The sequence below is a fragment of the Pholis gunnellus genome (genome assembly GCF_910591455.1).
Source record: "Pholis gunnellus genome assembly, chromosome: 20".
NCBI classification, from domain to species: domain Eukaryota; kingdom Metazoa; phylum Chordata; class Actinopteri; order Perciformes; family Pholidae; genus Pholis; species Pholis gunnellus.
Window position 1 is genome coordinate 16,478,299 of NC_136547.1, and position 280,201 is coordinate 16,758,499.

At 43.2% G+C, this 280,201-nt stretch overlaps 27 protein-coding genes across 40 annotated transcripts in view; 17 read left to right on the forward strand and 10 right to left on the reverse strand.

Moving 5' to 3' along the window:
• Positions 1-6,658, forward strand: part of eef1e1 (eukaryotic translation elongation factor 1 epsilon 1) — a 6,664-nt gene extending 6 nt beyond the window's left edge. Inside the window, exons 1-5 of one of the 2 annotated variants that reach the window (XM_079181001.1) lie at positions 1-99; positions 795-992; positions 3,511-3,606; positions 5,036-5,111; positions 6,009-6,658. The exon at positions 1-99 is cut by the window's left edge and continues 6 nt beyond it. In XM_079181001.1, coding sequence (XP_079037127.1) covers positions 16-99; positions 795-992; positions 3,511-3,606; positions 5,036-5,111; positions 6,009-6,334 — 780 coding nt within the window. In that variant the 5' untranslated portion in view covers positions 1-15 and the 3' untranslated portion in view covers positions 6,335-6,658. Of the gene's footprint in view, positions 100-794; positions 993-3,510; positions 3,607-5,035 lie in introns of both variants that reach the window. The other variant, XM_079181002.1, reaches the window with a different exon arrangement.
• A 16,104-nt stretch (positions 6,659-22,762) lies between these two features.
• Positions 22,763-25,963, forward strand: bloc1s5 (biogenesis of lysosomal organelles complex-1, subunit 5, muted). Its single transcript, XM_079181008.1, has 5 exons — positions 22,763-23,078; positions 23,446-23,528; positions 23,849-23,969; positions 24,723-24,781; positions 24,975-25,963. Exons 1-5 carry the CDS (start codon positions 23,060-23,062, stop codon positions 25,146-25,148), a joined length of 456 nt encoding a protein of 151 aa, XP_079037134.1. The 5' UTR covers positions 22,763-23,059; the 3' UTR covers positions 25,149-25,963.
• Positions 25,964-39,991: 14,028 nt separating this feature from the next.
• Positions 39,992-47,759, forward strand: txndc5 (thioredoxin domain containing 5). The gene is made up of 10 exons (XM_079181653.1): positions 39,992-40,205; positions 40,971-41,123; positions 41,544-41,649; positions 41,763-41,859; positions 42,668-42,783; positions 43,441-43,527; positions 43,856-44,014; positions 45,186-45,268; positions 45,401-45,530; positions 46,045-47,759. Exons 1-10 carry the CDS (start codon positions 40,021-40,023, stop codon positions 46,165-46,167), a joined length of 1,239 nt encoding a protein of 412 aa, XP_079037779.1. The 5' UTR covers positions 39,992-40,020; the 3' UTR covers positions 46,168-47,759.
• A 1,352-nt stretch (positions 47,760-49,111) lies between these two features.
• Positions 49,112-88,559, reverse strand: bmp6 (bone morphogenetic protein 6). Its single transcript, XM_079181652.1, has 7 exons — positions 87,916-88,559; positions 63,890-64,082; positions 60,799-60,947; positions 60,394-60,591; positions 51,298-51,374; positions 50,309-50,419; positions 49,112-49,315 (listed from the first exon to the last, which is right to left on the reverse strand). Exons 1-7 carry the CDS (start codon positions 88,322-88,324, stop codon positions 49,166-49,168), a joined length of 1,287 nt encoding a protein of 428 aa, XP_079037778.1. The 5' UTR covers positions 88,325-88,559; the 3' UTR covers positions 49,112-49,165.
• A 3,466-nt stretch (positions 88,560-92,025) lies between these two features.
• Positions 92,026-106,689, reverse strand: LOC306712061 (enoyl-CoA hydratase EchA19; the record flags this gene model as incomplete). Its single annotated transcript, XM_079181160.1, is given in 12 exon segments — positions 92,026-92,145; positions 92,248-92,318; positions 93,442-93,464; positions 93,466-93,540; positions 93,542-93,575; positions 101,516-101,573; positions 101,662-101,759; positions 105,287-105,323; positions 105,326-105,397; positions 105,400-105,462; positions 105,599-105,797; positions 106,676-106,689. Coding segments are annotated over 12 exon segments (864 nt in total).
• Positions 106,690-107,117: 428 nt separating this feature from the next.
• pdcd6 (programmed cell death 6) lies at positions 107,118-122,335 on the reverse strand. 2 transcript variants are annotated; one of them, XM_079181913.1, is made up of 6 exons: positions 122,149-122,335; positions 117,818-117,879; positions 109,974-110,018; positions 109,205-109,363; positions 108,642-108,751; positions 107,118-108,023 (listed from the first exon to the last, which is right to left on the reverse strand). In XM_079181913.1, the coding sequence occupies exons 1-6, from the start codon at positions 122,229-122,231 to the stop codon at positions 107,925-107,927; spliced, it is 558 nt and encodes a 185-aa protein (XP_079038039.1). In that variant the 5' UTR covers positions 122,232-122,335; the 3' UTR covers positions 107,118-107,924. The 2 variants fall into 2 exon arrangements, with proteins under 2 accessions (XP_079038039.1, XP_079038038.1); XM_079181912.1 differs by having other exon boundaries at positions 109,193-109,363.
• Positions 122,336-122,962: 627 nt separating this feature from the next.
• rec8b (REC8 meiotic recombination protein b) lies at positions 122,963-131,657 on the forward strand. 3 transcript variants are annotated; one of them, XM_079181819.1, is made up of 18 exons: positions 122,963-123,108; positions 123,226-123,294; positions 123,691-123,833; positions 124,422-124,497; positions 125,010-125,127; positions 125,751-125,826; positions 126,299-126,366; positions 127,109-127,193; positions 127,720-127,786; positions 127,924-128,086; positions 128,608-128,742; positions 129,167-129,242; positions 129,619-129,779; positions 130,084-130,123; positions 130,262-130,328; positions 130,480-130,578; positions 130,790-130,896; positions 131,221-131,657. In XM_079181819.1, the coding sequence occupies exons 1-18, from the start codon at positions 123,053-123,055 to the stop codon at positions 131,310-131,312; spliced, it is 1,698 nt and encodes a 565-aa protein (XP_079037945.1). In that variant the 5' UTR covers positions 122,963-123,052; the 3' UTR covers positions 131,313-131,657. The 3 variants fall into 3 exon arrangements, 2 of the variants coding, with proteins under 2 accessions (XP_079037945.1, XP_079037946.1); XM_079181820.1 differs by having other exon boundaries at positions 127,112-127,193; XR_013767557.1 differs by lacking the exons at positions 130,790-130,896; positions 131,221-131,657 and having other exon boundaries at positions 130,262-130,431; positions 130,480-130,563.
• A 1,753-nt stretch (positions 131,658-133,410) lies between these two features.
• On the forward strand, positions 133,411-134,932 carry LOC306712497 (uncharacterized protein). Its single transcript, XM_079181801.1, has 4 exons — positions 133,411-133,842; positions 133,933-134,032; positions 134,117-134,246; positions 134,810-134,932. Exons 1-4 carry the CDS (start codon positions 133,715-133,717, stop codon positions 134,905-134,907), a joined length of 456 nt encoding a protein of 151 aa, XP_079037927.1. The 5' UTR covers positions 133,411-133,714; the 3' UTR covers positions 134,908-134,932.
• ipo4 (importin 4) lies at positions 134,347-145,399 on the reverse strand. The gene is made up of 30 exons (XM_079181800.1): positions 145,064-145,399; positions 144,598-144,684; positions 144,378-144,457; positions 144,240-144,281; positions 143,912-144,041; positions 143,618-143,797; positions 143,411-143,476; positions 143,213-143,314; positions 142,984-143,067; positions 142,477-142,632; positions 142,286-142,339; positions 142,028-142,137; positions 141,745-141,853; positions 141,497-141,626; positions 141,122-141,235; positions 140,924-141,037; positions 140,620-140,743; positions 139,867-139,978; positions 139,613-139,743; positions 139,431-139,508; positions 139,171-139,228; positions 138,792-138,897; positions 138,292-138,485; positions 138,119-138,166; positions 137,590-137,715; positions 137,172-137,398; positions 136,934-137,066; positions 136,704-136,808; positions 136,065-136,134; positions 134,347-135,837 (listed from the first exon to the last, which is right to left on the reverse strand). Exons 1-30 carry the CDS (start codon positions 145,127-145,129, stop codon positions 135,707-135,709), a joined length of 3,267 nt encoding a protein of 1,088 aa, XP_079037926.1. The 5' UTR covers positions 145,130-145,399; the 3' UTR covers positions 134,347-135,706.
• A 3,123-nt stretch (positions 145,400-148,522) lies between these two features.
• nanog (nanog homeobox) lies at positions 148,523-150,634 on the forward strand (the record flags this gene model as incomplete). Its single annotated transcript, XM_079181161.1, has 4 exons — positions 148,523-148,934; positions 149,440-149,822; positions 149,906-150,043; positions 150,272-150,634. The coding sequence occupies 4 exons, from the start codon at positions 148,523-148,525 to the stop codon at positions 150,632-150,634; spliced, it is 1,296 nt and encodes a 431-aa protein (XP_079037287.1).
• Positions 150,635-151,291: 657 nt separating this feature from the next.
• tm9sf1 (transmembrane 9 superfamily member 1) lies at positions 151,292-158,895 on the reverse strand. 2 transcript variants are annotated; one of them, XM_079181596.1, is made up of 9 exons: positions 158,759-158,895; positions 156,870-157,081; positions 155,942-156,073; positions 155,485-155,607; positions 154,998-155,356; positions 154,201-154,355; positions 153,806-153,991; positions 152,622-152,895; positions 151,292-152,346 (listed from the first exon to the last, which is right to left on the reverse strand). In XM_079181596.1, exons 2-9 carry the CDS (start codon positions 157,074-157,076, stop codon positions 151,953-151,955), a joined length of 1,830 nt encoding a protein of 609 aa, XP_079037722.1. In that variant the 5' UTR covers positions 157,077-157,081; positions 158,759-158,895; the 3' UTR covers positions 151,292-151,952. The 2 variants fall into 2 exon arrangements, with proteins under 2 accessions (XP_079037722.1, XP_079037721.1); XM_079181595.1 differs by having other exon boundaries at positions 156,870-157,084; positions 158,759-158,894.
• A 541-nt stretch (positions 158,896-159,436) lies between these two features.
• fen1 (flap structure-specific endonuclease 1) lies at positions 159,437-163,709 on the forward strand. The gene is made up of 12 exons (XM_079181597.1): positions 159,437-159,499; positions 159,986-160,093; positions 160,495-160,597; positions 160,731-160,833; positions 161,028-161,091; positions 161,300-161,409; positions 161,805-161,941; positions 162,104-162,170; positions 162,312-162,443; positions 162,548-162,699; positions 163,106-163,220; positions 163,399-163,709. The coding sequence occupies exons 2-12, from the start codon at positions 160,012-160,014 to the stop codon at positions 163,474-163,476; spliced, it is 1,143 nt and encodes a 380-aa protein (XP_079037723.1). The 5' UTR covers positions 159,437-159,499; positions 159,986-160,011; the 3' UTR covers positions 163,477-163,709.
• A 1,567-nt stretch (positions 163,710-165,276) lies between these two features.
• On the forward strand, positions 165,277-173,530 carry LOC306712063 (vascular cell adhesion protein 1-like; the record flags this gene model as incomplete). The annotated part of the gene is made up of 12 exons (XM_079181162.1): positions 165,277-165,340; positions 165,516-165,911; positions 166,256-166,561; positions 166,675-166,935; positions 167,162-167,243; positions 168,681-168,717; positions 170,523-170,877; positions 171,299-171,604; positions 171,698-171,958; positions 172,148-172,229; positions 173,012-173,051; positions 173,285-173,530. 12 exons carry the CDS (start codon positions 165,277-165,279, stop codon positions 173,528-173,530), a joined length of 2,436 nt encoding a protein of 811 aa, XP_079037288.1.
• Positions 173,531-174,888: 1,358 nt separating this feature from the next.
• On the forward strand, positions 174,889-179,270 carry LOC306712065 (cell adhesion molecule 3-like; the record flags this gene model as incomplete). Its single annotated transcript, XM_079181165.1, has 8 exons — positions 174,889-174,964; positions 175,125-175,200; positions 175,828-175,925; positions 176,675-176,980; positions 177,074-177,334; positions 177,510-177,594; positions 178,181-178,220; positions 178,454-179,270. 8 exons carry the CDS (start codon positions 174,889-174,891, stop codon positions 178,697-178,699), a joined length of 1,188 nt encoding a protein of 395 aa, XP_079037291.1. The 3' UTR covers positions 178,700-179,270.
• A 1,472-nt stretch (positions 179,271-180,742) lies between these two features.
• Positions 180,743-186,831, forward strand: LOC306712264 (myelin-associated glycoprotein-like). Of its 2 annotated transcripts, none has more exons than XM_079181462.1 (8): positions 180,743-180,775; positions 181,863-181,938; positions 182,280-182,660; positions 183,523-183,828; positions 183,922-184,182; positions 184,752-184,833; positions 185,975-186,011; positions 186,594-186,831. In XM_079181462.1, the coding sequence occupies exons 2-8, from the start codon at positions 181,866-181,868 to the stop codon at positions 186,645-186,647; spliced, it is 1,194 nt and encodes a 397-aa protein (XP_079037588.1). In that variant the 5' UTR covers positions 180,743-180,775; positions 181,863-181,865; the 3' UTR covers positions 186,648-186,831. The 2 variants fall into 2 exon arrangements, with proteins under 2 accessions (XP_079037588.1, XP_079037587.1); XM_079181461.1 differs by lacking the exon at positions 180,743-180,775 and adding an exon at positions 181,669-181,701.
• A 639-nt stretch (positions 186,832-187,470) lies between these two features.
• Positions 187,471-192,016, forward strand: LOC306712262 (myeloid cell surface antigen CD33-like). 2 transcript variants are annotated; one of them, XM_079181459.1, is made up of 8 exons: positions 187,471-187,571; positions 188,614-188,689; positions 189,032-189,409; positions 190,188-190,493; positions 190,587-190,847; positions 190,935-191,019; positions 191,086-191,125; positions 191,224-192,016. In XM_079181459.1, the coding sequence occupies exons 2-8, from the start codon at positions 188,617-188,619 to the stop codon at positions 191,440-191,442; spliced, it is 1,362 nt and encodes a 453-aa protein (XP_079037585.1). In that variant the 5' UTR covers positions 187,471-187,571; positions 188,614-188,616; the 3' UTR covers positions 191,443-192,016. The 2 variants fall into 2 exon arrangements, with proteins under 2 accessions (XP_079037585.1, XP_079037584.1); XM_079181458.1 differs by lacking the exon at positions 187,471-187,571 and adding an exon at positions 188,410-188,453.
• Positions 192,017-193,073: 1,057 nt separating this feature from the next.
• Positions 193,074-195,489, forward strand: LOC306712067 (sialoadhesin-like; the record flags this gene model as incomplete). Its single annotated transcript, XM_079181167.1, has 5 exons — positions 193,074-193,101; positions 193,444-193,824; positions 194,562-194,867; positions 194,981-195,241; positions 195,482-195,489. 5 exons carry the CDS (start codon positions 193,074-193,076, stop codon positions 195,487-195,489), a joined length of 984 nt encoding a protein of 327 aa, XP_079037293.1.
• Positions 195,490-198,394: 2,905 nt separating this feature from the next.
• Positions 198,395-202,201, forward strand: LOC306712502 (myelin-associated glycoprotein-like). Of its 2 annotated transcripts, XR_013767556.1 has the most exons (9): positions 198,395-198,401; positions 198,563-198,638; positions 198,981-199,361; positions 200,077-200,382; positions 200,496-200,756; positions 200,846-200,930; positions 200,997-201,036; positions 201,135-201,749; positions 201,800-202,201. XR_013767556.1 is itself a non-coding variant. In XM_079181807.1 (8 exons), exons 2-8 carry the CDS (start codon positions 198,566-198,568, stop codon positions 201,345-201,347), a joined length of 1,359 nt encoding a protein of 452 aa, XP_079037933.1. In that variant the 5' UTR covers positions 198,395-198,401; positions 198,563-198,565; the 3' UTR covers positions 201,348-202,201. The 2 variants fall into 2 exon arrangements, 1 of the variants encoding a protein (XP_079037933.1); XM_079181807.1 differs by having other exon boundaries at positions 201,135-202,201.
• Positions 201,921-209,885, reverse strand: pck2 (phosphoenolpyruvate carboxykinase 2 (mitochondrial)). Its single transcript, XM_079181806.1, has 11 exons — positions 209,380-209,885; positions 206,704-206,916; positions 206,419-206,603; positions 206,073-206,143; positions 205,748-205,883; positions 205,469-205,656; positions 204,870-205,032; positions 204,547-204,762; positions 203,921-204,058; positions 203,547-203,642; positions 201,921-203,360 (listed from the first exon to the last, which is right to left on the reverse strand). The coding sequence occupies exons 1-11, from the start codon at positions 209,409-209,411 to the stop codon at positions 202,891-202,893; spliced, it is 1,908 nt and encodes a 635-aa protein (XP_079037932.1). The 5' UTR covers positions 209,412-209,885; the 3' UTR covers positions 201,921-202,890.
• Positions 209,886-213,316: 3,431 nt separating this feature from the next.
• psme1 (proteasome activator subunit 1) lies at positions 213,317-217,887 on the forward strand. Its single transcript, XM_079181014.1, has 12 exons — positions 213,317-213,408; positions 213,536-213,581; positions 213,901-213,933; positions 214,032-214,094; positions 214,245-214,346; positions 215,229-215,286; positions 215,489-215,586; positions 215,746-215,814; positions 215,901-215,968; positions 216,683-216,737; positions 216,985-217,071; positions 217,682-217,887. The coding sequence occupies exons 2-12, from the start codon at positions 213,543-213,545 to the stop codon at positions 217,760-217,762; spliced, it is 753 nt and encodes a 250-aa protein (XP_079037140.1). The 5' UTR covers positions 213,317-213,408; positions 213,536-213,542; the 3' UTR covers positions 217,763-217,887.
• A 105-nt stretch (positions 217,888-217,992) lies between these two features.
• fitm1 (fat storage inducing transmembrane protein 1) lies at positions 217,993-220,338 on the reverse strand. The gene is made up of 2 exons (XM_079181013.1): positions 219,837-220,338; positions 217,993-218,745 (listed from the first exon to the last, which is right to left on the reverse strand). Exons 1-2 carry the CDS (start codon positions 220,127-220,129, stop codon positions 218,076-218,078), a joined length of 963 nt encoding a protein of 320 aa, XP_079037139.1. The 5' UTR covers positions 220,130-220,338; the 3' UTR covers positions 217,993-218,075.
• Positions 220,339-221,255: 917 nt separating this feature from the next.
• dcaf11 (ddb1 and cul4 associated factor 11) lies at positions 221,256-230,229 on the reverse strand. 2 transcript variants are annotated; one of them, XM_079181080.1, is made up of 15 exons: positions 230,027-230,229; positions 229,421-229,670; positions 228,756-228,883; positions 227,214-227,332; positions 227,013-227,077; positions 226,806-226,906; positions 226,259-226,405; positions 225,968-226,022; positions 225,461-225,529; positions 225,301-225,358; positions 224,127-224,312; positions 223,750-223,903; positions 223,188-223,340; positions 222,976-223,082; positions 221,256-222,720 (listed from the first exon to the last, which is right to left on the reverse strand). In XM_079181080.1, exons 2-15 carry the CDS (start codon positions 229,654-229,656, stop codon positions 222,643-222,645), a joined length of 1,656 nt encoding a protein of 551 aa, XP_079037206.1. In that variant the 5' UTR covers positions 229,657-229,670; positions 230,027-230,229; the 3' UTR covers positions 221,256-222,642. The 2 variants fall into 2 exon arrangements, with proteins under 2 accessions (XP_079037206.1, XP_079037207.1); XM_079181081.1 differs by having other exon boundaries at positions 230,016-230,229.
• Positions 230,230-233,182: 2,953 nt separating this feature from the next.
• On the reverse strand, positions 233,183-235,917 carry thtpa (thiamine triphosphatase). Of its 4 annotated transcripts, none has more exons than XM_079181195.1 (4): positions 235,820-235,917; positions 234,898-234,967; positions 234,140-234,634; positions 233,183-234,013 (listed from the first exon to the last, which is right to left on the reverse strand). In XM_079181195.1, exons 2-4 carry the CDS (start codon positions 234,965-234,967, stop codon positions 233,913-233,915), a joined length of 666 nt encoding a protein of 221 aa, XP_079037321.1. In that variant the 5' UTR covers positions 235,820-235,917; the 3' UTR covers positions 233,183-233,912. The 4 variants fall into 4 exon arrangements, with proteins under 4 accessions (XP_079037321.1, XP_079037320.1, XP_079037319.1 ...); XM_079181194.1 differs by having other exon boundaries at positions 234,140-234,637; XM_079181193.1 differs by lacking the exon at positions 235,820-235,917 and adding an exon at positions 235,679-235,804.
• Positions 235,918-236,546: 629 nt separating this feature from the next.
• zfhx2 (zinc finger homeobox 2) lies at positions 236,547-248,582 on the forward strand. Its single transcript, XM_079181412.1, has 5 exons — positions 236,547-236,673; positions 238,765-238,923; positions 240,146-240,206; positions 240,460-244,649; positions 245,467-248,582. The coding sequence occupies exons 1-5, from the start codon at positions 236,668-236,670 to the stop codon at positions 245,860-245,862; spliced, it is 4,812 nt and encodes a 1,603-aa protein (XP_079037538.1). The 5' UTR covers positions 236,547-236,667; the 3' UTR covers positions 245,863-248,582.
• Positions 248,583-249,108: 526 nt separating this feature from the next.
• Positions 249,109-261,533, forward strand: pabpn1 (poly(A) binding protein, nuclear 1). 2 transcript variants are annotated; one of them, XM_079181577.1, is made up of 7 exons: positions 249,109-249,559; positions 251,882-251,990; positions 253,009-253,076; positions 253,750-253,856; positions 254,651-254,738; positions 255,447-255,634; positions 260,938-261,533. In XM_079181577.1, the coding sequence occupies exons 1-7, from the start codon at positions 249,425-249,427 to the stop codon at positions 261,131-261,133; spliced, it is 891 nt and encodes a 296-aa protein (XP_079037703.1). In that variant the 5' UTR covers positions 249,109-249,424; the 3' UTR covers positions 261,134-261,533. The 2 variants fall into 2 exon arrangements, with proteins under 2 accessions (XP_079037703.1, XP_079037704.1); XM_079181578.1 differs by having other exon boundaries at positions 259,771-260,994.
• Positions 261,534-262,123: 590 nt separating this feature from the next.
• On the reverse strand, positions 262,124-266,688 carry ngdn (neuroguidin, EIF4E binding protein; the record flags this gene model as incomplete). The annotated part of the gene is made up of 11 exons (XM_079181551.1): positions 262,124-262,295; positions 262,562-262,625; positions 264,326-264,470; positions 264,607-264,781; positions 265,038-265,149; positions 265,359-265,411; positions 265,537-265,621; positions 265,712-265,849; positions 265,971-266,042; positions 266,333-266,392; positions 266,668-266,688. 11 exons carry the CDS (start codon positions 266,686-266,688, stop codon positions 262,276-262,278), a joined length of 945 nt encoding a protein of 314 aa, XP_079037677.1. The 3' UTR covers positions 262,124-262,275.
• A 7,916-nt stretch (positions 266,689-274,604) lies between these two features.
• The window catches only part of slc22a17 (solute carrier family 22 member 17), a 13,409-nt gene continuing 7,812 nt past the window's right edge, over positions 274,605-280,201 (forward strand). Inside the window, exons 1-2 of the mRNA XM_079181042.1 lie at positions 274,605-275,052; positions 276,198-276,768. Coding sequence (XP_079037168.1) covers positions 276,292-276,768 — 477 coding nt within the window. The 5' untranslated portion in view covers positions 274,605-275,052; positions 276,198-276,291. The remainder of the gene's footprint in view (positions 275,053-276,197; positions 276,769-280,201) is intronic.

Below are 280,201 nucleotides of genomic sequence, written 5' to 3' on the forward strand. Positions count from 1 at the left end.
CCGACAGTCAGAAACATGGCTTTACGGGAGCTATCGTCGCTGGAGAAATATTTAGGATTTAAAAAGCCGAACAAATACAGTTCACAGGGGGACAAAAAGGTGACATGACCGTACTTCTTTGTGGAATCAACTGTAGGCCTTAAAACGCTGTTTAATTTCGTAGGAAGCTTGTACACTATTGTAAATAGGACACAGCAGCTAGCTAGATAATGCTAACAAGCGAGTCATGTGTGTTGACAACGCTGGCATGTTCGTGGCATATCAACCTCGTGTTATCAGTTTGTGATCGTTTTCATCGGTTAGGCTGATGCATCAAATCCAGGCAGCAACATTAGATGCCAGTTGTCTTTATTTCCACAACTCAGCAACAATGGAAATAGCCCCATGATGTGCGCATGCCCGTCAATTGAAGTAAAGTGGGACGTCATGCCTGCTATATATTCGCTTTACGGAGTAGCACTGTAAAATGAATTGAACAGTAGTGACGTATTGACGGGGAGAAAGTCAAAAAATATTTATGGGAAATGTTGCAAGCAATTCTTTTTGAATAACCCCACTGATAACTTATCTGGATGTTAACCTAAATACTCAACCTCATTTACTTAGTGTCTTTCATCAAGTGAAAAGTCAAACAGTTGTACTCATGAATAAAGATAGCAAGGGTGCATTTTTTGGGAACTGAAGAAACATGTTCTTTAAAGAGACACAGTTCTCTGATTTTGAATCAAATGAAATAGAATTCCCCTCTTCTCGCCACCATCATCCCCATCTCCCCGTCTCCCGTCTCCACGCAGGTACCCGTGCTACAGAACGTCAATGGTCCTCCGCTGGTGGGCTTGGTGACTGTCGCCTGTCACCTGGTGAGAGAGGCCAAGCGCCCGGAGCTGCTGGGAGACTGTGCAGAGAGCAGGGCTGTGGTGCAGCAGTGGCTGGAGTACAGAGTCACCAAGCTGGATGGCTGCACGAGGGAAGACGCCAAGGCCATCCTGAAGGTAGAGAAGAGGGTCTTCAAGGAACTCTTTGAAATAGAAAAAGAAAATTATTGAATTAATTCCCTTTTCCTTTGAGAGGTGCCACAGCATCCCACACATTCCCTCTCTCTCTCTCTCTCTCTCTCTCTCTCTCTCTCTCTCTCTCTCTCTCTCTCTCTCTCTCTCTCTCTCTCTCTCTCTCTCTCTCTCTCTCTCACTCTCTGTCCACCAGCTAGACCACTGTGTGTGTGTGTGTGTGTGTCTTGTTAAAGTGTAAGCGACAGGAACACAGACTGATGTATGGCCCTTCAGTGACATGGCCCCCACACACAGCAGAGAAAAAAAAGAAAAGAAAAAGCCTTAATGTGCCTGACGCCAGTCAGCGTGAAATGGATCGGCAGCCACTGGTCTGCAGGACGCTGGGCGCCTCTTGGCACTGTCATGTCAGCATGAAAGTGTGTGTTTGTTTGTGTGTGTGTTCGCACTTCTCAGCGTGACACACTGTTGTGGCATGGCTGAGGAGTCATGCTGTGCGGCAGCGTGTTATCTGGACAGGCCTCTTAAATATTTTAATGGTGCCACTTACAGAAGGAAGTCGCCCTGAGCAGCTCAGTTCTGGTGCCTGCCCGGTGGCCCCCTGTCCTAGTCATCTCCCATTAAATTATCCGGAGATAAAAAAAAAAAAACCAACAACTGTCAACTGCAAGACTTCTTAAACTTTCTCACCCCAGGATGCAAATACGAAACTCATAGTTCTTTCAAGCTGAGACGTGTTTCTGAAGCGAACGTCTTGTCACTCGCGTAATGTGATGATACACACTGAAGGCCAATTTGGCCCTGAACCCAAGGATAGCTGAATATTTGGGGAATGTCTGTCACCCCACCTTAAACCAGTTAAGCTAGTGCTGAGTGACTTCCTGCCGCCACAGGACTATGTTCATAAAACTGTGGTTTTCTGAAGCAAATGCTCTTAACATACAGACAATTACACCCGGGTCAGTTCCCCACTTATCCTGAAGTCCGTGTACTGCATTATACGCTTGATTCCTGACTTCTGACTGCTATTTGTTTTTTGCACCACTAATGTGAAAGATATAGAAAACATAATGAATTTAATTTGAGATTTCCCTCAAGCATTTAATGGTATTCAGGATTTGATTCTGAAAGTTCTGCTCTATCAACAGTCGTGTTGGGACTGTGAATTCACTGTGTGGGAAAAGCAGCAACAGTCCGGACCATCGCGACAGCAGTAGCTATAGAAAACCGCTCCCGAAAGAAATGGGCCCGAAGACATGCAAGGAATTAAATATATCTTGTGCGGTAATCTCAGCTATTTATTAGCACCATTTCCATCGAATGTAAAAAAAAAAAAAAAAAAAAAGGGAACAGCTGCGCTTCTCTGGCCTGCACATGACATACCCAAAGGGCGGAAAAAAAGCTATTCAAAAGACACGTTCTTTCAGTTTTTCATATTGTCTTTGAATTTCTCAAAGTGTTTGCCCCTAACTCTGTTGTTGTACAGTAGCACTTTGGCTAAATTCTGTCACAAACTTTGCTTTGTTTTGTCCTAATGCACTAATAGGTGTGCACAGTTTTTGGAGGGGGCAGGTAGAGAGGTATCGGGGTTCGGAGCTCCATGTGTGCTGGGTGTGTGGGGGTGTGTGTGTGTGTGTGTGTGGGGGGGGGGGGGGGGGGGGGAGCTGCCTCTCCTCTGATGCTCCACTGGGCTTCAGCTCCATGGCTGTAGGCTAAGAAAGGCAAGGATCCGATTGTGGAAGGGGAGGAAGTCTGCCGTCTTCATGCCTTGTTTGGCATCGCCCACTCTTGCCGCACAATAACTCCATTTGCCCCCAAGATGCTCCGTGTGCGTGGCGTGTTCCCTTCGCACAATGTACAAGTGCTAAAGATGGTCCCTTCCCCTGGGACCAGCACTTCCATGCACCACTTTGCACACACGCACACACACACACACACACACAGACGTCGGGACTGAGAAACACACCCAAGTTTAGGACAGCTTCATTAGATCTGCGAGCGAGAGTTGAAGTCATTTGGTAGCGAAGTAAACAAATAGCCTGTTTTGCACAGCATCTGTGCTAAGTCGCCAGTCATGGGGAGAGATGCTAAACCCCCTCAGGTTACATATTATTCTTACCCACATAGCACAGCAAGCACACACACACACACACACACACACACACACACGCAAGCAAGCAAGCTAGGACCCGGACTCGTGTACATCACGCACCCACAGATATGTAGGTTAACGAACCTGCTGTCATACATGCCCCCTTTAGATCTGTAGCATCCATCAAGTGACATTTAGTAAAGAAAGAAAGAAATTACATTAAAGTCTTATTTTACATTGCTGCACACAACTTAGCTTAGTTTTTCAGCAAAACACAAAAGAGTCAGTTCGTACAATAAATCCACAACAGTGTTTAGTGAAGTACAGAATGTATAATGTATTCATCTGTCACGTGAGGAAATACATGCCACGCTGCACAGGTTGACCTAATTTGCCTTTATTTTCTCGCAGGACCTCAACCTCTACCTGCAGGACAAGGTCTACATGGCTGGCAACCGGTTCACCTTAGCGGACACCTTCATGTTCTATGGAATCCATCCGCTCATAGTGAGTTACCTTCTATGTGTCACGCCATTCAGATTCCCTCGTGCTCATAATAACCTAATAAGCAATTAGTTAAAAGAAAAGTAGTAACTCGTTCCACTCGACGTCTATTTTTGGAGTATTCAGATGAATTAGTTGCTCATTTAAGTGCACTACTAGGACACACAAACAAAATAAAGACGGGAAACAATTGAGAAAAAACTTGGACTTTTTGGAATGGAAGTTTTCCAAAGTTGTGTGGGATTGCACATTCAGGGCTACATGTGATTGGGTTGTTGTGCCTCTGTACCATTCTTACCACCATTTACCAAGGACTCCGTCCGTCCATCCCTATCCCTCCCCATCAGCGCTCACTTCAATCAAACCACAACTTTAATAAGCAATCTGTCACAGTGCGTAGCACACAATTAGACCAGTCATATGGCCAAAGGGCGTCAAGAACAAGTTGGCAATGAACACACTGGGCTATAAACACATTCTCACTTCTCTTCAGAGAGCTAAAGCGATGTGGCACAAAGTGATGTCTTTAGCCTCAGACCAGGGACAAGTAAGTTTGTTATGCCTTCCAGGATTTGAAAGAACGCGAGTTCCGAAACGGGGAAGACGGAATGCGACGGAGGGGAGGGAGAGGATCACATGTTGAGGGATGTCAGCGGTTGTGGCGGAGATGGAAGGTTGCCCCCCCCCCCCCCCCCCTCGCCACCAGGCAGAAGAGCGTCACTTTAGTTCCCAATCAGTGTGGTTTTTAACCTCGGGGACAAGGGTCAGCTAGCCCAACCCTGAACCACAGCTCGTCCTGATGTTCAATTCATGGAGACCAACATGACACGAACGTTAAACCTGACTGACGCTAGGATGCTTTCAGACAGGAGTGTTGTCTGTGTGGCGAATGGCCACATTCCAGTTAATGAGATAATGAAAAGGCACACGTCTAATACCATTTCTTTTTTTTCAAGGACATCCTGAGTTGTTCTGTTATTAGGATTATTTTATTGTAGTTTGCCACCTGCATTGACAAATAAAAGGGAAATATGTCTGACACAAAGTTACTCAAATGAAACATTGTTAACTCGTGACCAACAGGTTATGGTTTCTGTGTGTTCATCAGTCGTGATCAGTTTGACTGGAGAAGAGTTTTTTCGTGTCAGGTTGTTTTTTTTAAATCCCTGAAGAAGTTAAAGTATCCAGGAACTACGATACAATTTCAGAACAAAATAAAAGTAATTTTGTTTAACAGCAAAATAGCATTTTCTTTATTATTCCATTAAATAAACAGAATGTCCGCTGGTCAAAATCCCATTTACTGCTTGCAACTAATGTGGCATCGCTAACTGAATAGTTCGTTGTTTAACTCCATCAAATATTAAAGCATGACGCTCCGTCTTTCAACCTGTTTCTCTATAACCGGATGAACCTCTCCTCTCTCACTCAGGTGGACTTGGCCGTCCAGGAGAAGGAGCAGTATGTGAACGTGACGCGATGGTTCGACCACATTCAGCACTACCCGGGTATCCGGCACCCCCTTCCGCCCGTAGTTGTGCTCAGGAACAAAATTTACTCCAGCAAACACCACTGAGACCTGTGTCTTAACTTTGCCTGTTTGCGATTTGGATCTTCTACAATTTGTTTAATCAGGAAAATCAGTAAAGAGCAAAAACAAAACCAGTTTTATTAGTAGGCGGTACTGAAACTCCATTAAAGGATTGCTAACAAGTTCAGTTCATGTTTTTAATATTTCACTGCCCAGTGCCATTGGCTGTTGACTTGAACTCATTCAACACTTTTCATAAGAAGTTTGGTGTCTTAACCCTTATTCAGTATCTAGGGAGCGAAAATGTCAGACAATTAATTTGCACTTTTATGCTTTTTGTTGGTAATTTTGACTTTGTCGGTGACTCGGAAGTCCATGTTTGTTTGGTTGCTTTCAAAGGGAACGCTGTACGGGTTGCAGGAAACTGCTGCGAGCCTATTTCTATTTATATGTGTTTGAATGGGGATTTATTTTGTCTGATCTAAACTATGAACATGCGATTACAAGTATTAAAGGAAGCCTTCAGAGATGTTACTTCACTGGCAGTACATTATGTCTTTTAGCGCAAGCAGCTTCCTTTAGGCCACATGAATGCATTTTCATCAACAGTTTATCCAAATACACGTGGTCGCTGGTTCACCATCATGACCCCATAATGACCACAGTCATGCTGCCATCGCTCTGCCCTTATTATCGTGGTCTCTCTCAGCTCTCATCCCTAACATGACTGTAGCGTTTTGTTTGTTTTCTTACAATTTTATGTTTTTCACATGCAACTCTCAGCCATTGGACTGGACAGTTGAGTGTGTGTGTGTGTGTGTGTGTGTGTGTGTGTGTGTGTGGTTCCTGATTGCATCCACTTCCTCACCACCAGTCGTGTGGGCAGCAGTGAGCAGTTTGAGCGTCAGCCCCAGAGTCGGAGATCAGAGTGAGGCTCCAATCAGTCCCACTACCGCCACTGTTGATGCTGCAGGCCAGAGAGAGGGCAGCGGGCTCACCAGCTGCCACACAGATCCAGCCAGCCAAGGCCAGAACCCAGCGCCCCTGGGCGACAGTCAGCCACTGTGTGTCATTTCAACCCTCGCGCTCCCACGGGGCTGCTTGAGAGAGAAGGACGAAGGGAGGCAGCGAGGGAGGGAGGGAGGGAGGCCACAGAGAGAGGGAAAAAGAGCACCCAGAGGCCGAGGGATCTTTTTGTGACATGTGAACAATGATCCGTGCCTCCGAAAGCCTTACTGCTGTTTGCTGTTAGCACCATTAACAGGCCTCGTCGTGGCTGTGGCGGCAGATCCTGTAAATTAACATTATGAAGCTAATAAGTAGACAAAGGACAGTAGGAAATTAAATCATATTTTAAAAGAAACACTTTGAGCGCAAAAACTCTAGTCTAAATCTTATAATACTGGTTTCTTTTGTGTTCGCATCAAAGTTTACTGTCTTCTCTTAACATGCTTTCAGCTACGTTTTTACTTTCCTCTAATGTCACCATGATGTTCATCCTCTGCCAATAAAATCAAAAAGATACACCGCTCGTGACCCCTGACCTCTCTGCTTATTTGTCAATGTGTATTTTTCACATTCTCAAAGAGTCTGTTGTCCGTAAACCAGCCAGAAGACAAGAGTTCGGTGCATGTGAAGATGGGAAGGATATAAACAGCTTGCAGTCATTTGAGCGAGCCTTGTGACTAGTCGGGGCCTTTTATGGTGCGGTCCTCCGTTAAAGAAGCCTTTGTCCGCTCGGTTATCTTAACATTTGGTTTTGAATGTGCAGCATCAGACGGTATTTAATGAAGCTTGGCCCACAGAAGTTGCAGCTGAACACATTGTTCTTTATTTGTACTTGTATTTATGGTGTTGCCATGGTTATAGGCCAAACAAGGTTAAAAATGACTTTATTTTTCAAGATTTATGTGACCACTGTTAATTAAGTACAACAGAAGCCCATAAAACAGATCCTTTAAATAACTTTGGAATTAATACGTTCACTCCGGCTCACAAGGGCTTTTGAATGCTGTTGAATTTGACAATATCTTTATAAAATCAGGAGTCGATCAGATTGTCCTGCCCGTTTATGCACAACCACAAGTATCCTTCAAGAGGTTTGCATATGGAGGATTAGAAAAAACGTTTGAAAAACTCAAAAGATTTAAAGTAAACTGAAAAATATGATGGCAAATGGACCGACACTCAAATAAACTGTTAAAAAGGGTCACAGCTAAACATTCCTTCCTTGAAGATCCTTTTTCTCATCAGCACCCATTGTGTTTTTAGAGGATTTCATCCCAAGATACAAAGTTGAGCCATTTGAATCGTGTGATTGAGTGTTGATGGTTTCTTTTATTGTATTCCAACAAGACATTTTTCAAAGTGCTCGAAAATAATTCCCACTATAAAATATACAGAGATGATTAGTCATTTTGAAACTCATCTCAAAATGCTAGTGTGGTACGGTCTCACGCAGTCAGGCTCCTTCCTGATCAAACCTGAGAGCAGTCAAAGCCACGCGCAGTGATGAGGCCACAGCAGGTAACCAGGACACAGGCACCAATTAGCGGCGACCTTCCCGCCAACTTCTGATGGCGAGAGGAGCAACACTCCGCAGGGGTGGCCCTAAATGTATACGTAGACCCTCCCATTTTACCAACTGTGTCCCGCCCCACAGCGGCGTACCGACCTCTGACCTCCCCCTCATCGCCTGGTGAGAGGGAGGTCAGAGGTCGGTAAAGTGTGATGATCATCGGTATCTGCTGATGACTTCATCTCTCACCGTGGAGCTGTGGCAGGGAGTGATGCTGACGCCTCACTCTCTCACACAGAGCAGATCATAGAGGTGGAAAAAGCTGCGAAATCTTCTTCAAGAATTTTACACTTTCGTAAGTCTACTAGCAAACTCATATTGCAGGTTCAACAGAACTGAAAAAGCTGACGTGTCAAGTGTTTGTACAGTTTTTATCATTGACTCCTACAATCCAGACTTTAGTAAGTCTAAGGTAAGAGGTGTCATGAAGTAGTACGTCTAACAACAATAGCATGTCACCATGCCAGAAATTTCGGGATTGCTGCTACGATCCGCTACATGCAGAACACACTGGACAACACAGCATTGATTTCGCAGCAATTCATTGCATTGTGGCATGCCTTCACATCGATACCATACAGTTTTCAGTCTTGCACACTGTGACATGAAATCAACTTAAAGATCGCTGTTATCGCACAGTGTGTGGGGATTTAAGTTCAGCCAAGGACCCTTGTTGCATGTCATCGTCACGTCACCTCCCACTGTTTTCCTTCGACTTTCAAATAAAAGCTTGAAAATGCCATAAAATAATCGTGAAAGAGCCCCCTGGTAACACTACACAATGTCAAGTGTAAATATTGTGGTGAGGTGGACTCTGAACCACTGGGATCATGCTGCTGCAGGGTTCACCTCAAGCAGGCGTCACTGTTTTCAAACAAGTCAAGCGTTCAGCTTTCACCCATGCCACCTCCTCATCGTCTCCCAACACCTTTGTCACCTTGAGTTTACCAACCGCCATTAGAAAGACAACCCCCGGTCCAACCACGCAACAACAAACAGCCGTGCGGCCGCCACCACCCTTCATTAATTCTTATTAACAACATCAGGGAGAGGGAGGCGCATTGGTCGTGACATCTGCTAGGAACAGGCCTCCTCGTCCCTCGCTGACTGATTCAGTGGAACAATCAGCGGCGCGTGGTGGTGAGGGCAGCGTTAGCGCGTCGTAAGCTCTTTTGACAGGACTTATCGGCCGCGCTTTATTGCGGCCTTACACTTTGTGACAGTTGTACCATGCGCCTATAAAGATGGCATCTGATTGTCTATTGCAATTACATGAGTGTATGAGCAATGGATGCAGCTCTGACGGACACATGGAGGGAGGGAGGGGGGGGGGGCATGTGTTTTTCTCTGCTCTTACAGTAAAGTTCCTCCTGTGGATGTGAAGGAGAGAAGTGTGTCTCTATCTCTCAGGGAGTAGGAATGTGAATGCTCACACTGCGTTCACATGTCGCGGTCACACAAAAAACATCCAAAACAATGATATTTTCTATCTCAAGGGCAGAATATCTTCCATAAGTTCTGCGTAAAAGGCAAGCTTCATAAAAATGGAGCTTATGAGCAGGTATACATGTGAGGTTTTTTTCTGATGCTATCACAGTTTAAAGTATTAAACTGAGTCTTGGATGTTATACTTCTGAAGGTGCATTAATAGAACATCTGTCATGTAAAGGGATGAAGTGACAGCCATAGTAATGCAGATATTAAAGGAGAAAATCCGTAAATGCAGTGACAAAAAGAAGTCTGCTGGGGGCGAAGAAACAGTCAAGACAATTATACAGGTTGTAAACGAAACCCCAGGTTAGCCAAACCTATTTGGAAGAGACAACAAAGGCAGAAATTATAACCTAATTTGTGTCATATGTTGTGAAGTTGTTTAACATGATGGAGGATCTGAAGCTAGCTGATGTGCGTCAAAAACGTACTTCCACGACAAATAGGAGCTACGGCGGCTACAGATACCACGTGGGGACCCCATCATGGGCTGCTTGTGTTTTCTCCAACACGAGGGTATGTAAAAAAATGTGTTATTCTCACCTTTCAGGAACACACAGCTAGCTACGATTGTATGAATCGAATATAGCAGGGAACAGTCCCATATTCTTCCCACAAAGTAATTCAAATAATGTAAACACAGTTACTGCTTAGAAAATAAAATAGAATTCTCCTTCAACTTTTTGAATGGTCCTCTCGTGGTCCTATAGATGGATGTATATGCTGATGATCCTTTCTTTCTTCACCATCTGTCGGAAAAGTACTTCATCGTTTTAACAACTGAATTGGACATCTGTGTGATCGCCTTCCTCAAAGGGTTTTACACCACTATTGTGAATCTGCAAATACCAGTTTACCATATGTATGCATTCATGCCACGAGAACGTCCTAGATTGTTTTTTATTTCCTCTATCTCTCTCTATCTCTTGCGAGACACAGCCTCACCTTGGATTGCATAAGGATCCCAGGTGTGCAGCCAGACCAGAGTTTTACGAGATGCAACTACTCAGCTCATCAATCAGAGAGATGGGTGGCTGATTCGGCACGTTGGTGCTAAAGTACATATGTGTGACCCGGGGCAAGGAGATTGCACAAGATTGCACCTTAAGTCTCTCTCTCTCTCTCTCTCTCTCTCTCTCTCTCTCGCTCTCTCTCTCTCTCTCTCTCACACACACACGGATAACTGTTGTTGAATTAGCCGCCTCAATTGCTCCTCACCCCTTCTGCTGATCTACCTCAGCTGCAGCTTCTTCGCATTTTTCTGTCTGCGTGTGTGTGTGGTCATTCATGGGGTTATGGTTTTGGCCTGGGGGTAAGAGGTGAATTGGGGGTGAAGGAGGTAAAAAGTGAGTCGACCCACTCAGCTGAATGAGATCAAAGAACGGGCCTGTAGCAGTAGTTGGAAAGTGTAAAAAATACATATATATATTCTTTCTTCTGAGACGCACAATCCTCTCAAAATGATTCCATGATACGGTACTCTTGGCCTTCAAGTGACTTCTCATTTGCCGTGCAGTCCCATCGTGTGGTCCTGTCACAATCCTCGTCCCTTTATTCAAATGTTCCACAAATTAGCCATACATTTATCCCCCCCCTCTCCTGCTCCATCCAACCCACAGGTCATGCCACTTAACTTCAGCCTGCCCCCCTGCTGTAATAGGTTCTGATAGGAAGCCTCCAGGGAAGTTGACTTCTCACTGAGAAGTGATACTAAAAGTAATTGCAGCTGAAACCCTGTGACAGGGGGGTGTACTTTGAGGGGGAAAAAAGAGAGAGTGCAGCGCAGGGAGGATGGCATTTGAAATAAGCATAGAGGATATTTGGAGGGGGGGGGGATGTAGAGGAGCTAATAGACAGACTCCTGGGTGGGCAGAGAGCAGAGAGCACTGCCCTCGGCCATTTACTGTAATTTGACCTCCATGGGAAAAAAGAACGGCAACAGCCTCCCTATTTGCATATTTCTCGAACTCATCTGCAGACGTCACCAGGACCGTCCTTTTTTATTATAACAGTTTGGTTTTAATTTGAGTTGACTAATTTATTTAAACCTGGAGTTAAATGCAGAGCACTTTCTCTTTTGTAACGCCGTCTCATTTCCCTAATGAATAAAAAACAAAAAAACAAGGGGGGCTGATGACAACGAACAAGGAGCATAAACAAGGCTTCATATCATTAACTTTGAATATGAGTTGTTAACTTAACCTGAACCTGAAACAACAGTGACATCCACGGCACCGCCAGAGTTTATGTGATAGTACGAATATGAATAATGGCTATCCAGTATAGTGCAGTCAGTGCATATGAGCTAAAGTGAGTGATGGGACAACAGTACTTTAATTGATTGATCTTGAAGGGACGTGATTAGGAAGCAGAAACACACATTTTACTCTTCTTCTTTGTGTGTGTGTGTGTGTGTGTGTGTGCGCGTGTGTGTGTGTGTGTGTGTGTGTGTGTGTGTGTTACGAGGGTGGCTTCACTGCTGACTGGTTATCTACTGGACTAAGGGCATGAAGCTACAATCTGGCAGACACAGTGGCCCACCAACACACACACACACACACACACACACACACACGAGCACACATGCCAACACGGCTCCAGACCAAGAGTCTGCTCAAATGGCTGCTTTTTTTGCTCTCCTTTTGTCTCGCACACAAAAACCGACAGCACGGGTCATTGTGACTTATAAAGTCATATATATATAAAGTATTCCTTTATGATAAATATGCAATACACAGTTTTGCATGGACATATGATCTTGTGGAATCCATTGTATTTACTAGTGAATTAAAAAACAATTTTCAAAGAATGAGAGGCGTCTTTAACCCATGTGTTGCAATAGTTGTAACTTCACACATTAGAACAATTTAGAATGACTCTTTTGCTGTTCTACAGTGATTCATCCTTGTGTTTCCTGTCCATCAAAGTTCATTTAAGTTGCATTAATAGCTGCAGCAGGTGCAGCAACACAAACCGTTGTAAATTCATTAAGTTGCTACATAATAAAATATAATTCAGTTGAAATGTATTGCATGCCATAAACCTTCAGCTTAAGGGTGGATTGAGTGTGTTGAGCATGCAGGCATGTGTGTTTTACAGTGACAGGCATGGATAAAGCAGAAGACAAACAGATCGCTGAAAGGTTAAAGACAAGCTTATTCTCCAATTCACAGTGTGCGCTGTGAAGGGGGCGCTTTTATTTCCACTGGATGTGTCCCATGAAATGAATTACAGCCTCTGTGTACAGTACAATAGCCAGTGGGCCTTGTTGTCAAAGTGAAGGGTCCAGGGGCTTTGATTCAAACCCTCAAATCCAAGTGCCAGTTGCATCTCAGAAGAAGACGAAGTCAGTGAATGGCATGGTAGTGGGACAAATACGCATTGCTGATTAAGTTCAAATGTCATAAAGATCATTTATGCCATATTGAAAGGTTAAGATCCTGCCTACAGTTAGTGACCCAGAGGGACGGTCACTGATTCGTGCACAACGTGCTTTACAAAAATGTTAATCGCATTTGATCTTGAGGGAAAACCAAGAAAAAACACCCCTTATTCCGGCTAAATTTAACAGCACATGACACACAGCTGATCACTGGCCTCTATGAAAGGAACCACAAACGAGGGTGGTGTGAAATCGACATTTGGACAGGAAATCACAAAGTCATCTCTGTACCTCCTGATCCTCTAATGTTGTGCTGCTGTGGTTTAGACACACAAACACACACAGACACACACACTGTTTTAACTATCAATTCATCTCAAAGAGGCCTCAGCCTTTCACTGACTCTGACCCATCCAAAACCACCAGTCTTTGAAGTGAAATCCGGAAGATACAAACACACGGTCTCACACTCACACACACACACACACACACACACACACACACACACACACACACTGCCTGCCTCCGGGGTGAAGGTGGGAGGCTGAGCCGGCAAAGAAAGATGCTGTTGAGGATGCCGGCCGCTGATAGAGTGATGATAGGATGTACAATGGACTCCAGTGTGTGGCATTTAGCTTCAGGATCGGCTTCACACAAATGCATACATGTTTGTAAAACATGCACACATACAATATGTAGATTATTTTTTTTACTTTCTCACAGATATATATTTATATATATATACATGTATGTCCACAAACACTCAGGTCATGCCCAGAGGGAGGGAAACTTTGCCTTCTTTACGGCGTTGGTGGACTCCCCTTGTGACTTTCACAGCTGTCATGCTCCTCTTTACAGCCTTCATTTATCTGTTAACCTCAGGGACAGGAGCATGTGACGATGCCTCACACACACACACACACACACACACACACACACACACACACACACACACACACACACACACACACAGACACGAACACACACATAGTTAATTTACATAGATACAAGCAAAAAGTTAAGACACTCGCTAAGTGCTGACATGGTGTTAATGTGGTGTGTTATTAGTCCTAATGTCATTTCACACTGTTCTGCCATTGCAATGCTGATGATATGGTCATCAAGTACCTTCTTGTGTGTTGGGGCTAATTATATCAGGGTGTATTTCAATATTGTTGCTGTGAAAGAAATAGGTCTATTTTGAAAAGAAAATTGGATTAAAAATGGGTTTATTTGCATGATTATGGTCGGAAACTTTTTCCACTCTCAATGATCTGTCTGTAAAATGTCAATAACGCAAATTAGATCCTTTCTGACGCAGTTAATCTGAACAGAATCAATGATGTGTGGCTGAAAAGGTTTTAGTCACTGTAAATAAAGGCAATGCATTCATTGGGGGAAAGGATTTTATCAAATGAAATCATCCTTGCACGCTTTCAAAATAAGTACAGTCTTCGTTATGACACAAAAATAAGATAGAGTCAGTTTATTCACAAGGGTTTGATTTAAGAAAATAAAAAACAAATCCCTCTACAGCTAATGTGACACAGCAGTCTTCAATGCTTCATTGGTGAGTGTGACACAACAGCATGACCAAAATGAAAATGTCCCCTCTCTCTACAGCAGCTCAATAGTACTGTTGAGTAGATGATATGACTTTTTATCTCCGTAGCCAGGAGTGGTATGCACCCCGCCAGTTGGCTTTTGTGCTTTTTATAGGTGACACAGTGTGATAGACCCTGCCCTCAAACCCTCCATTACAATCATATGGGTCTCCTCTCAACTGTGTTCCTATGGGGCACCGTCACTGCCAAGACTGGCTGAAGTTTAGTCAAAGACATTAAGAGAGCTCCTCCAGGGACAAACATCAGCAGAGAGGAGAGGAGAGGAGAGGAGAGGAGAGGAGAGGAGAGGAGAGTGACGATGGCGATGCAAAAGTGCCCTATAGCTGCAATCCATAACTTTCGGCACGTTCAAAGATGAAAGCGTCTGATGTGGCTTTTGTGAAGATGGTTCAACATGTCGTTGTTAGTATGCAATGGAAAATAACACAACCGGAGATAATGAATGCAGATATTTCTATTTCAGCTAAGCTAAGCTAACTTATTCATTCAACCCATACCGTACGCTGACATCTGTGTGTCAATGTGTCCTGTGGCATTCCTGCATTGATGGGAAGAGACGGGCAATATGTGTCTTTCTTTTTAATTGAGTCTGTTCATCGGCTACTTCTAGCCTTATTTGAGTGTCATCATCTGGTTTAGTGTTTTATTGGTTGTCTGCTTCTGTTTTGTTTTGTGTGCAACTTTTTACGCTGCCGTCAAGACCAGGTCGCCCTTGCAAAACAGGTTTCCAACCTCAATGGAACTTCAGGTTAAATGAAAAAAAAAGATCTCTCAGTTTCCAGAGTTCCAGACTCTTCTTTGATCTTTCGGAGAGAAATGTTGGGGATACCAGGTTAGAAATATCATCGTTGTGGTTGAGATAATTCAGTCTGGACCAAAGTGGTGGACAGACCAACTAACATTGTTGTCCCTAAGGCTGCTGGCATGGCTAAACGTATTGACTCAAGGTCAACTTACTTGCTTTTTCCGGGACTTCCAACTGCATCTCATAGTCTTCATCAGTGGATGGAGTTTACACTGTTGTCACAGAGATTATCTGTCATATCATATCATCGTCAACCTGAGGGTCGGGACCATAATTTGATGATTTCAGGGGGGTCGGCAGATGGAAAAAAATAAAAGGTTTTTAGACTGGGCAATGGTTTTTCCACCTCATGCTCACTTTAATATTTGCTCTGTGATATTTTACATTTCCAAGCTGTATAAGTAACAAGTAACGTCCAGTAAAAGAACTCCACTTCAACTCTACTCAAGTGAACAGAAAAAGACAAATTGAGGAACAAGAATGTCACTTTTCAAGCCTGAAGAAGCTCTGCGAGTAAGAACAATCACACACCCACACTCATACAAACATAGAAGAGTGACAGTATCTCCCTCAAGGAAGAGTGCTGCCATCTCTCGCCGTGGTGGTCATCAGCGCTAAACTCCTGTCAGGTTCCATCTTACACCCTAACGCACACACCTACACACACACACACACACACACACTGGTCTGTCTCAGACCAGGACAGGCTCTCCAAAGGGGTCAACATGTTGTCACACACACCAGGGAGCAGTGTTGTTGTTGGCTGTCCGTACCTCACTATTGTCCATGTCACCTCACACACAGAAGACCTGCTGTGGCTATTAGCGTGCCAGCACGGCAGGGACACTTTGGGCCCAGAAGGACATCGCCTCGGCTAAAACTTGGCAGCCATCTTTAATTTATTTATAAGCCGGTCCTTCTCCTGCTTAGTTTGCAGGCAGTGCATAAAAAAAGAGTCAGGGACAAAAGAGAACAAAACTCTTTTTTGTACCAATACATGTTTGAGCTCGGTACTGCACAGGCCTGCAGTGCATGCTTACATAATGAAGTACAATGAAAATCATAATAGGCATGTTGGAGCATTCTTTGTAAAGCTTTACTTTCTTTATTAGGTCAGTCATTTTTTAATAATCTTCAAGGAACTTTCCTGGAAAGAACTATTTCATTTGTTATTAATTATAGCAAATTTATATACAACTCAGTTTGTTAGACAAATCATTGTCCATTGGCATATTCAGGTTTAATTAGATTAGGTTACTACATTTGTAATGCACTTTGAGTATCGTACCAATTTTGTAATGAAAGAAAAGTTAAACGTTAGCCCCTCTCCTCACGCCATTCATCTCTGCACGATCCCTTACCGTCATCTTTTCATTAAAGTACATTAAACCGTAGTGATGAGGTGACCAACAGCTCTTACTTAAAGAAAAGTTGTAGTTTTTTAAGTCTTTTATTCATTTACATATTTTGTGTATCTTAAGTTAATTTAGTGTGTGATGACTCCTATCATGTTGCTGCACTACTCAGAAACTAAATGAACTATGTTGTCAGTTTTTTCACAGCAAATACGTGATCTCATTTTGACAAGATTGAGAACTTATACCTCAGGGCTTTCAATCACGCACGTTCAACAGTTGTTTCAAATCTCACTTTTCAGGCAGGCCCTCCTTGATCATTTCCTGTGATGTAAATGTTCGCTGTGGAAACATTTAATGTTTTGTTTAACGTCATTTCTGATCATGTGCCTGACATTCACAGCTGTCTCACAACTGGGACAAGAAGAGGTAAAAAAACCTCTTGGTGGAAATGCCTTTCCACTCAAACGTGGTACATCTCTCCCAGGTGACTGCTTTGCACTGGCAGTAATTGAAAACTTGCCCCTGGCACTGTGTGTGTGTGTGTGTGTGCCTGTGTGTGTGTGTGTGCGTGTGTGTGCGTGTGTGTGTGTGTGTGTGTGTGCAAATGAGCATGTGGGGTGCACATACGTATGTGAATGCAAGTCATGAGGCATGTGTGCATGCAGTAACTGCTTTTTTTCCCTGTGTCTGAGCATGTGCATTTGCTAGTATCAGCATGTATGTGTGCGCATGTGTGTTTCCGTTGTTGTGTGTGTGTGTGTGTGTGTGCGTGTATGTATGTATACATGTGTCCTGTGTGCGTCTTCATCACTAAGCCGACAGGTTCACACTGATAAGTCCACCTTTCCTGATTCGTGTTGTTAGGAGTTTTCCCAACAGGAGTATGAATTAATAACATTTCTTAACACTGCCCTCCCCCCCCTCTCTTTTTGCTCTTCCACAACGAGGGGGCCAAATCTCTTCAGCATTTCCAGCCCTGTGAGCTAATTTGACAGCTCACGGGGGTGACGCTGATTCCACTTCGCAGAGACAGGTACCCTAGGGCTAGCCAGCTGGATCGCAGCGGATGCTTACAGATTTGGCTTTAGCTTCATGCTGGGTGTCATCTGTCTCTTTGGTCTGGCGCGGGATAATTTTTGTGTATGTGCGCATGTGTGTGTGTGCGTGTGTGCGTATGTGTGTGTGTGTCCGCCCTGACATCATGTGCCTGAGCAGTTTGTGCCTGGCAGGCCTTGTCTGTCCAGGTTGGCCATCAAACACAGCCAGCATGGCCCTAATCTGACGAGGCACTGCTCCAAACATGCCACAGCAGCCCGAGAAGTGTGTGTGTGTGTGTGTGTGTGTGTGTGTGTGTGTGTGTGTGTGTGTGTGTGTGTGTGCGTGTGTGTGTGTGTGTGTGTATGTGTGACCCCAGGGCAGACCCCCTTTTTTTCCTACTCCTTGCCTTCCTCCTCTGCTCTGTCCCACGTCGAACATCACCGAACACACACATAAACTGAGGAAAAACTTCAAAAACCATCAAGTTGAGCTCAGTCGACGCTTACCCTCCACCTCGCAGTCTCAACTCCTCTGTGCTCAAGTTGCACTGTGTGTGCATATATATGTGTGTGTGTGTGTGTGTGTGTTATTAAAGTGAATATGTCTGGGTTTGAAATGCTACGGCCAGGAGAAGCAATTTCTTTTCACCACAAACGGAGAGATATCCTCGTCCAGCGCTCCCTCCACCTCACATCTGTCACTTTGATTGCGGGCACTTTGCGGGACGCTCTGCCTCAACAGGTTTGCAGCCTCCCCCAGCCTGTTGCCCTCAGTCGACTTCGACGCTGCCTCTCGGAGAAAGAGGCGATCCCTCCCCATGTTCGGACGGGAGAGGACAGGGGGACAGACCCCCATGGGAGAAATGACAGTGCGGTTCCCATTAATCTCCGGGACGAGCCCCGAAATGGCGGCAGGGGCCCGCCGCATACACTAATCGTAGCCGACACACCGGTCTCCCCCTGCACACACACTTCCAGTCCTCCCTCAGTGCCGATCTCAAGCTCCGAGGAAAAGGGGCAGTCATCGCAAGATGAGCCTGACAAGGTTTCGTCCGTTTTTTTGCTGTGAAAGAGAAATATCTTCCCTTCCCTGAAAAGCGCAGGATGATGAGTACATATGTTGATTTTCAGGCTGTGAGCCATGTTCCGCCACTGTGTCTTCCCATCAGGCCTTGGGACAGAGTGACAGCAGGATAGTGTCACGCTACACAGTGACTTGTAAAGTGCCACTGCATAAAGGCCTTCAGTGTGTTTACTTGGGTCTCTACCTTCCCGCCGCACTCCATTCTTCATGTGTTTACTGACTATCTTTTTTTCTGTTTCCTGCATTCACCCCCTCCACCTCTTTTCCACGGTGGACAGCTCAGAAGTATATCGCCTCCAGCGGGTGGAGGGACAAGAACGTGGTGGCGCCAGGGACAAACAACCTGCTTGCAGCCCAGGGACTGGGAGACAGAGAGACGGTAAATTAAATAAGAAACTGGATATGGACAGAGAGCAGGGCAGAAGCGGGTAGGTGGGTTGCAGGGCAGCAGGTCCTCTCATACCACACCTCCACCCCCCCCCCCCACCCCCCATCTTCCCTTAGGCCCACAGGCCTTGGCATCCAGTGAGTAACACCCCCTCCTTCCCTTCCCTTTCCCCCTTTCCCATCACCACCCCCCACCTGTTCGGAGCCACAGTGCAGTGAGTGGCGTTCAGCGTGTTGTGAACACAAAGCAGCGGCCCCGCGGCCCTCCGCCTGGACCTCGGTGTCAAGACCCAGCCGAGCTGAGAGAGAGAGAGAGAGAGAGAGAGAGAGAGAGAGAGAGAGAGAGAGAGAGAGAGAGAGAGAGAGAGAGGGAGAGAGAGAGAATGGAGGGCAGCAAAATGCAGAATAATTATACCCAGTGGGTAATGTGAGCACCGTCGTTACAGGGGCGGTGTGGTCGGGCCGGGGAGGAGAGAGACACGGAGGCAAGAGCGTCACCGGGGCGAGCTCGCAGGGCCAGTGGGCATGTTTGGTAAACCACAATCACAGACCTCCCACTGCACGGCTGGAGCACCGTATGTGGAAGTGCTGCAGGAGATCATCTGGATACAGGCTAGCATGTACGCACGGGGGGCACGGGGTGGGGGGGGACACTGCTGCTTTGGTCCTTCATACTGTGTGCAGATCTAATGTTTAAGTGTAATAAAAATATGAGGGAGAAATAGTGTATCTTGTATGATAAGGAAAAAGATGCATTTTGTGTAGTAGCGGGTATTGTGTATATACTGAGGTACACAACCCACAGTCAAAATCCTCAGTGGGTTAGCTTCAGTACTAGCCTGCAGCTGCAGTCTTGGGTTTCAAGCTGATGGATAATTCAAAGAGACTCTGTAATAGGAAATGATTGATAACAATTACATATATGTATGTAATTGTTATCAATTTGTGATTCATTTAGCTTCATTCATAATTTTCCAACCAAACGAACAAAATGTAATTTGCAGAGCTTCAAAAGAGTCTGAACTTAATAAAAGCATTTATATGATTACATTTTTAAAATACATGATAATATATTAAGTTGAGCATTTACACAGAAATAGGATCATGTAAACATGATCAGTCTATAATAAGGTAATGAACTATTGTTACTGAATTGCAATTACCTGAACCGAATTCAATAGAATTATCATGAAAGGCTTTTAAGTCTGAACAGAATATAATTGATCTTATCTCATCTGATGTAGACAGCTCAAATTAAAGTATGGCCTATATTTACCACACATACGTTTCAATTCTGTTTTATAACTTTGAAAATTGTCTTTCCTTTTTAGTGACAATTTTGGAGAGTGTCCCAGAAAGGCTTTGTGCTCTGCGCAGGGGTGTCAAGTAAAAAAGTAGAATTCAGTTAATAGACCAGTGGGACACGAATGCAGAGAGATACATGATCTGCCTTCATGCAACAAGCTCTCGCATGCAAACTGCAGCCGAGCATCAGAACGCTAGCAGATAATGATGCAGGAGGACAGATATTTCCTCGTTATGTTGATGTCGGCTTTGCCCTCCAAATTCTATAATGTTGTGGAAATCTCAACTTTGGATAAGTTTCAGAGTAGTGGATGTTTAAACTTCTTTTCTCCCTCATCAAAGTAGGACAAGAAATGTAAAATGTATTATTTCCAGCATCAAGTTAAGTGTGCAACATCTAATTTAAAGTGCATTTACATTTTCTATTTTTCAAAATAATACATATGATAGATTATTTAAGTTCTGAATAATATATTATAATAATAATAATAATAATTACTATTATTATTATTATTATTATTCAGTCAAGAAACTAGAGTTATTGTCTTTTACATAATATTGTTATTTGTAAATGTCGAAAGTTTTAGTTTTTTCTTTTACTGATCTACACAATATATATACTATATAATATATAGTATTTATCTCTTTACTATCTTTTCTTTTATTAGTTATTGATGTAAACCACAAATTGGAGTTCTATGTTACTCTTCTTTTCTTTTACAATCTAAATATGGTAATGAATGCTGCATTTAACTCGCCTCTCTACCATTCTCAGGGTTGATCTAAATGTTTTTAATTTCACCCTGCAGATTCATGAATAAACAAAACACTGGGATGCACGATCCTGTCACGGAGTTGTTTGCTGGATCTGACACGTTCTGTAGTCAGAGATCCTCTCGTGCTTCTTCAGACTAACATGAGGCTGCAGTGATGGGCTTGTTTTTATCCCTCGGCTGTTGATCAATCATTTAATCTTCTTAATAGGCCCAAATCAAAACTAATGGTGCATGTAATAAGTGTTTAACTAAACAATGTGGACAGTGGGGGACTTAAGTGGTGCCTTAATGATTTTCTCTTAACTGAGCATGACAGTCCTAATGAATTTAGGGCTCGCAAACAAACTTTTGACAACTAATATGCAACGTTTGCCCCAAACAATGCCTCTTCTCACTCTCACTGAATATCTGCATGTGCTTTGCTCTTGCCACAAGTGCTGTTCTTTATTAATGCATTTATGCCAATATATTTGCATTTCATGAAGTGTAATAAAAGCCTTTGCTAATCCAACATAATTCAGTAGCAGAGGTGTAACCAGCCCTGGATTTTCAAAACTCATGTGAGACATTTGGTGCCATCTTGTGGTGACTCTGGTGTTTTCAAAGAAACATAATATAAATGTTATTGTATCTAATATCTATAGCTAATTACAATATAGAGACATCTTGATAAATGCAAATGTTGTATACCTAATCTACTAAATATGAATGTCAGTAGAAAGGGAACTTAGCCTTGTCAATACTCATACAGAGATTGTAATGTGTCTATTTAGAGGTAAGCCATTTGTCTTGGTATATTTATCACCTGTAGTATCATATTTAATAATTACTGTAAAATTATTAAATTATAATCGTATTTCTACTAAGGTACCCTTTATTTGGGGTTTATTTGGGAGTCTAATAATCATGAATTTATGCTTTATATATGAGTTACAAGAAATGAATAACCCCACTTTGTGTTCACCAGGTTGTGAAAAAGGCCCTTTGGTTGTTGTTTGGTAATGATTCAGTTATAAGTGTAGGAATTTAATTAATATATATATACGTGTGGGTTTCACACCTTCTAATAAACCATCAAGTGTAGCGCTATAATATACCAGCTACAGGGATTTTTCACAACCTGGCAACCTCGAAGATATTCTTATTAAGGACTATAATTCACAAAGCATGAGTAAATGAGTTGTCAACCATGATTAGACCATTAGTTGTCATGTATTTATTTATAATAAAGTTGTACTATGATTTAAACTAAGCAATTGGGGAAAGAGTGCACACAGAATTTGTTTTTAAGTCACAAAGTCAGGATAAAATGTAGGGTCTATATTTTAAAACATATCATTTATATATATATATATATATATATATATATATATATATATATATATATATATATATATATATATATATATATATATATAGTATGATTGCACTGTTGGATGTATTCTGAATGAACAAGTAACGTGTGGAAGTGAGTTAAAAAGTAGGTTCTGATGTCGCTTTCTTCCACCATAGAGCAAGACTGACATCTGCTGTCCTCACGCAAAACCTCACACGTGCGCACACACACACACAAGCTTTTGCAGACTTCTAAAACTTCCAGAGTAAAAAGCACGTCGCTGTAGTTTACCTCGAGACTACAGAAGACATAATTTTAAGTGTACTGATAAAAAAAAAGAAAGTAATAAAATTAACCCGACAGGCCGTCTATCCTCTCTCTTATTAAGGCGGATGTGACACCCCTCTCCCAGCCACTTGGTTCAGCCCACAGCCTCGTACCCGGAAGTAGTAGTAAATATTTACTTTGCAATCAGCTGACTTCCATCCATATGACTGCAATTAGCAAAAGACCACTGCAGTTTCTTAGCATATTGTTGCTAGTATGTATTACTATATAATTAAAATATAGGCTACGTTAATGACGGGTGGTTTAGGTCAGCTAAATACCTCTTTCGCTTTCACAATTAACGTCCAGTTAGCTTAGCATTTGGGACACTCAGGCCTAGCAAGTGAATAGCAGTTAGTAGCTGGTTGAGCTAGCTGCTCCAGACAACACTTTGATTTAACTACTACAACAACGTGTCAGCACAATTGGTCAGAATGGACAAGATTGCTAAAGGTGAGTGAAATCCACAGCAGAAAAAGTATTCTCATTGTGGGCATGTTAGCGTGTTTGGCTCCACTGTTTACCTTTAATGCTCTGATCTCAGATGGCTACATATGAGGCTATTCAAGTGCAGTGTGAAAGACATTAGGATTTGTTAGCTTTTATACACCTGTAAAGAGTGAATGAGATGCAGAACTTGGTTTGCATTATATTAATAATAAGATAATACCTTTTTATAGCGTGCATGCATCAGCACAACATTATTAAGGTGTGCTCATAGTATGATACTTGCTTTTCATAATAATGTTGTAGAATGATGTATCCTGTGTGTCCTTTGTGTTTAAGCTGAATGTAATGCTTGTTGTGTTTGGTGCTGCAGATGTTGGGGATATCCAGTCGCGACTGTTAGACCACAGACCAATCATCAATGCAGAGGTCCGCTACTTTGTGAGAGAGTTTGAGGTACCTGTTATGAGCATGACAGATGTGTCTTAGGCTACATTAGATAAACCCTAACCCATCCTGTTTTAACAATGTACCCCAATAAATGTACTGCACATTTCAATACAGAGTATTTATTTTCACTACCATCAATTTCATGACGAACCAAATTTTGTGAGAGAATCTGTCCAATGTTTGACATCTCTGCTGCTCCATGGAGTGATCAATATACTTTAAATATACCGTGTTTTCTCAATATGGTGTGAGCCAGTGCTAGATGTTTTCAGTCTTCTGTGTGCTATGCCTGTGACAACACTGAGCTTTCCTCTGCTGCTGTTCAGGAGAAACGTGGACACAGGGAGAGCAGACTGCTGGAGAACCTCAATAAGATTGTCCCGGAAACAAACGAGCAAATGCTGCCGACAGATTTCGTGGGCATGCTGTCTGATGTTGTCAGACGTTGTAAGTCTCCTCTCTCAGATTCACACTTTATAGAAGTTACACACTTTGTAAATTGTGGTTAGATTGTGTCATTTTATGTTTGACCTGACATCTAATCAGACACTATGTATTGTTGCCATTTCTACATTAGAATAGTGATATTACTTCAATTAAGTGAACTTTCTTATGCTTTAAGAAAGGTAAAACATATAAAGTTGTGTGTTGTTCTTCCTAATGTTTAATGATATATTTGTTCACTCTACTTAAAGCAAACAGTGGCCACTGAGTCACTTATAATCATATTATAATAACAGTAATTATAATGCATTATAAATATATTATAATGTATTGCAACTATGAGAATTATAATACATTATGATCCCTGCAACAAAAAGGTCAGTGAGTGACCAGCAGTTATGGAGGATCATGATACTTGAGCTTATAATCACTAGAAAATACTTTATGATGTGTTGTGATTATTATTGTTATAAAGCATCATGGCTATTTATGAGTGCTTATTACTATAATTACACACTACTGTAAGCACATACAAAGACGTATTCAACCACAATATGAAAAACTTTAATTTAAAGACATTCAACAACACAGTGTTTCATGTAATTGTGCTATATTCTGAATTCCTATGGTGGTACGATGACACAAGAAACCTACTTTGACAAACAATGTCAATCTTAAAAGATTATTATATCAATGTTGTGTTAGAGTAAATGTTCATTATGAATATTAAGAATATCTTTTGCTTCTCTCCCACAGTGGAGGCTGCTAAGCACATGGCAGAGAGAGTCCAGCAGAGGGAGCTAGAGGCACAGCAGGTAAAGATAACTCCAAGCAAAGGACTTAAAGCACAGGTGGACACATTATCATAGTACTGTGCATTTACACTGCCTTATATTATCAGCATCTTCAGTGCGGTGTGTGAATGCAAGAGGGTGTGACAGCTGAAGTCGTACAAGAGGGGAAACTTGAGACAAACCTCATCATTCTCATCTTCTTGTGTCCGTCCAGAGCGCCCAGCTGCAGGGGAACATGGAGCGTTTGAAAGATGAGTGGGCAGAGTTTCTGAAGGAGCAGCAGAGATTAAAGGAGGAGGTGGACGAGGAGCACGCCAAGGCTGTAGGACAACTCAGCACCCAGTACAGCGCAAAGAAGAAGGACTTGACCAAGTTTTCACCCCTCTAATCAGTTCGCGCTGGTGTGAGTGAACAAACCGCTCTTACTCCACGCGTGTGTTCGCCGTGGACACGGACGTCTGTTCTGCACTTCATCGTTGGCGTAAGATGTAGAGGTTTTTGCACAAGACTCAACCTTTTCCAAAATCGTAAATATTAAAGTGTGATTAACAACGTGGAATTTCACAGGCCATCAAGCGTACACGTTTCTGTCTTTAGCTCATGGAATTTTCACGGTAACCTAGAAAGGCCTGGAATATGTCCTTTTTTAAAAAATAAGCAATCGTTTGATTGTTCCTTGGCCGTGAAGTTTTCAACATTTCAAGATTTTAATGGATGCCTGCCCGAAGGGTGCTGATGATAAATTTGCGTCGGCCTCAAGTTGAAAGCAACCTGGCGTTTGGCACCATGGCGAGATATTTCGAAGCACTGGAAGCCAGATCGTTAAATGTTAGAAAAGCCCTTCTGAGCAGGTGTGTTTAAAGCACAAGTCAAGTGTTGTAGAAACGAGCTCAAACAAAACAGTCATCCCTCACCAGCTCCCCCGTGTTTGGAACATTTGACCTCTGAAATTAACTTCAAGTAAACCAACTGTCTATGAAGTAACTTTCATTATAGAAAGGCCTTTGCTGAAACCAACAATGATTGATCTGCAGCAGCTGTTTTGTTGTTTGCTTTGCCACCTCAAATCTGATTTGAGTAAGTCACAAATCCAATATTTATATTCCGTTTAAACAGAAAAATAAAAAACATAAATCAGATTTTAGACTTTCTGGTTTACATTTTTTTTTTTTTGTGGTCATGTTTATGTAAAGAAAAAAGATTAATAAACACAATCAAGGTGTTAATTTACTTTTTGCTTCTCCGTTTATCATATTAATTGCACACAGAGGCATATGCTACAGTGGAAATGCTTACCTTCTAAGTATTTATCAGTTATAAAGCATATAATATAGTTGTTACATGAAATCGTATGGGTCTGGTGGCGGAGACCCTCTGAGGTTGATGAGGTCGCTGCACTTTTAATGAAGTGTTTTGTTTTGGCTCCAGACAATAGTGGATTCTTAAACAGGTTAATGGCTGGGCGGGCACACTGGACACATTCCTGGCATGGCTGAGAACAGACTTCATCTCAAACAACGTAATAGAGCAAATATTTTCCATCCCCCCCTCTCACAACCACACACTCCTCTAAACTGACACCTCAGCTGTCGACTGTCTCATCTGAAGAAGCAGGTTTGGACTTCGCCTCGCCCATCAGCAAGTAAAACAGTCTCTATAAGGAAAATAAGAAGAAAACAAAACAAGCCAGCAGATACTGTGTGGCAACACAGCTGAAGCCAACTCGGTTCTGTATCCCCTTTCACAGAAGCTGCAGCTTTTTTCCATTTGGCTAGCAATGACCTGCCCCCGTCCGGCTCTCATGCAAAACCCTGCTCTGCCTGTGTCTGCGTCTCTACATGTGTGTGAGTCGGTGATGGCTGGCGTCAGAGATCAGAGAGGGCACGGATGTGTGCCAGCAGATGTGTGTGTGTGTGTGTGTGTGTGTGCGTGCGTGCCTTTCCTCCGCCTCGGAGACTGCAGCTGTCCAAGTCGGAGACGGGCCATCATCGGCTAACGAGGAGCGACAATACGGAAACGTGGCCCACCCGCGCCAGCAAGGCACCTTTTCATCTGCCCCTGTTTGCTTTTTTGGTTTGGTTGGAAAGAAGGAAAACAGTCCGAGTACATGAAAGGTCACCATTAAAGTCATATGAGTGTTAGCTATTCATGGGTGGAGTCAGAAGCTTAAAGTGAGTCCTTGTTGGCTCTGATAAGTGCAGGATTGATATCTTCTAGAATGAGTTTTGATATTGCTGTGTAAAGCCAGATTTAGGATTTAAGTCCAGACAACACATAAAAGTGGTACTTCCAGGAATCAAACATGGACACAAGTTTCGTCATTTCTCTGTTCAGGTCAGAGTAACCTTCCACCATCTCCAATTGCTCTACTAGACCACTGCGTTCAATAATAACATGCGCTTTGCCAAACCAAATTGACATTAAACAATCTGGGATTTAGATCATCTGTTTGTGGCCGAGGGATTGCAACAACAACAGGTTTCGACATTCATAGGAATTTGGGTTCTAAGTTGAAGTGCAGACTGAAAAGTATGTAAAGCCAGAAATCTCTGCGCCTGGTAAAGTATTTGTTGAGCGACTGGTACTGATCAACAACAACAATCGGTGCCCTGTTTAGTGGCGTAGAACAGGAAATGTTACACTCTGTCTTAGACTTTTATAGAGAATCTGGTCCATCTTGATAGATATCCGTCAAACACTGAGAGGAAACTGTCCGGCGTCCCGTGTACTCAGGCTGCTGACACAGAACCTTTGCCTCTACCCCGACCCGTAAGACGACTCCGCGTGCAGAAAAGAGTTGGGCACTGGCTGAAAATCTCCTCTTATCATCCTCCTCAGCCGGCCGCCTCAAGTCTCTGGACCTTAGCTGCTGTGTTTTTTTTGTCTCCAGTGTCCATCAGAGAGCAGTGTGCTCTTCCTGTTTTGAAGCGGGAGCAGTGCTCTCGGGCCACTGAGCTAGCCGTTCCCTGTGCCAACACAAATGGTAAAGGAAGCAGCAGCACCCAGCTGGAGCTCCAGTGGGCAACACACAGGAGATAAGGGGTCGTGTTAGTTGATGCAATCTGATGCCCTGTCTGACGAAGAGCTTTCCACATCCACTGGAAAGGATGGAATGTGTGACTGGGGATGAACTGCGCAGGTTACGTTTGATGAAGACGTTTGCTGAAAAACAGGATCTGGTTTTAGTCGTTCAATGCTGGATTGAGAGCCGACAGAGAACGGTTGAAGCTGAGCTCGCATGACAGTTTCAGTTTGATCGACCCACAACGCTACTCAGCACATTCTTAAGGCCTCCCAACATCTGCTTGTAAGAGTGACCAAATCTCAAGATGTCAATGAAACTATATTTGACACTAATCGCATGCATATGAACTATGTAAGGTGTGCTTTCCTTAGCTCTCAGCAACCCACCCAAGAAAGCCCTCAAATGAGGATATATTATTATTATTATGTGCCGATTCGGCTTAGGAACACTTTACCACGAACTTTGGCCTCCAGATTTAACGTGTTGAAACCTCAGCTTTCTGACAGGAAATACTGGATATTGTATAACTTCATAAACATTCAGGTAATTATCATTGCAGGATGCCGTACTGTGTTCATGATCTCAGCTGTCTGGATATGAACCCAATTCCATCCATGGTTCTTTCCCGTGAGCTTAGTGAGTGCTAGAGGGATCAAACACAGTGTTTGAGCACACTTGTGTTGGCTTGATGTTTGAATGTCTATTCCCTCTCCTTTAGTGCTGTACTGTTTGAAAATTAATCAAATAGCAGCGGAGGTTGAATTTCCTTGAAAAAAAAAACAAATAAAATACACACAACCTCGGAGGACCGCTACAGTTTCTTCAAAGCTGACAGCAAATTGGCCTTACTAAACATTTTCTTTTTGTTTCGGGATCACCTTTCGTTTCAGTCGACTGATGAGAAAAAGCAGTTTTTTTTGTGTGTGTTGGAACAACAGAAAGCGAGGAAGGTATTCGTTCACCCCCGCCTTCCTCACAGCTTATGAGAATTTCTCTGCCTCTGCGTGCTCCCTCTTTTTCTTTTGTGCTACATGATGGGCCCCTGTTACTCAATTACTAAGGGGTCCAAAATGAAAATGCCAATGAACAAAAGCACCACGCTTCCGAGTTAATAACGCGGCATAAAACCACCCCAGGGATTCGGTGATGGGTCTTGGGGCGGATGGTTAAAGCAGGTGGCAATATGAATTCTTTGGCACTAGCAAACGTTCACCCAGTGGATTTCTAAATAAGAGTAGGAGAGCTCTCAAAGCTGCAGTAAAGCAAATTAAGAAATTGATATTTCTCTGAGGGAAAGTTGCAAGGCATGCTGGATAGTCTCAGACTCTGGCAGCTTAGGAAATGAGCACTGGGTGGCATATAAAAGCAATCACTGGAAAGAAAGGGGATGGAAATGAAATGTCCCACCTTTCACTATAAATTCCCTTATTAACGAGCACTGATATGCTCCCCGGTGAAAGCTGACACTGTAACATGTCATGTTTTTATTCTGTACAGTGAACACAGCCAGTTTATTAACCAGATTTATTGATCAGAGTATCTCTCTTTGAAAGACACACGTCTCTTTGTGCAACAAAGAGCCTAATTAGCTGAACTGAGCGTGATGTTTTTTTTTGCATCTGTTCAGTTTCATCAGACAGCCTCGCTAATGCAACAGCTCGGTGTTCCCGCCAGGTCCAAGAAACACAGGTAAGAGTCCAGCAACAACAAACACCTTCCTCGGACAATCACGGGGCAAACAATAACCAGCGAGAGGACGCGGAAAACTGCCTGTCATCGGCCAACGGCCACCAGCAGCAAAAAGGCTGTTGTCGTCTAGATTCCTGAACCGTAGAGGAATGTCTGACTTCACTGCCAGCCACATAGCTTCTCAATGGCTTTGATTTTCTCTGCTTTCTGAGGTATTTTTAAGATGTTATCTCCCTTTAACTGTTGCTGTTTCAATGGTTCTAAACCCTATAACTATTGAAACAGAATTTCATACAGTGGAGAGAAAATGTCCTATTTTTACTTAAAAAAAAAAAAAGAACGTTAACATCAACCGAAAGGTTGTAAATCCTGCAAGAATTGATTTCTGGCCACTTGTGGGCAGCAGAAACAATGTAAAGCCAACATATTATCAACTTTTTCATTTGGAGCCGTTCAGTATTAAGGTACGTTTTTATCATTTGTATTAAGCTCTGTTTTGTTCTCAACCAACTCCTGGGGGAAATGTTTGGCCAGAAAGCAAAACAATGAGCTGCAAGACACAAAAAAGCTTCGTAGTGCCGAAAGGAAACTTCAAAGACAATAATTCTTAGTGAGTTTGTCGTACAAGTAGTCATTGTAAATATACAAGCACTTCAGTCAATTGACTTGACTCTATTACTGAACTTCCTGCCAGCTCATTGCACTCTAGATCTGCATCTTCCTCTATTGAAATGTTCCTGTTATGAAATAAGGGGTATGATTTAAATCTACCGGGCATGAGAAAACCATTTGCTCTGATCAGTTATTCGTTACTCATTATCTGGGTATTGATTTATGGAGCTAAGTCATGGAAGAGAGAGGAGAAAGCAAAGCAATATAAAAGATGATTCAAGGCCATGGTGATTGAAGTAACAGAGATGCTGAACTACAGTGTATTAAATCTGATAATTAAAAATGAAATGCTTAAAAATCCCAAGTATGTTGTTCATGAGTTCAGTGTGTGTTGTTGAACAATGTTGTTCAGCCGTACCCGCAGGGCTTTTCAAAGGAATATTTTCAGTTTCTGCAACGTTAGGATGAATATAAAATAAAACTGATATAGCTGTAAAAGTGTAAAAAGTCAATAAAATCAGACCCCATTCTCAGTGAACAGGTGGTTTCCAGATTTGGAGAGGATGACACAATGTTTTACTGACGTCTTACTTATCTTTAACAGATAGATATAAATGGAAGTCAATGCCAAGAAATACTCAAATACATTTTCCAGGCAAAATGTGTGACTTTCAAGATAGTTAAGATATAATTACTCAAAAATAATTGTTAGTCATAAAACTACACAATGAAAGTGTGAATTGGCTGTAAATAACAGTGACTGTAGGACTCTCCTTTCTCCTACCTCATCATAAATGATAGGCATCTTAAACACAGGATTATCCCTGAACATTTTTCGGAGGCTAAACTAAATAATAGAAAAAGATAAGCTCCCAAAGTAGCCAACACTTCACAAAGGTAACTAAGCATAATGGTCCTTAAAAAAAAAAAAGACAGTGGAATTTCTCCCCTGTTGTTGTCAGAGCAAGGCCTTTGCTCTCACTAAATGATCTCACGATGAGATCTCCAAGGAGCATCTAATATCCTACCTCAGTCCCTAAAACCCAATAAATCAATCAGTTGTTCTTTACAAGCCCGCGTGTGTGTGTGTGTTACCCATTCAGGAAAGAGAGAATCCCCTGCTGTGGCTCGCAGCTTAAAACCATCCTGACTGACAGAACAATGAGGCAGACGGGAGACGGGGGAACAAGATGTGTTTTGCCTCTGTGTGGATGTGATTTCTGCGTCCGTGTGTGTTTGGAGCGGCCCGTGAACCCCCCCTGAATGCGAGTCAGCCTCTGATCCTGGCTTTCTCCAGGGAGGCCCTGGCTCTTGGCAGAGGAATGCATGGGAGTGGGCTCCTTCAATAATGTCAACTCTCTTTCGGGGGCCCCGGGAACGGCCCTGGGCTTCGCTTTTCATCGTTTCCCTCCCCTTGTCTCTCCGAACCCAAGTGGGCTGCTGCTTTTGCTGCTGCTGCTGCTTCGTTTCAAGCGTAATGGCTTTACCGTGAGGCTGCGGGAGAAAGACACAGAGGAAGGGAGTACTGCATACCTACTCTATGCCAATGTTAAGCACATGTCATGACATCTTGTTAGAGCTCGACATGACTTTGTCTGTCATTCAGCAGACAATGCAGAATCCCAAACAGATATGTCGAAACAGTCTGGATTTTGAACTAGCTATAAGGGAAAGTGAATAAGGTGAAGCTAAAGCCAGCAGCAGTTTAGCTGAGCTGTTAGTGAGCTTCAGAGGTGCTGGTAGTTTTTTGTTTGATGCTTAGCTTTTTCCCATTTGCCTCCCGTCTCTATGCTAAGCTAAGCTAAAGGGCTGCTGGAGTGGTATTAATCTTCTCATCTAACTCTCAGCAAGAAAGCCAATAAACACATTCCCCAAAATGTTGAAGAATTTATTTTAAAGGTGTGACTTTGCTCCGTCTCTTTTAATGACCCATTAAATGCATTCATTTAAACTTGCACCCACTGCTCTGTGGTGTGGTTATGGTCTAGCAGATGTGTGGAAGGAGTACAACTATACGCTTTTTAACAGCTACGATATGCGTAGAACAGAAAGGGAGGCGGGAGACTAACAAAAGGAGAGTATAGGAGAAAAAGACCTCTGAGGATAGAAAACCTAAAAAAGGAAAATCAAGAAAGATAAAGCAGAAGAACCCCTAAAAAAGAGAGTCAGACCAATCAAATGAAAGTAATGACAGGAGATGAGAGGGAGAAAGAGAAGAACAAAGACAAGGGAAAAAGGAAGTATAAAAGATGGGATGGGAGGGAAAGACACAGAGGAGGGAAGACTGGTCCCTGGCCTGCAGATCAAAGCAGGCGGTGAACAGCAGTTCCAGGCCGATCCTCCCAGCACCTGCTGCTGCCCTGCAGCCAAGTCAAACACTTTATTCCAGCAGACGAACTGCTTAATGGCTTCTGTGGAGGGACATTTACCGGGCCCATGACTGACTCTGCAGACGCTCAGAGGTGCAGGCTGCTCTGACACACACACACACACACACACACACACACACACAGCAACACTCAAAGGCTTCCTTAAACTCGTTCTTACTCACTGCCTACACAGGGTGACACATCCAGGAGAGCGCACACAACTTTCTGTGTGCGATCCATCCGATCATTTTATTGCACATCTGCTCAAGAGTGGAGAAATCCAGACACCTGTCAGAATCATAAACTCACTTAAAGTACCCACGGACGGATGGAGCATGCATATGTATAAGAGACATTTACAATAAATCACAAACACCTGATTCAAGCATTGTGCACGTTTCTGCCCACTCTAATGCAGCGCTGTTAAAGGTTGTGGTTGGACCTGAGTCAATACGGAGCAGAGAACAAATCATCCTTAGAAAAACAGTAAACATCTGTTTTGTGACTTGGCCACCTCTCACTGGCAATGTCAGCCTGACCTCAACGAGGCTGGGCCCCTTTTTACATTTTCCATGAGAGCAAACGGGAGTACCAGTAAGCGGGTGACAGCATCTGTAATTTCTTTTTTTTTTTCAAAAAGCAGGGGAAAATAAAAACAAACCTTGACGTAATGAGGGCAGGTACTGCGGCACCCGTAAGGTGTCTTGCATCGTTTGTCCAAAAAGAATAAAACCATGGACAGCGCGTGCGTACGTCCTTTGCTCAAGGCATTGGTTGTTGATGACGTTTACGATTCGCCCCACATGAAATACTGTCTCCTCAAACATCCCTTTAGAACCCTACTCTCCTTGTAGCTATAGTCCACATGGCCGCAACGTGATTTGTAAGTTGTGAATGACATTTGGATGCATGACATTGGATTTTATTGGACACCAACAGTATGTCATCCTCGAATGATCTTTGTTGGGAAACTCTGTTTTCTATTTCAGAGGCTGTTCCTGGCTGCACAGCGGCAACCGTGGCCCCGCTATACGTCTTGCTCAAGGACACTTTAGCGAGCAGTATGCATGCGTTCCAGTGTGTGGGCTTCAAGGGGATCTCTGTTATTATTTTTACCGCAATATTTATTTGTGTGGCATATAACGTTTAATAAGGCTAAGGGGATAGAAAACTGGATTTTAAGGAACATCTCGAACACGCTAAACATCCAACCATGCATAATTCCTTTTAACGACGGTTAGAGCTTTAAAAATATCAAAAATATGTTCAGTTCCAAAGACCCCAAATTACAACGACTCATTTAAAGTCTATTATGATATTCAGCACAGCTAAAAACGTTCCCACTGAGGCACCAATGATCATGGTGAGATAGGCTGGCCTGCAATCTGGAAACGCCAGGATGTCCATGAGTCCAGGTCTTCTTTTCTCCTCTTTTCTCCCACTCTTTGTTCTCTACCTTCTTCTCCCGCTCTCTGCCCCACCTCAACCCCCTCACAATCTGGCCCGTATATCCTGATCGCTTTACCAGCAGGAAGTGGGGCTTTTACAGTAAAGGCTCTACCAAGAAGTGAGATGCAGAGTCCAAGTCGATGTGCTGTCAGTGCTTTGCCACTTCTTTTATTTTGCAGACGCTTGTCGACATAGACAAGACTTGAAATGACAAGTGGTAGAGTGAGTCTCATGACAAGGCTGCTTACAGCTTTATGGGGAGCAGTGACAGGCACCATTAGCAGTATGTATATAGGGTCAGAAAGTCAGTGTGTTTGCATTTTCATGAGGCTCTACAGCATGCTGCAGAAACTCTGTTGGTGCGAGAGGTGAGAGGTCACCCAGGCATAAAAAAGGAGGACTTCTTCAATCAAAACTTTTTTCCTCAAAATGTCAGTTGAACTTCATTCACACTTTGCACCAATGAGACGATCAAAGTTGACCATCTAGATTCTAGAGAAAGTAAAAGTTGTAACAAGTTTTCCGTAAGTGAGCCTGCAGAGGGATCATTCTCTTCCAGAAAACCTCAATAAGGAATAAGATCTGCAGGTCAAATCTGTAATGTAAATAACTTTAAAATCAGACTGTAAACTAGCCAAGCTCTTTAAGCAGCAGCACGCAAGCTTTCTCAGTGAATGAATGAATGTGTTTTTTACAAATAGAACTATAACTTAACCATTGAACGCCAGGCCCTGTAATCCACGTAGACCTCTTGCTGCTCTTTCAGCAAAATGCCCCCCGTATGAAATGTTTGATCCTTTGCCAAAACGTACACTTTTTAAGACGTGTTGTGGCCATTTATGTCGTTGATTCAAATTCACTACGATTGAAGCCAAAGGTCATTTTTTGCAGGATCGTTTTTTTTTCCTCAAACAAGGTTTGATTTCCAGTAGCACCTGTCAATATCCAACCTGTTTACTGCAGTGGAGTTTCCAGCAGTGGGAAAGCCGCTGACCCTGCAAGCGCACAGACCGTGTGGAAAATGATGGTAATTCCAATACTGTTGATACCTCAGGAGACTTGGCACGGCTTTAGTCATCCGCCTGGATCCAGCAGAGAGCAGCAGAACATAAAAACACTTGGGATACAGCGGGGGTTGTCATGGTAATCCACAACCACCATAATAATGTCTCCTCTTCCTTCATATATCCGATTTCTCTCTCTATCCCACCCCTACTATTACTATTATTATTTAGCATTTTCTTTCTTTCTGTCTTTCACTTTCCATTTCCGTCATTCTCTTCATTTCTCTTTTTCTCCTCGCTCTCTATTAGCCGCCCGGATGAAAAGACAAGGGACTTTCCGGGTTTCTGGGATTGTTCCAATCACGTGGGAGAGCCCTTTCCTCACTGTCTTTTCCCAGCACAGGTGCCTGCTGCAGTGGCTCTCGTAAGCTGTCTGCAAATGACATTGGTTCCCCTCCGTTGGTCACATCCTGTGTCCCGGATATGATACTGCCATGAGTCTCGGTGTTCCGAATGGAAACACGTCTGGCTTTGGATTGCATGATGTCCATCTGTGGGAAGACTGCGCTGAAAGCAGCAGAAAGAGTGTCCAACAAGGTGATTCCCATGTGTTTACATGACAGAATTAGATTTGGTCAGAAATAGCCTCTGAAATGTTCCAGAAAGTCTTCTCTTTAAAGGGTTTCTCAGTGTGTTCATTGGCAGTGCCGAAAAGCAGAACTAGATACTGTTTGTGAGATTCAGTGTACAGCTGTTAAAGAGGAGGGTTTCTGCCGTTCATTGACATTTTTATGATGATTGAGTTCAAATTACTTCATGAACATTTTTTAAGTTCACCTGTGGCAGTAATGTGAGAGTGCATACAAATTCAAAGCACTAGTGCGACATTTTCGGAAATATACAAATTCATCTTGGTGCCGAGGGTCATGTTTGAAGAGCGATACCACTCTCATATCTGTGACTTAAAAACAACCACCCTCGCTCTGTTCAAGTACTTTGAATGTGCCAATCAGCACCTCTAAAGCTCTCTAATTAACATAGACAGGCGAAGAACTTAACCTTCTGGTGGACCAACATGGGGTCTTCTTTCAGACAAAAATATGGTAGTTAACAGCGAGGCACAAATCATTTTGAAATACACCATAAATTACATATCTGGCGATGTAAAATATCATTTTGCAAGTCCTCCTGAAACACCACAATCTGTTGTTTCTACACTTCTGTGTCCATAAGAATCTAGACCAGGTGTGGGCAACCTTGGTTGAAGTTTGGTAGGCCTAAAGATTATAAAGATGGCAGCTCTCATATATAATTACTAGGCCCTGATTATGGGATTTTTAAATGTCGCTATGCACCTTGCCTATATGGATGGAACACAATTTCAAATCCATTGGCGATTTAAACTTGGATGTTGTTAATTAACTTAATGTAAACCTAACCTAAACTGATGTTGATCGGGCGCACTGATTAACAAGAAACTGCCACTTCATATGAAAAAGGTAGCTGACCCCTGATATAGACAATCAAATATCCTGTAAATAACCAGCCTGCATTTGTATATCTGTATCTGTATATATGTCTATTTTGCTCTGATTGGAGCACTTTTTCATTCAGAAAAATGTACTTATACAGAGTTATGTAGTCCCAAGAGTCAGAGACACTTCATGAAAAACGTCTGAGCACCCTGCCTAGAGTCATTGCTCACTCTCTGAAGTTAGTGGCCTAGAACAATATAGCATGGACTGTTTTAACACATTCACACACACACTGCTCTTCTCTGTTATTCTCTGTTATTCTCGGTTCTCACTTTCACCCCGTTTGCCACCTGTCGACTCTTGCACTCTCAGCCACTGACTTCAGGCAATTAAGAAAATAAACAGAATGTCCAAGGGTCCCCCGGGTCCATTAATCTTTCTTTTTCCTATTACACAACGCTATAACTGGCCTGGCAACATGCCTGGTCATCAACAATGGGTAACCAGTAGACACCCACAACTATGCAGCCCCCCACTTCACCACACGAAATGTAGAATGTGTCAGCAGCAATTTGGTCATATTTACCACAGCTATATGACATGTTGAGATTAAATAGTGATGTGTGGTTATTGGCTTCCCATGGAAACAATAGAGCCCATTTGGGAGGGTTGAGCCTGTGTGTAGATGTTATTTATCATGTGCAAAAGTCTAGGAAAATAATCTCATATATCATTTTTCACCTCCAATTAACCATGAAGGCATTTGCGTTGCACAGAGTGAGCAGCGGCTGGAATGTGAGAGTGTAGCGAGCACCGTGGGTCACGAGTGGATGTCAAGGCCATTTTTTTATATAATAGCTCAAATAAACGATAGTGGGTGGGAGTTCTCGTACCGCTGACACCTTCATGTCAGCACAGTGGACTAAATCAGAGCAGGAATATGATCATAGCAGTCATAACAGTTCATACAAAAATACCTTTGATGTGAAATGGAAAGTTCAAGAACTCGGCGTGTTCTTTCACTCAGAGGCATATACGAGTGTTGAGCGTTTTCTTTCTAAAGAATCGACATTTTGCGTATCTCTTGGAAATATTTCAAGTTGATTAAATAAACAAGATAAATGTGTTAGTTAGTGTTTACCCCATCACCAGTCTTTATGCTAAGCTAAGCTAACCGGTTGTGGTATCAATATTCTCATCTAGCTCTTGGCAAGAGATGAGCAAATTTCCCAAAGTGTCAAACTATTCCTTTAACCCTTTGGCTACCAGAGAATGAGTCTTCAAGCCCACACGCATGGAAACAAATTGAGGTGTTTCTTAGGTGTACAGCTGTCATTGGGTGGCCTAAAATAATCTGTTCTGGTCCCAATGCGCAATTCATAAAGCATTAAGGTTTCTGCAGGCTTCTGGTCCTTTTGATTTATCTGTTGTTTTTTTCCTAGTTTGCTCCTGGCATGTGGGGGTCACGGCCAAAAGGTAAGACATTTTAAGTTCTCCCATGTTTGAGCTTTTACAGCCAAAGGATCGTCTCCTGTAAGCCTTAAGTTCAATGTCTCTTATATTGCTTCTCCATTGAATGTTTGTACTCTCTGTGGGCAGAATACTCTGCGTGTGTGTGTGTGTGTGTGTGTGTGTGTGTGTGTGTGTGTGTGTGTGTGTGTGTGTGTGTGTGTGTTTAACAGTGGAATTTCAATGGTTGTCAAGGGGACAGCAGGACAATGTCCTGAGACAAGTGGCCTCAAAAGTACCGAAACACTCGACACACACATAACTTCATAAACACCTCAGCCTGTACCACATATATTTCAAACTTCAGACACTGACCGTGCATGGTAGAATCATTTTCACCCACTTCTAGCGTATAAACATTCAAGAAAACCTGGTTTTATGAAAGAGACGCAATCGTCTGGAGTAGTGTCATACACCATAGTGTGCTCTGGGCGACAGCTCTGTCTGTTTCCATGCTGTAACCTCCTCCTCTCCTCATCCCACTCTTCCTGTTGTCCGGATGAAAGGAAAAAAGGGGAATGATTAAAGGGAAATACTGTACGTATGAAGGTTCTCTCCATTTGGTTTCATGAAATCACGACTGTGTTAAAAGTGAAATGGAGGACTTGCCAAAGAACTGTCAATCCGTGAAGCCAGCAGGGAACAGACACACACAGAAACATCGTTGTGGGAATAGATGCATGATTTATGTACACTGTCGCCATTACGCGAGGCTACAGCCCCCACGAGAGGCACTATTTATCCAGTGCAATAAATTGGATTAATTATATTTGTCTTAAAATGTGCTCACTCTCAAGCATCGTTTCCATCGTTGAGGAGGCAACTCTGACTCATATCTGACCATCGGTGTAGCAAACCAACAGTCCGTCTGTCATCTGAACCGGCGGGGATGTGACACCTGAGCTGTTGTGCCAATGTATTTATAGTTTAGGCAAAACGCTAAATTGTTCTCTTAATCCATTTTCATAATATTTCATCTTTTCATGGATGTTTTAATGGATTCATACCATTAGGAATTTAAAGAGTGGCCAGTTTGTTCTAGAGAGACAGCCTTAGGTGTGAAGGAAACTTAGACTGACTTGCCAAAGCGGTGCAGTCAACCAGAACTTAGTGAGCCATCAACCAATTTGGCTTTTCCTTACTGTACCAGAGGTAAACAAACTCTCAAATGTCTCCTAAATTATATCCTAAAGACATTTTTTTCACTGAGCTTCCTTGTGGGACTTATCTGGCCTTCCTTCAACATTTAAAGTGAAATGTTGTTAACTTAATATTCATCATCTTATATTTCATGCTAAACTGTTAACCAGGTGTCGACATGTCTAGAAAAGGGTACATAAGGTTACCCATAAAGGGATATGGCACATGAATCACCCAGCATTTTGAATGTAATTATATGGGGATGCTGTGTACACGCAGAAAAATGTCAAATCCTGTCAAGTCCATTTATGCATATAGCCCAAAAACACAAATTACCAATTTGCACCAAAGAGCTTTACAATCTATATATGAGACCCTTTATTGTCAAATCAATTGAATAATTATTTATGCAATAATGTAGGCTGTGTCCTTAGCAGCGGTCCAAGTTCAAATCCGACCCCTGGCCCTTTGCTGCATGTCGTCCCCTCTCTGTCCCCCTTTCCTGTCTATCTTTGGCTGTACTATAATAAAATAAAACTCAAAAAATGTCTTACAAATAAACACACACACACATAAATCTACATTATTGTTCATAGGGACCATTAAATAAATACCTTGTGACTATTTGAGTCTATCATGCAGTAATAAAAACCATGGGACAATGCACGCATGCCTACATCATTGAAGAAATAATGCAAAGCATCTTTAACAATAAAGTCGCTTGTACCAAATGGGCTTCCATACTTCCTCAAAGATCGGCATTTGTTTGAACCTGTCAGCTAACGCTTGCAAAGTACTTGCGGGCTTTCACAGATCTACACAACATCCAGTTTGCATGCCCTGCTGCCTCAACAGCAATCCCCATATGCATGTCTCCCATCCACAGTGCACATTCCTTTAAACGGAGGCTGTCAGAGGGGCGTGTACGTTGAGAGTCGGTCTTTTCACTCCAGCAGGGACACTGTGCACCCACCGAGAGAGATTCACCATGGCCTCAGCACTGAATTGCACACCCTTTATGTTGTGTTTTATTTATTTTTCGTTACTGTTTACCAGTGTGTGTTGCGACTCTGACGCAGAAGAAGATGAACATGCCAAGCACACGTACACGGTGGAGATGTTCAACGAGGCGGTGCCCACTGCACCCCACTTTGTCATGTTTTACGCTCCATGGTAAGTGAACAGTTGGCTAGTGAACAAGTTGTTTTCCATACAACGTTGAACAAATGAATTGCAGTAACCTGTACAACCTTGTTTTTTTTTACACCGCCCTTACAATGGGGAAAAAGGTTTATAGAAAGTGGGATTAGAGCTAACCGGCAAGTTAGCAAACAGGCTAGTTAGCAGGCATGCTAGTCTGCTACCTAGCCCCGTCCTCCTGGACAGCCGGTGTGTTTAGCTTAGCCGCTAACTAGCATAGCCAAACATTTGGCAAACTGCACTTTACTGCAATTGTAGCACATTTCACAAGGGCCTCTGTGCTTGCAGTGCCAGTAACGGTAGTTCACTAGCCGTTGAAATGTAGTTGCAAACTTTGAACGTGGGAACTTAAACAAGTGCACAGCGTGTGGTGCTATGCTTATTAAGTTAGTGCAGAAATAGTCGGTCACAGCTCATAGTTGTAGTTTGGGAAGCCGTGCTTACGTGGCACGCACTGATTGACTCCTGTATAACGTTACATGTCGGCGGTTCCAAAAATGTGGTCCACGGACCTTCAGAGGTCCTTGAGGGGGTCTAAGGAGTACAGAAGAAGGCCTTTCAGAATGTAATGCCTCATAAACACCCCTCTGAGCCTTCATATCATCTTCATCACCTGGCCTGTAATACATGTAATTCCACATTTCCCTTGAAAGTTCAGATAAGTTGTATGTTTGTGTAAAAGCTTTAAGAATATCTTCTGTTGTACACTGACAGTATTTGTACCACTGTTGTGTCCAGGTGCGGCCATTGCCAGAGGCTACAGCCGGCGTGGAACGAACTGGCAGACAAATACAACAACGTGGAAGAGCCTCAGGTGTATGTGGTGAAAGTAGACTGCGTCCCGGACACCAAGTTCTGCTCCAATAACCACGGGGTTAGGGGCTACCCCACGTAAGTAACCCTCACACCAATTCTTGAATCCACCAATTCAAATGAATCCCTTTGGCATGCATTAGATCAGCCCGGATTTTGCACATTTTTTACATCAACAAAAAAAGGCTTTGCATGTAGGATAAAAAAACAACAAAGTCCTATTCATCACTGATTGACAGGGTGATACGTTGTACATTGGCTTGCATTAAGTTTAATATTCTGTCAGTATCTTAATGACATCCTCGAGGACGTTGACTGAATGCTGTACCTGCAAACACAGCAGTCACTGGTTAATGATTGACAGAAGCTTTATAACCGTCATTTAACAGGTCCTAGAGCTTGTAGTAATCAGAATAGTTAGTAGTTTCACTTTCTTGTGACACTTATGAGTCTTCCTTCAATTAAAAACTCTTTTTTTTGTGTGTGTGTTACATGTAGGCTGATGTTGTTTAAGCCAGACCAGGAGGCAGTCAAGTACCAGGGGCCCCGAGATCTGAAGTCTCTGGAGACCTGGATGTTAAAGTCAATCCAGGAGGAGCCTGCAGTGAGTTGTGTTCACGGTTCTAACAGCTCAAGTTTATGAAGCAGTGACTCTTACAGCACGAGAACGGTGATCTGTAAAGATGCCTGTTGTTGTTGTTGTTGTGTGTCCTCCAGGAACCAGAGAGTGAACAGGAGCCTCCTAAAGCCCCGGAGCCCAAACAGGGCATGTATGATCTGACCGCTCTCAACTTTAAGGCCCACATAGCCAAAGGTAACGATCTAGTAGAAAATATGCAGTTCAATGCTTCATGAACGCTCTGTTGTGCCACTTAACAGAAGCAGATGAATAGTTAACTTCATCCTGTGTGTTTGTGCAGCTGCATCCTGCCTGCAACAGATAACTTGTTTCTGTTTCGGGTCAAATTTTAAATATGCTTTCCGTTTTCAACCACACTAAGTAGTGTTTCTGGATCCCTCCTTAGAGAATGGAAACACTTCATTGCCTTGATTGACATAACTGACGTTTCAACACGAGCACCTGAGTCACAATCCACAGCGTCGGTCAACTCGAGCCAACTATATAACACTTGTCTGCTGCCTTCTCACGTTTCTGGACTTTCAGACAACGAACGCTAAAATAAACAGTGCTCGCGGTAATTGTCTCGTTGAAATTGTGTATTTTAAGCTCCGCTGAGGTTGAATGTTTTGGTTTTGAAGAAAAATAAATGATTTCTTGTTTGGAGAAGGAAAAAAAAGCAGGATATGACATACGCATGTTTATAGGTCCCGCCTTCACATCTTGGCAACAGAGCTCCAATAAAGGTTGTGTAATTGGTTGCGTACAACCTCTGTATAGGAGGTGTATATTTTCATTTTCGACAGGCTGGGCTGAGTTTGTTGTGGAATCGAAAGTATGAACACTTGCTCGGCCTCACCGTTGTACATACTTCTGTCCGTGTAGAAGTTGGTACACAATGCGCCGCGTTTTACTTTCTTACTCTTTGTATTTTCTTTTTCTTGACATTTTTTGCTGGTTATCCGCAGTTTATTTTTCTAATATGGTTCTCCTCTTGCTTCAGGCGCCCATTTCGTTAAATTCTTTGCCCCGTGGTGCGGGCACTGCAAAGCTATTGCCCCGACCTGGGAGCAGCTGGCCACCACCTTTGAGCACTCTGATGATGTCAAGATAGGAAAGGTGGGTTCTTCAGATCTTTCAGTCTCACAGGTTCATGATCAAACTACTTATAAATAGTAAAACAATAAAACACAAAGTATTTGTTTTTTAAATAATGACATTTTCTTTCCGCAGAAAAAAAGTTTGCTGCATTTTTCCTAATCCTACTATATGAGCTGCCTTTGTGACACACGTTTGATAAACTGTTATTAAAGTGCTCCACTTGCTCTCGTCCTCGTTACGAGACGTTACTTCACACTACCGGTGGGGATGTAACGGGCTGTTGTCAATCTGTGATCTGTACCGATCCCCCTCGCCGTTTCGGCACGCATGTGAGCCGCAGAGTACGTTTTTAAAACACCATAGATCACTACAGCAAAGTAGAAGGATAACCTTTAGAATTTTGAATGGTTTACACTGACTTCAGAGCGGTTGAAATCATTTTTTCTTTTGTGCTGATCTTATCTGTGACTCAAATCCGTGATCCGAGTCGTTTTATGATCCGTTGCACTCTTAACTACTGGCCCGACCGAACAGGATGCTGGTCGTATGAGAAGCTGCCTGTTTGCCTACTGTGTTATCAAACACACACACCTCTTATTCAAATTTACAGGCTCAGTATTTGCACTGATGTTTCATTCTAGTGTGATAACACATGCTCATATATTTCTGACCTAGGTGGACTGTACGCAGCAGTATGAGGCGTGCTCTGAGAACGGCGTTCGTGGGTATCCCACACTGCTCTTCTTCAACAACGGACAGAAGGTACGGAATCGTTTTTTCACTGCGTCACACTTTCCTTTCCGAAGAGTCTCTGCATGCACGGCCATTCGACACGTTTTGGCCGTTGCCTGCCTGCGTCTGACCTGCTGCCACTGCGGCTGTCATGTTCTTTCTCATCGACACCTTCGAAGATTTATTGCAAAATATAACAACCTCCGTGACATTACATTATACTGGGATGATTAAACGCATAAATATTAAAAACACTGACATGTTAATCACAACAGCCATCGTATGATTACATTGGCGCGATTTGGAGATCCGGGGTATTAATTTCAGTGTGTGTGTGTGTGTGTGTGTGTTTTTGTAGACGGATCAGTACAAAGGAAAAAGAGACCTGGACTCCTTCAAAGACTTTGTGGACAACCAACTGAAGGCTGCCGTCGCTCAGGAGCCGGAACAAGAACCGAGTGAGGAACAAAAAGCAAACGAGATCCCCGCTGACGAGCCAGCCGAAGAGGAGGTAAAGGTGGGTGTGAACGACAAAAAGGACGAAATGCCGTACACAATAAATATGTGCGACAGGTGTTCATCCATTCAGAATATGGTCAAAGCATATTTTAGCAACAATTCTTCAGTTCAGCTCTAGTGTGTTGGAGTTGTTTTGCCTGGCACATGGAAGGCTTTAGACACCTGAACATACTCATAAAACGGCTCGGACACGTTGCCACGTTCTCAATGCTTGGTGTCCAACCAAGCTGCAGAAGTGTTACAGCCCGTGTATTATGATTTGGGAATATTTGGGGAATCTGCTTTGCATGAGAAGCTGTAAATGGAGAGCGATCACTTTTATGTAAAGTACAATCACAGATGTTTCATTAGGGTGGACCAAACAAATTGTGTCCATCTTTAACCTGCACGTAAGTAAAGATCTCTGAGCTGAGCTCCCACTAAGTTTATTAGTAATTAGAGTTCGGCTGATGGATGCCAGCATTTCAGATTGGGATGCTGATGACAATGACGTCATCCTTAAGAATGTACAACAACAAAAGTGAAGCAATGATGAAAGGCTGTTTTTGTAAACCTGGATGCACCTTGGACACAACATCCTAGAGCAGGATAGAGTCCTCCGTGTTCCTTTGTGCTCTGGTGCTCTGAGTGTTGTTCATGTCAAAGGTTTGTGTTTAACGCTTAACACACAATACCGTACCGTACTATGACGTACTTTACTTTTATACATTTATTGACGTACTGTTTTTACTTATTACTTTTTGTCAACATACTATACTGTGACCTTTTTAAGACTTTCGACATTAAGACTTTTTAAGATTTTTCAACATATTATACTATGACTTTTTTTTTTACATACTAAACCAAGACATCTTTCAACTTACTGTACTATGACTTACATAATATACTATAACCTTTTACGACATGCTACACTATGACTTTTTTTAACATAGTATACCGTTATTGTAGTACGACTTCTTTCAATTACTTTTTTAAAATACTTTTTCAAAACACTTTACTATGACCTTTTTCGACTTATAATTTGATTTCCATAAACATATACTATGACCACATTTTTTCAAACTTTTTTTTAATCACCATATATGTGCGTATGGGTTCTCGGTCAGGTAATCAAAGGGATCCTCCCAATCAGCACCGTTTTAATATCCGATGTTCTGTCCTCTCCACAGTCCAGTGTGTTGGACCTCACAGAGACCAACTTTGACGAGAGCGTGGCAAAGGGCTTCACCTTCATCAAATTCTACGCTCCATGGTAAGATCGTCTTTTTATTTTTCTTCCCTCTTCAGCGTCCTGTTTCAAGTAACACCATCACTTTCAAATGCCTAAATACGTGTCGTCCCTTTAAGTGATGTCACTCCTGTGTAATCCTGCTGTCGACTGTAGGTGTGGCCACTGTAAGAACCTCGCTCCGACGTGGGAGGATCTTTCCAAGAAGGAGTTTTCCGGCCTCACTGACGTCAAGATAGCCAAAGTGGACTGCACCGTTGAGCGCACACTCTGCAACAAGTACTCTGTAAGTATGTGGGCGTCATCCACAATTTATACCTCAAGACGCCATCCGAAGAGAACACGCAGCCCTTTGATCTCCTCCTCTCACATACTCTTCTGTCAGCTGTTTAATTTCCTCAAGATTAAGTGTGTTTTACAGGATGTAATAAAGTGAAGATGGTTTTATTACGGCGCCATAAAGCAACAGAACTGCCACATACTTTAATTAGATGCTACACACTATAATCTAAACGCAGATTTAACAGTCATGGGTAAATAAATGTTAGGACACACGCACTCATCAGCTTTGATCATTAAGCCAACTTATCATTGTGTACAATGCGAGTTGTACTGCTTGCAGAATTCTTGCGGCAAAGGTCAACAGTTCAGTTTTCTTTATGACGTGAGTGATTTATTGATCAGGCGCCATTTATTTTAGTTTACTGGTAAATATTTTAACACTGCATAAGAATGAAATGGTTTTGTAGGATGACAAAGCACATGGATTGAGCTGCTGCTGTTCTTCCCTCTTTATTCAGGTCCGAGGTTACCCCTCCTTGATCCTCTTCAGGGCGGGGGAGCAGGGTGACGAGCATCACGGCGGGCGGGACCTCGAGAGCCTGCACAGCTTCGTGATGAGGCAGGCAAGAGACGAGCTGTAGAGTCAAGTCGGCGCTCAACTCTCCACCACTCTGCATATCTGGCCTGTAGGACACCACTCTCTCCCCTACAGTAGCCACACCTCTCTCTCTCTCTTTCTCTCCACTCGGGAGGCAGCCAATGACGGAATGATTCAGCGGAGTGTTTGTTTGGGATGTGAATATTCGTTGCTGTTGCCCAACCTTAAATCTCCTGAAATGGAGAATACTATCCTATTGGTTGGGTCTGCAAATGAAGTAATATGTCGGACAACCACTTTGCAAGCACTGCTCAATCAATCAGAACCAGAACTCCTCGCACAGATAAAAGGTCTATCATCAAACTGGTGGCACTCAAGGAAAGGTGCGCCAGTTTCTGCCTGTTGGATAAAAAGCATTTGTTTCTGATGAACTTCTTCTGTAGCCACTTTTTTTTTTTTTTTAAATGCTACATTTTGTACACGGGATCTGTTGTTAAATCACAAGCCATTAATGTTAAGGTACCGACACTCTAAAGTTTGTAAAGTTAGTGTCACCCAAATGTAAAGTTGAGTGTACTTTCTATCCATGCCAGTGATGGCCTATCAGGAAAACGCCCTGCAGACTAGAAGAAGTTGTGATGGAGGAATTATTATCACAGGTCTGATAATGGCACATACAGTTTTTTTCTTAATGACGATTTATATCTTTTGGAAAGAACCAGATACATTAGGTAAGCTTGGTATACTGAACATCTTACCCATTTTCTGACTCCTGTGATCTCAATCAGCCGTCCCTCTCGACTCCTTCTAGCTTTCAGGGTCTCTGGCCTGGACCACTTTGCCCCATATCTCCATTAGTGACCATCTGCTGCTACTGTTTTAATTTCATCTTCAAATGTAGTACAAATGGTGTGAATGTAAGGTTTTTGTGGTATACTGCTCAGGCCATGCCCAAAGGATTTGGGAACCAGTAAGTGGAGCAGGAAAGGACAGTTGGGTCACTCGGTGTTTAGAACCTTTTGCACTTTGTCATTCACAAGTCATCGTGATCTTTTCAAGGAAGTTAGGTTTCATCAGTGCTTACTCACAACCTTACTTCCGTTTTACATGTTTGTAACGATACTTGTGAAGGACTGAAACGGAACATTGGCCACAGCTCAGGCTTCAGGTGGGCTGACTAGCATCGTATCGCCCTTCTGACCACGATTGTGCTCTAGTCTTACCTTAGTGATGGAACCAGCTGCATCTTGAGTTTAATTGGTGTTTGAAGATTCAACAGTCACAGACCTGGTTCTAAGAGCACTTTCCTGTGACTGACTTCACCCACCTGTTAGGCCATGTCAATAACACTGCTGATGCTCTTTGACCCAGGTTATGTGACAAGTGTATGCTGCATGATGCAGGGCTCCTTTTTATTGTCTAACCCAGGTACACAAACAGACACAGCAGTTTTTTTTGTAGTCGGTAAAAGTTTTTATGGATAGCACATGGTCTAAGGAACTCCAGTGACAGAAGTATTTTTTTCCTTATGAGTCATGGGTTGTGCACTACCCATGGGTTTTGTACAAAAAAAGTGAATAATGGCAAGTTGTAACATGAGATTTCATAATAAAAATTTTCAAAAATAAGTTTGTATTTTCATTTCGTCCTTGCATCTGTCTGTTAATACGGTATGTGTTTTTTTCTTTTTTAATAAAAGGTGCAATAAATAAGCTGAGAATGTACAAGTATTTACAAAAAAAACAGACTAAACATGATCACAAATGTAAACAGCAGCTTACCAGAGGTATATTTTGTAATTTATGATTGGTTAGGCACGTAAGGTATTGATTCTTGTAGGTGTTAGTTAAACTCCATGTCATTCAAAGCTCACAGTAACATATTCAATTGGAAAGACGTTGCCCCTTGACACAGATCTCAACATAATTTTACCCTCGGGGTTGAAAAAGCAAAGGGCTAATTTCAGAACGCTAGCACAGACTCAGTTCTGCCGGCTGTTTTTGACTCTACATGTTTTTCCACAATCTCTTGATGGGTTGTCAGGGGTGGAAGCGTTTGTTAACTTTGCGTGTGCAGCAACATGGAAATGGCCATTTGCGGTATGTCGGAGGGATAAGGCTGTATTCTTCGGCTCTTTGGAGAAAAACATCAGTTTAGCCACAACATGCATCATGTTTAACCATCCTGGTGAATCGCAGCTCAGCGTGAGCCCGGCAAATATTGACACGGAGGGGATATTTGGAGCAGTGCGCTTCTAAAATAGCCTGCGGTCACTTTGGTTCAGTCCATATTATATTTTAGGAGGGCAAATATGGCTTTAAGAAGAAAATACATGAGGAAAGACTCCAATGTATCATTCATTTAGTATTAGATTGTTTGAGTTAACATTTGCACTGAAAAGGAAACTGTACTTTTCCATCTCTCTCAAACCATCTATACACTGTCAATCTGACCAGGTGATGTCACCGATTATTGTTGGTTTTCAATGCTGTGATAACTCCCCACGATCATGCGCTGTAGAGAAGCCGTTCATTCGTAATTATTCAAGCCCCCTCTGAGAACTGATCCACCATGTTAATTTGCGGGAGAGGAGAAGGAAAAGAAAGCAGCACTCTGACTGGCCCCACAACAGTTCAGGTTAGCCCTCTCCCTCTCAATTAGGGAGAAGGTGCAGTAGCCTCTTAGGTATTCATACACACACTTCCATAAACACATAATATACAAACTGAAACACTCCATCTTCTCCACACTCTCACACACACTCATTCATTCAGTTGCAGACCCATGAAGTGAAAACTCCACAGCTAATAGAGAAGGTGATTGACAACTTGGTGGCTCAACACTGTAGGGTGAAGTTGCCTATAACTGAACTATCCCAAGAATATTTGAATAGAACATGTCAACGATTCCTTGCAGGCTGAGGATTTGGACAGGAAGCTGCTGTCTAGTTGAGGTCAACATCACCCGGAAGTCACTTTTGCAGTTGCAGCCCTTTGCCAACCCAACTTCTAATCCGGCATTATTAGCCGTCGATATCGGTGTCAGTGGCAGCCGCAAGCCCGTACCACCATGTTCTTGTATTTCTTCAGTATGACGTTGGAGTTGTCATCAAAGTAGAGCACTGAGATGGCGTGGAGCTTGGTGGGGGCACAGCATGGCTTTGGTACGTTCTCTGGGTTCATCAGGTGCACCTGAAAATCAAAAGAAATGCTTTAAACCTCTATAGGCGTCAATCCAAAAAAGTCAATAGTATAGTAAGTCGAAAAACTCATAAAAAAGTCAGAGTATAGTAGATCAAAAAAAGTAAACATACTAACTTTTTTCAACAATTTACACCATAACTAAAAAGAAAAAAAGTCATAATTTTTTTATATGTGGTCATATTCTAGTATGCCATAAAAAAAGCAATAGAAAATGTCAATAAAAAACAGTTTTAGAAGATGTCATAAAAAGTAATCAGTATGTCTTAAAATTAAATTATATAGTATCTCATAAGAATTGATGTCATAAAAGTCATGAAAAAAAATATAGTATGTCATAAAAAGTCAGTATAGTAAGCAATAAAATAGTAATGAGTGCCATAAAAAAAATCATATTATAGAATCTGATAACAAATGTCATTGAATAGTATGCCATAAACTAGAATTACCACCTCGCGGTTTCATGCCTGCGCCAAACAGTCAAGTTGGAATTTACATCTATGTCCGTCCAAAATGTCATGACTTAATTTGATCCTATCACACATCTGTGTAAAATTGTCTTAATTAGCATATGTATTTCTGAGTTATGGCCAAAGACGTGCTTTGTGTTGTGACAGTGACTTTGACCTTTGACCACCAAATTCTAAATAATTCGTCATTGAGTCCAGGAGGATGTTTGTGCTAAATTTGAAGAAATTCCCTCCAGGCGTTCCTGAGATATCGCCTCCACGAGAATGGACCAGACGTACGGACGTACAACCCGAAAATATAATTTATGGGACATAAAAGCACATTTTTAAAAAAGGTTTACAATACATTCCTATAAACAGAGTTGCAGACACTTTAATGCCATTTCTACTACGCTCCTAGATCCCTCAGGAACCATCATAAAAAACATGGCAGGGAGGGTTGAGTTAAACCCAAAACTCCTACACTGCTTTTAAAATACACTGAGCATGGAGCACTTCCGTGTGTAGGCCTTACCAGTGTCTGAACAATGGCGTGGTTGGTGGCGTTCATGTGGGCATTAAGGGGGAAGGAGCACTCTCCATCACAGTAGTTGGCTGCGTAGCCTTCAGGGGCAATGATCCAGTCCTTAGAGAAACACATGGCAGTAAGTTTTAAAAGCAGCACAGTCAGAGCAGATGACACTGATCAAATCAAAGTCATTAAAACATACTAATATATTAATGCCTAGTCAGAGAGGTACGTACTGAAACACTAAAAAGGTCAGGGGCGGTCAGAGGTAAACGACTCAATAAGAAACTGTTGCAAGTCGATGTCACATTCATTTTATGAAGGTCGGTAGTCCTTGACCTGTTACAGAGGCCCACCTGACTCCCGTCGGCCCGTCTTTGAGGACGTCCCTGCTCAAACACTCCGGTCTGTGGAATCGCTCACGGAAGCAATACTCTCCTCCTTCCTTTCCTTCCTTTCCTTCCTCGCTGCGTCTTACTGTTTTGCTCTGACAAATTCTCTGCATGTTTTACCTCTTTCTTACTTGTTTTTTTGTGTTTCTCTCCGGTGCAACTTCCTGTCTGTGTTAATAATCTCTCTGTATTTCTCTTCTATGTCTGTCCCCCTCATTCTGTCCAGAGTGTGTGTGTGTCCACGTGCGTGTACGTGCTCGTGTGCGCACTCGTGTGCTTGTCTGGGTGTGTGTGTGTTTGAGATAGAGACACAGAAAGTGCTGGCAGTCTCCCTCTAGATGTCAGTGCTGTGTTAACAGCTTGTTGGGAAGGATGTACACAACTCTGCCCTTCTCTTTCTTCCTCAGTCTTTCTCCTCGTAAACACACACACACACACTCACTCATATGAGACATATGAGATTTATTTTGTTAGCCTCTTGAATATATTTACATCAGTACGGTACCTTAAGCGGCATTAAGGATCACTACCACCGTACCCTGTTCATCACACGCGTGTATGCGAACTTGTTTGGATGTATTAAATAAGAAAACGTTTGGCTACCTGCCAGCCCAGCTCTCTGAAGCTGACGTAGAGCTCGTGTCTTCTGCATGCCGTCTTCTGATCGCTGCTGTTGTAATCTGCAACAGAACAAGAGAAATCATCAGGAAATCGCATCTTGCACACAAACTTCATAGTTCCCCCTCAATAAAAGAGTATAATTAGACCTGTTGTGAATTAGTAACACCTATATTATGTTGTTCATATATTTCTAGTTGCCCCAACATGGTGATGGGATGGCCACGGTAAAGCTAAAAACCCTTCCCTGGGTAAATTGTTCCCAATTAAAGCTTATGAAAGTGACTCATGACATTCAGAATCTGAGAGCAGAACGACAACACAATACGCCTCATGTAATGCACTGGGTGGAGACGCATGTGAGGGCGTAGACCACAGCGCAGGCACAAACGCTGAGCACAGCGGTCACCGAACCGTACGTGCTTCACATGCATCTGCTGTTTAATGAGTTTGAGCGCGGGCCTAATTGAATTCATCAAATGCTGCTCGGGTGCGAGCGCGAGTGGTGACACAGTGACAACCGTGTTTACAGACTCTCCTGCCCTGCAGTTTGTTCCTAATTATCTCTGTTCCATTCTGCAGCGGCGGGGCAGACGGCCACAGACCGTCCCAGGTATAAGGTTTACTTTTCACAGTCGAGGAGGTCATCGCTGGCATCGGTCGCCACGCTGAGGTCAAGACGGTGACACCGACTTTCCACTGACGTCCTCCTGCTCACACTCTCCGTCTCGCCTCATTGATTTTATTGTTGCGATTTCTTTTTTTTTTCACAAACCACCCAGAGAAAGACAATGAAAGGGGGGAAAATGGTACTGGTGAGAGTCCTGTCTGAACGCATAAGCAAACTAAGCTTGGCTTCTTGGTGGCCACACAGCGCCTTAAGCAACACTTCAGCTTTCAGCCTGCAAGTGATTTTAATTGTAGTCGGTTGTTGGTCTGCATATTCTCACATTGCAAAGTTAATTATAAAAATGTTAACCAACTGTTTTGACTGAAAACCTTCAAGTGGTTGACTATTTTAGTTGTTTTTTGGGTGTCGCTTGTCATTAGGGTTACAATACTGGTTTCCGATTCCATCTTTAGCCGAGAAGAGTTAGTGCTGAAGATATTTAGGCTACAATAACTTCACACATTGCAAGATTTTTTTTTTTTTTTTACAGCTTTGAGGTTATCTGCAACTGGCTCTCACATTCAACACTGTCATTTACTAGTTCTTCAGATTTGCTCATTGCATGGTCAGCCTGTTTGGTGGAGCCACTTATCCTGTCAAGCTATGCAAACATGGCTATTTGCTTCGCATGAGGCAAAAGAGAGGATCTGTTTGACGACAGAAATGCACATTTACAAGAAACAATTACCATATAATATATATATATACGTGTGTGTGTGTGTGTGTGTGTGTGTGTGTGTGTGTCTCAGAGAAAAAGAGAGCGAGTGAGTCAGTCTGCAGACGAGGATTTGTCACTCAGTCACAGCCACTCACCTCACCAACTCACCAACAGCAGACTTGTTTAGTCAGCTGGAGTTGGAGAAAGAGCGACACACGCACACGCACACACACACACACACACACAACACACACACACCATATATACAAACACACTTCAATTATGTCAGGGTCATTGATGTTGGGTCCTTACATCTCTACATCTATCATTCATTACCATTGGCACTTACTGAACATACACAAATACACACACACACACACGCGCGCTCACAGATGACCTGATGTTTATCTGTTTAACAGCCAAATTCACTTAGCCGCTCATTGAAGAGTTGTAATTTAAATTCGCCAGCGCTAGTTGCATTAAGATTTCATCATCAAATCAGTTTTCATTTTGAACAGACGCGCTGACCGCACTGCCCAGACTTGTGACTGTGTGTGTTTTAGCTGGACTCGTCTCAAATAAGAATAGCAGACAGACAGGGGGAGAGAGGGAGGGAGGGAGGGAGAGAGAGAGAGAGAGAGAGAGAGAGCAAGTTGGATTTGTCACTTGCATTCATCACAGCTTGAAATAAATGAGAAAGAGAAGAGAGACAGAAGAGCATGACGCAGTCTTGGGCTTCAGTTTCTACCATCTGAAGGGGAAAATGTGCAGGTGATCTAATGACAATAGTTTCTTCTTATTGCAACAGAACATGAATATGTCATCCGATTAGACGGGTTCATTCTGTAAGAGACGGGAAACGAGAGGTGACGCTGGTCATGAGGGACGGCTGCGAGGTGAGGTCAAATGGGCATCAAATACAGTCAGGTGTTTCCCCAGTTTACGGTTCCTTCCTTTCCAATAGGAAGGGCAGTTCACCGGGTGTCTGCTAATGTGGAAATACAGAGTTATATATGTGTGTGTGTGTGCGTTTGTGTGTGTGTGCGTTTGCTGTGCATTCAGGCACACATGCTTGGCTCCGGGTGTGTCCAGATGATACACATGGATACCGGGTCACGTGCACTAGTCCTGCCTCCCAGTGGACTGACTGGTCTGCCAGAGTCTTCAACAGCAGACATTCTATATGAGGACCTTCACAAATGAGGGAACAGGCTGGTTCTAGACCAGCTGCTGTAAGATTGTACAGATATTTCCTACAATTATTAGAATAAAAAAAAAAAAATACACTATGTGTTTATGTACAGGAAACACCCAAGGACAGAGGAAAAGGGACATTGGAAGAACTAATCCGATTGGCTTAGTTACTTGGCTGACCTGGTATGAACCTGAGGTGGTGTTTATAGAAAGAGGGATTGACATATTTCAGTATTATAGTAGGGAAGGGCTTTACACAGTTCACACAGTTAATGTGTAGAGATTTATGAGGCCGGTTTGGAATATGGATCACACGGGTTTTATGAACTTTGGGCTCGCTATTTCTATGCCAGTCGACATGTCGCTGTAAATACCTGTATTACACTACAATACTGTGCTTCCAAACACTGACAATGCACAGGCTCAAACTGCACACACCTTTTTAGTACACACACACACACACACACACACACACACTCACAGAGACCCCGTGCTCCTTCATCCAGGTTTACTTTATGGTGTGTGACATTGAGCTTTGGGTCAAATCACAGCCCAGATCGGAGGGTGAATGAAGCTGCCTGCACGCTAGTCTGACTTCTACACCCGTAGCCATTAATATAGTTCCTCGTGGGGTTTCTATGGTGGCAGGCAGGGTGGCAAAATCAGATTATCTCATTGGATTTCTGTCTTTAGACTCCAGTCTGCACACAGCTCCTTGCCATGAATTACATTTGAGTGCTAACACATGCACATGGTTGGATAGCTGAGATATTGATGTATTATCAGCTGATATAATTCCTGTGAGAGTTATATCATATTGAATGGAATGTGGATATCAACACATTAAAAGAATGTCTCGCTTTGCCATATGCTCTTCAGCACAAGGTATAATATTTAGCAACTTATTCCCTTATCCCCACTCTCTCTCACTCACACACACAAAACAGATTTTCCTTGCACCTTGTGGCCTTCAAAGCCATGTGCATTTACAGTCTGTGGGGCTCTTTAAGAGGAATAAAGCTGATATTTACTGTGGGCTTTCATTGAGTGTAAAGGCCCAGATTTGTGGTGCCCATAAACCACATCTCCCCTTCCTGCCTGTAAAAAGTTAATGCCACACAGCTACCGCTGAGCTCCTGCTCCCATGAGGCTTCATTCATTTATTTTTCCTTTCCTGGACAGAAGGCAGAGGTGGGAAGAAGAACGAGGACAAAAACGTACTCTACATATTACTATTACTATTACTATAATTAAAAGTCTGTGCTTACCACACTTAATTGTGTATTTGCGAGTATATCAGTAAGTTCTAGGAGGTCTGCACAAATAAAATATAGCATCATTCAGATGGTTTTATGACCCTTATTCATTAAAAGATTGACATTTTGGAAAATAAGCTTGTTCGATACCATTCTTGTGTCTTTAGGCTAGATATTTCATTCAAGAAATCAAAGAGTAAAAACCATATGTTGTGGCTTTTACGCTAAACTAACCAGCTGCTGGCTGTAGCTTCATGATTAAAGGACAGACATGAGTGGTATCAAACTTATGTAACTCTGGACAAGAAAGTGAATGAGCATATTTCCAAAAACATCAAACAATTCCTTTAAGAATCGGCAGCACATGAAGAACCAAACAGTGACTTTTAATTCCACCTGCCTCTTGCATAGCTGTCAGGATCAAATATTTGAATATCAAATGGAAGCAGGATTTCCTTTTTACTGACATGGCAATGTGCACGGAGCCAGAGGAACTGAGCTGCACTCCCATATTACAGCAGCTTACCTCAGTGTTTTACCTGGAAGTGTTTTTCTGTGAGCAGACAAGCGTCCGTTTGACCATGTGACACTAAAACTCTCCACTAAAGCCAATTCATATTGAATTCATTGAGGCGGGGCAGCGACTGCCGGTTTCCCCACCCTGTGTATTCAATAGCAGGGGAAACACTGCTCCTTACTGAGCACAAGCACTGTAGCTCTTTAACACTGAGACGTTCAATATCATGTGCTGGGCTGATATTAACCTCTCACTACACTACCTGCCATTCATTAAGGCCCCAAAACACTTTCACCAGCACCTACGTGAGGAGGAAAAAAAGCTAGAAGTTACATGACATGTTGTTCCAAAAGTACAAGAATTAAATGGTGCCAATTCAGACTTTATAGTCAGGGTGTTTGGTCTCAGAAGTATGTGCGTGTCTGTGTGTGTGTTAAAATGTCATTTCAACGCCACAATCTCGCTGTAACTCTATAGTTCGCTGCAGCAATTTCTCAAATCAAGAGTGGGAAAAGATTGCAGCTTTTACAGTATCAATTACATGAAGCCCCGCAGAGGTGGTGGTGACAGAAAACGTGGGTTGTATAGGCCCAATGTTTAAGATAGAATCTGGGTCACTAACCCAGAAGGAGGAAGGCGAGAGTCCCGACGGCCTCATTCCTTCCTGAAAGGAGAGAGGCCATGAACAGCGACATGAAAGGAGAATGTCACTGTTGTCCCTGACGTCTCTCCTCTCTTTTCCCCCCCTCCCACCAACCACTACTACTGAAGTTTATCTTTCTTCCTGTCTTTCATCACAGAGGTTATTAAACCCTGCGAGGGAGCTCCGCCATGTCTAATTACTCCAACGGTAAACAAAAGGAGGTCGGGGTGGGGAGGGAGCGAGGAGAATGAGGAGGTGGAGGGAGGAGAGGAGAGACAGATGAAAAAACACGGCTGGCGCGGCGCCGTGTTATTATAATTCCTTAAGCGATACTGTTAGCGCGGTCAGTCTTTTAGCTGTGCAGCTAATGACTGGCTAGGCCTAATTACAGGCCGCCTTTGCAGCCGGGACGTGATATTCCTTCCCCGGATGGTTGTTAACTTCCCCCACAGCCAAAGCCCAACCCGACTCCCATTACCTTCCCGGCCTTCTTCGCCCACAAAACCCCAAATTACCTTTAAAGGTGTTGTATTGTTTTTTTGGCAAGGTACACACAGCAGCATTTTCCACAGCGCACACATCAGGCACACCCAGAGGGGGCGGAAGCATCATGCTGACAGAACTATTCATACATCCAATGCATAAGTCCGAATTTAAGAGAAAATTTAAACTAAACTAAAAAGACCAATATGCTCAATAATTAAGAAAACAAGACAGTAGTCTCCCTGGTCTGCAAATTGTCTGCTTTCGTGACTGGAATGTGAAAAACAAAGATGGCTTATCACACCATTATCTCAAGACTTGATAGATTTCATTTGGCTGAATTTGTCCAAGTTTGTCATCTGGAAGACATTTAATATCACATGTCATTTTAAATCCAGCACGCTAAAAATGTGAAAATGAGGAAATAACAAGGCCTCACAGGGAGTACAGTAGGGAAAGTTTCATAGTTTTTGTTTTTATATCCTTAGCAGACTGAGAGAGGCATTTCAGTAATTTATGACAAAGCAAAGCAGCACAGCCAAATGTATAAAATGAAAATTGACAAAAAGTATGTCCCACGCTGTCAGTTGAACTTCAAATGAGGACACAATGTTACCAGACTGATACAAAAGATGCAGTAATATCCGTGCAGTGGTCAACCACACAGGTCAGGAGTGTGCAATGTGGGCAGAGGAGGGAAACTATTTTTAGAAAGCACACAGAGCAAAGTAACTCATGCGGAAAAGGCCTCTATGTGGAAGTCAGTGCACAGGAGAGCAATTAAAAACAAACACATTGCTGCCTTCCGGCCTTAGATGTCGTGTTTTTTTTAGGGGAAAAAAAAAGTATCACGGTGAATTATTGGGGGAAATACTCCTTTAAGTTGGCGCCGTGGTGGCCTGAACTGATGTACTGTAGCGCTGCGCCAAACAGAAACTGGGGGCACAACGTCCACATTTTGTTTCTCCCCATGAGCGCCGCCACAAGACGGATGCTCTCCCCATCCATCCTGTCCTCCTCCCCGTCTCTGGAGTGAGCGATGCGGTATTGAAACCATATGCCCTCCTGAATTCCTCACGGATCCTCCCATCCCGTCCAATCCCAGCAGTCCTCGGCTGGCCGCGGACACTCGGCTGTCGCGAGGGGGGCCTCCCCGCTTCCTGTGTAGGATCTAAATATTTACACTCCCCGCCGTTCCCGAGTGGCGAGGCGGAGAGGTCTTGATGTTTTGGGTTATGTAAAGTCCAATCCTCCAGGACGCCTATTTAACAGTTTGTCCTTGTTAGAGCGAAGAAAGTTTTCTGATAAAGTCTGGGTCACATAAGCAGGCTCCGGCCGACCTACTGCAACTTTGTCACAATTTGCTTATAAAAGTCAGATACGGTCTATTAGTGTTTTACTACTTCTTTAATTATGAATTGACAAACATATTCCTTTAATGAAATAGAGCAGAGAGGCCATTCGTTACAGAAAACGCTAACCCGCATTGTGAGCACATGGTGTGCCTCTTAGCCTTCTGTTTCACTAGTGCACCCCAGTATCAGTATCATCTTCAAGGCATCTGGACTTAAAGTCTTAAGACATCTCAAGCCAAAGACAACCGGGTAGGACAGAGAACACGTCTGCAAAACTGAACATGTGGTAGGCTACACTCTGACTGTCCTGTAGCATAACAAATGATGAGTCTTTGTTCTCTGTTTTGTCAGCCAAAGCTTTCATCTAATGCAATTACTGAGAAAAAGCCCTGCAGGAACTTTACTCACAACCTGTTGTGTTAACAGCAGCGCACAGTAACCTACTGAGAAAGTGAAGGAGATGCACTGGACAAACAGGACACAGAGCCAAAGAAATCTCAGCGAGGGTTTTTCAGAGTATTAATGAGAACAAACCCAACTTGTCCCACAAATACGTCTGTACGCCACACAGATGGTAGAGCCATTTCACAGGGGGAGCAAGAGAAGCAAAGCAAAGGTAAATCGCTTCCCAGGTAGCCAGCCAAGTGGGGCCCGTCTACAGCTGTGTCAGTGCACTAAAGCTGTGTTCTGGCACCAGAGAACCAAATGTGAGCCGCCTCTGGCCCAGATTTAGGCGGGTTTTTAAGGTGCAGGCTTGAGCCGTTTTGGGCTGAGAATCAGTTTGAATTAGTGGCTAATTTAGGACAAGTATACTTAGGCTGATTATCGACATGATTTATCACAAGTCGCACTGGAGACCGGCAAGCTGGTGTGCACAGCTTAGGCTACCGTTTGGTCAAGCAATTTCGGCGACCTGAAGCTCAGCAGACACACAGCCCTGTGGGATGTTTAGAGACAGCAATACTGTGTGCTTTGTAGCCTATGATACAGAATCTAACTTACATATATTTCTTTAAGTTTACCTCGGTTTTAGAGACATAAATCCATAGTAGACTATACAAATTCAGTATGTTCTGACTAAATAAAGAGATACAAGTTATATAATGCTATGATCCTTCAGACGAATTTAGCAATTTATGTCCAATGGCAATGTTCAGTGCCCATGCAGGAAGCAGCGTGCTTTAGCCGCCAGACCTTAATCACACTTTATCTGTATTTTTTTATTTTCAATCTTTCCATAATAATCTTTCCATTGTTTTAACTATACAGTAGCTGCCATGCGCAGATGTTGTAGAAAGCAAGCCTTTTAGAAAAACATTGAGCAGAGGCATAAGAAAACTTGTAATATATTAACACTTAGAAATATCACTAACACTTGGAGGTATATTATTTAGGGCTGCATACGCAGCAGAGTCAAAGCTTTGAGCCACGAAGGCTTAATATTAACACAAATTAGCCAAGGATCAGACGGCTATTAACAGCAGGCTCCCTGAGCACTCGCTTCGTGTACTGCACTATAGTCACACAATGAAGCCTCACAGGAGCAGCTTAGCCGTAAGCGCTGTAAAGTCTGGCCAGAATCACGCAGCAGGTGAAAGGTGGGCGGGATTAGGGTTTGATTTAATTTGAAAAGCTTGCAGAGTTCACAACATGAGGCTTATACCTGCTCATTACATCATACTGCTGAGTAGGAAGAGAAGCGGGGAGGACTAATGAGGAGGTTCAGAGGATGAGGTCAACTGTCGCGATGCATTCGCCGTGGATATTCATTTTTCTACTATTCAGTAGTATTTCTATTCAGTCAGTCTCAGAAATCTTCTCTTCTTGTTACTCTATACTCTCCCTCACAGCATCTATATGTATCTCATACTCCATCCAACTCTTGAGCTCAACTCTTCTGGAGAGGTGCCACAGAAACCCTGTTCGTAAATAAAACATTGTATATATAGCTCTGAAAAACACTATATTCACTGCTCACTATGCAGGTCTCAGGATACACTGCATCCATACAGAGAGACTGCAGTAAAAACAGATTTTGGACTTCATCCCTATGCTGGGACATTCATGTGATGCGGGCTGATTAGAGAGAGCTCCGGATGAAGTCAGGTCCAATTCATCAAGCGTCTCAAAGAGGAACACTTCAAACACATGCTACACATCCACGGATCTCAACAGGTTAGGCCTCAGTTACGGCTGTGGTGAGGTTGGATTGAGGTCAGCTCTGCGTCTGATTGAGTTCACGGTTGTATTGTTTGACGAGGCCAGTTTGAGGTTCAGTGTTTCATGTAGCGGACGTCAGACTGACCTGCTGGGCCTAGCCCTCTGGACCCGTCCTGTGGCTGCGTGGACCGGTTGCGGTTCTGCTGGCGACGTTTTCCGCCAGTGGAGCGGGCGGTGCGGATGTGCACTTCGTTGACTTTGAAGAACGCCACCATGAAAGGCTGCTTCTCCAGCGCACCGTCACGTCCGATGAGCCCCGCCTCCTTGGAGCTGATGCTCTGCCCTGTTTCAGAAGACGCGGCGCTTAAAAACTTCACAAGGCAAAATGTACTAAAATGATCGCGATTTACTATAAGTTGCCTAAAGACTCTGTTGTCAGTTATGCTTATTTTGTTGACCACAGAAAGTGACTAAATTTAAAGTTTCTTTTAACTATTATGTTGTGAGATTGTGTGTGACACAAAAGCGTATACACAATGAAATCTCTTACCGCTGCTGGTCTCCACGCTGACCTGCAGGCCCAGATTGTGTGCCGGGCTCATCACCCACAGGTTGCTGGTGGCAGTGATGTCAAACTCCAGCCAGCCCTCCTCAGACGCCCACAGCCTGCGAGACTCCAGCAGGAAGAGGTCTGCCTCTCTGGGAGCACATGGGAGAGGACACACACAAATAAATAGATCATAGATTATGATATAGATATGTTTGTGACGGTGTGGGTGAAGCTGATTAGCCAAGGAAACATTTTCAGTTTTGGGTGCATTTTGCAACAGCTTTCTTCTAATGAAAAAGATGATGGGAAGGAGAGAAATAAGCATTTGACTATCAAGCAGATGTAGTCAAAGCACTCTAAGTGAACTAGTGTGTCTGATTATGCAAGGTGCCCTTTAAGGGCTAGTTAGTACGCGTGTCAGCTTTTTGCCGACCAGGGTTTTAAGTTCTTTGAGGTTTTTCAGACCTGAGAGGGCAACTATCAAACTGTGCCGTAGTCATCGAAAAGGCTTACTTAAACTATGAATATTAACAACATTTTAGAATAAAAGATGGAGCCAACAAAAGATCTCCAAAAGATATAAGAAGAGTACATGAAACAAAGAGAGGGGAAAACTAATGTTGGAAAAATGACTGTAACACAACATTCAGGGTCGAATGGGCTTGACTCTAATAATTATACGCTGTATAGTTGTTGCTACATTGTATTTGTTCTTCTTCTTTAGTCAATCAATCTACAGCATAAAATACAGAGGTACGGTACAGTGCCATCATACTGTAGCTCAGACTGATCTACCTCTTTAAGAAACCAAGGGAAACACAGGAGCTGGTGGTTTGTGTCAGGGTAACAGTATCATAACAAAATGACAGAAAGATGAATCGCTGCACTTAATAGAAAAGGCTGTGATACACTGTATTGTACTCCACTGTAGGTCTGACCCTACAGTCTACCTCTCCGAGGCACAGGGAAAAAAGGAAGGCATTAAATCTTTGGTATCAGGCTACAGGTATGTTTATATAATTTACTATAATGTGTGAATGAAATCAGGCTGCAGAATGAAATAACGTGTCAAACATGGGAAGCAAAAAAAAAAAGACCCACGTAATACAACCGAGGAGGAATTAATGAAAAGAGAGCAAAGGAGTTGTAAAGAAAAGACAGAGTGTGAGTGATAAGAGGGCCTGTCCTCCCACCATCCCATTACAGTGGTAATGACACAGCGTCGGGTCTGTCGGACCGTCCTCCAGAGCCGACATCAAAGACTCACAATCATCCAGGTGTTCGGAGAATGCCCCTGCAGTCATGCATCAGAGGCCCCTCTTTATTGGTCATTAATGAGAGTGTTTCTGACAGTTTCCGTATTAGCCTATATTTCCCTCTCACACACACACTCCACCCTTTTGCTAAGTTCACGCGTTGCCAGTGTACCGATGTTTCCACCTCGCCGTCACAGCCGCCGTTTCGGCTGACGAAGGATGGCAGGGGGTCCATCAGAGAGCCGCCTGCGGGGCGAAGGCTACTGAGGGCCTTCTGTAAAACTTCTTATTGACTGACTGCTTAAATGAACTGGAATAATAAGGTGAAAGGTGATTTTTTTTTTTTTTTTTACTACAATAAATCTCCTTTATAAGTCTTGTCAGTGAATGTTGTTAAAAATGTAGCGCAAGGTGGGAGAGCGAAGCACACAGCTGGCCTGGTTACTGCATGTGCTTTCATCTTTTGAACTGCTGAAAGGGCATATTTGTAAGATTGTAAAAAGCAATATGTAATTCAGATATCTGGATGAGAAGGATGCAGAGGTGTTTAGTACAAGAAGGAGGTTTACATGCCAGTGTAGCTCAGCAGCATTTTAAGAATCAGAGTAAAGGCCATATTACGGTTAAATACTTGTAAATGGGAAACAGGAATGAAATCATCTCGTTAGATACAGTATAATAGCTAGTAAAAATGCAGCTGGATGGGTTTGGGTCAGTAAAAAAACAGCCTTTGCAGCAACCTGCCCTTTCTCAATACGATGTCAGGCTTGCCACATTTCTGGCATTGTAGTCTCTCACATTCCTTGCTTGCCGTTAGCGAAACCGCCCCAATCAAATGAAAAGTACAAAGGGTGTTGGGATAATTAAGCGCTCTATCATTACGGCTAAGACTCAAAACAGGAGTCAGGTTTTTACGGGAAGGAAGGCACGAGAAAGTTAATAGGCTCCCCACTGATTGGGCGATTACATAGGAACAGTTTTGCAAAAGGCAGAAAATGGGGAATACAACAACAACAACAGAGTCAACAGCATATAAACCACCAAACCTCAGACGTCACGCGACATTCGGCACTGAAGACGATGAAGAAAGGAATGGAAAATGAGAACAGTTGCAACTATAATGTTCTTTCGACATTACTGGTTATGTCAGTGGATGCATGTTACCTACAAAACACACAAACACATCGGGACCAAACCTTTCTCCACCTGATAGCACACCATCAGGGCTGTAATTTTCTTCAAGGTAGAAACCTGTCCTACAATAATACAGAAATTGGAGATATATGGGCCCTTTAATCTCCAAATATCTCCAAAAATAAAGGGATTTGGATTTTCAGGAATTCTCTCCTTGTTGGAGTTCTCGCTGGGCGGGCTTGATAAAACACAAATATCATTCAGAAATCTGACTGGATGTTTATCTGCCCCAGCAGATGTAATGTAAATGTTTGGCATGTATTTGCTGCGCTCATTTGGGGGACGGGGGGGATTTTGAAGCTGTGCTATTTCTGTAAGACTTGGTTTTGCTTGATTTTACAATATAAACAGGGCAAGGGGAGCCAGAGTGTGTGTAACACACGGGGAGGATGACAGAGAGAAACACACATGGAGAGGCAACTAAATCGTAGTCTTCACCTGTTTGTCTCCAGAAAAGGTCAACGGAGCATGCTTGCTATTTTCAGGACCACCCTCTTTTTCCTGACTTGTTGATTCCCAGTGCAATCACAGTGCAACCCCTCTGCAAACCTACCAGACCCTGCATATCTCACTTGCAGGGTTTTAAACCAGTTATTTTCCTGTCAAAAGCGTTTCACTATGTGTGTGTGTGTGTGTGTTACCTGTTAGGATGCTCCTTGACCACCTGGTAGACTTTGAGTAGGAAGGTGTCATTGCGGAAGGCGCGGCTCACACACTCCTTGTAGAGGCGAAACTCTGCTGCGGTGACGGCCTCGCCCTCTGGGATCTGTGAGAGGTTGAACTTAAACTCCTTGTGGTGACGCCGCTGCGGAGAGAGCTCCCTGTCGTACTCCACTGTGGGACGGAAACACACGCACACACACACACACACATAGGATTAAATCATTGTGCACAAAGAGAAAGAGACAGTAAAGATAATATAGAGAGACAAGTGGGAAAACTTTACTCTCTCTGCATGAAGTTAAATACTGGAATGCAAGTTTCCTGCTCCTGCTCTTCGGAAGAAATCATGGTTTCAATTGATGCGTCAACTATATTATTTTCCTATGGTCAGCATTGTCTTTTCTGACCTTTAATGTCCTTTCAGTGGCTTGTCTCAGGATTATCATGCATTCTCTACAAATAGGATCAAATTGCATATTTACAAACAGGGTTTCAGAGTAAATATATACAGCAGTGGGTGATAAGCAGATATCCCGCGCTGAGGTCGACCATAGAAGCCTTTAAAACGATCACATGTGATTTATACTTAAGGTCTAATAGGTTTCGTGGCTTCCAGTTTCCCTAAATAAACCCCTGTTATCATCAGTCCGAAGCAAAGGCCCATGACCACTTCTGACGGCGTGAAACGACAAAACCAACAAATGTGCTCCCCTCCTATGCTTTTAAGTGCAATATGCGCCATAATGATACTGTGCCCTCCGGGGAATTGGTTCCTGTCTCAGGCTGGAGGGTTTTCTCCCACAGCAAAGAGCCGGCAGAGTCAGTTTGTCGACGGACACAAAGAGTGAGAGGAGGGAAATGAATAAAGAGGGGCACGTCGAGTGCAATTAGAAGGTCGTGCACAGAAATACCCATGCAGACTTAAACAGTAAACGCTAAGCCTCAAATATGTGCTATATTCTGCCGAACGCACACAGAAGAACTAGCAACGTCATCGCTTGAGTACCCAAAACACACATGAACACACTCTTACTATTCTTACTCCATCACACTCTTACTGATCTAAATACTTACAACACACACACACACGCTCTCCATCATCATCATCTCCTCTCTAGTTTCCAGTCAGTGCAGCGAGGTTCAACAGGCTGCGGCTTCACCACCGCAGACTGTAAGTGCAGACTCACTAGGAGCCAGCCAGGATGTAACAGCATGCATCGGCCTCCATCAGTTTTGGGAAATACACTTATTTGCTTCTTTTTCTTTTTTTTTTTTGCCGAGAGTGAAATGAAGAGGTCGATAACACTGTCAAATATGCAAAATGTGATGCTACACACGGTTACTTTAGCTTAGCATAAATACTTTAAACAGGAGGACACGGTTAAACGTGACATAATTTAGCCTGCAAAACGTCAAGTTGCAGCACATAACAAAGCTAGCTGGTCCAGTTAGTGTAGTAGAAGCAATAGTTGGCCATATTCAAAAAGGGTTTCCTTTAAAAGTGAGAGCCAATAGGAACACGCCGTCTAACTTACTAGATGACAGCAGGCTGCTCATTAGAAACATCATGGAGTCTTCCTCCTTCCTCTATTAACACATGGCTTCAAAATAAGTGTGTGTCCAGCAGCATAAACTTAAGACTGTACATATCTGAGGTAGTCTTTATTCAAACAGATACTTCATTTTATTTCGAAGATTAATTTGGCCAATTTTATAGTCGAAAGCTTTGGTAAGAAGAATTTGGTTTTGTACCCGAGCCAGGGTTGTAAAAACCTTCTGGTGATTTTATGATGTGGGGACCCACCCTAAAACGGACCAATGACACATTTTGTTCCCCGAGTCATACCCAAAGAGAAAATTGTGTTGATGTGAGAACATTGGAACCAATCAGACTCTCCCGAAAGTGCCAGCCCCACCTTGTACCCACACCCAGGAAGGTCAAAGCTCCCCACATCCCCAGACACTTCCAAGTTACATAAATGCTAAAGTTAAGTAAGAAACTGAGCAGACAAGGCAGAGAGGGAAGGCGTGTCTTCCTAGCTTCATTGGGTTTCTGGGGAAAATCAGTGAAGTCCAATCCTGAAACATATTGCTGTGACTTGATCAAAACAAATTACAATAATTGAAGCCTCTCTGACAGTTCTGCCTCTCTCTCTCTCTCTCTACTTCAAATGCTCTCCAATGAAGCAAAAGAAAAACTCCCATAGAGAAGGAAAATGTAATTCACATCAGCGTCACTGTGACTTCTAGCAGATGTGACAGTGACCATTTCATCATCGCACTCCACAAGCTGCCCACCCACACCAACCCCACAGATACAGATGCTGCCGTAACGGTGTGTGATAACTGGTCTGGTCTTGTGTTGAACGGTAGATAGATCTGCTAAGCTTGCGTGTCTGTGTGTGGAGGCTTTAAGCGGAGGTCATGGTACTCTAAATGACTTTACAACACTCCCTTCAACAGCCCTGGGCTTAAACACCAGCAGCTTGGAATTTTATTTTCCCCGTATAAGAATCCACTGACATTTTGGCACAACAACTCTTTGATAAACTGACTGTAGGTGGTGTGAAGGTCAGGAGCAGTTTCACATGTATCAAATATTTATGACATCTGCTGCAATGCACATCTAATGTACAAAATATCAGGCGCCTGGATGTGTTGGCAATCTTAGCATCAGAAATGTATTTTATATTCGTTAAGGGGGACCTAACAAAAAGATGCTCTTGGTTGCATTATGGGAAATATAAAATGTTCTGGATCTTGACCCATAGGAGGGATTACAAGTCAGAATATCTCGGCCTCTGTTGCTTCGATTTTAGATTTTTCTTTTTTTTTATACGCCACTCACAAAGTCCTCTCACTTCATGAAAGAACAAATACTAAATAGCTTGAAAGCCCCTTTGTTTTTTGGATGTTATTCATAAATTACAGCCAGGCCATGAGTTTGTTGCCACTTATGATTACAACCAGTACGCTGACCTGAACAGGCTGCTCACGATAACTATTTGAGTCGACGTGAACACAGCTTTAGTACGCTCCGCTGACTTCTTCACATTACACGTACACAAGCTGAGTTATCCAGTACAGCCTTGGTGTTCCAGTGAAGCAGCAAGGGTGTTAACAGCCTAATGTAGTCCTAGATTCCAACTGGCAACTTCTTATAGGAGAAGGAAGTGTCATCTAGATGAGGACGAACAACCAAAACTATGCATTATGAAGACGGCAACAGTCTCACAACTCACATTATCGCACACGTTGTCGCCGCAGTCCTCTGCGAGGCTGCCTGTGAGCCTCAGAGCGATAGCGGCTAAGTAGCATTCCAGCTGCCTCTCCACCTTCTCAGCTTGAAATTCGATTGAAATCCACTGAGGTTCTGCATGTTAAATCAAAGGGAAGTGTTCACACGGCGTGTACGGGGAGCGTAACCTCTGTGCTAATCTACCATGACGTGAGCTTTGAGACAGGAACACACAGAAGGGAAAAGGGATTTCGATTTGGATGATTCAGAGAGGAATTCATTCAGAGTGATTCTAAAGATGGGGAAGGAGTGATTATAGCAGTGATTTGGTGCAAACGGTGCTCTATGGGAAGTGCAGTGTTTTTGTGTCATGTGTGTGAATACTAATCTGTAGGTCTACTGTATTTTATGGCTGTATTTTATTACCATGCTGCCATCGCTGGTCACCAGTTCATGAGAAAATGCACAAAAAAACAGAAAAATAAAGTTTATGTTTCTCTTTCATTCACACTCACTTGAACCCACACAGAGGCAGTTAAGTTAACCAGGAAATACGACAATAGCGGGACTTTCTCTGATGATTCACCTTAACACTGGTGACTTAATCTGCTAGTAGAAAGAGAAAGAGAAAGAAAAGAGAGGAGAGGAGAATAACTGATGACTGCTTGAATATTGATAAACTGTAGGTAGAGAAAGACAGAACACATGAATGATGGGAGATGGAGAAAGAGAGACTGACAGAAAATTAGTGAAAGAAAGATTTGAAATACAAGAAGAGGAATAAATGATGAGAGGGAAATGGATTAAGGATCTTTTAAGTTTTTATAATCTGAACGGAAACAGCCATACAGAAAAAAATCTAAATTTGTATATTAATAAAAAAATGTTTATGTGAATTAAAATAACACAGGAGAAGAAAAGAAGAAGTGGATCAGATGACAAGACCAGACAAGGAAAGACAGAGTCAGCTGTGCTAAAGAAGAGAAAGAAACAGAAAGGATGAAAGATTGAGGCAGTCAGTCATAGAAAGAGAGTGAGCTTTGATTCTCGTTTCCACCTGTGCAACATCTGGTGCTGCTGTCCTGTCACTGCTGCTGTAGGTACTATGACACCCCCCCCCCCCCCCCCCCCCCAACACACACACACACTGCACATACATAGGGAATCTTTTGCTATCACATATATACGCTTTGTGAATAGACTTGTAATTCAGTGGTCAATAGTTTTACATGTAGAACATTGCTAACATGTCAGTGTTTGGCAGAAAACTGTCTGAAAGTGTTTAAAAGTCACATCAGTGACCATTTTCTCATATGATGAAGGGATATATAATTAATATACTTTAAATTCTAAACAATATATAATTATACTTTAAGATTTAAATCGACAGCCTATGAATCTGTATTAGTGTCGGACCGAATACATAATTTGAAGAATTTCTTTTTTTTATTCTACAAACCAGCTTTTGAATAACTGAAGTGTTTTTTGGTGTGGCAGGTTAGGTTTTTATAAAACGAGACTCATGCCCCTTAAAGAAGCAGAGGAAGGGAAAAGGTGCTGAAAGAAAGACATGTGAGTGAAAGCTGAGCCAGAAGACTATCTGTGCAGGGAGAGAAAAATGAATCTGATAGTGATTGATAACCACAACCTCTGGAGCAATAATAAAGAAGAGCAACTGCCGGTAACATCTTCATGCACATTGAAAGTTTGTGAGGATGCAATCCCCAATTTGGTAGTTGTGATGGAAAAGTACCAGAAAAAGAAGAGAGAGCAAAGAGTGGGATGAAATCTATGAGCAGAAGAAGAAGGAAGGAAGGAAGGAAGACACATTTAAGAGATTTTCAGAGAATAAACTAGATAAGTTTAGCAGAAGAGAATAGCAGTGTTCTTTGATGAACCAGAAAAAGGCGAGACTGTGCAGTAGAGGCCCTGGGGTGGTTGAGAGGCTGACTCGTCCGTGGTCACTGGTCAGCGAGTTTGCTCACACTCCTAATGCTGTCCAGCCAATCCCTCGGAGGGACAGCTGGCGAACAGCCGCCTGCATCAAATCCCTCCTGCTTTCTCTCACTCGTCCCACAAGCTCAGAGCAAAACAACCAACAGCCATCTTCTCTCACCAAAATACTTTTTTCGCCTGTCTTCAACACTAACTCTATCAAATTAATTAAAGGGGCCATTATGGATGGTTTTCTATGTCGTCAGATATCTATCCATTTTTAAAAAAGGGAACTATTGAAAGTGTTCAGCCTCAAAGCTAGATGGGTAATATATTTTCATGTGGTGCTGAGGCAACCAGAATAGGCGTTCGACACAGGTTTGGCCCACAATCTTAAGAAGAAAAGTGCATTTTCTGAATATAATTTATCGCTAAAGATACTTTCATCGTGTTACTGTTGAAGACTTTCCCGTAGCAGCCAGTGCCGCAATGCAGATTACAGAGAACAGAGCAGCTGGGACCCAGATAATAAGAGTCTTAAGGGAGCTCTTATTAGATCCGTCAGTACGATTTTACCAGGTACCAGTTTGATGACAGACACAGAGATTTGGTTCATACTGCCAATTCAGACAGGGTCTATTGTTGCAGACATGTAAAACACATACAAATCCCTCCACCTCAGACAGCAGCATGCTGAACCAGTTCTATGGAATTTTGGGCCACAAAACATTCAAGCAAGACTATTTAACTTTGTCTGAAAAGCTGCCACTGTAGCCACGAGTGGATTTAACAGGAGTAGTGGTACATTCAATTTCCCTTAATTTCCCAAGATTCTCCTGAGTTAGTTGTTTTAAAAAGACACCAATAGTACTTAAACTGACTGAAAGCGATTGAAATGGATCTGTTATGGGGACGTAGCAGACTAATGGATTTCCACAGAAGATTTGCCAAGCACATGGCACCTAACTTTGCAGAAGTATGCATTTACCAAAATTCACTAACTCATGGAACACTGTGGATTTAAATGCGTTGCACAAGGTCAGTTTAGAGGGAATTGTTCAAGGAATTAAAAAAAGCTTCTTGCACTGTCCACCTCACAATTATCTTAGACCATATTGCCAAAAAGAGAGCGTAGATATTTGAGGATTCTGCAAAACACAGGTTTACGCTCAATGCCAACATTTCTAGAACTTTCGACAATATCTGTCAATCCCGGTTTGGTTGAGGTCAGGCAAAGAATGTGGTTATAATTAATAAAAACCTGAACGTTAATAGTTTGTGAGGAGGTGAACACACCCACCACCATAACCTCAACACCCTTATTATTCCTGAAGAATATACCGGTCATGAATATTAGCATGAAATGTAAATAATAACGTGCAATATGGACAGAATTCCCATAATGCACCACACAATCCATGGTTTACTCTGCCTCTACCTCTTAACAGCAAAGAGCGGATGTTGCCATTTACTTTGTGAGACAAGTACAGTTTGGGTATTTAAAGACGCCTCCGTGCTCTGGCTTACTGTCCTTGTAGCAATGTTTGGTTTCAAGCTTTCCACTCAGTGTCTCTTGGTAGAAATAGGATGATTGCTGTCGGAACCACTGACCTTGTTGAACTAACATGAGAACAAGAAGCCAGTGTAGCTGAGATTCCAGTACATTCTCAAAAAAACAAGCTTTGTGGAGGTTTTATGCAGAGAGCATGCCAAAACTGGATCCCAAAGACACTCGTAAAAAAATCCCTGCATTCTAATTTAATCTTTCATTTATTATTTCCTCTGACCCATAATGCATCACACTGATGGGGAGGCTATGAGAGGGAGGCAACAATTTATTATAATAAAGCAGACACTTTCACAAACTCCCTTCAATTACATTTTTGCACACCAAGAACCTGTCAACATTGTTGGAGACTTGTATAAACCAATACAAAAAAATGGTCTGGATGTGCAAGGCATGAAAATAATTCATCTGTGTTTATGCAATTACAGCCCATAACCTGTATTTCTTTTCTCAGACTTGATGGTTTCTGATGATAGGTCAGATATGTTCTGGTCTTCCATTCATCACTAATTCCTCCAAAGTCCTTAATTAGTGGTTTGGCCCGTCAGGTTGACTTTCATGGGGAACTTTTGCAGTTGATACAATAACAACTCTTCAGCGATCGCCACTATTTCATGAAGACAAATCCCATCTCATCAAGAAATCATGTGCTGTAAACACTTTCTTTTCTGTCTTTCTGAAGAGGCTCAAGCCAGATTTTATGCTTCAAACTTTTTAACTTTTGGCATCGAAGCAGCGTGGAAAGATAAAACACAGAGACAGCTGTTGAGTTTTGCAAAGCAGATGAATATTGGCAGCTTACACAACACACACACACACACACACACACCGCAGTGGTGTGAGCTGCCTGCGTTGCCACTATGCTTGTCTGACACCAGGAGCCGTTTCCGTCCTCTGCTGTGTTTTGGCTCTTTGTAGTCAGGCAGCTGGCAGGGCAGCTCCTGGGGTCGACGTACACAGACCGAGGGGCTGCGAGTCCGCGGGGAGTCGTCATTAACTTTGAGCAAGTGTGTGTGTGTGTGTGTGTGTAGTTTTGTCTTTGGAGACTCATCCTATGCTCTGATCTTCCCCCCCTGACCCACCATCAAAGCCGACACACTGAGCCCCACAGGACCAGCCAAGGGCCACTGGCAAGAGCGAGAGTTTATGTCCAATACATGTAACCACAAACACATCCCTACACATGTCATTGCAGGGCTTAGACACATGCATGCAGGGTTGTTACATGCATATGTGCAGTGACATAGAGGTACAGATGTAAATGTCAAAGCTAAGAATGAAAAGACAACACTTACATTACAGGATCACACACACATGAGAAAGAAAGCGACGGAGGGGCTTACACACACTTACACACACACACACACACACACACACACACAGACAGACAGAGCCAGCCCCGGAGGTCAGTGGTGTGAGAACTCAAGGCCAGGCAGGAGCATCGGCCCATAGCGAGGATATGAGGCAGTGAGGCCGGCCCTTTTGCAGACTGTCAAGCCCCATTAGCAAACACAGAACAGCAGCAGACAGGTTTACTCTCCTGCAGACATCAGTACAGTTAACAGTGATCACTAATTACTGTTATGTGTCCCATACAGAAGGCCAAGAAATGCGCTTAATGCTCACCAGGCTGGGCACTTGTAAGGGTGGTGCTATTTCAAGTTTAAGTAATATTTATATGGATAAATAAAAACAGCGAGACAACCCACAGCCGGTCCGTGAAAGCTTTTATGTTTACTGCTCAAATCAGCATGTCTGGGGTTTCTTTCGTGGGAAAATTCCTCTGGTGCACAGGAAGTGATGCGTTCAATGTTTCAAGCAGGTATGTTTAAATTTAAACCAAAAGAACCTGGCGTAGCACTCTGATATATATGGCTGTATATAAGAAGTGCACATAGCCACCGTGACATCACCCATTGGTTCATGGACTGCAGTTTTGAAGCCTCGAATTTTGGGCGTCGCCATCTTGGTTTCTGGCCGACGCCATCTTGGGTTTATGTAACCAGAAGTGACACGAGAGGGTGGATCCAAGTACAACCGAATGCTGAATAAGACATTTTGAGGCAACCAAACCCACTGCAATTAACTTGCATTAACTGAACTATTTTACTCATAATCTACTAAATGAACATCATGCCGTATTGAAGAAGACTTTGAAAGAAACGATTGAGACCATAAACTCATGTTTACAATGTTTACTGAGGTAATAAATCAAGTATGACATATAATGAGTCACCCCCTGATGGCTACTTAAGAATGCATACTTAAGGCACTTCCGCAACGGCTTCACTTTTCAGACCCGGAGGTTGCCGCCTGGGTAAAACATGGTCTAATACAGCACAGCCTGAGAGTTTGACACTCTAAGCTGCATTTTTCTCCTCTTTCACACAGACACATAAATGCATCAATGGCCTAGATATCCAGCCTGTTCTTCTTCCATTACCTCCCACAGGTTACACAACATAATGACCTCACTAGTCAGGCATCCCCCAAGAACAAAGGCTCCATTTCAACCATGTAATCAAATTTTTCTACCGTCGTCGTCCTCCATATAATCCTTGAAAAACCGTTTTGGGGTTTTTCTAAAGACCCATCCAAAACCATGACACAAATTGTCAGGCGTGCTATCCCAGGACACGCACAAACACAGAAACTCACACACATCCACAGAGTAACAGAATCTGATTTCTGTTCCCACCATCCCGAGCTCTATCACCACTGTGCTGCATTCCATGCAAGATGATAAAAATGAAGTCTGGACACACATCTATCTTTTGTCATTTTGAGATTTTTTTTTAGCTAGTGTGCAATGTGTGTGGGTTTGTGTGTGCCTAACCCCGAGGGTAGGCGGATAATTTGCTGTAATTGCTCCTCTGCTGGGGCTTTGCTAACAGATAGATATCCAAGGTATGGCTGCTGGACTGTGTAGTATCAGTTTTTTTCAATCGATAGACTGACAGTTGAGTGGTAGCAGTCATCAGCTCTCTGTTGAGTCTCCAGTTGGCCTCAAGGTAGCTGGATGTGTCATACCTGTGTGTCAATAGGAGATTTTATTCCTGCTCTTCAAGCGCTATTACGTAGGATTAAGATGTGGACCCACTAACTCGGCTACAGGGGGCATTTAAACAAGGGGGGTATGCGAGCGTTTGGGTTTTTCCCTTCTTGTTATGCCCCTTTTCCACTACAATAATGTACCAGACCATGAAGTAACATACGGTAATGGTAACATAAAATAAGATAAGGTTAGGTGTCGTAACGTCAGGGCAGGTAAGGTAACATCAGGTAACGCTATGTAGCGTAGCTAGGAGAATCAATGAGGCAACCACATAAAATAGTACAAGGGAAATATTACAAACAATAAATAAACTCATACAAAAATCAAGGCCCACAAAAATCACAGCAAGTAAGTCAAAAAGAAAAAAGCGACATGATAGTGATAATGATAGTGTAGTGTTTGCAAGGCCACGGTCACCTTGTATTACCGAAGCATCCTGTTGTAAAAATACAACGGTGCTAAAAGTACTTAATGCCAAAACCTCACAAATTTGTAAAAGTTCAGGTTGTGATTATTGCTTGCAAATTGCAGATACATTTGCAAGTCCTACAAGGCTCTTGCATACTAATGCTTGGGTCACATATATGGCATTTGTTTTGTGCTTCAATTAGTAAAACATGTCAAAATCTTAAATTGCCATTGCAGCTTGCAATTTGAAATTTTGGTGAGACCCAAGACATATGTGTGTGTGTGTGTGTGTATATATATATATATATATATATATATATAAAAATATATATATAAATATAAGGGAGGAGCCTTGTGAGTCCATGTTCGTATTCAACCTTTACTATTGATGACTATCATCAATCTTTATACAGCATCTGTGTCTGTCTGAAGACTTACACGTCTAAATGGCCACAGAGAAACACTGATTGACATTAATGGCCGGTTGCGATTTCCCCCAAAGCCCCAGTAAAAACAAGTGTTCGTTTCATTGGACACCATTTCGAGCCAATGAGCTGTCAACAAAAGACAGCGCAACATCTTTTTCGCATTCATAAGGAAATTCCATGAAATCAGGAAAGAAATGAGCTGAAAAACAAACAACGCCATTTCTTTTCCACTTTATGTGATGTTAATAAAAATGTAATTCTACAGTAGACCAGCTGTCACAACAGCCTCTGGTCAGACTAATGGTGGCCTATACTTCGCTTCAACTTAGATCGGCGGTCTTCACACAGAAGAGCCAGAGGACTTCTCAAATCCACAGCGGTGGAAAACAGCACGGCACAAATCCAAGTTCAGTAAAAAAGCCACAAGATGACTGTGAGAGGAGTAAATGTAATTAGTTATTTCTAGTCTTTACGATCCTTCAGCGACAGACAGAAGTAAGGATTCGCTCCCGCCATTTTGGTTTCGCAGAATGATACGTAGGTGCATTTTAAATTTGTAAACCGAATGCACTCTTCTGCCGGACTTTGATGCATGAGTCCATTTTGTTCCCGTCTCCAACATCTTGTTCTCTTTGGGGGCCGATTTGGCAGAAATATTACTGGCCGTTTCATTTAGACACACCGACAAGAAAATAAACGCAACCAAACACCGCGGTCATAAACAAAAACCAGTGACACCAAACACTGCACCGTCTAACGCATGTAATGAACAACAACAATCCCAAACCAGAATCATTAATCTCGCAATACACTGCAGACTGAAAGATAAATTGTTTGGAGTTGGTCAGATTGTCAGGATGTGATGTCCTTTGGTTGCCATGAGATACTGGGGGGAAAACATTTGGGGAGCCAGCAGAGGTCTGTCTGGGTCTCCGGTTCTCCGCTGTCAAATAGAAGTTGCTGCAAATCTATCAGCGATCTTCGAAAATAAAGCGCTCGTTGCCGTTCGCTGTGACACAAAATGAAATCTCCAAATGTAGGATAACAGGTGGACCCCATAATAGTTTTCTAAGACGCCATTAAATTCGGTATTTATTGGGGAAATCAGTGACCATGGCATACAGGGTGACTGATCGTTTGGAAAAAGAAACCTCTGATCTGGTTCCTTCTTCCTGCAATATTATCTGTCCTTGATGTTTGGCTCCATTTCCTCTGAGATTTATATGACCGATGAGGACTGCTTTCCCTCTTGGGTCCTGACCACAGACCCTCTCTGGAACGGCTCCCTCGGCTGCTTTAGAGATCGCCACCAATCAGCGCTAAGTGAGTATTACGTAAACAGCGATGTACTCCCAGAGTTTTTGAGGAGAGTCCATTTTGAGCAAAACAAAACATTTCTGCGGGTTTTAAACATGATATTTACGGCGTGTCAATACAGGGATAATGGTCGTCAAGAATCCCTTTTTTATTGGCCCGTCCGGCTGTGTGGGAAACCCTCTGAAGACTCATCACACTGGCACTCTGTGTGTGGTAGTCTTAGTAGGTATTCTGTGAAGGCTTATTTTCGGGCTGCTTTATCTGTGGTTGTTGCCTGTATATGCGTGTGTGCCTTTATTCGTCTGACGGCTCGTATTTTCGTGTCTTATTTGTCCATGTGCCTCTATCAACATGCAGCAGTGCAGGCAGTAAAGAGGCCTGCTATAGTGATCTGTGGTTAGTGTCTGCTTTTGGGCAGCAGGTGTGCGTGTGTGCACGAGTGTGTGTGTAGGTGTGTGTGCGTGTGTGTGTGTAGGTGTGTGTGTGTGTGTGTCTGAGCGGGGCCAGTCTGGTCCCAGATTTAGAGGAGGAAGCCAGTGTCAGGGCCAGGAGATGGATCTCTCCTGAGGGATCCGATAAATAAGGAAAAAATATCTTTGATAAAGGAAAACGCAGCTGTTTCCAAAGGAGAAGTCAAAAATATTGGTGGCTTTGGATTCCACAGCCACAAGGTAGAAGGCCGGCTCACTCTGTGATGCCGATGGTACTCCATCTCCCCTCCCTTTCACGATGAACATCTCCTTTTCTCTTCCTTGTCTGCCTCCCCGCACATCTCTTCTTCCCTCTCTGACGCTATATCTCCCAATCACCACCTCTCCCGTCTGCCTTTCTTTCCCCTACACGCTCTCTGTCACGAAGACAGCCGGGCCAAAGTGCGATTCCCTCTGGAAAGTCTGTGGCGACCACAACGCATTTCAGCGGCTTAAAAGGCAGAGCATATGATCCACTGATAAATCAGTCTGGGCCAGCTTCAATCTCCCCCCTGGGCTGACTTACATGTAAGACCTACTGCTTGTTTTACACACGGGCACAGCTCCAAAAACAGCGACGGTAACCAGATACCTGGATATGCAAAAAGCAGGTGGGCCTTGAGGAAAATCAGGAGGAAAATAATCAATGTTTCTAATGATACATCTGTCCAGGATGTCAACACAATATTCTTGAGATGAAAGTCTAGTGAACTTTGGTTTTCTGCATGTTATTTTAGTTTTTGGTGAAAGCCATAAATGCAAATCCAATCTATCTTTCAAAACGATGTGTTATTTCAGTATTTGTGTGTGTGTGTGTGTGGGGGGGGGGGGGGGGGGGGCACTCTCTAAATGTACTATTCAGGTGAGGTCAGTGTGTTTTTAAAGCCGATCGTAAAAACTAAATAAAGTACAGAAATAGATCGGGAAAAATGTAGCAATGGTAAAAATCCCATTCATTTAAAAGGGAAATAAGTGTCTTCATCTACTTGATTAGGTTTTTTTAATTTATATTCCTATTATATTTTGGGGTGTTATATATTTAATCCCTTTCAGGGGTTTTATTTTTTTATAATCATCTGTCAACATCCGTGTAGAACAGAGACTGACGATCATGTTCGAGGATAGTTTTGTCTGAAAACCATGATGGATGTTTAAAATGGACAGTTTGGGGAATCATTTTAGAACTTGCATTCGTTTTATCTTTAAAGGAAGTTTGGCCGATATCGGAGTTTATTTACAACTTGTTTGATCGTCTGATCGCTTGTGTCGCACCTCTTTTTAGCGACGTTACTTAATTTCAGAAATTAATTCAGGAACCACAATGTTATTATTCCAGAAATAAATGATGGCCCAAACTACTAAAATAAGACCCTACTATTAATAAACCGGCATCATCTTTGAATATGATGCTCCTGACTAGTTGAAGTACTAAATCACACACACAATGATGAGGTAGAGCACCTGGACTTTTGATACACATAAGCAGCAAAACAGCATCAGACACAAAACAACAACCCAAACAGCTCAGATCTAGATTACCACCAAAATGTGATCGCACAATTCTTAGACCAAGAGATATATCTGTCTGTCCACTACGAAGGCCTGAGATATTCTATTCTATTAAAAACAGACTATAATATAACAAGTAGAAAGGGGTAAGTTATTTAAAAAAAGAATCATTAAGTGTTCTCGATGAATGTCAGAGTTACATTCTTCTCAAAGTGTACACAATACCAGCTGGGCTTCGAAAGTAGTTCATCTCAAACAGCATATACAGTGTGTGTGTGTGTGTGTGTGTGTGTGTGAGTACTGTAGGAACAGCTCTGAACATACTGACCATAATGTACGATATAAAAAAGGCACGGACGGTGAGACGCATACAGTAGATGCACATAGACCCAAAATGTGAGCCTTCCTCTTGGAGAAGGGATTCATACTGGACTTTTTCTGTCAGATAAGGTATCCAGGAGGTGTGGAAAGTGTCCCTACAGGAGGAAGGACTGGGCACAGTTTCCCCTGCACATCCTTAGTGATAAGATCCTTTCATCCAGAAAGCCTCAACGGCACTGGGAGTGGATACATTTTTGTTGTGGGTGGCCTCACTGGGAGTCAAACCCCGAACCTCCACTGAGATACGCATAACACCATCTTTCTTCATCTTACTTCATTCTCACCTGACTCTCCTTTATCTTTACTTTCTGTGTTTGCAGCTCTCTCTCCTCCTCGTGCTTTCTTCTGTCACCCTATTTTCGTTTCTCTGCTGCACTCAATTAGAAAAGCGATTGCGATATGAGGTGATTTTAATATTACACCCTTTGTTATTCTCTGATAGACCCAGCATATACAAGTCTTGCCGCTCTTCCTCCTCTGTGCTCTTTTCCTCATCTCTCTCCTCCGCCCTGCCTGCCTGCCTCCCTCCATCCCTCCCTCCCGTCTCCGACTGTTTTCCTGTCAGTATCATGTTTGGAAAGTCAGCCTGCGGGTCAGCCTGGGGCTCGTAAATTTGTCAGCGGCAGCGCGGTTGAAAGGGAGGCTACTTGCTCGGGAGGGTCAGGAGCATCTGCGCTCACATGGGGCCTTTTTCTCGCTGTGGACCCGCGGTTGTTGTTTCAGGCACGTCCTCTACGGAGAGACGACCAGCCTGGGAACATGTGAGGGGCCGAGGGGTGCAGCTTTACTCTGTGACAACCAGTATTAGATGAAGACTTCTTGCGTAACGAGGTGGGAGTTCTCGCTGTCTAACATTCAAATACACGCCAATTATCAGCGCAGACACACACGAGTCACATGTGTCCGTATTTGCGTACTTGTTAAAACGTTGTGAGTGACTGCATTCATTCCCTGACCCTTGACCCTGACCTTTGAGGTAAACTCCACCCTAACACACTCATCACTGTCAAATGAACAGCTATTGTTGATCCACTTTAAGTTTCTGGCTCCAATGTGTTTTACGGTGGTGTATTTTTCTAATTTGTAAGAATAACGGGCCAAATGATATTTAGGTCTAGCGCAGGTGCAATAGGCTTTGATATTTGCTGACGGTTCAAATACATATATAAGAAAAAACAACACCACCACTGGACCAAAATGCAATACATCTCACATTTAACACCCCTCTTCTCCAATCCAAATTGAACACATCTGACTTATTTCAACAGGTTCACATCTGTAAAAGAAAAAGAAAAGAAAAATCACAACATAGACAAAAACAAGTTGGTGTTGAGATATTTCCATCTGGACCAAAGTGTTGGACAAACCGGGCCGACGCGCCGCTATCATGGCTTCTAAGAAAGGATTCCCATAAAATGTCTACTTGTTCCGACTATAAAATATCTTCGCAAAAGACATTTGTGTTCACATGAATGTGTGTTCGCGGCTTCCAGAACAAACACACACTAACACCCTCCTTCCTCTGTTCCGTCAAGGTCACCAAAGGCTTTAAATCACCTTTATTCTGTCCCAGAGTTTCTCACCCCTCAAGCATCCACTGGGTGTGCCTTTTTTTTTTCTTCTTTCCTTTCTTCCCTCCTTTCTCTCTCTTCCTCTACTTTTTTTTTATTTACTTGCGATAAATCCCAGCGGGCCTCCCGGTGGCTTCACAGAGGAATGTGACAGCAGGAATGTTTACCATGACATTTACGCCGTTCCTGTCGGCAGTGGTCATCTCCATTACCAGAACGAGCATCTCTCCGGCAGAGCAAACGACGGGGTCATTATGATAATGGATGGAGTTTACTGGGCGCACGAGGACGCGCCGGTCCGGAGATCAGCGGTTCACAGGTTCACAACCTTTTTTAACACCGGGATGGACGAGAAATTCCAAAGACATACCAACTAGTGTTTACTAAATAAAGAAAGAATGTCTTGTATTGTGTAACTCTGCAACGTCAAATGTTTCATCTTACAGATTTTTTGACGTCAACGAACGAGTCCTATCGTGATTTTATTGATGTAAATGCTAAATAGACACAGAATACTCCTTAACTCTTAAAATAACAAGAGAATGGAAAGATGTGTCTGTAATTAATTTAAAATGATGTAATTCAGTATTGGGGATACCCACCATGACACTTGGTACTGGATGGAAAACCAAAGTTTGTACCGTCTCCCACTCTTATCAGCATTTCCTTGAGCTGTGTTTACAGTTGCAAATGCTTCCCTCACTTATTCTAACAGGTGCTATTTCTAACTGCTGTGAAGCCGGTAAACTGTGAGCGATTATGTCGCTAATATAGTCGTTAAAAACAGAAGTTCAATGTCATGTTCAAGCAGAAGTGTGCGGCGATCCACAGCTAAATAACAGCTAATGTTGATGCAGTTTGCATCAGTTTGCATGCAGTTTGCATGTTGATGCAGTTTCCCCATCCTGTATTTTTTTCTTACAGTCACTTCAAACCTCATCACATGCACCCAAACTCAAACACGGCCAGCGGGTGTGTTTGACTTTCGACAGAATGGGTTTTGAGGCTTTGGTTACGCAGCGTTCTGGGGAAAATGCAGGAATCAAAACAAAGAGACACGTTTGTTTGCGTCTTTTGCCTCTCTTTTCCCTTCCTTGTCTCTCTCTTTCACATATACAAACTCTGTATAGACAAACACAGCCTCCCACAAGCGCACACACACACACACACACACACACACACACACACACTAATTCCAGGTTAATGATCTCCTCTGCGTGGCCTTAACTTGACAGTTAAACACAAGACAAAGGCTGACAGCTTTACGGCGCTTTTAGCAGGAAAGAGACATGCGGGAGTAAACACTCTCTCTCTCTGCCTTGTTTTAAGCACACACACTCAGAAGCACATGTACTGATACCAGCGGTTACAACGATCACTAAACATGTACGCGAGACTACAACCTTTGTTGTAGTGCTTCCTGAGCACAGTGAAAAGTCATGACTGCCCATACTGATATATGAATATTAGACGTCTTTAATATCCCACTTGTGGGGAAATTTGTCGTTGGCTTCACGGACATGCATACACTTATAAGCTGTATATAAAGGTTCAAATTAAAATACAGTTTAAAAAATAAAAAAAGTAAGACATAAGTGGGCAGAATGGTTGTGATGACAGCGCTAAAATGTAAACAATTAACACATATTTATCATAAAAACAGCAGCAGTCACTAAAATCTAATAAGATAATTTCCATTTGTTTCGTAAGATGACAGGTGATGGAATGAAAGATCTCATGAAGAAGTTTCTCATTGCTGTGGGTACCTTGTATCTAATCGTATATCATATCCTATCCTAATTTAAGTTGGTTTCGACAGCGTTTTGTATCAACGTTGCCATTTGTATTAACTTTGTGGCAGACTAAAATATTTTCAAACGGTGCCTTTTCATGCTAGAATTCTTTTTTCTTCTTCTTTTCGAGTCTGGAAAAGCCTTTAAAACTGGATTTGGACCACCAGACTCTCCAGTGAAACCAACACCGTAATCAATTTGTTTCATACTAAGCCAGTAGCGCAATAGATCATGCATCTGTTTATATGAGCTCCTGGAGAAGGCCATCATGTCAACCTGTTTCTGATCAGCCGCCTCTTGTTGCACAGAACGCGGTCAAGAGTTCTTCTGAGGTTTTACAGGCAGGGAGAAGACGGCGAGTGAAAGAGATACGTAGGGACGGACAGATGCGGGGAGAAAACAACAGATGTGTGAGAGGACGGCGAAGCTCTGCCCCGTCCTGCCTGAAGCACGGCAGAACAAACACAGCAAATTCCTCCATGCCTGCACCCAGAGGTGATAAATGGGAGCAGCGGGGCTCTAATCAGATGTTCCGCCCGGGTTATCCGCTCCGTTCGATAGATCGTTACCAGCCGCGAGTGTGCCGCACTTCACCTCCTTATCTCGTCACGCTCGTCCGTCCCGCGCCACTATCGCTCCCGACTGGAATGTCCTGATGAGGACGCGAGACAGCACACGGGAGACGAAATGAGGACACAGAGAGAACAAACAAGGCAAGAAGGTGTAATCTCTGATGCCATCTCGTCCAGTTGGAGAGTTATGGCGTGAGAGGGAGAGATATCATCGTGGGTGGGTGGGCGCGGGGGCGGAGGAGGGATGTGTGCGTAGCTGGATGTTAAGAGCAGGGTGTGTGACAGAGAGGACTTCAAGTGTAAATGGAATGCTCGCTTATAAATGGCTATCTGCTGACCTTAAGGTCAACGAAGCCTGTGTGTGTGTGTACATCTCCATCTATGCATACGGCCGCAGCAACAGGTTAGCTGCGTCAATGCCTCCACCTACCGAGGACAACACTGACAGGAGTCATGCGCATACTCAGACACACTGTGAGGACAATAGAGTTGTCCTGTAACACCTCGTCTTTTACGACTGGACTGGAAAACACATAATCGGGTTAACCAGAGACCGTTTTCCCCCACGTCGACCCTATTTCTGTCTTGAGGCGGCTGTGTGTTTTGCCAAAGAGCTTGACAACCAATACAATCCAAACATGAGGAAAAAGGAAGCACTTTAAAACACTGTAACTCAATGAGCAGAATTATTTGTATATCTTGGGCCGTTCTTGAACATCACTGCAAGTTCAGGCGAAACTTGTAGCGGCAGTGAAATATCCGATACTGTAAACAGATGAAAACAAACACGGAGGTTTGTAGTTTGTTAATGTAACTTTTCTCACCATTGCAGGAAGGTTTTCCGACTGCCAAGTTTACGTCTCAGAAAAGATCCTTTAGTCCGCTGCAGCATATCTTGAATTCCTCGCTCGACTTCTGGCTAATATTGTTTACGGTATGCTGGAAGTTGAGGTGAAGTGACGGGTGGTCCCTCTGTTCTGTTCTGGTTTCTGAGGCTTTGCAGGAAGTGTTTCGAGACGGTTTAGTGAAAATGTTCCAAAGCTCCCCTCTGCATCAAACAACTGACTCTTTGATCGAAGCCAACTAATTATTTGATCATGCTGGGGCTTTGGGACACGTTTCGCTGCAAAGGAAGTGGCTTACCTGGGCTAAGGCGCTGAGAAATGCAGCCAGGCATCATAAGACAAGGAAAACAGCCGCTTAATAAGGGCATTTCATTTCAGAATAAGCCCAGGGCTGTCTGGACCCGGCTAATCTCCCGAAAACCCGCTTCTTAAAGCTTTCTGGCTTGTTTTGCCCTTAAAGTGCGGGAGGTAGGCTAGTAGAAAGCTTGGCTGTTGACTTAGGTAAGAGGTAAAGTGACAGCTCAGCTATAGCCACGCAATGGGGGTGTGCAGAGACAGAGGGGAGAAGAAGAAGAAAAGGAGAGCAGTCATGATGACAGACGAGTGCACGAAAGCATTAAATAAATCGCATAATATTTGAGCTCCAGGAGGCCGGTATGATTTAACTCTGCTGACACGGGAACAGCCTTAAAATGGGCTGCAATAATGAATGCGTCTTGGGCAGATTGGATAGCTGTCCGATATCAAAACAGTATATAGTGTCTGTCCCCTGTGATGATAACTACAGTGACCCTGAAATTACACTGAAATTCGCCGCCAATCTCTTTGTCACATACAAAGTGTTTCTGATCCCTGATCTGTCCGACCACTGGATGATCTGTAGGGGCAAGATAAAGGCCTGCGAGGCGGTTCAGAGGAGTAAACATTGGGTCTTGCTCAAAGTCAATCCAGCCAATTTATAGTCGTTGTTAATTGTAAATATATACTGTGAAACTGCAAAGTCTTTCAGTCGGTACCAAACAGCTTCAGGTGCAGTAAAACCATCTTCTGGATTAGAGTAGCAGACCATGACTTTAGCATTTAGCCGGGGGAAAACATTTATGCGTTTATTAAAACTCATCTGGATTTGATCCAACAATAAGAGACTTGAAATGACAAGTGTCAATAGAGCCTTTGAACAGCAAACAGGAGGGCGTGGGTCAAGCTTACCTGTTAACAACGAATGGGTATTTAAAACTGTCGGAAAAGTAGAACAAGAATGACTTCAAAAAAAAAAATGAATGGAGGGCAAACACGCAACGGGAGCTTTGACTGCGCTCCGGGCCAAGCCAAGCTCGGAGAAGCCTCCGCACCTGTCTGTCTGGTTGGCACGGAGGAGCAATGGCAAGGCAAACTCATCACAGTTAAATTCAGATGACACAGGAACAACATTTGGAGTTCCTGTTCTGCAACCCGTGAAACCGAAGCCATTTCTGTGCATCCTTGACTCACCACAACCGCGAGGTAACAGCTCAACCACGAAAACTGAAACCCGATAGGAATAGCTCATTTTCCCCTGCAGGCTATTATAGCCCTCACGGTGGCTGCAGATATTTGCTCAGCAACGTGTCTCATTAATTGAGTGAGCAGTGACCTCTTGTATTTGTTTTCCACTGAGATGCTCCTTAACAATATTGGTCAGTGTCTCCCCATTCACTCCACAATATATTACCTTGTGAGGGATTTATAGAAGGTCTGTGACAAGAGACCAGCATGCGAGAAGGGTAGGTCATCCGTTTTCCACTAAAGATGTCTCAACTTGAGTTCTTCCACAAGATTAACATGAAAAAGACGCATTTGTGTACAGAATACTGCACAGACTTCTCTGGATTTCCTGCACATATACTAAATTACATGTATGTGTCTCTTTAAAGATGCTCTGTTTCCTCTTATAAATGAAATGGTGAAATGACTTCATGTTTAAATTCAGTGTGTGCCACGAGAGAGACCCCGGGCCTCGGTGTCCCGTGGAGTTTTCTTGTAAACAAACAAAGGTTGTGTTTACATTCAGAGTTAATCACCAAAATGCCCTGTGTGCATTTTCTTCTTCATAAAACATTTGCAAAGTTCATTTTCAAGTATTACTGTATCATCCTGTGTCGTTTACGTCCATGTTTATAGCTTGCCGTTTTCTTGGCTGCCTTTGCAGCAGCATTACAGCATATCCATCACCTGTAGATCAGTGGGACTGTAAGAAGCCACTGACAGGAATGTGTATTGCATATGGCACGGAGGTAAACAAAACAGGGACTCGTTGGTAGGAAAACAGCTCCATCGCGCTACTAGAGGTCTGAAACCCCACGGGGAACCTTCGACAGCGGCCGCTGCACTACCCGAGGACCCTGCCGTGCATTGGGACATGTCGGGAGCTGCAGCGCGTCACACAGCATGAGTCATTCAGCACAGAGTGTCACTTCACTGGACCTCAGTGGAAAGCAGGAACGTCCGCAAGGCAAACAGTGATGCACGTGCCTTTTTCTAGGAATGAAGATGAAAAGGGAGCTGGAAAATGTGCTTCTCGACCCACAATTTGAAGTTTTCCACCACTTGCTTCAACTCTTTTTTTTTTTTTTCTCAATGGGTCATTCTGAACAAGTGATGAAAGCTAAGGAGAATGGATGACTGAACAAGAGGTGTACATAAATCATGCAGAGGGTGGCGTGGGGGAGGCATATGGTTCACAGAGAGCACTCGAGACTGGATGTAACGCAGGGGCTCTTAAATCTATCCGAAGCCCAAGAGAATCCCCTCAGAAAATGAGCTCTCTATCTGCGCTACTGCCGCAGCTGGCTGTGAAAGACATCAGTTCACGCCGGAGCTTAAATCACTGTCAGCGTTTTATTTGCCGTGGGTCAGTTTAAAGTCTGAGATTCTCACATCTACACCCAGGGAGGATTTGCTGATGTAAGGAAGGTGACTGCAGTTTTAAATCAGATCAGCAGTGTAAACGGAGCCGCTACATTCTTCTTTGCTTTGATTTGGTTTCACAAACACAGATTACGCGGTGAAGGTGCCTCCCGGCGGATAAATCTGCTCGAGGCTCGGCCTGTTAATCCTTGCGCCACATTTTTCATCGCTCCGGACAGATTGTTTGTCTTCTTCGCATTTCTTCTTTTCATTTATCTTGATTTTAATTTGTAGTTTCACTTTGGCCACACATGACATCCAGATTTTTAGGCTGGTTTAGAAACAGGAAGGACCACCCAGGAGCGTTTCGGGCCTCTTTCTATACTACAGCTTTCTAAAATCGCTCCAATCGAGCTGGAGACACATTAAAAACTAATCGGATGGCGATGACACACGGTAGTCGTGCAAGGCCTTATTTGCAAAGCAGATGGAAAGCCTTGGCCTGTCCAACATTAATTACAATCACATTCGGGGAGGAAGCCGTCCCTCCTCCAGGGCGGTTAGGACTCTGTGTACGGCTGGAAGAGATGGCAACCTAATCCCCCGGTCACCGCAGAAATCTGAGGGAATCGTCAAAAGATGCACAGGACGTGATTAATCAAAGTCAAGAGCCAGATGTGCAACAACACAGTATAAACCCAAACTGACACAGCACAGGAACACCAGAACCACAGACACACAAACACCACGCCGCCCCACTGTCACACTCCCACACAGAAGCCAACAGAGTGGCTTCGATATTCGAGACCAAAGCGACGGCCTCCTGAATATCTGGTTTTCATCACTGCATGTTGCAACACCAATACTCAGGGGACCAATAAGTAGAGAAACTTTTTTTTTTTTTTCTAACTCCAAAACTATTTCTCTTCTTCTTCATGTGCAGTACTGAGTCCCTATTAAATGGTTTATAAAGGTGAGGTATGAAGTATTTCAAGGACTTCCTGTTTCAGTAAAACTCAGGAAAAACATGAGCAGTCATTCTTCAGCAGAGATACTTTCTCACTGCTCTCATGGCCGCATCATGACAATGCCCCCGAGTTCCCAAGAAGAATGACAATCAATCTGGATTTAAGCCTCCTTGTCCACCAGCGCCTCTGTTTATCTTCAGGCGCTTTGTTTAGAGTCTCCCAGTAAACACTGGAGCTGCTAATGGAAGGAAGGCCTTTGGGCTTTTATGTCCCAAGCTCGTTATGATTAAAGTGTCCCTCTTTATCGTCACTGGAGCTAATTAAAGACAAATCTGCTGGAGTAACACAAACAACGCAACGCGATTTACGCACAGAAACCGCAACTCGCCGCGCTGGAGGTCAACAGCGGGAATAGCCCTTTATACACAAATACCAGCGGTGATGGTTGATGACTTGCTGAGGATACAAGGTCTATTTTCCCCCGCGAAGACATAAATCATGGAGTAGATTGCGCAGCAGGACTGACCACAAAATGTCGGTCCTATAAATGAGCCGCGGAGGGCCAATCTACCCGGAGAGAGGACGTGCAACAATAAATTACCCCGAAACAATACAAATCTCATCAGTTTGCTAACCCGCAGAGGAGATGAGGGAGTGGGCTGTGTGGCCTCTGTGCGGTTCACACAACGAGCTATGGGACATTACTGAACGTGCGTTCTGGTCTGTTGTTCTATCACCCTGTGTTTAAATTAAAATGTGGGTCAACTCCAAGTGTCTTCAAAGTCCAATGTGAAAAATAAAAAATATATTATTCTAAGATGAACATGATCCATGCGTAATTTCAAAAATCATATCCCCATATATTTACAACATTTTGTCGTGTAAGTTTTTTCCTAGCGACCCTCCACTTCAACCTCACTTAAGCCAAACACCTGTTCACCCTTATTTCATTTCGCAAAATGAGATTTTCCATTTGATTTATCGTAATAATAACGTGAGAACAAAAAATAAACATCTCACAGGAGCGCAATTACGCACTCCTGTAATTCCAGCTAACTTACCTAAGTTAACGAAGCTCATCACCATATCTGCGTCGTTTAGAAAGGCAGTTTCTTGATATGTGGCAAGAGGCGGACTCTGCGTCGTCCGCATGGACTCGTACCGGTCCAGGATGCCTTCGACTTGGCTTTTCTCCTCGCTAGATATGGTGTTGTATAAGTCCAACATGAAAAGTGGAGCGGAGTTGTATTTCCCGTGTGACAGATGCGGTCTCGGTCTGTGCGGCAGCCCGAGGATGGACAGGATCTCCTTCTGCATCTCCCTCTTCTCGTGCGTCCGCAGCCGCCGGTGGATGAAACCCGGGTGCACTTCGTTGTTTCCATCCAGTGAATAATTACTCCCCGCGACCAGGAACATGCAGTAATAGGCGCTCCACCACAATCCGACCAAGGCAAGCCAGCAGCTGTTCATGGTGTTGCCCCGCTGTGCTCTCCGGAGTCCCAAGTGTGTCTGTCTTGGAGCTTTTTAAGTCAACTATCCAAATGTAAAAGAGGCGTAATGGTAACCAAACGTCGGAGCGCGCAGTTATCTGTCACAGCCGCGGATCAAAAGCCAGAAAAGACTCGCGAATCAAGCCATTTGAAATACTTCCTAAAGAGAAATGTGCAAAATAGTGTCGGTCCTGCTTTCATTTCTGATTCCCGTAGCGCGCTGTGCTGCTTCAGGGTAGAGTGCACCATGAGAAACTTTATTGTGAGCGCTCCGGTAAGTCGGTCAAAACACACCGTTTGATACGACGTTCACAAATAATAGAATAAGTCCACTGACCGAAGCCATTTTACTTAAGCGGATGTGTTTGCGCTCCCAAAAAAATAACAAAACGTTCCAACGTTGCGCACTGACAAAAGCCGCCCTTTAATAGTGGAAGTAGTCTCGGCGACGCTCACTTACTCCTATGAGCTGAGTACGAGAGTCTAACAGGAATCAGCAGGTTGCAGTCCATAATATGCGCGCGCGTGTACGTATGTGTGTGTTCCGAAACCGCCCACTCCGTGCGCACTTAGCCAGAGGTGGAGCTCTTCAATGCTACAAGGACAACTCCAACATCATATTTCCATATTGTGTTCGCTGCAGAATAACAGCCCGTCTATTCTAATTTAAAAAAAGCCAAGTTGATCTACTTTGCATTGGTATTGCTCATAATGTTCCTGTTGCGTTTTATAGTTTTCTGCAGCTGGCCTGTACAGATTATGTTCCCAAAAGGTTACACTTTTGTTTATGCTCGGGTAATTGCGCTTTCTTGCAACATTTTCCGCCTTTTGAAAAAGTCCTCACTTCAACGAAATTGTCAAATCTGCTATAATGGAGCGTGGATTGCATCTTCACACATCCAGAGTCAAGGTGTTTTCCCACCCCGCCGAAGCAAGACTAAATGTTGCCCAGTTGAGGCACGACCCCTGACGATGGAGTTGGAAACAGCAAGCAATGACGCACAGCAACCTGCAGAGGAGAAGCGACCCGATCTCCTTCAAACACTACACAAATAAACGGTCTTCGTTTTCTAATTAATCTGACATCTTAGCACTTCAAATCTAAACCAGCTGCAGGATGGAGCTGCCCCTTCAAGTCACCGCCTTTGTTGAAGGTGAACAAATTGCAACAAATATATACTGCTATACAGGTGTAAAGATATTTTAAAATTACAACACTATCTAGTGCCAGCAGAGAACAGCTGAACATGAGCCACAAATCTCTAAGTGAGACGAAAAGGAATACATTCAAATCCTTATTTCCCCTCTCTCCTTCCTCTTCCTCCCATCATTCCTTTCACCCTAACCTGTGTTATGTCTTCACGGCCCCTTCAGACTGCGATGGTCCTGGTGATAAGGTCCAAAGGTGTCCATATCTCTCGGTGTCTCTGCTACTGCTGCTGCTGCTGCCAGAGCCAGTATCTTATCTGCATGTGAAGAGTGAGAACCAGCATCAAAGCTTCACGTACCACCAACAAACACACACACACACACACACACACATTTATAGCTCTTAGACTAAATACAACAGTTCGCTCTCATGCAGCTCATAAACCAAATCTCATATTACAACTCAACATAACGTTTTTGTTTTCCCTTCAGCACAAATCCTGTCAGTAGCCCACAGAACGAAAATAATGTGCAAAGACTTGGATCCTGTTAGAGACAGCATTGTGCGTGTACCTGTGTGCGTATGTGTGTTTGTGTGTGTGTGTAAGAGATGCAACCGAGAGATCAAACTCTAAAACAACAGAACCAGGACTCTGAAGGACGGCATTTATCAGATTCTTTAGTTTTTCTTGGACTCAAAATTCTCATTTACTAAAATGAGAGCTTAGTCCTGATTTAGTGGTTGAGCTGAGTTTGAGCAAAAAAAAAAAAAAGACTTCTTTCATTGGCAATGATACAGTGAATGGTGAGTTTCATCAAGATACCTCTTGGCTCTGGCACTGAATACAGAGACGGGGAAATAGTCATTTTGCGGGTAAAACTATGAAAGGAAATAGGGGATTTTTACCACCTCATATGAGTCAGCTCACGGTGACAAACATCCATGTTTTAAACACTTGATGGGCCATTAACTTTGGGCACATTAAACAAACACAAGTCACCACAAAAGCATCCAACAGCTTCTTCTTCCTCCTCCTTGGTGCTCTCCAGTGCTAGCATAACATTCCTGTGATAAACAAGCTGCACACGTTGGGCTGAAAATGATTGAAAAAGGCGCTTAATACTTCAATATGTCCGAAACATTTTACTTGACATTAAGCAACTGTGTGCGTGCGTGTGTGTGTTTGCGTGTGTGCATCCCCGGAGGCAGAGCAGGTGATGTGTGTGTGTGTGTGTGTCTGTGTGTGTGTGTGTGTGTCGGGTGAATTGGAAGTAGAGGGAGGAGGAAACATTAAACAGAGGTTCTGTGTCCTGTCATCACACTGTCTAGACAGGACACCTCCTAGACCTAATGAGGTCTTTGTCTGCCTGTATCTATCTCTTTTACGCACATACACACACACACACACACACACACACACACACACACACAAATATCTCCATACATCTTGGTTTTTGTTCTTTTCCAGTCGTCATTTGATACAATATTATTAAAGAGCATTAAAAAAAACTTCAGGAAAGAGTTCACACAAACTCGCACACAGAGGAGAATCTTGTACTCGTGTTGTGTGCTCCAGTGCGATGCACACACGTCTGTCTGGCATGCAAAAATTAAGGGGAAGCGTGCTCCAAGACCATAGGAATGCTTACACCTGGCACAGATCTGACAAGAAGCGCTGAGTCCTCTGCAATAATTACAGCATATTGCTATGGTTACTGGGTCGCACGCACACGAACGTACGTCTCATCCCAGTAATCCCAAAGCAACAATGGCGAGCTGCTGCAGGTTTCGTGCTTTTGATGCCTTTTTAATCTTTTGTGACGGATTTGTTTTGTGTTCACAGCCTTCCTATAGTTCTGCATCGCCCAGCATAAAAGAAAGATATCTCGTGATTCTACTTGATGATTTGCTTTGAAACGAAAAATAAAAAAAGGTGCAAGACCATTTATGTATATTTATAATTAATAACAAAAATGAGTTTGGTTTAATCAGCTTGGGTTAAACCTAGTTTTGGTGAAGACTGATACGTGTGCTTTGCATCAAGAAAATGAAAGTTGACGTCTCAGTCTGCTCGATGTGGAGCTTCTATTCCCTCCCAACCATCAGGGTCCGAACTGCCCTCATTTTAAAACAGCTGTGCACATGTTGTTACGTGAAATGTGGAGCTTGGGGACAATAATTGCAAATCGTGGCTTTAAAATATTCCTTACACTAAATCTACCTTTAGTGTTTCTGGTATTTTAAATGTAATTTCTCCAAAAACTATGCTTATTGCTCACAATAGCAACTCAAAACCTAAATATTTGAACTTACAAATACAACAGGGTGAATGAAGGGAACATTCTCAATTAATTATAGTGCTGTTAGTCACTATATCTGATATTTAGGAGTGACGCTTTGGATAACAAGCTGATATGGTTGGCTAGGAAATGCTTTATCTGAAAACAAACTCGAACAGATGCATCAGATACCGTCTAAAAGCAGGAGACCTCCAACATTAAGGCATCTGGATGTTATAGATCACCTGAAATTCATAAAGCCTCTGCAAACCAAATCCTCTGAGACTGCTCCTCCTCGTCCTCCTCTTCTTGCCTGGGTGACTCTGATTCTGATTGGATGAAAGGAATTCCGTCGATCTCATCCTGCTTGCTCTAGAGACAGAAGATGACAGATCAAACCAATTCTTTAAATGTTTTTGAATGTCAGAAAGTTCACAAACTTGAGAGGGCAAATGCAAAAAGGCAAAAATGTACCTGTGTGAAGGAGGGACACTGCCGAGGGAAGGAGCTGATCTGCTCTGCTAACTGCAGGGCTGCCTGTAAAGCTGTACAGAACATTATGCGTACACATAAGAAATGCGTACAGGTTAATCTGTTAATAACCCTCTTTCTTATTACAAAAACCAAGATCGCCAGCCCTTCCCTGCTGCTTCCATGACACTCCGCTTCCTCGCCCACATGAAAGCACTTTCCATAGGACTCGTCCGGATGAGTCCTATGGAAAGAACTACGCCTCATGATGCCACACTTTGATGCCCTGTGTGTGTGTGTGTATGTGTTGGTGAGCTGCTACTTCTTCGCTCTCCTCTGATGTTAAACCCGCGCTAAGTGATCATCCCTCAGAGAGGACAATTAGGCCGAGGCTTGACTGTGGGAAGAGGAACTTCCTAAAAGAATTAAGCTAATCTTTTGCTAACGTCTAAGGAGAGAGGGGGGGGGATTCGCACATGGAAAGGCTTTTTTGGGGGATTTTTTTAGGATACGGGAGCGTTCACGCGTTAATGTTAAAACAGGAAATGCCGTATTGAAACGCATGCATAACTTTATCCTCAGACTGCTGCTTGAAGGAGAGAGGACTGCTGATGGTGAGTTGTGGCTTCAGTGCCAAATTAAGAAAACAGATTCTCTTCTGTCTGATCTTACCTACAAGACAGTTTCTTAAAAGCTGCGTTTCCTGAATGAAAATGGGTCACGGGCCTGTTTGTCGGTAGTGTCTGCATGACTGGTCTTCACGGTGAATAACGATTTCTACTACCCCCACGCAGAGGACTTCCAGCCTCCCACATATCTGGTCTTCACATCTCTACCATTTCCCATCAAATGTCCTATAATACCAACTGCAATACACTGTAAACACACCTTCAATATTAAAACTCTGGCTATATTTCACTACCACGGGACAAATCCACAAAAGCAATGGCAGTGAAGTTTTTAGACTGATGAAAATGTAATTTAAAAATGATGTAATAATCAGTACATTTAGATTAGGAAATATAAGATTAAGTACAAAAAAGCCTAAGAATCTCACCAAGCATTCAATACCAACTTTCAAAACGCAACGCGATGGACACGCTTTGGTAGGTATTCGTAATGTATTGAGGTGTGTGACACCCAGCCCTATCCATGATGCAGCACTGATTAAAACAGAATCTAACATAACTCCAACACCTTGGCCATCAGGAAGCACTCTAGGCAAAAGCATCCTGTGCTCCAATGGGTCGTCCAGTCAGAATCAGGTTGAGGGCTCCTGACTGACCAATGAGACGCGAGCCGCACTCTGCCTCCATCAATCAGGGGAACTCCTGCAAGAAGATGGGATGAGAGTTCAGTATTGATATACGTCTCTTTGGTACATGTCGTATCAGTCTGATATGTTGGCACAAAGAGACCAGTGCATTGATAGTTGTTAGTCGGTCAGTATTCGTCTTTTATCAAGAAAAAAAGGCAACTATTCTGTTGTTGGAACTTCTTGAATGGGAGCATTGACTGCATATTTCGGTTTTACAATTTTGTAAATCTGACATCTTTGGGCTTTGGACAAAACAAGCATTTAAAAAGGTGTCATCTTGGGCTCTAAGCAATTTTGAAAGACTGTTCTCTTGATTTTGCAAGCTAGAAAATGGACAGACTGATGGATAACAGCGCTATGCTGTTATCCATCAGTCTGTTACTCTCGAACATTTAGGAAATGTAAAATATTTCCAGAATGCGTGAATCAGACAAACACTTGGATTACTTAACTGTGAAAGGTGAAAGGAAACGCAGACCAGTGCACCGGTGTAATGGGTTCAGGTCTCTTAAAACTGTGTGAAAACAGCCAGAGAAACGTATAATACATAATATACTGCTGGCATTAATCTAGGTTACAGCTGTCGGGGGAGCAACATTTTGAAACAAGTTTACTCCTCGACTGTAACTCTGCTTTCTTTCTTTCTTTCAGTCAGAACGTGAAAACTCAAAGCTCCTCCTTGCTCTCAGTCTCTCTGGACACATTTACATTATTACTGGGTGTACCACAGAGAGAGAGAGAGAGAGCAAGAGAGGGATAGGAGGGAGAAACAAGAGCAGAGAGAGTACACTGCAAGGGTACAGTAAGCTTCTGGCATCTGTCCTAATTTCTAAAGAGCACCAGCTGGAAATGGCAAACTCTCTACCGTTCAGCGCTCCCCAAGTTCCACGCCACAATCCCGACTCCCTAATTCCTCCAAGTTGCTGATTCTATTTGACCGCCCCTTATTGAGAGCACATGTGTCGGACATGTTTTCATAACCCCAAATCATCATGCTATAGCTTTCAGGGGTTTTCTCCCCCCTTCTTTCATTCTGCAGGGAGTCGTGGAAATACTGTGATTCTATTGATACTATGCAAGCCACTCTCTTTCTCCGTGCCGTTCGAACGAATTAAAAGGGAATACATGGAATACCAGCGTTAATACCCATTGCGACCAATCCAAGGGCCTGGTTTGGGTTCACACAGTCAGCACGTATGGCGCTCTGACAGACAGAAGACTGTGATTAGGTGAGGAAGGGGGGGGGGGGCGTTACGCTGTCTGCAAAACACTCAATACACTCAATTTTTCATCCCCCGTTACAGGAGTGTATCCTAGTGAAACGTAAATCACAGAGTGTACGGCTGAGCACCCAGCGCCGATGAAATGCAACATAAAATGACAGCAGAGTTCCTTTCGCTGCAATTCAACTGGAAGAATAGCACAGACCCTCGCAGGGCAGGTGTGTGTCTGGGTGCGCGAGAGGTTCAAGGCCTTTTCAATATTTACTGAGGCAACATTCGGAGAGTGTTTTCAGCCGGTTTTGCTCCGTGGAGCTTTGTCTTGCACCACATGTGACTACACACACTTACACGCACAGGAGAATTCCAGTACAAGTATGTCTGTGCAACACACACACACACACACACACACTATCCTTAGTACAGTGGTTCACAACCTTTATTGTCTGATGTGCACCCACAGCCCGTCCAGATGAACTCAGCTCATTAATAAATGACTTTTAGCTATTTCAACCATTTTTGCAATTTTAACAAATTCTATTTATACCACTTATCCATGACTTTTAGATTATTCAACCATTTGTATTACTTATGTATTACTTTTACCTATTTGAACCATTTTAAAACACGCTAAATGTACCATTACTTATCGCTATCCATTGAATCATTTATTGATTATTTTAGCTTACTATTTCGACAGTACTGTCATTACCCTTAGCCATCTAGTTCATCCCATTTCCCTTACTTTTAGCCATCTAGTTCATCCATTTTTTCCATGACTATTTTAGCTAACCGTTTATCATTGCTGCAGTCGTCAGCAACAGATGGTTGATCAGCGCAGAGAGCTTCTCCATGTCGTGTCCAGCACTATCACCCTTGATTACAGCAAAAGACAGAAAGAGGAAGTGAAAATAAATGAGAAAGAGACAGGAGGCTGCCAGAGAACAGTGAGAGGAAGACAGAGCCTGCCTCTCTAAGAGGGATAGATAAAGAGCCAGGTTGACCTCCGGTCTGTCTGTCTTTGGTGCTGCTGTTGGCACCATCGCTATCAGCAACCGGAAGGATCTCCCTTCTTATCCACAGCACTCGTCTCCAGCACCTCCAGCCCTCACCCTCCTCTCCCCGTCTGATAGTCCCGTCTCTGATGTGTCCCGTTCGCAGGAATCCACACAGACCTGCGCTTTGTGCCACATGAATGGGAGCCGAGAGATTGGAAGGGACTCATTGAAGTAGTTTTAACTCAAAAGGCATGTTTGGCTTGAAAGAGCGGCGACTTCTGATCCCCTATTCCAAGTTTCACCGAGAGGAAAAACGCTTGGCAGTGATCCTGATACAAGATAATCAGTTTGCGTCCGCAGAACAAAAGCCTGGATTTGTCATTGTTGTTGTTCAGTAATGAGCTTCACATTTGGAAAGGAGCCCTCCGCCGTCTTGTTCAAAGCAGATAAGCCCAGTGTCAAGACTGTGGCTTGTTATTAACAAGGCTGAGCATGAGTCAGCAGAGCCTATTGTTTAATAACTAAATATAAGAGGGGGTTCTCTTCCTGCATCACACGGCCGTCACAGCTTATCTGACTGACCTGAAGGAGAAGGAACCTTGTATTTTATCTATTTTATATATATTTGAGTCATCACAAACGGTTTCTGTTTTTATTACATTTTTCAATAATATTTAAATATATTTTCTAAAGAGATTCTTTCGGTCACATGTAGTTATGAAACAACGCTCTTAACTACTATAACTTGTAATGAAAGGACAGTAAACTAGAAAAATGTAACAAATAAAACAACAAAAGCTGCATATCAGGCCTGATTGCATCCGTAGGCTACATATGTTGGTACTTTGATGTACTTAAGTAGATTTGTCTCAAAATTACAAGCATCATTCAACATGTAAAATCAATTCAGACAGCAGTTATTTAAGAGAGCCCCAATGGCAGCCATCATTCCCCCTGCTGAATCCCTACCAGCTTAAAGGCTGCTGGCTCTGCCGTTGACCTCTGACCTCCTCTGTGCACTTGGGAAGCCCAAACAGAAAAGTCAGATTTTTCTACACGGCGCTGGTCCTCCGATGGGAGATCACACTCCGCGGGACGTCACATCCAACATCTACAGCCATTAAAAGCCTGAGAACAGAGTGTGAAACACGACACACTGGGGTGTTCTGGGTTGCTGCTGGTGCTGCTGGTACCCTCACCACATCAAAGCGAAACCCACTACAATGGCCTCCCATGAGGGTAATGCGATTAAGTTTGATGTGGATTAACGATTTCCGGACAACTCCAGACTGAAATGGACGGAGAGAAAAGAGCAGACCTTCAATCGGAGGCTCACTTTGGATACTCGCTGGGAATGAAGGCAAAATAGCTGCACTGGGCTGGGTCACACATGACACACACAGTTAACTTGATTTCATGTGTTTAGCCCACGGAGTTAACGCCAGGGCTGTGTATTCTTCAGTTTGCAGAGCACTGTTATATGAGACCACCAAGGCTGCAAACGGGGGCCTTAAACCATGAAAACAGGACACGCGGCACCTCATAAGAAAGCAGAAAAAGCACATTAGATCCTAGCAGGAAACCCAATGAGCCACGCTGATATCTCCAACCAAATACCTCGATATCGATATTGCAACAATATTGTAGGGTTGGTGCTTTCACAACGTATTTACACAGTGAGATATTTGATAAATAATCATCAGTAATGTGGATAAAATCACTCAGTGGGTAAAGGCAAATAATACAACCGCTTAAATTGTCTGGTAAATTCAGACAATGGAATCCTTTTACTGTAATGCAGCCTTTAAAACCAGGAAAAGAAGACGCTTTTGCAATACTACGATATCCAAAATCTAAGACGATATTTAGTCTCATATCAACATACTATCGTTATGTTACCCAGCACTGGTACAATGTTTCAAATTATTCTCGACATGATACTCTTCAGATTAATACGAAGCGTTCTGCAACTGGTTCTTGGCAATCAATTTATCCACTGAAAATGTTGACCCCTGCACCCGACCGCCCTGTCCAGTCAGTCTTTATGGAAAAGCCTGCCGGTTTTTGAAGCGCGATGATGTAATCGCTGGACGATGTCACTCAGTTTCAGACTGACTGAGCGGGTGTTTGAATTGGCCGCTGGTATGTCAGCTTTGGACGGAGGTTTGACTTCCATTCAACATGTGGCTTCTTCATATTTGGCACTCTTCGTCGGTCCCTCGTCCCGATAGAGACGGGGCTTTAAACTGTGAAGACCAGAAAGGTAGGAGACACTGACGTGACTGATTGGTGTGTGTGTGTGTGTGTGAGTGAGTCTCCACTTCAAACATGGAAATCAGAGGAGTACTATAAGACGATCCTGGCCAACTTCCATGCTTGCCTGATTTAGCTTCACCATTTAAAGAAAAATCCTTGAATGAAGTATTACTGCACTATTTTAAGTTTCCTTTTCCGGTGCCAACTTCTTTTTTTTTTTGTTACTTTGTGATGTTCCTCTGGGTTAAGGAACCAAAATAACATCAGGGAATTAGGTAAGCACGGTGGTTTTTCATTCAGTTCTCTCAAAATCCAAACGAGCAGTAGACACTAATACCAGACTCCTGTGACGCAACCATCTCCTCCTTCTCATTTCCTCCTCGGCGAGGCGGAGGGGCCCCAGACAGGAAGCCGCAGGTTCAGCAGCCAATCACGTGCCAGAAAGCTGTCAGATCCTTATGGTTGCCATTGGCCCACATCAGAGCAGCGCAGCGAGCCTCTGAGGTTTTCTTTTTTTTTTCTCTTACTCCAAAGCCACCAGGGATTCCCTCCGGCTGCTGCCATCTGTGCCCAACCCCAAAACGGTTACAGAATTCAACCATTAAAAGGAAATAATCTGTAAGAAACACAGGATCTTTAAATAAACTGTGCGTCCCACAGAGCAGCGCTACTTTTGATGTAAATGGGGAGGGAAGTTCGGTTTTCAATTGTTTAATATTGGGCAAATGCACTCTTTTTCCACTGCAAAAGTCAGTTTCTTCTTCTAAACTTAAAGTCTTATGAGAAATGCAGCCCTATTAAATTGTGTTAATTTAAACTACAGGCTTGGGAAGGTGAAGATGCTTGGTTGTGCAGCATACAACTACGCAAAGTAGGGGCATAGAAATGCTAAAAAAAGAACAGCAGCCAAAGCAATAATCACTCTGCTGAATGCACATCTGACAAACCACAGTGGTTTCAACTAAACTGGGGGGAAACGACGCAAATGTGTTGACAAACAAGCCTGAAGACGTGTGGCAATCAAGAAGCAGGGAACTAATTACTGGGAGGAAATGTGCAGCTTAATGTGTGAAAACCACAGTAAAGCTCATTTCTGCCTCCCGATACATAGTTTCGAGCTGATGGGAGAGGTTTGAGTGCAGGCGTCAGATTCATTTCTCAGACGAAGAGTCTTGAATCGGTTGAAAGAAGTTTCTCAGTTTGTGTCCAGAGACGCACTGAAACTAGAAAAGGCACACTCAGTAGAGTGCAGATCTACTAAAATCAAGTGCGTCTGCAACGACCACTGCCGTGTTGTGAGATTGAATGAATACAACCCATAATTGGCTAAACCCCGCATTTTTTCCAACTATATGTGTGTAAAAGTGAGGTTGACGTGCCGTTAAAAAGGCAAAGAATAACTGCGACTCTGGCCGCAGAGAAGCGGCTGAGTGGCGGCGATGCACTCAGCTGTGTGTGTCACTGTAGCGGCCCCTAACGGCCGGAGCCTGTTCAGCGTGGGGAGTGAGGCGAGCCCATGTTAGCATAAAACAGGCAACAAGAGAAAGCGTTTTCAGAAAGTGTGAGTCACCGCCAACCACCAAAGCATGCAGCCCCATAAGTGGGCACCCAGAAATATCATTCTGTTTTGCTGCAAGTGGAATGCAAGATGAGGGTGCACACACGCACACACGGACGCCATCGCACGATTCTCCTGCCGGAGATAATTACAACCCTTGTATTATACGTCTTCTCCCGTGTCAGACTCCCCTGATCTGCACCGTTTCTGTCAGACAGCCAAGACGCCGCTTGAACTTGAACGCGTTATTAGTGGCCCGCTCGCTCACTTCTCTTGGCGAGATTTGGATTCTAACTTTTTGGTGAGGCATTCTTCAACGGATACTCTAAATATACACACAAATAAATGACAGAGCTAGAGGACATGTGCTATTGAAACACTTTGCCAAACATTGTAATAGAAGTGGTTATCGTTACTCAGTGCAGATACGATTCCAGAGTTTCAGTGCTGTTGCCAAAAGGATCATTTCTTCGATTTGTTACTTCTGCCACTAACAGCTCTTAGACTTGCCAGCAGACAGTCTGGGAGGACGGACAGTCAGACAGACAGAAAGACAAGGGCACTGCCAGGATGCTCTCCTGTAAATTACAGGCCTGAGACGATAAGCCCTGCATGTTTACACTCTAAATCTAGTACAGCCGGTAAATTATAGTACAACAGTTGTATTTTAAACCCTCTAGCAGCATGGCAAAAGCAATGACAGCTACACGAGAGATGCTGCAATGGTCCAACGCGAGACACTTTTACATAGTGAAGCACACCGCGACTTGCTGGGATCAGTATTAGTATCAGTATATTAGCTGGAAGTGTTTACAGCAGAACATCCAAAGTACTTGTTCTTTTAAAACTACAGCCGAGTCAGCGGGCAAAGCGTGCCAGTGTAAGCTGCGAGACGCCGAAAAAAGGGAAAAAAGTTGTTTATGAGGAAATTGTGTGACATAAATAATACGTAAGCCCTGTTTGGCCCCGCAGTGGAAACCTGGCAGAGGGTCGCTTCCTCTCCTACTTATCAAGACTGCCCAGCAGACTCTGGCCGCGATGCCAAAAGGTCACGGCCACCGGTGTTATCGCACTGCGACTCCGTCCTCGCGCACAAACAAGAGGAGGCTGGGGGTGATAACAAGAGGACGCAGTAGCGACGTTGAAAAATAGAAACGGCGTCGACTTCCCGGCGTTAGGGCACAAATGATGTATGCAAAGGAAAACACGAGGATACTTTCATGGACAGATATAATTAGATGAGCAAATACACAAAGAGAGGGGGGAGCAGAAAAACAGAGAATAAGGAGGACGAGAGATAGCAGAACTTAAGATTATAAGAGCAATATTAACAGTAGGAGAGAGAAAAGACAAGCAACACACTCATTGTCACTCGAATTAGAAGAACCGCAAAAAGAAGCAGTCAAAGTAGCTCGAGTAGCAGCAGCATGAACTATTGACAAGGGTAAAAGATGTACACAAAGAAGTTGTAACTCTCGTAGTTCTGCACCTCCTTCGTTACCGCCACTGAGTTGCGTTTGAGCAAGGCCCTGGACTGCTTCCTGTAGAACATATCCACTGCGCAGCACATTGTTAAGCTTCTCTATACGAACGTGTATTTTCACTAGCTTTGATCCCCCATGGTTTATCGACTAAAAATATTCTAGACGTCAAACTGTCAAACAAAAGAGCAACAAATGATCCCACGTTCTGGCTGTCGCTGAACAAATGATGCACTGTGTAGTCTGCAACGCAGCGCTATAATTTTCTGCACAGGAGGTCCACTCAATCCAGAAGACTTCACATGCAATCCAAACAGACTCTGTGGAGGCTGTAGTTTCAGTAGCTTACAGTACATCATTTATCCCATAATCCTTATTTCTTTGTCACGTGACGGCTGCGTGCAAGAAGCGACAACAATCAAATCCTCACCACTTCCTACCAAAGCCCTCGAAAATATTCACAATCACTACCAACCACGTCTCCTGGTTTTTATATTTCTGTGGAAACATGTAGTCCTCAATTAAGATCATAAGAAAATGTAGATACAAGCCTCACTAGCGAACACGCAGCCCAAACAGCGCTCGCCATCGGACCGGGACCCTTAGTGACATCTTGCTCCAATTTGAGGGAGGCCGTGTGATTGGCCGGCTCTCTCAGATCATAACCAGCGCAGAAATTCCCTCCTGGAGGAGACCACAAAATTACAAAGTATGGCAGCTGGAAAGTCGGGAGAGGAAGGGAAAATGATGAGGATGAAAAAAGTTGGAGCCGGAGTCCGAGGGCTGCAATTTGGATAGCAGCTTTGCTTTTTGGGCTCGCTGGCACACGAATGCTTCTCTTCCCTGAAGAGCCCAAATCCAATGCATAGTCGCAAATCACGCATGTGCTCACACACACACACACACACACACAATATCCTCATTAATGGAAGACTAACATACTCCAACCACAGCCCCTTCCGTTGGATTCATGCGGTAATTACAACATTACCCAAGAGGCCGACAAACACTATGTCACAGGCTCAGGCAGAGACTCATAAAATCCTCCTCTCTCTCCGTAATGTAGCAGTAATGAAAATGATTATAACAAACCAATGTGTGCCAAGCAACACCCATCAACTGGGAGCTTTGATTACAGCTGTGGGTCAACGCAGGGCAATTATAGAGAAACGGTGCGTCACGCTGTTTATGGGAGCAGCGATGTGACAGAGCTCCCTAAAGCCCTTTGTCCTTGTAGGAGAAAACAAAAAAAGAGCAGAAGCTATGAAGAGGTGGTCCGTTCGTTCACGGAGGACCTTAAAGCGTTATTTGGAACAGACAGTTATCTCAGCAATGACTGCGACACTGAGACTTGTGGGGTCATTGTGAAAAAATAACACCTTTTCTTTTAACACTGAACTGTTTTCAAAGGAACCGTGTGTTCTGTAGAAAGTACACGATCGGACCAAAAGGTATGTGGACAGTTACGTCCGCCCTCACTTCAAGCCTAACAAAACCTTTCATGTTAAAATGTGAAATAAAATCTGTCTCGTCATTAACCTGGTCAAACAAGGACATCCAGAACCACCGATGGAGAGTCACAAATAGACATCGCTTCATTTTAAGGGGACACGAGCCAAAAAACGTGAACTTTCAAACACGCGTGTGTTTAAATTTGAGGCAGGAGTGAAGACCTGTTCCTGTTCCAACATGAGGCATGTAAATATAATCAATGCAGAAAAATGTCCCCCGTGACTGCTACACTGTCATTAGACTATGATCACTCATGCATTCATGGCAGGATGATTCTGTTGTAGTTGGTTGGGGTGGAGCTCTTCAATTATCTTGTATCAGAGTGCAGATAATGATTGTTTACATCATGGATTTATTTGCCGATTGTTTTCGCCATTAAATAATTGGTTGTTTGGTTTGTAAACATTTTCATAATAGTGAGAAATACTGTCACGTGTTTATTTTGTCCAAACAGAGATACAAAATCCAAAAGTATTAGAATAATTAAAGGAAAAGCAGCAAATCCTCAAATGAAATGATTATCAAAATAGTTGTCAATTGATTTTCCATCAATCCACGAATCCTTTCAGCTGTACTTGTATCTACTGTTGGGTAGTTTAATTTATAGAAATGTTATAAGCTCTTCACACATTAAGCAAAAACTCTAATTTGCAGAGCAACTACTGACTTAAGATGTGGAATAATTATAAGGAAGTGAAAAGTACAGCATGTCCCTGTGAGATGTAGTGGAGCTTGTGCCATGAAAAGAAAAGACTCCAGTAAAGTACAGGTGTGATTTGTACTTTTACTTGAGTGAATGTACTTTGTTACATTCCACCACAGAAACCTGACCTCAACTTGGTTCAACATCTTTGTCAACAAACTGGGAACATTAACTGTTGTCTCAAAGAGATTAGAATGTATATCCCAAATCCTTTTTTTGGGGAATTTGTCATTTGACCTCTAACAAACATTTTAGCACTGTCCGGTGTGTTTTTATGGGACTAGTGAGACATCAAAACACAGACATCAAAAGTGGCTTCCGCTGAAGTGACACAGCTTGATCTAAATCCTACATGACAACAAACATCCACAGAAATCAGAATCCCAAACACATATCTCCAAATATGTGCCGGCATATTCAAAACCTAGTTCGAAAAAAAACATGTCGACACTGAAAAACGAGAGCTGAGAGAGTGATCGTGCTGAATTTGAACTAAATGGATTCCTTGTGTTTTCAGTCAAACTAGCCTCCCTGCTCGCCATCTCACAACACAGACGGGCCGCTAATCGCCGCTGAAGGTCAGTCTTCTTGTTCCAGCGGAGCGGCAGTACAGGACAACCTGCTGACAGGAATGTGTTGTGGGACGATTAAAAGCACATTACAGACATAGTGGGAATAACAGAAGCGCCACTTCTGCTGGGACGACCTACTGGGCCGCTCACTGCTAACCAACTCGAGCTAATTACTCACACACACACTCACACACACACACACACACACACTGTTTTCTGTTCACAGCTGAGACTAGTGGCCCTCTGCAGCCGCCATCTGGAGAGGCTCCAACCTCCGAAGTACCAAAACAAAGTATATGCTTGTCTCTCTTGAGGCCGCGGTGCCCTTTGTACAGCGGACAGGTTGATCCAGGTTGAAGACATTATTTCCACTGAGGGGGAAGGAGTCCATTCAGCGTGTGCGATGATTATTTTGAGAGGTATTAGGAGCCGTGGCTTGATTTCTGGCTTTTTGGGAGGCTGACACGGCGCAGGCCGCCTCACAGGTGTGCGAGTGTGGTTTTTTTTCCCTGCGTGTGCGCTGGTCAGGTCACCCCGGTGTTCCGGATAGATCGAAGGACTCCCAAGGAGCAAAAAAGGGGGCTGGAAAAAAAAAAGATGCAGAGGAAGAAGGTGGCGGAGAGACGACAGGTCGAGTATTGAGGACGGAAGGGAGGCTGGAGGGAAGAGCGGAGAAGTTTCAACGACTTTCACCTGACTTTCTATAACATCTATAGCATCGTAGCTATTCTACAGCCTGTTCTTCCTTTCTGGTTTGCGAATATTTGTATAATGTTTCCTTAAATTATTAAACCAGGAAGTCAAAAAAGTTGTAAAATAGATTCTCACATTCAAAAAGTGCCTAAAATTCTCTAACTTGCAGAGACGATGACTCAAACCAGCGGAGACTTACTGCTCCTGGCCAAGAAATTGTTCCAACATAATACCCCGTACCCCATAAAACCACAAGGTGTTTTCACACTTTGGTTTTTGTACAGATTAAACAAACAAGATGCAATAATTATTGGAGGTTGACAGGTGCCGGTAAGTGGATTTTGGTACCTTTGCACAGAGCCGGGATAGCAGTTTCCCACCATTTCCAGTTTTTGTGGTAAGCTAAGCTAACCGGCTGCTGGTGGTAGTTTCATATTCAGCATGCAGACATCGATCTTCTCGTCTATCTCTCTGCATTAATCTATTTATTTTAGGTGCACTGCTCTCAGAATTTCATGATATTCCTAATAAACTGCAAAAAATAAAATGAGGCACAGATGAAAGAGGAAACACACAACTAAGGAAAATGACTGAGGCTGAAGACGACTATTTGGCCTCTAACTAACAAAATCCCTCCGCAAGATGTAAACCAGGTTCACACTCTGTAGTACGTCAGTATATATATCTGCAAATGTTCCCCCCATCCATTCCATCTCTTACCATTGTCTCGCCTTTCCCCATGAGGAACGCCACGTTTGAGCCCGGGTCACTTGTGAAAAGGCCTCCAGCTCTCCACGCAGACGCCTCGCTGTCTCCTGGTTCGCCGCATTACGCACCTTGGGGCCCGGTTTATCGCCGCGGTAACCACGGACCCCCTGCGCTCCGTGGCCACGGTTCTGCACCGCAACTAATGACAGAGAATGATAAAGATGCAGAGACTGAAACCAATATGGACCACGACACTTAGAAAGAGGCCGACCCCGGAGACGTTAAGTTTAACCTCCACAGCGGGAGGGACGGAGATGGAATGCAAATGGTTTTACGGGGACCGACTTCACGACACAGACGGTGACAGACAAACGATGGAAAGGTCTGGGGTTGAGGTGACCGCCTTGGCTCTCACTCTGGGTGTTTATAAGAGTGTGCCAGTGGGTTGTGGCTTGAGGTTGCAGCAGGTAGTTGACCTGGCATTGTTTCGGGTAATCCCAGGGAATCCAGCTGTCAACCGCAGGCCAGAGGCAACTGCATCCAAGAGAAAACAGCACGGAAAACAAAGCCACTGGGCTCACGCAGGCTATTCTGGGGAGCAGCGACTGCTAAACAAAACCCGGTGAAGTGATGCAACGTGGGACGGGGTGGGGGGGGGAGAGAAAAAAAGCCAATTTGTCTCAAGCAGCACTTTCTACTCTGCTTCACCTCAAACAAATTATCACACAGTGCAGTGTGCGCAAGGGACCACTACCCGTGTGTGTAGTGTTGTTTTCCATTTTATTTACTCCGAGTCTGAGCAACAACACGCAGTGAGCCAGCAGCGCAACGCAGATTAATCATTATAGCATCACATTATAGCATCACATTCATGAGTTTTTCTCATTTGTATGCATTTTAAAGAATAGCTCTGAATTGATGAGTCAATTACAAATGTGTCATCAACTGTTTTGATAATTGAGTAAAGTCTTTTGTTAAGCTAAAAGGACTTTTGACTAAATGAATCAATTACAGTAATCATATCATCAAGTGGGACTGAGCCCTCATTTAAGAGTTTTAATTACACCTGTGCTTGTTCTGTTATGACCCGTCAACGTGTATGTTGTGAAAAGGGTCCATCTATCACGTGATGAATGACGCTTAACTGTGTGGAAAGTGTTTAGGTTGTGAGCGGACAGGCAAGTTAACCTCCTATATTTGTCATTATAAAACTGTGGACACTTGTGTGTTCGGTGTTGGCTCTTAATGATGACGTCTTGCTTTGAAGACCCACAATCCTCACATATATCACAGTTGAGTGTGATGTAGCAGTGATTTGTGTGTGTTCTGACATTACAGAAGCCTCTGCTGCCCCCCACAGTCATTATGAAGTTACTGCATGTTTCCACACATACCTGTTCACGTGTCCTCACCTCACGAATAACATACGGACAACAAACTCTGCTTTATCGAGTTTCTGGAATGTTTTACTGACAAGTGACTGAGCCCATAACATTGGTCAAAGTCAGATTGTTTTCGCGCCATAACGTAATTTATACACAAATTAAGTGCCAGCACATTTGACAAATTACATTAACATCACTCAAAAATAAAAAAGGAGCGTGTTCTCCTTTTTGCAGCATGCTTGCTAACTTATATGCAGGTGCAACACTTTTATACTCCCCCACAGAAACAAGAACAATGCACTCATGGTTCTGGGTCTCGTGTTGGTGCATTGCGGTGGTAGAAACTACCGGCGTCCAGCAGAGGGCGACATTGAGCCGCTCTGCAGGTCAACTGTTTCATCTGCAATGCAACGCAGCTCTACGCTCCTATAAATGATCCAAAAAAAAAAACTCCACACCCGATTTTCTTTATTTTTTTTTAATAAAAGATTTCTCTTTTGTGTTCTTTTTACACATGTTAAGGCATCATGCACAAAAAAATTAGCCACACTAAAAGGCATTATGCTTACCCTCTACCAAAAATTAAATGGTCTAACATTTGATTTTGCAGTTAAAAATAAGTTTGTACAAATATGGCATGTAAGCTGGCATGTCAGTGAATCGCAAGGCAGCACATCACCTGCCTTCACCGCTTTTGTAAACATGGCTTTGAGCAAAATAGGGCTGAGGAAAAGACGAGAGAAAGGGAAAGCATGCTTCAACGTGGGGCTAAATTTCCCTGGCAAGCATGCAATGCATCTAAAATCATATTTACAATGCATCATTTTTAGTCTCAACAGAGTTTTTCTTTTCTTTTCTTTTTTTTTTTAATTGTATCAATTAAAAGTTAAGACGTTGAAAAGTTTGTTGACAACAACAGACAGAAAGACAGACAGAAAGACAGGTTGTGTCCATGAAGTTTCCCACCCCCAGCACAGACGTAGTTCAGATTTGTCATCAGACAAAACACTACAAGATTTTTTTTTTCACAGGCAGTTGTACCTCCAGACAAATACTTTCATCTGGAGGGTATTACAACCGCAAACAACTGAAGGTTCCTTTACGTTCTCTTCTGTGTATTTTATAAATTTGTGTGAAACAGCCCAACTGGGGCTAAAAATTAGGTTTAAAACAAAAAAAAAATCTTGTAGTGTCCACCAAGGCCGACATCTGGGAGGTGCCGGTAGCTTTGGCACAGTTGTGTCCAGTTGTGCTCTTTTGTGATGATCCGTATGCGTTATACTATATTGAAGACCATGGATAGATATTGTTCATATGAAACCTGGATCCAGCCGTCCTGGTCTGTATCGTAACGCCTGAACACGTCGGTCAACCTCTGCGGAAAGAGAGTGAAAAACAGTGACTTTAACTTCTCGTTCTCATCTCAAGGTCTCATTGCTCCAACGTGGACAAACATCTATTCACACTGATACGGAGTGTGCTATTGAAACATCCTCGTTTCAACTCTTTCACTCTCGATTTTACAACACTATCATCATCACATTTCATGCATTTACTACCGCAGCTAACATTCAACAGCGAGTCACTGAAAAGCAAGTGCTTGAATTCTTTACCCGACACTTCAGAAGACGTGGGTGTATCAACACAAGGTTATTCATTTGAATATAGGTCTGAGGAAGCTGCGGTTATATTACTCTCCCGGTGTACCTGAAGAGCTGCTTCTCTATTAGTCAAAGGCTACAGCTACGCTTGGCAGCTTCTATTACAATTGTGTGAAAACCACTGAAACGGAACATACAAGCTCGAGTGGAACTTCAACGGGGGATTAATAATGTAAAAGGGAGGACCGTAATGCCTTTCTTAAAATATGCATAAATAAAACTCCCCCCTTTGAATCTTATTAATACAAGAGCAGGCTCTTTGTGATGCAAGTAGTAAACCAGAAGGACTTCCTGTGCTACTGCTTCATTTGGATCTAGTGTGAATCGGTTACCTGTAGTACAATACAGCACTGGATGAAGTCATCGAAGGCGACCTGTCCCTTCCTCTGGCGGTCGAACTTCTCTATCAGCGTGTTGTAGAACTGATCGGATAGACGGTAGCCTGCACACAGCGGCAAACAGGACGTAAACAGTGAACTGGACTTATTAGTTAGTCCCTGTAGACACACTCAGACAGCACAAACATTAATAGAAATCATGCATAATAAAACATAAACTGAACAGTTGTATTCATGTGTTAGTTACATCATGTTAGCTTCGTCTGAGAGATAAATGATTTTTGTGATTGTTTGTTTGTTTCTGCATCGTAAATGGAAAGCTGGAACCTGCGACGTAAAAAGACCCAACAAGAGATTTGCACGAGCGAAATTAGAAAACTATTCCTTTTAATAAAACGACTTCCAAAGGCATGCTGATCAATCCAAACACACACAGGCTTACTAAGAAGACAAACTCTGACCTTTTGAACCCAAGAGAAAGGACATTCCTAGAAACGGCTATGAAGCCTTCCACCATTATCACCGAATGTAATAAACAAGCATACTTTGCTGCATACCGAATCCAGTCAGAGCCAGTTTGAGCTCGTTCTTATCGATGAAGCCGGAGTTGTCCCGGTCGTAGTTCCTGAAGATGTTCTGCCAGTCCGTGACGTACTTCCACACGCCGCCGAACTCGCTGAAGTTCACCCCGCCTTTGTTCTCCCTGTCAAACATGGCTGAGGGAGGAGGAAACGAAAAAAGGTCCATAAGATTATAAACGGAGGGAGAAGACCGCTCCATCATCGATGCTACACTCCTCAACCTCATGCGGTTCAATCCAATTACCTCCCAACAAAAGGGAGCGTTAGCACAGGGTAGGCTTCTTGCTGTGGGGACGGATTTACTGAGCATGGAACAGCAGGAAGATGTGGAAGACCACAGGGGAAGATGTTCGGAACTCATTTAGTCTAAACTGGAACATATTTAGCTATACACGGTAAAATAAGTCCTCAACCACACTGCTGAGTTTAAAGTTTTTAACCTCCGCTGTATATTACAACTGCTTTAAGAGCGCAGATCAATATTTGGAGTCTGAGGCAGTCGGCTGTCGTCTTTTGAGACCCAACTCTCCCGTTTTCCTGCTGATGCTCTCCCCTCCTTCTGTTATTGATGGCTGCAGGGTTCCACCACAGCAGCAGTTACTGAAGCCAAAGCCCTCACATTGCTCACACCGTAATGCATTTATCCAGTTGTCATGAGGAAGAGGAGGCAAATAAAACCACTCAGCATAGTCTGAGGACAACAAGGGTTTGAGTAAAAGTTGGGTCAGCGTCAGCTGCTACTTACATATGACGGAGCGCACCGTCACCGGGTTGAAAGGAGTCCATGTGCCTGTGAGACAGAAGGATACCAGTTAAAAACATTCCAGCCAGAGTGAGACCAGAGTGAGTGTCTAGTGGAAGAACAACAAAACCAAAAACAGTAAAAACTTCAGTTGTTCTAGCAGTTAACGAGCCAGAAGAGAAGGTGATAAAACACCAGAGAAAGTCAGTTATGAGGGAATAAAAGCTCATATGCAGTCTCATAGTCGGCACGTTCTTTTTCTTTATGCAGATTACCATCCAATTGAAATGTGTTTATGAACTGCACAGATATAAAGTAACGAAACAGACAGAATTGTATTGATTGTATTGACAGAAAGCAGATCAGACCACAGCTGCTTTCCACGTTCTCGGTCTCCATCACAGGCAGACATGACTTTTTATTTCCCGTTGATTGGAGTAGATTACAGAAGGTAGTCTGAGGAACACCCAGTATTCCCAATCATGAGGGGAATCAGGTAGCCAGCCAAGAAGCAGACGGGTTACCGCGAGGCAAAGCATCATGGGAATAAAGCTGCTGCGGTTGCTAATATGTCATTATCTCCGAAATGAAGGACGGGTCAATCCTTTGTCTTTGTTTAGGAACAGAAATAAAGTCTTATCACAACCGTAGAAGTAAAATGCAAGTTGTTAAGTGTCTTGAAAGCAGCTGAGTTTTGTGACATGTTTTGGGCCTTTTCCCCCCTCAAACACACAAAAATGGTTATTTTTCATCTACGGGACAAACTCTTCAATCTTATGTGAGTATACCTGCCATTGATATGACCAGAAAAACACTGACTGGGCTTTAGTCCAGCAGGGTGTTTGTACTTTATATCCCTCGTCACACTCTCAACTCTCAACACGCTGAGATTTATCAGAGCATCTAAATCCTTGCTGACTCATCATCTCCCTTTATTATAGAGAGGCCCGGCAGTTTGGGACCAGAAATAAAAGAGAAGGGTGAGTGGGAGGACGCAGGGAAGAGACAACACGAGACAACAAGTTCAAAAAACACAAAAAGGAGAAGCAAACGCAATAAGAGGAGAGATAACCAGATGAGAGGAGAAGGAGCTTCTTGTTGCAGTAACCTGAACTCTGGAGCTGCTGACTCTACCCGCAGACCCTAGAGCAGCGTGAAGCCTTTTCCTCACCGTGTTGCTTCTGACTGCTTGCTTTTCTATTTCCCTCCACAGCTAATCTACGCCCGCAGTAAGTTTGCAGTGTGAGCCGTAACAGCTTTTGATACAACTTCAACCTCATTTGAATAAAAAGGTGGTAAGCTAAATGAAATATAGAAACTATAAATAGAAATAAAGCGGTCCGGATTTGACTTCCTTGCTTTGCTTTATCGATGCTGGAGGCTGTCTAGCGCTGTGGGTAGAGCTGATCTGGGACCAGGCCTGAAGCTGGGGTTTGGGCCAGAATCCATATTCTTAAAACTAGCTATTTGGAGCGCTGATCTCAAAGCACACAGACAATACAGGATCATAGGCGCGGTGATGCCAGACCAATTTGTAGCAGCGAGTCAACGTAACTGATGTGTGTATTTGCTGCAGTGCAGTCTGATGAAAACATCAAGATGATTCTTTTAATAAAAGAAAACTATTGTCTGACCAGCTGACGACAGCATTTTATGTCTATGGAATGTGTTTCACTAGCTGTGAATGCTATTTGTCCCATCTGATCACACCAGGAGGCATTAACAATCTGTTCACAGATTTCATTAACAGTGAAATCTGTAAACACAGATTCTTTTTGTTGGCATAAGCCACATGTGTATAATGCTCTCTCCACACTTCTAAATAATAATAAAAAAAGGCTCATTCTTATGTAGTTATTCAGCCAAACTACTGATGTTGCCGTAGAACTGGCAGTCAGTCGGTTCATCACTTTGACATATATTTATTATTATTTATTTCATGGATTGCCATTCAAGTTTGACTTTCGTGTTTCTCAGAGGATGAATACTGACTTCGGTGATCCTTTGATTCTTTTCTCTTGCGCCATCATGAGGTTGAGATTTTAATGTATTTTTCTAGTTTACTAAACTTTGGTTTATGAACATATGACTGAAAAATATTCTACCTGACATTCGATCGGTAATAGATCAAAAAAATATGATCAGAGAATCTCTAAAAAGCTAAATTCTGCTCATCCGATCCGTGACTCAAAAAGTCAAGAGTTTTGTGATCCGGCGCACCCCGAACACTGATGCAGACATATCTGCACTAAGCTAATATCAGCCATATATGTAGGCCGGGCTGCATTATCTGACCACGGTCAAAATGTTAAAAATGGAAAGACGGCCAGCCTATCAGACGGACAAGGACACACACACAGAGAGACGTCAGAAATCCTTCTGTAACGTCTGAATAAATGTTGCTACAGCACTAGAGCCATCAGAGAAATGACCAGAGGCCGAGAGAAGAGGAACAAGCTGTGACCTCTCCATCCATACACACACATACACACACACACTTCACACCAGTAGCGAGCTGTGAGGTCACCAATGTTTGCCAGACGGACTGCGGCTGCCCAGAGTTCGGTGGCCATATTGGTTTGAGTGCCTCTGATGGCAAACAGCGACAACGCTCCCTCTGTCCGGTCCACACACTGGGCTCTCTCACTGGCGAGCCCAACCGCCGGTGGGGAGATGGAGACAGAGAAGTGAGGAGGAGGGGAGAGAGAGAGAGAGAGGGAGGGAATATAGGAGGTGAGGCGAGAGGCAGGCTGGTGGAAAAACAGGGTGAAGCGACCGCAGCGTACACACATACGTATAACGGCCTTGCTGGAGCTCAGTGAGACACTTGTACACACACACACACACACACACACGCACACACACACTTTAACTTGTACAGAGAGCCCACATTTACAGCCATACATCTTTAAGTAGTTTCACAGGCGTGAACCAACACACACGTAAGCTAAATTCTGTTTTCCCAAGCTAACGGTTAGACTCTGAGATGTAAAAGATAATTACAGTTTACATTAAACATTTAGGCAAAATGAAAAAAAGGGGGGTCGACATCATCACATCCACCATTCTTAAAATCAGCCTAATCACCATCGCCATCTTGTATTTCTAGAGCTGAAATTCTTATTTCTAACCGTCCAAATGTTTTCTTCTTTCCTTTCATAGTGGCTATTTTAACAGAGATAAAAACAGAACAATTCAGACACCAAATTTTGGCCCCAAAACAAGAAGAATTTAATGATTCAGACTTCCATTTAGCCGATGTCCCCACAGTGTTGCATGAAAGCATGAAGGAGCATTCGAACATGTTGAGTAGTCCTCTCAGCCATCTGACTGTGGCCAATCTGATGAGGCAGGAGCGTTTATACATTAATATTAACAACCACCAGGACCGAGCCAAATCCTTGCTCACGTGTCATAACCCATTAGAAACAGTCACTAGTCAATGGGTCCGGTTGTGTGTTTTTGTGGTTTCTGCCAGACAATAGTCCTGCTGTGAGAGACACAGAGCAGCAGCGCTGCCTCAGACCGTTAGCTAAAACGTACAGGGTCTTCTACAGCTCAACACTGGCTAACAGAAATGCACGCTCGGTGCGATCATCTAACTCAACCGAAGTGAAAACGGAGTTTTAAAGGTAAGAGTTGTTGAGCGAGCTCCTGGAGTCCTGCCATTATTCAGCCTACTCTGCAATCTGCCCCGTGCTCCCTCAATCGTATCAGCAATTTTAGTGGCTATTACAGCTCCTACACACTTAAATAAATAACTGGTGGAGGAGGATAAATCTGTGTGCGCGGGGAGAGTAGTGGGGGGGGGGGGCATGACGGCAAGTCGGTATGATGTCTGCTCACCGCTGAGCGATGGGAGGCCAAAACATTCTATATTTATAGCAACCGGCACAGCACCGACACACGACACAGGCATGCGCATACACTGGAGCGGCACACAGCCAATCGGTGTCTCATCAGGGAGGATACTGTCACACCCAGGAGGGATGGAGAGGGGGAGAGAGGGGGAGGGGGGAATGGAGAGAAAGAGTAGAAAAAGTGGGACTAAGTAAAAGTAGCATGGGCGAGAGAAAAATGGGAGACGATAGAGTGAGGGAGGACTAACAGACAGAGGACACAGCAGGCAACGAGACGGTGCCATGGCCTCCTGAGGAATGTGGGAGATAAGAGAGGAGAGGAGAGGGATGCTGCATGTAGTCATGTTTTGCGCTAGCTTCTAAATGAATACAAGCAAAAGAAGAGTTTGTGACACGAGGAAAAAAAGTGACATGTTCACAGGGAGCATAGAGCCACAGTGCAGAAAGACTTGGATTGAAGGCAGAGTGCTGAAAGGTGAGATAAGAATAAGAGAGAGCGTGTGGTGCAGCAGAGGAGGGAGGAGAGGGAACAGCAGCAGCAAAGCCCCGGCCTCCTGGGCCTTGATACTCTCTGCTCCCGTAAGGGAGGGGGTCAAGACAACGCTTGGTTGATGGTGTGATGTAAATAAAAGAAGTATCTGCAGCGTCAATAGCAGACAGACAGGCAGACAGACAGGCAGGCAGAGGCACGGTTGGTGGCTTTAGCGAGCAAACTGCAGGACAGGATATAGTGCAGTGTGTGTGTGTGTGTTCAGCCTCACTGGCTCTGTGTCACATCACAGTGAGCCTAATGAACTGATGGAGACAGGACCGGCAAACCTGCTGGTCTCACACACACACACACACACACACACAGACACACACACACACACACACACACACACACAGCAAGGTGCACATATACACAACACCGAACAAACTCACACATACACGCAATAGATGCAGAGAAAATGAACAGCATACTGAAGATAAACACGCCTGTTCATGCGTTGGAGTGATTGGAGATACAGACACTCTGGTTGTACAGCTTTGTTAGAGTGAAGGTTCTTCCCACAGTAACTATGTTGGGCTGAGCACAGATACTCGCATGCCAAGATGTCATTTTGGCTTGCCCTCAAGTCACTCAAGGAAATAAGGTTACTTACCGTCAGAGATGTTTGTTCACAACAGATACAAATGAGAGGCGGCTACTGGGTTCATTAAATGCTCTGTATGTCGTTCTTTGTTCTTCTAGCGCCTAAAGAATCTGTGTACTTTGCCAACTTCCGCGTATTATGTCAGGCAACACCCACAAATGTTTCGCATTCACACGCATCGCATATTTCACGCAGTGATGAAAGAGAGTAGATATAAGACACAAGCGGGCTGAGAGAGTAGAGTTCAGTTCATTTTGATCTGATTTATTTTAGCAGAAAATAAGCTCTGTGGCAAACAAAATGTTTCGGATACTAGGAAGAAAATCTTTACAAATGATCGCCACTTTAATGGTATTAAGTGTAAATGTAATTGCCAGAAGTAAAAGGCTAACGCTAGGCTATAAATGATCTACATACGTTAAAATCACTTAAGCTAAGTTAACCACAGACCTTATTTCATGCATGCAACCAAAAACCCATCGACTTCCAGAGGAGGAAACCGGAAGTGACAACACTGATGCCAACTCATTTCTGGGTTTGAGGACTCCTTCCTGCAGCACTCTGTAGTGAACATCATTCAAAGAAATCTTGTACTTGTACTCCAGCGTGGAGTGTTTTCTGTGCTGCAGATTATCCGATGTGAGGGCCCAAGCACGGAGGATGCTGTACAGATTGTAAAGCCCTCTGAGGCAAATTTGTGATTTTGGCCTCTACAAATGAGTGGAATTGAGTTGAAATTGAAACACACACACACACACACACACAAACACACACACACACAAACACACACTAATCAGTATGCCGAGCCGGAGCCACTGCGCAGCCTGATAACAGCTTCCTTCGCTGCGGCTTCAACACTTTTTTTTTTTCCTCCTCTGAAGTGCCCAGAAAGAAAGAAAAACGACTTTCTGAGGAGAGTAATCTGTTCAAAAGTCTTTGAAAAGCCGCCTGAGCAATTCAGCCACAAACTTGTCGAGGGGACCACGTTATATTTTAATGAGAAGGCAAAAAACATCAGCCTCCGAAATACGCGTCTCATTAATCACGATGGCGTTTCAAGCCAGCAGCGAGGAAGGTCAAGAGGCGACGCTGGTGCTGGGCTGTTGGTGGGCACGAAGACGGATACTTCACCAGTGGAACACGGATTTCACTCGCCAGGGTTTGAGCGGAGAAGAGGACCTGTATCATTTATTCAACACTGCTCCCCAAACCGTCTTGGAGAATTACAAGTATCCTTGTTTACAAGGCCCCGGAGAGAAGTGAATTGCTTCCCCTCAGTCTTCAATCTTTCTACAATCTGCAGCAAACCAAACACTCCTTGTTGGAGTACAAGATGTATTTAAATGGACTGTTCACTACAGAGCGCTGCAGGAAGGAGTCCGAAAACCCAGAAATTAGTTGAGATTTTTTGGAGTTCCAGTTCCCTTGTCTCGGGGTCGACGGGTTACTGTTTAGACATAAGGTCTGTGGTTAACTTAACTTAAGAGATTTCAACGGTTTGTTATACGACGTAAAATACGGCAATACTCGAGAATTTTGAAGCTTTGCGAGTCTTAAAAAAGGCGGTTTCTAACAAGTGTCTAACTGAGACAACTGAACGCCATCACGCCGGACTCTCGTCCACCTTTAGCCGAGTAGTGGTTACGTAAAGTCATGTGACCAAAACGATCGTATCGGCTAAAATACATCAGATCAAAATGAACTGAGCGTGTGAAAGCAAAGCATTTTTGGGTGTCGCCTGATTCCATGTTCACGTACGGAAGTTGGCAAAATGCACAGATTTTTTTTAGCCGGCAAAGCTACATAACCTTGATCAAAGAACTGCAGCCAGAACATTTCTGGTAGCAGCCGCTCATTTTTATCTGTTGTAAACAAACATCTGACGGTAAGTAACCTTATTTCCTTGAGTAACTTGATGGCAAGGCAAAATGACATCTTGGCATGAGAGTGTCTGTGCTCAGCCCAACATAGTTACTGAGGGAAGAACCTTCAGTCTAACAAAGCTGTACAACCAGAGTGTCTGTATCTCCAACAGAGTAAGAAGTCGCCCATTCCAGGAGTTTGACAGAGGTTAGATTCATGCTGTTCCTTTCTTCAAACACTCTGTTTCCCTTTCAACATTTCAAGAGAGAAGGCTTTTTATGATGTGTTCATCAAACCACTGTAGAAAGTAAGCCACTTCGCTAACGTTTGAGCAATCAAGCACACCATTTTATCCGTTCCTTGTACTTTTGCCCTTTTATTTTGGTTTTGGAGAAGGACAGAATAAGCCTGCATCCATACTTACTAAATGTCGCGCATTGATCTCGTTCAATGAAACTACCTGCGTGATAACCCGAACTGCATCTCTGGCTAGAGACAAAACTCTTCCTGGTCCTTCCCTCCTCACACTTGTTGTCATGGCGGGACCCTCCAGATGTAGTCCACTGTTTGGACTGCTGTGGACTGTGACAAGTCCACAGCAACCCTTTCAACCAGGTACAGCGCTGCGTGGGCTGTCAACACTGGGACACTGGGTGTTTTCTTTGAAGCTGCAATCATAAAACTTTTCGTCTGCTTCTCTTTTGTCCCGGGACAAAAATAACACTCCTTTCATTTGTATTTCGGCTCACCTGCCATGCGGGGATCAAAATAAAATCACAATCCATTTTCTGCTTAAGCTCGGCAGTTACTCGAATCAAAGAGCGGCAGAAAGCGACGGCGTGTATAGCGAGGGGATGGGAGGGAGACGGAGGAATCAAAAAATGAGAAGACGACAAGAAGGATGAGAGATTGGAGACCGGAAATAAGAAGGTATAAGGAGAGAGAAACAAACAAGGGAGTGGCAGAACAGTCAGACACTGATACGTACCATTCGATAAGGCCTGCTGCAGCTCTGAGTCTGATATCACGCCACTCCGATCCTTGTCAACCCTGGGGGAGAAGAAAACACAGATTAGATAGCGCCTGCGTTAACCACTTCACACGCCCACCCACTCCGGCACACAATAGCAGCGGGTATGAAACGCTCGCCGGCGGAAACTTTATCCCCCTGAGCGCGTGTTAGGGTTTCAACAGTCCGCTGAGAGTGAATGGAGTTCTGTGATCGGGACACACAAGGCGGCTTGTACGCTTGTAGCTCCCCTGGGACCAGCCAGACAAGCCCCAAGTGTGTGTGTGTGTGTGTGTGTGTGTGTGTGTGTGTGTGTGTGTGTGTGTGTGTGTGTGTGGTGGGGAGGCGGGAGGGGGGTATTGATCCTGAGACAGCGAAAAGTGAAACTGAATGTTGGCAACGTTGGCGGTGTAACTTGAAGTGCTACCAGCATACAGCATCAGCTTGCAAGAATGTCACAGTGCAACATTCCTTTAAAGAAAGAAACCAAAACTAAACATTATATAAAAGAGCTTCCATGAGCCTGTGGTGGTTCCGTGGTTTAGACCGTATAACCACATATAACCAGTTTGACATAGACGTAGCGATTAATCGAATAATGAAGACAGTAATTGGCCGTTTAATCAATGACAGGGCTGCAGCTTGATATTATTTTCATTATTGATTAATCTGTCATTTTATGCTTTTGTCAAATAATTCAAATAATGAAATGTTTTCTGTCTGAACACATGAACACGCTTTCCTTTTAGAGAATATGTCACCATTTCATTATTTATGTAACTACAAAGAAACACAATAACAAATCACAGTCAAACAGTAAACAAACTAAAAATATTCCGTTTATAATTCTTTAAAACAGAGAAAACAGAACAAACGCACACTAGAGAGAGTCTAGACAAAGTTTGCCATCTGTGTCTGGTAAAATAACTTAAATGGTGAATCGATTATCACAACACTGGAATAATAATTGCAGTCCTCCTGTAGTTCTTGATGTGATGATGATTTTTCATCTTCTGTCAGTATTCTAAGGTATATCTGAAAAGAGCTGAAGAGCACACCTGGAGGTGATGGCAGTAATCAAATAGAGGACACAAGGCCACACCAGAGGTCATAGGAGGATATATAGGCCGTCACGCTATTAAGAACAAATACTGAGTGACATGTTTGTCTGTCTTGGTCCCATCTTCTCAAAGGGACCATTAAACACCTTGTATTAATAGGTTGAGGAGAAGTTAATAACCTCTATTCTGTTTGTCTTCTTTCTTTGTGGACACGTCATCATCTCTTGACCAACAAGCAGCAGCTTTAGATCAATAATAAAACTCCACACTGGTAGCTTGGCATGAGCATCCTCAGATAACGACACATTCATTCTGAACGCTGTAACGGCATCTAGTTCTCAGCAACTACATCACGACGAAGCCGTTACTTTTGTGCGTACTTTTCCTTTTGATCGTTAAACCCGTCTCCCTAAAGTTCAATCCAGCTATTGAGACACCAGCTATGAAACAGTCCGCCGAAAAGTCCTCCTCTGAGATACAGAGACATACAAAAAAAACATGAGCAGGCTGGACTGTGACACATAAGTTATAACGGGTCTCGAAATGTAGCTTAGTCACACATCCAGTGACTCAGTTGTTCTTCAGCAACCTGTTGACACGGAGCACACTCAACAAGCTGACAAAAAAAAAAGAGTGAGGGGAGGAGACAGGGGAACCCCCACCCGGTCCGGTCCCAGTGCTGACTTTGTGGGCTGGGCTTCCGCTCCCAGCTGTGACGCCTTATGTGCGGTTAAACCTCCATGTCTGCAGCCTTCGTGGCTGTCTGCACGGTGATCAGCTACAAGTGTTACATGTGCTCCTCGCTTTACCTTCCCCCCCCCCCCCCCGCATTCAAAAGAAAAACAAACATAAGGAGGCCCGACTGCTCTCCTTGGGGAACCAGCTCGCAGCACGTCTGCATAAATGAGAGCTTTGTCACAGTGAAGGTGAGGAGGGTGGTACCCAACCTTTACCAAACATGATGGATTAACTCAAAGAAGTATGTGTGTACAGAAACAGCTCTCCTCTTTTCCTTCTCACTAACTCACTCGGTCAGCCTCAGGTAAAGTTAGTTAACTCGCCAGATTTTTTACGTAGAGCGAGCTGACGAATGAAACCATCATTAAAACCGCCTCTTGGCCTGCAGCGCAGACAGTTAACCATCTGGCGTGTCCATCTTAACGCTGTCAGATACAGAGCTTGTATGTAAAACTCCAGGACGACGCGACACCAAACACCCCGGCGCGCTCACTCTGCTCACATTTTCCCATGTTTCAATGTTTCCTATTAAGCAACCGGGCTGGAAAAAGGCTTGTGGAACAAAGCTCGTCCTGCTTTCCACATAAACTATGTCATTGTGGCTCCCACAGCGGGAAGAAGAAAAAACTTCCCAAGGAAATCCTGGTGCAACGGTCAGTTTCCATTGCTACTTTTTTAAGTTTTGGGATCTATACTTTAAGTTGTGGATCAGGTCAAGGGTCCGTTTCAGTGATAAACTTCGACTTTATGTAAAAAGGGTTGTCTGTTGAATCTCACTCACTCCTGTACATTTATTCTAAAAGTGAATTTACTCCCTCTCATTTATCACCAACGAGTTTGAATGTGATTTCCCAAAAATGTTCTGCGTTATTCAATCAGAGAAACATGTTGTCGTACTGGCACAGCAACATATCTGTTGTTGATCTAAATGCAACTCAAACACTGATGTTGTGAACACTGGAAGGGCTGGGTGGCAACATGTTTGTCACACTAACGTCATTCATTATGAAAGCAGGCATTGAGCGAATGACTTCCACATGATTCACTCGGTGTCAGCCATACCTTCATCGTTCACTATGAACTAAAACCCGCTGAGAATAATTGACTCGACTCATTCTCCTGTCGTTACACATTCATGATTCGACAGGATAAAGAGAGTTGCATAGTGTGACTTAATCTGAATGAATACACAAAGATAAAACGCTACAGTGGGAACTGTGAGTCACTGATTGGTAAGTGTGTGTGTGTGTGTGTGAGACACACAGATTGAGAGGCCTACTATGCTCTATTGACTCTGATCACATGACTGAGGGGAAATCCAGCACCGCTCTACCAGATACATACCAGGAGACAGCAGATGAGGCAGCACAGTGACAGGCAGAGAGGACTGTGTGGCTTGATGAAAGTCATATTATTGTACTTGTGTGACGTAATCACGAGACAGAATGTGTACATCAAACTGATTCATAAAGAGGTTTGGCGCCCCGCACATTAATAATTCGTTAAGGGTGCTTCGAGCCATGCAATGCGTGTAGCATCTCAATGTTGTGAGAAAGCAAAGTGAGAGAAAAAAATCCTCTGCAGTATTACATAACTCTATAGCTTACTATTACCAGGAGCCATAGCATATCAAGTGTCCCCCCCCTCTCTGCCTACTACTATGACCTTCTCAGCTGCTGACACACTTTTGACTCAGGCTGTGGAGAAATTGATGACTTGTCAGTGGTTGTAAACCGCCACTGGTACTGTGACATCAGCCCAAGAACTGATTACACGGCCTATGGTTATTATGCCGGACAGAGCTTTCCAGTGCATTCATGTCAGCCTCTCATAAATAGACACACACTGCGTCATATAGCCACATCACAACTGTCAGGATTTTTGAGGAAACCCCATCTTGAGAGGATTTTTTACCGCTGACTTGGTGCAGATGTGTTGCAGACTGAAAGATTCAGTCCTGGAATATTCTCTCGTATCTCTATCTGATATACATAATACATGAGTGATCTTAAATCTCTATTTTTCTGTGGGGGGGGGGCAGAACAAAAGGCTTCAAGGACTCCTGGAGGTCCCTGGACCCCAGTTTGTAAACTCTCACTGCTGTGGGAGACAGCTCGCAGATTGAACCAGCTGATTGCCCGTGACTTCATCTGGGAACCATGTCACGCCAACAATCAGCTCCGTGACACTGACACACGAGCCGCGTGACGTGAATAGCTGTGGGATATACGTGCAGTAGTATTTCCTAGAAGCTCCGTGGCTTAACGGGTAACCTTAAACCTGACGAGGCGCACATTTAAACTGCGGAGCACTGCTTTCAGACACGAACAGTGATGAGGACGTGAGAGTAAAGACAAACGAGTTGTGAATGAAACAGTTCCGTGTCACCGCCACCCGGCCCCGCTCTCTCTTCCTGCCCCCGCGCGCTACCAACGACAGCCGCGTTCCACTGCGGAGCGGAGTGAGAGACGGGCGGACAGCAGCAACACGAGCCGCCTTCTCCCCACTCACCTCTGGAAGATATTCCACAGAAAGGTCTGGTCCTGAGCCACGTTGTTTGGCGGTGGAGCTCTGTACGGACTGTGGTACGCCATTTTAAAGGGAATGTTCTGGCAAAACAAAAAAAAAAGGACTGTGTGTTTCCTTCTGCTGTAGTTTCTTCACTAAGCAGCTTCTATCAGACTCCACCACCCCGACGTTCACGTTACCGCCTGCCTCCTCGCGCACAGAGGCGTGGCCAATCATTCACCACTACCCACAGGGAGGGTGACGTCACATTTTCCTCTCATTTATATGAGTAAAAATAGAAAGTAAGACTTTCGGCCACCAAAACAGATATTAAAATTAGAAAACTAACAACGTACTATTCCTCCAACCCCGAAAGCAAGATAAGTGCATTTTAGAATAATAAAGAAAATATATCCATACATTAATTCCCTCTCCAGAAGTTTAAAAAATCAGCACAATAACAACATTTAAAAAGTCCAAGTTGTAATCATGTGTCCCTGTGTTAACTGTTCATTTAGCTTTTGTAGCAACAAAAAAATAAAATAAAATAATTTCAGCGAGTATTTTCACATCAATCTTCATATAGTTTCAAAAAATAAATAACTAGAATAATGCTGTACTCTTATTATTCACATTTCTATCTCAAAACACCAACTTCTTAGAGAACTATTGCCGCCCAAACATCAGTTTTCTAACTTCCCTTTGTCCTTGAATGCATCACGACTGCTTACTTTCAATGCGCTGAAGCTCACGAGCTGATTGGTTGGTGAGATGCATCAAGTTTTTAGCGCTGGAAATTCGCGGTACAACTTACAAAGCTTTTAATATTTTACCATTAACTTTGTTTAATACATTCCTTAAACTTTACCTCTGTCCTCAAAGTATCTGCTTCATCTAGAAAGCTAAAATGTTTTACTACCCAACTGTCCTCCAACGCCACTCTGGATGTTTTTCTACAGTCTGGTGAGTTAAAATAAAGCTAACGTTAGCTCATTAGCTTGTAAGGGTGTCAGATAAGCCTGTCAGCAAAGGTTTCATTCTAAATATCGTTAATATCCAAATATGTGTTATGTTATTCAGGTTAGCAGCCACCAGAGGCCTCAGGGTCACGCGCAGAGAGCTTCTCAGAGTCAATGTCAACCGAACATGGTAAGAATGTGGCTAGTGTTAGCTTAGCTTAGCTTAGCTGTCTGCTTCTGTCACTAGCAAGACTGATTCATTTCATTAGTAAGAATGGTAGAACAGATAAAAGATGTTTTATTTTTGTGTGTATATTTAAGGATGTTTCCAGTAGTTTTTGTAACAATCCGCTACCAATCATGCCCACGTTATATTACTTGGTAATAGATTACTTTTAATAGTAACAGTGTGCTGGGCTCACAGGCTAGGATGCATCTTTAGCAGCTTGTTCTGAAGCAATCTGCAGACTAGTTTGGTATAAAGTTACACTCACCTGCTAGAGTTTTGAAGCTAAAAGAGAATAGTGTTATATCCTCTTTGAATTTAAATCCAGCATGACTTGTTTGAACTTGTTTATTGTTACAGCGGCGACATTTTGGACTACGTGACAGCTCAGGTTCCTGCACCGCAACCCAACCTACCAAGGCCTCGGTTCTCTCTCTACCTGTCCTCTCAGCTGCAGTACGGAGTGGTCGTAGTCTACCACAAGCAGTGTGGCTTCCTGCTCGGTAAGGGCAACACAGGAAGTGGAGCAAGCAAGCGCAGAAAACAAAATCAGTCGCAATGATCCTCCAAGCTTTACTGTAACCTTCTCTGTCAGCTGCAAAACGTAGAAATCTCCCTCTGTTTTGGTGTAAAACCCAAACAATGTCATTGTCGTACATCTGCCGATGTCTCCCAAATGTCTCCCAAATCACCTTGACAACTCTGATTTAGAAGCCAATAAAGAGCTGATGGATGCATTACAAACCGAGCACAGCTCAACAGTCTCCACTCGTCTGCTCTTAAATTACTGCCTGACTTTGAGATTGCGTCCGACAGATTCACAATCATGCTGGTGTGTCGTGGTTGATGAAAATGGTGAAATACAATGCATAATGATGAGCAGGAGGAGAAGCCGCGGCTGTTGTCTGCGGTGGCTCTGGATATAGCAACAATCTTTTATTTCTTCAATCATCAAAATAGATTAGAACCTCCCAAGAGTACAACATATGGTTATGTTGTATTTCATAAGCATGGCAGGGTGGAGATTGTCCTTCTAAGAGGTTTATATGTGTGTGTGAAAACTCAGTTTTTACCCATTTTCTGTTTTCCAGAGGAGATTCAACAGACCATTGACCGCCTGATGCGCTCTAAGAGATGCATATATATTGACATGGCTGAGTCCGACAGGTCTGCACACACACACACACACACCGTATTTGATCATGCGCTGTGGACTGTTTTGTAGCCTTGGGCGCCCTAAAGTTTTAAGCTGTTCAGAGAGTGTATGTGTTTAAGGAAGTAGAAGAGCTCAAGCGCGTCAGGTGGAATATTTATGAGGGGGATTGTTTTGGGGAATAGAGACTGTGAAAAGGAGATGGTAGTGTGTTATCGCGTGAGTGATGGACAAATTGAGCTACTTTCATGCGACCGGCTTCGTAAATGTTTAATAAGCCGTGTTATGTAACCGCGGTAATGTATGAGCTCTTTTGTTTCTGCAATAAATCTTTTCCACATTCTGCACTCTAAAAGATGCTGCGTGTTAATCTCACTCCGGTAATGTTTTATCATTTACCATTAAAATCAACAGTGCGGATAAAAGTATGCATAGTGTTGGATTAGCTACCCAGCACTGAATGTGACTGATGGATCTCGTATTCTGATTAGTAACATTCTCTCTCTCTCTCTCTCTCTCTTGACAGGCTGACCTTGGCTGTGCCTGACAGCATGACCATGATGGAGGCGGCTGAGGGAGCTCAGGACCCCTTCTTCGGCCTCATGAAATCACACCAGCTGCCCAGCCCCTATAAGATACACCAGGTACAGTAAATATACCTACACCTGTACAACATGTACTGCAGGGGCTGTGGTCTAATGTCTCTGTTTCTGTAGCGTAGCACAACAAAACCCAACAAATATCAACAACAACAACTCACCTTCAAGTCACTGATAAACCATCAACTGCTGAGTCGTCGTTTCTTGGCCTCATGTTCACACGTGTGGGTCATTCCCGTTCCAGCATAGCACATGTTCCATACGATCCACTGGTGTGGTCAGAGTAACTCCCATGTAGATGACTCTGACTCAGTCTGCGTGCCGTAAATCTGGCCGACGCGGCTGAACTTTGTCCTCCTCGTAATCGTTCCCTGTGGGAACCACCATGTGTGGGTTCAATTACAGACGGAGCAAACGTGTGGGAATATGAAAATCATTTATTGGGGTGCCGTCATGGAATTTAAAGCATCCCTAAACCTGGACTGCAAATTAGTACCTGCTGTATATTTAGAGACAGTTTTTATGTATCAGACAGGCTAAAGAAGAAAAAGAGAAAAAAAGACTTCCTCTAAATCAGTTTGGTGTACGACAGCCTTAACCTCGTGTTCACGCACAACACATTTCAGGTGTTCTGTCTCGGTCTGTCATGTTTGTGTCTACGTTTCTAGCAAAGGTCGGGGATGGAAGCGGCAGGTTCACAGCTCTCCCCGGTGCTCAGTCCTCACGGCACGCACGACAGCGACGGTGAGACTGATGATGTAACGTTTGAGAGACGGCAGCTGTGTCCCGTTTCAAGAGGCCTCACCTGAAATGGGACACAATTTACGATGATACGATGTTCACAGTGGTTTATTTTGTAGGTCTATGCACTTTAAATAAACCCACTTACATAAATACAATGAGGTTGTTCTGATTGTGACTCGTGGTGCGTTCGACATGTTTCGGGACAAGATGATCTAAAAAAATCTTCAGAGGTTTTAGAAATGGGTCAGTTCATTAGCTTAGATTCCGTAAAATGGGATTTTCTTCTAAATTTAAACTTTTGGCACAAAACATGTTGCTGCTATTTCCACTCCTGATAGGAACACTGTGAATACATGTCCTGTGATCAGCGAATGAATCTCTATTCGATCTGCACATGTTGAATTAAAGAAGGCATCGGGCCCCAGGCTCCAGATTTGGGCTTAATTAATTCCTCCCTGCTGTGCTGAACCAGGTTTCAGGTCTCCTCCAGCCGCCATCTCCCTGAAAGAGAAGGAGCAGTTCGTCATCACGGCTGCCGAGGTAAACTCTCCGGGAAACGTCCCAGCCATCATTTTCTAGCTGCGTCAGGTGTCCGGGTGAATCACTGAGCGGGGATGTGGACACCGCTCGCCTACAGCAGCTTCAGTTCAGCTCTTTGTCACAAGTCAAGCCGCTCGCTCGCTGGTCCCTCCTGTCAGCCATTGTGATGAGGAAGTAGCATTAAAGCCAGTACAGAGTCTATACGGCCCAGAACATTGTTCTTGAAATTCGACATTTTTATTTAAACGGTGCGGTGGAATGTGGACGTTAAAACTCCTGACGCCCTAACTGGCTGCCCCGAAGTCACGTCCGCGGTGCTTCAGAGGAGTCGGTGCTAAATATCGTCTTGGTCATAAAACGGCTTCACAACAGTGAGTCTGGGTCCATTGTTGCCCTCCTCATTGTGTCACTTGGGGACAGATAGCGTTGCTGCTGAAGCCTCACCAGTTGACGGGAGTTCCATTCTGGCTTGATTAGATCTGACTTAATTACATCAGCCTGCACTCACTGTTCATTAGCAGAGAGATGCGGCTCACATTTCTGTCGTTGTTGCCATCTGCCCCCTCGGGTTTACTTTTGCTTTGCATGCTAAACGTCTATCTATATATATATATATGCTTCTGTGCTCGCTGTGTTTACTGCTGTGTTTACATCACTTGTCTTAAAACATTAATCACCGTGGACACTAAACATCCAACCCCATTGCTTATATTTGTCTCTACTTCTCCTCTTCTGTCTGCAGCAGTATTTTGAGGGAGATGAGCTTCCCGAAGCCACGTCCAGAGAGATCGACTTGTTGATGGATCAAGCGGACCATTTCCGTAAAGGTGTCGTACCTCAGTGTGTGATTAGCATTGCGTGTTTTTGGGTCCGATGTCATCCTGCGGGTTTGTACTCGGTGCATCAGCCCCCTCGGTGTGTTCCTCCTCTCTCGTTACGTGTCTGCACCAGTCGACCGGGTCAAGTTCTTTTGTGCCACGGCTGTAATTGGGGGGGAAAAGCAATTGTGACTCTGTGAGAGCTTTTGCTGTCAGAAAGAAGAGGTTTATTTCCAGGAGAGGCTTTTCGATTGAGGGGGAGAATTGAGAGGGAACGTCGCTTAAGTTAGAGAAAGCCTGCCTCGCTTTGACCAAACAGCCGACTGTTCTTCTACGTCAGCGGAACGTTTGTTTACCTTCTGCATTAAAACAGCAGTGAGAGAGTTCCTGCACAATAACGTTTCATCGTGACTAAGCTTTTTACAAATGAGATCCTTTTTGGGGACTTGTGTCCACCTGATCATGTGTTTATTTGTGCTCATCTGTTGTGCCACATGGTGACACTGTGAATCATGTACGCGTGTGTGTCAAACAGAAGCGAGAGGGCAGCAAGCAGACGAGAGCACCAGGGAAGGAGAAGGAGCCCCGTCCTCTATCGACCGGTGCGTCTTCTGTCCTCGGCAGTCAGCGTGCCGTCAGTATATTTAGCTCAGAACGTGACATGAATAGAGTAAAACGTGTGTTGTACAGTAAGCGTGTGTGTGTGTGTGTGTGTGTGTGTGTGTGTCACTGTGTCCAGGCCGGGAGCAGAGTGGGACAGTGCGTGGCTGTTCGGCGAGGAGTCGGGTCACCCCGCGGAGCTTCCTCGGGCTGCTGTCGCCCTGGAGATGACCCCGCTGCAGGTGGCCATGCCGAGCCCACCCTCTGGGAAAGAGGGAGACACAGGAAGTCCCCGTGAAGAGGTGAGAGACGGGGGACGGCGGCCGTGCACTGGTAGTTGTAATCGTGCAAAAATGGAAACTGAAATCGGGGAAGATTTGCAGTTTGTGTCTTGAGTGTGAAGAAATATACTGTAATTGCTGTACTCGCACCGAGTTATTTAGAGCATAAAAGCCACCCTGTCGTTACTTTGATCTTGTCCTAAATAACAAAATCTATTAAATCCAAGTTGAGTGCCTGTCTACACCCATTATGACACTAAAAGGGAAATTCCCGGCACATTTGAATTGACCTGCTGTCATAAATTCTGACACGCGGGAAACATAGAGACGACAGTGGCGCGGCGCTCGCTGTCATCAGCTGTCAATCACATTACACAAAGTGACTCACGAGCAGCTAGTTTCGTTTAGGAAAACCAGTCACGGGGGGGAGCACACGTGTGTGTATCGACACACAGATTCATGGTTTCCAGTTTGTGTGACGGTTATAGACCCAGTGCTGTGAAACGTTAAAGCTTGTGGGGCTTTCTCACGCTTTCCTTCAGACGGCAGCTCCTCCTCTCAGGAAGCCCGGCGGAGGCCGCAGGCGTCAGCTGGTCTTCGCGGACCCTCAGGTCCAGATCCCTGAAGGAGCGATGAAGGGACAGATCAAAAACCGGCTGGCCGAGACTCTGGCACTGGTACGGAAAACACACGGAGACCAACTGATTTAAAATGCACATTCCAGTCATGTAGAGGGAAGTTTGGTGATTCTGTGCGGACTCATAAACACACGCTGACGAAGATCAAACGGTTCACTGACACCAACCGATTGAATTTCCAGTCGTTGCCGTTCTGTAATCAAAGATCTGCCTTCAAAGTGTCTGTTCACCAGGCCGGCGGTTAATTAAACTCCAGCTCTCCCGTTCTCCTCCTGCTCTCTAAGCCCGCTGGGATGGCGCTCATTGATTTTATTTTCTCCTGCCTTTCTTTCCTTCTTCCCTGTTTCTTTAATTTCCTTTGAGACACCATCTCTCTCTCTCTCTCGCTCTCTCACTGTAAAAACAAGCAGAACTCCTACTAGAGACTGTGACCTCATGCTGATGTTCTTGCTCTCCCTCTCAGTCCGAGGTGTTGCTGGACATTCCCTCCTTGACCAAGCGTGCCACTCCTGCTCAGCTGTTCGCCGCCCCCTGTGGATGTCAGTGCTAAGTGCCACACTGCCCCCTAGCTGGAGGACAAACACACACAGTTGACTGAACATTAACAATCATTGCCGAGCGTTTTCCAGTAGATCTGCAAACATCTGGGAAAAGAAGCCAATAAATAAATGTCCTAAGAAAACAAATTCCATCTTCAAGAAAGTTTAATGATGCTCAATGGTCAGTTTTTCACTTAAAATGTTCAGACGATGTGCAGTCAGAGAGAAAGCATCACGGGCCAATCTCAGAAACAGAACCGAGCTTTTTCTAGAACCCGCAGCGCAAAACTCATGAACTTTGAGCGTGATTTTCACATCAGCTGTGGTGAAGAAAATACAAAATATTGAGCATAACCTTTGACCCCCCTCTCCACAGCCCTCCTCCACACCGACCTCCAGTCCCTGTGGAAGCGGTGCGCCTCGCTCACCGCCCTGCCCGGACATGAGGAGGAAGAGGAGGAGGAGGAGGAGGAGTCGCAGCAGGACAGAGAAATACTGAGGACGGAGAGGAAGAGGAGGCAGTCGAGCGCGAGGGAGGTGGGTCTGTGGGAAGCTGCACTTTAAAAGAGGAGTGGAGGTGTTTTACGTCCTGGCACCGCGTTAGCGATCTAAAGTAAAATAGTGCCGTCTGTAGGGAGGAAACATGAATTCTCACCAAACTCCAGCGTCATGGCACGCAAAAACCTGAGAGGCTGTTTGTAAAACTGTCGGCTACGATAATAAAGGTTAGCCAGCTAGCCCGCAGTCGTAGCCTGCCAGCTGGAGTGTTCGGTTCAGTGGTGAGACAAATTAGATCATAAACCTTGTTTCTATTTCATGAAGCTTTCTCTCTCTCTCGCAGATATCCAGTGAGTCAGGACTGCAACCCGCTGAGGGCTCATGTGAGAAGTCCTCCTCTCTTCCTCGGTCACATCACATCAGTCTTTCAGGTCGCGTTCTCGCGGCGCACCACTCGCTTACAGCCGTTCACTGAGTGCTTCTTTATGTCTCCGTGTGTGTGTGTGTGTGTGTGTAAACAGCCGTGATCCTGGACATGTCCAAAGACGACAAATCCGTGAGCGACTCCATCACTCCCGTCAGCAGATGGTAAGTGTCAGATGGACGGACAGCTAGGTGGATAAAGAAAGAGATCACTGTCTCTGTGTGTGTGTGTGTGTGTGTGTGTGTGTGTGTGTGTGTGTGTGTGTGTGTGTGTGTGTGTGTGTGTGTGTGTGTGTGTGTGTGTGTGTGTGTGTAGGTCTCCACAAGAGGAGGCCCATCTGCGAATGGAGCCTATAGCAGAGGAGAATGTGGAGATGCCCGAGGCTCACACTGACGAGGACAGGGACATGCTGAGGTACTTCAGTATACACACTACACACACACCCATGTTGATCCCTATACGTTATTAGAAGACTCACCTTCATGTTTGACGTGGAAACTCTGTGCTGTAATGTGACATTGTGACTGGATTCACTCGTGCGCGAGTCCGTTTCAACCACATCTCTTACTGCTGCTGATGGGAACAAAGTAGTGGAAGCGTAATACGTAATGTGCTTGGCTTCCAGTTGGATCTCCTCCAGCCTGCAGAGGTTTGGAGCGATCACCTTTGACTCTCTGGTGCCCCTAGAGGCCGACCGCACCACTGCAGCTCACACTCTCTACAAACTGCTGGGTGAGGAAACCACAAGCTGCTGTTTTCTTGTTCCTGTTTGTCACCGATGACCTGGAACTTGATTTCACGCAGACAGCAATGGAGATTTTAGGAATAAGGCTGATATTAGTGTTGAAATAACTGAGACAAAATAAATCAATAGTAGGGACAGTTACTATATATATTTCTGCATATATAATAGCACTACAAGTAAGCCTTTAAGGCACTTTGATGCTAGCTCCAAAATATACGTTCTATTTTATATACTGAGAGTTTTGCTCTCTTATCTCAGTAACAGTCAGTGAACTTTGTGTTGGTGTTGATCTGTGACGTTTGTCTCTTCAGAGCTGCTGTCTGCTCGACAGCTGACTGTCCAACAGACTGAACCCTTCAGTGACATCACCATAAACGCTGCAGCGCTCAGGATGACCGCCTGAACACACACACACACACACACACAGTTACTCACACTAAAGTGCCATTGAGGTACAGTTAAGGTTGTTTTGTTTTTTAACTGATGAATATATTGAATGAATTTGATCTTTTATAGCTTCAACATTCAAATTGTTAAATTACTCAGAAGGGTGAAACATTGAGCTGCATTATGTTCGCAAGTGTTTTAATGATTTTTAACCATTTTAATCTGGGTATAATGTGTTTATATATGTATTTTTAAATATATATACCCAATGAGTTTATTACTGTTACATAATCTAATGTCACAAACTGTTACTGAAGTTTTTAACATCTGGGCACATGTTTTGTTATACAGTTTGTAGAGATCTGATCCTTTGTAATGATTTTAAATTAAGCTTTTTATGCAGTTTGCATGGTTTAAATTATAACTTAAACTTTTAATAAAATGTTTTTTCTCTGTAGAACAGCGTACGATTATTCTTCCACACTCAACATAATCATGCCTGATGCACTTTCTGTAGTTATTAGACTATTACTATATTATTAATAATAATATTTTCTATAACATAGTATAGAATCACTGTAGTGTAAATATATGTAACTCTACTTGAGCCCACACTGAACTTTCTCGATAAATCCCAGAATAACGACGCTGAACACGAAGCTTAAGGTTTGTGGTTCTGGACCAAAAAACTCGAAACAAGTTTATTTAAAAAATAATCAGATTTGAGTTTGCGGTGCAGAAACCACTGAAATGTAGCTGGTAAGCACATCAGCACTTCCCTGCCTCCCAACAGGACCGTATTGTGCCTCGCTGGCAGAAAACTCCCCGGTGTGACCTCACGCCTCAATAACTCCACACTATTAAAAGTGTTTGCCCGTTAAACACACTGTGGGGACCGCTGTGTGCGAGTGCACAAGAGGGTAACACCACATTCCAACGCAGCACCTCGTTGTGACTGAGCTGAGGTCAGTGCTGCAGTCACAGAGCACAAACCGTGCCTCGCATCGACGTGGTAGAATCTGTTGATGCCACTTGTGATACATTCAGGTGACGGGGGAAATGTCCTCTGCACTGCCGTGTAATGTTTTCATTAATAAAATGCATCATTTGAAACATTTAGCTCCTTTATGCGGGTACAAGAGAGAGAAAGGGTCACGGGATCATTAGCGAGGCCACAATAACGTTTGTGTTATTGTCACTGAACGTAAGGCGGGTGGTTAAAAAAAAATACCTTTGAGGAAATATAAGCTCTTATATGAAGAGATCCAACAGGTGAATATATCAGATTATCAGCAACATACACTAAACATAAGCTGGGACCACACCACTGACATATGCCTAATGACACATCCAGCAGACATGAAGCAACATCAGCATTGTAGTTCTGGTTGGAACCAGTTTAATGAGCAGAGAATCCAACGTGTGCCACCAGAACCTGACGCCCAGACGGCCGACCTCCCTTTGGCTCTATACATTCCCGAGCCGTTACATCATCTGCGTCCCTCCACAGTGCTGACGTAAGGAGGATATATTGTGTCTGCCCACGGAATGTGACACGCCGAGTCCAGAGTGCTAGTTTAGTGGGAAAAGATTACGGTTGTACAAGACAACACACACACACTCCACAGCGTCGGATCAAACATGTTTGTGTAAGTTTAGAGCAAGAACATTTTTTTGTTTTTGTTTTTTTAAGCCGAAAATGTGACTGATCTGGGCGTCGATCAGTATCTAACAGTGATCAACTGGTTGTCCACGCTGACCCCAATGTGACTTCTTGGCACATTGTTATGCGTTATGTCACCAAACGTATGCATTACATACTAATATCAATTCTAGTTCATAAAACATTCTGTTGTTTCTCCACAGACTGGAAGAGCTCCAGGCCACATAGCTCCTCTATTTACAGTCAAAACACGGCGACTTGGCCCGGGGCCGGTCGGCCTGATAATCCACAGAGACACCTGGCAGTGCAAACACCGCCGCATGTCCATCACCACCCTGACAGCCTAATAAACCTAACACCGGAGTGGCACATAACACACATTCCCACCGGCTGCTTATATCAGAGCGCAAGCCTGTGTGCATTAGACACACACTTTTCCAGAGGCGTCCATCATCGGAAGAGGCAGAGCTCTGAATCACCAGCTCCAGAGAGGAGGAGAGCGTACCGGCCAGTGCAGAGACCGACCATCAGCCACAGAGACATAAAGCGCAGACGACGGATACTTCACGTTCTTTTTTTTGTTTGAGGTTCTGATCAGAGTCAAGCTGGCAGCGGACGAGACAAAGGGCCTGTTGGAGGAGGCGGCGGGAGAGGCCAATGGGAAGCAGGCCAATGGGGAGCAGGCCAGTGAGGAGCAGGCCAACGGAGGACCGGACGACCCGGTGAGCAGGGAGTCCCCCGGGCCTCGCGGCACGATGGTGCGCGTCGAGCTGGAGTGGGACATCCCCATGTCGGTGACGCTGCCCATGCAGGTGGAGCCCGACCCGGCCCACCAACCGTTCCCCTTCCTGGACACGACGCTGGCCGACCTGGGCATCCAAGAGTGAGTCTGCTCTCAGTGTGAGGGGGGTCTCAGGAGGTCAAATTTCTTGTTTAATAACGTGTGTGTGTGTGTGTGTGTGTGTGTGTCCAGGTCAGAGGTGAAGGAGAGGGTGGTGTGGGTTGACAACAAGAAGACTCAGGTTAAGAACAGAAAAGGGAAGCTGAAGGAGAAAGAGATCACCATCCTCGAGGTGACGACCGCTTTGGTCTTCGTTTAACCCGAAGCACACAAAAGGACGATAGTGAAATAACAACCGTGTGGTTTCTTCCTGTAGGTGAGAGTGAAAGCCCAGAAGCCCGGAGACAAGCAGGTCCAGGAGGTCCTGTACAGCACCGAGGCCCACACTGACCGCTCCTTCTGTCGCACAGGAATGAACATCGTGCCCTGGAAACACAGATGCACAGGTCTGTCTGGAAGTAGTTTAAATCAATCAACTCAATGTTTAACTCCTTTTTAATGCATCTTATGTTACTGTATCTGTCAGGTCTAAGGGTTTCTGGAGTCATTCTCTTTTATCGATGTCTGTGTGAGCTCATAGTTCATCTCATAATGGAAGATCTATTTCTGTATGTGCATAAACCACGCCGCTAAAGTCACTCTGCTGTGTCACAGTGACCTCCCAGAGAACAGGTGAACTGTCAGACTGGTGTAGATCACAGCAGTGTGTCGGCACCTCAGCGACTGAAATGAGATCGTAAACATTACACCAGAGTCCAGATCACACTTCAGACCTAAACGCTGTCGGGGATTTGTGAAAAATCTGTTCGACTCGTCCCAATCAGTTCCTTTTCTCTATGTGTAATAGAATGACAACAGGCAAACTGCAGATGAAGAGATATTAACTGTATCTTCTCTGTTGTGTGTGTGTGTGGTATTTATCCCTCTCGTCATCGGCACGTACTGATATATCTGTGTGGTTTAAGTGGCACATGCATTTTAAATAAAGCCCTCTCTGTGTGTCCGTCAGGAGAGACCGGACTGACTCCGGTGCAGATGACGATGGCCTTGGACATGGAAGACAAGGAGCCTAAATTGACTGATGCGCCGGGACAACGGGAGATCTGAGCAGCAACCATCATCCAAAAAACAGAGCGCAATCTAATGTGAATCATCGAGCCAAGGCCACATTCTTTAAATCAATTTCAGATTCCAGGATGCTCGTTTGCATTTATTTAGAGAATTCAAAGCGTCGTCAGTTGCTCTTTCTGCAGTGAGGCGAGGTTGGATGGCTTGCCATTAACTGCACGGCGAAACTTGCCAGCGTTGTAACATCACGTTCAATTTTGTAGCGTTTGTAAAAACACTCGTCCAATGTGTGTGTTGTAGGGTCCTGTTGAGTGGTTCTTAACGGGGCCGACCAGATAGAGACAGACTGGTTAGTGCTGCACGCGGTCACAGGCTGAGCTGCTGCAGGCATTAACAGAGTGCATTGTGGGTAAAGTAAGTGTGGTTTTCTTTTTTGCGGCCTATTCGCTCAGTATGTCCAGTTAGTCAGGGGGGGGTTGGCCCTTAGTAAGCAGCAGATACATCTCTGAGTTAGGAGAGACCGCGTGATGATCAACAGTTTAAAGTCCTCAGACTTACACTGGGAGATTTCAACCAAAGAGCTACATTTATCAGGGGATCAATTTCATCGCTTCACACTCAAGATAGCAAAGCCAGAAGCTTGTAAACAGTAGCACTTTACAGGAGCAACAGGGACACTGAATAAAATGGTAACACAGGATGGTAAACCGTAAACGTTGAGAATAATAAGAGTTCAACATAGCAATAAATTAAAAGTGAATAGTCAGAGGCAAAACTGTCAACTAAAAATGTATTGTTTACGCTGGCTTTCACATGAGAGTGGAAGGGTGAGTGTGGGCTATGAGGCAGAGATGGCGGCACTAAGTGTGGCCTGCTGCTCTCCAGGAAGTGAGGTCACAGACGCTTGGAAGTCTGCAGAGTGGTGCTGGGCAAAGTCTTTCATCAGCACGGCCACAATGTGCTGGGTTTCTGTGGAGGACAGACAAAAGAATGAGTTTAGGGATGACAGGGAAGCATTCAAGATGGATTAATGAAAACGGCAATATTAGAAGAGAATATTTGATAAGAATACGGTGCTCAATGAGGGGGAAAGGGTATGCGTTTGTGTTTTTACACAGTTCCAGCATTCAGTTCAGTTTAAGTTGGAGCCTCTTTCAGTGCGATCTAAGAAAACCTGTTCCCAGAGAAATCTTCACCTTTATCAACATCCTTGTGGCCGAGGACATGACTGGACGCAGCAACTATGGGCTTCATCAGCTTCACCACCTGAAAGGGAAAAAGATTAAAAGAAATAAGGCAACAATGTTTAATATTAGTATACAAAACACCGTTTCCAAAGTCCAAAGTGTTTTAATCAAATGTTTGCCTGCTGTTGTCATCTTAATGTTTTAGAACTGTGTGATGTGGAGTTGAAACGTGCTGTATGCCTGTATATTGTGACGCAGTAATACTTTATAAAACATGTAACACATTATTGAAAGATTGGCCTGATTGTGGTTCATATGTTGGGGTCATTCCAAACACCTGAAAAGCTGCTCCAGCACCAATTGTGTGGATTTAACACTTTGTTTGTTTTACTAAGAAAATCTCATCATCATGACATATAAAGTTGATGCCTGGAGTTAAATCCTTGAGAGACAAATTGTAATATAAATGTACCCGTGGTGCTAATGTCACAATAAATAAGCCTGATTATCCCATTCAACAAAAAAATGGCCGATACTGTTTTCAGGGAGGCAGGAATCACATTATCTTGGACCACATATGGACACATACACATAGAGTATATCTTCCACACAGGGTGATACGTGGTGTAGATCGTGTGTGTTTAGTACCAGAGCAGGACTGTGTGTGTAGAGCATAGCCAGGCAGCTGAACACCGTCTTGTTCTCCTCCATGTCCTCTTTGAGGGGGAGACGCTCCACCAGAGCAGGCACCACCTGTTACAGAGCACACCGCGTCAGGTGGCGTTCGACTTTGTAATGAATGTAGTGTCGTCGGCAAAGGTTAGTTGTGTCGGCTAAAAACACTCTCTCGTCAGGAGGGGTTCGAGCTGTGGATGTACCTGCTCAAGAGGGACCGCCTCCACGTTGCTCATGATCATCCTGCAGAGGGCAGCGCACAGGTTGTCAATCACCCTGAGGTCAGACTCTCTGGTCAGCATACTGGAAAACACGGACAGCATCATCGGATAGTCTCTGGAACACGCTTCGCTAAGGAACAACTGCATGGGATTGTATTTCATTTTATATGCAAGTATAAACAACAACACACACACACACACGCACAGGTAAGAAGGATACGATGCACAGATTGTTCCAGTTGCCTGGGCCAGACATCCCAGTCCGAACACGCTGTTGTTGCGAACCTCAGGATCACTGTCCCTCACTCCGGCTACCAGCACGGGAAGCAGACGATTGGACAGTCTGCCTGCCACTGCTTGGCCCCCGGACACGCCCACAAGCGCCTGCAGGATTTCCCCGATCGTACCCACGGAGAAGGACCGGTCGGCCACCGTGCACGAGGATTTCTTTAGAGGGAGAAAGAAAAGTATTTAGTGTGACACATATAAACCAATATGACGATTGATTTAGAAAGGGCTAATGGCCTGGCTGTGGTCAATAAGAAGGAGCATTACAGATGTAAAGAAAATTGAGTAATACATTTGAGTAAATAAGCCTTTTGTTGAACTCCAGTACTTGTCAGTAGGTCCAAACCCACCGCTTTGCTCATGAGGAGAGGCAGCAGGTCGTTGAGGAAAGGGGCGAAGGTGTTCGCGGGCACAGAAGAGGCCACGAGGGGAATTCCTTCCCCGGCAAACTCCTGGAGCATGGCGTCATACTCCGCCTGAGCAGAAATCAACAAACGGCACACTGAGCACAGGGACAGGGACGTGGGCAGGACATGGGCTTTAGGACAGAATGGGTTAAAAGCAGTATTTGATTCAATATCCATGTATTCTATATTTATGTCTCAATACATAGAATTATTCTAATTCGAACTGTATGCAGTTTAGTGAATGTATGCATTTGTGAGGGTTTACATCTTAAAATTGATACTCTTGCATTAATAGCACTGTATTATATCAATTCCCCATCATTGGAATAAAACAATTCATATGCATCAGTATATACAAAGAATTTGGATTTACGAATATGCGCTAATGTGGCGACAGTAGGCCACTAATATGTGTAGATGGACTCTTATGTCCATGACTGTGACTTCTATTTGCAGCAAGAGGCCAGCCAACCTGTTGGTCTTCATCATCAGCTTCATCACCACCGCCCTGACAAACAGTCTGAACAGAGAGAAAACAACGATGGAGGGTTACGAGCACAACACCTCGGACATATCATGAATGTGAGATGATTTTAACCAAGTAAAGCCCTCTCCCCCTTCCTCATCAGTCTCCCCGCTTCTCACCTTTTTCTTGAGCACATCAAGGATGACGCAGCTGATCTCCTTCAGGCGCGACGGGGTTTTGAAAGCCTCCTCCTTGCAGGACTTCATGACGTTGTTCATGGTTTCCAGGATGGCCATCACAACCTGGCGCTCTTGCTCTGATCGCACTGTTTCCACAAAGCAAGGAAGCACCACATCCAGCAGCTTCAGTAGGGCTGTGGGGGGGGGGGGGGGGGGGGGGGGGGCACAAGATGTACAGGAAGAAGGAGGAATTAAGTTACAATCAGCTGAAGGCGACTGCATTGATACCTTAAAAAAAATAAGTTAGCTGGTCTCTAGCTTACTGTTTGCACTGGTGTAATATCTCAGAGTATATTGTATGCTGATGGAACTATTGTCTTTTCTCCCTTGATGTTGTTTTCGTTAATAAACCCACTGCAGCACTGATCCTTTCTGTATTTCCTGAAAACAACAGTACTAGACTAGCAGTAGCGTAGAGTTCCTGAGAAGAGAGGCTTTACCCTGGTGGTTGACCTCGGTGGGATTCTCCTTCCACACTTGATGCTGAGCTCGACAAAACTGGCCCATGGCTCCAAATGCTGCCCTGCGGACGTCCTCGTGGGGGAACTATGGACGGAAGGAGGTAATGCACACAAAATGAGAGATTTATGGGCTGAGAAGAGAGAACAAGCACCTGCCATTCAGACGTGTTGTTCAACAAGACAACGATTCCATACTAGGACCAGTGGAACCAGTCTAAAGGTGATCCTCACAGATACAATGATGTCATTATCAATCGACCTACAGACACTGACATTCATAAACGGAGACACAATGCATGCTCTGCACAAACACAGTCCACAAAGTGCCCTTCACAGCACATTAGCCAGAGGTACTTACATCTCTCATCTCGTAAACCTGCTGGAAGCTGGACTCCAGGAATGGCTGGAAGGCAGCGCTGTCGGGGGAAACAACGGCAACACAACATAAAATACACACACGTGCAATGTCTGACAACGCTAGTACAACAATGACATCTAAAATTAGATAGGAAAGGACATTTAAAACTATTCACCTACACTACCACCTAAATAACTGAATAGTCAGACTAAGAGAAATGAAAGAAGGGTCATATACATGCTAAGACTAGATTATGTTACCCGGTGCTGAAGGCAATCTCTCCCAATGCATCGCAGGCGTCCTCCTTCTCATCGATGTAGGAGTTTTCCACACTGAACCTTAAGATGGACAGACGTAATTATGAGACGAAGCGAGAGCAGTCTTTTCATCAGGTGGAGTAAATATACATGCACGTGTGTGTACATGTGTGTGACTCCCTCACCCTGCAAAATCATGGATATCTTGGTCAGGCTCGTCCTCCAGGAAATCATCCGCATCTTTTACTTCCACGTCTTCGTCGTCGTCGTCCTCATCATCCAGCAGGACGAAGGTCTTGTCCTCCTCAACGTGTGCCTGAAGAGAGGACGGAGGAGGATGAAACGCTGTATAAGTCTGTGTATATATATATATATATATATATATATATATATATATAGCAGCTTTTAGGCTTCAGAGGGTTGTTTGTGAGCGTCATACCGTGATGCCCTCGTTGGACTTGAGAGCGAGCAGCATGACTGTTGTAATGGCAGTGAGGTGAGGAGTCAGGCACTCCGGGCTGACTGTGGACACAGAAGAGTAGAGACTGTACCTGATGGTGTGGAGACACAAAGAGAGGTGACGTTAAGGTTACAGGATTCATGCACAATTATGTATTCAAGTCTGTAAAGAAGAAGACTTAAGGATTTTTATTCATTATGTTTTTTTTCTGGAGACTTCACAATTTGCAATAGGCCTCATCTATAAATTGTAACAAGAGACAATTTGATTTTATGTATGCAACATTAATCTTGGCTGAAATAACAGGGGGAGGCAAATCAAGGCAGGTAAAATATTAATATTGCCACATAATGCATCCCTCTAAGTTCCTTTACAGACACTTTAGGATCAAACAATGTTAGCAGCTGATATTCTGGGCTGTTTTGAGTCGACAGCGTATTGAATATATGAATTCAATGAGCATTTTGACTGCCATTTCCACATCATTACATATAATATTGAATAACAAACAAACAGAACGTACACTAGCCTTTCATATTACATTCAGAGTTATAAGAAGGCTCTAATTATCACTACAAGATGCAGGCTCCCTCATGTGGCTCACAGGTGTACTGCAGATATAAGTGTTAGATAAAAGACTATGGAAGCACTTTGGGAGTGACTACTTTAAACCAACAGACTGTCAGTGTGGACAGGAAAAAATAAAAATACAGTCACACAAAAGGTACATACGTGCAGCGTCTCAGGTCGGGGTCATCAATGGCGTCGGTGAGGTTGAGGCCCAGCTGAACACACTCTGCAGCGAGAGGACCGAAGACATCTTTGCCGATGGTGCGGGCGAGCACAGAGAGAGTATCTAACAGCAACAGCACACGAGGATCAACAGTCATTCATTCATGCTGTTGAGTTCTGTGCTGAGCGAGATGCACATTTTGTTGCCATAACAAAGTAAAACAAAAACTACATTATCACAAGATGTTTGCGTAACAAGATGCCACCAAATGTTTCATTTTTCAAAGCCCTGTGGTCCACCTACCCAAGGACTGAGTCTGCAGAGACCTCATTTCCTCTGTGGTGGCAGTCAGGAAGCCCTTCAGGCTTTCAATAACTGGAGGGAAGTAGGGAACCAACAGCTCCTTGGCAGCATTGGCTGAGAAGACAGTGATTCACAATGAGGCTCGGGTCACTTAGAGCCAAGCAGCAACAATCTGACGGATCTATGACGGATTCCTACCTATGGCACCTATGGCAGACATGGCCAGCTCTTTGATCTTTAGGTTTTCAGCGTTGTTAAGAGCAGACAGCATGGTGTCCATCAGGGTCGGCAGGTAGGGCTCAATATCTGCTCCTGTTGAGCCAAAAAGAGGAGATGAAGCATGAAGAAACAATGTTGGAAGACAAACGCTTTGGTTAAATCGTAATCAAGTCAAATGTATGATGGAACCTTTTTAACACCAAATCAACTGAACAACTAATATTAAACACAAGTTTGGATACTTTTATGTAGTTTATTAATTGAGTCAGGAAAGTTGATGTCTGTGGAAGTTTCATATTTCCTCTTGCTGGGGCCGTGCTGTGTCAGTCACTGCATAAACCTTTTTTAGCTCACCGAGATTCTCCATGAAGTTCTCGAGGGCATAAAAGGCCTTTGTGACATGGCCGACTTTGGCCTGGTTCAAGGACGACAGGTAGCCCAGCAGCAACGGCATCAACTCGGCACAGTACTTGCTCACATCAGGCTTGAAATACACATCAACAAAAGAAGAAAAAATAATAAATGTTGACCATAATATTACAAATTATTGTAATTCTGAAAAAGAAAGCATGTACCATTGAACAGTTGCTGTGTTTGCTCACCTGTAAATGTTCGGAGAACTGTCCCAGAGCAAAAAGACTGGCACTGCGCACCACTTGGTTACTGTCGGAGAGACACTGGCACACCGTCTGCAGCACTGACGACAGCATCCTAACACAGATACAGACAAGAGTGTGAATGTACTCAAATCTTGGGAATTGTTATTAGTCAGCCAACAGACCACCCCTAACAAAGAATATGGGTGTGCCACCATGAAAAAATACATTTATTTTAAAAGAGAAAACTAAATATGAGGGGAACTTTTCAGATGACACCTGGACGTACTTGGTGCGTATGTGGTCAGCACATCCTTCAGCTAGCACAGCCAGACACATGAGACCCCCTTTCTTCTCGTAGGGGTTCTCACTGGTGAGAGAGGCCTGGGCGAGGGGCATCTTAAACACGAGACATAATACATCGTCAACAAGCAGTAACCGGAGTCAGGTTATTTAAATGCACAATGCAGGATTAAAGATTCATCAAGAAAATTCCCCTTAACGTTACATATCTGTTATTATTTACATGGACATCCAGAGGACTCACCAGTTGTTTAAACAGGATTTCTGGGGGCATATGGAGCGCCATAGTGTCAATAATCTGGAAGGACATCAAAAAACAATTAGTCAAGATTCATCTTCCTCGCACCTCCACAGTAAATCCATTAAAGCTGTTGCCGAGTACATTTTCTTACACAACAGAAGGACACATTGCATATCAACACAACTTGTCCCAACCTGAGCAGCACAGTGTTTGGGATTGTCGTTGTCCGTGCCTTCTCCGCTGTCGTCCTCCTCGTCCTCTGGGTCGTGCTCACCAGGAGGCGGAGCTGCGTTCAGCACAGGGAAAATGGACTGCAGGATGGGGGGCAGCAGCTTCTGCTTCAGCACCGTCTACCGAGCAGTGGAAATGACGAGGATTTATTTTTACGCATTCAATGTAATGTAACTGTGCAGAACACTTGTTTCTGGTCAAGCTAGCTGACGCTGCATGTAATTAGCCAGAAACGAATAATTGTATAAAAGGTCTGCTACAACTATCTGTGCATAGAAAACTTAAAATTTCTTAACTTTCGATACAAAAAATCAAAACATGACTGACTGAGGGACATCGGTCCACTATCTCCTCTGAAGAATAATAAATCCAGAAGGATTGTGGTACACCGGGACTACAGATACTTCTTGTCCTGTTCTGGATATGACAGTTCCGGGTATTTCTGTATATTAGCTGATGGGTGACTTTACCTTGCTCTTCAGCTTGATGAGGAAGGCGATACAAGAAAGGGCTTTCACCCGCAGAGAGTCACTCAGTGTGGTGTCACTGCCCACCTGACACAAACATAGATATTGAATATATGTCATTAGAATTCTCAGCACTCAGACAACAAACACCATTTGTTAGTTCTGAAAATTAAAGGAAATTCATAACACAAGAGTAGGGAGGAAAGACAGAATTCAGACATTAGGTTCCCACCTCCAAGCAGAAGCGGACGATGTCGGCAACATGAGAGACGATGATGGACACCTCGCTCTCCATGAGCTCATTTAACACCTCCATGGCCTCGCTTGCTTGGCCCTGTGCAGACACAGACAAACCCCCATAATTAGACTTAAATACACTTAGCTGACAACAGCGATGCTTGTTAAATGTCTTCAACATATTACAACTGACCTGATCTGCCTTGATGAGGTGTCGCAGAGCCACAATCAGACTTGGGATGATAGAACGCATCTGGTTCTGTAGGGCAGCAACATGTCACTTAGTCATTAAAAAGTGTATAAATATATATATCCCCATCTGTAATGGTTTAAATTGTCCATATACCATTAGAAAATTGTTGTGCCAAATGTCAAAGTTAAAACGTTAACAATGCCTCACCATCTCTTTTGTGCCAGTGTATGCAGTTATGGCCGTGATGGTGAGGATGCAGTAGTACAAGGCCGTTGGGTTGTTGTGGTCCTGCAGCACAGTACTAAACAGCTGGAGCAGCTGGCAGTAGTGAGGCTTGAAAGGCTCAGGATTGGACTCCATCACCTTATTCAGCAGCAGGAGGCCAACCTGTTAGGAGAGAAGAACATTGATGTTCCAAGGCCGCTATTGACAAAGATCATGTAATATGATATAACCGGAGACTGAGGTATTCTAACAACTGTAAACAAACGAGTCCCGTACCTGTCTGTCATGAGGGTTGCTGCTCTTGGTGGATTCATTGAGTAGCTGCAGCAGGGCAGGCCAGCGGTCTGGTGTCTCATGTTTAACCATCACTGCGCACAGTTGGGAGAGCGAGTGCTGCACTGTGTGCCTGCAAAATACAGATAGACAGACATACGCATAGAGTTCAGGCTCATTCATACATTACATTTCACATGTGTACAGCTAACATGTGGCCAACCACACTTGACGTAACATTGTATGTGTGTCATGTGTCATTTACAAGACATGAAATGTCAGTCATTTAAGACACAGCGTGTTATTATTGTATTAACTGATTACTGCTTACTCTGTTTCCTGCATGAAGACCTGCAACACCACGGCCTTTAGGCTGCATGAATGAAGGCAAACATCACAATTACAACTTCATTTCCACTATAACAGTTAGGATAGTGTAAAAGGTTTTAATGAAAAGAAATGAGCAAACCTCTCTCTATCATCAGGGCTGATCTTCTTCCAGTGTTTCTTCACTCTCAACCTCAGCATCACTGCAGCTGACTGACGGATCTAAGAGGTCCAATCAGGAAAAAGATGTCAGGTAGATTATATAGATGAAAGCACATCATCATTCTGGACATTATACTGATCCCATAGGATAAAACAACCATTCTCTCACTGCTCTCTCTCCCCGCACACGAACACAATACCTGAGGGTTTTGGGAGCCGCTCATGACAGCACACAGGGCCGGTATAATGGCCGGGTCTTTGAAAGCCTGTTTCAGCTGGGCGGTGGCCTAACAGGGGACAAAAGAGGTCTCACTTAGACCGGCTGTGCCACAAATAGCTGTCACAGTATTGCAGAAATCACAGGGCACCAACACATATTACAGCAAGCAGCCAAATGACTCACACACCGAGCCTTGGTTTCCCTTTTTAAAATGAAGCTTAAGTTAACTGACAGAGTTAAGTTAATGTTAGAAGACAGTGGTTCTGAATGCCACGAGCAACCATTTCAACGTTAGCTAGCCTCACGGTACCAGCCGTTTAGCTACTTGACTGGGTTAGCTAGCATAATTCGATAACCGTTAGTTTGTAAACTTGTCGTCTGTCTCACAAACTAGCATTTCACTTGGTAATGAATGCTAACTCGAACAAAGTTATCTGAGGCGTTACCTGCTGAATGACAGCATTGTCCGGCTGAGTCAGCTGTGAAAGGATTTTCTCAAGTTCCTCTGCCATCTCGACAGCTCAGAGCTACCACCTTCAGTTAAACGTTAAATTAATATTTCTGAATAAACCGAGCAAGTTGTCCTTTCGCGGAGTGGTATGCTACGGCTGTCAAATATGTAAGCAGAGCCCTCTGTGGGCCGGTCTAATCAAAAGCTACCGCTTTTCCCGTGAAAATTCACTTAAAAAAATAACGGTATAAAAGTTATGAAGCCGAATGTCGAGTGTGACAGATTGGTGCCCCTTGCTTCGGTCTGGTCCGTTAAGGGGATTCAACTGCCAGCACGCGGGGCCGAACCGGCCAGGAGTTCCATGTGAGTTGAGTTAAAGGGACCGGCAGCGATCCGCGTGCATTAAGTCTGAGAGAAACAAACAGCGCCACCAGCTGGAGAGGAGGGCACGGTGCAACTCGAAAATCAATGCCATTCCAGTATGGTGGAAAGGAATTTAGTATATGTATGGAACGTGTGCAACTTTGAGACATTTGTATACTACCTTAGTAATTCAATGTTATGCTGCTTTATATTTATATTCCTGCTAAAAATCCTACCTTCGTGAAGGTTATGATGTTCAGTCTGGTCATGTTGGAGGATGTAGGTCGAGCTAGTAGGCTAGTTTGTGGTGCTGTGATGCTATAATTGAGGTAATTTAGATACAAACTTTCTACGTAGTATGTTTACCAGAAAGAATGGAACAGTTTTATTTTTTAATATGTAAAATCTCCCACAGGGATTCTGATAAAAAACAATATCTGCTATGTGTTTATGTACAAAATTGAAAATCAGCTGATATATTGTTATCTCAAAATTCAATACTGGCCCCTATACACTCCAAAATGAGTAGTAAGACTATAATGATTACAAATATATACACATATATTTTTTTTTGACCAGCTACACCATTAAAGGGATATTTAGGAACATTCAGCTTATAATACTTTTACTTAAGTCCATTTTTGAATGCAGGGCTTTCAGTTGTAATCAAGCGTTTTTATTTTGTGGTATTACTACTTTTACATAGGTAAAGGACCTGAATAGTACTTCTTCCACCACTGAAATATATTAAAAACATACAATTACTGATTAAACTACTGAGAAGGATTGCATGAACAGTGCCTTGTGGTCTCAGTTGGGAGAAGGTGGTCCCATAAGAGATCATTTGCACACTTTTCAGACAACAAAAGAGATACTCATGGTCTCGCACTTCACGCCCAAAACACCCATCACTGAAAACACACGGTCAGTGACTAATCTGTACTACACAAGAAAGTAATCCTTGAGCAAGACACCCCCAAATTGCTCCCGTAGCTGTGCCTACAGTGTGATAGAATCTGAATTGTAAGTCGCTTTGGATAAAAGCGTCTGCTAAATGACTGTAATGTAATGTAATCCTGTAACTTGAGGAGAGAAAGAGGCCAAATTCAGCTTTAGTTTGGTAGATGTAACGCCGGGTAATCCGTATTTACTGCTACAGTTTAATAACAGGAGGGAAAGAAAATCTTCCAAGGTTTATGTAGTGGCAAAACAAAAGATTTCCAGTCAAACCATAATTGAGTAAAATGATTGTGTCCCAATGCCTGCATACTCTAGCTTGTACACCCTGTCTCACAGCAGCAGCTGCGCCTCACATATACACTTGCAAAACACAGTCCAGCATGCATGGTCATCAAAGGCAAATCAGTTCCACATACCAGTGCTAATCAATGCACACCAGTTCACCCACCACCCCCGATACACACCTACCCCCACCCGTATGTCTCGGCTCAGACAAACACACCCTGTCCAGGCAGAGATCAGTAGAAATGCAAATGTCCAATTAGGCTCACTGTTCTCATCTCATTTCATCACTAACTGAAGCATTACCACGTCAATGCAGCCAGGGAGGGGGGAACACAAACAACCACCTGGAAGGTAACTGGTGGCTAACCTACATCATCTTTGTGAAAGGGATTGCTAATGAGGGTTAAAGCAGTTCACATCAGCACGTCCAACCCGCTGTACAGATTAGAGGGGTGTGGTGTGGGGTGGGGGTGGGGGGAGCAGTTGGGATTTGAAGCTAAAGGCTCCGTCTTTGAACACTTGCGTTCAAAGTGCAGAAATGATGAATCTTTTAAACCATGAGCCTACATGTGTTACACCTTCACGTGCAGCACTTTTAAACTACATATTCTGTTGAATACATTTTATGAAGTGGCTCCACTGCCTTAGATTTCTTTTTGAATTTCTCAATCATCAACAATCACTCTCTGATTCACAAGTATTAGCGGTTCATAAACTATTCATGCTTGAGACCCAAGATACTATATTTAGTCTATTGATCTGGGACTAATGCTTGTGAAAACATTATTAATTATGCCATTTGGGAAGTCGGATCGTGTCCATGGTTTAAAAAGCACTGAATCCTTATGTGCTTACAGGCCGCTTGGAAAGGTTATTTACTACAGTATTTTGTCACTAAGTTATGTGTTGTTAACCTGCTTGGTACAAAACCTTTCTGCTTGTAGATATCAGGGACAGGGAAGCTTGTTTTGTAAACCAATACAAATAAAAAATATCACATTTTCCTGAACTGCAAAGTGAGTTGCAACACCGCCCTTTCCTCATTGGCTGAAGGTGTGCTCCTGAAACAAAACACCACCAGTAGTAACTATCGGAGGTAATTGTGAGTAGTTTGATTAAACACAAATAAATAAGAATTTAGGAGTATACATAATGATATCAGCTGAAACAATGAAAAACAATGTTGACACACAATCACTCTTTAACACCGGGCCTTAAGATTAGTTAGATTAATCACCATGCAAGCTTATATTGTGCTTGAGTAGTGCATATACATTTTACATTTAAAGGATGACCACGAATCAATTCTCACACAATGTCAGTCTAATCCACAACAACTCGTGTGTAACGCTGTGTGACTTTTACACTGACTGAACTGTGGTGTTGGGACACCACTCGCCAAATATAAAGTAATTCCAGATATTCAGTGTATCTATAATCTTTAAAATATAAACTTGTAATATCAGTAGAGATTGGTGTAAAAGGAGTGGGCTACTTCGTTGGAGGTAGCGTTAACCCAGGTGGCCAATAAAATGCCATTACTGTAAGGTGAATTAAAGAGATTGGCTCACATAATGAGATTGGCCCACCTACGTCCCTGCCCACACCCAGCGTCACTATAAACAGCCTCTGAGGAGCTGCGCGCAATTTTTAAAGTGAGTCGGCGCGCTTGTTGAAACTGGGCAGCTCCGCGCTTACAGCTGTCGCTTCACATCTACGGGACTGTCCTGCTCTCAATTTTAAGCTATTTTAGGCTATAATACTCGAGCTTCTCTTGTAAGTAGTTTTTATTTTTGTGGCGTTTTTTGAGAAAAAAAACAACATTTTTATCCCGACGTACAGAGAAATGGCAGACTGGAAGGCACAGATCAGTTACAACTACAACCCCTCGTACCACGCCTACGCGTACGGGCTCGTGTATCAACCCGGACCGGAGCAAAGCCACGGGAACCTGACCAGCTGGGGCGAAGCCGGAGCGACTGATTTGAGCAACTACAACGCCGGGGTGACCCAGGCCTACTACGCCACCACCCAGAGAACCAGGGAAGAGTCGCCACCCCGCAGTCCGGAGCAGCACGCAGTGAGCGGCCACGGTCACTACCAGGGCTCCGGGGTGGTCTACCTCGGTGATAGCCAGCAGGCGGGCCGTCTGCGGCTGGCCGGACCTCACCGGGCTGCAGTGTACGATGGACGGACACAGGAGGTCAGGCGGGCCGGAAGCGATTCGACCAGTGACTCGGAGCCACACACCTCACCAAGTATGTGTTTCTAGCTAACGTTTTGAGCTAAGCTAGCATTTTCCAAAGACGCTAATGTTATTTGAACGCACAATATAAACCGTAACTTTTTTGTTAAGCTTTGAGTCGGTGCTTACATTACTCCATTGGCCGCCAAAGGCGAAGATTTCTTCCGCCAGAGTTGACCATGGCGTCCAATCCAGTGCCATCTTTATTTGAGAAGAGTTTAGAAAATATCCCGCCACTGAGTATCAGTGACGGTGGAAAAGCAAAATGGCGACATCTCGCGATAGAATGCGAGAATTGAAAAAAATAGTTTACATTATTTTTTGTTTTACTGTTGCACACAATGTTCTCTTTACAATGTAACAAACTTTCTTTATAATCTCTTAACTTAAGTATTGTCCTTGCAACATTTATGCCAATAAAGCATATTGACTAAATCTGATACTTTGTTAAATGCTCTGATCCATGTTGACCCTGTAGCTCACCCTGATCACCATTTGTCCCCCCCCCCTTCTCTTAGATTCATGGAGTTCTGGCAGCAGCAGAGAAGTAAGTCTCCCCCAGACGGACCCCGCCACCTGGGTGAAGAACGAGCTCGACGGCGAGGCAAGTGGCAGGAGCCCTGATCCCAGCGAGGAGGTCTCCGGCTCCCAAGTGGAGGAGCCGGGGACCTTCGCTGTCGGTGGGAACGAGGGCACCGACAACACTACCTCTCTACATGTACCGTCAACGGCCCCAAAGAAGCCATGCACTGCGGCTGTAAACACCCCGAAGGGAAAGGTGCGGGCAGCCTTCTCGGAGAGTCAGATGAATGCTCTTGTCCAGCGCTTCAGTGTTCAGAGGTACCTCACCCCGGCTGAAATGAAGAACCTGGCAGAACTGACGGGACTGACCTACAAACAGGTCAGTGAGAAGGTTATTTGACCACAACCACAGCAACGTGTCTCTGCACTTTCTGATCAGATCTCCCGTATCTTATTTTGTAGGTCAAGACTTGGTTTCAGAACCGAAGGATGAAGCTAAGGAGGCACCAGAAAGACACCAGCTGGGTGTCTGAGCGCTACAACAAAGGCAGCCCGCTACGTGGAAACATGTACCCCAACGTTCCCCCACATATGCCACCTGTAAGTATCACCATTTGCTCAAATGGTAAAGGCAGATCAAATCAGATCATTGTCCTGCTCAGGTTTCCTGTTAACTGATAACAAAGAAACAGCAGCTTGGACATAGAACAAGTCGTCCATAATGGAGGCCTAATCATAGTCAGATTATGGCTTTAAAGGCGAGACGAAACACAACAAAATTAGCTACTTTTGACTGAATTTAATACTAATTTGAGCCCCTTCTTTCAGTATCAGGGAGAAGTCCTGCCCCAGCTCAAGGAGCATTACAACCAGCACATGGAGGCGGCCTTCAAGAAGACGACCCCCCAGAACATGGCCTTCTATCTGGCTGCTATGGGCTCTGCCGCTGGATCTGCTGGCTACCCCTCCTGGTCCCCCGGCTCGTCCCAGGCCGCAATGCCCTCCAGGCCCCAGATGGCTGGCTGGTCCATGCCCCCTGGTGGCAGCCACTATGAATACAGCCACAGCGTCTTCCACTCAGCCAGCGGCGCGTCGGCAAATAACGCCGGACAGGACACGAGCTTAGACGGGGAGCCCGTCAACAGCCACGGGCCCTTGAACATGTCCATGGCGAACAATGGCAGCCAGTAGTCGGTGTGGAGCTGCGTATAAGCCTTTCTGTAAAAGTTACCCAGAAGTCGTCTTTGTTAATCATGCTTCCTGACTGATGTTTGTAATTTAGGTCATTTTTGCATGGCTGGGTGTACATAAGCCTTGTTCATACTCCTGTTCAAAAGTAGTTTCCCTTTTTGACTTTATCCCTTTATTTTTATATGCAACTATTTAATGTATGTTCGTGTGTTCTTTGCGCTTTTTGATACAAGATGGGTCCACGTTGGATGCAGTCATTGTATTGCGTTGGGTTTTTTTGGAACCCTTTTAAGGCAAAGTACTGATACAGATCTGATGTGCACACATACTTTTTGTATAAATACAGGTTCGCTTGGCAAGTTTGTTTTGAAGTTTTTTTTAGGGCTTGGCATTAACATTTAGGTATTGCTATTATTGATTATTAATGACGTGCTTGTGATGTAACCAGGGTTTTTGGAAAAATGTTTAATATGCAAGCTATCAAGGCTAATGAGGCAGTATGTCAAAATTGGCAATAACGCACCCAGAAGCTTGACTATAAATGAAACATTTTTGGTGAATGTAATACATGCTCATTTGCCTGTACAAGAAGTTTGGAACCTTTTTATAATAGAATCCAAGGAAAAATAAAATCACCCCAGAGCTGTTTGCTGGCAATATTGTATTAAAAAGCATTTTATTGAAAAGACTATTTACATCAGAGACTGAGTCAATGGTGACAATAGAGTACAATAACAATATTGCTACCAACATTCTCAAAATGCTCTTTATTCTACAACGCATCATTCCTCTTACTCACTGCAGGCCCTCCGTGGAGCTTCACAGGGCCAGTTCAAAACATACGTTTTATATTCTATTTGAAAATTGTGAGCCGGGGCGAGTATGATGACAAGTAAATAACACTTGCACTGCTGCATAAATAATCCAAACTACTGTATGAGTCAGTGGCTCACTGGTGTAACGTGGGAAATGAAGGCTAGATCCTGCCATGCCTCGATGGACCGCGAAGTAGGACATAGAGCAGTGGATGGCACTACATCATACAATGATTACATCCAATCGTTGACATATCGCATACATTTTACCCAGCCACTCCTTAATGAAAGCAACCATCCCTTTGTACCAAAATAACCCATTTAATCCTTAAATACAAGGTAAAAACAACCAACGATCCCTTATTACAACAATGACAGTTAAATAAAGGTAAAGGCCCCTGTGTCTCCTCCCTCATTAGAGATGTGTGTTTTGTATGACTGAAAGCAAAAGAGGATAAGGAGGATTGTGTGCTATGAGGAAGTGTTTGTTTATCGCTGCGTGTCTAGTCCATCTTGAGGCTCCGGTAGATGTAGCGAATGAACGCCAGCGAGGCCCAGAACGACACGCTGCCCAGCATCAGGGAGAAGACCATCGCCGTGAGCAGAGAGTAGCCGAAGAACTCGGTGCTCTGCACCAGGCCGCTCATAGACGACCGGTTCCGGTAGTAGAAGACGGAGTAGACGAAGATGAAGAGGCCGGTGGAGCCGGTGCTCAGGACGCTCCGCCACCACCACCGGTAGTCCTCGCCCGACAGCAGGAAGTAGGTGAGCGCGACCGAGATGCAGGCGCCCACTGAGAGGAGGATGGCGAAGACGCACAGCAGGATGCCGTACAGGGTGTAGTACTCTCTGCCCCAGACCGTGGCGAAGATGTAGTACAGCTCCACTGAGATGGCACTGAGGGAGGACATTGATAGGAAGGAGGAATGAGTGTGTAGAAAATGGCATTCTGTCTGTACTTACATTTATTTTTGGATGAATCCTAAATACTGAATAATTCATATTAACTGTTGAATAAAGATTTGGAGTGTGACGCTCTTTTTTTAATCTTAATCTTATATTTAATCCATTCACTTCTCCGCTTTATGACTATGAAGAGGCGGGGGGCTTAATGCCATTGAATTCCCCCTTTTGATCGAAGCACCTCTTTTCCACACATGAAGACACCTCACCTGAATGGCAGGAAGCCGCCGATGGCCATGTGCACGGCCGTGTGTTTGTACCAGGGCTGTGTCGGGATCTGCCGGGCGATGTTGCGCGTGCGACAGGGCGCCTGGAAGCTGCCGGCTCGGTTCTTTCCCACAATGCCGCCGATGACGGTGAGCGGGAAGCCCACCAGCACCCAGGCACCCAGAATGAGGAGCACGGTGGTGGCCGGCAGGGCCTGAGTGGAGCCGCTCCACCAGTGGATCGAGTTCACAACACTCCACGTCAGGAACAGAGGAGCTGCGGGAATGAAGGACGGCCATTGTTTTTAGTCATTCTAGATCATTCTTTGAGAAAACCACGTTTTATGTGCCAGGGGGCATTTTCTCTTTTCAAACAACTTCCTTCACCTGGAACCAGTGCAAATGCAAAGTGTGAATGCTGGGAATGCATAATGGATAAATTAATACATTATTAACTGAGTAGAATAGCATTGTCACATTGTACAGAACACTAATGAAGACTGCCATAATACACTAGCGGTGCTCTTACCTATCCAGCTTGTTCCTTTAGAAATATCACTATGAAAATCTATAAAAGCGCTAAAAGCTCTTAGACCTGTGTGAAATAAATCCAGTTTCTCTTCTAAATGTTAGAAGCTCACAGCTAAAGTCTGTGTGAACAATAGCACTGTAAATAAATTTTCTTGAGGAAATGTGTCATTAAGTTTCATATTGACAAATGGTCAAAAACAATATAACTACAGTTTGTAAATGATTTTATTTCACTGTAAGAAGTTACAACCGACAGAATGCAAAATAACACTTCTTAAAGACAGTAACGTAAAAACCTCAATTGAAATTCATCAGTATGAATTAGTTTTTCAATTCAAACTTCAATTTGATTAACTTATTTTGAATTTTGCATCAATGAATATAAATAAATGAAATTTGCTCAGAGGAAAAGTGTGAGAGCAGTGATGAGAAACGGGGGGAAATTAAGCGGAAACTAACCATGGATGGATGGACATGAATAGATACAAAAGCATCAAGCTATTGGCGGTGAGGAGATCATCTGAATCCATTACAGGCACATTCAGTGAAGTTGTTTCACACTTCAGTACAAGTTCTCTATGAACTTTCCCACCCTGCCGCTCTTACACACACACACACAGTGTGCCGTGATCCCAAAACCTTCGTATCGCACTCACCGGAGAAGAGCGACGAGGTGAGGATGATGTTCCACACCCAGCGCTGGCCGTTGATCTGCGTGTAGAAGCTAGAGGACACGTAGCCGGACACACAGCTGGTCAGAGCGTACAGCACGATAGCTGTGGAGTTGATGGAGCCATGGCGATGCACATTGAACATCCCCAGCAATGCCATTAAGATGATTCCTATCGCAGTCAGGAGACATTTCAGTGATCAGACTCCTGTGTGCGAGGCCTGTACATATGACCTTTTGTAGTAGAAAAACTCAGAACTAGTGCGCTCAAGTTTCAAACAGAAACAATGACAGTCCCTGACACGGTTTTGGATTTTAACAGCCTTGCGTGTGACCACGTTGAGCCGCTATGTTTGGGTGTATTTGAGGATGCATGCTCACCTGTGGCAAGGGTAAGGAACTGAGCGCCCACTCCCAGCACGGCACACAGCAGGCTTTTGTACGGGGGAAACCTGAAGACATCCGTGTGTATGATCTTCCAGCCGTTGTCTCCCTGGTCCAGATCATCACAGCCGCCCTCTTCCTCCACGTTGTACCTGCAGGTGAAGGAAAAAAAAACGGTTCACCCACGATGTCATCACGTACCCGACGAGTAGGAGTCACCCACACAAGTTTCTGCTTAGTTCCAGATGAAACGTATAAAAACGTAGAAGTTTAAAACTGTTTACATCCTGATCTCAGCTAGTATTAATAGACCGTACAATTATGGCTGCAACTACTGACTATTTTTTATCATCGACCAATGTGTTTGATATCTTTTCAACTAATCAATTGATTGTTTAGTCCATAAAATGTAAAAACAAAACCAAAAAAACGGAACATTTCTTTAAAAATACCTAGATCCCAGGTGGATGTTTTCTAATAGCTTGTTTTGGTAGACAGGAAAAGTAAAAACTAAAATATCTAATTAATCACATAAAAAGCAGCAGATCCTCACATTTCAGCGGTTTGAAATTGTCAAAATTACCATAAATTGGTTTTCTGTTGGTTGACTAATCTGTTATTGCATTGTTAAACAAATAAAACCTCTGGTAACTATATTAAAGATACTTTAACAGCCTTGACCTTTTTAGTTCTAAACTCTAAGATTATATTTAACACCCAAAGTGATGCTGGTTTGTTCTTCACTATAAACTTTCATATTAAAGACAGTTTCCCATACATTGGCCCTGACTGACCTGGCAAAGTCATTCTTCAGGACCCGCATGAGGATGATGATGACGAAGCCCAGCAGCAGCACCACCAGCACCAGCGAGTTAATAATGGAGAGCCAGTGGATCTCCAGCGTCTTGGGGAAGAACGAGTAGTCTCGGAGACGCTCGGCTCTCCGGCCGTGAGGCAGAGAGGACTCGAACCAGCGCACGCTGTAGGTGTGGGTGACCGTCAGGCTGCCTCCACCCACCCCGACTCCACCCACCGCCGCACCCGCCCCCTCCTCCAGGGGAACAGGTTTGACGTCTTTCACTGAAACATTGGCGAAGATCACCGAGTCGCCGTTGTACTCGATGTTGAAGTCGAGGTGGGTCCACAAACCCACCTGGTGGAGGGGAGAGAAGAAGGGCAGGGACACAGATGAAGACGGAACAAGAGAACAAGAGAAAAAGAAAGAAGATCCAACGTACAACACATCTTACACAAAACCCTCGGGAGCACCAAGAGGTTTACCTTGTGGCTGTGAGGCAGGAAGCCGCTCTCCTCTATGTATCCCACAAACCCCCAGATTGGAACTTCATCCAGGACAAATTCAAAGTAGAACAGCTCCTCGATGGCCTCACGAAGTTCGTCCACCTGACACACACAGAACATATCCAGGATCACACCCCGTGTGTTCTTAAGGGCCACGGCCTTATTATTCTTAAACTACATTACAATAGACTAGCATACTCAAGAGAAGCACTTTCTGAGGAAATGTTAAGCAAGGATAACAAAAGGTAGTTTCAGAAAAGGGTCTTGCAACATCTACCACCCAGTGATCAATTGACATACAGTCGTTTCAATTCAAGTTTAAGCTCTTTAATGAATTGTAAACAGTTTAAAACGCAGAGTATTGAAGCTCAACCATAGACATCTGGTAGTACACAGTGTTAAGTTCAAACTATCCCGGCCTTGTGTAAATAAATACCTGTTTCTCTGAAAGTGTGAGCTTGCAAAGGGTCTTTTTCTCCACGTTCTCTTTGAATCGGATGTAATATATTGACTCTGCCATCCTGTCACCGTCCAACACTTCTCCCAGACTCAGGGACTTGTGGTGCACCTGAAGAAGAAGAAGAAGGGGAGGCGTTACAATATGATCAACAGAGCCTTAAGAAGCAGCACAAAGCACGAGTTGGTCACAATTCTGTGAGCAAGTGATTACAAAACAGCACATAGAGCGGTGAGGGAGTTATAGCCGGACAACTGAAAACAGAAACACACTTCATCACTGCATGCTTGGTGTTGAAGTACCATATCCCATAACGGTGGGTAATAAGTTACTGCTGTTGTAAATTTGGGTCTCACTGCTACCGACCGCACTTTGAATAATGACTTTTCTTCAAGACCATGACTGATTTATTAATAAACCCTAAACAAAAGGGAAAATCTCTCTACAGCAAAATGTGGTATACATTATATAACCTGGGTATATTATTTCTATTCAAGTGTCAAAAATTTGATTTAACACATTTTTATAGCAAAATAACACCAATTTCTCTTCCTGTAAAAGGTTAATTTTTCCATTCTGTATTCATTAAAAAGGGTTAATAGATTTTGTGACACTCCAACCAAGGCCTCTTCAGTGAAGTCCCCCAAAATGTCTCAAATAAAGTCCCTCTCAATGCTACGTCCTGCTCACAAGGAAACACATGCACACAGGAACAAACGCCATCTTAAGAGTCATTTCTAAAAATTATCTTATGACAACATCTACATTTCATGGTCAGATGGAAATACAGTGCGTTTCAGATAAAAGACTGTGTCATCCTTACATAAGTGACTACATTTAGCATGACAAAGCAATCTCCAGTTTCTTTGTGGACTTCAGAACAGTGAAACGGAACAAAAACACTGACCTTCTCCGGCCTGCAAACAGGCAGGGTGTAGTAGTGATATGTCTCCTGGGGGTTATGATAAGGGCCCACTTTGTTGACATAGAGAGTCACGTTGTCCCCCTGCTTGTAGCCCAATGCCCAGCCTGAGAACAAGCACAGGATCAAGACGCAGTGCAGGCCCATCGTCCTCTGGCAGCCACCTGGCAGGTGTCCTGTTCCGCACTGCATAACCTCTGCTGCAAAGATCGGACAGTTCGTGAGGGACAGCAGGTGCGACGTTAAACCAGACGGTCTGTCCTGTGACTTAAATGTACGCCTCTTGTATAAAGTCAAGAAATGAGGTCATGCCCATGCCAGTTAGATCTGATGAGTTATGTGACAAGTGGAGAATTTTATGCAACGTCACTCCCTCAACGTTTTACCAAAGGCAGCGGAGAACTGAGACGCTGTGTAACCGCCATGAGTTACAATGTATTTCATCAGTTGGATCAGTCGACGGGGGGGGATTTCAACAGAATTAAAGAATTAAATGAGCTCCGTCGGCTTTTATCCGTCTGTTATGAGTTTTGGAGACACAAACTGACATTTCCTAAAGATGTTATTTTGTTAATACTACAAGGGTCCCCTTAGAATTCCTGAGTGGGATTTTGCTTTACAATTTTAAAATGTATTGGAAACATATTGTGCCCAGAGCATGCTAACATCGCATGCTAATATTCATGAAAGGGAAACGATGACGTTGCAGTAGAGTGTGATGCTACAACGCTATTGGTCCTTTTTTATTTATTTTAGGAAAGTCCTGTATCAGCAGCAAGTAGGCCAACTAATTAAAAACTGATGACCTATCATTCTATTATTTAAAAGAAATAATTTAGCCATACAAATTCTGTCCCCAACCTCACAAAGCACAGCCGGTCTCATCACTTCTGGGCTGTATAAAAGAGAATATAAGAGGTTGATCCAAAGTCAGAACTGATGTAGCATCTACTGGTGAAATGTCACCGCGACGCAACATGCACCAGATGTCTGTATACTGCAGTTTTAATGCAATTACAATCCAGTTGATAACAATTTCTGTTCTGTGTTGTGCATCCGCATGCTGACTTTCAGGGTTAACATTGAGGAAAAAGTTAGACTGTTTGGTTTCAATAGGGGTGCATGTGTAGGATGGTGCATGTGAAGGATGGTGCATGTGCATGTGAAGGATGGTGCATGTGAAGGATGGTGCATGTGCATGTGAAGAATGGTGCATGTGCATGTGAAGAATGGTGCATGTGAAGGATGGTGCATGTGCATGTGAAGAATGGTGCATGTGAAGAATGGTGCATGTGCATGTGAAGGATGGTGCATGTGCATGCCAGATGGTGTGCATACTGTTCTCACACTAAAATGTGGATTTAGCTGGTTTCTGACCAGAGTTGGAACTGGCCTGGGTATGCTCTCTGTGGGGAATCAGCTAAAAAGGGGAAGCCTCAAGAAGCTAACCACTTGTCAATTATCTTCTGTTATGCCCCCCTATACCTATGTTTCCCCCCAGAACCCTGTACGTTTACAGACAGGATTCAACACATAACTATATCAGCTGGACCAGTGACAACAGCAGCAACTGATGACTTTAGCCAAACCAGCCGTGCTTTTATAAACTCTTTTATAAACTCTTTGTACTAACATCTAGTGAGTTAGCTAATCGCTAAATTGACTATTTCCTACTGCACTGCAACTCCTACGTGTCTGTCAGTATCCATGTAAAGAGACGTGAAAGTAGGGCCTCACTGATTCATGAAAAACAAACAACTTATCTCCATCAACGCTGCTTATTTCCAAAGAGACACGGTGCATTTTCGTGTTCAGTCCCGACTCACAAAGACAGAGAAAGACTACAGGCAAGAAGTTAGAAAAATCTGCGCTACCGGCGGTATGGCTGCTCCTTCAGTTCCGATGCTGCAGATCCTGCAAAACCCGTCGGTCCACCGTATCCCTCGGACTCCAGGCCCCGACAGTCTCCGCTCCGCTCCGATGTGCGCCGATGCTGGAGCTCAATGTAAAGATTGAACGCCACAGCTAAACATCTCTGGAATCCTCGATGCGAGGCACCGACGTGTTATGCATTCATTGCGATCGTACCCGGGTACATCGAGTACTTTCATTGACACACGCGAAAGCGAAGAAGAGAGGTCCGACTCCACGTCACCTTAAAAAATAAAAAATAAGGACGACTCCGTGGAGTTTTCCGGAGTGGGCGGAGAAACCAAAACACACCTCCGACGTTACCGGTTATTCGCAGCCCGTAAAATGTTCCTCTCACACACCACTTGAAATTAACGTGGGTTTTGTTACGCCTTAACCGAAATCCAACATTAAACCCGTTTGAGCGACTACATAAGCCACTCTATTATTTTTGCTGTATTGACCGGATTTCCTTCAACCTCAATGAACCAATCGGAAGCCCTTCCAGCACTTCCTTGTTAGAACCCAGACCTGGTTAATCAAACCTGCACCATCGATGCGCAGTTGTGCGGCGTCTTCAACGATGCCATCATCGATAGATTGATAGGTGATGTCTGTTATTTGATTTCCCGCGAAAGAGACGCAATTCCTCGCGCCCGAGACGCTGGGACAAGTGTGCAAAGCCGAGTGTTAAACCCTTACTGGTGAGTTGAACACAGTTAAACGGTGTAAACCCTAATTCAGCATGTAAATGATAGCGACGGTACTATTGCTGTCCACTAATAGCATGTACATGATGAATAAATCAGACGTTGTTTATGTGTTAGCCCCCCAACTGAAGCTCTGTGCAGCAAAGCTATTTGCCAGGACACGTTGTGTACAACAACCCAATCTTCCCTTTAAAGCTGACCGTTTAATTTGGAGGTCTTTCACTGTAAATCCACACTCTAATAGCAATCTGACATTATGTTTAGCTGTTACCAGGAGCTAGTGTTTAATTCGGCATGCGTCCGACGAAGCAGCACACATGTAAAAAAGTGTTTACAACATGTAAACACTTTTAAAACCGACTCGTGCGTTGCTGTCTCTTGTTGGGGGACTTCAAGTCTCGTGTACCAGTTATTGGGGCCCCGACAAAGTGTGCTTTTCCTGATAATATAATAAATAATAGTTATTTCATTGTTTTTCAGACTTTGGTGATTTTCAGACCAACACAATGGGAATTCATGGACTTGCTAAGCTGATTGCGGACCAGGCCCCTGGTGCCATCAAAGAGCAAGACATCAAGAACTACTTTGGTAATTGTCACAGGGCCCTTCCTCTGCAAACTGATGATGATGATGATGAGGCCTGCATATGAAATATTATTGAGATCAGATGAAAGGTTAATTATCTCATTTGGGCACATTGGATCAATTCTGTTTTCTATGATATTGAAATACAATAAAGATGATAAGAAGATCATTGTGTGCAGTGAGTTCCAGTCAGACCACACTGTGCATCTTTTACCTAATGCAGGTCATGCTGAACTTATGGGTGAACCAACGAATCTTATGTACTTTCTTTACTTTATAATATAGCGAATGAGGGCTTGCATGAAAACCAGTTTAGATGGCATTAAGTAGAATAACTTAATGCCCTTGTTCTGATAACCACTGCTGTTAGATAATTAGCTAACTGCTTTTCTGAACTTTTGCAGGCCGTAAAATTGCTATAGATGCCTCCATGTGCATCTACCAGTTCCTGATTGCAGTGCGACAGGACGGTAACGTTCTGCAGAATGAGGATGGCGAGACGACGAGGTGAGAGACCCCCCCCCCCCCCACTTTAGGCTGTGAAGTCATAGTAGGACACACATAAGAGATACGGTAGCTCTTGGATTGCTCCAAGATCAGGTAGCTATATTTTTCTCACCCGTTTGCTCTTTTCCCTCAGCCACCTGATGGGAATGTTCTACCGGACGATCCGCATGCTGGAATATGGCATCAAACCCGTGTACGTCTTTGACGGCAAGCCCCCACAGCTCAAGTCAGCAGAGGTGAGTGTGGGCTCCGACCTCGCTGTAGTCTTGTTCCCCTGTATCTCAAACAATGTAGTCAGAACTGTTGACGTTGGCGTTGAGTGTTACACTGTAATTTGTTATTGAAATAATGACTTTTTGTAAGCTACGTCATCTGTCTCTCGTTTTATCTTCCTCTCACTCCGTCTTTGCTCTTCTTGTCTCACCCCCAGCTGGAGAAGAGAGGGGAGAGGAGGGCAGAAGCGGAGAAGATGCTCGCTCAGGCTCAGGAACTGGGTACCGTTGATGCTTTTTAACACTTGAGTTCACAATACTCCTTGTTGGTGCCGGTCTGGCTTTACGGTGCCGTGTTTACGGCCCCGTAAACCAATGAGATCAGTCTAGATATGTATTATACGATGAGCTGTAATTACATCGTAGAGATTGTGAAAAAGACGTTTTACTTTTGTTAAAATGTCTGCAAAACTGGTTTGTCTCAACCCAGGGGAACAAGAGAATATTGACAAATTCTCCAAGCGTCTGGTAAAAGTCACCAGACATCACAACGATGAGTGCAAGAAGCTGCTGACCCTGATGGGAGTGCCCTACGTTGAGGTCAGATCGTCTCTCACTTCGCTACTCTTGCTTACTTTAAGAATATTTTTATTGACGTTGATTTTGCGAACTAGTTTCGAGGACTTTTCCCCAAAACTTGTCAGAATAGGTTTTAAATATGCAAAGTGTACTTTTAAAATTTCAACTGCAACCTTCTTTTTTTTTTTTTTTTGTATTGCACCACAAGAAAAGACATTTTCATGAACTGCAATTCGCAAAAATAGTTGTATTTTTGTTGTCCCTTTGATATCTAAACAGGAATGCCCTCACACGCAATACAATCTGGAGCAATGAAGGATTCACTTTGAAGTTACTGTACAATGAAATGTCTCCTGCTCTACTGTTTGCCTGGCAACTAAGCTAAGAAATGTAATTTGATGCGTTTTGTATTGAAGGCTCCGTGTGAGGCGGAGGCCAGCTGTGCCGCTCTGGTTAAAGCCGGGAAGGTGTTTGCCACAGCAACAGAGGATATGGATGGACTGACCTTTGGGACAAATGTCCTGCTCAGACACCTCACCGCCAGCGAAGCAAAGTAATGCAGTTACTCCATCGTCCCTTTCCACTGCTGGGCTCTGTAGCAGAGACATTCTGATGGCTATTGATGTAACCTGTGAATTAATCCTATTTCTGTACTTAATGATGATAACATTCAATCTCTCTCTAATCTCACTATCAAGATATTTATTTGTTTTAGGAAACTTCCCATCCAAGAGTTCCACTTCAGTCGCATCCTGCAGGACATCGGCCTGACCAATGAACAGGTACAGTTTCTGTCTGACTTTGAGAAACATGCAGCACGTTATCTATCCCTTAGAACTGTAAGAGCTGTGGGAAATGTACTGCAGGGACATTTCTGCCTTCCTTGCATTAACTACTCCCAATCTTTCCGCGGTCCATCCCAGTTCATCGACCTGTGTATTCTGCTGGGCTGCGACTACTGTGGCACCATCAAGGGAATTGGCCCCAAGAGAGCCATCGACCTGATCAAACAACATGGCTGCATTGAGGAGATCCTAGAAAACATTGACTCCAGCGTGAGTTGATGTGTGCTGCGATCCAGACGTTGGGGCAGCTAAACAAAGGGCGGGGGGGGGTGAGTTTGGTTCTGATTCTTTGTGTCTTGTGTGCCTTCATGCAGAAGCACCCTGCTCCAGAGGACTGGCTCTACAAAGAGGCCAGGGGTTTGTTTCTGAAGGCAGAAGTGGTGGATTGCTCCACAGTGGAGCTGAAGTGGAGCGAGCCGGATGAGGACGCTCTGATCCAGTTCATGTGCAACGAGAAACAGTTCAGGTGAACCACCAGCAGACTCGTCTCAGAACTTCTCCCTTTCTTGCGTTGATGATCCTCGGTTGTTGAAATATAACCAGTCAAACTGGTTCGACAACATCCAACCACTAGGCTGCACTGCTGGCCACGTAGAGGCTGCGTTTATGGTTCCAGCATCACTTGAGCACACATCCCTCTCTACATATAGTATCAGGTTCATAGTCCATAATAAAGCTTATTTATGACGGGCTCTTTACAGTGAACCCTGACGGTTGTTTTGTTACTTTCCATCTTCTTTTGCTGCTTTTAGATGCTTGTTTCTAATGCTGAGAACAGAAATGATGGGAGGTTCAGCTGGAAATAACATTGTACATAGGATGACACGACATTTTGTTTGCATGAATTAATTTATTTGCGTATGTGTACACAGTGAGGACAGGATGCGCAACGGCTGTAAGAAGATTTTGAAGAGCCGACAGGGCAGCACACAGGGACGACTGGACTCTTTCTTCTCTATCACTGGATCTCTGTCCTCCAAACGCAAGGTACATTTAGAACGACTACAGTGCAGCTGTGTGTTTCCAAAATGATGAGATGATTAGACTTGAGCTGTTTTGATGCCAGCGAATGTTGTCAAATTGTCTTTTTCTTACACCAATTTGATGTTGTACATCTTCTGAATGTTGGACTCATCCTTTTCCATTTCTTTTGCCTTACTTTTAGGAACCGGAGCTTAAAGGATCAGCAAAAAAGAAGCAGAAGACAGGAGCCACGCCGGGCAAATTCAAGAAGGGGAAATAGACGCTACACAGGACTCCTTGTTTGTTTTGGGGAAGTAACTGTTAGACGTGAGGAACACCTACTAAATAAAGAATATAGAAACAAACGTAGAGCTCCAGGTCACGCAGGAGGAAGCTCTGCAACACAATGAGAGGTTGTGTGTGTGATGATTAGTTCAGCTGAACAACTGTGTTTATACAAGACCAAAAAAAACAGTTTGTGTTTTATTAAAGTGTGTGTTCTGTTATTGAATAAAAATAATGACGTTTTTTTTAACGCAATGTGTTATTAGCGTTTTGAATTATTATGGTTATTATTCTGGCCGGCACGGCAAGTTTTTGTGTTCTTCCAGGCCACAGCCAAGAGTCCTATACCACACACACACACACACACACACACACACACACACACACACACACACACACACACACACACAGAATCAACTCAACTGGTCCACAGCCGCACGCAGACTGAAGACAAACAGCACTATGTGTATATGTATAGGCAACGGCATAATTTAAACAGGATGGACCATAAAGAAGAATTAAATAATGTATTATAGGGAAATAAGAGCATATCTCTCTGAAATCCTTGACTCCTGTTTCCATTAGCTTCATATGGTTGAAATATTTCTAAGTCTCAACACAGACAACTAAGAATAAGAAAATAAGTCGTATTCATAACTGACAAAATAACTAGTTGTCTCATACTGTGGAAAGCCCACGTTCCCCTTCAGAGAATATGGTTTTATATGTGAGGTATTCATACAGTGCAAAGAGTCTATGTACTGAAATGACAAATCAAGACTTGTTTTTGTTCCCTGGATTAATAGTGCATTAATAATAATCCACAGGAGGACATCACATTCACTGCAGGTCAACTAAAATTCAATGTACATGCTATTCATCGAGGCAGATACGTTTAGCCGTTGACCCTCTGAATGTGATGAGAAATCTTTGGGTTTATCTGTGTGGCTTATCAACCGGACTAATAAGGAGAAGTGGTGGAGGGTAAGGCATGTACTCCTCAAACGCCAACGCCAACGCCCTCAAAAAATGATTGTTTTTTACTAAAAAAAGATGCTCACTAAAACAGATGTGTGTCGTATCTGGAAATAGAAATGTTCGTGAATCAAACCAATTTACATTAAAATGTACATATGCATCCAGAGACGGCACTGGTGTGCCTGTCTGACAGTGGATAATGAAATATTCCACATAAAGAAGACAGGGCATACAGAGTCGTGTGATAAAAATACAAAACGGATATGAGCAGTAAGTATGAGAACTGCTTGCTTCTCTGTACAGCTGCAGAAATTCAGATCATGTGATATCTAACAGCTGTATATCAGCTTATGAGGTTTCAAAAGGTATTTTTGTCTTGCAATGGCGAAATAAGGTGTTTGGTATCTTGGCTGTATTTTGACATTCGTGGAAGTTCCTCCATTGCAGCACTTCGCTTGAAAATGTTAAGACCTTGCTGTTTCTCCTTTTTGCTGTGGGCTTATTTGGTAAGGCAAATAATTGCTTTTATTGATTTAAATGATATGCATTTAAATAAAAGGCATTATGAAATGTTACATTTTTTATGTGTGTTTGCAGGACATAAGTCAACGCTCTCATATTGAGTAGAATTTACATAATATATGTCCAATTAAGCTCAAATGACTACTTAAACACAGTGAATACAGGGCATGTAAATGTGTGGATTTTAAATGGGGAAGTTACTTCAAAAGAACACAAAGGCTTAATTAAATCTGCATTATGACCAAGAATACTACTAAGTGCATTGTTGTGTTTGTGAATCCAGGTGATGAGTGTCATGGCAGTCCGGTCTGTGAGAGCGGTGACAGCCAGCCTGTTACTGAGTGTCTTCTTAGTTTCAGGTGAGCTGTTGGTTCAGTCACTTTTAATTAGAGACGTTAAGACCAGAGCAGAAACACTTACCTCTTCCAACTGTTCATGTTGACTGAAGGTTGTAGGTGATAAGAAAATGCTGCTGCTTACGTTTTTGTGTTGTCAAAGTTTGTTTCATGCAGACTAATTCAATTTAATCATGAGTCTGTTTCACAGGTGCTTTGGCTGATTGTAAAAAGGATCCAGCTCTATTCATTACTGCACCTCAACAGATGGAAGCACTGACTGGATCATGTTTGCAAATCCCATGTAACTTCAGAGTTAAATCAGAGAAGAAATTCAACAGCGCAAGAACAACCTTCGGAGTGTGGTTTAAAAATGACCCTCAGTTTGCCATCAATCAAAATAATGTGATTTTCAACAGTAGCAGGAAGGATAACATCTATCCAATGAATCTAACTGGAGACCTGAGTCAGAAAAACTGCACCACTTTATTTTCTAGTTTAATCACACCATACACAGACACATACTACTTCAGGATTGAGAACCGACCATTTCTGGCAACAGCTGAATGTGATCCTCTTCAAATAACAGTTCTAGGTAAGTGAGTTTTTATCAGTTTATCATATTATTGTTCATAACAACAAGACTAAATTGTGAATTGTAAATGATTTTTGCAGGTATTTTGTTCATAAACCAAAGTATTGGACAAATTGATCTTTAGTTACATTTATTACTATTTAGTGTCATAGAGGGATGTTTAAGAGGTAAAGCAATATGTTCAGTTGCTTTGATGACATACATTTCCGTACAAGAGTAAAATAACCAGATTTAGGAACATTGATTTAATTTATATACAAATGTGTCAGCGTTGACACGTGTTAAGTGGCTGTATTGTTGCTGTGTTTTTCAGTGTACAATCTGTGTTTGATTTGAAACCACAGATTCTCCTCCAAGGCCCAGGATTGAGATCTCAGGTGATCTGAAGGAGAAGGAGTCTGTCTCTATAAGCTGCTCAGCTTTCACTCCCTGTCCACACTCTCCTCCTAAACTCACCTGGAACCTCCAACAAGACCCTCACATCACGATAGAGGAAAACACAGATCGAACCTTCACAACTAAAATCCAGAAGATCATCACTCTGTCAGACGAACATGATGGATTCAACATCACCTGTTCTGCCAGATATCCTGTGAATGAAGGAAAAGATGTCAAGACATCAGAGGAGAGAACGACTCTCAGTGTTTCATGTAAGTGTTTGTTATTGGATCCTGTCAGCACATGATGATTCTTCTCTCTTAAGGATCTCGTTCAGGCTCTGATGCTGCTCTCTTACCTCACATCTCCGTCACATTCTCCTCAGACGCTCCAAAGGACACCTCGGCGTCCATCAGTCCACCAGGTTTGGTGTCAGCAGGTAGCTGGGTGAACCTGACCTGCTCCAGCAGAGCCAATCCTCCCGTCAGCCGCTTCACCTGGTTCAAGATCAGCAAAGACGGACCCGTCACTGTATCTGAAGGAGACTTTTACAGCTTTCATGTCACTGATGGAGGAGTTTATTACTGTGTGGCCACCAATGAGCTTGGTAATCAGACATCATCAGAGATCCATCTGAATAAAGAAGGTAAACACAGAACTGTATTACTTCCTGTGAATTAGGAACAGTTATTGTTGGCTAACATCACGTCTGCAAACATTAGTGAAGCAGCATTTTTTTTAAATATAAATTTGCAAAATACTGTATGAAGTCAAGCTGAGCAGGAGATAAACACTCTCAGTGTTTCATGTAAGTGTTTGTTTTATAAAAGCAGGTGGCAAGACAGCTGACATTTCTTGCTGTTGTGTTGCAGGCGATCAACGGGTTGGTGCTCAAGTCATAGTGAAGATCCTGGGAATCGTAATGCTCGTCAGTACATTGGTCATCTTTGAGTGGTGAGACAAACTTTTCTAAGATAAGATAATCCTTTATTAGTCCCGCAGTGGGGAAATGTACAGGATCACAGCTGCAAAGTGGACAGTGCACACAAGATACAGAGTAAAGTTATTAGTAAAGGATTTGCAGTTGTTGTGTGGTCTACTGGGAGCACTGGTTGTGCAGCCTGACAGCAGCAGGAAGGAAGGACCTGCAGTACCTCTCCTTCACACACCGGGGGGGGGAATCAGCCGGTGGCTGAAGGAGCTGCACAGAGCTGCCAAGGTGTCCCGCACGGGGTGGGAGGTGTTGTTCATCAGGGATGATAGCTTAGCCATCATCCTCCTATCTCCCACCACCTCCACCGTATCCAGTGGACACCCCAGCACACTGCTGGCCTTCTTGACGAGTTTGTTGAGTCTGTTCCTGTCAGCTGTGGAGATGCTGCTGCCCCAGCAGACCACTCCATAGAACATGGCTGATGCCACGACAGAGTCAAAGAAGGTCCTCAGGAGTGCAGGGAGCACTCCTGAGGACCTGAGTCTCCTCAGCAGATAGAGTCTGCTCTGACCCCTTTAAAGGAATTAAATAAATGAAAAGAAAAGTCACAAAAATAACACAATATAAGAGAAAAGCTCAGTGGTGAGGAGCTGCTGTGAAAGGCTGCCACTCGTGCGGCGCCGGACGTATATGATGATACGATCGTCTGCAGATACACACCAGCTGCTCTCATTGTAAATGTGGTTGGAATGTATGAGACAGATCATTGTCATTACAAAATAACCACCAAAAATGTAAAACTTTCTACTCTCTAAGCCCATGTTTATAATACATTATGAACACATTTGTAATGCATTAATGTATAATGCACCATCAATATTCATGATGATGATACCAATAATCATACACATTATAAAGCATTTTATAATGACGTATAAGGTCAAGTACAACACTTCATACCTGCTAGTCACTCACTGACATTTACAAGGATCATAGTGTATTATAACTCCCATTGTTGTAATACATCATAATCTTTTAATAATGCATTATAATGTGATTATAAGTTACTCTAAATGGGCACTGTTTGCTTCAAGAAAAGTGAAGAAATATATAATTAATTCTACTAAACAACAACACACAACATGTTCACTTAAATCAAAACAATAACCACAGACTAACGTATAACCACATTATAATGCCGTATAACAGTGAGTGCAATGCTTTCCAAAACAATTATAATGTATTACAACTATGGGAATTATAATGCACTATTATCCTGGCAAATGTCCGTAAATGACCAGCAATTATAAATTATTATGATACTGGACCTTATATGTCATCATAAAATGCATAATGATGCCGTGCTGAAAGAAAATGCATCACAAAGTATATTTATGAAGCATTATAGACTCATAAAGTGTTACCAACGAATTCATTCATTCTTCTTTTTCATCCAGCTGGTTTAGATCAAGACGCTCCATCAAACCACAGGAGGTAAGATATCAGATGAGGAGAGGTATTTCATTATCAGGTAACTTAACTCTCTGCAGGTCTGAGGAAGAGGGAAGAATCCACCTTAAATAGCTCTTAATTCAACTCTTAAGAATCAATTAGCAAGGTTTTATTTGCAGATGTCCTTGTTTGATTTACAACAATAATACAGGAATAATCCTTCACTGGTGATAATGTTTAAAGACCAGCTTTAAACCTGCATTCATTTATTAAGGGGCAGTCCAACAAGCTGTAAGCACAACAATGACATGTTATCACCTTATAAAGATGATATGGCGTACATTATCGTGTGTGTGTGTGTGTGTGTGTGTGTGTGTGTGTGTGTGTGTCTATGATGTGGGGCCCTGTGACACTGACACATCTGTTACACAAAAGACATGTTGCATCTGTTTGCATCTGTTTTCATCTTGCAGTAACTAAAACTCTTTCTGCTGCAGCGCGCAGTAGGAGCGGACTATGTTAACAGCGTGGTTGAGTTACATCCATCATGAGCCACAAGAGGAAGAAGATGTTGTGAAACGACAACTGTACTATATGTTCTTTATTCATTAGTCTTAGTGTGCCACTGACAACGATGTGTGTAGATTTTCTCCTAATACTAAAAGGTCTTCCATTCTTTAAAGAGGAATGGTGAATAATGTGTATATGTGCTTTCTCTGCACTGTGTGTCTTTGTTAAAATCATCACAAGACAAAAGTAAAAACATCCTCTTTAATATTTTATCTCATGTTAAACTGATTCCTGGCACCAGGTTTTATTATTTGTTCTTAAGATGAAAAACACATGCCTGGACCATGTAAATCATTTGTATTGCTGAGCTGGTGTTTCTATTGGATGAATGTAAAGTGTGTTAAATGAAATAAAAAATGATGCGTTTCAATCAGCAGAAAGTGTTTTTTCATTTATTTGATCATTTAGCATGTATACACAGACTCATGATTGCTATTTAACTGTGGAGGTAACGGCTGATATAATGTGCAGAAATGTGTAAAATACATGAAGTTCATACTTTCACCTGTTCAAATATGTCGTTATTATTATTATGTTATGTACGTTATGTGACATATATACATGAATGCTTGCAATGAGTCGTGTCATTTGTAACAAAGATTTGAAGATGCCATAATATCTGACTTCCTCATTCACAAAACTGCCGGTAATTCTGCACTATTTTAGTCATGGGGGTAACGTGAAACCCAGCAGCGTACTGCATTTCTTCAACAGCAAGTCCGCTTTCTTTCATGGTTATAGCTGGTTAGTTAGTTCTGCGAAAAATACATGGTAAGGAACAATTTTACTGAACTCAGTGTTTTGTTGCATGATTTTTATTTTAACTTGAACTGATTTAATGTATTTAAAGAACAGTGAACTCAGTGGTTGTACAGGGCAGGTTTCAGGTGTGAATTTGAAGTCGGGAAGTTGCTTTAAAAGATAGTGAAAGCTTTAAAATCGTAACAAGAGACAGTAACCGTGTTATTGTGTTTTCAAATCCAGGGAGCAGGTTTCTGTCTGTGAACATGGTGACAAACGACATGTTACTGAGCCTCCTCTTTGTCTCAGGTGAGCCGTTTGTTGCTTGAATCATGAGCCTCATCAGTCTTTTTGTTCACGTCCTGAGTGAAAATGTAATTGTTTTGTATGGAACATGTTAACAAGACAGGAAAAAAGACCAGCATGCAACATAATACTGCTTTGTTTTTTTCATGAATGTTTTCTTCCAGCAGGTTTTTCCAAATGTCATTAATCATGAAACTGATTTTATAGGTGCGTGGGCTGCTTGTTCACAGGACCTATACATTACTGCACCACAGAAGATAGAAGCACTGAGTGGATCTTGTTTGCAAATCCCATGTAACTTCAGTGCTGGAGGAGGTGAGGGATTCATCAGCACAGGAACAACCTTCGGAGTGTGGATTAAGAATGACTCCAGGTTTAGCTCCAAGCCAAACAATGTGATTTTCAATAGTAGCGGGACAGTTACCACATATCCGATGAGTTTTACTGGAAACCTGAATCAGAAAAACTGCACCACTTTATTTTCCAGTTTACTCAAAACGTACACAGACGTATATTTCTTCAGAGCTGAGAACAAACCATTCATGGCAACAGCTGCCTGTGATCCTCTTCAAATAACAGTTCAAGGTAAGTGAGTTTTGGTTCTATTTGTAGGTTTATCATGTTGTCGTGGCAGCTTTGGCTTCAACTGCAAACACCGTGGCCCTTACCTTTAACTACTGTAGGGCTATCGACAGCCTCATCTGAGGCCAAATGTCACAGAAACCAGCCAGTGATCAGTCAGGGCCCAGTTCTTCAAAAAGAGAAGTGTGATGTGGTGACGTTCCATCCCTCCTTCACATAAATCCTCTACTGACAGACTCTACTTTCATTTATAAACATCAACATGAATTTGGAACTGGTTTAAATGTCCCATGATGAGGTTTTTCCACATGGTTGAAGCTGACTTTTACAATAAAGGGGTCAAGTTTGCAGATGTTGTGGATCACTGGCACAAACTGTAAAGGACTGTTTTTTTTTGTGTGAAATGTGTGATTTGAAACCACAGATTCTCCTCAAAGGCCCAGGATTGAGATCTCAGGTGGTCTGAAGGAGAAGGAGTCTGTCTCTATAAGCTGCTCAGCTTTCACTCCCTGTCCACACTCTCCTCCTAAACTCACCTGGAACCTCCAACAAGACCCTCACATCACGATAGAGGAAAACACAGATCGAACCTTCACAACTAAAATCCAGCAGATCATCACTCTGTCAGACGAACATGATGGATTCAACATCACCTGTTCTGCCAGATATCCTGTGAATGAAGGAAAAGATGTCAAGACATCAGAGGAGAGAACGACTCTCAATGTTTCATGTAAGTGTTTGTTATTGGATCCTGTCAGCACATGATGATTCATGGGATGTGAGCTGCTTTGGATGCATAAAGTTAATCTCACATTCTCCTCAGACGCTCCCAAGGACACCTCGGCGTCCATCAGTCCACCAGGTTGGGTGTCAGCAGGTAGCTGGGTGAACCTGACCTGCTCCAGCAGAGCCAATCCTCCCGTCAGCCGCTTCACCTGGTTCAAGATCAGCAAAGACGGACCCGTCACTGTATCTGAAGGAGACTTTTACAGCTTTAATGTCACTGATGGAGGAGTTTATTACTGTGTGGCCACCAATGAGCTTGGTAATCAGACATCATCAGAGATCCTTCTGACTATTAAAGGTAAACACGGAACTGTATTACATCCTGTGAATCAGTTATTGTTGGCTAACATCACGTCTGCAAACATTACGTATACATATACGTTAACACTGCATTGTTTTACATATATACATTGATAATGCTGTATGAAGTCAAGCTGAGCATTCTCATTAACTTGACTTGGTCACTTATAATGTTTTGTTTCTGTAGTACAGCAGCCTGAAAGTTTGTCACCATGGGTCGCAGTTGTTGGAGGAATCTTTGTACTCATCTGTGCGGGTGTTGCCATTTGGTAAGTACCTCAAATCAATTTCATATCCAGATGTATCCACTCAAAATGATTGTATTTCTGTACAGATGTTCTTCTCATTTAATTCTGTGATTTGTTAGTAGTAGCTGTTTTTTTTTACAGCTCTGGCATTTGATGCTGTGTTATTCTATTTTGAATGAATGTCTTCAACTGATCAAAATCTCTGAGTCTGATTTATTTTCATAATATCTTTTTGTTTTAACTGATTATTTAAAGTCAAAGGTGTATTTGTGGCGTTCCTCAGGGTTCTATACCTGGGCCATACAGTTGTGTCTACATGCTGCCTCAAGGTCATAACATACACATACAGAACACAGATATTCATTTTATTCAGATGACACAATAATGTTTTTGAGAGTCTGTCAATATCACTCGACTTGATTCCTTGATTAGGAGTCTAAGTTATGCTAACGTTGGATGTTAAAGAGAATTAAAGAATTAAAGAATTTTGAACCTTTTAATAAGTCAATGTAGGAAACTTGAGATCACCGTCTTTAAATGTAAAACCAGTCTGAACTAGACCTTTAGTCCAGTTAGACCCGTTCGTACAAGAAGTGAGTGCCAGATGTCCAGAATGAGTGAACAGTTCAAACACATCTGGTCTCAAACAATGCTGTGAAATGACTAGCTTTGAGCTATTTCCTCTTTTTGTATTGTATTATTAATTGTCTGCTTCTGTTTCTAATGACGGTTTCTAAATTGCACTTAAAGCACTTTATTACTACACAGGAAAATGAAGCTGACAGCTCTCTTCTGTCTTTCAGGTGGTTCAAGTCAAAACGTTCAACTTCACAACAGACACAGGTAGGAAACAACTTAAATACTTTAGATAATTATGTGTTATGAGCATGTTTCTAACTAGTCATACTGTCTGCACTCTTGAGGTGTGGACTGAACAGGTTCCTCATTAGGAACTAAATGTGGAGACACACAGGAAGATGAAACATCCTGTTAGAAAACCACATTGATCATCCACCGTTATAGCAATACAGGTGAAGGTCTTTCACAACATTTCTTGTTTGTTCCATTTATCACAGAGCCTAACAGCGGAGGAGCCAGCTGCTCAAGAGCCAGCCAGATCAACAGAAACAGAAACAGGAGACATCCATTATGGAGAGATTAACTTCTCCAACTGGAGACCTGAACCGTCCTCGGCCTCGGTGCAGGACAGTGGACAGCAGCAAGACACACTGTATGCACAGGTCAAAGCGTCCAAGACAGTAAAGAGCTTCACACAGACTGCTGACAGCCCAGAGGATCTCTACGCTCAAGTGCGGAAGTGAAAATCAGCGTATGGACATGAAATTCATGAAACAAAAATTATGTTGTTATTCTTACAAGGACATCTTTTCTTCCGTTCTTTGCAATATATTTAAAGTGGGACATTTTGAACATTCTTTATCAGTACGTGAGGTATTTATAGATCTCTAATACCCTCTTCGCCACACGTGGATGGCTGATTTGTTCACGTAACATGCGTCATATTTCTTTATCATAAATGGATCTGTGTTTAGATTATTACAGCTAAACCAAAGATGGCTTACAGTCATTGTTTCTGCATGTGAAGGTTTATCAGTTTTGCACTTCAATACATGAGTTAGTTGTTTCAATGTCACAATTACTAGTTTTTGTGTCTTAGCAATTACAACAAACAGTAACAATGATATTGCACGCTATCACTCTGTAGCACAAGCAAGCCAAACAAAACTCATTATTATGTGTTTCTAGTGTCATAATGCAAGCTAAAACCATTATTTGCGTGTATTTCTTTTGTCATCACATGGCTCTTTTGTGGGAGACTGTGGTCAGCAAGAAGAAACCCATGAATAAAAGACAAATGTGTCTCTCAATTATGGATGATTAAGAGAAAAACCTTTTCACTTTAGTTTCCCACTGTAGTGTGGTCAGTCCACTTGTTTGAAGAGTTAAATTTAATAAATTAAAAGTTCCAGTTGTATCATTTCTCAGCTTCCTTTTAGAGATTTACAAAAATGTAAACGTTTTTTTCATTTCACATGACATTTTCTTTTGTCGAAATTGGTTCTTGCTGTTTTTTGGAAGAGGTGATGTCACCAATCAGGAGCAACATTTGAATCACAATGTGATGACAATTGACGGGGTTGTTGAAGTGTTTTAGTGTTAAACTCTTAATTAAAGCTAAATGATGATTGTTGCTTATCTTGTCATAAATATGTTTCCTATCATATGGAGGAATTCTGAAGATTTGATGCCAAGCTTTCAGGGGCTTTAGAGTCGGTCATTGAGTTGCAACTCAGATATGTACTAAATACGATATTTTACTGTAAATACACTAATGGAGAGTAGGACATAAAATGTAATGAATATCAACTGCAAATAGACAAAAACATGTATACGGCAAAAATGTTGTGAAGGGGCACAGCAGCCAATAGCTGCATCTTATTACACCAGTTACATTTAAATACAAAGTGACTTCTACTACAAAGCCAACAACACCACCTACCAGGAGACTCTGAGCCACAGGGCTCTGAAGAGCTCACAGTCAGGGGAGCAGAGTTAGAAAACAGCACTCCCTATGTGCTCTTAATTCAAAGGAAGTTGATTTGGTTTTAAATTACGACAGCTAAAAAGGGGAAGTTGGTTTGTTGGACTGTTGAAATTCATGAATATCATTATTTTCTCTTTAAAACCACCCAAAGGATCTATTTGTCTCTCTCTTGTTGATGTGGGCTTCTTTGGTAAGACAACACTCGTGGTTTTATTCTCATCTAACAGTCTGAGTCGTACACATTTGCAGACTTGTGAGCGGTGGTCTCTTAACACACAGTAACTTGTGGTTGTACAGAGCATGTTGAACGCTTTGTAAAATCCACTGCATTGTTGTGTTTGTGAATCCAGGTGATGAGTGTCATGGCAGTCCGGTCAGTGAGAACGGTGACAGCCAACATGTTACTGAGTGTCTTCTTTCTCTCAGGTGAGCTTTTGGTTCAGTCACTTGTATTTCTCTTGAGTCATTTACTATTTGACACGTATCATTTTACCCTAAATTCATGTGAATGTTACAATCTGTATTTTCTGCCTGAGCTCTTTTGTCACTGAGACGAGACTGACTTAGTTATTTGGAGATATAGACGGTTTGGTCACCACTGGGGTCGGCCTCGTTGATGTAAAACCAAGAAATGAATCAATACAAAAACTGTTCAGGGAAAAAAGACCACAATGCAAAATATTACTGCTGAAGTATATTTCTCTTCATGTTTGTGTTTTTTTCTTTTACACATGTTACTCACCACTGTTAATCAATAGTCTGTTTCACAGGTGCTTTGGCTGATTGTGTTGAGAATCTAGCTCTATCAATTACTGCACCTCAAGAGATGGAAGCACTGACTGGATCATGTTTGCAAATCCCATGTAACTTCAGTGTTAAATCAGAGGAGAAACCCAACAGCGCAAGAATAACCTTCGGAGTGTGGATTAAAACTGACCCTCTTTTTTCAATATCAGATAATGTGATTTTCAACAGTAGCAGGAAGAATAACATCTATCCAATGAATCTAACTGGAGACCTGAGTCAGAACAACTGCACCACTTTATTTTCCAGTTTAATCACAAACTACACAGACACATACTACTTCAGGATTGAGAACCGACCATTTCTAGCAACCGCTTCTTGTGATCCTCTTCAAATAACAGTTCTAGGTAAGTGAGTGTTAGTTTTTATCAGTCAGTCTATGATGTTGTTGTTTAGAATAAAAAGTGATATCAGTTGAAGCTAACCTTCAATGTGAATGTAAATATCTGCTACAGAGACCAACCAGAGAATGAAATGTTTACACTTCCTGGATATTAATGTTTTGTGCACTACTATTAATAGTCCCATGATGAAGCTGCCTGTTCATGCGGACCTTTGCATTTAACGCTTGAAAAAGGGGAAGTCTCATGAGTTCAGATTTTTGTAACAAATTACCATCATTAATGTACAAAATCTACATTCATTAGTGTACGTTTACATGTTATGTTACCCCTACAGAGGGTCACAAGATGAATCTGAGGGGTCGTGAGGTGATTAATGGAAGAGGAAAGGAGAAAAAAAGTCATTTATGCTCCACATATGTGTTCATATTTTCACTAATCTTTACTTTATTGTGAAATAGTGGAGACTTTTTGCCTTTTTAAGTCTCAAACAATTATTGAAATGAAACGATGTGAGAAGTTCAGAATAGAAATGTCTCTTTGATGGAACTGTTAATAACTCAGAAACATTACAAGAAGCCCAGAACAAACACCTTTTTTTATTATTAAGGAATCATAATCAAAAAGCTGTTCTTGGAGTAAAAGTACAATATTTTGCCCTCAAATGTAGAAGAGTACTGCTAGCACGGCAGTAGACTCCTGGTCTTGTTGCTGCGTTTTTCAGTGTACAATCTGTATTTGATTTGAAACCACAGATTCTCCTCCAAGGCCCAGGATTGAGATCTCAGGTGGTCTGAAGGAGAAGGAGTCTGTCTCTATAAGCTGCTCAGCTTTCACTCCCTGTCCACACTCTCCTCCTAAACTCACCTGGAACCTCCAACAAGACCCTCACATCACGATAGAGGAAAACACAAATCGAACCTTCACAACTAAAATCCAGCAGATCATCACTCTGTCAGACGAACATGATGGATTCAACATCACCTGTTCTGCCAGATATCCTGTGAATAAAGGAAAAGATGTCAAGACATCAGAGGAGAGAACGACTCTCAATGTTTCATGTAAGTGTTTGTTATTGGATCCTGTCAGCACATGATGATTCATGGGATGTGAGCTGCTTTGGATGCATAAAGTTAATCCCACATTCTCCTCAGACGCTCCCAAGGACACCTCGGCGTCCATCAGTCCACCAGGTTTGGTGTCAGCAGGTAGCTGGGTGAACCTGACCTGCTCCAGCAGAGCCAATCCTCCCGTCAGCCGCTTCACCTGGTTCAAGATCAGCAAAGACGGACCCGTCACTGTATCTGAAGGAGACTTTTACAGCTTTAATGTCACTGATGGAGGAGTTTATTACTGTGTGGCCACCAATGAGCTTGGTAATCAGACATCATCAGAGATCCATCTGACTATTAAAGGTAAACACGGAACTGTATTACATCCTGTGAATCAGTTATTGTCTGCAAACATTACGTATACATATACGTTTAGAACAGCATTGTTTTACATATATACGTTGATAATGCTGTATGAAGTCAAGCTGAGCATTCTCATTAACTTGACTTGGTCACTTAAAATGTTTTGTTTCTGTAGGAGTAGAGCAGCCTGAAAGTTTGTCACCATGGGTCGCAGTTGTTGGAGGAATCTTTGTACTCATCTGTGCGGGTGTTGCCATTTGGTAAGTACCTCAAATCAATTTCATATCCAGATGTATCCACTCAAAATGATTGTATTCCTCAGCGTTCTATACCTGGGCCATACAGTTGTGTCTACATGCTGCCTCAAGGTCATAACATACACATACAGAACACAGATATTCATTTTATTCAGATGACACAATAATGTTTTTGAGAGTCTGTCAATATCACTCGACTTGATTCCTTGATTGGGAGTCTAAGTTATGCTAACATTGGATGTTAAAGAGAATTAAAGAATTAAAGAATTATGAACCTAATTTTTGATAAGTCAATGTAGGAAACTTGAGATCACCGTCTTTAAATGTAAAACCAGTCTGAACTAGACCTTTAGTCCAGTTAGACCCGTTAGTACAAGAAGTGAGCGCCAGATGTCCAGAATGAGTGAACAGTTCAAACACATCTGGTCTCAAACAATGCTGTGAAATGACTAGCTTTGAGCTATTTCCTCTTTGTGTATTGTATTATTAATTGTCTGCTTCTGTTTCTAATGACGGTTTCTAAATTGCACTTAAAGCACTTTATTACTACACAGGAAAATGAAGCTGACAGCTCTCTTATGTCTTTCAGGTGGTTCAAGTCAAAACGTTCAACTTCACAACAGACACAGGTAGGAAACAACTTAAATACTTTAGATAATTATGTGTTATGAGCATGTTTCTAACTAGTCATACTGTCTGCACTCTTGAGATGTGGACTGAACAGGTTCCTCATTAGGAACTAAATGTGGTGACACACAGGAAGATGAAACATCCTGTTAGAAAACCACATTGATCATCCACCGTTATAGCAATACAGGTGAAGTTCTTTCACAACATTTCTTGTTTGTTCCATTTATCACAGAGCCTAACAGCGGAGGAGCCAGCTGCTCAAGAGCCATCCAGAGCAACAGAAACAGAAACAGGAGACATCCATTACGGAGAGATTAACTTCTCCAACTGGAGACCTGAACCGTCCTCGGCCTCGGTGCAGGACAGTGGACAGCAGCAAGACACACTGTATGCACAGGTCAAAGTGTCCAAGACAGTAAAGAGCTTCACACAGACTGCTGACAGCCCAGAGGATCTCTACGCTCAAGTGCGGAAGTGAAAATCAGCGTATGGACATGAAATTCATGAAACAAAAATTATGTTGTTATTCTGTTTAGATTATTACAGCTAAACCAAAGATGGAGTACAGTCCATGCAAAGTGTCATAATGCAAGCCAAAACCATTATTTGCGTGTATTTCTTTTGTCTTCACATGGCTCTTTTGTGGGAGACTGTGGTCAGCAAGAAGAAACCCATGAATAAAAGACAAACGTCTCTCTCAATTATGGATGATTAAGAGAAAAACCTTTTCACTTTAGTTTCCCACTGTACTGTGGTCAGTCCACTTGTTTGAAGAGTTAAATTTAATAAATTAAAAGTTCCAGTTGTGTCATTTCTCAGCTTCCTTTTAGAGATTTACAAAAGTGTTGCAGTACATCCTATGTTTGCTGTTGATCACATTCATACAGTATGAGCACTGACTTATGAATATACCCTTTATTTTACAAACTTTTACAGTTTCTTTCATTTCACATTTTAAAAAAAAAAGTCAAATTGGTTCTTGCTGTTTTTTGGAAGAGGTGATGTCACCAATCAGGAGCAACATTTGAATCACAATGTGATGACAATTGACGGGGTTGTTGAAGTGTTTTAGTGTTAAACTCTTAATTAAAGCTAAATGATGATTGTTGCTTATTTTGTCATAAATATGTTTCCTATCATATGGAGGAATTCTGAAGATTTGATGCCAAGCTTTCAGGGGCTTTAAATTCGGTCATTGAGTTGCAACTCAGATATGTACTAAATACGATATTTTACTGTAAATACACTTATGGAGAGTAGGACATAAAATGTAATGAATATCAACTGCAAAGAGACTAAAACAGAAATACAGCAAAAATGTTGTGACGGGGCACAGCAGCCAATAGCTGCATCTTATTACACCAGTTACATTTAAATACAAAGTGACTTCTACTACAAAGCCAACAACGCCACCTACCAGGAGACTCTGAGCCACAGGGCTCTGAAGAGCTCACAGTCAGGGGAGCAGAGTTAAGAACCAGACAAGCCACACCTCTCGCTCATCCTGAGATTAAAATGGCTGATGTGGAGGTGTTGCCTGTCCAAAGGTCATTGCGGTTGAGTTCATCCATAAAATACACTTTTATTTTTGACAAGACATTGTCAAAATTTTGTGAAAAAGGTTTGTGAACCCCATGCTTTTGTTTGTATTTTATTCACTGAAAAACTGAAATTAAATTGTGCATATTTATCAGGCTACACTGGAAACCAGCAAGACATGGACCCAAAACACACGACTCAGAGGAAAAGTGCAGGTGCATGTAAAAGTCTTAAGTTGGCAAAAAAAAAACACAGAAAAGTTCACAGGAGACTGTCCAATGAAGTAAGATGACGGTACAAAAACACCATGTAGAGTTAAAGTCAGAAACTACCCAGAAATGATCCCTCAACCAGTAAAGACAGGAACAGACAAAAGGGAGCACACACACTGAATACACAAGCAAGGAAGGTTTATTAGACACAGGTGAAGCTGATCAGGGCCGGTTAGGTAATCACAGTGGTGGGAAACACACGAGGACAGGAAGTGAAGTATCTATAAGTGAATACCAAAATGAAACGGAACATAAGAGAAAGCTGAAAACAATAAAAAAACAAGACTTTGTAACAATATTTGGCTTATTCAGTGAACTGTTATTACATCCACAATAAATAAAGTTATTTTTGCATATAATAATCAAGGAGAGAGAGAGTATTTCTCTATGCATGCAAGCTCTGAACAATTTCAATCATCAGTTCCATCTCATAATATGCATTGTCATAACTCTAAATGTGTGATTTCTTCATTTAGAATACTTTCATTTAATCATCGGCTGGTAAATTAATGGACGTTGTGGTATTTTCAGATTACAACAGTGGTTGTAGTACAAATTTGCTTACAAGTGTGTGAAGTATAGCTTTATTCTCCATTTACAGGAACACCAGCAGTGATGTTTTGACCCACCTTCCATTAACTCCTCCTTCCTTTCACAGTCCATCTTGGTTCATAGACCTGTGACTTCTGCATTGACCTGGTCACACAGCACGGCTGCACTGAGGAAAGAACACTCACTCCAATGTAAGTTGATGTTTGCTACAATCAATCATTTTAGGATCAAATGGCAAATGGTAGAAAACTGTCTTTCCATATTTCTTAATATTTCTATTTCTTCTAGTTATGATGTATTTAATTCTAATTATTCACAAACAAATTGTCTGATTACTTGTAGCATCAATGCAGAAGCATCCAGAGGACTGACTGTGTTTTACTTTGTGAACTTCTGTGTTCATATTTAAAGGCACAGAGAACAAAACTGTGTGTCAGGACTCATGGGTGGATAAAATATCAATAAGTTGTAAAGAGTAGCAGCTCATCTGAGCCTGTTCCGTATTATCCATTCAACAGATAGAGTTTCTGCAATAATCTGTGTGAAGCTGGGCTCCTTGATGGGACATTTTCATGTTTTTCTTTTTAAATATAAAACAGAACAATCCTTACCTTTTGTGTGCTGGTGTTTATCAAATCTTTTTGAAGATTTTAATAGATATTTGAGATGAAAATGAAGCAGAAAGTATGAATGATGAAATGTTTAGCTATTGGGATAATTCATTTATTTAATGATGAAATTATAATAACACAAATAAAGGTTTGTGAGGTTCATCAGTCCTGCGATGCAGAGCAACAGAGATAAAGCTCAGTGTGATCAACAGTGACTGTACTCAAGTCACTGGCTGTTACATGTCCTTATTATTATACTTATTGGGATATACTGTATGAAATATATATAATAGAATATATAGACTCAGAATATGAGCAGAGGGAAGAACTCTGATAAAAAAGTGCTGTGTTCTTAATTCAAAGGAAGTTGTCTTGGTTTAAAATTACGACGGCTAAAAAAGAGAAGTTGGTTTGTTGGACTGTTGAAATCATGAATTGCATTATTTTCTCTTTAAAACCACCCAAAGGATCTATTTGTCACTCTCTTGTTGATGTGGGCTTCTTTGGTAAGACAACACTCATGGTTTTATTCTCATCTTACACTCTTGAGTCGTACGCATTTGCAGACTTGTGAGCGGTGGTCTCTTAACACACAGTAACTTGTGGTTGTACAGAGCATGTTGAACGCTTCATAAAATCCACTGCATTGTTGTGTTTGTGAATCCAGGTGATGAGTGTCATGGCAGTCCGGTCAGTGAGAACGGTGACAGCCAACATGTTACTGAGTGTCTTCTTTCTCTCAGGTGAGCTTTTGGTTCAGTCACTTGTATTTCTCTTGAGTCATTTACTATTTGACACGTATCATTTTACCCTAAATTCATGTGAATGTTACAATCTGTATTTTCTGCCTGAGCTCTTTTGTCACTGAGACGAGACTGACTTAGTTATTTGGAGATATAGACGGTTTGGTCACCACTGGGGTCGGCCTCGTTGATGTAAAACCAAAAAATTAATCAATACAACAATGTTCAGGGAAAAAAAGACCACAATGCAAAATATTACTGCTGAAGTATATTTATCTTCATGTTTGTGTTGTTTTCTTACACATGTAATCACCACTGTTAATCAATAGTCTGTTTCACAGGTGCTTTGGCTGATTGTGTTAAGAATCCAGCTCTATTCATTACTGCACCTCAAGAGATGAAAGCACTGACTGGATCATGTTTGCAAATCCCATGTAACTTCAGAGTTATATCAGAGATGAAACCCAACAGCGCAAGAACAACCTTCGGAGTGTGGATTAAAACTGACCCTCTTTTTTCAATATCAAATAATGTGATTTTCAACAGTAGCAGGAAGAATAACATCTATCCAATGAATCTAACTGGAGACCTGAGTCAGAAAAACTGCACCACTTTATTTTCCAGTTTAAACACATCATACACAGACAAATACTACTTCAGGATTGAGAACCGACCATTTCTGTCAACAGCTTCTTGTGATCCTCTTCAAATAACAGTTCTAGGTAAGTGAGTGTTAGTTTTCATCAGTCAGTCTATGATGTCATTGTTTAGAATAAAAAGTGATATCAGTTGAAGCTAACCTTCAATGTGAATGTAAATATCTGCTACAGAGACCAACCAGAGAATGAAATGTTTACACTTCCTGGATATTAATGTTTTGTGCACTACTATTAATAGTCCCATGATGAAGCTGCCTGTTCATGCGGACCTTTGCATTTAACGCTTGAAAAAGGGGAAGTCTCATGAGTTCAGTTTTTTGAAAATCTACATTCATTACTGTAAGTTTACATTTTATGTTCCCTCTACAGAGGGTCACAAGATGAATCTGAGGGGTCGTGAGGTGATTAATGGGAGAGGAAAGGAGAAAAAAAGTAATTTCTGTTAACAACTCAAAAACATCAGAAAAATGACAAGAAGCCCAGAACAAACACGTTCTTTTTTTTTTTTTTAAAGGAATCACAATCCAAAAGCTGTTTCCTGAGAGGAAAGGAGAAAAAAAGTCATTTCTGCTCCACATATGTGTTCATATTTTGGACATTTCTCTAATCTTTGCATCATTGTGAAATAGTGGAGACTTTTTGCCTTTTTAAGTCTCAAACTATTTTTGAAATGAAACGATATGAGAAGTTCAAAAGGGGAAATGTCTCTTTGATGGAACTGTTAATAACTCAGAAACATTACAAGAAGCCCAGAACAAACACGTTCTTTTTTAAAATAAGGAATCACAATACAAAAGCTGTTCTTGGAGTAAAAGTACAATATTTTGCCCTCAAATGTAGAAGAGTACTGCTAGCATGGCAGTAGACTCCTGGTCTTGTTGCTGTGTTTTTCAGTGTACAATCTGTGTTTGATTTGAAACCACAGATTCTCCTCCAAGGCCCAGGATTGAGATCTCAGGTGGTCTGAAGGAGAAGGAGTCTGTCTCTATAAGCTGCTCAGCTTTCACTCCCTGTCCACACTCTCCTCCTAAACTCACCTGGAACCTCCAACAAGACCCTCACATCACGATAGAGGAAAACACAGATCGAACCTTCACAACTAAAATCCAGAAGATCATCACTCTGTCAGACAAACATGATGGATTCATCATCACCTGTTCTGCCAGATATCCTGTGAATGAAGGAAAAGATGTCAAGACATCAGAGGAGAGAACGACTCTCAATGTTTACTGTAAGTGTTTGTTATTGGATCCTGTCAGCACATGATGATTCATGGGATGTGAGCTGCTTTGGATGCATAAAGTTAATCTCACATTCTCCTCAGACGCTCCCAAGGACACCTCGGCGTCCATCAGTCCACCAGGTTGGGTGTCAGCATGTAGCTGGGTGACCCTGACCTGCTCCAGCAGAGCCAATCCTCCCGTCAGCCGCTTCACCTGGTTCAAGATCAGCAAAGACGGACCCGTCACTGTATCTGTAGGAGACTTTTGCAGCTTTAATGTCACTGATGGAGGAGTTTATTACTGTGTGGCCACCAATGAGCTTGGTCATCAGACATCATCAGAGATCCTTCTGTATAAAGAAGGTAAACACAGAACTGTATTACTTCCTGTGAATTAGGAACAGTTATTGTTGGCTAACATCACGTCTGCAAACATTAGTGAAGCAGCATTCTTTTACATATACGTTTGCAAAATACTTTATGAAGTCAAGCTGAGCAGGAGAGAAACACTCTCAGTGTTTCATGTAAGTGTTTGTTTTATAAAGATTGAAAGCAGGTGGCAAGACAGCTGATCTTTTCTCATCAGTATGTACCAAGTCTTCAGTGGTCATCAGTCCCACTGATCCAGTGTCAGTTGGCAGCTTGGTGAACCTGACCTGCTCCTGCAGAGGAAACCCTCCCATTGACACCTTTATGTGGTTCATGATCAATGATGGCAGACTGACAGCAATCAAAGTTGATGAACAGATTTATGGCTTTAAAGTGAGCAGCAGTGATCGAGGCAGATTGTATTATTGTGGATGCAGCAATGAGCTGGACATTCAGCTATCGACTGGACGTCAGTTGGTATTTGAAGGTAGCTGCAGGAATTCTGATTGAAGATGTTTTAGAGTCATAACGTTGTAGAAGGTGACCATGCTGTTGTGTTGCAGGCGATCAACGGGTTGGTGCTCAAGTCATGGTGAAGATCCTGGGAATCGTAATGCTCGTCAGTACATTGGTCATCTTTGAGTGGTGAGACAAACTTTTCTAAGATACGTTCGTCTGCAGATACACACCAGCTGCTCTCATTTTAAATGTGGTTGGAATGTATGAGACAGATCATTGTCATTACAAAATAACCACCAAAAATGTAACACTTTCTACTCTCTAAGCCCATGTTTATAATACATTATGGACACATTTGTAATGCATTAATGTATAATGCACCATCAACATTCATGATGATGATACCAATAATCATACACATTATAAAGCATTTTATAATGACGTATAAGGTCAAGTACAACACTTCATACCTGCTAGTCACTCACTGACATTTACTAGGATCATAGTGTATTATAACTCCCATTGTTGTAATACATCATAATCTTTTAATAATGCATTATAATGTGATTATAAGTTAATCTAAGTGGGCACTGTTTGCTTCAAGAAAAGTGAAGAAATATATAATTAATTCTACTAAACAACAACACACAACATGTTCACTTAAATCAAAACAATAACCCAGAGTAACATTGCAAATGTAAGGAAATGACCAGTGTAATGGTAAAAAATATGCTTATGTGCGTATAACGTTTAAACATACAATGTAATCAGCTAGGCCCGTATAACTTGAACTCATGTTCGTGTGCTTAAACATGAACTCACCATGGCTTGTCCTTTCTGAGAAACATGACTCATCAGAAACATAACAGTTTGCAGAAGGCAAAAACGGAACCAGCGCCTTGTAGAAACAACACCTCGGTAACACCTTTGAGATGGAAGGTACCTAGATGCAGCGAAACGCGCTGGACATGGTCTCTAAGTGTATAAATACTCTGTACGTGCAACTGCTCTTTGAAGTCACTTCCACAGACTCTGCAATACGTATCTGTGAAACTGTTCTCCGCTTGCGCAAGCTAATAAATTGACTCTTACTACTTTGAGTATTCATCAGACTCTGTTTATTTAACCAACTCTTATCCCGCATCTACATAGAAATATTCTACAACACCAGCAATTATAAATTATTATGATACTGGACCTTATATGTCATCATAAAATGCATAATGATGCCGTGCTGAAAGAAAATGCATCACAAAGTATATTTATGAAGCATTATAGACTCATAAAGTGTTACCAACGAATTAATTCATTCTTCTTTTTCATCCAGCTGGTTTAGATCAAGACGCTCCATCAAACCACAGGAGGTAAGATATCAGATGAGGAGAGGTATTTCATTATCAGGTAACTTAACTCTCTGCAGGTCTGAGGAAGATGGAAGAATCCACCTTAAATAGCTCTTAATTCAACTCTTAAGAATCAATTAGCAAGGTTTTATTTGTAGATGTCCTTGTTTGATTTACAACAATAATACAGGAATAATCCTTCACTGGTGATAATGTTTAAAGACCAGCTTTAAACCTGCATTCATTCATTAAGGGGCAGTCCAACAAGCTGTAAGCACAACAATGACATGTTATCACCTTATAAAGATGATATGGCGTACATTATCGTGTGTGTGTGTGTGTGTGTGTGTGTGTGTGTGTGTGTGTGTGTGTGTGTGTGTGTGTGTGTGTGTGTGTGTGTGTGTGTACGTGTGTGTGTGTGTGTGTGTGTGTGTGTGAGGTCTCACATGTTCTTTGAGGGCCTAATTTAGGTGGTAGATTATTCAATCTGCTGTTCTATGATGTGGGGCCCTGTGACACTGACACATCTGTAACACAAAAGACATGTTGCATCTGTTTTCATCTGTTTTCATCTTGCAGTAACTAAAACTCTTTCTGCTGCAGCGCGCAGTAGGAGCGGACTATGTTAACAGCGTGGTTGAGTTACATCCATCATGAGCCAGAAGAGGAAGAAGATTTACATGGTCCTGGACCATGTAAATCATTTGTATTGCTTAGCTGGTGTTTCCATTGGATGCCTGGACCATGTAGGCATGCCTGGACCATGTAAATCATTTGTATTGCTTAGCTGGTGTTTCCATTGGATGAATGTAAAGTGTGTTAAATAAAATAAAATGATGTGTTTCAATCAGCAGAAAGTGTTTTTTCATTTATTTTCCATTTAGCATGTATACACAGACTCATGATTGCTTTGTAACTGTGGAGGTAACGGCTGATATAATGTGCAGAAGTCAGCATTACGGTTTATGTACGTGTAAAATGTTCAAATATGTCATTATTATTATTATTATTATGTGCGTTATGTGACATACATGAATGCTTGCAATGAGTTGTGTCATTTGTAAGAAAGATTTGAAGATGCCATAATATCTGACTTCCTCATTCACAAAACTGCCTGCACTTCTGCACTATTTTAGTCATGTGGGTAACGTGAAACCCAGCAGCGTACTGCATTTCTTCAACAGCAAGTCCGCTTTCTTTCATGGTTAGGTGGTTAGTAATTTCCTCATTGGACTCTAAAAACATCACACTTGATTTGTTCTAGCTGTGGGCTCATTTGGGAAGGATACTTCAGCTCTGGACGAGGTGAGGAATTCACCAGCACAAGAACAATCTTCTTGTGTGGATTAAGAATGACTCCAGGTTTGGCTGCAAGCCAAACAATGTGATTTTCAACACATTGTGTGGAAACACAGTGGTAACTGTGATTTTCAACAGTTACCACATATCCATGAGTTTTGCTGGTAACCTCTTTATTTTCCAGTTTACTCAAAACGTACACAGACGTATATTTCTTCAGAGCTGAGAACAAACCAATCATGGCAACAGCTGCCTGTGATCCTCTTCAAATAACAGTTCAAGGTAAGTGAGTTTTGGTTCTATTTGTAGGTTTATCATGTTGTCGTGGCAGCTTTGGCTTCAACTGCAAACACCGTGGCCCTTACCTTTAACTACTGTAGGGCTATCGACAGCCTCATCTGAGGCCAAATGTCACAGAAGCCAGCCAGTAATCAGTCAGGGCCCAGTTCTTCAAAAAGAGAAGTGTGATGTGGTGACGTTCCATCCCTCCTTTACATTCATCCTCAGCAGAGGACAGACTCTACCTTCATTTATAAACATCAACATGACTTTGGAACTGGTTTAAATGTCCCATAATGAGGTTTTTCCACATGGTTGAGGCTGACTTTTTCTTTTTCTTTTTAAATATAAAACAGAATAATCCTTACCTTTTGTGTGCTGGTGTTTATCAAATGTACTTTTTAAAGATTTGAATAGATATTTGAGATGAAGATGAAGCAGAATGTTTTAGCTATTGGGATAATTCATTTATTTAATGATGAAATTGTAATAACACAAATAAATGTTTGTGAGGTTCATCAGTCCTGTGATGCAGAGCAACAGAGGAAAAGCTCAGTGTGATCCACAGTGACTGTACTCAAGTCACTGGCTGTTACATGTCCGTATTATTGTTATAATAATTAATGGGATATATGTAATATATAAATATTTTAGAAGATATATACTCACAGGATATGAGCAGTTAAGGGAAGAACTCTGATAAGAAAACAACTGCACTCGCCCTGTGTTCTTAATTTAAAGGAAGTTGTCTTGGTTTAAAATTACGACATCTGAAAAAGGGAAGTTGGTTTGTTGGACTGTTGAAATTCATGAATATCATTATTGTTTCTTGAAAACCACCCAAAGGATCTATTTGTCTCTCTCTTGTTGATGTGGGCTTCTTTGGTAAGACAACACTCATGGTTTTATTCTCATCTTACACTCTTGAGTCGTACACATTTGCAGATTGTGAGCGGTGGTCTCTTAACACACAGTAACTTGTGGTTGTACAGAGCATGTTGAACGCTTCATAAAATCCACTGCATTGTTGTGTTTGTGAATCCAGGTGATGAGTGTCATGGCAGTCCGGTCAGTGAGAACGGTGACAGCCAACATGTTACTGAGTGTCTTCTTTCTCTCAGGTGAGCTTTTGGTTCAGTCACTTGTATTTCTCTTGAGTCATTTACTATTTGACACATATCGTTTTAGCCTAAATTCATGTGAATGTTACAATCTGTATTTTCTGCCTGAGCTCTTTTGTCACTGAGACGAGACTGACTTAGTTATTTGGAGATATAGACGGTTTGGTCACCACTGGGGTCGGCCTCGTTGATGTAAAACCAAGAAATGAATCAATACAAAAACTGTTCAGGGAAAAAAGACCACAATGCAAAATATTACTGCTGAAGTATATTTCTCTTCATGTTTGTGTTGTTTTCTTACACATGTTACTCACCACTGTTAATCAATAGTCTGTTTCACAGGTGCTTTGGCTGCTTGTGATAAGAGTCCAGCTCTATTCATTACTGCACCTCAAGAGATGGAAGCACTGACTGGATCATGTTTGCAAATCCCATGTAACTTCAGAGTTATATCAAAGGAGGAATTCAAGAGAACAAGAACAACCTTCGGAGTGTGGATTAAAAATACCCCTCAAATTTCAATATCAAATAATGTGATTTTCAACAGTAGCACGAATAACATCTATCCAATGAATCTAACTGGAGACCTGAGTCAGAACAACTGCACCACTTTATTTTCCAGTTTAAAGACATCATACACAGACAAATACTACTTCAGGATTGAGAACGGACCATTTCTAGCAACCGCTTCTTGTGATCCTCTTCAAATAACAGTTCTAGGTAAGTGAGTGTTAGTTTTTATCAGTCAGTCTATGATGTTATTGTTTAGAATAAAAAGTGATATCAGTTGAAACTAACCTTTAATGTGAATGTAAATATCTGCTACAGAGACCAACCAGAGAATGAAATGTTTACACTTCATGGATATTAATGGGATTTTGTTTTGTGCACTAGGCTGGTCACAGTGCAGCACTACTATTAATAGTCCCATGATGAAGCTGCCTGTTCATGCGGACCTTGGCATTTATTGCTAGAAAAAGGGGAAGTCTCATGAGTTCAGTTTTTGTAACAATTTACCATCATTAATGTACAAAATCTACATTCATTAGTGTACGTTTACATGTTATGTTACCCCTACAGAGGGTCACAAGATGAATCTGAGGGGTCGTGAGGTGATTAATGGGAGAGGAAAGGAGAAAAAAAGTCATTTCTGCTCCACATATGTGTTCATATTTTCGCTAATCTTTACTTTACTGTGAAATAATGGAGACTTTTTGCCTTTTTAAGTCTCAAACAATTATTGAAATGAAACCATGTGAGAAGTTCAGAATGGAAACGTCTCTTTGATGGAACTGTTAATTACTCAGACACATTACAAGAAGCCCAGAACAAACACGTTCTTTTATTATTAAGGAATCATAATCAAAAAGCTGTTCGTGGAGTAAAAGTACAATATTTTGCTCTCAAATGTAGAAGAGTACTGCTAGCATGGCAGTAGACTCCTGGTCTTGTTGCTGTGTTTTTCAGTGTACAATCTGTATTTGATTTGAAACCACAGATTCTCCTCCAAGGCCCAGGATTGAGATCTCAGGTGGTCTGAAGGAGAAGGAGTCTGTCTCTATAAACTGCTCAGCTTTCACTCCCTGTCCACACTCTCCTCCTAAACTCACCTGGAACCTCCAACAAGACCCTCACATCACGATAGAGGAAAACACAGATCGAACCTTCACAACTAAAATCCAGAAGATCATCACTCTGTCAGACAAACATGATGGATTCAACATCACCTGTTCTGCCAGATATCCTGTGAATGAAGGAAAAGATGTCAAGACATCAGAGGAGAGAACGACTCTCAGTGTTTCATGTAAGTGTTTGTTATTGGATCCTGTCAGCACATGATGATTCATGGGATGTGAGCTGCTTTGGATGCATAAAGTTAATCTCACATTCTCCTCAGACGCTCCAAAGGACACCTCGGTGTCCATCAGTCCACCAGGTTGGGTGTCAGCAGGTAGCTGGGTGACCCTGACCTGCTCCAGCAGAGCCAATCCTCCCGTCAGCCGCTTCACCTGGTTCAAGATCAGCAAAGACGGACCCATCACTGTATCTGAAGGAGACTTTTGCAGCTTTAATGTCACTGATGGAGGAGTTTATTACTGTGTGGCCACCAATGAGCTTGGTAATCAGACATCATCAGAGATCCTTCTGAATAGAGAAGGTAACTATTAAAGAGAATTGGATATTGTCACATGTTCACATTGTCTTCATTTAGTCACTTATATATTTTTTTTCATCTTGTCTTGAGGCAATGATAACCTTCTACTATTGGGCGCAGTTCTTGGAGGAATCATTGGTATCATCGCACTCATCTGTCTGGTTGTCTGTGTTCGGTAAGTATCACAAATTAAATCTTCTACTGGCACTCTGTATATTGAACCCAACCTTTTGTCTTCCAGGTGTTTGAAGTCAACACATCCAACTGCACAACAGAGTCAGGTGAGAACATACCAAACTCTGTAGTTCTGTAATCATTTGGAAGGATCCGGCTGAAGGTTCACAAACACTTCCCGTTTGCTTTATTTATTTATTTGCAGAGTCTGACCCTTGAAGAGACGGCGAGAACAGAAGAAGACGTCCATTACGGAGAGATTAACTTCTCGAGGCTCGGACCTGAGCCGTCCTCGTCCTCGGTGCAGGACAGTGGGCAGCAGCAGGACACGCTGTATGCACAGGTCAAAGCGACCAACTCAGCAAACGTTACACGGACTGCTGACATCCCAGAGCATCTCTACGCTCAAGTGAAGAGAAAATGAGTGTTGTCTTGTGGTCACATTTGGGTTGGATTCTTAATATGCTTTTTACTTATACAAGAAGTTTTATCTCTGAGTTAATGTAGAAAAAGAAACAGGAGAAAATGCAACCTTCATTGCTCACAGTTAATTAAAGGGGAACTCAAAACCTCCACACCCTGCAGCTCAGATAGTTTTAGCCAGTTATCGAGACGCCATCATTTATGTTTTTGAACTGACTTCATATGGGTGGCTGTGTGTCACACAGCCACCCATATGAAGTCAGTGTGTGACAGGAAATGTGTTATCAGATCACTTCAAATAGAGATCCCAAAGCTCTCAATAGGGAAGTATTCTGAACGACAGCTGTGTTCACACGTTAACATTGTACTTATTATATTATCTTTTTAAATGTTTTTGTCATTTAGTTTTTTCTGTAACAAGGCGTGTTCAACCTCATTTACTGAGCTCTTCTGTTTCTTATAATTTTTTGCATTCTCCATTTTTTATTTGTATTTTAATGACTTCAAAAATGAACATGAGACACATTTTCTACATGTATTCATTGCACCGTAATAAAAACCATGTACGGCTTCTAAAATTACCTATTAATCTCAGTTGCATTTATTGGTCCAACATTTCACATATTGTGTGTAAACACAACCTGAAAATCACAACTTAATCACAAACATTACATAAGCGGCAAAATTAGTTATGGTTTGCTAGAACCTCCTTGAGGCCAACCGAAAGTCCTTCTCCATGGCCTCGCGAGGTGGCTGAAGACCGTGGGCTGCTTATCATCAGGGTTCTTTTGAACCGCTCTTAGTCTGGGCTCTCCCCTGAGACCTGTTTGCCTTGGGAGACCCTACCAGGGGCTACTGCCCCGGACAACAGCTCCCAGGGTCACTGAGCCACTCAAACTCCTCCACCACGTTAAGGTGGCGATTCGCGGAGGAGAAAATGTACTTTTAAAATATTTAAATAAGATATTTGAGATGAAGAGTAAGCAGAAACTATGAATCAGGAAATGTTTAGCTATTGGAGTTAGTGATTTATTTAATGATGAAATTGTAATAACACAAATAAAGGTTTGTGATGTTCATCAGTCCTGTGATGCAGAGCAACAGAGATAAAGCTCAGTGTGATCCACAGTGACTGTACTCAAGTCACTGGCTGTTACATGTCCTTATTATTGTTATTATAATTATTGGGATATATGTAATATATAAAGATTATAGAAGATATACTCACAGGATATGAGCAGTTAAGGGAAGAACTCTGATTAAAAAATCTTAATTCAAAGGAAGTTGTCTTGGTTTAAAATTACAACGGCTAAAAAGAGAAGTTGGTTTGCTGGACTGTTGACATTCATGAATATCATTATTTTCTCTTTAAAACCACCCAAAGGATCTATTTGTCTCTCTCTTGTTGATGTGGGCTTCTTTGGTAAGACAACACTCATGGTTTTATTCTCATTTTACACTCTTGAGTCGTACACATTTGCAGACTTGTGAGCGGTGGTCTCTTAACACACAGTAACTTGTGGTTGTACAGAGCATGTTGAACGCTTCGTAAAATCCACTGCATTGTTGTGTTTGTGAATCCAGGTGATGAGTGTCATGGCAGTCCGGTCAGTGAGAACGGTGACAGCCAACATGTTGCTGAGTGTCTTCTTTCTCTCAGGTGAGCTTTTGGTTCAGTCACTTGTATTTCTCTTGAGTCATTTACTATTTGACACATATCATTTTACCCTAAATTCATGTGAATGTTACAATCTGTATTTTCTGCCTGAGCTCTTTTGTCACTGAGACGAGACTGACTTAGTTATTTGGAGATATAGACGGTTTGGTCACCACTGGGGTCGGCCTCGTTGATGTAAAACCAAGAAATGAATCAATACAAAAACTGTTCAGCAAAAAAAAGACCACAATGCAAAATATTACTGCTGAAGTATATTTCTCTTCATGTTTGTGTTGTTTTCTTACACATGTAATCACCACTGTTAATCGATAGTCTCTTTCACAGGTGCTTTGGCTGATTGTGTTGAGAATCTAGCTCTATCAATTACTGCACCTAAAGAGATGGAAGCACTGACTGGATCATGTTTGCAAATCCCATGTAACTTCAGTGTTATATCAGAGGAGAAACCCAACAGCGCAAGAACAACCTTCGGAGTGTGGATTAAAACTGACCCTCTTTTTTCAATATCAGATAATGTGGTTTTCAACAGTAGCAGGAAGAATAACACCTATCCAATGATTCTAACTGGAGACCTGAGTCAGAACAACTGCACCACTTTATTTTCCAGTGTAATCACAAACTACACAGACACATACCACTTCAGGATTGAGAACTGGCCATATCTGGGAACAGCTTCTTGTGATCCTCTTCAAATAACAGTTCTAGGTAAGTGAGTGTTAGTTTTCATCAGTCAGTCTATGATGTTATTGTTTAGAATAAAAAGTAATATCAGTTGAAACTAACCTTCAATGTGAATTTAAATATCTGCTACAGACACCAACCAGAGAATGAAATGTTTACACTTCATGGCTATTTAAGGGATTTCTTTTTTTGTGCACTACTATTAATAGTCTCATGATGAAGCTGCCTGTTCATGTGGACCTTTACATTTAATGGAAGTCTCATGACTTCAGTTTTGTTTTGACAAAATCTACATTCATTAGTGTAAGTTTACATGTTATGTTACCTCTACAGAGGGTCACAAGATGAATCTGAGGGGTCGTGAGGTGATTAATGGGAGAGGAAAGGAGAAAAAAAGTCATTTCTGCTCCACATATGTGTTCATATTTTGGACATTTCTCTAATCTTTGCATCATTGTGAAATAGTGGAGACTTTTTGTCTTTTTAAGTCTCAAACTATTTTTGAAATGAAACGATATGAGAAGTTCAAAAGGGGAAATGTCTCTTTGATGGAACTGTTAATAACTCAGAAACATTACAAGAAGCCCAGAATAAACACGTTCTTTTTTAAAATAAGGAATCACAATCCAAAAGCTGTTCTTGGAGTAAAAGTACAATATTTTGACCTCAAATGTAGAAGAGTACTGCTAGCATGGCAGTAGACTCCTGGTCTTGTTGCTGTGTTTTTCAGTGTACAATCTGTATTTGATTTGAAACCACAGATTCTCCTCCAAGGCCCAGGATTGAGATCTCAGGTGGTCTGAAGGAGAAGGAGTCTGTCTCTATAAGCTGCTCAGCTTTCACTCCCTGTCCACACTCTCCTCCTAAACTCACCTGGAACCTCCAACAAGACCCTCACATCACGATAGAGGAAAACACAGATCGAACCTTCACAACTAAAATCCAGAAGATCATCACTCTGTCAGACAAACATGATGGATTCATCATCACCTGTTCTGCCAGATATCCTGTGAATGAAGGAAAAGATGTCAAGACATCAGAGGAGAGAACGACTCTCAGTGTTTCATGTAAGTGTTTGTTATTGGATCCTGTCAGCACATGACGATTCTTCTCTCTTAAGGATCTCGTTCAGGCTCTGATGCTGCTCTCTTACCTCACATTTCCGTCACATTCTCCTCAGACGCTCCCAAGGACACCTCGGCGTCCATCAGTCCACCAGGTTGGGTGTCAGCAGGTAGCTGGGTGAACCTGACCTGCTCCAGCAGAGCCAATCCTCCCGTCAGCCGCTTCACCTGGTTCAAGATCAGCAAAGACGGACCCGTCACTGTGTCTAAAGGAGACTTTTACAGCTTTCATGTCACTGATGGAGGAGTTTATTACTGTGTGGCCACCAATGAGCTTGGTAATCAGACATCATCAGAGATCCATCTGAATAGAAAAGGTAACTATTAAAGAGAATTGGATATTGTCACATGTTCACATTGTCTTCATTTAGTCACTTATATATATTTTTTTTCATCTTGTCTTGAGGCAAAGTTAGCCTTCTACAATTTGGCGCAGTTCTTGGAGGAATCATTGGGATCATCGTACTCATCTGGCTGGTTGTCTGTGTTCCGTAAGTAACACAAATTAAATCTTCTACTGGCACTCTGTATATTGAACCCAACCTTTTGTCTTCCAGGTGTTTGAAGTCAACACATCCAACTGCACAACAGTCAGGTGAGAACATACCAAACTCTGTAGTTCTGTAATCATTTGGAAGGATCCGGCTGAAGGTTCACAAACACTTCCCGTTTGCTTTATTTATTTAGTTGCAGTCTGACTGTTGAAGAGACGGCGAGAACAGAAGAAGACGTCCATTACGGAGAGATTAACTTCTCGAGTCTCGGATCTGAGCCGGTGCAGGACAGTGGGCAGTGTTGTGGAAATTTATCATATCGCTCTTTTAGATATAACTTGTATCGCTTAAACCTGCAGAGGATCCCAGAGCATCTCTACGCTCAAGTGAAGAGAAAATGAGTGTTGTCTTGTGGTCAGATTTGGGTTGGATTCTTAATATGCTTTTTACTTATACAAGAAGTTTTATCTCTGAGTTAATGTTGAAAAAGAAACAGGAGAAAATGCAATCTTCATTGCTCAGTTAATTAAAGGGGAACTCAAAACCTCCACACCCTGCAGCTCAGATAGTTTTAGCCAGTCACCAGACACCATCATATATGTTTTTGAACTGACTTCATATGGGTGGCTGTGTGTCACACAGCCACCCATATGAAGTCAGTGTGTGACAGGAAATGTGTTATCAGATCACTTCAAATAGAGATCCCAAAGCTCTCAATAGGGAAGTATTCTGAAAGCCAGCTCTGTTCACACGTTAACATTGTACTTATATTATCTTTTTAAATGTTTGTCATTTAGTATTTTACTGAGCTCTTCTGTTTCTTACATCTTTTGTATTCTCCATTTTTTATTTGTATTTTAATGACTTAAAAAATGAACATGAGACACATTTTCTACATGTATTCATTGCACCGTAATAAAAACCATGTACGACTTCTAAAATTACCTATTAATCTCAGTTGCATTTATTGGTCCAACATTTCACATATTGTGTGTAAACACCACCTGAAAATCACAACTTAATCACAAACATTACATAAGCGGCAAAATTAGTTATGGTTTGCCAGAACCTCCTTGAGGCCAACCAAAAGTCCTTCTCCATGGCCTCCCCGAACTCCTCCCATGCCCGAGTTTTAGCATCCGCGACCAACGCAGCTGCAGCCCTTCTGGCCTACCGGTACCTCTTTATGGGGTCAGCTCTGTCTCAATAATTGCAAATGCACACAGAAAGACTCACAAATGCACGCAGAACAATTCACAAATACATTCCAATGCACAAATAAATAAATTACGATTTATATAAATGTAAAAAAAAATCACAAATATATTTCTGCATTTGTATGTATTTGTTTGTGGATTTGTATGTATTTGTTTGTGGATTTGTATGTGTTTGTTTGTGGATTTGTATGTATTTATTTGTGGATCGCACTGCATTTCTTTGTGGATTGCTACACATTTGTTTGTGGGTATTTTGAGATTGCTCTGCCGTCGCTGGATTCGCAAATGCATTTTTTTCAACGTGAACCTATCTGTAGCCAATCAGATGTCAGCCTCATTTTCAACCAATCACATGAGCGCAGCTCCCCCCTCCCCTCCCCACGAGACTGTCAGCTTTGTTGAATCAGGAAATAAATATTGTAGCCGTCTATGTTCACCCAGAGCTCTACGATACCTCATATCAGTAGTACACATTTATATGAATCGTAATTCATTTATTTGTGCATTGGAATATATTTGTGAATTGTTCTTTGCGCATTTGTGAATCTTCCTGTTTGCATTTGTGAGTCTTTCTGTGTGCATTTGCAATTATTGAGACTGATCTGACCCCATACCTCTTAGCTGCTTCAGGAGACCCCTGTGCCAACCAGGCCCTGAAGGCCTCCTTCTTCAGCTTCACGGCTTCCCTTACCTCCGGTGTCCACCACCGGGTTCTTGGGTTGCCACCACGACAGGCACCGATGACCTTCCGGCCACAGCTCCTACCGGCCGCGTCCACAATAGAGGCTTTGAACATAGTCCATTTGGATTCCATGTCCCCAACCTCCCTCGGGTTGTGTGAGAAGTTCTTCCAGAGGTGGGAGTTAAAGACCTCCCAGACAGGGTCCTCCGCCAGACGTTGCCAGTTCACCCTCACTATACGTTTGGGCTCACCAGGTCTTTCCAATCGGTTCCCCCGCCATCTGATCCAACTCACCACCAGGCAGTGGCGGGCCGTGGATTTTATACCTGGGCCTTCAGTGCTGTTCTACACTTCTAATAACCTCACTATGACGTCACAGCTACGGGTTATTATTTGTTTCGTGTAAAAGCCGCATATTCACATAACACTGCAACATTTGACAAATGAAATAAAAATGTTACATGAAATTCAACACCTAGCATACAAAACACGAAATGCAGAGTGCAGATACATGAATACGAGCATGACGGGACGCTGCGTCATTAACGGACAATATAGTCCAAATCAATGTAACACAATGACAAACTCACAAGAGCAGTCGCATATATTCGTATGACATAGGGCCGCAGATCAGATGATACGATTACAAAGTCGATCATTGATCTCCGGCCTAAGGTGTTCTGGTACCAAGTACACTTATGAGCCACCTTATGTTCGAACATGGTGTTCGTTATGGCCAAACCGTGGCTAGCACAGAAGTCCAATAATGAGACACCACTCGCGTTCAGATCGGGCAAGCCGTTCCTCCCAATCACCCCCCGCCAGGTTTCTCCGTCATTGCCCACATGAGCGACCCTCTCGTTCTCCGGGGAGAACTCCAACACAGCGGGGCTCAGCCGGGGGCTCGAGAGGGGAGAACTTGGACAAAGTCCAACCCCTCTCCATGAGCTTGGTTTAAAATTACAACGGCTAAAAAAGGGAAGTTGGTTTGCTGGACTGTTGAAATTCATGAATATCATTATTTTCTCTTTAAAACCACCCAAAGGATCTATTTGTCTCTCTCTTGTTGATGTGGGCTTCTTTGGTAAGACAACACTCGTGGTTTTATTCTCATCTTACACTCTTGAGTCGTACACATTTGCAGACTTGTGAGCGGTGGTCTCTTAACACACAGTAACTTGTGGTTGTACAGAGCATGTTGAACGCTTCGTAAAATCCACTGCATTGTTGTGTTTGTGAATCCAGGTGATGAGTGTCATGGCAGTCCGGTCAGTGAGAACGGTGACAGCCAACATGTTACTGAGTGTCTTCTTTCTCTCAGGTGAGCTATTGGTTCAGTCACTTGTATTTCTCTTGAGTCATTTACTATTTGACACGTATCATTTTACCCTAAATTCATGTGAATGTTACAATCTGTATTTTCTGCCTGAGCTCTTTTGTCACTGAGACGAGACTGACTTAGTTATTTGGAGATATAGACGGTTTGGTCACCACTGGGGTCGGCCTCGTTGATGTAAAACCAAGAAATGAATCAATACAAAAACTGTTCAGGGAAAAAAAGACCACAATGCAAAATATTACTGCTGAAGTATATTTCTCTTCATGTTTGTGTTGTTTTCTTACACATGTAATCACCACTGTTAATCGATAGTCTGTTTCACAGGTGCTTTGGCTGCTTGTGTTCCGGATCCAGCTCTATTCATTACTGCACCTCAAGAGATGGAAGCACTGACTGGATCATGTTTGCAAATCCCATGTAACTTCAGTGTTATATCAGAGGAGAAATTCAACAGAACAAGAACAACCTTCGGAGTGTGGATTAAAAATGAACCTTACATTTCAAAATCAGATAATGTGGTTTTCAACAGTAGCAGGAAGAATAACATCTATCCAATGACTCTAATTGGAGACCTGAGTCAGAACAACTGCACCACTTTATTTTCCAGTTTAATCACATCATACACAGACAAATACCACTTCAGGATTGAGAACCGACCATATCTGGGAACAGCTCATTGTAATCCTCTTCAAATAACAGTTCTAGGTAAGTGAGTGTTAGTTTTTATCAGTCAGTCTATGATTTTATTGTTTAGAATAAAAAGTGATATCAGTTGAAGCTAACCTTCAATGTGAATGTAAATATCTGCTACAGAGACCAACCAGAGAATGAAATGTTTACACTTCATGGATATTTAAGGGATTTCTTTTTTTGTGCACTACTATTAATAGTCCCATGATGAAGCTGCCTGTTCATGTGGACCTTTACATTTAACGGAAGTCTCATGACTTCAGTTTTGTTTTGACAAAATCTACATTCATTAGTGTAAGTTTACATGTTATGTTACCTCTACAGAGGGTCACAAGATGAATCTGAGGGGTCGTGAGGTGAAAAAAAGTAATTTCTGCTCCACATATGTGTTCATATTTTGGACATTTCTCTAATCTTTGCATCATTGTGAAATAGTGGAGACTTTTTGTCTTTTTAAGTCTCAAACTATTTTTGAAATGAAACGATATGAGAAGTTCAAAAGGGGAAATGTCTCTTTGATGGAACTGTTAATAACTCAGAAACATTACAAGAAGCCCAGAACAAACACGTTCTTTATAAAATAAGGAATCACAATCCAAAAGTTGTTAGTGGAGTAAAAGTACAATATTTTGACCTCAAATGTAGAAGAGTACTGCTAGCATGGCAGTAGACTCCTGGTCTTGTTGCTGTGTTTTTCAGTGTACAATCTGTGTTTGATTTGAAACCACAGATTCTCCTCCAAGGCCCAGGATTGAGATCTCAGGTGGTCTGAAGGAGAAGGAGTCTGTCTCTATAAGCTGCTCAGCTTTCACTCCCTGTCCACACTCTCCTCCTAAACTCACCTGGAACCTCCAACAAGACCCTCACATCACGATAGAGGAAAACACAGATCGAACCTTCACAACTAAAATCCAGAAGATCATCACTCTGTCAGACGAACATGATGGATTCATCATCACCTGTTCTGCCAGATATCCTGTGAATGAAGGAAAAGATGTCAAGACATCAGAGGAGAGAACGACTCTCAATGTTTCATGTAAGTGTTTGTTGTTGGATCCTGTCAGCACATAACGATTCTTCTCTCTTAAGGATCTCGTTCAGGCTCTGATGCTGCTCTCTTACCTCACATCTCCGTCACATTCTCCTCAGACGCTCCAAAGGACACCTCGGTGTCCATCAGTCCACCAGGTTTGGTGTCAGCAGGTAGCTGGGTGACCCTGACCTGCTCCAGCAGAGCCAATCCTCCCGTCAGCCGCTTCACCTGGTTCAAGATCAGCAAAGACGGACCCGTCACTGTGTCTAAAGGAGACTTTTACAGCTTTAATGTCACTGATGGAGGAGTTTATTACTGTGTGGCCACCAATGAGCTTGGTAATCAGACATCATCAGAGATCCATCTGAATAGAGAAGGTAACTATTAAAGGGAATTGGATATTGTCACATGTTCACATTGTCTTCATTTAGTCACTTATATTTGTTTTTTTTCATCTTGTCTTGAGGCAATGATAACCTTCTACTATTGGGCGCAGTTCTTGGAGGAATCATTGGTATCATCGCACTCATCTGTCTGGTTGTCTGTGTTCGGTAAGTAACACAAATTAAATCTTCTACTGGCACTCTGTATATTGAACCCAACCTTTTGTCTTCCAGGCGTTTGAAGTCAACACATCCAACTGCACAACAGAGTCAGGTGAGAACATACCAAACTCTGTAGTTCTGTAGTCATTTGGAAGGATCCGGCTGAAGGTTCACAAACACTTCCCATTTGCTTTATTTATTTATTTGCAGAGTCTGACTGTTGAAGAGACGGCGAGAACAGAAGAAGACGTCCATTACGAAGAGATTAACTTCTCGAGGCTCGGACCTGAGCCGTCCTCGGTGCAGGACAGTGGGCAGCAGCAGGACACGCTGTATGCACAGGTCAAAGCGTCCAACTCAGCAAACGTTACACAGACTGCTGACGTCCCAGAGGATCTCTACGCTCAAGTGAAGAGAAAATGAGTGTTGTCTTGTGGTCACATTTGGGTTGGATTCTTAATATGCTTTTTACTTATACAAGAAGTTTTATCTCTGAGTTAATGTAGAAAAAGAAACAGGAGAAAATGCAACCTTCATTGCTCACAGTTAATTAAAGGGGAACTCAAAACCTCCACACCCTGCAGCTCAGATAGTTTTAGCCAGTCATCAGACACCATCATATATGTTTTTGAACTGACTTCATATGGGTGGCTGTGTGTCACACAGCCACCCATATGAAGTCAGTGTGTGACAGGAAATGTGTTATCAGATCACTTCAAATAGAGGTCCCAAAGCTCTCAATAGGGAAGTATTCTGAAAGACAGCTCTGTTCACACATTAACATTGTACTTATTATATTATCTTTTTAAATGTTTCTGTTCACACGTTAACATTGTACTTATTATATTATCTTTTTAAATGTTTCTGTCATTTAGTTTTTTACTGAGCTCTTCTGTTTCTTACATCTTTTGTATTCTCCATTTTTTATTTGTATCTTAATGACTTCAAAAATGAACATGAGACACATTTTCTACATGTATTCATTGCACCGTAATAAAAACCATGTACGACTTCTAAAATTACCTATTAATCTCAGTTGCATTTATTGGTCCAACATTTCACACATTGTGTGTAAACACCACCTGAAAATCACAACTTAATCACAAACATTACATAAGCGGCAAAATGAATTATAGTGACTCCCACTGGAAAGAGGTGTTTCGAGTACTTAATGGTCTTCTGATATAAATGTAGTTGAATATAAAGCTTCATTCAAAATAGAAAGGGCAGTTCCTGAGACTCAAGTCAATAGTGTATTAAAATATCTGGTGCTATAACTCACTTAAAAAAATATGAATACAAATGTTTAATTAAGATAGTTTTTGTCAGAATTCTGCCAAAAACAGATCTTTGGGCTTCAGCCTGAAAACATTAGCATCCTCGAGGTTGTATTGTTAAATGTCTCAAAATGCACCACAAGGCCGTGTTGATTGTGCCAGGTCTTGCGAGTGAGTGGAGGTAGTGACATCAGCTTCTCTATACGAGGAGTTGGACAACGTCAAAGAAATCTAACCTTCATGTTGAGACAAACCTCCCTCCCTCCACCAGTCTCTCTCACCAGTGTTATTAGTGGGAAGTCTTTTCCCAGAGTTGTTGCATTGTAGATTATTAGCTTTTTATCTCTGATGTTTTTATTCCAAACAGATTTATCTTCATAAAAGAGAAACACGAGAGTCACTGGTTGTGTTTTCACACAGGGAGAAAGTTAACTACTGGTTATTGGTCTTTTTGAGGCTTATAGTTTTTTATTCATCATTGAAAAAAAAAAAAAAAAAACATCGTTTTATGTACTAGAACTCTCTTATACCTACATTTCATGGATGAAACCCAAATCTGTGGGGACAGAACTAAGTTCTCTGTGTGTGTAAACCCAGCCAGTGACTCCTGAGTGCACCCTAACGATCTGAATCCTGAGTCATCAGAGACTACCGCCCTGTTTCTGGTTAAACTTCCTGTCCGTAGCGTTTTAATTGTGCACTCGGTCCTCCAGTGCCTTCAGCTCAGCCTCCACCTGAGCTGGCAGATCGTCTCCAACCTGCTGGGTGAAGTAGGCTCTCAACTCCTTCGTCTCCCTCTGCCAGAAAGCCTTGGGCACGTCGAACAGGGCGCCCATATCCACGTTGCCGCTCAGACCTTTAGTGTCGATGGCGCCATCTTCTGGCAGCCAGCCGATGATGCTCCTCTTGGCCGCCTCGTCCTCCCTCTCCCGGCTGCAGCGCTTGAAGATCCACTCCAGTGCGCGGGCGTTCTCGCCGAAGCCGGGCCAGAGGAAGGCGCCGGTCGCCGGGTTCTTTCTGAACCAGTTGACGTGGAAGATCTTGGGCAGGTGTGTGGGGGCCTTACGGTTCTGCATGCTCAGCCAGTGAGCGAGGTAGTCGCCAAAGTTGTAACCGAAGAACGGCCGCATGGCGAAGGGGTCGTGCATGATCTCCTTGCCTGGAGGATAAAGAATTGGCTTCAGTAACAGCACTAGTAACGTCCTATTACCCTAAAACACCTCATCAATACTATAAGTGATGACACAATATCAAAAAACATAGTCAACCAGATCAGAACTGTAAATCAGTACGAATGTATTTTACAGGGATTCAGACCACATGGAGATCAGGTGCGCTTTAGTACCTTTATGCTCAGCAGCTGCCGTGGCTTCAGACCTCATGGAGGCTCCAACAAAGACTCCGTGTTGCCAATTGAAGGACTCGTACACCAGAGGGACTCCTACAACGTCAACATTTTATCACGTTTAATGCACTGCTGCTCGTGTGTCGCTCCACTTCTCACGTTGACTCGCAACACAAACTGTAGCAGTAACGACTCAAACATGGAATGTGTTAAAAGAAGAAGGCAACACGAGCAGCGTGTCATTGTGCGCGATGTTTGTGCGCTTCCTTTTCTGGTTTGCAATGCAAGTTGGACTCATTTAGCTCACAAAACGTAAATGAAAATGCTAATGATATTCAAATAAACTCTGGATGTTCAACGAGAGGAGCACCAACCTTCCGGCCTCCTGCCTCCGAAGATGATGGCGTCGATGGGAACGCCCTCCTCACTCTCCCACTGGGGGTCAATGATGGGACACTGAGCCGCCGGGGCACAGAAGCGGGAATTGGGGTGGGCACACGGGGTCGAGCTTCCTTTTTTTTTTTACACACAGGAAACAACAGTTTAGTCTACCTTCAACGTCACAGTAATCTTTAAAAAATGATTTTAATCTACATCTGAATGTCATGGTTCATACTGTGTCTGATCCACAGGTCTCTCCATTTCGATAGGTGGCATTGCTTTAACATACCACTAGATGGCCCTGTTTACTCTATGGCTGTTCAGTTGACTCTTTACATATTAGTTTGATTTATCCAAAGAGTAATATATATATGGGTTTTATATGAGCGTTGCCTGCTCTGTTTTAGGCCCAACAAGAATTATAATTGATGTCTTTGTTGGCAAAGACACAAACACATGAGTCAAGCTAAAATTAAATCAGTAAAACTGCTGAGTATTCAATGAGGTTCACTAGAAACAAAGTGGTAAAACCAATTCATCTCCTCTAGAACTGCTGAACTACAAAGAAGGACACTTTAGATTGATGTCTTCATAACAGCCGAGGGCACGCCGGTGTTACCTTTCTGCCAGGCTTTTCCGTGCCAGTCTGTGAGCGTGACCCCGCCTGCGGGGGGGTCGAGGCCCTCCCACCACACTCCTCCGTCGCTGGTCTCGCCAACGTTGGTGAACACGGTGTTTTTGGCGATGGTGGCCATGGCGTAAGGGTTGGTCTTGTCCGAGGTGCCGGGAGCCACGCCGAAGAAACCGTTCTCCGGGTTGATGGCCCTCAGTTTCCCTGCAGAGCCACACACACACACACACAGACGTACCAGTGAGGATTCAGAGATTCTCCATCTATGCGAGTGATTCAATGTGCGCGGGACATCCTCCTTCCCCTCTCACCTTGGCCGTCGAACTTCATCCACGCGATGTCGTCGCCCACACACTCAACCTTCCAGCCTGGCAGAGATGGCTTCATCATGGCCAAGTTGGTTTTACCACAGGCGCTGGGGAAGGCCGCCGCGACGTAACGCTTCACTCCCTGAGGGTTGGTGATACCCAGAATCTGAGGGGGGGAGAGAAAGAGATAACAGTAATCATTAGTGGCCAAAGTTATATTAATGACCAAAAGTACATCCCATCACAGGAAGAGATGGTGATACTGGCCTGCAGATCATTTTTGTTGGAACCATCAATTTTATTTTCACATTTTCTCCTGTAAATAACTTCAAAAAGGCCTAATCTGTTATTTATTATTACATTTTTCCCTCGTATGTTTGCATATAATTTGATTGATCAATGAAAAACATGTTTGCATTTCTCAAATGATCATTTTTTTAAAACTGCGTTCATAAAGCTGACTGACATGTAACAGCATGAATCTCGATTCCTTACATAAATTAGATCATCACACTTTTATTACAGAAACAAATGAGCATATGTTTAAGTCCTCATGAGCATGAGGCGCAGGCTTTACAGGCAGCAATGTATCACACACGCACCAGCATGTGTTCGGCCAGCCAGCCTTCATCCTTGGCGATGCGCGAGGCGATGCGGAGGGCGAAGCACTTCTTCCCCAGGAGAGAGTTCCCTCCATAGCCACTGCCGAAGGACATGATCTGCCTGGAGTCTGGCAGGTGAGATATCAGCACCTTCTCCGGGTTACAGGGCCACGAGTTGACCAGAGGGGCTGGAAAGAGGGGGAAGTTGTAAGATCTAGTAAGTTTTAAGCAATAAGAAGCACTTAAAAAGGACTTGTTTCATGCTCTTGGAATGTGTACCTTTGAGAGGTAAAGGTTGTCCCAGAGAGTGCTGACAGCGGACAAACTCCGCCCCTTCAGACAGTTTCTTCAGCACAGGTGTGCCCATACGAGTCATGATCCCCATACTGGCCACAACATATGGCGAGTCGGTCACCTTCAAGCAGAACAAAATGTTTCATCACCCTGATCCCACAACCTGCAACATTCAGTAAATAATAAAACTAGAAAGTGCTACAGCAATATATTAGAATATACTGCGGAACAAATTGCTATAATAAATCAACATGGCAGGCGTATTGCTTTATTTACATGCCGAGTATAAAGCGTGGAGCACAGTCAGTACCTGGACACCGTATTTAGACAGAGCCGAGCCGACAGGACCCATACTGAAGGGAATCACATACATGGTCCGACCTGCAGAGAGGACACAGAGGAGCGTGAACAACACTTTAGCGCAGTTTATTTTTCCACTTCAGGCAGCACTGTATCGATAGACACATGTTGATACGGTGGTTATATTAGGCCAGAGATATCAGAACCTTTTCTCCCGCCGGAGCAACTCTTAATTCCCACATATTCAGATTAAAATTACCACCACTCAAAACTTTGAAAGTTTTAAAAGGGAAGTTGAAAACGCACACCTTATGGCAACAGGGGACGAAACATGTTGTTTCCATGCACCACTGTACCTGCCATGCAGCCCGGGAAACGCTCCTTTCTGGCTGTCTGCCAGTCAGACTCGCTCATCCAGCTGCCCAGCTGGCTCTTCGCCCCTCCGGCAGGGATGGGGATGGTGTCCCTCTGGCTCTTGGTCACAATCACAGTCTTGCTTTCCACCCGAGCCACGTCCTTTGGGTCTGTGCGTGCCAACCAACTGCAAAAACAGAGGCGGAATCAGAGCACGACGCAAAAGAACGTAAAAGCACACCACCGAACGCATGTCATTAGGGACACAGAATTTTAAAAGCCCTTACCAGTTCTCGTATTTGGGCAGCTTCTTGACCATCCCGTCGTTCTCCAGACCGGCCAGGATGTTGGCCGCTTCCTCCGGCGTCCCCGTCACCACATGCACACCGGTGGGCTTGCACTCATCCGCCGCTCTCTTCACAAACTCGGCCACCGCCGGGGGCAGCGAGGCGATGGAGGCCAGAGACCGAACCCCGACACTCGCCGGGACGCCGCCACGTCTGAAAGAGATCGGGCATTTCGGCAATTCGTTACTTCTTCTTTTGGGACCTTTACTTGTGACTTTAGCGGGTTAAGACAAGTTCCGTCTCTTACGAGGTTAACTTCGCTCCAGATATTTTGTCTGCCTCATCTTTGAGATTGCTCTGGTCTTTATTCACTGCCGATCGATTTTTTTTTGTTTTTGACTTTGAAGAGCCTGAGGTAGCACAAACACTTTCAACACAAGTTTAAACAACGCCCAAACTGGAGTTGCGTTCTTTTCATGTGACATCAAGGTGCCCTTTGGTGCAGTTACTAGTGCAACCTGAGAGCCTCAAACAGACTTCTCCACATAGAGAGGGGGGCATGCGAGGGGGGGCCCGGGCCTATTGTTTGAGATTAGCATGATATTCACTAACACCAGCCACTGAGAGGGCAGTGGATATGCAAGCTGTTAAAAAAAAAAAACACAAGCCTGTGTGTGTGCGCGTTTCCTGTCTGTCCATATTAGAAAACAAAGCGCACACACACACATCCATTGTCTGTCTGTGGACAATGTGGATGACCCCGGGCGACCTCTTTAAAAATGTGAAAAATACACAAATTCGTAACCCTGCATCCTCAAATGAGAAGCCCTGCAAATAAGGATTTGAGCCAAAACTATTTTCACCCATAAACAGTCCCACAACAACGGCTTACTCCACCGGGAACACAAATCACACTCTTCTACTTTGTTGTTTCACAGACAATGGGGTCGTCCCGTCAAGTGCAGCCACGCGGCTCCCAATTGGCTGCACCGAGCGCTCCATTATGCGCGCATCACGCGCACACAGACACGCGGCGAACTTGTGCATGCGGACACACGAGTAAATCTGGTTGGAGCGCACAAAAGGAGGAACGGGCAGCAGGAACACAGAGAGACAATAACACGCAGCTCTGACAGGGCAAAGAGCGGAGAGCCGTCTAATGCAACCGCAGGGTTCAAACTCCTTAACAAGTGACCTGTGCCGTGTTTAATTATTGATGCGGGCGCAATTAATCATGAACAGACTCCTAAAACACACTTTTAACATGCAGTTTAAGGTCAGTTTTCATACTGAAGATGGTATCCTCTTCCTGTTCGCACACCAATGTTCAGGTGACAGACAATCAGAATTACACAAACTATGAAGTTCAACAAAAAGTTATTATTCTCCTTAAAAGACGCTAGAAGTGAGGATCAGTCAAAGATAACAAAGTAAAGTACTGTGCCCTTTGTTGTAAAGAGGGAATTAGAAACATGGCTGATGTGTGGCAGACAACTGACAGTTTTCAGAGGATCTTTAGGCTTTTTGACCACGATCTGAACAGAAGAATGATTCGCTGAAGGGGATCTAAAAAGGACATTAGAGTTACTGTCTCAGCAGCCTTGATCGGCAAAAAAAATATAAAGGCACTTTGTCAGTCCCATCTGTGAAAACTGATGAATCAGTCTCCTTTAACAACAGCTCCACGGGAGGTCTCTCCCCCCCCCCCCCAAATCAATTACCTAGGCCTCCAATAATCCCCTCTGTGGTGACACCAATTACTGTAACCATTTGGTTGGAGCTGAATATTAACTTCTCAATTTTGTTGGGCTGTCTCTAGCTTCCAGCTGGGCAACTCTTGCTCCATACACACCTCCAAATCCACAGGCCAATCCTCACTCAACACACCCCGACACGCCTACACTTTTCTTTAGGGCAGACTAGTCTGCAGAAGATCCAGAGCCGAGCCCCGGAGTACCACTTACAGCATGCACGCGTGCGCAATACTTCACACAATGTACAGCGAGTACTCGGTGAAAAAATAAAACACACACACACACATATACATACACGGATCATACTCCAGGATATTCAGGCAAATAAGAGGAGTGATGACTATAAATATTGACATGCACTAACACGGGGTCAGTGTCTCGCTCACATGCATCTTTAGTGACACAATAACAGCAACCACACGATGCCATGGGGGGCTCACATTGCCTCCAGAGTCCCTGTGTGATGGGGTGTCATCACAAAGCCTGGGGGGGGGGGGTGAAAAGAGGGAATGCAGAAACAGACTTTTTTTTTCAGAAACAACTGGAGTAACGTTATGTGTAGTTAAGCTAAGTCCTTGCTCAAACCTGAGGTTTGTGTCTGAGATCAAGTTGGACAAGTTTTAGACAGCGAATGAGGATTCAAGGATCCTGGAGTAGTGCACCAGGTCTCATCTTATTGGAAAAGTAGCTATAAACTTGTATTGTTATTCATTCTGTTACCAAATGGAGGCACTTTTTAAGTTGTAAGCCTGAAATTAAAGTGAATTTACTTCGCAGATGTAGCCGTTTTGTGCATTCTGAACGACTCTGAAGCATATAGCCTCACGATACTCTCTAAACATGAGCTCAAGTACAATGAAAATATATTGTTCACGAAGCGAAAACATTTTAAATCCATTTTCTAAAAGTCACAATTACTCACCTTCGTATCACTCCCAGCAACAGGCACGACATTTTCGGTGTGAAAATAATACTAACTTGTAAAAAATGAAAGTGCAAAAAGGCACATTTAGGTCAGCAGCAGAGGGAACAGCGGCAGTGGTGGCTAGAGCTGGTCTTTGCTCATATCTGAGCTCTGAGGGGACCTTGCACTTTGTTCAACGTGGACGTTCACACGGACAGACCTTGATGTAACCAGCGGACTGACTATTTGTCGTCCTGCTGCACGACCACTACTGATAACTCCCCCGGAGTGTCCGCGAACGCCTCACTGCTTTCAAACGTGGAGAGCCGAAATATGTGCTCTGCTCAACTTTGAGGAGGCGGGTGGCGCGCGCCGGCTTTCAAACTAATAAATGTAGTTTACTTCTTCGGAGTATGTGTCCATATTGTGGTAATTACGCCTCCTGCAAACCATGGACTGATCGACCGGTTGCCCCTCCCGACTGACACGAGTCTCCAAAGAAGCAGCGCGGAGCAGCACACACGAACACATCACCGCTAAAATACACCAGCGTAGAGGCACATCCCGGAAATACGAGACACGGTGCGGAAATAGAGCTCACGCGTACACTGACGCAACCCAATGGACATGTTACTGCAACATGATAAGTTAACAACACGTTTTGTTGTTTTGGGCAAGCTACATGTACACGTATACGTTAATGTTGTTCTGGTTTTGTCATGTTGCATTATATTGGTGCATGGTCTAGACCTGCAGTCCATTCAGGGACGGGCCTGGGATTTTGGGGACCCTAAACAAGTGCCAGTTCCAGTTGATTTTCTGTCAAATTATTAATCAACTAATGGTTTCAGCTCTAATAGCAAAAGACATTTTTAAAGAATCAACCAGTAAAGAGACACAGAACAGAGCTCAACATCTTATCTTCCATCACACCAAAAGAAACATGCACTTTTTGACATCATGTTACACAACGTTTCAGTTCTGGAGCTCAAATTTCAAGCAGTTCTCTTTTGCTCTCTTTGGAGAAGGCTGTAAAGAAGCCCACTGAGGTTTCAGTTAATCCTAATTATTAATTTCACAACTTTGATAAGCCTGGGTGAAACAGTTCTGACCTCCAGACATGAGACCCCGGGAGGAATACTCTTTCAATTAGCAGTACATGGTGTCTGGTTTTTCAAATGGTGAGTTTCCTGTCCACGTTTCTCTCTCTGGGCACTGGGGGAGGGCTGTGAGCAAGAGGGGAGTGAAGGGGAGGGGGCGGGACAGAGGAATATACCATAGATACAAGATAAAGAGAGAAACCTTAGCCCTTGTGTCTCATGTTCTCTGATAGGGTCTGCAGAGTCAGCAGCCAACCACAGAGACTCCCAAAGCACATGGAGAGCACACACACACACACACACACACACACACACACACACACACACACACACACACACACACACACACATTCACAATGAATGAATGCCTACGCGCTAAACAGCCACAACGGCAGTCCACGGTTATGAAAGGGAGCATTCAAAAATGCAGCAACTGGCAAAAACTACAAGAAGCCATTAAAAGCTGTGACATGCTTTAATCATTTAGCCATGTGGCATTAATGAGACCCTTATTCGATTTTGAGTGTGCACAGGCGGGACTTCGGCCTTTAGAAATCGTATTTGTCCGTTGAAAGTTGCTTGCTGATCTCACTTCTGTAGATATTTGAGGTTAAGTCTCATACTATTAAAACGTTTCACCCTGCTTTTAAAGGCCAACAATCAAAATGACACACACACAGAAAGAAATATACAATTGGGTAATTGGGTAATGTTTTAATGATATTCTCATCAGCCTCAAAGTTCAATCTGGTGTTAAGCTTACAAAAAAAAATGAAGTTCTGAAACTGAACTGAACTCATTATCAAGTCAATGATCAACTGATTAATCAAGCAACGGGATAATAACTCATGTTCAAGCCTCAGTGAACTGACAATGATTTCTCTTTTTCAATGATTTGCAATTAGAAACTGAACCCACCAGGGAATAAAGTATAGTCTCAAGACTACTATATATAGCATCAAATGCTGACTGTGACCATGTGTCCTTGAATTTAGGTTTCTTTCAGAATATTTTTTATTAGCTATTTTTTTAGCTATTTCCAAAGGTCATGTTGGCTTTATTTGCTATTCTTAATCAGAGAGATGTGCAATGCAAGCAGTTTTTTACAAGCGGGACTGTGGCTTGCTGCAACCTTAGATCTGAATGAGGAATATTAATGAAGTTTACTTCAGAAAGATGAAATTGCAGCAGAGAAACATTTACATTATATAGCAGCCTGTTTTGATTGCACAAAATACATAATATAAAAGAAGTACATTACTCCCTTGAGAGGTATTTGCATATTGAGATAATTTACATTTCAGTACAAGGGAGCTATTGAGTCACAACGTTAATATGGCGATATTGTAACTGTGGAAGGAGCTGTTGAAGTCTTTATAAGAGTGTATTTACTGACATGTCGCAAATCCTAAAGTTCTCCCCTTCTACCTCCTGCCATCTCTCTCGGCCCACTTTAGTTCAGATACACGACCTTTGTCCCCGGTATTTCTCAACAGCCTCCCTGAACGGAAAACAACACACTGCGCTGAGTTTAAATCACTCACTCAATCAAATCACAGAATCAATAACTAATGGTGCTGGCACCGTAAACAAGTGCGCCCTTTGCCCTTTGGATCCAACTTCTATACGTGCCTGATGGGTGATGTATTAATTGTGTCTCACTGTGTGGTACTGCACACTGCAGATGTTCAGCCGGATATTAAAAAGATCTATAAAAGGAAACTGCTATCAAGTCACCACCTACTTCTCAGCCAAGCGATTCAATCTGTGTGGCGTCTATTCATCTCCTGATGGGTTTACCTGTTACAGTCTGAATCTGGTGTAACACGGAGTATGTTGGCATAATGATGGCATGTAACGGTGCAGATGACTTTGGTACTGTTTGTGTTTACGTTGGGAGGCTCTGACGTCCTTTTCTGCCCGCTCAGGGATCCTGTATTTGTTTTAGGCTTTTAACCTGACTGGGTCATCACACTGCTCCTGACGAAAGAGCACATGAACAACAGCAGATCTCTGGAGCAGACACACTTTGGCCTCAGGTTTATACTGATCAGTGCCGAGATAACGTGGTGCTCTCCTGCTATTGGGATGGTTTGTTTGCAAAGACCATGGATGTTTGTCTATATATTGATAGTTTGTATCTTTTTGAATTACATCCATTTTTAATATAGTTGAAGATTTTTTTATATATTTTACAGAGGAATCTTCATGTCATTGAGGCTAATGGTTCATATACCCTTTTATATCAACATGTGCTTTCGATTTTTGACATGACCTCACATGTTTACTCTGATGCTGTTAATCATTATCTTTTTGTCTGTAGTTTGCCACAGAGCGCTCAGATTTACTCCACTTAGAACAGCAGCACCATCTAGTGGACACAGTCAGAACAGAAAAAAAGAAGAAAGTTACAAAATGGTAATGAAAACCATCGCAATATCAGAATCAGACATGTATGCGTGCGCATACATGGAATTTGACTCCGGTTACACATTGCTCTCATCGTACATACATACATAGAATATACAATAAACAAGAGAAATATAAAAACAAGGACATTAAAGACAACAAAGTACAACAGAGAACGTATGTACGATGATGATGGATGATGCACACTACTCAAGCGAAGACGTGTCAGCGTGCATTGATTATTCATTTGACATTTTTCCACATAATGTATTGCAGTTGATGCAATTTTTTTCTTTACGGTATTTATATTACAGCTTTATATATATTAATTTGAATGTGTTATTATTTATTATTTAAAAAAAGAGAATATTTGTATTTCACTTCTTCATTGCCACTCCCATTCCTTATGGGAAATGCGGAAGCTTCCTTAAAAAACTAAAATTCCCACAATGCAACAGGATCACCCGCCGTTGAAGAGGGGGGAAAGTACGGAACTGTCCAAGCGTACTTTCATTTTCGCTTTTTATGCTGAGTAACTGTGAGTATTGTCCCGTGTCGTGCACGGCATCGAATTACACAAATAAAGAGCTTTGCTATTCTTTATCACGGAGTAGATAGAGTTTAAACGCTTCAACAAACTATATCGAGTAACGTTTCATCAACAGAGACGACATGGCTTCTCTGGAACTTCGTCCCGACTCGAAGAAACAGGTGAGCAAAAAACACGTCTGCTAGCCCGATTTAAACGTGCCGTTTGTAACGTTACCGACCTTTTAAACCCACTTTCCCTTCAAACATGGCGGGGTCAGTGATGCTGACAGGTGAGACGAGTCAGGTAAGTGGTTGCTCTGATAGCGAGACAGACAGCAGGGGGTCACGCGACGTGAGCAGGTGGGGTTAGTTATCAGGTAATTAACGGTCTGTTAAGACGTGTGGACAGCTGTTCCTGTGAATATCCTTCATGTAGCGACAAGTGTCCGTGCATAGAGGAACGTGATCAGGACTAAATCACGTGATCTCTTTGTTACAGGTGGATGACTTCTGCCAAAAATTCACCAAGGAGGTAATTTATCTAATATTCCCAAATCTCTCCCAACCATACCATGTATTTATCTTCCTCATATTATTATTAATTCATGTTGGGTTTTTTTTGCACAACAGGCGGAAGACTTGATATCCAAATTTTTCCCTCAGAAGATTGAGGAGCTGCAGATTATGTTGAAGGTTTGTGACTATTAGCCGTACTGGAGACTTCCTGTTTTTCCTTTTTTTTACAATAATGTTTTGAGACCAAATTCCCTCCCAATAGTGATTGTTTTGAGAGTATGTCAGTCCCTGGAAAAAATGCAGCAGGACATTTGTGTTTTCTGTCAGACATCTTTCAGCTGTGACGACCTGGCGTCCCTCAAGGCTCCGCTGGACATCCCGATACCTGACCCGGTGAAAGAGGAGGCCAAGCGCAAGAAGAAAGAGGAGGTAAGTCCCACGTGTCTGAAGTCCAAATACATCCCAAGCATTTGCGTGTTCAGAGATCAACACCGGTGCCATATTATATAAATGTCATTGGCTTCACAATAAGGAGTATTTAAGTATTTTATTTTCTTAACCATTGAATTTCTGAAAGCCTCTCCACTGGGATCCTCAGTCAAGGGTTTATATAAAGCTCTGCATTGGCTTTTATACCATAATCAGATAATATATTTTGTAATAGTCTAATACTGAAAAGAATACCCATTTAAGGGGTAGAAGTATCCTGCAGGTGCTCCGTGCCGCTCAGAACCATCATTGACTTAAAGATAAAAGCAGAAAAGTCACTCAAGCGTCAGACATTTTTTCACCCTCTACAGTATCCCACATTCATACTGATCTCTCCTTTATTGTAGCAGTTGCTGTCATGTTGCACACATTGATTTAGAGCAGGAAAAAGAGCAACGCTGCCAAAGTCAATAGTTTAATGTGGAGGGAAAAAAGGGGTTTGAAAGAATATTTGCGATCATACGGCAGCTTAGGGGAACACACTTGAGGCTGTTGGAGTGCGTTCAGAAGGAGCAGGGACTGCTGCAACTAGGTTACATTTCTTCTACAAAGAAAAAAAGAAAATCCAGCGTTTGACATCTTCATTGAGAGAGAGAGAGAGAGAGAGAGAGAGAGAGAGAGAGAGAGAGAGAGAGAGAGAGAGAGAGAGAGAGAGAGAGAGAGAGAGAGAGAGAGAGAGAGAGAGAGAGAGAGAGAGAGAGAGAGAGAGAGAGAGAGAGAGAGAGAGAGAGAGAGAGAGAGAGAGAGAGAGAGAGAGAAGTCTAAGAGATTAATAGGCAGCGAAAACTCTCTGACCTGCTGCCTTCTGTTCCTCTGTTGCAGAAGGAGGGGAAGAAAGACAAGGACGACGATAAAGAGGATAAAGAGGATGAAGATTCAGGTAGAGACGAACATGCTGCAGTGGTTGTCAAGCTATCTACAACACAAGTCACTATTAAATAAGAATATTCCTTTTATATTCCTCTTTAAATGCAGTTTTCTGTATTTGTGATGAGCTGAAGGTGTACGGCTGACCAGAATGTTCTGATATTGTGGCTGAAAGTGAAACAATGTCTCCGGGTGTTGTCTTTTTGGTCCACCAGGGCCTCCCTGTGGTCCCATCTGCACCAACGGGCGGGTGGAGAGTCTACTGCAGCAGGTGAAGCCTGAGATCCAGACGCTGAAGGAGAAGCTCAACATGGTCAGTCGGTCTCTCAGCTTCATTTTGTCTAAATGTGGTCGCTACGTTTTACGCATCTAGTGCACAACATGTGTGAGGAAGCTACCTCTGTGTAACATAGTTGTGAGGATAACCGTGAAACTCTTTTAATAAATTAATAAATTCAAATTTCCTCGACAGGTGACAATGTGGGTGCAACTCCAAATCCCTAAAATTGAAGACGGTAACAACTTTGGAGTGGCTATCCAGGTTGGTAGCCGGTGAATGATTCTCTTTTAACAGTGTTGTTGTTATGAAGTGTATTGTTCGGTTTAATATCTTTGTTCGTCCGACAGGAGAAAGTGTTCGAGCTGCTGACCAACACACGCACCAAGATCGAGGGGTTCCAAACTCAGATTTCAAAGTAAGAGCCCACACCAACGCTGCCCCCTTGTGATAGATTTTGTTTTGTTTGAACGGTAAACACAATACGCAGTCACAGCAATGCGTCCACACAGCTGTTGTCAGTTGGCTGGTTGCAGCTCTGCTCAGTTTGCAGTTGGCCACAGTCATGGTAGTAATTTGCAGAGATCATCAAACACCAGAAGCATCATATGTGTGTGTTTAGTTGTTGCGCCCAAATAGCTGCAACAAAACACCAGTGTCAGACAGCTGTTTGCCAGTCACGGACTCTACACACATACAGTTCTGAAAAGAGATACAAGTAGTCATAATAACTGAAGACACCCTTTTATAAAGGATATATAACCAATAAGCACACTGTTGCTCAATTCTGTACACCCGCTAGCTTATGGTGGCTAATGTTAGTTCATCTTAGCAAACTTAAGGTACATATTATATTACAAAAACTTTGCATTTTAGCAAAATGCCAAACTTAAGCATTTAGCTCCACAGTAGTTTAGCATTTAGCACGTTGTTTGCTCTTCAGCAATAGTCACAATCTGGCTTTAACCAAAATTGGACACTCGCTGATATTAAAGACGATCAGACGGGAATATATCCTGTTGACTGTTATAAATGAATGACGAGTAACTTTCCTTCCCTGTGTGTGTGTGTGTGTGTGTGTGTGTGTGTGTGTGTGTGTGTGTGTGTGTGTGTGTGTGTGTGTGTGTGTTAGATATTACAGTGAGAGAGGTGACGCTGTGGCCAAAGCCTCCAAACAATCCCACGTGGTCAGTATCTCATGTTGTGAATGCGGTCAGACTGCTGCATTGCAACTCGTGTGTGTGTGTTTCTGTGTGTTAAATGGTCACACACTCAGTGCTGAGTGGTCATTGTGTGCACACTGAATGCTCTATTTGTGTGTAAAATAATGAGTTATTATGATGGTGTTCTGTTTTGAGTAAATTGGGTACATGCCAGATGTGCCGTGTGCGTACGGTATGCTTCTGCATATCAACTGTGTGTTTTCTGCTGCAGGGAGACTTCAGACAGCTGGTTCATGAGCTGGACCAGTATCAGTACTGTGAGCTCCGCCTTGTGATCTTGGACATCTGCAACACATATGTAAGACACCTACGCCCTGTTGTTCACCGACTTTTAAAACCCTTGTATTTCACGTGTTTGTGTAGAAATATCGGAAAATGGTTCAAAATCCGATTGCATAAAAACGGATCATGACTGTTAGAGTGCATTGCACTCTGCGTACATGTCACCTGGATATTGTAAATCTAATGTCTCAAACCTAATTCACCATCTGTTGCAATCATGCACTGCACTTTGGATACAACTATCCACACATCTGTAAAATATTCCAGTCGTGTCCCAGCAGCAGGGATGTTGCCTAAATGGAATCCATTCCTTCTTAATAGGAGGGTAATTAAACTAATTGCTGTGCTTGTGTTGAATTGATTAGCGCTCCATCTCCCATCCATTAATCACTGTTGTCTCCTTCCTCTGGCTATTGTCTCCCTGTGTTTGATGCTGTTAATGAACACGGCGGTACAGGTGATGATGAAAGGAGCTGTTCCCCCACAATAACGGATCTGGGCATCGCTCTCTCTCTCTCTCTCTCCACTGCCTCTGACCTTTATGTCTCTCTCACATGCTGTCGATCTTCCTTTTAAACCTTTCTCTCACTACTTTTCCACTGATGTCTCTCTCTGTCTGTCTGCAGGCTGTGCTGTTTGACGTCATTACCAAGAACTTTGACAAGATCAAGAAGCCCAGAGGAGAAGGCAAGGCTCTCATCTACTGAGACTCCAGCATGCTCGCAAGATACAACTGCTGTAGTGTGACACTCTAGTAACAAAACACCCGCTCTGACATGCGTGTGCATTCATTTTGGTTCAAATTACTCAATAAAGCAACATCATTCTGATACTTCTGTCTGCTTTCTTTTGTCCCAATGGGAATTCAGAATCTGGCTTTAGACCAATATTGGCCTACAATGAATGTATTCATATGACGCCAGAGGTATGTAGTGTTAAGGTTTTTTACAGGTGATTTAGACTCCTTAACTTGAGTCGCAACCACATCCCCAAAAACATCTAGTGAGGGTTTCACACTGCTTAAGGCTGTTTGTCGATGTCCGTGGTGGTAAACAGTCCCTCTGCCGGCAAACCAGGACCGGCCCAGCTCGGTTTGAGTCTGTACCAGCCTTGATAGAGTCCTCTCCATACCAGGTAGCCCAGAGCTCCTCCCAGATGCTGGGAGGGGAACTTGGGGAAGTATGCAAGCAAACACATGAGCAGGAACATCCAAACGGCGAGTAGAGCTACACACAGGAGGAAGATGAACCGTAGAGGGGCCCCAGGCGACCTCTGCAGAGCCTTTGTTTGAGCCAGGTGACGACCAAAGACGGACATTTCCTCCACAAGCAGCAGGCAACACAGGCAGACGATGAGGATGTCCTGGGATACTTCGTAGCCTCTCCACACCATGGCGGCCTTGAGGCAGGAGGCTTTGGTCTGGTCTTCGTGCAGGAGCAGCAGGGGCTGGACGGAGGAGGTGGCGCCTTGAGTATCCCGGCCGGGGGTCATGGGTTCATAACAGGTTCCCGCTGCATCCTCCAGCAAGGTCAGGAGACGCCGACAGCCCCACCACAGGAACCCGACCACCCCCATCCGAGAGAGGTGGCGGAGGAGGAGAGAAGAGGAGCGGCGGGCTGAGATGGAGAGGAGAAGGATGAAGGAGCCCGTGAAGACGCAGGTCCAACCCCAAGTGGACGTCAAGAACTTCCTGCAAGAGAGCAGGAATCATCTTTTTGAATCCACTCAAACCAAAGGATGAATGGTGGCTTCGCTAATGGCCTCACACATGAGTTATACAAGACCAAAGTGCACTCAATTATTTCACAAAAAAGCCTCATGGGACAATGATTAATTGTAGCTACTGTGTCTTAAGTGCAGAGCAGGGCCGTCCTTCAACCAGAGGATCGGCGGTTCAATCCCCGGCTCTTGCTCCGCTAGTCACATGTCGATGTTTGTCGAAAAATTGCTCCCGTAGCTGTGTCTACGGTGTAGAAATGTGATAGAATCGGAATTGTAAGTCGCTTTGGATAAAAGCTTCTAAGTGACTGTATTGATTAACTGTAACGTTAGTTTAAACTGTGCGGGTGGATAGACACCAATAAACATACTATTGATATAACTGTCAGTATAATGCTGAATGCTATATCATGGTGGTACAGGTAGTGGGGAGTCTGTCAAAGTTTAGCTAGCATTAGCTAGCATTAGCTATTAAGCTACTGGTCATACCAGAGTGTACTGAAGAGAGCAAGAGTGGATTTTATTGCTCATGAATTCAACTGTCCATTTTAAAGACAAATAATGTCTTTAATATTATTTCAAAAGTTACATAATCTTGCTTTAATAATGATAAAGGTTGGCATAGCATGTATTTTAATATGAACCTTCACTTGTGCTCTTACTATTATTGTTTACATTTCATTTATTTTTGTACATAAAATTACAAGTGAAAAAAAGGAATTTCCCTGTGTTTAATAAAAGTATTTATTCTCCCTCTCTTCTTAATAAAGTCATGATTGACAGTTTATCGACTCTTCAAATGTAGGCAATGACTTGGTTCGTGTAACGTCATATAGCATAGATAGAGCATGTTGAGCTATGAGACGTATTAATGACAATACCTACTTCACCATATTTGGTGTGAAAGTGCAGTTTAAATTCTTAACTCTTAAATGTAACTGTTCTTCAATGTTCCAGTAGTTAAAGGAGCATAATGCCACTTTCTATTTCTTTTCAATTTCTAACAATAGCAACTATTTATGAATATTTCCATTTAAAAGGAGAAACACACCCATGCAGTACCTGTACAGGTAGTGGTTGCTGTTGGCGAAGATGCTGTACTGTGACACCCAGAAACTGAGCAGAGGACCAAACACAACCAAAGCAGACAGCATCAGGTGGAAATGTCGTCTGAAGAGGCTGCTTCCTAAAATCCTGGCCAGTGAGTCTGTTACCAGCACCAGAGCAGCGTTCAGGAGTCTGAGGAGGAATTTCCCCAGCAGAATCACCTCTGCGGCCATCTTGTGTAACTTCTCCAAGTTGATCTCTGGTGAGAAGCCATTTGAGGAGTTTTCCGTCTCGGCATCCATGTTCATCTGCTTCTCGACGACTTTTTTTTGTAGTTTTGGATTGAATTATGACAGTGTTTTCCTCCCCTTTCCTCCAATTAGAGCCCCGCGGTGGAGTCTGCCTGACTTTCTTTTGTCTTTGAGAGGCACTCCGGCTCCACTCTGGGAGCCTTTCCACTTTATCACTGTCAGGCGTGCAGGAGAACACATGCTTTATAAAAATACAACCCCTCTCTCTCCCCTTTACCCTCAGAGGCCCTCCCCCAGCACAGACTCAGACTAGAGGGGTGGACATGGTAATGGCTGCTGCTGTAACTGACCCCATTATTCTCAAAACAATGACCCAATGCTTTGTGAATGTGATCCTTATAGCTGCCAACTGAAATTCAAATTAAAACAACATTTTGTATGATGGCTTTAAACAACTACTTTACAATCAGACCCGCAGGCGTGTTTTAATCACATTTAGCTTTAAAAACAGTCTCGTCTTTTCCTGCATAAAGAATCATTCCGACTGGAATGGATCGTTTTGGCTCCTTCTTTGGTTCTCCTTGGGTCCCTCCATTCTTAGAATCAGCTGTCGGAGCCAAAACTAATTTAAGTTATAAACTGTTGCCAGTCTGCATTTGGCGCCATGAACAGCTGCATTTCTCACAGCACATTCAGTCTTCTGGATTTGCAGGCCCAGTCCCCGAGCCGGAGCCTCTTAAACCTCTCCAACTCCCAGAGCCAGATTGAGTAAATGTAGTCTTTCTGTGGGATTTATGCTCAATAAAAAAACACACCAAGAACTGTTTTCACAAGACAGGACATCCAGTCCCACTACTATACATAGACTGCATATCCATACCAAGAGAAGTACTGCTGGAGTCCATAGGGGGAAAGGCTATTAGTTTTCTTTAAGTGACGCAGATTTAACAGCGCAAGGATATTCTGAGAGCTACAAAAACATCTGAATGCTGAACTCAGCTAATTTTCCCTGAGTTGTGTCCTCCTCTTGCTGATAATTTATCTGAAGACCTTTTCCTTTCACTGAAACTGGAGCTGAGCTGATACATTATTCCCTCCCCCACCGTGTTGGTGCGTTAAGTATTGTATAAAGCAGGAACAGTAAGTGTATATGAAACCATGCGCGCCAAAGAATCCGTCTAATTTTAGACCACTTAACTGCATTGCTGTCATTACGACGCCCTTGAAGCGACTCTGCTTTGGGTTCCTGCAGCTACTAATTGTCCGTCGTGTGCTACTGGCTAAAGAAACGGCACGTGACGTTTGTTCAGTGTGACGGAATTATATATCAGTGCAAATGAACGCTTCTCTCCATTTAGTTCACCGGTAACGGTGTGAAATTGTATTTACATTTGCATGTTTAAAGCCTGATAATGCAAATGTAAAAAAAATAAAAAAGGTAATTTCTTCTCAATAACAGCAGCAAACACTCAGTGTAACGCTTCAGGTTGTGGCCGTACATTAAAGGTTTTATTGTTACTGTAAAACAACGGTGAAATATGGGCTTTGATATAAACACCTGAAAATTGCATAAACAGATCAGTGTGTGAGTTTTGATCCACGCACACATCCCCGGTCCCTTCACCGAGTCTCGACACGTTATCACACACACTCTTTCTCATGTTCAGTGGATTCAGGGCTCGTGTTTACAGAGCTGAGCGCTGACCCAGGATCAATAATAAGACCTCAGACTAAGACCGCAGGCTTCGAGGTGACATAAAGAGGATCTAACACAAGATCATTGTGAGTTCGACAGTGAAACGAAGAGACTCGGTGCGCGAAGTGCGTTCGGGTGTCTTGGTCATCGTGGTGTTCTGGGAATCTCCCGACACAGGAAGCTGAAACACAGGAAGTTCCCCCCCTGAACAGCTGACCGAGACGAGGACCAACGGGGACCTCCGGTCGGCGACACGTCTGCCCGGTTCAGGAGTCACGATTCAGGCAATCGGTATCCAACATAGCGGGTTATTATAAAACAATCAGTCTTTAGATGTGGCCCTTTGAAGCTCGTGTTATTCCCACCAGCAAGAGTCCAATACAGCCCCACTGACAACTATCTAAATACACTCCCTGAATGCACATACCATTAAAATACTATACATTTATTCAGAATTATCGTCGCCAGCTCTAGCTTATCGTTAAATTTCAACAGGTCGTTTAAGTCGGTGCGGTGCTGAGCGTTTCCAGCTTCCGGCACATTTTTTTTCGTTAAGTGTTTCAGGCCAAATTCAAACGCTCTGGCCTGTTGTTGACAGTGAGGCAAAAACAAAAAGAGAAGTAGGCCGTCCCACTGTGCCCTAATCTGCTCCCGAACAACGTAAGGCTATAATGCCTTCCCAAATGAACACTTCACAACCACGCTACAACTGTAATCATTAATATCCAGCATTGAATTTGAAAAAATATTGAAGTCTCTCCCAGTCCTGAGCTGAGCTTATATATAGACCGCCCGTGTTCGGGCCGGCCTCGCCTCCTCTGCGGCGACATCTTTTCCGTTGTCTCTCTGAAAAGGTCTTCCCCCCCCCCCGTCGTCAGACTCTGTCCCGCTCTCTCTCCTCCTCTAGCGGATGAGTCTGTCTGTGCTCCCACATTCGCACCGCTCCGTCCCACTGTGGAGAAACAGGACGAGGGGCAGAGCGATCAGAGACAAAAAGGCCTTCGATGGATCATTTTACATTAGCTCATATATTTCTGTGAATGATCCATTTAATTCTCTGTTATTAACAAGGGATTTCTATGGTCCTCCATTTCTGGAGAAAACAACCGTCTGGTTTAATTCCCATTTTTACATCTTTAATGTAATATTTATGATCACAAGCTTTCACACAGACTCCAGCTGAACAGTTTGCGTTAACAGCACTCACAGAGCTGCTGACGATGTTGTCCTCGTACGGGTGCCAGCTGACGTCCCTCACGCACGCGTCATGGCCCGACAGTCTGGAGACCACGGCGCCCGTCAGGACATCATAAACTGGACGGACACACACAAACAATTCAAAAATATTTAGCTACTTGTAGCCGTGTCCTGTAGATCGTGTCCTTTTTTTTTTTTTTTTTAAATCAATCCCGGACTCACTGATGATTTTGCCGGTGGAGCAGCCGGAGTAGATGAACCTCTGTCCGGTGGTGAACTCTGGGGAGAAGCGGCTGCGGATGAGGGTGTGCAGGACGCCGTGACCGCGGTAGGTCATCACCGAGGTGTCGCCTGTCAGCTTGTGTCTCTTCAGGGCTGAAAGGGACGCGTAACATTCTTTTAGGAATCGCCAGAAATCGTTTTTTCAGAAGTCAGAATCTACCTCGCATTAGTTTGGTGCAATTTACGGAGCAATAATAGAGATCATTTACATCCTAAACGTCTATGATCTGGTGAAAATAAATGGGTACGCTACTATCCATCTCCTGTCCTCTACGCCTCCCCCTCCTCTTTGACTTGTAATGCTAATCACTCACTTCTCTATGTGTGGTTTAAATACGGTCGTATCCTCTTACCGTCACCACACATACACACCCACGTTTCACCTCTCCGTCATTGGCCCCCTTTCCCTTCTTTCATCTATATATCCTCCTCCACGAGACCTCCCCTCCTCTTCTCTTCTCCGTGTCACCACCCCCCCCAATCTTCTCCCTTACTCCCTCACCTCTCTGGGGAACCTGCTGCCAGCGGTAATCCCAGTTCTGTTGGGTGACAGCCAGGCGGGAAGCTGCCAAGCCCTCTTTGGGCGAGAACTTCCTAACGTCCCAGAGCTTGATGGACTGGTCCTTCGAGTTGCTGATCAGATAGCGTGCGTCACCCTAACACAGTCATGACACAGGCGAGGAGGACCAAATTAAAGAAAACAAACCTCAGGGTTAGACCAATACACCGGACTAACGACACATTACACTGGGCTAATATTAGCATTGACTTCATCAACTTCCAACCAATCATCGGTCAAATCCAACTACCCATGAGGCTTTTGGGGAACTTGTCATTGACAGATTGATAAAATACCGGCATACCCCCCCCCCCCCCTACCTTGCTATGGATGAAGGTGATGCCGTCTCGGTGGCCGGCCAGCTGTCCGACAGGCTGCGGTCTGTCCTCCCGCAGCGTCCGTCTGTCCCACACCTTGCACAGCGCGTCGTCGCTGCCAGAGAAGAGCAGCTGGGACGAGCTGTCGGCGAACGCCACCGCATTCACGTCGTCCTCGTGGGCATCGATCTAGACGAGCGGAGAGAGAGAGACGCAAAAGAAAAGACAGTCGGTGTTTTGTGTGTGGAGTGTGAGCGAGCCAGGGAGTGCGTGTGTGTGTGTGTGTGAGAGACAGTGCCTTTGTCTGCGTGTGCGTCAAAGTCGTGACGGACACAAACGTCTCTAGAACTGATGCAGGATATTTCCTATTTGATTTAACTTCAGACATATTTTTCTGGAAGACTGAAGGAAACTGAGACTTAAAAAACATTATTATTACTATAATTCCCTGCGGCAGACGAGCGGGGAAGCGTCCAAGAAGTGAGAGGCACTTGATTCAGCTGCATGCTGCTGGAAGAGGCTCAGAGAACCGTTCCTAAATAGAGCATTTGTTGGGGACTATTTTTCACCCGCTAATTTGGTGATCTAGTGGCTATTAACAGCAGCAGTAAGGCGTACGTGGGATTGAATCAAGATAAACCTACGCCGTCTATTGTCATAAAGGAGCATGTCAGCGAGTCTACCGGTTTATAGAAGCTTAGAAATGGAGCTCTATGGCACAGAACAATACGATATATCAGGATCAGTTTATCGTCGGTTTTAGTCTTTTCATGGGATGTGTTAATAATAAGAGAAATATCGACCACCATTAGACTTTTCTTTTAGGTGAGAATTTAGCAGAATTTGGCAAAATGAACAAGTTCAGAGATTAAGCGCAGACACACTGACGCAGAGGTAATAAGAGGGGCAGTATGAGAAAGAGCATGTACAGCGGTGAAGCAGATGGTGGAGACTTCTACGCAGAGGGGGGGGGGGGGGGGGGGGGGGGGGAGGGGGGAGGTGAGTTTAACCCCCCCCCCCCCCTGCCACTGCAGGGTGGAGCTGGACTACATTACAGGGCGGTGTGAAACTTTATGTGAGCCGGCACGCGTTCAGGTCGGGCTCACCTTGATCACAGGGCGAGGCGCAAACGGACAGAGCGCGACAAAAACATAAAACGCAACTCAGGCAAACTAACCTTCAGCGTTCGTTTATTCTGCTCGAGATCGAAAACGTAGAGGCAGCCGTCGTTCGCTCTGAAAGGAGAGAGATGAAGGAGAGAGTGTGAACACGTTCCAATGAAGAGGCTGAATGCGACCGAGTGTGCTTCATAAACGTAAAAGCTAAATTGCGCTCACCCTCCCAGGATCTCGTTGCCATCTGTGGACGCAGCCAGTGAGAACACACAGAACCTCCTCTCATCTGGACTACAAAAGAAACAGCAGCACACACACACACACACACACACACACACACACACACACACACACACACACACACACACACACACACACACACACAAGCAGGTTGACACTGCAGCAGTAGCATCATTATTGAAATCACATCTACTGTACGTCATCCCACGCCAAAAAGCCCGATGAAGCCACGCATCACCTCTTAAACAATGCTATTGTTACGAGTGCTTACGTGGTGCTTTGTTGAAATAATGATCTCTCCAGTTAAAGACACACACACACACACACACATACACACACATACTGAGTGAAAGGATGGATGCTGAGGTGACAAGTTCTGACAGCATCATTCATCCAGACGGTAATGAGGGGAGAGGAGGGCCGGCTGGTAGGAAGTGATAGATTACCTGCTCCGTAATGTTATAAGTTACTATGAGGGGAAACACTAACTTGAGGTCCAGGGCGGTGTGGTTTTCACTGTCTCCATCTATACTGCACAAGTGAACTGCGGGGAAGACGCACAGAGACAGAGAACGTGTGAATAAAACAACATATAGGGGGCTACACATTAGTCAGATGTTTATTCAAGAAAATCTTTTACGCTCTTTTATCCGACATTTAGAACAATGTTTAAAGGTGCGCGGCAACGCAGAGCGCACCTTGTACCTGTGATGCAAATGCTACAGTATCAATAGGATCAATAGCTGCTACGCTAACTAGCATCATGTCGGTTAGCCTTACTGTAGTCGGACCAGCTGGAGTAGAGCACATTTTGTCCGTCGGGGGTGAAGCAGACGTCCAGCACGCTCCAGCCCACGTCGCGAGCCTTCACTGTTCGCCGTAAGTGAAAGCGGCCCCTGGTGGTGTCGTACAAGCGGATGTTCTGGTCTGCAGCGAGCATCAGGATGAAAAATAAATATATATATATATTGTAATCAGAGAATGGGTGGCTGTTATCACGTGACGTATCTGGGTGACACCTGTTGACCCCTCGCATGTAGTGTTTGCTTTCAAAACAGAAAGTAAATCAGGGAGAAATATGACACGGTGCAACAAGATTTGGTATTTTCTAATAATTCTTCAGTTTGTTGTCAAACACAGTTGCTGTCTGATAGTTGTCGTTGCATCGATAGAATTTTTAAAAGATCAGTAATACGTTCTGTATGTGACACTACACGATCGGCCATGATGATTCGGTGGTCTGCGCAGTTTAAAACAAACACGAGGAACCCCTATCAGATCTGATTCAGTTCCTCTGGACTCTCATGTTGGATCTCGGGTTATTTACCTTGGCAGGCAGACAGGAACATACCGCCATCCTCGCTGTACACTCCACAGAAGGCTTTCTGCTGGTACGTATCCTTGTGGGATACGTAGTTTGGCAGAAAACTGCGAAGAAAAAGAAAAAAGGGTCAATATCATTTGACAGACAGCAGGATGAGTCGTCTTGTAAGCGTCACGTCTAGACTATTGTACATTTTCACAAAACACGTACTGTGTGCGGATGCGACTGCACTCTCCGTGAGAAAAACTGGAGCCTCTACATCTGCCCTGCCTCCTCTAAAAAGCAAAAGAGTTCAGCAGAAAACATCAAACTGGTCAACATTCATTTGGAATTAAACTGGCGGACACAAACAAAACCATCTGGCTACATTAGTAGTCCTGAAAATGTAGTTTATCATCTCTGCGGGGTGACCTCTGTCAGCATGTGGGTGAAACCGCGGCGGCCTTTCCCGGCCAAGGAGCCGGTGGCCAGCAGGATCTGAGTTCGGATCTCACTTTGGTCCACTTCATGTGTGTCGGGTTGGGTGTCCACTAGGAAGATGACACAAGACAAAACTTGGTATTAATTACCACTAACTGTTTCAACACTAATGCGCTTTGACTGAATGCAGGAGAACAGCATTACTCCACCACGATATACATCTTTGACTGAAAGACACATGACCAGGGTTTTTCATAAGCGCCGGCTGGATATTAAAACATTTCAAGACGACTACTTTCTTACGGATTCTTTTGATAGCGAGTTGCTTCTCGCCCCTTTTGATGTAAGGTGCCTTGAATCCAATTAGGCAGAGCGTGCTTGCGTGTCACTTGAGGAGAGGGTAGGATGAAAGACTTTTTCCCCCCAAACCCACCTTTAGAAAAACTCAACAAGTAGCTTGCTCGCCAGCCAAGGAACGCTCACAGACCGGCTACTGAGAAGCAGACAGAGGAGAGGGAGGGAGGAAGGGAGGGAGGAGACTCTCATGGCAGAAACTTACTGAGACACAACGACCCCGTTAACATTATTTATTAGTTAGTGAAAAAGCAGATTGAGCTCGTTTTGTAGAGTAATGTTTTATATCTATAATCTAACCTTGCTGATGTTTTGCTTCATCATGAGCTGTTAGAATAAAATAGTTTAAGGGTTGAAGAGCTAAACCATGCAGTATCTTGTAAAATAAACAAACACTGGTCATAAGCACAAAGAAATAACAAAAAACCTCGCTACTTGGATTTTGATGCTCGTATATTGGGAATGTTACGGTACGGGTTCTTGGAGCGGCCAAAAAGGACCAAGAAAGAGCCACGTTTCAGCAATGTCTCACATTTGATACACCGAGTAAAAAAAAACGTTATATTGCACAATATAAGAAACCCAATTATAACAGATTACAATAGGTCTGCAGCTTTATCCCTCTCACTGCATGTAGTAACAACTTCATTCTTTTATCACATCACAGACACGTCTATGTCACACTAAAGGAGAAGAGCAGCAGCAGCAGCCAAGGGCTGACAGAGTATGTTTTGTATTTTGAATTGTCACCTGGCGCCTGATTTACATAAATAAATACATTTACATCATAAATGTGTGCATAAAGATTCACCAGAATGCAGGAAATGAAGTGTTTAACGCTCAACGTTTCCCACTTAATATGCGTCCCCCCCCCCCGCGCTACTATTTTCACCCAGCTGGACATTGCACGCACTAGTAGAAAACCCTGCATGACTTGCATGGATTCATCCTGATTCTGCTTCAGGGGCATTGATTGGACTCCAACGACACAGACTACAAACAGCCGAAAGCACACTGTGAAATACTACAGCAAAGTGAATGTTTTTTTGAGTCCATCATAAGCCTTCCGATGAGTGTGGATGTTGAAAGTGTACGTTTCAGAAGAAGAGCAAGCGAGATACAACTGATGTTTCTCCCATCAGGCCTGTGGACAAGTGAGCGGTGTCGGTCGGAGGTTACCTGGTGGATTGTAGCGGTCCCCCAGCCGACCATCCCAGGCTCCGTCGCTGTCCTCATCAGAGTCAGAGTAGGACTGGACCAGCTGCAGCCCTGTGGCTCCACTCCCATGGACCAGCCGGACCTGGCCCCTGCGCACACACACACACACCCACACACCACATTAGTTCAACAGAGGAATATTCAAAAAATTCCCAGCCACTTTAACGGCATTCAAATCAAACGGAATAAGGATGGGAAACCCCCAACCGCCTCTTAAAGTAGCTTTAGCAGATTGGGGTGTGATGAGGCGTTTCAATTATTTGCTCCCTTGACAGAGAAATAAAAACACCAATAAGCTTTCCTCCTTCTGCTTTGTGCCATTTGAAGAGTGACCAATAAACTGCCCGGATACAAGACACCTTCATAGAAGCTAATGTAGATGTGAAAAGTGATACTTATTCTCTGTGTAAAAAGTCTCACGTTTCAAATATACAGCCTAGAAATGTCATTTAGATATAATATCAATCAAGCTATATATATATATATATATATATATATATATATATATATATATATATATATATATATATATATATATATATATATATATATGCTAAGGGACCAGAACAATTGGAAATCCTTTAAATGTACATAAGGTAAAATACAGCATATTGCACTGATTTCACCTCCTCAGTAGGTAAGCCAGCACTTCAGCTAAGTCAACGTCCTCCTCTGATGCGGTCTGTCTGTCTCCTTGCTGCCTGTCTGCCGTCCTGCGGCCCCGGCTGCTGCTGCTGCTACTACTGCTGCTACTGCTGCTGCTGCTGCTGTGGTTCGGTTCTGGTGCTTCAGGCTGCTCAGCTGGGTTGCCACTGGAAGAGCCCCTTCCACCAGACATCCCAGAACTGGACTGAGAGCCCATAGACTGAAGAGGGCCTAGCAAAGGAGAACGTTTAGAAATCAAATGACAGCTTTAGATTTACCTGGGGGAAGCCAGGTGAACACAGATGCAGGGTGTGTTGATGGTGAGCAGAGACGAGATGGGGGGAAAACAGAAGTTAGGTAATAATGGCTGCAGGAGAGGCTGCGTTAACGTTAGCTAATTTGACATAAATTGAAGCGATTTTGCTCGAGCCACCGTACTTCCGCTTCTTCAAAAAGACCAAACTACTTATTCTGCAAACAGCTCCACCGGAATATTCGCACTGTGCGTTAGCTCATCGCCATTAAGATGCACAGGTTCATTTGTGTTGAGCTAGCTACGGATGCTAACGACTTAACATTAACATTACCGTCTGACTGTCAAACGGTCTCCTTGACAGCTCGTCGGTCCAGCTCTTTTGTCGTTTCGGGCCGAACTTAACAATTTTGCACCGACGCGCAACTTCCGCGAGGTCTAGCGCCCAACGTTTGTGGCGCAAAAACAGCTGAGGTTTGACAGCAACACAGTGAGGTCTGATCTGTTGGCTAGCAGGGCCAGTCGTGAATCGCCATGTTGTTTACAAAATTGTGAGAAAACCCTGCGCGTGCCCCTGCTCCTTCCCCGTCACGTGATCAGCCGCGCTGTTTGACTGAAAACCAATGGCAGTTCAAAACACAGGAGTACACATATATATATATATATATATATATATATATATATATATATATATATATAAATATACAGGTGCATTTATTTCAGTAATTCAATTCAAAAAGTGAAACTCATATATTATATAGATTCATTACACACAGGGTGATATATTTCAAGCGTTTATTTCTTTTAATTTGGATGATTATGATTTACAACTAATGAAAACCCAAAATTCTGTATCTCAGAAAATTTGAATAATGCATAAGACCAATTAAAAAAAGGATTTTTAATACAGAAATGTTGGCCTCCTGAAAAGTATGTCCATGTACAGTATACAGTATGCACTCAATACTTGGTCGGGGCTCCTTTTGCATGAATTACTGCATCAATGCGGCGTGGCATGAGACTGTGGCACTGCTGAGGTGTTATGGAAACCCAGGTTGCTTCAGCTCGTCTCTATTGTTGGGTCTGGTGTCTCTCATCTTCCTCTTGACAACACCCCATAGATTCTCTCTGGGGTTTAGGTCATTCAAGAATTTGGGGGAGATTCACAAGGAGTGGACTGCAGCTGGAGTCAGTGCTTCAAGAGCCACCACACACAGACGTACTGGAGGAAGAGTGGAGAGGCTCACAATCCAATTTGCTTGAGGTCCAGTGTGAAGTGTCCACAGTCAGTGATGATTTGGGGAGCCATATCATCTGCTGGTGTTGGTCCACTGTGTTTTATCAAGTACAAAGTCAGCTCAGCCGTCTACCTTTTAGAGCGCTTCATGCGTCCCTCTGCTGAAAAGCTTTATGGAGATGCTGATTTCATTTTCCAGCAGGACTTGGCACCTGCCCACACTGCCAAAAGTACCAATGCCTGGTTTAATGACCACAGTATCACTGTGCTTGATTGGCCAGCAAACTCGCCTGACCTAAATCCCATAGAGAATCTATGGGGTGTTGTCAAGAGGAAGATGAGAGACATCAGACCCAACAATACAGACGAGCTGAAGGCCCCTATCAAAGCAACCTGGGCTTCCATAACACCTCAGCAGTGCCACAGTCTCATCGCCTCCGTGCCACACTGCATTGATGCAGTAATTCATGCAAAAGGAGTTTTTAATTGGTCTTATGTAATATTCTATTTTTCAGAGATACTGAATTTGGGGTTTTCATTAGCTGTAAGCCCTAATCATCCAAATTAAAAGAAATAAATGCTTGAAATATATCACCCTGTGTGTAATGAATCTATATAATATATGAGTTTCACTTTTTGAATTGAATTACTGAAATAAATTAACTTTTCGATGATATTCTAATTCATTGAGATGCACCTGTATATTTATATATATATTTATATATATATATATACACACAAACCAAAAAACAAATCATAAAGGCATACACAGAAAAGAAACAGGCAGAAACCAGTTAAACAGACATACGATACACATCTAGCATGTACAGCTCTGACATAAAATGTCAAACCAAATTCCCAGGCTGTTGAAATATGCCTCACCCCATAGATGAATGCATTTCCTTACAAGTGAAAGGGAAATTCCGTTTTTTTGCTAAGCCTAATTATCTGCCCTGATTTTTGCTTTAAAATATTAAGAGATCATTGTTTGGTATTAATTTGCCATCATGGATGGCTTAGAAAATGAACCTAGAAGGGACATAAGCCCAGTGCTCCTGAAAACCACATTTACTGTGAAGGTGTCACACCTAATCGGACATCATAATGCGTTGTTAAGGGTTGCACTTGGTGGTACAGTTGTTGTTTGAGGCATCTTTTCCCAGGCGTCCTTAATCACATAATCTAGTTATAGCTGGTGGATAGCTTTGGTGCATAGCTCAGCGATTTAAATCAACCGAACGTGTGATTTAAATGTGAATACTTGTGTTGCATTCTGTGAAATCAGTGTTATAGAGTGAGCTGCAGGTATAGTTAAGGGGCTGTGGTTGTATGCTTTGGAACATTACAGTAAACCTGCAAGAAGAGTGCTGGTCTCCACGTACTGTACGGATTAACACACTTCTGGTTCTGCAACATTTTTATGGTGGGTGGCAACCAGCAATAGGGTGCATTACGGTGCATTACCACCATCACTATGTTGGGAACCCCCCTAAAAAGAATCACTGAACTCTCAACTCTCACTCTTGGTAACATATCCATTCATGCTTTATGTATTACATGTAATTTTCTGTAAACTCCATGCACAATTGAAATGATATTGTTTTGGTCTTGTATGAAGAGGGCAGCTGCGTTATGATGTGGCCTGTCAGTGGAACTCAGTGGTCGTGCATGAAGTCGGCCTCCAGTGTCGTCTCCCTGTGTAAAAAGACGAGGACTGTAGGCACCCAGCTGTCAGAACGCAGACTGACAGGAGAAGCCTGGGTGTGTGTCTCTCAAATGACTGATGATTGCTCTCTGTCTGAAAAAGCTTCCCATGTATCACATTACTCTGTAGTGTATACACTCTGTTATTGTGTGTGTGTGCATCACAGGTGTCCAGACAAAGCTGCCTACAACAGGTGCTGGTGTTGGCAGTAGAAACGAGACCAGCCGAGCGATCAGTCGGAGGGCTTATTTCAAGCTCCCAGAAAATGTTTCTCACTATAATGAGAAAACATCTGCCGCTACTGTAAAAAAAAAAAAAAAAGGTTCTGTCAATTCAACTAAGTTATTCTATCGTTTTAACGAGATTCAGGATAGATCTCTTGTACAAACAAAAAGGATAAGTAACTGTTTCACTGTTACTCATCCTACATACCAAATACCCACGAGTAAACATTTGCAGTGTAATGATTGGCTTAAACATTTTGAATTATTATAGTGTCATAAAAATATGCAATGCAAAAGTTCCTTAATTTATTTATTTATTTGCTGCAAAAGACGTTTCAATTCAGTGCAAAACAGTATTTTATCATTCATACATTCGTGCATTGAACACTTTGTTGACCTTTATTTCATTTCAAACCATACGCCATAATTCAAAGAGCGAAAGAAAAGTCATTCATGTTTGTATAACCCCAACATGACATTTTAGCCCTTTAACCCATTTAGTAGTGCACATTTCTGAGACATTTGTAAACTAGCACTGAGTGAGAACTGCAGCAAATTGGATCACACTTGTTGATGTGAAGCCAGGAGCAGCCACATCTGCACACAAACATCTGTTCATAAACAAGAAGAATCCAGCTTCTGAAGTCAGCAAAGCAAGCAATGGTTTCTGACACACAGAGTCACCGGCTCTCCATCTGGGAGTGTCTAATGAATTCTAATCGCCTGTCTTTTTAATACAACACAGTACAAAACAATCATCATTAACAGGGAATCGACAGTATTGCACCCTATTTATTTCCAGTGTTCACACTTCCTCTCATACGCTTCGTAGCCAGACACAAATATAACTGTTGCATGTGGTGTGTCGAGCACAGCCGTTGAGCACCCTTCCAAGGGTACATTTCAAGGGCCTATTGCTGTTTTTCTAAAGGTTTCTAATTCAGAAAATGTCTTGAGAGATTCAGGTCTGTACAGCGATTGAATACAGTGAGTCTTTAGATCAAATAAAATAAAAAGAGTACCTTAGTTTTACAGTTAGTTAACTAATAACACGTTACATAACATGTTCCCTCAGTAGTTTTGCATGGTGCTCTGGGTGATTTCTTTGAAGGTAAACATTCATTTTCCCTTCAACTCGCTGATCTCCAGTCAGACCTGAGAAGAAGAAGAAGAAGAAAAAAACATTTACAGAATGGCAAATTGATATCTTACTTGATGAATATAATACATGATAATGACTGTGTTTGAATTCACAGACAGGTTTGACAGCTTTGAGCGCACCCAGTTTTCCAGCCGTCCTTTCGATCTTCTCCAAGGCAGACTGCACGTCTCCTCCGTCTGGAACCAGGACCTCTATCTCTCCCACGTGGTAGCCAAAGTCAGCCTGGTCCAGATCTATCTGCACCCCCTTCTCCTCTACCGTGAAGGACTGCCGCACTGTAGTGAAATCTGCGAAGCGCACCAGATTCATTTCGCTCAGCCAGGACTTGTCCTCCTGTGAGAGGCTGTCCTCCGTCTCTCCGTCCACACGGATGTCTTTCATGACCTCTCTCACTCTCTGTTGGATTTCGGGCAGATTGGTTACCTCCCTGTAGCGAGAACACAGTGCCGCCGCTTTAGATTGTCCTCCAGAGGCCTCGTCCGTACCGTTGACTGTCGTTGGGCACTTCAACTCCCAGCATGCTTTACGTTTACGCAGCCACATGTCTCTCAGAGTCAGGTCAAACTCGGGGGTGTCAAAGTACTGGTCACGAAACTCCCGCCGACCAACACACACTGCTGAGCAAAAAGAAGTGGGAGGAGAGAGACAGCTGATGTAAAAAATGGAGAACTAAATATTAAAATGCTAACGAGGCTGGTACAGATAATTAAACTTCACTATTAACAAGAGACAGATGGCCAGTGTTACAGTGAAAACCACAGCAATTAGTGGCATTAAACGAAGTCCTTCAGTTGTCGTGGATCACAGCATCAGTTAAATGGCTCAGTTCTAAATTTACTCATGCATAAAATGTGTGGTAGACAAATTTAACACATACCCCCGATCTCCTCCAGTGTTTTTAGAGTGTCAGCATTGCACACAAATTTTCTTTCCACTTCCACACTCATCTGAAATGACACAATAAGATCAACACCAACGATACTGTATGCACACAAATCCAGCTAAAGCCTGCAAGATACAGACTGATATTAATCTTTTATAGTCAGTAACTTAATAAGGTTTACGTTTTATATAAGAATGTGTCTTATTTTTATTGAGTACGAAGGCATTTGTCATATTGAGAAAATAAAGTTGAATTTTGTTTTTTGACACTTTTTTTAGTACAAACTAACTACATTTATTCAAATAGTGTGCAGTAACTTCAGTAGTACAGTACAGTAGTACAGTTTAGAGGCATCTGTACTTTACTTTTTATTCAAACAAGATTACTTTTTATGTAATATCTTACAGATTAAGATATTATTATAAGATATTATAAATTCAGATAAATTATTTAAAATTACCTTCACTTCAATCTACTGCATTAAAATGCATCTTACACAGTAGTGCACAATTAATAATAATAATAATAATCGAATATAACAATGTGTGTGCGTGTGACCTTTAGGCGTAATAAAGTATAATTACAGTGTGTTATTCCTTAAGTAAAATATCTGCTGCAATTAACCTATATTTAATCAGGGTTCTCATTTCTTTATTATTTTATTATTTTATTGTCAAGCTCCACTGTAAACTGACAGTAAATGCTCAAAACTGAACTGTTCTTACCAACTATACTACTATAAAGCACTATACAGCAGCAGCTCCTGCAGCCGCACCTGTGTCATTATGAATCAGCCTGGAACCATTTAGCCGAAGCTGCCGCTGCACACTCATTCACGAACAAATCAAAACCTCCAAACCGAACCACAGAGTTCTACAGATCACCATCCGTGTAGCGAACCGCAAACCCCACACACCTTCCTCGAGTCGAGTCCTTTAAATCCCAACAGTTCTGCATTAAAGAAGTGAGCGACGCATCAATCCTAAACCTCTACACGTCAGCGAAGTTTATTTTGTACAGGCGCAATTAGAGACGCCTATCGCGGTATTCAGGAGCATCACTTCCTGTCCCAGTAACGCAGAGGCAATACAGATGGTGCAGTTTTAATCCCCCTGTGCTTCATAAATATTTATTCCACATACTCGACTGTTGATGTGCGCCACACCTATCATTTGATTGAAAACGTGTTATAATTCGCGTGTGTGAGGCTGATTAGAGCCTTTGCGGTTACACCTCTATTATTCAGCCTTAATTAACTCGTCACACTCTTTGTGTCAGTCCAAGTTGGCAGAATGGGGACTCATCTTTTATTCACCTTTAATGTATAAACGAGTACGGGTTTTTACATTTAAATGGATTTAATGTAATCAAGGCATCGAGATACTTTTTTTGGGGGGGGGGGGGGGATTATACATCGTGAATGTCTCTTGATGGCTCATCTTGATCGGCATTTCAACATACAGTCGCTAATCATCTAATATCTGCCGGGTTACATAAGGGATTTGATAGCCGCGTCTGTCCCTTCTGAATGTCAGCAATCAGCCTTGGGGGGAGCTGTGGTCTGTTTACTAGAGGAAAGAGGGGAAGGAGAGAGGGATAGGGCGAATGAAGGGAGGGGGAGAACAGGAGAGAGAAGAGAGAGAGAGAGGGAGAGAGAGAGAGAGAGAGAGAGAGAGAGCGAGGGAGAGGGCACGCAAGAAAACTTTTCACTTCTGAGGAGCCACGGAGGAAGCGTGTGTGTGTGTGCGTGCTGGAGCGGCGACCATGCAGGTAAAGACGCATTAGCTAATTGCTCCGAACTTAATTAAACGTCATTCGCGATCGGTTAATTGTGCTGCTTTGAGCGCGGAGGGTGGCCTGCGACTGGTAGAGGGTTGAGCAAACGACGGATCGTGCCCCATACTAATCCGATCCCTTGTAGGAATCCAACATTAAATCCAAACTTTTTTTCTGCCTTCTCGTCTCTCTTTCGCCTGCTCTCCCGACACCACCCCCATCGCCGAGGCGACCGCGGCGCACGTACTCCGCTTCAAGTCGCTTTTTTTTTAGCGTTTAATTCTTTCGCCAATTACGTCTCGAAGCTGTTAAAATGGTAGTTTAAATGGCCATGTGTTGCACCGTAAGTATTTTAAGGTATGGATTCGAGCACTAGGACGCGTCAAGAAGGGGGTCTGCTGGGTTGGCGAGGGAGGAGGGAGCGAGTGTTTCCTAACACATCTGTAAACGGAGCCCACGCTCATTAATTAAATGGCTTTGGTCGGGCTAGGCCTCAATTTGCGCTGTTGAGCAGCAGGCGGCGGGCGGTGCAACACTAGATGCCCGATTGGCAGCCCACAATCAGAGGGGTAAGGAAACAACTCGAGGCCGAGGTTTTGTTGTTACGCTCGGTGAGAGTATTTTCAGTCCCGGGTGAACTCGCTCGGTGTATTGACGCTGCAGTTCCCACCTGGACCAGGCAGAGTTTGTAGGGAGCGGAGACGAGCCAGTTGGAGACAGTTTTGAGGAGCGGTTAATTATCTGCCTGCTAACAGGCTAGCTAGCGAAGTGACACGACTGTTACTAGCTCAACCTCCTTCTTGTTTATCACTTTAATGACCGTCCAGCTTCCACCGAGAGCCTGCAACGAGGTCATGCACACGCCTGCCGTGTCTTTCGCAGTCTCGGGGAAGTGTCTGGCGGTCACCGTGGGGTTATTTTTTTCAGTAAACTAAACAGCTGAACAGCGTTTCCAGAAAGACGACTGTAATGCGACGTTACAGGGGGCTCCTCAACCTAGCTTGCTAGCTAATTGATTCGTCTCTGGTAGGCATAGCTAATTAGACTGCTCGTTAATTAGCCAGCTACGAGCGGAGATACGTCGATCTGGTTAAATCTTGGCTTTTAATTTATGAAACTCGACATGCGGAGCGTCCTAACACGATGTACGTTACTCTATATCGACTTGTCGAAACATTATCTGGTCGTATAGCCCTGCTAGCTTGCTAATTGGCGTGACGAGGAAGTGGGGATTATGTGTTGGTATTTCTCCTCATGGGCATGGTTTTGCTGTCTTGGTTGCATTTTTGGATCGTGAACGCTTGCAGGAAAAATCCGTCAAAGCTGTGTTGTAGAATCCAGATGGTCTATTTTGACTTCCTTTTTAAAACTACGTGGGAGTAGCAGTTATTTGATCATGCAGGTCGAGCCTATGCAGTATGATTTCAGATCATAGTTGGTATATTGGCCACCTTCCTTGCCCTTGGTACCAGACTCTGTATACTCTGTTGTTAATTGTCAGACAATGCATGTTGTGGCGATTGAGCGTAACTCCACTATATTCTGCTTTTAATACATTCAATGCGCACATGTACCGGATCAGTTTGTGGAAAGTTAGATGATTTGCAAAGCGGTTTGAAACAATCTTTTATCTCGAATTTAAAAGCACTATATGACTACTCCCTTTTACATTTAAACAATTGCCTTATTATGTAATTTGATACGGTCCTTACAGCCGAAATGTTGTGAACCTCCCTAAAAAAAAAACAAGTTAATGGTCACTTCAAAGAGCTGTAAGAATGGGATACTGATCTAGGAGTGCTGTTAAAAGGGACACGGCCTGCCTATTTAAGGGTATGGTAACTGGTCTCTGATTGTGTTTTCAAATAGTTAAACATGGCAATGCATTGTGAGTGTTGGTCACCTATCTAAGGTGTGCAATCAAGTAACAGTATACATGTACCTTGGTGGGTGCAGCTCCCTTCTTGGTGAAATTGCTTCCTGACGTCACATTTTCTTTTCTTTCTCTTTTCTATTCTGCATTTGTGATGGATAATAGCGGCTCCAGAAAGAGTAGGATTATCTCACACCTATTTGTTTTGATAGGAGGAGTCTGGAGAGACAGTGAGTTGTGAAAGCAATGGAGTGGCAGAGTGGCTGTGCCCCCTGTGCCAAAAAAGGCAAACAGACAGATCCTCCCTGTCTCTACATCTCACTGAGCAACACAGCGTACTTCCATCTTGTGTCGACAAACTGCTGGACATTGTAAGTAAGGCTAGGCCGTATGGCCACGCTATACTCCTCGAACGGGAGAACTGTAGTACTTTACATTATGTGCGTAATGTTTAATGAGCCCACTTGTTACTGGCTGATGTACATGGTTTGGACAAAATATCAAATGCCTTGCAATGCATTATTAGCTCTGCAGTAAATACAAATGACAGGAGAGGAGAGGAGCAGTAGTCGCGTCACAACTTTCGCCAAGATTTAAAATGTTAAATGACTTAAAAACATACGAGGCTCACCAGATCATTCTAATTTGTTTCTGTTACATCCGTCATATATATATATATATATATATATATATATATATATATATATATATATATATATATATTAATTATATGAGAAAGGATGCCTTAGATGGGTGAATAACTTTATTAATACCCTGGTTTGGTCATCATGCAACATTACAAAAAGAGACACAAGTGAGACGGGTTACATGTATGCGTTGGGAAATGTTATGAAGCAAAACTGTTTCTCTGTTGATGTGCTGGCATGTAATTACTGGGTAATAACAGTGCTCTTGGTCTATAATTCCACTCATTTGTTTTCACCAAAATACAATAGCTATCTAAACATTAATGATCGAACACATTTCTTAATATAATTCTTATCCAAAGAACCTCAGTTTAACAAAGTGATATTCGTTGGATAAGATGGTTTACCCACCATCCCGGCAAATATGCACACATTTCTGCATAATCCGTTACTACATTAGTAATTACTAGTGTGAATTTTGACTTTTGAGGTGTTTTCTGTTCATGACTCGTTTGTTCAGATTGAGTTTGTTGGTGTTCTTTATTTTGATGGTTTGAATATTTCCTTCTTTGAATTAACCAGTTGCCATACATGTCAGTGTGAAAGTATTTGAGTGGAGCCCAAATTAGGAAAATAATAAGCACCTTAATGAACACACTTTGTAATGGGTCCATGACGGTTAAGTATGTTGACTGTTAAGAAATATAAATAACTGTATTGGTGGAGGAATTGATGAAAGACCTCTTTAATTTATGCCTTCAGGGTAATTTATAAATTAAGGCCTAACCAAGCTATGTGTAATATGACCACACATAAATAAGTCACGCCCAAATGTTGTGCAGCTCAAAAGCTACATAGCATTCGGTTCATCCGAAAGTAGCTGTTACATATTTAAGTTTGCTATGGGGGATTTTGCTGACACTCTCCTTTCATTTTCTTTTAACAGGCTGTTCTAAAACAGGGTGGCAGTGGAGGAGAAGAGGACAAAAGTGCTCTAAAGTCGTCAGGTGAGTGTGAACATTTTTACTATCCAGCCAAACCTGATTTATTATCATAGTGCCTTTTTTTTTATTGGTGTTAAAATGGTGTTTCCAAACTACATGAAGGGAAAAAAAGAGAGGCATTTAAAATGAATAATTGCACCTGATGTGGGTTGGCTGGGTACAGGTGGGTAAAAATGTTGATGTGTGCACTTCTGTTATCAGTTAGACCTCCATTTACTAGAACATAAAAGTTAAACCTGCATATTCATTTCATCAGGTGCCGAATCCACACAACTGAAGCACACTGAAGACGTCTGTTTAGATCCCTGCCAATCTAGCGAGAGTTCAGACGCTACCCAGACGCTGGGAGACAAAGACATGGAGGAAGAGAGAATAATGGAACAGGCGGGAGGTGAAGCTGAGCCGGAGCCAGAAGAGGAGGGAAATCGAGTCACAGGAGCCAAACGGCAAAATGCAACTGAAAACACAGCAATCCCAGACAGTCGTGAGAAGTCGGCTGGTAAAAATGGTGCGCCAGCTGAAAATAACACCCAGTCATTCAAATGCAACGCCTGCCTGGAAACGTTTTCTGGCAGAACTGCCTTGAAAGTTCATTACAACTCTGCGTCCCACATTCAGAGGATGACAACAGGCTCTGCAAAAAAAAGTGGGGACATTGATCCCCCGACTCCCCCAGTCCCTGTCCTGTCTCGGCCATACATATCAAACAAACCCTACCAGTGTGCTGTGTGTCGAGTCTCTTACAATCATGCCATCACCCTCGAGAGCCATATGAAATCTGTCTTGCACCAGACCCGCAGCAGAAATGCGGGAATTGTTGCACTTGCTACAAACAAAGCAGCTGCCTCTGCTAGTTTGGGAGGTACCACCACCAGCAGTGCTCTAAACACTGTAGTGACCACATCTGGAAGTGGAACCAGTCAGTTAGTTACCACCACCAACTGTGCTGCTCCCGGGACCTTGATGGTGAGTACCACAAAAGACGGAGAGCAGATTCAAGCTTCCCAAGTGGCTCCCTCCCTCCTCACCTCCCCTGTGGCCTCGGCTCAGGCGGTTTCGGCCTTTCTCACCCTCCTCACATCTAGTCCCAACTCTCTCTCACACACCCTCCTCCCCTCCCTGTTTGCGGCCGGTGCTGCTCCTGGTGCCGCCGTGCCTCAGCTCGTGCCTCATTCTCAAATGGTCATGCCCTTGATCTTGAATGGGCTCCAAGCCCAAACCCAGCAGCACATAGAGAACCAGCAAGGCCAGCTCCTGACCCAGTGTGTGCCATTCGTAGGTCTCAGCACAGCCCAGCAAGCCCTCCTAACCCAAAGACTTAACAGCTTACAGAACCAGTGGCCCTCTGCAGGAGTTCCAACAAACATGCAGCCCTGCCTGGACGAGCAGACTATAAAGTGTGAGAGAGAACAAGAAAGACAGGACAGTAACGAGACACAGGAGAAGGTTTCCGATCCCATCAAGGGCAGGAATAACTGGACTACAGAGAACATTAAATCGGAGAAACTTATGGAAGAGGACGGTAAAGAATCTGCACAGTGTCCTAATGTAGAAGGCAAAGTGAAGGTTGAGAATAAAGAAGACAATGGGAAGGCGCATAGAGATAGCACAACAGATGGAGAGAGCTCGACTAATCAGTTGGACCTGGAAGGTGATAAAGCAGCTAGCCTCAATCTCTCCCCAGTGGGCACAGAGAAGAGCCTCCGCAATAAAAATATCTCGCCTTCTGCATCTGTGCCCAGCAACTCGAGCAGCAGTCCTTTAAATTTAAACCTTACACTTAGCCCTGATTCTACTCCTCAGAAATCGCATTCGGGCACCAGCCCCAGTGGCTCTCTTGGCACCCCAAAATCTAGCCCGAGTACAAATGCCTTAACTAACAACCAAACTCGACCCCATTGTAATGCAATGGGATCCATTTATCCAGACCTTCCAGTGCTGTCGGAGTTCCAGTCGGAGGTTCTCTGGGCATTCTTTGAGTCGCGAAGTGAGGCCGACGCTGCAAGTCCTCCCCGTGAGGACTGCGAGGCGCTGGGCAGAGAGGTGGGACTTTCTGAGGAAGGGGTACGCAAGTGGTTGAGCCAAGCCCGACATGCAAAACGGAGGCAGAGGGCAACAGAGTTGAAACGTCTGCAACGCTTGGCAGGATTCACAAGGCACGCCCAGAGTTCTGACTGTGACTATGACGACGAGGAAAACTCCCTGATTATAGCAGAAGGTGAGGATGATGTTGAAGCGTCGGGCAGTCAGGCAATGGATCTGTCTAGTACAAGAGGGAAACGCAGAAAGAGAGATTTGGGAAAGGAGGGTCAGGGAGATTCCTGTCTCACTTCTGACTCCGAAAATGAGGTATACACCTCTGTCATTGTGTCTGATGAGGAAAGCCAGAATGGGTCTTTGAGGGAGGGCCCTGAGAGCCCTGCTAAAGATGAAGCACAATGGGAAGTCCATGGCGATAAGGGGCCAGTTGGAGGAAAGGTCTTGCGCTCCACAACGGTGTTTCTCTCTGATGCAGAGGATGAGTATGAAGATGAGGAGGGCGGAGGGGGTCAGAGAGCAAAGAGGAAAAAACGAAAGGGGGAGTTTGAGCGCGATGAGGTGGAGGTGAAGAAGGAGAGACAGGACCCTGATGTGGATCTAGAGTTGGAGGCCCAAGGGGATCCTCCAAGTTCACAGTTTCACACTGAGATTCCAATCAGTGCTCTCCACTCACTTCCACTGTCCCTTGCTCCTTTTTCTACTCAGTTCCTTAGCCCCTATGTCCTTTCTCTTACTCCTTCAGTGGTTGATGGGTGCAAAGTACCCATTTTTCCTAACCCACCTACTATCACACGCTTCTCCAGCTCTCTCCTGTCGCAGTCTCTCTCCTCCCACAGCCAAACTTCCCACTACCTGTCCAATGGTGGCGACTGCGAGTCCGCTTTGGATCTCAGCATGGGTAGGAACAACAAATCTGCTTCTTCCTCATCATCTCTGGCTGATAAAATTGCAGCACAGAAGGGACAATTGCTGGATGGGCTTGGCTTGAGGCCCACATCCAAAGGTCTGGTTGTCGTCCAGGTGAAGCCTGAACCCGTTACTTCCATGCTGTCTTCCAACAGCAGTGTGAGTCTGTTGAACTGCAACAACATGACAAAGTCTAGCATTTACATGAGGGCAGCAGAGAAAATGAATGCCACGCTATTGGAAAAGGAGAGAGAGAAGGAGAGGGATCAGCAGCAGCAGCAGCAGAGAAAGTCCAAAGGAAAAAGGTATCGGGATATGCGACGTTCAAGGACCATCATTCAGGCTGAACAACTTGACATTCTGTATGGCTGTTATTTCAAAGACCCAAATCCTGGGAAACATGAGTTTGAACAGATTTCAGAGTGGGTCCACCTTCCAAAGAAGGTTGTTCAGATTTGGTTCCAGAACATGAGGGCGAGGGAACGAAAGGGTGAGGTCAGATTCATCAGCGACGGGACCCTGGCAGCAGTTGGCAAACCTCTCATCAAATTTACCTGGCCTCTTTCCAAACCCATTTTCTCAAACAAGCCTGCTCCAAATAATACCGGGTGCATCACAGCCACTCCAATTGTGCGCACCCTCATTAAGACGGAGAGAGATCCTGTGAAGGAGCTGGGCAAACCTACCATGGTGAAAAAAATAGCCCCAGTTCCCATCAAGCCCAAAGAGGTTGTTTCCTCTACGACAGTGTCTCCTGTGAGCAGCAGCAGTGCTTCTGCAGTGCCAAAGACCAAGCTCGAAACCACCAGCAACGTCACTATGGTCAAAGTTGCACCCAAAGTCCTCACCCCTGTCCTTTTACCGCCACCCAAGGATCCAATCCCCATTGCCCCACGACCGGCCCAGAAAAGAAAGCTAGAAGAGGAGAGCGAGGAAGAAAAGACCGATGACGAGAAAGACGACGAAAACGAGATGGGTTCTGGACCGGGAACCACTAACCGCATGGTGCCCAAGCTGCCCACAACGCCCATCAACAACAGGCCTCATGCCACAACGGTGGTGCCACAAAAACAGAACGGGCTCAACTACTGGACCCCCAAGGTCCCAATTAAGATCAACACTCTATCGAGAGAACAACTGGCTCTTCCAACACACCCATCTCGTACCATCCCCCCTCCTCCAACCCCCAGCATCGCGCCAGTTAGCCCGAACACCCCCAACTCTGCCAAAGTGGCCAGCCCCTCCACCCCGGTCCTAGCGAAATCAAGCCCGACAGAAAGCAGCTTTCTGCCCCACTCATCCAGTCGTAGGCCACGCACGCACCTGTCCTGCCTACAGCTGTCCATTCTGCAGTCCTGTTACGAGACCTGTGCCCACCCCAACGCCATGGAATGTGAGGCGATCGGCACCGAGCTCAACCTGCCGCTCAAGGTGGTGCAGATTTGGTTCCAAAACACCAGAGCCAAGGAGAAGCGCTGGAGGCTGCAACAAGAGAAAATGGTGAGCTGGAAATTAGACGTACGATGCAAGTTTTTATTAAGCCTTTTGGTACAAGATCACATCATTGTTAAAACAGTAAGATTAAGATTAATAAAGTTTACGTTAGGTCAATGAGGAGAGGAACATGTTCTTTTGTTGGCATCCCTTTGCTGCTTTGCACCTTTTATTCAAGGGCTGGGCAATAGTTTTATATCATATATTGACTTTCAGCGGAATCAAATTGTCATGCACTTATTGTTCTTGTTTTGTTATATTTAATGACATTGAATGACTTCAAGCTAATTTGAATTAAAATCATTCAAGTTTTTGTCTTACAAAACATACACACAAGTTTTTTTTCTGTGTAGCAGTGGACCACAGGTCATTATTTTTTTTTAATGCATTATTTAATTGTGATAAAAAATATGTCAGCAAAGTCTTCTCATTAATATTATGAAATTGATTTCAGCTATAGTGCTCTATTGAAGTGATTACTTTTCCTCCTGAAAGCTAAATGTGTCTGAGTCCGGAGTACACTGCAGCTGACATTCACCGTTTTTAACATAGTTGGTGTTATTGCTCTAAGAATGGCATCTATTGATTTACTAGTATTGCTTTCCTTTGAGTACTATAACTATTGCTCAGGAACACACACATGTTGCTGCCTATAAGAACAAAGCTAAACAAAACATTACTGTCCAAAAAAACTGAATTGCTAAATTATGCATATATCAATTATATAGATTGTTCAGTTAAACCTGTTGAACTTTTAAATGATATGACATTAAACTAATTCCCTCGCTGGTCCTGTCTGTCCTCCCCACCTCCCCATTCCCAGTCTCCTCTGTCAGGTGGAAAGGTGGACATGAGCTCAGGAAGCTACCTGCAGTACAACGCTCTCAAAGCCAATCGTCCCATCCTGCCCAAACCTGTTCAGCTGACCGTCACCGAACCTCCAGCTTCCCCGACGGCCGGCCAACCGGTGCCAAAGGAGACCCTGACGGGCCGCTGTGATGCCTGCAACGTCTCCTTTGAATCCCGGGCTGCAGCGAGGGCCCACGTCTTCTCCCCGCGACACCTGGCGACCCTGAGAACCACTAACTTTGGCCAGCCGACGACGCTCGTCAACAAGAACGGAACCGGTAACGGAGGATCTCACTCCACTCCGGTAACCAGCTCTGGAGGGGAGGTGGTGATTGAGTTGCCTCCACCGACGGCCACCAGCAACAGTTAAAGACTCGGATCAGGATTGGTCTGCACACTGACTATTCTTGGACCCATTTGGGCTCCTCAGATTTTAATAAACAAATTTGAGCACTAATCCTCAAATGCTAATATTCTTTAGTTTTTGAAGTTGGCTCCCCTCCCCGCACCCGCTATCCTTTTTGCTTAACGTTCACTGACTCGAAATCCGTTGATCTTTAGCGCTCACCTGAAATCCAATCCAACAGCAGACTATTTCCTTGCTGCTTCACACTGACTCAGTTGCTGTCTGATAAGTGATGAACACATCTCAAGTCTCCTTCAATCCGTACACACTTTATCCAATCATGTTTGGTCCTAAGCCTGTGGTTATATATGTATAGATACATACATATATATATATATATATATATATATATATATATATATGACCTTCCTATAATTTGTAAAGGCACTCAACTTGCCATGCTTGAACTGTGCTACCCTAAAGACTAATGCAAACATGTTTCCTCTTTGGAAGTGGCCATTTGTCAGAAGGCCTGGAATTTTTCTGGGATAACATGAAATAACTCCCAGTTTTCTCCTGTGGAAATGTATTTCTCATGCCTACTTTCTCTTCTAGGGCAAAGGTTGCTTGGATATAATAACTGGACTGAACCATTGGGAGAGGAGGACTTGGTATTAACTGTCACCTTTTTTTATTTTCTACGAGTGTGATCTGAAGAGTGTTGTGTCCACTCATTTGGGATTTAAAAAAGAAAAAAAGAAAAGAGGTACTTTAGAGAGAATAGGGCTGTTGAATTGTCCCCATTTACATGTTCATAGTTTTCACGACAATCCTAATAGACAGGGCAAAAAGAGAGGCCGAGGAACGTTGAGTCTTGGCATACCGCACTTTGACACATTTTACATTGTTTGAAATGTTTTTAAGCATTCTAATGCAAGTGTCTTTTTTATGGAAAGATACAATAATGCATGATGGATGCCTTAATATAAATCACGTGAAATAAATTGATTTTTGCTAGTCAATAAAACATGCTTTAGGTGTGAGCATAATTGTGCAAGAAGCAGACCTGGGTATGTAAATGAAGAGTTCTGTTGCAAAATGCTTTTATATCAATCTTTTGGGGGAAATATCTGAATGTTATATTCTGTACCTAGAACATAGCAAATCCTGCCTGTAAAGTTGCCAGCATCCTCTTGGCCAAGGACTATAATTACATAATTACCAACTATCTTGTTTTTATTACCAATTACTTTGATCCTGTGGATTTCACTTTCCCTCCAAATGGTCTATATCTCATTTTGAAATGCAGCTCTTCAAACCTGTAGGGGGAAAAAAATAAACATTTTCACATGCTGCGGGTGTGTTACAAATAAGACCGCCTTAAGAAGATACTTCACCAGGTATCCGAATTCAAGCCCATGTGATCCTTGTATAATGTATTTCATTTCACCCTCACCTTGCACGGTGGGTCAGACCAAATTCGTTGATTTACAGTTTTTCCTTGCCATGAATACTGTGCATAAGACAGGAAAGATACTCAATTTATTTGCTTCAATATTTATACAAATGCCAATTATAAGCAATTAAAAACTGGTGTAACAGACTTTTTTTTTATTTAGGTCAAAAGCCAAGCCTCTAGAAATATAAAGAGAACAGGGCTTGAAATGGGCAGTTTCCCTTACCCCTCCCCCCCTCGTTTTGATACAGAGTTACTAATTCTGGAAATGTACGTGCTGTGAAATGAGATCTCATATCTGGAAACCATGACAAGGGAGAACGTTGGGTATTACTAGTATCCTCAAGGGACTAACGGAATACTCACATTTTGAAAGCAAATTAGGAAACATTAAAGGTGTTGACTGAGAGCTAATAAGATGGTGCTGTGTTGAAGGACACTTAACATACTAAAGATGTTTTCCTTCGATTTAAGTTGTATATTAATGTTACTATTGATAGTTTTAACAAAATGCAAAATTAAAACATGAACTTTTGTAAAGAAATATATTAAAAAAATAACTGATATTCCAAAGTAATCCTCCCTTTGCTTTCTGTCATTCAAAAAAACCAAAAAGCAATCCTGAGGTCGACAGAGAGCAGGAGAGGTGTTCGTAAATGCAAACTGTAAAGGACGTCCCACGGCTTGACACTTGCACTAGTCCACAATTTTTTTGCACAAGCTACAGACATTTCAAACGAACACAGCCATTAACATGGCATTAAGAGTCACTTGGTGTGTTTTTTGAAACGAGGAGGGTTAACCATGTCCTTTCATGAGTAATAATTTGTACTCTGTTGGAAACTGTATCTTGTGTGTAAAGCGAAGGACTGGAGTGCTTTAACTTCCAAGACTGGGATTACACACACGCACACACACAGACACGGTGTTGCACTGTCCAAACTAGATAGGTTTTTATGGAGATCTGCTTTTTATTCCCTTATGTTTCATTGTCACTTTGATTATCACTATTGTTATATCTGTACTACTACTTATACGATTTATCATTACTACCCATCACTGTTTTTGATTATTATTGATCCATAATGGTTTTAAATGCCACCTCTCTGCTCATATACAGTATGGTATTCCTATGAATATTGAACAATAATAGTGGCAGTGTTGTTATGAATTGTTAGATTTTTGATTAAGCTTATTCTTTTTCCTCCTCACTTGTACCTGCCTTTTTGTGTTTGGTCTCCATTATGCTTTCTTTGATATACAGAAAAACAAATAAAATCAGTTGAACAACAAAGCATATCTGTCTGATTGCAGTGCAAGAAGCAGACCTGGGTGTGTAAATAGAGAAGAGTTCTGTCACAAAATGCTTTTAAATCAATCTTTGGGGGAAATATATACCTTTGAAATGGGGTATTTGTTTCTTTTTTTCTTGTATGTGACAAAGGTTTAAATAATTGATATAAAGATAAACATCTGAGGTTTTACTTGAGTGGCATATTTTAAATAAAGGTCACTTAGGTCACACTGTAGGAGACCATTCATATGACACTCAAATGTGCCTGGAATTCATTTGCTAAACAATTGGCGTTGCCGATTTACTTACCATTGATAGGGATGTGATTGACAGAAACGTAATCCAATTAAAAGCATACATGCGATTTGGGAACCGGAAAGTCTTTTACGACCATCCAATAGGAAGGCGGCAGACATCGGAGAGGTTTGTCTAGAATCCTCCGCTGACCAATAGGATTGAGAGTTGTACGCCCGCAGTGATACTTGACTCCGCCCCCAGCTTCCATTTCTGAACTGAAGGGACGCCGCCGCTCTCGCGTAGAGTCCTCGCCTTTTTTATATACTCATTTAAGTAAATAAACTAGGTTCCCTGTCGTAAATTAGGACCGCTGCTTTAAGGTAGTGAGTGAAACAGCAGTCCTTTTTCATCGTGGTGTGCTGTTTGAGTAGTGGCTGGAACTGTAGCTAGCATTTTATTCCCCATTTTAACTTTTCTAAGCGGCGTTTTCCGCCGTTTTTTTCTTTCCGCCGCCCCGCTCACTCTACCCCCTTGTGCGTGAGTAGGGGCCTGTGCGTTGGTTTGGCCACGAGGCGCGTCGGTACAGTTGGATCAGGGCGATGGCGGAGTTCGGTAACGGACTGACGGAGGAATCCCTACTAGACTCAGACCCCGGACATCCCGAGCTGGAAGACCCGGGTGTCGGTGACGAAGAACCGGGATTAGAAGACGGAGAGGCCGCAATCGAAGACCCGGTGAGTGAAGGGCATTGTTTCAGCTGTGGGAGCCCACATGGCACCAGGACACGTTATAGCCCAAACCAAGAAGTTAGCGAAAGCAGGCAAAGCTATTTGTTATTTGTTTTCCCCCTCTACAAATCGTTGGTCACATGTCGTGCAACGTTACGTTATTGCTATCGCTAGGTCGGTATTAAAACCCGCCATTGTGGTTCACGCAGTGCAGTAGAAATGGGTGGTGACATGCGTGGTGTAAGCAGCCATCTTGGCGCAACAGTGGCGCCAGTTTCTCTGCGCCAGGGAGCAGCTCGAGCCGTTGGGGGTGGGGGGGGGGGGGATTCCTCGTCTAAAAAAAAAAAATGCGAGACGGCGATACAGGAGACAGTCAGGGGCAAGGGTAGGACAGGCCGCCGCCATTAGCCGCCGCTGTGCGAGTCTACTGCTCGAGAAGGCGCCCTGCTGACGGTAATGACATCTTTTTATTCCTTTTACCTTCACTAGTGTGCTGTCTGCTGCAGTCACCGGTGTGTGCACCTGCAAAATGACCGAAGGCTAACATTAGCTTATCCCAAAGCTCCAACACTTGAGTGCTGCAGTTAAAATGACCAGAGGACACGTCGACCGTGATCACTAGTCCACGAGATGAAATGTGTAATGTGCACCTTAAACGGTTATTAGCCTGATGGGCTAACAGAACCCTGACATGCTAACAAGCTAGCAGATGTTAACAAAGCTGGGGTGGAGATGACAGACGTGCAGCTGACCATCTTTGTCATTCATTCTGGACAATGGTTGCCATCGCACATCAGTGGGACGTGGGGTTCGCTGTAACGCTGTGGTGGTTCGAGGATGCACGATCGGAGTTAGTCGGCCTAATTTTAATTTCCCCAATACCTGCACACTCGTGCATATTCACTGATGTCTATGCAGCAAGTGCAGAGTTGTGAGGGTGTGCTAACCTACTGTCTGTCGGTATTAAGAGAGCGCAGAATGCAACGCAGAAGCAGGGGGTTGCGGTATTTGAGGGGCTGGGTTTGCATCCTTCAATGTTTTACTAGAGCACGAAGAACGAGGGAGGGGAGTGAAGGAGCATGCACTGAATATGCGACAAAAATATATATATATATAGTAGCTACAAGGTGTCATTGTCGGTGGCTTATTTTGTTTTTTAACAATCTTGCTGTGAAGGTGGATTACTTGCTCTCCTATGATCACGACATACCCAATGATCGAGTGGCATGTCCCCGTTCAGTCACCCTCGCTCTGGTTCGAGGACCTGCATTTAATATGGGGTGTCTGTGTCACTGCACCCAGTGGTACAAAGAGCCTTTACATTGTGAACCCTGTCAGCACAGGCAACGGCCCTGGATGGAGCTGGAATGACTCCCACTGTGCTGCAGTGCACCACTGTCAGACAGGAGGGTCCGCTGCCACGTGAGGACACGGCCATCTCTCCGTTCACTGGAGGAACGAGACATTTTTTCCGACAGTGGTGGTTTTGTGTCTTTATTCGTGGGACCCGATCCTCGTCGCCACCCCAAATACATTTACAGTTTCCAAAAAGGCTCTTTATTGATTTTCAGTTGAAGTAGAGCAGCGAATCAATTTTCCTGTTTGTAAATTATCTATCGATGTGTTCGGTGTCGAAGTATATTTAGAGCAAATGCTAACCATCCGGTGCATGAGCCCATAGTCATTTAGTTTTTATCACCAAGAGAAATAAGCACATTCCTGGTATGGGTGTGTGTACAAGATAAATGTCTTGAAATTAGTATTTACAGCCTGTGTTTACCAATATGTTGACTCATCATTTGGGTTCTTTGTATCTGTGTAATGTTGTTTCTGAACATTTGCTTTATAGTCATTGAGAGGCGACAGGAAACTGATTCATCAATTTTGTGTGCCAATTATATTTTGAATGCCACTCAAGCATATCATGACCTGATGTTGTAGGCAGCAGCTAATGCCAAATTAAGACGCTTTGGTCGATAACACTGTCTAAACATGTACATAAGAGGCGAAGGACCAGTCAGACATTTTTAGATGGAGGTAGTCCCTGTGTGCTTGTGTGCGTGTTTCCTTTTGGGCAGAAACGACGCACCAGCGCTTACACAGATTCAGCATCTCCTTGCTGCCCTGCCCTCCTCCTGGTGTTTGCAAAGGGGTGTTATGGCCACATTGGTTAATGATTACATCTCCGTGGCTAGTTTTGGGAATAGGTCAGCGTGGCAGAACTGTCATCCACATCATGTGATTATAGCATTAGTTGTTAATGTTTCACTGAGTTGTATCATGCTCGTGATGGACTGACTGCTCTAATGGAATTTCTGTGTGTTGCAGGAGCTGGAGGCAATCAAAGCCCGGGTTAGAGAGATGGAGGAAGAGGCCGAGAAGCTGAAGGAGCTCCAGAACGAGGTGGAGAAACAGATGAATCTCAGCCCCCCACCAGGTGCGTTAGTGTGTGGATTCATGTGGTAGGGGGACATCTTGTTTCTCCCCGTCCGTCCACATTTCCTATCCTTCTCTTTACTGTGCTATTACCTAATGAATAATGATGATCTTAACATATTTCAATCCTCCCAAAACACTAATTTAATCTCACAATGTAAATGAAAACATAACCCTACCCCATTCAGCCAGTGACCTCAAACTAACAGATTATTAAAATGTACATTGAAATATGAGTTTAGATCGGTACTTGGTTATACGTGTAGTGGAAGGAATTCTTAGAAAACCATCCACATGTCAAAACCAAGTCCTTGTGCTAATATGCCAAGAATAGAAAGCTGCCTTTAAGGTTAGAATAAGCCATCTAATGTTATAGTTGCATGAGCTGGTTGGATACAGCATGTTTGTTTTATGGCTGTACAATTTATTATTGCAACAATAGAGTATTAATAAGAGACTGCAGTGTGCTATTGGAAGAGTCAATTCAGACGTATAAGTTAATAAAAGGTCTATTACCTAATGCTCAACTTACTAATTAATTTGTGTATTTATTATAGGAATGTTAATACTCAAATAATACGTTTGTTTTTTATAGGTCTTGACTAACATAGAATTGTTCCCCAATAAATCATGATATAGCATATTTTGGTATGAATATCAGTCTATTTATAATACTGTTAATAAAAATGTTAAAATAACGCATGCTTTTAATCGATCTTTATAATGTGCATTAATAAATCACCGTGTAGACGATGTTGAACCATCACGTTTTGCCTCACCTTTGGCGCGTTATCTTGGCGACGGCCTCAGAAAGGCTAAACAGCAAGCCGACTGTTTCAAAATCAAAGAATGCTTTCGGTAATAGCAGCAGTCGCGTAAGAATGTAGCACTGTCAGAGCGCTGGATTTATTCTCGATGTATTACCGATTCTCTTAAATCAGTCAATGAGCAAAAGAGTGTAAATACTCCGTTCGTTTAGTGGCTTACTGAGATGTGTTCTCTGTCTCTCTACGCTGCAGTCGGTCCAGTCATCATGTCCATCGAGGAAAAGATGGAAGCGGATGGCAGATCTATTTATGTCGGAAACGTAAGTAATTGTCTCGTATAGATGCCGTTCTGTCCACATTGTCTCTTCTTGTTGCAGCTTTTGAGGTGACGTCAAAGAAAATGATCATATTTTTAAAGAAACTATTCGACACCGAATCGTAAAGTTCCTATAAATTTCCCCTCTTTGGGCCTTTTCAAAAGTTTTATTGGTTTCATTTTCAAGTCTGCAACAAATGCTTGATTGCATTTAGGTTGCTGTTACTGCAGGGCTGTAATATTGTTTATAAGTATTGAAATCCCCTTTTAAAGATGCTTTATGTAACGCATATCATTACTTATCATTGGTTTGTGATCTTGCAGTAAAATACGTCCCAAAGTTCATTGTTTGGGTGTTCAAAGAGTCAAGAATTAACTTTACTGAACCCAAAGGATCGTCAGTTTGTATTAATATTGAACAATGATTGTTTTTTTATTTAGGCTTTTAGGCTTTTTTCTTTTTTTGGTCACCACACTTATACATTGCTGTTTGTGTTTTGTTTTTAATATATATTGTTAAATGCCTCAGTCTGTTTACTTAAAACTAATGCAGTATTGGTTGTTTTCGTTTCAGTTTAGTACATTAAAGTGACGTATAAATCTAAATTAGATTCCTGGTCCAGGATGTGTGGGTGCAGCTCTCTCCATGTCAAACCTCTCACCCCGTCTTCCTTCAGGTGGACTACGGGGCCACGGCAGAAGAGCTTGAAGCTCACTTTCATGGCTGTGGTTCAGTAAACAGAGTCACCATCCTATGTGACAAATACACAGGGCATCCCAAAGGGTAAGACTCCGTCATCACACTGTGTCTCTTTACTACGCGGTGGATGAATCAGCAAATGCACCAAAGTCATGCTGTTGGCAGAGAAGTCCAACAGTGGGTGGACAGATATGTATTCAGCATCGATAGGAATGAAGTGTCGCTAAAGCTGAACGGGTATATGTGATGGCTTTTGGGAAATAAAGAAGCAATAAACCAGAACGGTTGACTGGGACCAGATTGAACAACTGTCAACATTTTGTGAGTTCTGGTTACTTTTCCTGTGTTTGACGACACTTAAATAGCAAACACAAAATGCTGGTATCCGTTGTTGTCAGTATCGAATTATCTATAAAGGTAATTAATCTCCAACAGAACTGGCTTTTAGCTTTCAACAAATGAAGTTATTCACTCGGAGGAATAGGTTTCCTTTACCGTTTAGATGTCTACGATCCTCAGGAATCAAGATACCGGTGCTGTCAGGCTCTACATGCTGCTGCTTTCTCTTTAGCACGTCTAGTTCTGAAGGAATGTGTGATTTGTGCATTATTCTGTGAAAGTAACCGAACCCTCAGACTTTAATGTGAGGAGGCTCTGGGTGTCCGGAGGTAAAGATAAGATGAAGACCTTTTGAAATGTTCCAACTGAACAAGAACTGATCGAGTGTTGAGCACATAGTCCCCTCATTGACTCCCATGCTGTACCAAGATCTTCTCTGACGTCAGATTAGTGTTTTACAGACAACTGAGGCTCGTTGAGTATATTATATTTGTTTCACATCGAGGTGATTGATTTGTTTTTCTTCTTGTTTTCTTCAGGTTTGCCTATATTGAGTTTGCAGACAAAGAGTCTGTTAGGACAGCCATGGCATTGGATGAGTCCCTTTTCAGAGGAAGGCAGATAAAGGTAAGATCACTTTAAATATCTTTTTATTCCTTCACCTGGGACGTTCTCACATTGAGAGTTTTAGCAGTTTTAGGTCAGAATGAAAAGTGACACTGTTTTGAGAGGAAGTAAAAGGGGAATGTGAATTAATTTGATCTTGATTACAAACGTGACAAAAGATTACCCCTTGTGAGCCGATACTGTGACTTCATAATTTTGAGCTGTTGAATGTTGGTGCATTTACAAGATAATCAGCGATTTACGCAACAAGCTGTTGCAGAATAAGCATCATTGGCTACTAACTGCTAGTGTTAACTATCTCTCATCCTGCTGATTTGAACAGATTTGTTGTGCACAATGTCTCATTATCAGGGGAAAACAGGCTGCATAAGAGTGTTTACTAGTTACATGTTTAGTACCGGTCGACTGGCAAGTGACACATGTTGTTGTTCCTGTGTAGCGTAAATGAGTTGCTAAATGATGTGAAGACCGTGATATGGGATCGATGCATAGACTCACGTACTCCATACCCAAGCCAGCATTTTTGGTTGTATCAGATTCATCCGATATTGATCTTGGAACAAGTCTAATTCCTGTTGCTTCACAGAGCAAAATCATCTCTCTAAATTCAGAATTCAAGTGGTTTTCGTTTATCTTGAAAAAAACCAGAATGTTATGACTGGATGTTGGTTTTATGTAACAGTCCTTTGCTTGATTGTCGCCGCTCAGGTGGGCGCTAAGAGAACAAACAGACCAGGCATCAGCACCACAGACCGCGGCTTTCCACGGGCTCGCTTCAGGTCACGGGGCGGAGGAGGAGGCGGAGGAGGAGGCGGCGGAGGAGGAGGAAGCTTCTCATCGCGTGCACGCTACTACAGCGGCTACACACCCCCCCGAGGCAGAGGACGGGCCTTCAGGTGAGCTGACGCATCACTTCCGACACCATGGGGGAGGGAAACACGGCACCTGCATGCATTGCACCTCACCCGGTGTTTGTTTTTCAAGGAAATGACGGGACAAACGAGGCAGACTATGATGAGCAGCTGTTCATTCTGATTTACATAGACCTGTAATTATGATTATTGGTATTTCTTGTTCAGCTGAGGAGAAAACAAGGATTGGACTGTTGATAAATTACTCCACAGCGTGTTAGAATATGGTCTGTTTTGGCCTTCAGATAAAGTCTGTTAACACTGTCCTCTGCTTGTATTTTGACACACAAAGAGGACAAGAAAGCTAATGTCCAGTTAGACGACACACTAATCATCTCCATTTGATGTGCTTGATAGGGAGCCACTGGGAGGAGGTTTAAAGTAATATATATTGCTTTTGCACTCTAGACTTGAATGGGCAGGACAGTGTGGTTTAAGAGATTTTTAAACGTGGTCACGCTGAAAATACCAGATAGACTGAGCAATATGAGCATTGTCAATGGAGAGCAGGTCAAATTAATTACTTTAGAAAATGACATACAGTGTTAGAGACTAATAGAAAACACTGATACATGCCGTGTAGTTGGGTTAGACGTCACGCCAGTGGTGGGACTGAGGGACTCATTGCATGCCACATCACATATAACCATTCTAACAGACCCGGTGCACATCTTTTAGGTCTTCCCAGGCTGTTCATACATTCTGCGTTAGTTAGAACCATGTTTGAGTCAAGGCCAATGCAATCTCCTGCATCATAGCAGAAAAGTACTGGGCTGACATCTTGGAATGTGATTTGTGATTGGACCATATATGGCAGGGAGAAGTGCAAAGCATTTTTACATAACTGTAAATGTTGTGCTGTGTGACCCGTAGCCTTGCCTCACTCTACTGCATCTAATGCTCCATTCCATCAATACTATGGTCGCATTACTGTGATCCATATTGAACAGCAGAATAAAGCCTGGTGTTGATCAGAGTGCTGTGCTCTGGGGTTCTGGTGGCTCTCCTCATAGTGTTTTGATGGGCTTTAACTCAGAGCTCTGCAGTGGGGCCCTGCTGCAAATGTAACCATGTTTACAGTATGTGATTTAAACACTTGGCAGTTAACTATTAACTAGAGCTGCACAGTTTCTATAAAGATGATTCATGCAACAATCTGGTTGCTTTTGAGCGTAATTAAACATAGATATGAACAACAAGTCTCTTTTTATATCAAATATGGCTCGCCCCTGAGGGCAGTGAGAAATCAAGGCTACGGTATCTCACTGGTTACTCCATATCAGCCTTGTGTAGCCACATTTATTTATTTTTAAAATGAGAAAGAAGGTGTGGCAATAAACCCACTGATCAGCATGCCAGCTTCCCCACACATGCACTGAGCTTTGAGACTGAGAGATTCTGATTGATCGTCCCTGAAAAGCATCTGGAACCTTCAGGCCTTGGCTGTTGCTTAATACTTAATGTGCAACAGAGAAAGATGCTGCGGCAGTTATTTTGGAAAGAGCTGAAAAACCTTCATACAGAGGCCTTTTATTCGAGCGGTGAAACAGTTTGCCAAATTCTTCTGACCGGCTCCTATTTATTCCATTTTTCCTCGTGTGTAGTCCTCCTTTCTTTCTCTTACACTCAAGTATTTGTGCAAAGATTGCCCTTTTCAGCAAGGCTGCCTTTTTTAAACAAGGACAAGAAAGGGTTACATGTCTATTCATTCCTTTGTGTGAGAAAGTGTCTGAACCTCAAGGTCAGAATCTCTCTAATCTCTCCGTGCACTTACCCCAGCCACTCCCACACATACCAAGAAGCCCTAACCCTGCCCGTTCACTCTCTGGGATCTGGCCGAGCTGCAGGACCAGGCACACACAGACTAGGGGAAAAGCTCCGGGGGTTGGTGCTGTTACATCAAGTCTCCAGAAGCTAAAAGTACTGATAGTAATGTATAATCTGGTGGCTTATAGACTAGACACATAGTTGGCATTTTAATTTTACAGACTTTAAGTTGTTGGTTTGTAAGACTTGCTGTGATCGTTGAACTTTTAAGTTCTGCCTGACTGATTAGCAGTTGCGTGAAGATAATTAAAGTAAGGATTGACATCCAACTGAATAGAAAAATAACGTTCGAAGTGCAAAAAAATTTAAAAACGGCACAAAAATGAACAGTTAAAGCTCCGTCTTCTGCAGTCAGTCAGGTTGAATAGAGAATAGAGCGCTGCAGGGAAGACGTGTTTTATTTAGGCCAACATGAAAGTTGGCATCGCACTGGTTCCCTCGACAAAAAGCCAACAGGGGCTCTGGATTGGTGCAGAAAATAAACTGTGGCAAACACAAGTTTATGGTACCGACAAGCAAAATGAGCACTTTTAAGTTGAAGCTAACGTTAAGCTATAAAATAACTCCGCCACAGTGGTGCGAGTAGACGAGGCTGTGACGGCGGACTAGTCGCTGCGATGCTGCTTAGTAGTCTCGTTTAGCCACTTGTTTGCGTTAAGACACTTAAAAGCTTCACTGGAATTCCCTCCAGTGGTATCCACTGACGTGTTCGATATTGTAGAAACAAAATGTTAAAATCTCGCTTGTGTTCACCACAGGCCTTATTTTAGGCGTTTTTAACTAAAAACCCCATTGGCCTTGGAGACGAGGGAACCGAAATGCTACCTCTGCGATTAAGGACTCGTTCCTGCACGCAGAGCGCAGAAGGGCCGCCTGGTTGCAACATTAGGGATTCATCGCTGGTCTACTTGCGTCAGTGTTGCAGTTGAATAGATTTGGGCTCGGCTCTAAACTAAGTAACACTTTTCACTTGTGTTTTGTCTTTGGAACACAAAAAAAACGAACAAATCTTTGCATTGACCCATTGTGTGCTCGGGAAGATTTCCCACTGCCCGTCCAAGAGATATGTTTCATTAAAGTATCACGGTGTTGCTCGGCTTTGTGTGATAAGAAGTTAAGCTTCAACAAGGCCACAGCAAGGTTTTTAGTTTTTTTTTGTTCTCTGCAGGCTGAAGTAGAACGTTGGCTGCTAGGATTTAATTATATTATAAGACAACGCAGCCAAATAGTAGCATTTGTGTAGCACCTCGGAGCCTTTCACCCTGACTGAGAACAAAGACTCATTCATGTTAACGTGCTCTTAAAAAATGAAAATTGGTGCCCCGGCTGCAAGAAGCGTTTTCTCGTGTATTGCGTCCGTTAACGTCACGTTGTCATCTTCCCAAGTCAGCATAGTGAAAGGCCTAGATTTTGATGTGAGCCAGAAGACTCTCATACTGTACTCATGTTTGGTGCCTATGTAGAGTGCATGTACATGAACCCCTCCCACACACACACAGACATGCATACTCCAACCGCAGATTCACCTTTTACAGCGTTCACTCCCAGAAACGAGGGTTCATTACTGCAGCCTGACTTCAGCATCTAGCCGGACAACCGCTGGCGTCAGTCCCAGTGTGACATTTTTTTTTTGTGTTTGTTGCCACTGAATGATGTGTGTGTGTGTGTGAGAGAGCAGATGGTGTGTGGAAGCTTTGCTGCTGCCTGGCTTTTGTGTATGTGTCAGGCAGTGTTTTGAGTGTCTAATGATGATGATTGTGTGTGTATATGTATGTGCACTGTCTTATCCGGGGGCGGGTATATGTGTGGTGCTGTTTGTCCTCAAGGTCTTTCCCCACAGTGACCCCAGAGGCGGCTCTCGCAGAGAGAGACGGAGAGAGAGAGAAAGAGGGAGAGAGAGTGCCTTCGCTGTTTCCCCCCTCACACCCAAACACAAATCCTTATTCCAACATCTGGAACTTAAACACTTTTCCTCTCTTGACGAGCTGCTTTCAGCTTCTTTCAGCACTGTAGTCTGCTCTTCCAGATTGATTGGTTGTAATACACCTTGTGAGATCCAAGGCCCAATACCGTTAAGATGGTATGACTGATTGTGAACACTGTCCTAAACATTCTGTCATTGAAATACGTAAATATATTCTTTCCCCTTCGGTTTGCCTTTCTCTGGCCACAATCTCACACGTATATCTATATATCTATATATATCTTTTTATTATATCACACCAGGAAATTGGTGTCAGTCTTCGTAAGCCAACCAGAAAAAAACTCACCCTCTTTTTCTCTCTCTTTTCCAGGGGCCGAGGGCGAACAACATCGTGGTATTCCCCTTACTAACCCCCCCCCCCCCCCTCTCCAACATTCCCTTACTATCAACCCTCTCCCCTCTCTTCCATTTAGAAAAAAAAAACACACACACACGCACGCACACAATGAAAAAGTCACCCCCCCTCCTCCCCCCCTCCCTTCCCCTACAATAAAAGAAGAGAATCCCAGAAGAGAGGAAAAAAAGACAAAAAAGAGAAAAAAAAAAAAAAAACACCTCTCCTGGACAGAGAGACTGACTGGCCGCAGTGTGCGATTGTGTGTGAGCGTGCGTGTGCGGAGGTTGATGCGGTCGCCCCTGGTAAGGTATCAGTTGGCCATTGGGGAACGAGTAAGGTGGCTGATTTCTTTGTTTTTTGTTAATTTTTGAGGGGTGGCAAGGGAGGAGGGAGGGGGGGATGTAAGAGAAGATGGTGGTATCTCAGGCTGCAGATGTGTCTCCTTTGGTCTGGCTGTGACTTCCTGCTTTCACACCATCACCAACACAGCCCACCCACTCACCCTCCACTGCCACCAAAACAAGAAAAGAAAAGAGAAAAAAAAGAAAAGAAAAAAAAAAACGTGGGGGGGGGGGGGGGGGGGGGCGGCAACAAGAGAATATACTGTTAACTTTTGTTTTTAATGTACCGTACATATGTGAAACTTCCACTAGCCAGAGTATTTGTTTGTGGTTTGGATTATATCATTGCCTCCCTACCCCTCCCTCCACCCTCTTTGTGTTCGCCGTTCTCTGCCCTCCCCTCCCTGCATTTTTATAACTCATGCTTTTTCTCCCCCCCCCTCTCCTCCCCTAACCCCCCCCTCTTTGGCTCATCACACCATGGATTGTTCTCTGGACAGTGATGGACCTTCAATGTTCAGTGGGATTGTACATGCATAGATTTTTTTCTTTTTCTTGTGGGAGTGGGGTTCCTCCTCCATACCTGTCACCTCCAACTCAGGCATGGCCACAGCTCGTTTTATTCTTTCGACAGACATCAATGTTTTTATTTTCGTGCAACCCCTCCATCCCCCCCCCCACCACCTACCTGTTTTCCCCTCCCTGCCTCCCTCCCCTCTGTGTTCCTTGTCTCCTGTCTGTCCTCCTCTCCCTCCCCCCGTCCTCTCTCTGTATATTAGACAACTTCTTGTCGTTTCAGGTTTCAAGACCAGTGGAGGCTGACGACCCCTCCCCAGGTGGCACAGGCCCCCCCCACTGTCTCCGCAGCGTCTCTCTCTCTCTCTGCTCCCGCTATGCACACTCACCCCATCCTGTCCGTGTGGGGGGGTGGGGGAGGGGGGCAGGGCGACCACAGGCCCGCTGCGGGGGGCATTTACTACAACAGCAAACGCTGATGATGCTTTTAGTCCCTTTCACACTGCAACTCACTCACACACACTCGCGCGCACACTCACACACACACACACACACATGCACACACACACCTGTTCAACAAACACCGCAGTACACACGGAACTTAACAGGCAGCCAATCCAACACATGATTTCTATACAGAGAGCTGAAGCCAACATAGCTGAGTGGCAGGAAGGCAAGTTTGCGTGAGAGTGAGGAAGGCAGGACCAGAGACGAGGGTGTTTTTTGGGGTGTACAGTGCGGACCTTGATGCGCCCCCTTTCTCTGACTACGCGCAGTGCAGTCACGGCTTGTCTGAGGAAGGCTGAAGAGCTAACGGCATTGAATTTTAATTTAATAAACGGAGTGGGCCGGAGCTGTTATTTTAGGGTGGGGAAAGTAGGGGCGGGGTTTGTGTGGAGACCTTTTTTTCTTTTTTGAAAAGGGGGAGTGGGTTTGAACAAATGTTCTGCTTTTTTATTTTTATTTTTAACCCATGAGTCTGTATTAGGGAAAAAAAATAAAATAAAGACATTGTGTAAAAATGAGACTGCTTGTGTGTGTTTGTTTTGACTGGTCTGCTGAAGTGGTCATAACTAACAATGCAGGCCAAACCTTAAAGCCCAAGACCACCCTCGTACTGCGAGGTAAACTAAGGTTTATCCCTTGATGGTGCATAATGTGAAACGATGATCAAACTGCACTCACTCAGATTAAAACTGTGTTGTCACTGTTGCACCAGGCTGTGATTAGACCTTGAATCAGAATCTGGCTGCTTCTCCAGCAATAATGTGTAAGTCAACTTGAATGGGTTTCTTCAGCAGTACTTGTAAATGTGTCCTAAAATGTCATCTGCTGCATATTTCCTCTATATCATCACGGCTCTCTAGCAGAGAGGGTTATTAGATGGCACAAGGAGCGTTTTGTCCCAATTGTCTAAGTAAGCAATGTGACTGCCCTCTGATGGAGATGAATAACGTGACATACAAATCCAACAGTAAATGTTTATTCCACAAACAATGAAAAATCATACTGAAGTGGGGAATTAATGGTAACAAACTCTAAAGGATAAACTAAAGTGATGACGGTTGTTGAGAAGTCTCCGTGTCATCGTTTGGTCTTCAGTGGACGTCACGTTTCAGGTCTATCTGTGCTTCTTGAAGGCTGTAGAGGACACGGGTGATTATTAACAGGAAGCAAATAAAAGCACTTTAGCTGCATTTCAAATCAATATTGTATTGGTTTTAAAAACAGTTTTTATAAACTGACAAAATTACACCAATCACATGGTTCTAGTGTTACAATAAAAGCAGAATCAACACAGAGCCCGTGTTGGAAAGGTTCTCTGGACATCACGTAGGAGTTCAAGTTACTTCAAAGAAATGGCAGTAAAGTAATTTGTGCCATCTGGTATATTTGAATGTTCTCACCTCTTCTTTTGGTTTTTTTCTTCATGAGTTTCTTCTTTTTCTTGGGCCGAGAGTTCTCTCCATCCTGCACCATTAAAGACAAAAGTGTAAGAGCCAGCAGTCCCATTAAGACTGATCTAAATTAAAAAAACGAGCCACAATGCTCCCATTCATACTGCACAGAGATGAGCCCGTTAACATCGTTTGGTGGCTTCACGTGTCGTCCACCACTAAATCTAAAAATAGCACGTGGATTTCCCCTAATACAGTTAGCCGAATGAATTCTCCACATGAGGTCATTACTCTCACTCATCAGCGCTTTTTATGACGGCAGAAAGTGACGGCACGCCAAACCTGTGTGGGCCTTCAGTGTTAACGGCTGCCAACAGCACCAGACGACTGAGTCACCGAGATATACAAATGTATGAGCGCGTCAAGTACAACCACACCTGCAACCTCATAAGAGGGCATGCTCCCCCGGGAGAATTTTATTTTAAATATGATCTTTAAAATGTAGCATTCTGGTTTACTCTGAGAAGAAAATAAAGTGATAAGACAATATTTACTTTAAGCAAAAAACTAATTTATTATTCAGTTATTAATCAGTATTTCAGCTCTAGTTGAACAGCTGGCTAGTTAGCTTTTTTTTCTCTCCAATCAATATTATTATTCATATTAACCTTTATTAAGACAAAATCCATTGAGAGCGAGTGCACGTGGGACTGGAAGTACACTGGTCATCACAGTGAACACCTTTTACAGTGTACTTCTGTCTGGCAGTGTGATGAGAGGGCACGTGAGCCCTTGTTGCTGTACTTTATCTCCTTGGAGCAGAGGCTGTATTCAGCATACCCTGCCTTATCAATGTATGTAAAACACTGTGACAGCGGGAAGCTGTACTCACGTCTGTTTTCACCTCCACCTTTATCCAGGCCCCGCCCCACCTTTATCCAGGCCCCGCCCCCCTCACAGCTCAGCCCTGCGTCAAGCTGCGCTACACAAACAGCGTCCTCTTCCTTAAGCTCTTTGACCTCATCATCTTATCAGTATCTGGGCCTCGTGTTTCGTGGTCATAATCACTTTTCATGTTGGCTAACCCCAACTACATGATCCGCCTCATTCTACCAGATGCGCCGGTGTTCCGGTTCAACGTTAATGAGTGACCGCGTGAACTGATCCGGAACACGAGGGGCGCTGCATGTTTCACCACGTTACGTTTTTTTTCCTCCTAAATCGCGATAATGACGAACGTTAACAGACAACAAAGTTTCGCATGAAGTTGACGTTAACCCAGCAACTCTGAACGATAACGGAACTTGAACTTTAACGCCAATACAATCCACTAACGTTTCCTAACGCGATATCAAGCTGACTGACTGTCAATGAAGACGCTGTAGACATCTTAACGCTGATTGGCCAAGACTCGACACGTCAAAAACAAAGATGTTTTATTGCGAAGATCACGCCATCACATTTTCTCCTTGAAAATTCCCCCCCCCCAAAAAAGCGACAAGTTTGCAGGTATGACAACACGCCAGACCAAGAGTTCTGTAAGACATTAATTATGCGCTGGTGGCAGCCCAAACTGAATAATAATATACAGGTAATTCATTGTGTCCTGTTCTCTTCAGTCCACTGCTTCATTAGAGCCTCTAACTCCCACTAAAACCCAGTTTATAAAAGATCTCTGGACCAGAAATTAGGAACAATGTTTGAACCTTGGCCTCTCCTGTAGCTTCCCCCCCTTTCTGACAGGTTGGTATAACGTTGTCACTTCCAGCTCACCTGTCCCTCCTCGCCGCCCGTCAGTGCCGAGATGTCACCGAAGTGTGTGATGCCGCTCAGCGTGGACATCATGCCTCTCTTCCTGGTGCCCTTCTGACGCTGTGGCATGTTCAGACGCACCATCATCGACTCCTCGTATTTTTTCCTTTGAAGAAGAACAAAGTTATTCTTGAAAATGGATATCTGTAAAACCACACCCAGTCCCTACATGCTTCCATCCCGCATCTCATCCAGTCCCATATCGGCCTTCTCGCGTCAACGTGATCAAACAAATTAAACACCTATGTAGCTCCTCGCGACTCTCCCGCTCGCTCTGGAAGTCTCCTCTGTCCCGGATCTCCTCCGGAGCGTCGCTGTACTGCTGCCTCAGCTCCTGGATCACAGAGCTCCTGAGGGCAGCTCGCCGCTGGCGCTCCGACTGAGCCTTCTTCCTGTCCGCTTCCGTCATGTCACCATCTGGGGGACGACGACACACAGGTTGAGATGAGAATATATATTTTTTTGGTCTTTATTTTGATGCACATGAGCCAGAGGGGATAATAGCATGGACCCAAAAAAAAGGATCACAGCAGCTGCTCGCTTCGTTCCAAACAGCGTAATTAACTTTGAATTAAGGAAAAGTCTAACCTCTTTGATCAAATGACTAAAGGCGGAACTGATGCGTGTTTTTACGACAAGCAATGACACAAGAAATGGTTTAATAAGACATTACCATAATGCACTGGGGCAATCTTTGGCGGTACATATTTCCTGCCACTAGAGTGGGCTGCTTTCTTCTCGGCCGTATTCTCAGCTTCACCTTCAGACTCCTCCGACTCGCTCAACTGGTTGATGAAGCGAAGAAACAAACTCAGTCAGACAGTCACATTACTGTATGCTCTGTATTTGAATTAGAAATGTAGAAAATATTATAGTTTTTGTTTTATCCCAAATCAATGGTAGCCTGACTTTTATTTTATTAAATGTCTTGAAGCAATCAATACGGTTAATTTAAGATAAACCAAAATGTACGACCACCATATTCAGCTCTTACTTTGCTGACGAGATTCTCAGGATTAGGACGCAGCTGCAACGGGTCATTTTCGGCTGAAATCAACAAAAGACATTGTTATACCCTGAAGCCTGTGAAAAACCTGTGAAATCAGACAATTTCTTCTCCGTTGTTGGATGCATTCAGCGCAACAAACAAACAAAACAAAAAGCAGGCTTACCTAAACTGCCGGTGACCGCTGTGCGCACCAGTTTATCAATCTGGTACTTCAGCTTGTGGTCTAGTGGTCGCATCTTCTCCAGGACCTTAAAACAGGAAGAGAAAAGCGTTAGCTGAATAATGTAAGAATAAAAAAAAGGTGCATTAATAGCGGCCCGTTTCTACAATCATCTCACCGTTCTGATTGTGACCAGTCTGTTCAAGGCGTCGCTGTCTTTTATTTGGCCTCCTTCTGTTTTGATGCTGATCAGGTGAGTGAGGTCTTGAAGGTAGAAGAGCAGCAGGTGATACCGAAGGTCCAAGAAAGACAAACCCTGCAGGGAGAGAAGACAGAGAGGGCTGTTTGTCTGGACCGGACCTGGGAAAACAAATCCTTGTTGTTCCAATACATTTTAATTTAATATATATAAGTATTTAATAACAGTCTCCACTCACCTCTGATGTCTTAAAAGCTCCATCTTTGACTTTTGTTATCAGCTCACGGACATGACTTGTAACCGAGGTCACCTGAAGAGAAAAGCCACAGTGGTTCAGCTGTGAAAACGTAGATACTATATATATATATATAAATAAATAAAAGCTTTCTGTGATAAAAGTGACTGTCCAAATCATCCTGATGAAAGAGACACACCGGGTCAGACAAAAAGAAAACACAATAAAACAACATTATGCATTAATACGCCTCAGTGAGATCTAACTGTGCTAATGTATGTGTTTGTATATTTTCAAAAGGACTCACCATATCTCTACTAATAAACATTATTATTACAGTAATATTATGGACACGCAGTTCTTACCTGTTCGGTGAGATTTCTCAGCAGCTGTACAGCTGCAGGCAAATCGCTTTCAATTAAATCCTGTCAGAAAGGAAACAAGTCAGAAACACAATGCAAACATTTACCTGCAGTAAAACGTGGAGACTGTTGTAGAAATGCTACTGAAACTTAAGTTAGCTAGTGGCTAGCTGAAGGTATTAAAACAACCACCATCACTCGCTGTTATCAACCTCAGGTGTAACAGACAATTACAGAGTACATGTTACATTGTCATAACGGTCTACAGTATTATTATGCATCGTAGAACGGTAAAAATACATGTTTTATTAGCTTGCAGCTAGCTAAGCTCCACTCACGTTGTCAACAGGGGTAGCCATTTTGTTTCAATGTAGACTATGGAGGCCGCAGAGGGACAGTAGTCACACAGTACTTTGCTTTCTGCACGATGCAGTGATACATTAGTGCACAGACTGTAGTCCACTGTTACAGTGTTAAACTTTAGCAAGTGAGTGGCAACAAAAGCGGGGTACAACGGAAAACTATTAATTAATCAATTAGTTTATTGTTAAATATGACCTGCTACTAAAAGTTATTGAATATCCTTGTCCCATAATTAGTTTTAAAAATACAAAAAATGGTCAATATTATCAGTCATGAAGATACATAATCTATAAATATGATGGGAGTCAAGACATTCACTCTGCTTCGCTTTCTCTCGGTGTGCTCTCTTTCCTGTCATTTTCGTGTGTGTCTGTTTGTGTGAGCGTGTGAGTTTGTGTGAGAGTGTGTGTGTGTGTGTGTGTGAGAGAGAGAGAGAGAGAGAGAGAGAGAGAGAGAGGAAGAAGTAATGTGAGATCAGACAGACAGGTATCAAACTCCTGTCTGTCTCCTCCTTTCAGACCATTTTCAGTTAAACTGTCAGAGGAACCTGAAGCATATTCAGAGAGGTTGTGAAGAGCTAAGTCATGGTAAGTCCCATCCTAACTTTATTAGTGTGTGTCTGCAGTTCATTTCTGTCCTGTCCTGTACAAGGTATGTTTTCCGTCAATGTTGGGCTTCATCAAACTGTTTCCTTCGTAGTTAATTCGTCTGCTGATTATTTTCTCAATTAAATCAAAAAGTTCTTTGGTCGGTAAACTGCACATCACAACCCAACAACAACAAAAAGACCCAAAGTTTGCTCTCAAGAGAAATAAAACCAGCAAATATCCACATTTGTAAAGCTGGAAACAAAGTTTTTTTTCTTTCTTTTTCTTATTTATCTTAAGGCATTAATCAAATGATTAATTGATAATCAAAAATGTTGATTCACTTTATGGCAATCAACTTATCAATAAATCGACTAATTGTTTAATCTCTAATAAGCTATCTTTTAAAAACTGTATTCTTTACTTGTAAATTGTTATTTGCCCCAACGTTGCATCGGCCGTTTATAACGTCTCATTTATTATTATTTTCATTAACAATACTCCATTACGAGTCCCGCATTGTTATTTGAGTAATGTACTTAAAGTATCAAAAGCTAAAGTACACAATATGCACCACATTAAGGCCTTTCAGGAGTTAAATTAGGTTATTATTTTTGATTAATTACCAGGACAATCTCATGTGCAGCCTTTATCATTGGAGTTGGACAAATTGGAGCTAATTAGACCACATTATATGTGTTGTTGGGTTGTTTAATAGCTTTTATGTTATTTGAGTTCTTAGTTTACTTATCTTGCCTGTGTATTACTTTTATAGCTGTCAGAGTCGTCTTTGTTTGTATATCGTGCATGTGGATCTTTGCTTCCATTTAAAAAAATAAAATAAGAAATGTAAACTTAAAAGAAAAGAAAAAAAGCTCATCTTTCTCTGCTTCCGACCCGCTCCAGATGTCTGATTCCAGAGTGTCCTCAGTCATCCAGGAGTGGGCCAGCCCATACTCGGGTCAGGCCCACACCCTGAACCATACCACACCAACCGGTCAGCTGGCTCAGATGGACATGATACAGTACAGCCAGTCTCAGGGCCTGGTGAGAGGGGCCAGTGATGACATGATGGGACTTTCCTACCTGCCGTACACGCCTTCCTGTCTCAGCAACAACATGAGCGCGGGGAGCACAGTCCACCACCAGAGCCACGCCAACACTCAGCAGGTATGTGTGTGTTAATGTGTGTGAGATAGATTTTACATGTGTGAATTATAGATAAATGAGTGAGTCCCACACATTTTCCAAGTGGGGAAAAATCATCAAACACCACTCTCATCTCGCCTCCCCACAACGTAAGCATGCTTGTGTTTCTGAACCTCCAGGACTTCTCTTCCTTCCTCCTGCCGACTCTGCGGGCCCCGGTAAACAAGCGGAGCATCAGCAAGGACAGCGCAGAGTACCGGCAGCGGCGCGAGAGGAACAACGTCGCTGTGAGGAAGAGCCGGGACAAGGCCCGCAGGAGGATCCTGCTGACCCAGCAGAGGGCCCTGCAGCTGCAGGAGGAAAACCAGAAGCTGCAGATGAGGATAGGGCAGCTGACACAGGAGCTAGACTCTCTCAAACACATCCTGTCACAGCGGCACCTGCAGGGGGCCGAGGAGGGAGCAGCAGGGGCGTCCAGTATCTAGAGTCAGCATTTGTATCTGATTGGAGGTGTTAGATTCCTGATAAGTGTCTGTAGGCCCTCAAAAATGCCTCCTTGTTGATTTTTCAACTAAAGAAGTGAGGAGGAAATGCCAGGTGTCGAAGGGCTGAGTTGTAGTTTCGTGTTGTAAAATTGTGAGGAGAGAAAGCGTAACACACTGGCAGGACTATAACTGCCATTGAGGACACTGAGGTCACGTCTTTTATTTTCATTTTCTGGGATTTATGTCACATTTACATAAAAGCCCTGTAAACTGTGGCTATTGGTTGCTTTTCTTGTTGGGCTCTCTGTGCTTTTACAGTGGGCTTCATATTCAATTTACATTGAGAAGATAACATATTTAATACACACAAATTTGCAGTAGTTAATAAAAAAAAAGGGTTTTCAACTTTAAAAGCAGCGTCTCATTTTTAGAGGTCTTTAGTTGGCTGAAACGACTGTCGCTGGCAGATTTGATCTGATCAATTGTAACGTAAAGAAGCTATATTGCTACATCTGTCTGCAGCTGACTTCTCAATGTTTCCAGCTGACCCTTAAGATATAGCTTAAGATGTATATCACTACGACCCGAGACGCACGCCTTCAACATGTGGAAAAGTCTAAAGCTTGACAGGTTGCTCGTCAATTCTGCGAATAGTCAATTCAGTTCCTGGCAGTGTGGAGTAGGCTTTAAAACAGCATTTCATGGTGGTAGATAAAAGACAATATGCAGTATCATTTAGCTAAATCAATAATTTAAAATGTTAGTATTCGTTTTTGGTGTGTGTGGGACGTTTCGTCACAACCTCAGTGTTTCTGAAATAATGGCTCACTGGACCTTTTGAATAATTGAATTAGGCACCTGAATATAAAGTAGGAAGACGTGTGGAGGGTTTGAATGTAGACGTAGTTGTATATCCTAAACTGTGAGTGACTGGAGAGTGCACAGAAAGTGAGTCTGTGTATATCAAGATTAGTAAAATTGCTCTGTGAGACGGGGGAAGTTGTACCAAAGCTCCAGAAATTCTTAATACTGCACAAAAGTGTCCGGAAACAAAAAGTCATGAAGGTAAAAAGCTGCATATACTTCAATTTAGCAAATTCCAAATGTGTTTTCCAAAAAGGGTCCTGAAGACAACATCTTCACACCCATGCATAATCCTCAGAAGAAGACCATTGTGTGCATTGTACAGATTTGTTTTTTGATTGAACAAACATTGCCTCCTCATCGACACTTCTTGTCATTGTCAGATATGATTGTGAGTGTCGTTGCCCAACACGGTTACACAACCAACTGTGGTTTGTAGGGGATTCAATGAAATCTAAGCGTCGCTCTCTGTATATTACTTCTTTTGTCACTAAATGAGCGTGGGATTACTTGAAATAATGTTGCCGCAGTTTTAAATAACATGTAATCTTGCCGGTTGTCGAACGTGCTTTATGATTTTTATTGTAATGCATTGTTAAAGCAATACTTTTGTCACATACTTTCTTTAAATAAACAAATAATTACTTGAGCTTTGATGAAACCTCTTTTATATCTGCCAATCCTACACATTTAACATGAATATAACATAGACATGTCAACAAAGCATATTCAAATATCCTTTATTTAAGCACGTGATTCCTAAAATAGCCTTTACAAGCTTTGATTACAGTGCACTGCACCTTTAAACAACACATCATTCTCACAGAAACTGGTGTGATATAACCCCAGTGTGCTCATCCTGCATCAGTGAACATGGCGTGCACCTGCCACATTATTTACCATAAGTCTACCCACAGAAACGGACGTCGCGCCATGGACCGTTGTGCACCAGCGGTTTCCCTTTGTGGGATGGGCAAGATTTCAACACAGCGGAGGACGGAGATGAGGAGCGCAGAGATAGTATCAGTGTTTCGGGCTGCCAGGGCCTTCCTGTGGCTGTGATGGTACTGAAGGGACATAGAGATAGGAGACACAGAGGAGGGGGCCGGGGCAACAAGCCAGACATTAGTCTTTCTTTAAAAAAAAAAAAAAATCTTTGACTGAAACAATAGTTGTAACATTTGGCAAAAATATTTGTAACACTATTAGATGAAAACTAAACCGTATGTGATTCCTTTTCATCTGGTTCGCAAGATCAAAGATCATACGACGTATTAGTCGTGGTGTGATATTAAAAATAAAGAAAGCAAACACTCAGTTCCCTTTCCATGTCCTCTTTTATACAAATGTTTGACCTTTTTACACATGAAAACGTGTAATTTGTCATTATTATAGTTTCTGACAAAACACTTCCTGGATTTAACTTTAAAGATAAGAGCAATTGGAAATTATTTTAACATCATTTTAGAGCTATAGATGCTCTAAAATGATGTTGGTATTCAATTTTCCAACTCACCAAACTGAATTCAAAATAACTACACTCCTTCAATCAGCGTGCACACTGTTAGCTGTGCTGTTTGAGTAATCCAACTGGAACTAAAACCAATCACATCCAGTCACTGAGTGCTTCATTCGATTTTATTACACCGTGCAGCTCTGCACAGACAATCAGAATCTGTAATATTACAAGCTACAAACATGACCGCTCAAAAGAACACGCCACACTCTACTCGTGCGAAAAGGAAAGAAAGTCGTCCTTAAATCTAAAATGAGAATGTGTTGGACAGGAGGAGCATCATTTCAAGAAAAGATGCCTCACTGATGAGAGACAGGATACAAAATCAGCCAAATATATGCAGTTGATCTATGGTAGTGTATGAGTGTGTATTGTATAAATACATGCATGGCACTGGGAAATACCTTGATTAAGACTTTGTTAACTTATACTTGATTAATCCAAAATAATAAATGGAATTCAACAATAGAAATTGAGCTATAGAAATGTATTTATGTATGTATGTATTTATGTGTGTATGTATGTATTTATGTGTGTGTGTATAAATATGTTTATGTATGTATGTATTTATGTGTGTGTGTATATATATGTTTATGTATGTATGTGTACATGTATATATGTCTTTTTAATGTTTTTTCTCTGATGTTTGTTAACTATAAAGAGCAAAATCAATAAATTAGTAGTCCAACTAAGGTTCCTTCCAAAGGACTTAAGCTAAATGCAAACATTTGAATGAGGTTTTGTGTAATTTAGGTAACGATCTTCTCCTTAACGAACATTTATGAAGCAGAGTGAAAGTGTGACACAGGCTTCTTACAGTCATGTGTCGAGCGGTTCACAAGAAGTCCCTGTGTGACCGTGTCTGTTGAAATGTCCCGCAGCGTCGTGTGGGGCAATCTGTGGTCCCAGGACTGCGACATCTCCACAAAGTGAAGAAAGATTGTATTTCACCTAATCCCTAGCATGTTACTCAACAGCAGCAGACCATATGAACCCCACCACAGCCTCAGTGAAGCTTCCATCTCACAGCTCCTGTTCATTAAAGGTGGTGTCATGACTGCAGTTGAGGAGCTTTTTGGACGTTTGTCTCAAGAGCAGAGAATAAGTGAATACATCAACACACAAACAGCACCATATCTAGTCCAAACATGGGGAACATGAACTTTCTACCTCTATTTCAACACTTCCGAACTCCATACATGTTCACAACTAGAGGCAGCCCAGTAAAGCTCTGTGGTCAGATGCCTGTTTTCTTCATCTTCAGGTTCTCACCACACCTTCAAAAACCTTTTGGTGAGGGTGCAAACATAATCAATAACAATGAATCCTGCCGTGATAGAGAGTCTGCAGTGTAGTACCAGGGACCAAGTGTTTTCCATGGCTTGTTTGACTAATTGAGGGTGATTCACGTACTTACAAGTGTATCACTTTTCATCTTTTCTTTTATTGCTGCTATCTTAAGGATCCAACTTTCTAATACAATAAATCATTTCTCACAAATGTGCATAAGCTGTAAGAAATAGACGTTATCTTGGTATTTTAGAGGGTATTCTTTGAAAGTGGCAGCCATCATGGTCATGCAAAAAAACACTGGCATGACAGAAAGACACTAACATTAAATACACAATGTATTTGTGATTTTATGTTAAATAATAGCATTTTCTTAGACGCTGGATGACGAGCAACATTCATATTTGCAGCAATGTCTCTGTTGTCCAACAGAGCCACAGACTTCCACTATTGGCTGCTGCAACACCAGCGGAACAAACTGCGTCAGTGCCATCAAGTGAAGCTTAGCAGTCATTACCAAACGGTTGGCTGAAACCAATGGTTATGTATTTGGCCATAATATAGGATGTTATTACTCTACATTCTAGGTCCATTAAATCTCTCATTATTTTTCACCTAAACACAAGGTGGAACTGTTTGTTATGCTGAGGACTGGTGTACTGGAAGAGGAAAAAGAACATAAAAAAACCTGTAGTGCAGAATTAGAAGCGATGGCTCTGACAAGCCTTATGTACATAGAAGAGGGTAGAAGATTACAAAAATATGGCTGAAGCTTAATGAGGGAACAATGTTTTCCAAGCAGACAATATGTGACATTTCTTATCTATGACAAGGACATGTTAATCGTTGCATATTCATGAGAAAGAACAAGTGCCTGGACCATGTCGTGTTCTAGACCTGTGTCTCTTGTGGTGACCTGTGATTTATGGCTCCACCATGCGGCAGAAAAGGCTTTCTGTAGAGATAGTTATTTAAAAAACAGATGTCTCACTCTACCCTTTAATCGGTGTTCTTCTTCTGCTGTCCAAATACCAACACTTTGTTTGCCGTATATTATTTGATGCCTGCAAAATGTCTGCCTTACTGATGATGATGATGACAAATTGATTGTTGAAAGCATTAGAAAACATCACATTTTCCATCATAATACGTACATTTGTTTTTCTTTTCAAGTATCAAAGAATCAACATGAAAAATGCACAATATATACAATAAAATAACAGAGTAGAACATATTAAAATATAAGAATATAAGAAAAAAAAATAACAAAAATACACAGTACATGAAATAGAATAGTGTTAAATCAACTAACTAGGTAAAAAACAGCAGTGCAAAGATCAACCAACAGCAAACAACAACAGTGTAGCGGTGTGTAGTGGATGATGATCTGGCCAGAGGTGATTTATTATAAAGTCTAATAGCAGAGAGCAGGAATGTTCTCCTGTATCTGTCCTCGTGACAGCGGAGCTGGATCAGCCTGTTGGAGAAAGGGCTCCGCTGTCCCTGCAGTAGGTGGTGGAGAGGGTGGTCCGGGTTATCCAATATGGATAATAATTTCTTCAGAGTCCTCCTCTCCACCATCTTATATAGATCATAAGGCAATTAGTAGCTTTGTGCAAATCATGTTATAGCAAGACCTAAAGAAAGTGAGTCTGGTGTACTCTCAGTTATCCTCTCTCAATAATAATATCTGCTAGTTAACATTTTTGCAGAGGACTTTTTGTTGTTTTCATGATTTGAGGAGCCTAAAAGTTATGTTGCCTTTTAGTATTTTTTTTATCTAATGTCATGGTTAAAATTATAAATTATTTTTATACAATAATATAAACGAAAATGATCAATGCAGGCCAAACAAACAGTCAATAAATAAATGAATAATGTATTTAGCCGAGTGACGTGTCTCCTCATCATACACGAGCTCTGACAGCAGTGAGCCGAGGGGACGTCGCTCTGACGATGTTACCCGACTTCTAACGAAGTGTGCCGCCACCGGCGGAGCTGCTCGTCTCTATAAACAGGCTTCTCCCGATGCAGCTTTCCACCCGCTCTTTGTCCGCGACCGGCTGACTGACGACGCTTTTCCCTTTAAGGTGATGTCGGACACAATTATACCTCATTTAATCATTCTGTGTAATGTCGGCAGAAACCGGGACTAAACCGGTAACGTTAAATAAAAAAAACCGGTAGGAGAGGAGTCTATAGCATCACCTCATCTCCAAGTGGCTAACAGGAGTCCAGTGTCCTTGCTCGTGTCAACCGCAGCTCTGGTGTCTTTTCCGAGGCTGCAGCACGTCTCCGGGACAGACATGTCTTTTCATTTAACCGACGGAGCCGAGGAGACACGGTGAATGCGGCGACACTGCTCCCTACTCAATTGTCTCCCCGCTCGCGCCGCAATGCTTTGGATGTTTTGGAAAAGACAACGGGCTGTGGCATTCCGCCTAACAGTGGACAACATTTTATAAAAGGGTGAGTAAGAGTATGCGTCTGTTTTGAATGCCAGACGGACGTTTTAACAGCCGCTGTGTGTTGGACCAATCTGGAGGGGGTGGGGGGGCAGGTGTGAGTCTCGTCAGTCCGGTACGACCTGGCCCAGCTGCTTCATACATTGCAATGTTATTCTCCTCACACTCTCTCTCTTTTGTATTGTGTTAGTACTTCCAGAGAGGCCAGCCAGCCCCTGTGTATTACATTCCCCCCATGTCCTCCCCCCCCCCCCGTCGTGTAAAAGCTCTTATGTAACCCTGTGGGATTCCTTTATTCCCCCCCTCCGGCCCTGTGCAAAGAAAACACGGGCACACTGGCTGTTAGAGGAGCTCCATGTGCACCGACAGAGGAGGAGGCTGAGGAAAGCACAGGTTGTTCACATTCCGGCCCCCAACCGGGAAACACGCAGAGAGCCGCCTGTAACACAGAGAGGGAAGGGCCCCCTCTTCTCTGAAAACACACTTTATTTAATAAAGGGTGTTTCTGCCCGTCTGTTAGGGGTTTAACCCGCAACCCGTATTTAAACTTTTCCTCATCATTTTACTTCTTTTTTTTGACAAATACAGCTTTGTTTCAGGCCTATAACCAACCAGTGGTGTTTTTATAAACAGCATTAAAAACAGCAATTAATAATCTTCTTTACTGATTGATCATTTGACCTATAAAATGTCAGATTTCAGCTCTCTTTCGCTAGTTTGATTTGCATCACATTCTCTAGTATACAGGTATGGTCTACCCGGCAGTAGTTTGACTCTCTGTGGGTGGACAGGATTGGATTATGTAAATCATCTGCTCCCGTACGGTTACAGCGTTCTTCTGTTCAGTCTGAATCTCTGGACGGATATTTCCTCGGTATATTTTTCAAATGGTGCAGTCTCCCCGTGAAAGGACCCAGTGTGTGTCCCCCCCTTACTCTGGACAAAATGCAACGTTACACTGAACTTTCACATTAGTGTCACTCCACACATTTCCGTGCAACATGTGGGTTCAGCACAGCGGGCGATACCAGGTGAACACACACGAGTGACTAAAGTCAAAATGTGCCATTATGTTTGTGTAATATCTAACTACATGTCAGTCTACAGTCAAACTATACAATCATTCTATGTACTTCTTTTCTTCAACAGAGCTCTCCCACGTCTCTCCCCCTCTGCCTGGGGGGACCAACCATCACAACAACCCCCCCCCCCCCCCCCCCTTCTCCACTTTTAACCTTATCTAATGATGACATCCCCGGACTCTCCCCCTCTCGTCTCCCCTTCCCCGTGTCCCGCTCCCCCTCCGTCCCTCCCCTCCTCCCCGGTTCCCTCCTCCCCGGCCCCTTCCTCCTCCTCGCTGCCCGCCCCGCCCTCGCTGCCTCCCACGGGGGAGGTGATGGTGCTGGCTCTGGGCCGGAAGAAGCAGAGGGTCCTGATTGCGCTCTCCATCCTGCCCAGCCTCTTCCTGGCCTTTCTGCTCTCCTCCGACCCCCTCATCACCCTGTCGCAGCCCCACCACTGCCACCTGCCGGGGCCCCTGCCGTCCCCCGAAGTGCTGAACGCCTCCCTGCCCTGGGAGAAGGGGGAGCGGCCCGGGGACGGCGGGGGCCTGTCCCAGTGTAGGCAGTATGTCAACGGCAGCCAGTCCGCGGTGGTGGACTGCGAGGCCGGCTGGGACTACAACGTCACGGAAGGGCTGAGGATTAACATCGTCACTGAGGTACAGCTCCGGCCTGGGATCCTCCTTAATCATGGGCCTGGCCTGGTTCATTGTTTGGGCTTTCTGTAAGAGAGCTACCTTTTTTTATTTATTTTTTTATGTATGGATTTAGGTCCTTGAAATGCTGAAACAGTTGTTTCATTTTTATCCCCCATTTATCCACAGGAGGGTATGCTGAGCATGCAGCCTCCCTTTTTGTAACCCCTTGCTAAACTTTATCTGCTCATAATTTAAACCTATAAACCGGACAAAAAGTCTTCTCCTGGTGTCCTGTGGAGCATTGGATCGTGCTAGTTTACAATGCATCGTAGCATCTCATTGACTTACCTTTTAAGTTCCATTGTGTTATGCTTGTGTGGGGACAAGAGTCGTTGTGAAAACTCCTTTTTGTTGGTGCATTCAAGAAAATTCCAAACGTCAGAGATTCAGAAGAGCCCTGATAACATTCTCCTCCAGTTGGATGCAGGTGCTTAATGTGCGTCGTACCTTTTTGTTTGGGGTAGTCCTATGAGAACGATGTCACTGAGATTAATCCCAGGACAGTCTGATGCTGTTGTCCCAAACACAGCCCTGCTAAGCCGCAGCGTCACACATGATGAGAAAGGAAAAACAATCACAGATCTGTTCATTTGAGGGGATAGTGTGTCTCATGCACTCAGTCTGTGTCTTCATGTGGTGGGAGCAGGAAGTGAGCAGGAAGTGATCTTCCCAGACCTCTGAGGTTCTGCTCCTCATCCCTGCTACTCGCGTATCACGCCCAAATCTCCGACTGAACCTTCGGTGGTCGAGTGGCATTGTGGGTAACTTAGGCACCAGGTTTTGAGAAGGAAGAACACAATATGTCTGAGTCTGCTGAATCAATTTTGATAGTTAAAGAAAGTATCCTGCAGTTCTCTTTTTACGTTTTTCATCAGGCCGTGTCTTTTTTACCTGGACATCAAGGTAAACATATCTAAAATCTAAAAGGTGTAAAAGCAATTTTTACTGAATGGGATAAAACATAAACAAACGTAGGAATGTCTCACCAGTGGGCACTTTAGTAACTGTTTACGGATTGGAGAACTTAAATCATTCATTTAGCGTCTCTCCTCTCAGGATCTGAACTTCTTTAACCTTTCCACTGTAACTTGCTTCTTGTCTTATCTAATCACCACACAGGCAGGCTGACGATAGGCTGAAGTGGAACAGTGACTGTTTTGTCACTTATGATATTATCTCGCCTGTAAATCAAGACACTAAAGAAACAGGTTTGAAAAATAACCTCGTATCAACAATTTCAGGTGGTTTCTTCACCTCTTATGCTCGTAACTACACAATTGATGTTGCTAAAGGATTACACAAAATGAAACATGCGTTTCCTCTCAGAGCTGGATTTCGTAGTAAAAACGTCAACTTGTTCTTGTTAACGTGTTCAACAGAGCGTAGCCAGCGGCTCACAGTTCTTTCCACTCCGGCCGGTCACTCTGTGGCCTGTGTGTCTGCTTTCATTCCTGGTGTGGGAGCCACACCCAGCCCTCCGGTCCGTGGCATTAAGGCGGCTCGCTGGTAATCCACCCACATCACTGCAGCGATATGTAAACGCTGCCGAGGGAGACATTCAGCAGGAGCTTAAAGACATAGAGGAGGTAGCAGGACGGACGAGCGGACGGACACGTTTTTTTTAAAATCAGGTTTAACTCAGAAAGTATTTCTTTTTGCTGTCAGGATGATCTGCTCCTCCAGCGCCGCTTCGCTTTGCTGAGCTGGCAGTCTGGCGAGCAGGAAGCAGGAAGGCCTCTGATCAATAAACACTGTGTCACGTCACTAGAGTCAAACTCCACTTAACATCTGAATCTATGGGCTAATGCACAGACACTTCCTGTCAGTACGATGATAATACAGCAGGAGGTTACGTACATTTGTCAATCCTCTAATACTTATGTAGTAGTAGTATATCTGGGTGTTTTGGGTATAAATATGCCCTTTGGGGCAATATTACAAATGTATAAGCAGGGCTGCTTTATGGAAGTATACCATTTATTGGAATACTATTGATTTGTCAGATTAAACACAAGTTTCTCAATTAATTCTTCTTCTAAATGGACTGTTGACATTGCTGTGTAAAATGATATAAAGATTGAGTTGCTTTTGAGCTGGAAAGTGATCCTGAAAACCTCTGTAACCGTGCTCTGATCTAAAAACATCTCTTGTCTGACACAAAATCGAGTGCAAGTTGCAACAAAATATGATTTTGTGTCGGCGGCGTCAATCCCACAGCAGCAGCAGCAGCAGCAGTGAGGCTGAGTTTCAGTCAGAAATGTAAAAGGAGGAAATGGTTTCGTTCCAAAGGGACATACCTGACTGGTGCGTGAGCCTCATTCCAAAAACCAGTCTGGGGAGTTTACGAAGCCATTTGTTTGCATCGTACCCGCCTCCTGTTGTCCAACGCGTTCCACACGTATGAGCACTACGGGTTGCTGTGTTGCCCTTTTGCCCGGCTGGTGTGCTTTGTTGTGTTTCTGTGCCTCAGCGGTAGGACGGCTGATATTATGTGACAGGCTTTTATGTTTCTGTGCAAGGGCTTTAATTATGTAAGGCCTTTTTTTTTTTTTTTTTTTTTTAACCAGCGGCCCTCTTGCTCTCCCTCTCTGGATCATTAAAATCCTTTTTGCTTTCAGCGGCCAGCAGACAGCGACATTAGCAGAGCTCAGCTGTTAATGAAAATCAGTGGGTCGGCTTAATGTGATTAAAACTCTGCTCTGTGAGCAGATATGTGTTTTTCTTTTAAAAACACATTTGCTAACTTTCCATGTGGCTACACTATAATGTACAGCCCCACAGTAAATGCATTAGCCTGTCTCATGTCTGTTACTATTACTGCCAGTACTAGGACTAATATATATATATATAGTTATAGTTTAATGGATCCCGAAGGCTTTATACTGCATCATTCAACAGTAAACAGTAACCGGTAAGGTAAATAAAAGTGTTATTACATCCAAGAAAACGGATTTTCTTGCACCATCTCTGTGAAGTAATTGAGTAATAATTTGGTCTGTGAATAAATATAACTGGTGAAAAAAATAATATGAATTTAATCTACAAAATCACAGACAACTCTGGTAGTCAGTTGATGAATTGAAGTCCCAGCTGGTGGTTTTCTGTCGTTGTAATAGACAAAGCATTCAATGTATTTGGGTTTTTGCACCTCACCGTGCACTCTTTTCTCTTCACCCTTTCTCACCTTCATTTGACAAATCGATTAAACCGATAATAACTGTCAGAATAATTCATAATAACAATAGTTTTTAGTTGCAGTCCCGTTTGGGTAGGCACCGGGGCCGAAACGTTAGTGTACTGTTAATGAAACATTATTCCAGTATGTGCACATCTGGATGTCATTGGTTCGGTGTTCCCATTGTGCCTTGTGTTCACCAGCCTGTCGGGGCCTTCT

Bases quoted from the DNA above. Each gene is read 5' to 3' on its own strand.
- bloc1s5 (XM_079181008.1), top strand. The intron at 23,970-24,722 runs GTAAGTCTCCTC...TCTCTCCCACAG, and splicing joins GTCTGATGTTGTCAGACGTT to TGGAGGCTGCTAAGCACATG. The intron at 24,782-24,974 runs GTAAAGATAACT...GTGTCCGTCCAG, and splicing joins GGGAGCTAGAGGCACAGCAG to AGCGCCCAGCTGCAGGGGAA.
- txndc5 (XM_079181653.1), top strand. From the start codon at position 40,021: ATGGCCTCAGCACTGAATTGCACACCCTTTATGTTGTGTTTTATTTAT. The intron at 40,206-40,970 runs GTAAGTGAACAG...TGTTGTGTCCAG, and splicing joins GTCATGTTTTACGCTCCATG to GTGCGGCCATTGCCAGAGGC. The intron at 41,860-42,667 runs GTAACGATCTAG...CTCTTGCTTCAG, and splicing joins TAAGGCCCACATAGCCAAAG to GCGCCCATTTCGTTAAATTC.
- bmp6 (XM_079181652.1), bottom strand. From the start codon at position 88,324: ATGAACAGCTGCTGGCTTGCCTTGGTCGGATTGTGGTGGAGCGCCTAT. The intron at 64,083-87,915 runs GTAAGTTAGCTG...TCCGTCCCACAG, and splicing joins GATGAGCTTCGTTAACTTAG to TGGAGTACGACAGGGAGCTC. The intron at 60,948-63,889 runs GTAACACACACA...ATGTGCTCCCAG, and splicing joins GTCAAGGAGCATCCTAACAG to AGAGGCAGACCTCTTCCTGC.
- pdcd6 (XM_079181912.1), bottom strand. From the start codon at position 122,231: ATGGCGTACCACAGTCCGTACAGAGCTCCACCGCCAAACAACGTGGCT. The intron at 110,019-117,817 runs GTACGTATCAGT...TCTGTCTCACAG, and splicing joins GCAGCAGGCCTTATCGAATG to GCACATGGACTCCTTTCAAC. The intron at 108,752-109,192 runs GTATGCTTGTTT...CGCTGTGTGCAG, and splicing joins TGGATTCGGTATGCAGCAAA to GCTACCGTCTATCCGATCAG.
- rec8b (XM_079181819.1), top strand. From the start codon at position 123,053: ATGTTTTACTACCCAACTGTCCTCCAACGCCACTCTGGATGTTTTTCT. The intron at 126,367-127,108 runs GTAAACTCTCCG...TTCTGTCTGCAG, and splicing joins TCGTCATCACGGCTGCCGAG to CAGTATTTTGAGGGAGATGA. The intron at 130,329-130,479 runs GTAAGTGTCAGA...GTGTGTGTGTAG, and splicing joins ATCACTCCCGTCAGCAGATG to GTCTCCACAAGAGGAGGCCC.
- LOC306712497 (XM_079181801.1), top strand. From the start codon at position 133,715: ATGGTGCGCGTCGAGCTGGAGTGGGACATCCCCATGTCGGTGACGCTG. The intron at 134,033-134,116 runs GTGACGACCGCT...TTCTTCCTGTAG, and splicing joins AAGAGATCACCATCCTCGAG to GTGAGAGTGAAAGCCCAGAA. The intron at 134,247-134,809 runs GTCTGTCTGGAA...TGTGTCCGTCAG, and splicing joins CTGGAAACACAGATGCACAG to GAGAGACCGGACTGACTCCG.
- ipo4 (XM_079181800.1), bottom strand. From the start codon at position 145,129: ATGGCAGAGGAACTTGAGAAAATCCTTTCACAGCTGACTCAGCCGGAC. The intron at 139,744-139,866 runs GTATGACGCTCA...TCCTCTCTTCAG, and splicing joins AGTCCAACGAGGGCATCACG to GCACACGTTGAGGAGGACAA. The intron at 138,898-139,170 runs GTAAGTACCTCT...TTCCGTCCATAG, and splicing joins AGGTTTACGAGATGAGAGAT to TTCCCCCACGAGGACGTCCG.
- tm9sf1 (XM_079181596.1), bottom strand. From the start codon at position 157,076: ATGCAGTGCGGAACAGGACACCTGCCAGGTGGCTGCCAGAGGACGATG. The intron at 152,896-153,805 runs GTGAGTGCGATA...TCATTCCCGCAG, and splicing joins CACCTCGTCGCTCTTCTCCG to CTCCTCTGTTCCTGACGTGG. The intron at 152,347-152,621 runs GTGAGGTGTCTT...GTCCTCCCTCAG, and splicing joins GGCGGCTTCCTGCCATTCAG to TGCCATCTCAGTGGAGCTGT.
- fen1 (XM_079181597.1), top strand. From the start codon at position 160,012: ATGGGAATTCATGGACTTGCTAAGCTGATTGCGGACCAGGCCCCTGGT. The intron at 160,094-160,494 runs GTAATTGTCACA...GAACTTTTGCAG, and splicing joins AGACATCAAGAACTACTTTG to GCCGTAAAATTGCTATAGAT. The intron at 162,700-163,105 runs GTGAACCACCAG...ATGTGTACACAG, and splicing joins TGCAACGAGAAACAGTTCAG to TGAGGACAGGATGCGCAACG.
- LOC306712264 (XM_079181461.1), top strand. The intron at 183,829-183,921 runs GTAAGTGTTTGT...CATTCTCCTCAG, and splicing joins AACGACTCTCAATGTTTACT to ACGCTCCCAAGGACACCTCG. The intron at 184,834-185,974 runs GTGAGACAAACT...TTTTTCATCCAG, and splicing joins ACATTGGTCATCTTTGAGTG to CTGGTTTAGATCAAGACGCT.
- LOC306712262 (XM_079181458.1), top strand. The intron at 190,494-190,586 runs GTAAGTGTTTGT...CATTCTCCTCAG, and splicing joins AACGACTCTCAGTGTTTCAT to ACGCTCCAAAGGACACCTCG. The intron at 191,020-191,085 runs GTAAGTATCACA...TTTGTCTTCCAG, and splicing joins TGTCTGGTTGTCTGTGTTCG to GTGTTTGAAGTCAACACATC.
- LOC306712502 (XM_079181807.1), top strand. From the start codon at position 198,566: ATGAGTGTCATGGCAGTCCGGTCAGTGAGAACGGTGACAGCCAACATG. The intron at 200,757-200,845 runs GTAACTATTAAA...TCTTGTCTTGAG, and splicing joins GATCCATCTGAATAGAGAAG to GCAATGATAACCTTCTACTA. The intron at 200,931-200,996 runs GTAAGTAACACA...TTTGTCTTCCAG, and splicing joins TGTCTGGTTGTCTGTGTTCG to GCGTTTGAAGTCAACACATC.
- pck2 (XM_079181806.1), bottom strand. From the start codon at position 209,411: ATGTCGTGCCTGTTGCTGGGAGTGATACGAAG. The intron at 206,917-209,379 runs GTGAGTAATTGT...GATCTCTTTCAG, and splicing joins TTGCTGGGAGTGATACGAAG to ACGTGGCGGCGTCCCGGCGA. The intron at 205,657-205,747 runs GTACACATTCCA...CCCTCTTTCCAG, and splicing joins ACAACCTTTACCTCTCAAAG to CCCCTCTGGTCAACTCGTGG.
- psme1 (XM_079181014.1), top strand. From the start codon at position 213,543: ATGGCTTCTCTGGAACTTCGTCCCGACTCGAAGAAACAG. The intron at 213,934-214,031 runs GTAATTTATCTA...TTTGCACAACAG, and splicing joins GCCAAAAATTCACCAAGGAG to GCGGAAGACTTGATATCCAA. The intron at 215,587-215,745 runs GTCAGTCGGTCT...TTTCCTCGACAG, and splicing joins TGAAGGAGAAGCTCAACATG to GTGACAATGTGGGTGCAACT.
- fitm1 (XM_079181013.1), bottom strand. From the start codon at position 220,129: ATGAACATGGATGCCGAGACGGAAAACTCCTCAAATGGCTTCTCACCA. The intron at 218,746-219,836 runs GTACTGCATGGG...GCTCTCTTGCAG, and splicing joins AGCAACCACTACCTGTACAG to GAAGTTCTTGACGTCCACTT.
- dcaf11 (XM_079181080.1), bottom strand. From the start codon at position 229,656: ATGGGCTCTCAGTCCAGTTCTGGGATGTCTGGTGGAAGGGGCTCTTCC. The intron at 227,333-228,755 runs GTAACCTCCGAC...TCATCTTCCTAG, and splicing joins GGACCGCTACAATCCACCAG to TGGACACCCAACCCGACACA. The intron at 226,406-226,805 runs GTAAATAACCCG...TGCTCGCTGCAG, and splicing joins GTTCCTGTCTGCCTGCCAAG to ACCAGAACATCCGCTTGTAC.
- thtpa (XM_079181192.1), bottom strand. The intron at 234,638-234,897 runs GTATGTGTTAAA...CTTTTTGCTCAG, and splicing joins AACACTGGAGGAGATCGGGG to CAGTGTGTGTTGGTCGGCGG. The intron at 234,014-234,139 runs GTGCGCTCAAAG...TCTTCTTCTCAG, and splicing joins AAGGACGGCTGGAAAACTGG to GTCTGACTGGAGATCAGCGA.
- zfhx2 (XM_079181412.1), top strand. The intron at 238,924-240,145 runs GTAAGTAAGGCT...TTCTTTTAACAG, and splicing joins TCGACAAACTGCTGGACATT to GCTGTTCTAAAACAGGGTGG. The intron at 244,650-245,466 runs GTGAGCTGGAAA...CCCCATTCCCAG, and splicing joins GGCTGCAACAAGAGAAAATG to TCTCCTCTGTCAGGTGGAAA.
- pabpn1 (XM_079181577.1), top strand. From the start codon at position 249,425: ATGGCGGAGTTCGGTAACGGACTGACGGAGGAATCCCTACTAGACTCA. The intron at 249,560-251,881 runs GTGAGTGAAGGG...TGTGTGTTGCAG, and splicing joins AGGCCGCAATCGAAGACCCG to GAGCTGGAGGCAATCAAAGC. The intron at 254,739-255,446 runs GTAAGATCACTT...GTCGCCGCTCAG, and splicing joins TCAGAGGAAGGCAGATAAAG to GTGGGCGCTAAGAGAACAAA.